The sequence below is a fragment of the Boleophthalmus pectinirostris genome, unplaced genomic scaffold (genome assembly GCF_026225935.1).
Source record: "Boleophthalmus pectinirostris isolate CB_2022bp ecotype Guang Dong unplaced genomic scaffold, ASM2622593v1 HiC_scaffold_15, whole genome shotgun sequence".
In the NCBI taxonomy this organism is placed as follows: Eukaryota; Metazoa; Chordata; class Actinopteri; order Gobiiformes; family Gobiidae; genus Boleophthalmus; species Boleophthalmus pectinirostris.
The window spans coordinates 14,724,806-15,013,163 of record NW_026571070.1 but is presented as its reverse complement, the minus strand read 5'-3'; the positions used below and the strand labels follow the sequence as shown (position 1 = coordinate 15,013,163).

At 36.6% G+C, this 288,358-nt stretch overlaps 5 protein-coding genes across 6 annotated transcripts; 3 read left to right on the top strand and 2 right to left on the bottom strand.

The window, feature by feature from the left end:
* The first annotated feature begins 31,785 nt into the window (after window positions 1-31,785).
* olfm3a (olfactomedin 3a) lies at window positions 31,786-42,255 on the top strand. Its single transcript, XM_020930786.2, has 4 exons — window positions 31,786-31,941; window positions 35,040-35,259; window positions 39,356-39,462; window positions 41,578-42,255. Exons 1-4 carry the CDS (start codon window positions 31,795-31,797, stop codon window positions 42,253-42,255), a joined length of 1,152 nt encoding a protein of 383 aa, XP_020786445.1. The 5' UTR covers window positions 31,786-31,794.
* Window positions 42,256-102,138: 59,883 nt separating this feature from the next.
* On the top strand, window positions 102,139-113,982 carry tecrl2a (trans-2,3-enoyl-CoA reductase-like 2a). Its single transcript, XM_020930640.1, has 13 exons — window positions 102,139-102,162; window positions 107,282-107,332; window positions 107,407-107,458; window positions 108,532-108,576; window positions 109,801-109,904; window positions 110,222-110,337; window positions 111,648-111,753; window positions 111,863-111,935; window positions 112,394-112,437; window positions 112,521-112,575; window positions 112,655-112,743; window positions 112,828-112,873; window positions 113,855-113,982. Exons 1-13 carry the CDS (start codon window positions 102,139-102,141, stop codon window positions 113,980-113,982), a joined length of 933 nt encoding a protein of 310 aa, XP_020786299.1.
* A 1,493-nt stretch (window positions 113,983-115,475) lies between these two features.
* Window positions 115,476-166,523, bottom strand: abca4a (ATP-binding cassette, sub-family A (ABC1), member 4a). Its single transcript, XM_055150781.1, has 50 exons — window positions 166,458-166,523; window positions 165,678-165,771; window positions 165,433-165,574; window positions 164,245-164,384; window positions 161,280-161,407; window positions 160,569-160,766; window positions 156,385-156,474; window positions 155,065-155,299; window positions 154,283-154,422; window positions 148,146-148,262; window positions 146,622-146,819; window positions 141,927-142,132; window positions 140,968-141,144; window positions 139,980-140,202; window positions 137,961-138,182; window positions 137,369-137,573; window positions 136,816-136,893; window positions 136,579-136,716; window positions 135,465-135,642; window positions 135,237-135,368; window positions 134,021-134,160; window positions 133,331-133,468; window positions 132,609-132,787; window positions 132,216-132,318; window positions 130,971-131,176; window positions 129,879-129,933; window positions 129,695-129,775; window positions 127,817-127,992; window positions 127,238-127,362; window positions 127,062-127,160; window positions 126,289-126,478; window positions 125,918-126,012; window positions 125,767-125,799; window positions 125,585-125,690; window positions 125,420-125,494; window positions 124,700-124,869; window positions 123,903-124,080; window positions 123,465-123,580; window positions 122,100-122,247; window positions 121,883-122,006; window positions 121,621-121,750; window positions 121,005-121,125; window positions 120,861-120,923; window positions 119,925-120,031; window positions 119,671-119,812; window positions 118,326-118,460; window positions 117,697-117,800; window positions 117,523-117,615; window positions 116,958-117,207; window positions 115,476-116,383 (listed from the first exon to the last, which is right to left on the bottom strand). Exons 1-50 carry the CDS (start codon window positions 166,521-166,523, stop codon window positions 116,252-116,254), a joined length of 6,921 nt encoding a protein of 2,306 aa, XP_055006756.1. The 3' UTR covers window positions 115,476-116,251.
* Window positions 166,524-169,364: 2,841 nt separating this feature from the next.
* Window positions 169,365-224,163, bottom strand: arhgap29a (Rho GTPase activating protein 29a). The gene is made up of 23 exons (XM_020930493.2): window positions 224,048-224,163; window positions 222,697-223,108; window positions 196,622-196,765; window positions 189,561-189,657; window positions 189,362-189,431; window positions 187,855-187,915; window positions 186,920-187,066; window positions 185,832-185,896; window positions 185,435-185,545; window positions 185,264-185,344; window positions 184,258-184,437; window positions 183,744-183,881; window positions 183,474-183,664; window positions 181,029-181,198; window positions 180,326-180,454; window positions 178,773-178,871; window positions 177,703-177,866; window positions 175,758-175,946; window positions 175,542-175,679; window positions 174,559-174,794; window positions 174,010-174,313; window positions 173,130-173,238; window positions 169,365-171,704 (listed from the first exon to the last, which is right to left on the bottom strand). The coding sequence occupies exons 2-23, from the start codon at window positions 223,004-223,006 to the stop codon at window positions 170,845-170,847; spliced, it is 3,993 nt and encodes a 1,330-aa protein (XP_020786152.2). The 5' UTR covers window positions 223,007-223,108; window positions 224,048-224,163; the 3' UTR covers window positions 169,365-170,844.
* Window positions 224,164-226,085: 1,922 nt separating this feature from the next.
* prkdc (protein kinase, DNA-activated, catalytic subunit) lies at window positions 226,086-279,441 on the top strand. Of its 2 annotated transcripts, XM_055150851.1 has the most exons (86): window positions 226,086-226,368; window positions 226,915-226,991; window positions 227,095-227,199; window positions 227,274-227,348; window positions 227,826-227,934; window positions 228,011-228,123; window positions 228,197-228,296; window positions 229,083-229,138; window positions 229,244-229,274; window positions 229,494-229,651; window positions 230,222-230,368; window positions 231,388-231,552; window positions 232,164-232,332; window positions 232,417-232,463; window positions 232,710-232,826; window positions 232,921-233,070; window positions 233,634-233,743; window positions 233,823-233,982; window positions 234,395-234,481; window positions 234,566-234,685; window positions 236,171-236,330; window positions 236,771-236,880; window positions 237,516-237,603; window positions 237,917-238,080; window positions 238,466-238,618; window positions 239,185-239,292; window positions 239,916-240,142; window positions 240,307-240,401; window positions 242,662-242,764; window positions 243,665-243,798; window positions 244,287-244,517; window positions 245,044-245,270; window positions 245,565-245,773; window positions 246,012-246,144; window positions 246,777-246,935; window positions 247,743-247,946; window positions 248,698-248,886; window positions 249,443-249,547; window positions 249,819-249,986; window positions 250,874-251,001; window positions 251,355-251,562; window positions 252,343-252,521; window positions 253,112-253,280; window positions 253,369-253,434; window positions 253,963-254,026; window positions 254,117-254,265; window positions 255,239-255,379; window positions 255,470-255,589; window positions 256,189-256,332; window positions 256,497-256,648; window positions 256,723-256,854; window positions 257,558-257,669; window positions 257,744-257,868; window positions 258,083-258,232; window positions 258,860-259,033; window positions 259,635-259,733; window positions 259,937-260,147; window positions 260,245-260,419; window positions 260,518-260,721; window positions 261,382-261,497; window positions 261,596-261,727; window positions 262,428-262,607; window positions 262,789-262,997; window positions 263,397-263,535; window positions 266,577-266,765; window positions 267,222-267,446; window positions 267,715-267,823; window positions 268,446-268,548; window positions 268,651-268,801; window positions 269,368-269,542; window positions 270,046-270,239; window positions 270,825-271,008; window positions 271,579-271,739; window positions 271,985-272,196; window positions 272,316-272,403; window positions 272,468-272,611; window positions 272,934-273,144; window positions 273,394-273,461; window positions 273,818-274,038; window positions 275,175-275,267; window positions 275,793-275,885; window positions 275,969-276,040; window positions 276,532-276,733; window positions 276,973-277,161; window positions 277,947-278,086; window positions 278,508-279,441. In XM_055150851.1, the coding sequence occupies exons 1-86, from the start codon at window positions 226,203-226,205 to the stop codon at window positions 278,710-278,712; spliced, it is 12,336 nt and encodes a 4,111-aa protein (XP_055006826.1). In that variant the 5' UTR covers window positions 226,086-226,202; the 3' UTR covers window positions 278,713-279,441. The 2 variants fall into 2 exon arrangements, 1 of the variants encoding a protein (XP_055006826.1); XR_008631810.1 differs by lacking the exons at window positions 276,973-277,161; window positions 277,947-278,086; window positions 278,508-279,441 and having other exon boundaries at window positions 275,974-276,040; window positions 276,532-276,671.
* Window positions 279,442-288,358: the final 8,917 nt, after the last annotated feature.

Genomic DNA, 288,358 nt, shown 5'->3' with positions numbered 1-288,358 from the left:
TTTGTAGTAAATTAAAATTATATAGTTTGGAGAAAATAGCCAAAATCAGCCATTTAAATCAACCCATGGACCACTGGTTTCTCTGAACTTGGAACAATCAGCATCAGCCATGAAAAAAAATCCATATCAGTCGATCTCTGTTTCACAGTTAAGACATAAAAATTTTCCCATCAAAACCAACTTGAAAACACTTATTCACTAACGCTGAACTACTAATGCACAAGCAGTTCCACCTCAGATAAATAACCTATTCTTGTGCCACTTTGTTAATTTCAGAGTGTTGGTAATTACAGGTGCTGGGTGTGCTTTTGAATGCATCAGGACACAGTGAGTCCTCTCCACATGTATAATTAAGCCTCTCTCCTCACGTCACCGAAACAGAGGCCAGACAGACGTTTGTGCTCTTCATAAATTTATACTGTACTCGCTCAGGCATGGGAGATGATTATGGGCTATGCTTGTTAATTTCTTAGCAGCAGAGATAAAATGTGTGATCAGTTATTAAGTGTGAGGCAGAGGGAGGCAGATGTTAGCCGGGATCACAGAGGAGTTAGTTAAAGTGACCGCTCTCAAGTTCAAGAAGTGCAAAGAGAAGAAAAGTTTGGCTGTGAAAATGCTAATTACTATTTGTAGCTCTGTGAATCTTAAAGGTCTTTTTCTGACTTTTTGAACTGTTAACCATATTTTAATCAAAAACATACCCGAAGTCTTGTTTTGTTTCTTCCACTTGTTTGAGTAATCTTGCATATTTCATCCATCATCCTCTTCTGTTCTCGAAATGCTTGACTCACTGGTACAGGTCAGCTGGGTACACATCATCCACAATCTTATTTTCCAAACTTATTCTGAATATTAAAGAGCTCAGATTGAATTAATTACCTGACTAATCAAAGTTAGCCATTTAGAGTCCATTAATGAAAGCTGAGAATTCTGCCAGTAGATTGAATCCTTGCGCCCTCTACTGGGGTTTTGTATATAGTATCTTAAGGAAGTGAATTTACTTTCACCTACTTTAGATTACATTTTAGATTACATTTACAAGTTATTGCATGCAGTACCAAAGATAAGGTGCTATATCTTCTTCCATCTGACATTAGTTCCGATATAGAGCAACACAACAGGGATGGTACAAGATCTCATGAGACAAAACTGCTACAAGATCGTCCGCACGAAGGAACTGATGTTGTGAGATTTTTTTTTTACATGTGTTTATTTTTAGATTGGACAAAAAAGGTCACATGTTGGTGAGTTACATCTCTTACAGTTCCAAAAAGAAGTAGTCAAATGGAAACTTATAAAACTAAAAAAAAAAAAAAAAAATGTAAGGCCAAAATTGGAAACTGTGTCTTGAAATGTATATATTAGAAATGATGTTAAAATCTCATCTTGTCTCATCTTGTGGAAATTGTGTCTTGTCCCATCCCTAAGCAACACCATTGTAAAGCTATGCAAGAGAGACCCCGATTTGTCCTTTGTCCTTTAATGTAAAGTTTTTAGTACTGATACTTGCTCAAGTGAGCAGTTTATAGTTTAGAGTTTTTATATCGATTAGTATCCAGGTATTGATTTACAGCACAGGTGTCAAACATACGGCCTGGGGGCCAGATCCGGTCCTCCAAGACCTTTAATCTGGCCCTCCGCTGATTTTCTACTAAAATATTTTAATCATATTTTCTATTAAAATATTGGTCATTTTCTGCATCGTTTATCACCGCAGTGTCTCCAGTGTCTCTGTACGTGGCCCCTCCCACCAGAGCAGCACAAATGAACACTTGTCTCTTTCCAAACGCTCTTAAAGGACGATCGTTTTGACTGTTGACCGTGACACCCTCATCACCAAAATGACATCAACAAAAAAACATGAGAAAAGTGGAGCCAAGTGCAGGATTTTCCAAGAAAAATGCACTTATTCCTATTTGCACACAAATTCATGTTGAAACATTATGTTGAAATAACATTTTTTTTTCATAATATTATAATATTTTGTAAAAGAAAGAGATCATCAATTAAAAAAAGATTTCTGTAATAGATTTGCATTTCTCTGCACAAATATTTGAACTTATTGTTATTTTTGGGGTTTATATGACATGAGTTTTCTGATCCGGCCCCTTTGGTATCAAAGTAGGTAGAATACAGCCCCCGTATGAGTTTGACACCCCTGATTTACTGTATAGTGTGTTTTTATGATTTATAAATTGACTGATTATTTATTATTTGCTGAGGCAGAATTAGAATAAATATATGTAACATCATTGCATAGATAAAATGTATACAGTTAAACCAAAAGTTGACACAATTAGGGCCGTGGTTGACTAAAGAAATTCTTGGTCGACTGAAGACATATCCTGCTGTTTGATTGGTCAACTAAAAAGAGGGCATGGGAAAAGCTGTCAAAACTATTATGTATCTCCAAAGAGGTTCATTTGGTCTTCCAATAATTTATGTCATTATGTTCTTTTTTAGACCAAGAGTTTCTTTTCATACCTGACAGTTTCGACTGCTCACTAGTGGTCCTCACTAGTGGTCAGCTGATTTAAACAGGTTTTGGCGCTGTCTTCCTACCGGTGGAGGCAGGACGACAGTGCCATCTGTCGTCGAATTTCCTCAGGACAGTATCCCAGGTGTGTGAGAGTAAAAAAGCTTCCTCGTCCCGGTTTATAGTCCCACAGGCATGTTTCCATATTTCCGCTAGTGAGGAGTCGAAATTGTCAAGTATGAAAACGCACTCTTGGTCTGAAAAAAAGAGAGCCTAATAACATTTTATGCATCTCTGTGTATCTAACCCAAACTGCACTCACAAGACTACACCTACAGAGGGAGTTCATGCAAAAACTACTATTTATTCAGACAAATGTACAAAGAAAATATTTATATAAAGACAGATAAAACTTGTAAATTACTTTAATTTGCCTTTTCACAAATATATACCAGAAACTTCAGATAAATCACTCACTCACTAACCTCTCCTTTCTGATGTTGTCCCATATATACATCCTCATAATTTATTTACAATAATTAGTCAACTATTACAAATTTGGATCCAATTAATCGACTAAACAACTAAAGAAGTACAGCCCTAGACACAATAAGTAACATAACATCTGTTTTTTTTCTGGTTCAGTAACACACACAAGTCTCTCCATAATTCATTCACGTATCCTTAATTTTTGGCACCCACTTCACTCCAGGGTAAGAATAAATGAGTGTGTATGCTCCGTCAGGCTCACATACACACACAGACACACACCAGCGTAACTAGAGCACAGATCCAAAGGTTGTGAATGAAATAACAGGTACAGAGGAGGTGCTGGTTTTGAACAGTGTGACTTCCTATGTTCAGGTTGACCTATTCTCCAGCTTTAATATGGCAGCCGTGTCCTTTACATAGAACAAAACCACGCGAGAGAGATGTCCCTATGTTAATGCTAATGAGCTGCCTCTCGCTTTATAAACACTTGTAACCGAAGAGGCAGCCCCGACATGCGCATTTTGATGAGATATTTCTAACATCAATTAAACAAGGGTTCTTCTTATCTCAGCCTCACCAGAATCACTAAAAGGATTCGGAAAAACACGTCAGGAATGAGTGATCAGAGGAGTTTTACTGTGTGACAATCGGAACTGAAAATGCAGAAGTTATTGCTGAATGTCTCTAAGGTCTATGTTTATCTGTGTTTAAAGATGCACTGTGTAACTTATCTGGGGGAGGGTAAGAACGCATGTGTTCTTGAGTAATAATAACACTTGTTAACATGTAATTAGTGTTTAAGTAAGTGCAAGATAGGTATGTTTAAAAAGCTCATATTATGCTATTTTGTGATCTATGTTATAATGTTTCTTCATCACAAACATACCCGGAGTTGTGTTTTGTTTCATTCAAACATGTTTAACACACAAACCCACCTTGTGATGTCATGTGGTAATACAGGAAGTGCTCCAATGTGTTGTAAAACTCCATACCTTCACTAGAATCATTTTGATAATTTCAGTCCTGGAATTGCTACTCTCCCTACTACTCTACTCTACTGAATCAAAGGCAAAAGGGTAGCTGTTAACTTCAAGACTATCACTTCATGACATCACAAATTGGAACAGAGCATTTTGAGCTTTGGAAATATAGACAGACTAATAAACTAGGATTACTCAAACATGTATGAATGAAACAAAACACAACTCCATGATTCTGAGGAGGTAACAACGTTTTAACCTGGCTTAAAGCTCACAGGAATCAACTTTTAGATTAGATTTGATTCAACTTTATTGTCACTACACATTTATAAATACAACGTAACAAAATGTGTTTTAGCATCTAATCAGAAGTGCAAGGAGCAGTAAGTGCAGTATATACAATATAGACACCATACAGTATATTACAGTGTAGACTGAAGTGAATGTATACAAATAAATATGGCAGATATAATATACAGGAGGGAGATATAGGCAGATGTATTTTAAACAGTATATACTATGAACAAATATACAGGGTGTGCTATAGAAATATAAATATTTTTAATATACTGTATATAAACGAGTAAAAGATATATATGAACAGTATAAATACACAGAACGCTGTAAATAAATGAATGTAAAGTTATGTGTCAGATGTAATATGAATATGTAATCATGATATGCAAAGATAAACAGCACTGGTGATACGTACGTGTAGTTTGCATAGTATAGTATTTGGTTAACTTACCTTAGTTAACTTACTATATTTTTAGTATAGTACCACAGTTAACTTTGCATAATATAGGACCTTTAATCAATCAATCAAAATTACCCCCACAAGACAAAGACTTTACAGAAGTTACATAGTAAACCTTTAAGCCGCATAGTCCTTCACTACAACACTGTTTATTTTATAGGTTCTCTGCATTTGACCCATTCTTCCATATTGTTAGGGCCACTTGTTCGGCACAGTGGACCCAGATGTTACCTAGCAGGAAAATTAGTCTTGTTAGCCTTGAAAATAAAATAATCTGATTTTAGTTTTTGTATTCCACTAAATAAAAATCGCTTTATAATTAATTTAACACAAGCGCAAACTAAATAATGTTTTGTTTTGTAATTGTGAAGTCGTTTTGTCCTCATCGCTAATCTCACTCTTCTCTTGCAGTGAATTTTCATTGCTGTTTCATAACGGTGGACTGCAAAGGACTTTAGAATTGGCACAAAGACTATATTGGATTGTAACCCACTGATTTATTATCAAGCCTTTCTTTTTATAAATATTGAGTACTTTTGTTTTCTTTGTTGGAGTCCAGTTCAAGCTACAGCTTTTCAGTTTTTTAGCAAATTGAGTCTACGAGATGTACAAATTTAGTCAGCAAAAAAAAGAATATATTTCAAACCGATCATCTACACAATTTCTTATTTGTTTGTAGACTTATTTTATTTTTTTGCAGTTATTGTAGCACTGCTTTAAGCCATGTTACGATGTTATTACCTCATCAAAAAATACCTGGAGTTGTGTTTTGTTTTATTCACACAGTGTTTTCTGTGTGAGCCTACATATACAGGGTTTGTGCATCAAACGTGTGAATGAACCAAAACAAAACTCCAGGTATGTTTTTGATGAGGAAACAACATTATAACAGAGATCAGAAAATAGTGTAATATGAACCCTTTAAGAGCTCTTTATTATTATTATTATTTTTTTTTTTACAAAGATTAAATTGCAGAAGATCTCCTCTTCTGTTATGCAAAGGTGGGTCTTCAATATTCTCAAAAAAAAAAAGGATCATGATTTTCATGAAGCCAGTCCACATTTTTATCACAATCCATGTAAACATTAGTATCTTTATATCTATATAGAATTTATTAAATCCACCTCTAGGGATGTAACAATAACCGATATATCATGATATCGTATCATCAAAAGTCTCACAATAATATCGTGGGCTGTCACAATATATTGAATCACAAGTTCCTTTTCTTAAATGCATGCTTTTATAGTAGCAACAGCTTATAAACATAGGAAACTATCCCATGATTCATTTCAGCACAGACAACATGAAGAAATATGTTTTTACTTGAATTCTTGGGATTATGATGGAAATAATTCACATCAAAATCTTGTCAAGGTTTTTTAAAAGCAAAAAAGTGTTCCATCTACAGTTATATTAGCCTCTTCAAAATATTGTATCATGATATGCATCTCATGATAATATCCGAGAGACTTGGATATCATTACATCCCTATCCATGACACACTCAAGAGTGGGTGGGAACAAGTGAATCACAATATCATGATTTTACCATTATAGCATACAGTATGTACACAAAAATGCAATCACAATTCAGTTTTTACCACCATGTTGCCAACCTCACCTGCTTGTGTAAACACTAAGAGACCCACCACTATGGCCCACACATTATCATGTGTGTCCAGTACTGCGTGAGCGGAGTTGTCCATCACGTTGTTATATATTCGGTGGTGGACTTTATGTGGGCAAACAGAGAAATAGCCCTGTGACAGATCGTGTGTCTGTTTGGTATTCGTGGCTGGGCTGCCTGTGCTTGTGCTCGTGCAGTTTGGTGGTCCGAGAGCTGACCTCTTCTCCTGAGATAATATCTGATGACTGTTTCATTATCATCCTCAACACTGACATCTCGATTTCACAGAGTCTCCAAGACACAGCAGGAAGCACCAGAACAATCACATGGTATAAGGGTGAAAATCGGTGCTTCTCAACTTCTGATTGTACCATAGACTGTATATGAAGTGGACTGAAATGGACTAAGGGACTGTGATGTCACCCATAGCGTTCAGCTCCTCTCAAATGTAACTCATGTAACTCAACGATGCTAGCAGTTAAAGGAGCGAATTTGTCCATATTAGGAATAGGTTTATTGATTGATTTACAGACAAAATTATGAACTTCAGGATCATGGATCATTTTGAACAGGTCAATATAAACATTTCAAGATCAAAATAATGAAAAAGTCACAGAAATTGACCTTTTCTGCACAACTTTAGAAAGATCTTGAGCTGTATTAGAACAAGTATAAGAAAACATAGACTAGTATATGCCCATGGACCACTATGGGATTAACCAGATATAAGACTACATGGAAATATAAAAAGAAGTACTGCGATTTAATGTTGAAAATCACATTCTATTGTCTAAAGAAAGAGTAGTTTTATTATTGTAGTATCAGAATCTGTATTGAGTGTCGAGTCAATTCCTTTGAATTGAAATCGAGTTTGAAATTTAATATCATGACAACACTAGACCTCTCAATTCAGTGATGGTGCACTGTGTCACGTGGAAACAAAGGGAGGACCCAAAATGCAGGACTCCTTTAAAGTTCTTTAATAACAAACAAACAAAAATCCATAAATCCAAAAATCCAAAAATTGAAACTAAACTGCCATGACAGGACAAGACACTGACAAAGACACAGACAATGACAAATGCAATGGACCAACAAAGGGCAGAGGAGAACACAGGGGATAAATGAACACAGACACAGGTGAAACACATCAGGGCGGGGTAAACAATCAAAACAGGAAGTAAAACTCAAAACTACAAGCAGACAGGTCAAAAGACCAAGAGCACACAAGATTAAAGGAATAAGATACACCAAAATAGTCAAAAACAACCACTACAGAACATGAACACACTGTGAAACCTTTGCAATGGCAGTACACCATAGAGAAGTTATGGCTTTACCTGGAATATTCCTCAGAAGGGCATTAAATATATTATCTACAATATTTTTATTTCATTAAAGGTGTTTTTATTCTTCAACAGTGTCTTGAAAAGCATGCATTGTTACTCTGAGCGAGATTGCCTCTCCACAGATCAGACCTATAAGTTGGCCTGACAGTTTCTATACAGATAAGTTAATTGTCAAATGAATAACATCCCCACGGAGATCAAATCCTTCACCTGAAAAGTTCCGCAGTGCGCCTTTACCATGGTTTAGACATTGTCACGGTATTGTACCTATTTAGCGACGGTGTTCTCTGCAGTTCAGATTCTATAGACTTTGTTTCTGCAGTTCATTGTTAGAGCACCTAAAAGAGCTGCAGCCCTATTATCTATTCTATCGGCTGAGCGCAGGGGTCAGGAGGGGGCAGAAGGGGATAGACCTCGAGGAAATGAATCTCCCCCGTGGCCTTTCATCAGCGTCACACCTGAGAACAAAGATGGCCGCTCCACACTAAAGCGTATCTCTGTCCACATCTGAAGCCTGGGTTTGGGCTATTGTGGCCGATTTAGCTCTTCTAAAGTGTTATAGCATTTGTCATTTATCAAAGTCCCCTTGACATCTCCATGTGTCTGTTCGATGAATGGTCGAATTATAAAAAACGGAAAAGAGCTGAGACATAGACTTAGATTTATTGATTCACTAGGGAAATCATTTGAACATAATAGCGTCAAATGTCACAATAAATATAATAAAAAAGCTCAAAAAATAGAAAATGTAATAAGAAATTTAAAATAAGTTGCAGGGAAATAAGTTGTAGGAAGTATTATCTATTACATGGTGAGTTGTTGTGCAGTTGTAGGGAGTATTATCTGTGACACAAGGGTGAGTTGTTGTACAGTTGTAGGGAGTATTACCTTTTACATAAAGGTGAATTGTACAGTAGTTAGGAGTATTATCTGTTACATAAGGGTGAGTTGTTATTGGGAGTATTATCTATGACATAAGGGTGAGTTATGGTGCAGTTGTAGGGAGTATTATCTATGACATAAGGGTGAGTTGTTGTGCAGTTGTAGGGAGTATTATATGTGACACAAGGGTGAGTTGTTGTACAGTTGCAGAGCTGTAGGAGCCTGTTGGAGAATGAGCCCCTCTGTCCCTCTGGTGCAGTGGGTGAGTTGTTGTACACTTGTAGGGAGTATTATCTGTCCCACTATAGTCTGGTGCAGTAGCTGAGCAGGAGTGTCCACGGTGCAGAGCAGTTTGTCCAGTGTCCTCCTGTCCCTCACTGTGACAAATGTGTCCAACTCAAAGCCGACCATGTGACCAGCTTTCCATTAAAATATTAGATTCTGTCATTTCTAATTTTTTCTTTGTTTTGAAGACATCTACAGCTAATTCTCTGTCAGTAAAAGCATGTGGTTTGTAGGCCTTTAGTAATATGGTGGATGGAGTCTTAGCTGACCAAAATTTGTATTCATCAATCAATAATTTAGTTTAGATTAAAATGATGTATACAGGACATCAGCAGAAAGGACAATTTAAAAAGTGAGTGAGTTAGCTGAAGATATTGGGGAATTTATGTATAAAAATGCAATGATTCACAATTTGAATCTGTCTTTATATAAACACAGTTTCCAAGTATCTTTTTCAGAAAACGTGCATAAAAAAATTGTTGTTTTAGCATGCGCTCCCGTGTAGGTGTAGCCATCTGAGAGGTGTTTGTGTCAGATACACAGAGGTACATAATACTTTTGAGAGCTTTGCCATGCCTAATCGCTGATCAATCAGCAGGACATGTCTTTTGTCAATGGAGAATTTCTTGAGTCAACAGCCCCCGTGGTTTGGAGCAGAGTCAAGATGTTATTTTGACATTGTGTCACAGCTAATACTCCCTACAATCCACTGACTATTTTTGTGTTACATAGCTGAATTGATTAAAAGTCTGTTTTTGACATATCACCCACCTCTAGCTTAAGCATAATTGTGTATAGTGAAAAAATACAACCAAAGCCTCTTTCTTTTGTATTGATCTTGCGAGACGATGCTTTGAGATTGCCTTTACAAGCTTGACAACTGAGCTTCTCAATTGTAATTTTCCATTCACTCTCTGCACTGCCTTAAGACCAATGGAACTAAAATGGCTGCCAATCTGCACCAACAGCTTTACTCTTAGCACATTTATGAAAGGTGAGTGAAGTGTTTTGCCCAAAGACACAACAACAGCATTAATCCGAGTAAAGGTCAAACCACCCACTTCAGCTTTCACTTTTAGTCTATTTTTGGATATGTATTGGGATTAGGGCTAGAATCAAAGGGTCCTTCAAGATTTGTTTTGATACGATACATAACTCACGATACGATATTATCACGATATGGCGATACTGCACATGATACTCTGATATATTGCTGTTTTTTTAAGAACGAAATACATTTTAGCAACAATATTTCTTTTTTAAACCACTACTTATGCAAAGTTAAAAGTGCACTGTATAGCTTTTATGGTACAGGGTCCACCACAAACCTGTTTCCATTGCCTGAAAGGTTTCAAAGTATAGCACTAAACTTATCTATGTTGCATTTATTCAATTACAGATGTTTTACTGCTCAAAAATACTACAAAAAACATGCATTCCTACAATGAGTGAGTTTAATGCCATACTGTAGGAAATTCTAGACAAAGTATAATAACATTTCCAAGCCGGTGGTGGACCTATCACCAGAAAGTTACACTATGCACCTTTAATATGAAATACATATATTTTAAATAATCAAAACTGTGAGTTTGTATTACATAATCAAGTTTCCTGCAATAATAAGCAACAAAATTGTAGTGTGGTCACAAAAAAACAACTCAATACAGCAGCCCATGCTAACAACATTGTATCACCAAATTTAGTACCACATTATATATTAATATATTAATAAATTAATATATTAAGATATTTCCATATTTTTCCACAACCCTAAATTGTATCCCTTACCCTGCTTTATTTTGTTATTTTATTTTACCCAACTTATTTTGAGATAAAAGTAAAGCCACTGTAATTTTTCCATAGTGGAGTTTACTATACCCATACTTCACTGCACTTTTGTTTGGGAGTTTTGCTCATCTATCATTGGACCATTTGACATAAGCATCAGTCTAAAGAGGCAGAGCGGGCGGCACACACATAAGTTCATCTTCCCCTGCCATTACAGCTCAAATGTGAACTCATTTAAACAGTATGATCATCCGTTACTGCGGTGACACACACACTTGAGTGGGCTCCAGTGCCCTGGTGCTGTTGTGTTTGTGCGGTGTGATCGATGGCAGCAGAGATAGCATCTGTTTAGGGCCCTGTCTGTTCTATGAGCTCTGCTTTTTGTTGGCATCGCTGGTTCAAAGCTTTGTAGGGCTGCTGGTGTGGACCCGGGGCTGAAGGATTAATTGAGATCGAATTGAAATTTGAATGGACTACGCAACTAGCAAATCACAAACTTTTTGAAATAACATAATTTCCTCCACAAACCACAAAACATCCTGCCTTATTCTGCATAAAAACTGCTAACCCTGTAAACATGTTCTGAAATGAGATTCATGTGCTATTTTTTGTCAATTCCCGTTGAAAATGTGAACTTGGTACACAATCATATTATTAAAACATAAAATGAATCCCAATCTAAATAATTATACTACAGTACCATATTTTTCGGACTATAAGTTGCACCAGCCAAAAAAATGAATAATGAAGAAGAAAAAAACATATAAGTTACATCGGAGCATAAGTCGCACTTTTTGGGGGAAATCTATTTGCTAGAATCAGAGAGGTAAACCGTAGATCCATGAGGTCCACTTTCCACCAGTCCCTCACAAGTTTCTCACTCACTCCAAACTTTCTTTCTGCTGCTCGATTACTGTTTTCGGCTGCATATTTTACTACTTGCAGCAGGACAGTGGCTTTTTCTGCAGGAGACATGTGCAGTAGGGCATGAAGTGACAGTGGTACAGTAGAGGCAGATACTGACACACAAGCCTAGAGCGCCCTCTCGCAGCTGTCAGTGTGAAAAGTTTAATATATAAGTCGCATCGGAGTATAACACCACCCAAACCATGAAAAAGGTGTGACTTATAGTCCGAAAAATACGGTACTTTCCCAAAGTCAAATAAAGAAATTCTTGGTTGACTTAAAGACATGCCCTGTGCTTCGATTAGCTGGCTAAAAGGGGCGTGGCACTGGCAAAAGCTCTTAAAACTATCATGTAAGTGAAAAATAAGTACTGATTTAGAAAAGTACTAGTACACTAGACATATATTAAAAAGTAAAAAGGCAGAATAAAATTGTGATCAACCAAAACTAATGTAAACTCACCTTTCCTGAACAGTTTTAGAATGACCTTGAGCCTTATCAGAGCTAGTATATGACCACATGGTAACGTAATATTAACATTATATTACACAAACTCAGACTCTTCAGCCATGTTAGAATAGCAGAATAGTGTTTTGTTTCATTCACACATGCTTGAGTAATCCTGCATTATTAGTTTGTATTCATCTCCAAAGCTCAAAACGCTCTGTTCCATCTTGTGATTTCATGTCGTTGTAGTTTTCAAGTTAACAGCTATATTTTGTTTCTGGCAATTTCAGATCTGAAATTATGCACATGATTCTAGTGAAGGTGTATGGAGTTTAAAAACAGTGGAGCACAGCCTAAATATGCACAGTTTGCTTGTTAAAAATGTGGGAATGAAACAAAACACATCTCCGCATCTCCAGAACAATATCACTTGGGGCTCAAAGGTATGTTTTTGATGTTTTCCTCAACAAAAACATACCTTTGAGCCCCAAATAGAATTGTTCCAGCTTCCTTTCGTATATTGAACCATAAGTCGATACAGTAATTATCATGACAGGCCTGTAGTATTGTTAGCCCAGCATCAGCCAAAGCAGCCAGTGTGTGTGCCTGTGTCTGCTTTGTGTTGTATTGTGTATTCTTTGTGGTATCCTTGGAGAATGCTGAGAGCCAAGAGATGAAACCTACTCCATCTCGGCTCATAATGGATTGATTTGTGCTCCTGCCACTGACAAGCTTTTAATTTCCCCGTGCAGCGCCTCACCTGTGCCCCTCCTGAGACTATAACAATGCCCCAGTCATTCTACAGCGTGGAGCAAATGGGAACAGCCTTTACACAGGGAATTAGAGACAGAGAGAGAGGGCCAGACACACAGAGGGAGGTCCATAGCTACACACACAGGCTTGTAATGATCATATATTGTGAGTGTGATGTATTTTAAATGTTTTCATGTTATGCTATTTTCTGATTTATGTTATAATGTTGTTTCCTCATCAAAAACATACCTGGAGTTGTGTTTTGTTTCATTCACACATGTTTAATAAAGACACAAATCCTGTATATTTAGGCTGAGCTCTTCTCTAAAACTGAAAGCATGTGGTAATACAGGAAATGCCCCACTGTGTTTTTAAACTCCATATATATTTACTAGAAGCATTTGGATAATTTCAGCACTGGAATTGCCAATCTCTACTGAACTAAAGGTAAAAGGAGCTGTTAACATCATAAGGTAGAACAGAGCCTTTTGAGCTTTGGAAATGTAGAATCCGTGTATCATTCATTCATTCGTTTTTCAAAATAAAATCAAAAATAAGAAAAACCAAAATGAAAAATGGACAATGTTTGTTTGTTTTTTCAGTTTTTGATTGTGTGTTTAAATGAATAATGGAAAAAAATGGATAACGGCCATTTCAAGTTTCCGCGACTTAAACTGCGATGTCGGACTTTTGCGCTACATATGGATTGAACCATGACTGAACCAGGACTGATCCCAGAACTAAACCAGGACTAAACCAGAACTAAGACAGGTCTAAGCCAGGACTAATTTGAGACTTGAGAGAGAGAGAGACACCGAGCCTGTGGAGCAGGGTGTCCACAAGGCGCGATGGAGCACAGAGTTCTGCGCCGGTCCTTTCGCCTGCGGTCACCAGACGGTCTGTGTGGGTGCACCTCTGGGTCCATCCCAACACTTTGTCCTGGTTCAGTTCTGGTTCAGTCCTGGTTTAGGCCTGGTTCAGTCCTGGTTCAGTCTTGTTTTAGTCCCGTTTTAGTCTTGGTTCAGTCTTCCTGGTTCAGTGCTGAGATCACATTTTTTCATTTTGGTTTTGGAGACAAAAAAATTAAGAAAATATATATATATATTTTTTTTCATTTTCTTATTTTTGGTTTTATTTTGAAAAACAAATGATACATGGATTATGTAGACTGACTAATATAGAGAATCACTCAAACATGTGAATGAAACAAAACATTGTTGAGATAACAGCATTATAACATGGCTAAAAGCAAGCACAAGAGTCAATTTTGGGTAATATAGAGCCTTAAAGAAGATGATAAGTGTTAATACTGAAACAAATGTATGCCTTTAACCCAATAATCATAGAGCAGGCTTATGTCTATAAATATTCAAATTCTACAATATTGTTAAAGCAAAACTTGGGCTGCAATAAATAAATAAATACAGTTGCAGTACAATTTATTGGATACGTTGATAAAGTAATTATTGTGGCAGACCTATGCTCACAGACAACTAAGCCCAGTGCAATCCTCACCACTATCACTAATGAAGGGACTTTCAGCTATGTAATTGGGGCTGCTTTTTTGGATATGTTTATGTGAAAACTATTCAAAAGCCTGGCTCATTTTTATTCAGATTTTTCTCCAGCCTCATAATTAATTTTCTCCAATTACTAGGCAGTGTGAGGAAAGACCAAGGTCGAGATTTGAACCCAAACATAACGTAACTGTGTCTACCCTTCAAATTAGATAATGTGTGATTGCAGTAAAAAGGTGGTTTCTGCTCAGTCTGAACCCAGCTCCACCAGTACACACTCTTGTGTCCTTAGGCAAGACACTTCACCCACCTTGCTTAGTATGAAAATGGTGTGTGAGTGATTGATTTAGTGGGGCCTGTCATGATAAAAAAAAATTGAAGCACAATATATTGCTACAGAGGAATATAACAATACACCATAATACTGACAGAAATGTATGGACCTGACATAATCATTCAAATCCTTTTAAATTCAGTATCATTTAAAAGGCATGAGCTGCAATTAATAAATAACAGAACAAACCAATAATTAGCTATATAAATTACTTATTCAACCATCTACAGCTCAACAACAACAAAAATAACAACAATTTCCTCATTATTGCAAAGAAAATGTACACATAAATACTGAGCTAAAAATATACTGTTCTACCTTTTATATATTGAACAGTAAGTCCATAGATGGGTGTCCTGTTTAGAAACATTGGGAGAAGCACACACAGCTGAGGAGCAAGCCCCAGGGTTTCAAAATGGCCCCCATTCAAATCAATGGGCCGAGCTCAATGACGCGTGACTCTAGATTAGCCTAACCCAGCTATGTACTTCCAGTGGCTCTGGGCCGATTGAGCATGTGCAGTACGTAGTCCTCTTTCCTCCCACAGGCACAAGCAAGTGCACACGCAAGTGCACGCACGAAGTGCGGGCTCATGTATCACGTGAGAAGTTTATGATCTAAAAATGTATAAAAATCACCACAAAATCCAACATTTTTTGAAAGTTGTAGGTTCCCTGTCAGACGAACATGAGCAGTTTGTGATTACATTGCGCTCTATGAGAAAAATCCTTTCTCGGCCCAGGGGATTTTTTCACTGAAGTACCAGTGGGTGGCCACTACACCAGCTGGAGGCAGCTACAAGCTAGCAATACACTATACAGTTATTTTAACAGATACACCCGAGGAGCAAGAGATGCGAAGCGGCTAAGTGTTTAACATTATACTATTGGAGCTCTGTACAGTATGATTAAAACCGGTTTTCTAGTTGGCTGGCTATTGTAGACTTTTGTGTGGTTTGTGTACTCTTGCTGACAGCCTTTAAAATAACATATGTTAAGATCTTAATTGTTTAATATGGTCTCATAATAACATTATATTATGTAGCTGTAAGTAGGCTAGCCAGTTACGTCTCAGGCTGCACCAGCACCTTGTTTTACCTCAGTTGTTTGATCCATATACTATTCTCACTTCACACACACACAGTTGTGTTGTGCAATTAACACAACAACATCTCATTGTAATGTGTGGAATGCTGCTGTCTGTGTATTTGTCTGTGTATCATTTGTTCCTTGGCTGTGCACGCAGCTTGTCTGTGACGTCGCCTAGAAATCCATCTACATATACAGGAATTATTGTGACAGTCCGTGTGGTGGTGGTCAGCTCGGCTGTCTCTCTACTCCAGGGCAGCTGTGATTATATGGTTTACTCACACTAAGTATGAAGTCAATGAATAATGACACGGTGAAGTCATTTGAGGGGCTATTTGAAAGACTTGTCAAATGTAAATGTATAAGTTAGTATTACTGCTACTAAAATATATATATATGTGTGTGTGTGTGTGTGCGTGTGTGTGTGTGTGTGGTGTATATATATATATATATATATATATATATATATATATATATATATATATATATATATATATATATATATATTATATTTATACACATACGCATATATATATTTTTTGTTTTGTTTTTTGTCAGTCCAAAAAGATGATCGAAACGCAGCAACTAACCATAACAAAATAGATCCTGATTTTAACTAATAAGTTTACATACCCTAAAGAAATACTGGCAGGAACAACATGGTAGAAATATGAATAAAAATGATTGAGCATAATACTACCTATTTAATGAGATCCAGTTTGGCCCGTTTTCATTAAAAAGCAAACATCTGGCCCTGTGTATGAGTGTAAAGAGTGGGGCTTTCAAATCAGAAGGACAAGTTTAAGACTGTGTTTTTACAATATGCAGAGTTCAAATAAACGTCTTAATAAAACACAAGGGGGGCAGGAGACGGAGAATTTATCCAAGAGCAAATACAACCTGTGTGATTTATTTTATATTGCAATAACCATAAATTTCTAACAAGCTCAGAATTAGAGAGGGACGTGTAGGGCACCTTGGAGGCTCCCCTGGTGTTTCCCTGATGAAGAGTTACCTGAATGTAAGAGTTTAGAGTCATTCTACGGTCTTTTTAAAAAAACTGGAAGTCGTTATTGAAATAGAAGAATGATATATACATCAGTGACAAATTATGAGCAATATATGTAAATAACATTTGTCAGTAGTTTAAAGGTGCATTACATAACTTTTCGGTTGGCTCTGCTTCAAATGTTCCACAGTATGACATTAAACAGTTCTATCTTACATTTATTCAATTACAGTTGGTTTTATAGCTCAAAAACACCTAGAAAAACAGGTATTCTGACTGTGAGCGGGGTTGCCTCTCCACAGATCTGACCTGTAACTTGCTCTGGTTTGGTCTCCATGATGTAGGAAAGGTTTAATACCATAATGTGAAACATTTCAGACAAAGCAATAACATTTCCCAGGAGAAAAACATTTGATGGACCCTCCACCAGAAAAGTCACACCTTGAATTATCCATTTTGACTGTGAACTCCATTTGTGGCACCCTTCTTCAGAACTTTAGCCCAAAGCCCTATGAAGAAGTATCTTGGATTGAATGGAAAATCAGGGAACACCCACCCACTCACTGTAAACTCACCTACAATGGCATATAGTATAAACAAGACAGCACGTCTCCACAACATGCGGACCACTCATCGCATGGCAAACAAACTCAGTTCATCGCCTGTAGTGTTGCAGAAATGTGTACTGCAGCAGTCTTCATAAATCATAAAATAAAATACAATATGTGTAAGGCAATTCTTCATTGCACTTCCCCTCAAAGTATTAAATGCATTTAAGTCATATGAATAAACATAATAATAAGCCTTACATTTTGTTTACATTCTTTTTTTTTTTTTTTTTACATATTATTGTATATTACCATAGTTCAAGTTTCAAAGAAAACATTCTTTCCTTTGAAATAGTTATAGTGCAATGTTGAGAGTCTAATTAAAAGGTGTACGCCCTATTTTATTTATTTATTTATTTTTTTAGCATGTTATTGCATTTTAAGACATTTCAAAGAAAAAACTGTTTCTTTTAAAATGTTTACAATGAAATGTTGAGAACCTAATTAAAGATGAACACCCTCCTCAGTCTTGTGAGGCAGCGGGCCAGGACAGATTTAGGGCGGTGGTAGAAAGCTGTCAGTTCAGAGTTCAGATGGGTCACAACAGCTGCTTCAAAAGTGGCAGTGTCTGGAGCATGAACAGCACTCAGGAGGGCACCAGCAAAGCCATACTCCACTTTTTTCTGTAACTTTTTAAAGCTGATCTTACCATCTCCAACAACAAGATGCTGCTCCATCTTTGTGTGCAGGTCAAGAGCCATACGGTACTGATCATCTTTTGAATGATTCATTTAAGAATGCCATTGTTTTTGTTAATAACCCCAATGAAGGCCAACGTGGATACAATTTCTGTAGGCAGTACTTGTTAATTCACTGTCACTGCATTAACCTCCTCCTCATCGTTTGCACTGACCTGTCATCTGGTGTCCCAGGTGACATCAGGTTTCTGCTGTTGGATTACAATAGATGAGGGAATATCTCGTGGAATTTCAAATGTTTCTTCAGTTTCCAATGGTGACCGGATCTCCTCCTCTATTAGGGAAACTTCTGGGTCATTTTCATCTGTAATTCCATCTGTGGAAATCAGCTGCAGTTGAGTGTCCACTGATGGTGACTGAATGTTGTCCTTTGTTTGGGACTCATCATATTGGGTTGTAGATTGGTTGTCTAGAGAAACTTGTTGATTGTCAGTTGTAAAATGATGCACAATAATAGGGTCCTTTTCTAATTCGTCTTCCTGGAGTGTTTCACATTTCGTGGGAGTCTGACATTGATTCCTGAACCTCAGGTGAAAACTCACAAACAGTGAAGTCAGCTGGGGCAGTTTCAGAAGCAGTTTCAGATGCAGCCTCTTCACTGTCTGAAGGTGCTTCTTTACCCTGTTGGTGCAGTGGAAATTCCCTAAACTGTACTTTGCCATTGTTGTCCTGAAGCACACCCATTGCCGTCAACATAGGAATGACATCTGGACACAGCAGGTGTACTGTGTCTTCTGGACCTATTGATGGTGTGTCAGGCTGCAGGGTCTCAGATGGTTCATCCTGAGTGTCAACAGTGGTGACCTCTTGGATAACTGCTACAGGTTCCTGCTTCATGTCCACTGCTGGAGAGTTGATCTTCTCCTTTGTCCTGTTGTGGATTCTCTGCATCTTCCAGTCGTCTGCTACTTTCACTAACCTGATTGAAGGGATTTTGAATAACTGGAGCAGTGTTTTGCTGTGGCTCAAATACAAGGAAGTTGTAACCAAAGGAACTGAGTATTTTGGCTGCTGCATTTCTTTTTGCATCTTGTTTTGTGTAGCCTGCTCCCATCACTGTTTGTTCTGCCAGAGTCTGTTGGACATGTATGATGCAAGGGACTGTCTCAGTCACTTCCTCTACACTGTAGTGAGCCGGCTTTCCTTGCCAGTATTTCACCAGATTATCCAGGCAGCTCACTTAAACTTTGGAAACTGAACCCTCTTCTTTTTCCTTTTCCAGTAGAGTTCACTTTTGTACAGGTGGAGGAGGTAGCAGGCGCAGAACCTGTTGTGCTGCTCGCACTTTGGCAATTGTTTTGTTTGGTCCCTCTGCCTCAGTGATAAAATCTCCATCCGCAATGCGAAAGATGAACTGTCCATCGCTGATGGGACAGACTGTCTTTACTTCAGTAAAGTTTGCATGCAAGCAATGCATTCCTGCCAGTTCACAAACCTCACAACACAAACTGGGTGTTTATAGTTGATATTAATCCCATTCTGTAGGGACTTGGTGTATCAACTGGAGCTGTGCATTTTTGTGTTAAGTGGTCTCAGTTTGTGAACCTGTTTCTCTGCTTCAAGACCGTGTCTCGTCTCGTCAGTAGATCTGTGTAAATGAGCCGTGCTCTGATAAGAGGTTTGTTTAACAGCACAAAATCTTCTCACCTGTTGTAGTTCCAACAAATCAGCTCTTCTAGGCCAAATTGTGTTAAAATAAAACTCAGATTAAAGTCAACTTTAGAAACAGAGCAGTGCTTTCTCAGCATCGCACACCCTGGGAAGTGCAAAGTATCAATAATCTGACCCATTTAGAATAACCTGCTCTAGTTCAGGACTGGGACAGGACCAAACCAGGTTTACATCAGCAGAGACAAGGCAGTGTGAATGTGAGGTGCACCTTTAAGATAAGACAAATTAACATTAGTTACTGCTGTCTATTGAGTGCAAATTGTTGGTGGTTTTCAGATTACATGATGATTGATTACATTGTACTTTGCTGTGGAATATCCAAAAGGAAAATGTATAAATCTTGGACCAGATAATTTCTGTTGGTGACAAGACTCAAAAACTCCCAGTGTAAACTAAATCTGCATTAGAACAATATTTATTTAGCTGCCCCCCACCTGTATTATTATCATTTATTCTTATACTAATGCGTGCATTGTGTAAATTTTCCGGCGGAGAGCCCGTCAAATGCTTTTCTCCATGGAGATGTTATTGCTCTGTCTAGTCTGTCTGTCTGTAGAAACAAGCAGATGACGGAACCCTAACTAAAAAAGTTATGTAGTGCACCTTTAACATACGCTGCCAGCAAAGAACACAACATTTTGCAAAGAATTTATGTTGAACCTTTATTATGGACTAGTCTAAACCTCCACACTTGCCCTGTAATGTAAAACTATTGCATTTTTCTTGGTTTTATGAATGGAAGAAATGTCACAGCTTTAGTGGTCATATAAAGCTCAGTTGATTTTAAAAGACTTAGAGCACCTGTATTGAACTGCAGTCATTTTCTCATTTGTGCTCCGGCTGATTCAATCATCGCTGTGGTTCTGGCTGCAGTGGTGCATAATAATATCTAATTCTGTGTCTGTGGAGGTCACACTGTTAAAATGAGCTAAGAGGGTGCTTCACCTTGTGCACTACAATTAAGTGAGTAATATGCAGATCATTTATTGCATACATTTGTTTTAGTTAAGGGCCTTTCTTGTGCTGTGCGTTGTGCCAATAAATTTAGATAATGATTTTATTAAACCCTAGATCCTAATTTACATTTTTTACTTGATTCATGTATGGTGAAAGGTGTTTCAGTTAGGGGCTTTCTTGTGGTGTACGATGTGACAATAAATTTGTATAATGGTTTCTCAGAGTCTAAATCACAATATTGAATTTATTGTGATTCATGTACATGTTTGACTTTTTAAAAATGATACAACAAAAGACTTGTGCTTCTTCTGACAGTTCATACTTCACTGTGATTGGCTGAATACACCTGAATACTCACTCAAAGCTTGACGGAAGGCTGGCCAATAGGAAGGGAACAGCACTAAACCAGACAATGATGTTAGTTTAAAACAGGACTGCTTAACAAGTAAATCAAATGACATGTAGTCTAAATTATTCAAGTATTTAAGCAGTACGTGTGACAGTGGGAAAAAAAAAAACTGTTGTCATTTTCTTAGGCAATGCACTTCACCCACATTGCCTGTTATGAAAGTGGTGGCAGCCTCTCTTCTGTCAGTCTGTCCCAGTGCAGTTGTGACTACAATATTTTCGTATCATGACTTTAGAGCAAAGGTTTTCAATAGGTGAGGCCCGCCAAAGAGCTACTGGGGAGGCTCGACACATGCACAAAGAAAAAGATAAAGGTCCGCATCTGTAGCAGTATTGTTATCGGTAATTGTGCGTGTGTGTATTAGCTGTAAAATTATGTTGCCGTTCTGACAAACTACTCATAGTTTGGAGCTCCACCTTTTTTGCCTAGTATACACTGCATGGACTGTATCTCTCCCTGTACTCGACTCTGGGCCATGCCTCTAAACCAAGACTAAACCAGGCCTAAACCAGGACTAAACCAGGACTAAACCAGGCCTAAACCAGGACTAAACCAGGACTGAACTCAGGATTAAACTCAGGACAAAAATCAGGAGAAAACCAGGTCTAAACCAGATCTAAATCAGGACTAAAACCAGGACTAAAATCAGGACTAAAACCAGGCCTAAATCAATACTAATCCAGGACTAAAATCAGGACTAAAACCAGGTCTAAACAAGGTCTAAACCAGGATTAAATCAGGACGAAACTGGGATTAAACCAGGATCAAACCAGGATTAAACCATGATGAAAAACCAGGACTAAAACCAGGTCTAAACCAGGTCTCAACCAGGTCTCTAAAGGGAGGCTCACATTCACACAATTTGAAAACCCCTGGTTTAGAGTGAATGAATAATGCACTGTAAAGCACGTTGGATGTCTTGAAAGGTGCTATATAAATCCAATGATTAATGAATGAATGAATGATGTATTTGTTTACGTTTAAGTATAATTCATATAGAGATTTTGAAAGGATACTGCTCAAAACTACAAATTGAATTTCTTCTTTTACCATTACCACCTTCTTTTCTACCTGGACGACTGAGGGATTGTACACACAAAGTTACTCAAATATAAATGATCATTGCACCATTGCTCATTTCCCATATTTGAGCAAGACTAAAACCTTTCAAATTGTAAATACGCAATAACATCCTATGTATTGTCAAAAGTAGTGCTATATATACTTGGATTAAGACCCTTCATAAAACACCTAATTATCAAAAATTATCATTGCGCCTTTGCCCATTTCCCATCTTTGATATCAATACCAAAATCTTACACCTATAACACCTACACATAAGCAAAAGAAGTACTATATATACTTGTATGAACTCCCTTTACACTTCAACTTCTAATACCAACAATACTATGAATGTTTCAGTAAAATTGCAGTGCGTGGATATTTTTGATGAGTCCCCACCCAGGCTCTGCTGTTGAAAAGGTTACAACTGCCGCAATAGAAACGACATATGTTTTATTTATTTATTTCTGAATGTCATTTTTATTTGATGTGTGATTTATTGCTGTGTGGTCTTATATGATTCTCTGTTGCCACCACACTGTGACAGATCCAGTGACAGCAGATTTTCTCATTTGTGTGTGACTGAAATGGAGCCCACATCAGCATATATTCTCTGGTTCTGCAGTTTCGTGGTTTTCTGTGTAAACATATTGAAAGCTGGAACCAACCCTGTCTGTAGGGAGTCTCTGTAATACTGATGAGTGAGGTGTATCCAAAGACATTCAAACTTTAGTCCTTTAGAAATGAGAAATGTTACCAAGGAAATGAGGGTGGGGGCCCGGTGGGATTTAGTAGTTATCTGCAAATGGAGGTACTTATAGTGTTCTGTTCAATATAATGTTACTCAAATTGAAGTAAAATAGGAAAGATATTTGAGTCCCAGTGGATTTTACTGTGAGATGAGTTTTACAGTACTGTAGTATATACATTTCAAACTCAATTTCGATACTAAGGAAAAGACTTGATACTCAATAGTGATTCTGAAACCACAATGATAAAAATAATAGACAATCAAATGTGATTTTCAACATTTAATAAAAGGTATCGGTGTACACACTTCATTGGTGCAAGGCTACTACTACAGTGAACATAGAAAGTGAGACAAAGCCTGCACACTTACTCCCAAACTGCTTTTAATGAATGTTTCGATCAGTGGATCTTTGTCAGGTCATGACGTGATCCACTGATCGAAACGTTGTCATTCATTAAAAGCAGTTTGGGAGTAAGTGTGCAGGCTTTGTCTCACTTTCTATTTTCAATATTCAAATCATAGTACTTTGTTTCATTTTACCATCTGGTCCTATATCTGTGTAATCCCTCAGTGGTCCAGGTAGGTTCTATAGTGGTTCATGGGCGTATACTAGTCTATGTATTCTTATAGTCTAGTAAGTTTTCTTTTTTCTTAATTTTGTCATTTTGAGAGAATGGATACCAGGCACATTAATAACAAAACAGACATAATAGAATATAAGAGTAACACACATACAAAAAACAACAACAACAACAACAGAGCAATAAGTAAATAAAAAGAAGGCTTGTTGGGGTGGGGTTGTGTAGTTTCTCAGTGCAGTGTTTGCATGTGTGTACATTTTAGGGCTGTCAAATCACATTTGCATTTACATATTTTCTGTTCCCTTATATCTTTTGTTTGTTTGTTTGTCTTTTTTTTGGCAACCCCAGAACGCACTTACACATACAGTACATTATGCAAGCAAATATACATACACCTACATTTTGACATTGTCCAACAGCATATTATTCTATTTTACTGTTCTTCTATTCTATTTTGCCACAGTCCATGTGCCGACAGTGTGTTTGTTTTTTGTGTCCAACAGCTGAGCAGTCTGCTCCATAGTAATTAAATGATAGAAATTAAATTAAATCCAAAACGTCTTTGTACCACTTGTCTATGTCAAAGCACTTAATGTTTACGTTCCTTCCAATTCATCATATGTTTAGCTAATAAAAAACCCACTGACAATATATGGTCCAATTTTTGAGATTAAAATCCTTGAGTTCTTATTCCAAGCAGACACAGCAATGGGCATGGAGAGATCTGCACATCAAACATACAAGACAGTCTATGTATTACAGTGTTTTAAAATAGTTTCACTTGAGGGTTAGGGTTAGTCTATGTGTTCTGATACAGCTCAAGATCATTCGAAATCTATTCAGGAAACGTTCATTTCTGTTCTGTGAATGTGACTTTTTTTTTAACTATAAATACTTGCTCAAATTAGTATCTACTGCAGTTTTGATATTAGTATTGATTAATATCAGATTTTTTTTATACTTTTGTTCAATACTGTAATATTACACAAATAGAGGTAAAAGTGGAAAGATGTTTGAGTCCCAGTAAATTTGTTGGTAGTTGACTAGTAGAATATACATACAGATATTATGAGGTATACTATGACATGACTTCTTCTTTACTACAACTGGATTGCATATAACCAGTGTATTTTTTTAAACTAAGACTAAACCTGGACCAGACCAGGACTAAACCAGGGCAAGAGCGACAGCAAACAAAGTCTACCTCAGGACCAAACCAGGACAAGTATGAATGCAGCCAATTTGTGATTTGTATCATAACAATTTTGTATAATCTTTGGCACTTCCTCTTGCAAGTGTTGTTTCCCTAATTATGATGTCAAAAATACTTGAATGTAAGCCCAGATAATTTGACAAGGCTGCTAATTGAACAAATGCAAGATAGATAATTCAATGCCATACTGTGTGGAGCATTCCAGACAAACTTATCCCAAAGATGATTATGGTCCCTCCACGAAAGAGCCCATGTTAAGCTATTTTCTGATCTATGTTATAATGTTTACCTGGAGTTTTATTTTGTTTCATTCTCCTCTACAGAAAACACACTGTTCCACCTTGTGATGTAATACAGTCATACAGGAAGTGCTCCACTAGAATCATTTGGATCAGTTCAGCCAAGGAATTCCCAATCTCTACTGAACTAAACATAAAAGGTGGCTGTTAAATTTAAATTAAAGTTAATTTAAACATGAATTTAAATTTATGACATCGCAAGGTGGGATAGAGCATTTTGAGCTTTGGAGATGTAGACAGACTAATAATAAACTCAAACACGTGTGAATGAAACAAAATACAACTCCAGGTATGTTTTTGATGAGGAAACAACATTATAACATGGCTTAAAGCTCAGACGAGTCCTTTTGGTGTAATATAGGATCTTTAAGTAAAAGTACAGTTCCCTCTCTGGTACTTTAGTCTATAGTAGTACTGTTTGTGCTGAGGAGGAGCAGACTTGGTGGCTCAGAGGGGACATCTCAGAGCTTGTGTTTGTGAGGAAGATTAATGAGCAGACTGTGGCCGTGCGCTCAGTGAATCCACTGTAGCCTCGGAGCCTGAACTCCAACCAACCATCTGAGACAGACACAGATACAGAAATACAGAAGGGCGATCATCTCTGCATCGGCTGCCATATTGTTTCACAACTGTAATTATGTCTCCATTGACTGCAGAGGATATAGGTTATGCATTCAAATGAAGGGAGCGAGTTAGCATCTGGAGTGGAGGCTGTACCTGATTTCTCTCTGTGTTGAGTGTAATGTGATTTACCCCAGTGCATACGTGTATATTATATAAGCAGCTCTTAATGTTGAAATGAGACCACAGTGTGTTATTTACATCTAATTATAAAGTGTTTTACCCTCTGAGAATTTGGTGGGATAATGCCTGCTGTAAATATAAACTGTAGTTTTACAGCAGTCAAGTAATTTGTAGTGAAAAGTATGTTGAAAATTATAGGAAGAGAGTTCAGTTTTAAAGAGATGACATTACACTGGGACAAATTCTCTAAATCTAAAAGTTTGGTACAATTTACTCAAGAAACAATTTTTATATACTTAAAACATGATCAACAAAGATGTTTTCTTATCATTTTATTTGACACTTAATCATTTCTGTGTACATTAGAGTTGTTATGGAATAATTATGGAAATCCCTGTCATAATTTCCAATCAGGAAGTAAAATTTTAAACTTAAAAAACAGCCAAACTTGGAAAAAAAAAACTTCAACATTATAGGTAAATCCTGAAATATATGACCTTAACTGTGTTTTAGTAAAATGAGGACTTGTCATAGACACTTTTAAGGCAGTATGGGCTATTGAAGGATTAAATTATTATTTTTGGACATATTTCTCATCACTATATTATAGGGATGTAACAATTACCGAAATATCATGATATCGTATCGTCAAAAGTCTCACAATAATATCGTGGGCTGTCACAGTATATCAAATTACAAGTTCCTTTGCTTAAATACATGGTTTTATAGTAGCAACAGATAATAAACATAAGAACTACTTATCCCATGATTCATTTCAGCACAAACAACATGAAGAAATATGTTTTTTACTTTGAATTCTTGGGATTATGACAGTAATAATTCACACCAAAATCTTGTCAAGGTATTTTAAAAGCAAAAAAGTGTCCCATCTTTAATTCTCTTCAAAATATCACACTAAATATCATACCGTGAGATGCACATCGTGATATGATTGCACTGTGAGATTTGGATATTGTTAAATCTCTAGAATATGGCAAAACAAGTTTTAACAAATGACTGCTCAAAGCATTTTATAATGTCAGTCTTGTTATTATGTATAATATCGTAATATCGTGAACTTTCCCACGATGTCGCAGTAAATATCGTACCGTGAGACTTGGATATCGTTACACCCCTACTGAATTAGATTTTGAAATTACAGCAGATAATCTCTCCGAGGCAGTGATATTAGTACAGCTCTAACATCACTGACTGACAGAAAAGCCTTTGTGTAGAGAGTGAAATCTGTCTTGTTTCTCCAGCTTTCCCCCTTGTATTTGACAGCCTGTATTCCATTAGCCCCCTCATCTTGTACTGTCTTCTTTATTGCTACAAAACAGTACATGTCTGGGTGAATGTCTGACGTCCCTGAGCTTCCACCCTAATTGGCATTCCAGTCTTATTACGCTTTCTGTAGCTCCTTATCTCTTCTAGCAGTTTGTATTTCACATCTTTACCAAATTTGCTCTAAGGCTCCGGCGCAATATCTGTTTAGGTGGATTTTCCTAACATGATTTGCAAGAAAAAGAAGATGGCCATACATCAAAGTGTTGCATCATGTGTGTAGATTTTCAAAGCGCTCCTAGCAGACGTGCTCCGGGCTCTGCAGAGTGATGGGAGCCACAGAAACGTAAATTATGCTCATATTTCAGGCAGGCCAAAGTCCACTCCTCCTCCTCCTCCTCTTCCTCCTCCCCCTCTTTTCGCCCTCAGAGTCATCCATCTGGACTTTGTTTAACCAAGCGGAAAATTAATGTTTTATCTGTGGTCAAGGTGTCAAGGCAGATGTGAGGAGTTTGATTATTTTAAGTGTGCAATGTTAATTTATAGTCTGTCCAAAGCCTGAAAGAAATCCAACTTTATTTATGGAGCACATTTTGTAAATAAGGCGGCTTTCTGAGTGATGCAGATACAAGACAATATAAATTAAGTATGATTAAGTATGATTTTTTGTCAAGTAAAGGGCCCATATGCTATTTTCTGATCTATGCTATAATTTTCCTGAGTTTTGTTTTGTTTTATTCACTTAAATTCTGCAAATTTAGTTGTTCTCTCAAACAGAGAACACTGGTCTATTTTGTCACGCCATGTGGTAATACAGGAAGTGCTCCACTGTATTTTTACTTCATACACCCCCACTAGAATCATTTGCATGATTTCAGCCCTGGAATCGTCAATCTCTACTGAAGTACTACTTTTGAGCTTTGGACATGTAGACAAACTAGTAATAAAGAATTACTCAAACAAAACACAACTCCAGGTATGTTTTTGATTTTCTTGGACTTTCAGGACACACAAAAATAAGAATTTTTGGAAACTGTGCTTTTAAGCTCTTATATATTGCACCAAATCTGAAGCATGCAGATTCACCATAATTATTTTTCTGTAATTGTTTTGTTTCCACTTAACACAAAATTACAGTTGTGGGTGGAACCAACAGAGGCAAATTAAGCTCTTAAAACATATTTTTTCGACAAGAAAGCCTTCAATGAAAAGTAATTTCCGAAAGAGAAATAATTAGTTGAATTAACACGTATTCACACAAAAATATAATTTGTTTTGATACTTTTTTATGCTTTGAGTCAATAATTAAAGGTGCACTATGTAACTTTTTGATTGGAGGTCTGTCACCTGTTTGTTTCTATGGAGATGTCATCGCTCTGCTTGGAATGTTCTACAGTGTGACGTTAAACAGCTTTACTTTACATTTATTCAATTACAGACAGTTTTATTGCTCAAAAATACCTACTACCTGTAACTTGGTCTGGGTTTGGTTTCGTCTCTGTGAAGATAGAAATGTTTAATGCCATACTGTGAAACATTCCAGACAAAGCAATAACATCTCCATGGGGAAAAGCATTTGATGGACCCTCTACCAGAAAAGTTACACAATGCACCTTTAAGTCATTAAAAATACAAACATTCAGAATTTCGCTGATGTCTTACAAGTGTGTGACATTATAGATGATAAGGACATTTTGATTGATTGATAAATGAATGAATGTAGTGACCTTGTATTTATGATTTGTGTTTGTGCAGACGATCGGTCCAAAGGAGGGCTGGCAGGTGTACAGCTCGGCGCAGGATGCTGACGGCAGGTGCATTTGTACTGTGGTGGCTCCAGAGCAGAGCCTGTGCTCCAGAGACGCTAAGAGCAGACAGTTACGACAGCTACTGGAGAAGGTACAACATGTGACAGATATGTGGGATTACAATCAGTCATCATAATAATCATAATCATGTTTTATTTGATTTAAAGTCCATATTGCACTATATTCAAATTTATGTTATAATGTTTCCTCATCACAAACATACCTGGAGTTGTGTTTTGTTTCATTCACACATGTTTCAGACACAAAAGCTGCATATTTAGGCACTGTTCCACCTTGTCATGTGTGCCACGATGTCATGTTATAATACAGGAAGTGCTCCACTGTGTTTTTAAAATTCATAAACCTTCACTAGAATCATTTGGATAATTTTAGCCCTGGAATTACCAATCTCTACTGAAATAAAGGTAAACAGTAGCTGTTTTTGAGGAGGTAACACCATTATGTGAACATCAACACCAGTTACACCAAATCTACTTTCACTACATAATACTGTGTACCTTGTCTGCCACAAAATCCTCTCCATGGACATGTTACTGTTTTGTCTAAATGCTTCACAGTATGGTGTTAAACTTATGTTATAACATATCAAACACTGCACAGATTTGATGTAAAGTGCAAGACCCCATAAATACCCCCAGTGTAAACATTAGCATAATAAATCCATTCAGTGCAGCTCATAGGTAATAAACAGTAAAGTAGCAGGAGCAAACAGACAGATATGTGGAGTTTAATGTCATTATGCAGCATTACCAGTCCAACTCAATATTATTGTTTTGGTGGGTGTGGTTATTGTCCATGAGAGGCACTGTTCACAAACTCACTGCTCGGGGATACAGGCTGTTGGTCAGTCTGTTTTTTTTTTTAATTAAAAACTAAATTAAAATGCCTCAAAAAACACACACACTTACTTTGAGCAGCCTTGTTTCTTCATGTTTCTGACCTGGCCTGGTCTGGTCTGGCGACATCATGCTTGTCTTCTTGCGAAATAGATTTTTAATGTCGTACTGTGAAACATTTCAGGCAAAGCAATAACATTTTCATGTAGAGATGGAGGTGGTGAACCCTCCACCAGAAAAGTAACATATGTACAGTAAATATATATCCTTTTTACCTGTGTGGTCAAAATACATATGAATATGATAATAAAATCACTTGACTTCAGGGTTGATAAAAGACTGGTGTTGTAAACATTTATCTCTCATCACAAATAAAAATCCATTTTCTATTTGCACTTAAATGAAAATTTATTAAACATGTAAGTTGGTACTGAGTGAATCTTCACCTCTGCATGATTTTAAAATACTTTCCTCCCCAAAATACAACACAGTCTTTGTCCTTTAAAAGCCCCATAAAGCTCCCACTATCCCACATTTGTTCTACTCCAGCAGCAGTTTATTACACATCGGACACATCCAGAGCAAGCACCACAGTGACTTCAGTGAGACTCAGTGAGAGGAACAAAAGACTCAAGACTGCTCAGCTCCGGGTCTCAAGGAAAACCGACAGGGAGTAAAATATGACAAAAGAAGGTTCATTTGGACTTGTTTTGTACAGTATTATAGGCATGTGGCTATCCAACTGTGACGCTGATAGTATTAAAGATGGTATTAATGTACTGATACTTCGCATTTCCTATGTGATATTAACTGTGGGCACTGCTCTGTCTGGGGCTCTGTTACTCAAGTTAGACTTTATCAGCTTTGTTTTAAGACAATCTGACAAGAAAGAACTGACTTAGTTGGAACTAAAACAGGTGAGCTGATTTATGCTGTTAAACACTACCTCTCAAATAACATTACAGTCAAAAACTTGCAATCATTAGCCAATAGTTTTTCAGTTTTTCACTCTCGCCTTTTTTGTTGAAAATCAAACACCTAAACAGGACCATGGACGTTTATTGTTTTCAGGCCGTCTTAAAACTTATTTGGCAGTGTTAATGTGCAGGTGAACGGTCCACCAATACACAATACACATACATGTAGAAAGCACACAGCGTAATGTCACTGCAAAGTATAAATAAGAAGTTTACAAGTGTATCCAGACCATTAACAGCATGGTCCCTTAACAAAGTATAGCTGTGAAGGAAAACCTTAATCTGATCTTGCCCACACATTTTTCATTGTATTAATTCATCTATAAAACACAATAAAGTCATTTTTATTTCTGGTTGGTTAGTTCTGGTTAGTAATTCTTTTTTTTTTCAATCATGTTTAGACTACTCTTTGGTTTATGTCTTGGTTTAGTCCTGGTTCAGTCTTTTTGTATGCCTAGTTTGCTCTTATTTACTCATGTTTTAGTTCCTATTCTTGTACATTCTTGTTTTTAGTATTCCTCATCTTTAAGTAGTCCAATTTTGATCAGTCTTTATTTAGAAATGATCTTTGTATTTATGTATTTATATGCATGTATTTATTTATTTACGTTACTGGCTAGACATGTAAAACAGAGACGAATTAGCAAAAACAATATTTAGTAAGTGAACAAAACTGTCCGCAAATACATCTATTATTCCGCAATATCAAAAATAAAATCTCTTGATTTAAAAGGTGCACTGCACAACTTTTCTGGTCGAGGCTCTGTCACCTGCTGGTCTCCATATTATTGCTTTGCCTGGAATGTTCCAATGTATGACTTTAATCACATCTATCTAGCATTTATTCATTACAAGTGTTTCTATTCTTCAAAAATACAATGATTCTTTCTGTGTGAATAGAGTTGCCTTTCCACAGATCTGACCTGTAATGTAGCCTAGATATACAGGTTTAATCTCTACTGTGGAACATTCTAGACAAAGCAATAACATCTCCTTCAAGACAAACAGGCGACGGACCCTCCACGAGAAAAATTGCGCGATGCACCTTTAAAGGACTTAACAGACTGAAAATTCTCCTCAACTTTATAATCAGGGTTGTTGGTCATCATAAGAAATTGTACTCACAAACATACTTATTCATCAATTCATGTGTTCTTTGTATTCTTGCCTCAGGTCCAGAACATGTCTCAGTCCATCGAAGTGCTGAACCTTCGCACACAGAGGGACTTCCAGTACGTGATGAAGATGGAGAGCCAGATGAAAGGCCTGAGGACCAAGTTCAGACAGATCGAAGACGACAGAAAATCTATCATGACGCGAAACGTCCAGGTCTGTGCAGCCGCCTTTAATCTTACTCTGCTCAAAACCCGATCAATAGCTCATGTCTGAAGACTTTTGTTATTTATTATTAACTACTACGGTTTCATTGATTTTAGAAACACTTCCAACAACATCATATCAACATGGGAGCATTTTTCTGTGTGCAATGTGCAGATTGGCAGTTCAGGCTTGTGTACTGATGCTGTGTCCTTGGGCAAGGCATTTTACCCACTTGTCTTTGTGAATATGTGACCTTTAATGGTTATAGTCGGATAGGTCATTGGCGTTGTGGCTACTGAAAGGGAAAAACAACCTGCGAGAGAGATTGGAATGAATGAATAACTGATCTACTGTAAAGTGCTTTGAGAGGCTTGTCACGTGTGTAAAATGTGATATAAATATGAAACATTATAATTACTAGATGCCATTAGGAAAAAGTAAGATTGTAAGTACTTCATTGAAAAAAAAAAGCTAACAACCAAAAACATTATATTATCAGATGCAACATTAAAGTTTTCTGTGTACCAAAGTAAGTAAATAGAAATCATCTTTTACACCATATAGTACAGTGGGATATTTAAATGTATAATCTGTCTTGAGAATGGTTAGACAGTCAGAAAGTCGTTGGTCAGGACTACCTCAGCTAGATGATTTTATGTATGGTGCATGTTTTGGTTTGATGAGGTAAACTGGTAGCCAGGCTGGCGCCACCTAGTGCCTCAGTTCAATTTAATTTCTCTCTAGCAACTAGGTCAGGAATCGGAATACACTAGACTGTTTGCAAGAACCCCGGAAGTTGTAGACCACACACCGTCCAATCAGCGAAGCGAGCTGTGAAGCCATGACGTCAAACTCAAGTGCCTGTCTGTGTCCCTTTTGTGGTACAGCACAACAGTAAACAAAGTGGTCAAGATGGACGTAGACGAAGACATACATTCTGTGTTGGCAACGATCAAGGATTTAAAGCCAGAACAAAGAGAATGTTTGGTGAATTTTATCAAGGGGAAAGACGTTATTGCCGTTCTTCCTACGGGATTTTGTGCATTACATACGTCATGACCAAATAGCAGCGACTGATTAAATAAAAAAAGTACCCGCCTACCATCGAGCAAACGAATTCTAATGCTGCGAGGTCAGACAGGCCAATGAATCAGGCTAGGAAAATAGAGTGTCCAGAGAAAACTCACTGAACACAAGGAGGACATGCAAACTCTATACAGAAATGACTGGTGAAACAAAACCAAACCCTGTACTTTCTTGCTTTCAAGTGTTAGCAACTCAGCTTAACGCTATTGTATCAGGATCTTTTGAATTCCAAACAATATTTTTAAATTATAATAGACAATAAAATGAGTAAACATATGGTGAAGCTCAAAGACAAAAAAAACTAAACAAATGCAATGCTGACAAGTATTTGATTCACAAAATATGCCACATTTAGTTAGGTAGCTAGTGTTTTACAGCAGTATTGTCCTGTGTGTATAGTTGGGACAGCTGGGTTGGGACCAGGGAGCTTTGTGGTGGAAATTTAACACACTCCAATGGAAAATAAATGCATGGAACAATGGCCACTACCACAGCAACAATATAAATAAACAATGTCATGGTTTATCGAGCAACAAAATATTACAGTATCTCTGAAGGAAAGGACAAATGACAGAGAATATGTGTCTATTTTCAGCTAAGTTATTATGAACGCAAAAGCCACCCCAGAGAAATATAAATTACACCGCGTTTGGATAGGTCTTAAATACAGCTATGCAATACAATACAGCTCTTGTATAGTGGATTTTTATTGCCCATAATTCATTTTTACTATTCTATTTAAATGCTTTATATGGATTCGTTTTATTGAATTGCTTTTGGCTACTAATGTTGTCAGGATACCAAAATTTCAATCTTGATTTTCATCCAATGGAAATGTTTGATAACAATTTTGCTACGTCAGGCATCTCAGAAATCTTTTTAGCAAATGAAATGTAATTTACATAATATGTTTTCTTGTTTATTACCATATGAACTTATACTAGTTCTGATTATACATATATAATATGCTTTTTAATTTAATAGTGACAGAAGTGGGACCAAGTCGTTGTTTTGCAAGTTTCAAATAAGTCTCAAGTCTTTGACCTCAAGTCCAAGTCGAGTCTCGAGTCAGTGGCCCATAAGTCCAAGTTAAGTCTGAGTCGTCTACTTTGAGCTTCAAGTCCTTTCAAGTCTTTAAACCAAATGACCAAATATAGCTTAGATTTTTGCAAGTAATATAACTTTTAAATTAAATTGTATGTAAAAAATCATGGTATATTTATATATGAGTATTTATATAAGAGTTATAGAAATTTACATTTTCCTTTTTAAATGTCTTGACAAGATCTTCAGATTTAAAAGTGCTAAATAACAGTTTTGTCATGTAGTCTGCACCGCATTGGAAGGATCATGTTCTGTAGTTCCCTCCATTTACTGTATTGTACTGTATTGTACTGCACATTAGTGTAATACATTTGATGACACCATCTCACAGTACTTCAGTTACATCCAAAGTAACAAACAAAGGTGGGTGGGACATGGTCCGGTTTGTTCCTGTATAATTAATCACCGCATTTATCAACTAAAAGTACTTTCTAAGATAATTTTTAGGAGAAGCAAGTCTTCTCAAGTCACAGGCCTAAAGTCCAAGTCAAGTCCCAATTCACTGACCTTCAAGTCCAAGTCGAGTCCCAAGTCTTAATCTATTTAAAGTCAAGCCTCAAATCCTAAAAATACTGACTCAAGTCTGACTTGAGTCCAAGTCACAACTTGCAAGTCCCCACCTCTGGCTACTGAGCACAAATTATTTCATTCATCCAACAAAGTCTAAACTAAATACAACCATAACTATAAATAATTATGAATATATAGTATAATCTAGTTGGAATGCAGATTTTTCTTGTAATACAGTGAGTTCTTGAGTCTAGTCACTAGTTCAACATTTCTGAATTTATTTTTTGGATATTTCATGGCAAAGTACAAACAGGAAAAAGGAAAAACTGTTTCTTTCCCCTGTCTGGGAGCCACATCGTCACATTAGAAATCTGAAAACTACCTGTACCTTTTCTGTTCACATGCAGGAGCTGAAGGAGAAGATGGATGAGCTGAAGCCTCTGATCCCAGTGCTGGAGCAGTACAAGATGGACGCCGCTCTCATCTCCCAGTTTAAAGAGGAGATCAGAAACTTGTCTTTGGACTTGACGGGGATCCAGGAGGAACTGGGAGCCTATGACTATGACGAGCTGTACCAGAGAGTTCTCCGGCTGGACAGCAGGCTCAGGTCCTGCATGGGCAAACTGAGTAAGTGAAACAGAAATACACAAGAACATCTGCTTTTTTGTCAGATTTGTCAGCTTTTCTGCTTCAATTTGAGTAAAAAATTTGTGAATTGAAATACTTACAACTACTGTAACGTGCACTTCAATACTAGGGATGGACCATAACAGAATTTTTGGTTTAGGGTGGGGGGTAGGAGTGGGCTGGGGGGGCATTTGCATAGTTATATCGATATATCCATCATTCATCCATCATCGCTGATATCCATACTCCTATCCCTGTTCAAAACAATTCAACATGTTCAAGCTCATTTGAATTAAATACTGGTAATGTTAAGATTCATTAGAGAAAACATCTTCATGTGTCAGCCCTCTGATACAAATGTCTCTAGATACTGTGTATTGGTTTAGATTAGGAATGTAACAATAACCGAAACATCGTGATATTGTATCAAAGTTCTGACAATAATATCGAGGACCATCACAATATATCGAATTACAAGTCTCTTTGCTTACATTAAGAGTTATGGTACAGCAGTAGCTAAAAAAAAGACAGGAGATCCTTTGCTCCATTTCAGTGAAAACTACAAGAAGAAATAACAGTTCTTTTAAGTCTTAGTTCTTTGGATTAAGTCTTAAGCATTAAGCATTTTAAGAGGAAAAAGTAGTGTATTAACAGTTTTGTTAGCCTTGACAAAATATAGCAAGTAATATCGTACGGTGAGATGTATATCGTGAAAATATCGTACAGAGAAATTTGGATATTGTTACATCCCTAATCGGGAGCTTTCCCACGATATCGCAATAAATATCGTACCGTGAGGTTCATACTGTGACAATATCGTATTGTTGACTTGGATATCGTTACACCCCAGTTTAGATTGGTAATTGCTATGACAACCATTCATGGGTTTCAGTCTGAATCATGTAAAGATGTTTTTATGCTCTACCATTTCAGTCCAGAAATGTGTTGTATTATTTAAAATTCAATGACGGGTTAGATTTACAGCCAAACACACCCTGAGGCCAACTCAGTAATGTGATTCCAGCATCATACTACCTCAACAGACCTCAATTTGAATCAATGTATCCTAAAGTAATTCTCTGCATTATGCTAATCAGAAAAAGTAAGTAAGTAGTTTAACTGAACTTACGTATGTTTCTTCTTTATTTTCATTCATAATTATTTACACTGTAGATTCTCACTGAAAGCATCACAACTATGAATGAACAGATATGGAATGTAGCAAACAATCAACATAGTAAAAATAAAACTCGATTAATATTAAAAATAAGAAAGTCCTAAACCTGACAAGATGCAGCTCTGAAGTGAAAACTATTTCAGGACACCTCATCAAGCAGATCATTGAGAGGGTTTGCAGCACTGTCAATAAAGCATACATCTTGCTGTCAAATTCCATACATCTTGCACATTACATTTGATATCTTCAGTATGTTTATAAAATGTCAAAAGCAGTAGCCTAAACGTAAAGGAAAAAAATACTGAATGAGAGGGTGTGTCCAAACTTTTGACTGATAGTGTAAATACTATAAGATACTATATCCTCACAGCAGCTTTATTCACGGTTTTACATCTCCACAAACTGTTTTGCTTCTCCCCTCCTGGTTTTAAAGTAACAGATAACAACAGCACCAATCTGCAGTATAGGAAATAGTGCAGTGCTTTGAGATAGCGGACCTCTCGGGGATGGATACTTTCAGGGCCTATTTCCAGAAACTCAAATTCTAGTTATTTTCATGTGTCATCCCAAAACAAAATTGATATCCTGTGTTTTGGAGGATGTGAATTTTGCTCAGAGCTGCAGTGGTGGAAATTGTTTCTGATCCGGCGACTCTTTGGTGTAAAATATGCTGTGCTCCAACATCCAAACAGAAAAGAGACAGCTAGAATTCAAAGGGAAAGACAGCTGCTTGGATGTAATAGGTTTTGTGTGATTGCATTGTAAGTGCACACAGTGGTAGTGGGAATAGTTTAAAATGGGTAAAAGTGGAAAAATACAAGCAATAACGCATATATTTTCTTGAGTCTTGCATTAGTTTATATATAGAATGGACATTTTAAAGGGTCCATATTATGATGTTTTCACACATTCACACATGCTTAACACACAAAACCTGCATATGTAAGCTGAGTTCTCTTCTCGTCTGGTCCACCTCGTGATGTCATGAGGTAATACCGGACGTGCTCCACTGTATTTTCAAACTCCATACACTTGCACTAGAATCATTTGGATAATTTCAGCCCTGAAATCTCTACTGGACTAAAGGTAAAAGGAGCTGTTAATTTGAAAACTACCTCTACATGACATCACAAGGTGGAACAGAGCATTTTAAGCTTTATATATTTAGATAAACTAATAATGCAGGGTTACTCATTATTAGTTTACTGTATGAATGCAAACACAACTCTAGGTATTAGGGATGTAATGATATCCAAATCTCTCGGTACGATATTATCACGATATGCATCTCACGGAACAATAATTATTGCGATATTGATTTGAGGTTAATATAATTCTGCTTTTAAAATACCTTGACAAGATTTTGGTGTGAATTATTTCTGTCATAATGCCAAGAATAGTAAAAAATCTCTTCATGTTGTTTGCACTGAAATTAATCATGGGATATGTAGTTTCTGATGTTCATAAGCTGCTATAAAATCATGCATTTAAGCAAAGGAACGTGTAATTCTAAGTATGTTTTTGAGGAGGTAACACCATTATAACATGGCTAAAAGCTCACATAAGCACATTTTGCATAATATATGACCTACAAGGGTGCACTACTATGCTTACATCCACAGAAAGGTTATTGCTTTGCCTATTAAACTTGTGCATCTCCACGGAGATAAGAGTAAGTACAATAGTTCCAAGATACAGGCACATGTATTCCAGGGTATTTTGAGCAATAAAAATATCTGTGATTGAATAATACCATGATAGATGAGTAAAATGCCATAGTGTGGAACATTCCATTTAACACAGCAAAAAGTGGAGTGTTAAAATTGACTCTCACAGAATCAATTTTAACATTTTCTCAGGGTTTATATGAGATATTTAGCATTTTTGGACCAAAAGGACCAAAGTTTCTGTTTAACCCCAAAATCAAGAGTTATATTAACGTTTTGAGAGTAAACGGATAACACTTTGTAGAGTTATCATGATTACATTTTTTACACTTTTAGTTAATTTAAGATGAAATTATGTACAAAACTTTTTCAAACTGGTCTTCTCTTGCAGGAGTTTGAAGTAGTGGGTGGGAGGTGCCAAATTAATAATAAGGGAAGTTGAATGAATACTACCTTCATCCATATCATCTCTGGCAAATAACCCTAACTTGAACCATTTAACTTTCAAATAGTTAAAATAACACTATCTGTATTAAAAACAAGCCAAAATATTTTACCCTGAAATTTTAACCCTCCAGTTTTTGCTGTGAAGGCTATAACATCAGCAAGAAACAGGCAGAGCAATGCATTGGTCGGGATAATTGTTTTTTTGTTTTGTTTTTTGTTTTTGTTTTTTCATTTAAAAAAACTAAAATGCATTTAATATGAATTAGACTACATAGATATTGCAAAAAAAAAAAAAAAAAAAAAAAAAAAAGATTACAATTTCTAAACAACCAATTATAAAGGAAAGGTAATGAAAAAAGATAAAGTATAATGCTTACCTTTTTATACTTTATTACCTTTTTAAATTAATCTGCTTTTTTTTTTTTTACATAAGCAACAATTACTAAAGCAAATTCGTAGTAGTTAGAAACCTTTTTTTTTTTTTTTTACATTATATAGGAATGCGCATAGTTCCCATAGTGATTAGTGTGAAGCAATAAATCTCCATTATAATTTAATTGAAATGAGTGCAGTTGTGGTAGTCTTTACAATAGACCTTACAAATGTATACTGCGATCAAACACAGTACAAAATGCCGCAAAAGTAGCTGTTGCCAAGCATGTATTACTTTAAATTAAATAACCTGGTCTTAATATGCATGGGGACAGAGTCTGTTGGTGCAGGCATGAAATTGGCTTGAGAAATCCAGTTAGAGACAAAAGCACCTTGGCCCTCTTCTAATATGGTTGCATTTCTTTGTTAACAGCATGTGGCAAATTAATGCAAATCACTGGACCTGTTACCATAAAGACTTCTGGGACGAGGTTCGGAGCATGGATGACTGACCCACTGGCAGCCACCGGAAACAACAGGGTGAGTATGAGAAGGAGGAGAGGAGAAAGAGGGGGGAGAAGAAGGTGGAGAAAGGGGAGGAGTAGGAGGAGAAAGAGGGGGAGAAGGAGGAGGGAAGAAGGAGACAATATGATTCAGTGGTGGTTATAATTGCAAATAGTAAGATGACTTTGATTGTAATTGGAGCAAGTTGTTTTTTAAAGGTGCTCTATGTAACTTTTCTAGTGATGGGTCCCCCACCTGCTCCCCTCCATGTATACTATCGCTTTGACTGGAATGTCTCACAGTATGGCATTATCTGTGTATTTTTAGTGCAAATGCAATGGACAAACATGCATTCTTACTGTGAGCAAGGATGCCTCTCCACAGATCTGACGTGTAACTTGGCCCGGTGAGGTCACTTCAATGAAGCTGCACTGTGAAACATTCCAGAACAGACCCCAAAAGTTACATAGTGAACTTTTAAATACATATACCGTATTTTCCGGACTACTGAGCGCACCTGAATATAAGCCGCAGGTGTTCACGTTTTCAAGAACGTTTTCAGGCCGTCTGATTTTATCGCATCTGAAAGCTTTTGTCGTTAGAATTGAGTCAGTTCGTCACACTGCCACCACCAAAATCTCACCATCGATTCACTGATGCCGATCTCACGTGCAGCAGCTCTGTTTCCTTCTTCGACAGCCACATCAGTTGCCTTTAACTTAAAAGCTGCATCATCTGCATTTCTTCGTGTGTTTTCCATGAAAAGGGTGTGTGTATGAAGCGCAAAATAACTCTTCAAAAAACACAATCAAATGAGCAGAGAAGTTTAAGATGTTTCTTCTCAAGTAAGATAGATGTATAAGTAAGATGTATCCCCCTCACTATGTTATGTTACTATGTTAATTTAGCATCATAGCTTATTTTATCACATGCCGATTATTAACTATCTGAGTGCGCTGACAATATCGTGAGCTTGTGTAGCAACTTCATGTTAACCCTAGATCCATGTATAAACCGCACAGACAGCGCCGCTTTCTGCACTCAGGCTGCGCCTATCCGCTGTGTTGCTAAACTAAAGAAAATAAATATCAAAATTGGTCAAATCTAAGTTTTTGGTTGGAGCAGGTTTGTATACGACTGTTGGGGGGAAAAAAGTTCAAACAATGGATACAGATAGCACCAAAATGATACAGTCATCTAAATTCATATTAAAATGTATCAGTATAACAACTATAGGAGTACTTATATTAGCTTACAAGAATGCCTTATATCTAAAAAGCAGTCAGAACTCGTAGCACATGCACACAACAGAAAGGATGAAAAAATTATTTGATTCAGTGACATCTACGTCTGTCTGTGTTTGACTTTGCTGATTTCAGGAGACAGCAGTAGTTATATAAGCTAACAGTGCTGGAGATAGGTGTGCGTAAACAGTCTCCAGTTTCACATTGAGATTTCAAGGTGGCTTGAATGTATTTGGAGCTCATAATATCAACAAATATGTTTTATCCTGTGTGTCCTTGTGTCTGTGCTGCTGTGTGCCTCTACAAAATAACAACTTCACAAATCTAAAACATAATTACGAAATAAGAAATATCATCAATGCCGACCTGTTTTTCACTCGTATTGAACTATCGCCAAACATATTTAAAAACTCTATGTAGTCTGCTAATTTGCTTTTCGATTAATTACTGTATGCTCTTTCACGATTCAATAAACAAAATATGAAAGCACCAACAAATTGAAAATGAAAATACAAAAGATTTATCCTTAAAGGTGCGTTGTGTAACTTTTCTGGTGGAGGACTTGTCAAATGCTTTTCTCCGTGGAGATGTTATTCACAGTATGGAATTGAATCTTTCCATCTTCATGGAGACCAAATCAGACTAAGTTACAGGTCAGATCTGTGGAGAGGCAAACCCGCTCACAGTCAGAATGCCTGTTTATTTATTTATTTATTTATTTTAGGTATTTTTGAGCTATAAAACCACCTGTAATTCAGTAAATGTAAGGTAGAACTGTTTAATGTCATACTGTGTAACATTCAAGGCAAAGCAATCACATATCCATAGAAACAAGCAGGTGATAGAACTGGAATCAAAAAGTAAAATAACGCATATTTAAAATGTTTCTTTTTTTCCTGAATTGCAGATTTGGTACATGGACAGCTACACCAACAGCAAGATAGTCCGTGAATTCAAAAACGTTACTGATTTTGTGTCTTCAAACGTCTCCCGAACGTACATTCTGCCTTTCAAATGGGAAGGAACCAACCACCTGGTCTATAACGGCTCTCTGTACTACAACAAGTATCAAAGCAACATCATCGTCAAGTACAGCTTTGAAACCGGGAGAGTTTTGGCCCAACGAGCCTTAGAATTCGCCGGATTTCACAACATGTATCCTTACACGTGGGGCGGTAATACCGATATCGATGTCATGGCGGACGAACTGGGATTGTGGGTTGTCTACGCGACCAATCAGAACGCAGGAAACGTCGTCATATCTCAAATCGACCCAGACACGCTCCATGTGCTTAAGACTTGGAATACCGAATACTCCAAAAGGAACGCAGGCGAATCCTTCATGATTTGTGGAACTCTGTATATTACTAATTCGCATCTGTCCGGAGCTAAAGTGTACTATGCGTATTCGACGAAAACTTCTACCTATGAGTACATAGACATTCCCTTCCATAATAAGTATTCTCATATCTCCATGCTTGACTACAATGCGCGGGAGAGGGTGCTGTATGCCTGGAATAACGGACATCAGGTTATTTTCAATGTCACCCTCTTCCATGTGATCAAAACAGAGGATGACTCTTAGACCAGACTATAGGACTTGACTTTGAGGGGACAAAGCCGAAGCACCACTTACTTCGTGATACAAGGACCTCAGAGCTGGAAGAATTTGTCTGACCCAAAATGGACTTGTTGCTATTACTTGAACTGTTTTTTCTTTTTTTAAATGTGAATTAAAATGTGGCGAAATTAAGCATGGAGACAAATGAGACTTACACCAATCAGGCATAATATTACATTACCAAACTATTAAAAGGTCCTATATTACACAAAATTGATTCTTGTGAGCTTTAAGCTGTGTTATAATGTAACAAAACACAATGTTTTTGATGAGGAAACAACAGAACATAGATCAGAATATAGCATAATAATGGCTCTTTAAATTACACCTATTAGGAAATAAAACATCAGTGCTAAAAAATAAGAGTCTGCCAAAACAAGTGGATTTTGCGGATGTCTTGTTTCGTCTAACCCAGGGCAGCTATGGATACAATAGCAGCACCATTCACGACAGCGGCCACAGTTAAAGATGCACTATGTAACTTTTCCATTCAGTGGCCATAACCTGCTTGTCTCGATAGATACTGTATGTTATTGTTTTGCCTGGAATCTTGCGCAATCTGGCTTTAAAATGATCCATTTCCATGGAGACAAGCAGGTGTGTGACATCTCCAAAAATAGGTACAGGTTAGTAGCCAGGCTGGCTCCACCTAGTGCCTCCGCTTAATTTCATTTCTCTCTAGCAACTAGGTCAGGAATCAGAATACACTATACGGTTCGCAAAAACCCCGGAAGTACGAGTTCGGGCACCAGCCAATCACTGAAGAGCCATACATTCTGTGTTGGGAATGATTCCAGAGAGCAAGGATTTAAAGGCAGAACAAAGAGACTGTTTGGTGAATTTTATCAAGGGGGAAGACGTTATTGTCCTTCTTCCTACGGGATTTGGGAAAAGCTTAATATACCAGTTAGCCCCGTTGGCAGAGCATTACATACGTCACGACCAAATAGCAGCGACTGGTTAAATAAAAAAAGTACCCGCCTACCATTGAAAGAACAAATTCTAACACTGCGATGTCAGACGGTTTCTACGAAGTGAAACCAGCTAATGAATCAAGGCTAACAGGTCAGAACTGTGGACAGGAAACGCAAAGTAAGAATGTATGTTTTTCAAGGACTTTTTAAGCATGTGTAGTGGAATAAATGCTTAATGCCATACTGTGGAATATCCCGGGCAAAGTAACAACATTTCTAGGGACACACAGATTCAGCTTTTTCAGTTCTGATACCGATATCAGTACTTTGACTTTAAGGATCTACGGAAACCCAATATTGATCGATACCAGGAAAGGAGAGAAAATTGCACTTATTTTGTTCAAACACATTTAACTTCTTACACAAGAGATCCAATTGTGTTTTGCAACTGTTATTAATCCTTCAAATCACTACAGAACAGCTTTGTATGAATAAAAGTTCCAGCATTATGAGACATTCTAGGCCAAAATCAATACTCCAGTGTTTCCCGCAGAGCTTTAAAGGGCGGCCGCCTCAACCACAATTGCCCCCCGCTTTGATTACGTCCCTCCAAATCACGTGAATTCTTGAAAAAAAAACCCGGTCCTCACTTTCGCCGGCACAGTATCTCTGCCCCCCGGTCACCACCAATTTTCTGTGAGAAACACTGACACACATTATATCAAGTTAAAAGCCCAACCCGGATATCAGCTGGACATCATCATGGAGACATTACACAAAAAAGTTACACAGTGCATCTTTAGAAATTGTAATTTGCCATTCACTTAATCTGTCAGTGGTTCTGTAATGTTATGCCTGATTGGTTTTACATGTTTTTATGCTTTGTTCATTGCTGCTGCTCCTGTGTTTGCCTTATGTTGGATCCACCAGCCAAAGCCACTCTAAAGCTTTCTGCATGTCCACTGCTCGTCAAAATGCTAGAAAGTGTTAATTTGCTTAAAACTGCTGCTGTAATTGTGTTTGCATTTTGTCTACCTGAACAATGTCTGATTAAAGTATTTAAATCTTGCCTATAGAAGCTACAAAACAGTTTATTTAAATGAGCTTGTAATATACTGCTGTTACGCTGTCCATGTGGAAGAAAAGCATTTGTATTTTTTATAAAACAATCATATCTGTACATTTTCATTATGATTAAATATTGTACATTTCATTACAACGTTGTGGCGCATGCATTTTTTGAAATTACAAGCAGTGAGTATACATCATACATTTAGCTGACCATGTGGCGTTCATAGTTGAAGCTCTTTTGAAGCATTTTTGACCCTGATTTTTGTTCTTTATTCTCTGACCTGGCCTTCACCAAACTTGATGCAATCTGTCAGTAGCAATGGTCAACCACAATGCTACACCTGGGGACCTACAGTTTGAATTTGGTTTTCAAGTTCCAAGATGGAGGATAAATACTGGAGGTTGACTAATCGAAAAACATCTAAATATCAAAAACGGTAAATTCATTGACAAAGATATCCAGAGTGACTACGAAGGATGAGTTTACATTTCCACACACATGACACAACACATCCAAATTGGGACAAAACTGGGATTAATCAAGTCTAAACCAGGACTAGAACAGGACCAAACCAAGTCTACATCAGGACTAAACAGGGCTCCCCTTTGGTAGTACAGATGGGCATTTGCAAATAATTGGAAATCCCATGAAGCCATAATAAACCATTATACATTTTGTAACTCCTACAATATGCATAAAGTACAGAATTTTCTTGGCTTCAAATTATTAGCTGATACACTTTAAAGGTGCCCTGTGTAACTTTTATAGCATGGGTTCACCACCTGCTTGACTCCATGTGTTTTTTGTTAGTTTTTTTCTTGAAATGTTCTACAGCAGGGGTGTCAAACTCAAATTCACAGAGGGCCAAAATTAAAAACTGGGACTAAGTTGTGGGCCAAACTAAATATTTATTTAAAAATTTCAACAACATCTGCATGTTTTCTCTTTTTTCAAGACATGTAATTTTAAACCTTTTCTTATTCAAATAAATGTTTAATAATAGTTTTGCTTAAACATTGAATCCAGACAAGCATAATATAACATAATAACAACATTTTAAATAAATAATGTCTATCTGTAGCCGGCAAACCAGCTCTAATACATATTTGATAAGATCTCGCATGCCAAATATACTTATATCGCAGGCCATATTTGGACCCTGGACTTGAGTCTGACATGTCTGGTCTACAGTATGGCATTTAATTTAACCATTTCCGTAGAGACAAGCAGGCCACATCACCAGGTCAAGAAGAAGTGGACCTGTGCACAGAAATAATGCGATAGTTTTGAGACATAAACACACCTCTAACTGAATAAATACAAAATATATGTGTTTAACGCTACTGTGGAACATCCAAGGCAAAGCAATAAGATCACCATGGAGACAAGTAGATGAGCAAAAGTTACACAGTGCGCCTTCAGAGGTTTCATATTTTTTATAAAGTATCAATCTAAACAACCGTATCTCATGACATTTGAATAATAATCAGTCATCATTTGTGATTCAAGTCTGCCTCACTTCTATAAGACATTCATTACCCTTACCTCCAGTTCACCAGTGTATCCTTTGTTTACTCGGAGCTGAAATGCAGATGTCATAACATGGCCTCTTTATGGCAAACCACACACACGCACATGCACACACACACATTATGCAGAGAAATTGAACTGTGCCAGAGGGAAGTTCATTAGCATGCATCTCTGTAAACAAACAGATGTAAGCCTGGATCAGTTACAATCTATTAGTCTCATCTACATCATCAGCACAGACTGTAGGAGGCTCAGAGCGACCTCTCATTCACAACTTAATCATATTCACCTTTCACTCTTACTGTCAGATTTTAGTCTGTTTGCATGAAGATCATCCATGTAGTAGTAAATCTGCACCAAACTTTTTATTTTTTTTGACTGGCTGTTGCTTTATTTTTAAATTGACCTTACATCAGCTATCTGAAAAATATACACTAGGGCTGGATGTGAAAAAGTAGATCCTCAATTTAGATCAAATACAAATACTAGTAAAAGTTAAGAACCACTTTGTAAAACAATAATTGACTAATCTGCAGCAAACTCCTCACCAGGATTTGATAAGGACTAGATTAGAACTAAACCAGGACTAGAGCAGGACTAAACCAAGAGTAGAGCAGCACTAAAGCAGGAGGACTAAGACAGGACTCGATCATTAGGACTAAATGGACTAGAGCAGGACTAAACCAGCACTAAAGCAGAAGGACAAAGACAGGAATAGACCAGGACTAGAGCAGGAGAACTAAACAAGGACTAGACAAGGACTAAACCAGGACTAGACCAGGATGAAACCAGGACTAAACCAGCACTAAAGCAGAAGGACTAAAACAGGACTAGCGCAGGACTACACCAGGACTAAAGCAGGACTAAAGCAGGATTACACCAGTACTAGAGCAGGACTACACCAGGACTAGAGCAGGACTAAACCAGGACTAGAGCAGGAGGCTAAAGACAGGAATAGACCAGAACTAAACCAAGACTAGAGCACGACTAAATCAGGACTAGAGCAGAACTAAACCAGGACTGGAGCCGGAGTAAACCAGGACTAGACCAGGACTAGACCTGAACCAAACCAAAGTTTACATCAAGACAAAACTGGGTTCAAACTAAGACCAAATAAATTAAAATGTGAATGCACCATGGAAAAAAAAAGAACACAGAAACAGCACCAAAGATAATATTTGTGGAATGATACAGAGGACTTCTTTGCTGTGGGGCAAGAACTAGGGATGTAACAATAACCGAACTATGACATCACATCGTCAAAAGTGTCCTGTTGAACTGCATGGTATTTCAGGCCATGAGTTCTTGCTTCATTTCAGTGCAGACTATATGATAAAGGTTTTTGGAAAGTGACAGTAATTATTCACACTGAAGACATTTTAAAAGTAAAAAATTGCCACAATTTTGTTCATCTCTCCAAAATATTGCAATAGTTATCATACTGTAAGATGGATTTCGTGAAAAACATTGTACTGTGAGATTTGAGATTTGGATATCGTTACATCCCATCCGTAGCAAGAACCACAACCCCACTGTGCCGCCACAAAAGCAAACAATAACTAAGCAAAGTCAATACTGAAGTGAATGATTTTTCCAACTCTATAGAAGACCATTACTTCTCATTGAGCTCTCATTCAACTCCCTCTGAGACCAAACCTGTGAATCTTTACCATTGCTGGAGTGGGTCAATGCCTTTGCAGAAGTCTGATCTTTTTGGTTCATATTTTGAGGCAGATATAATGTAAACTGAGCAAGTGAAGTATTGGCATCAGCTGCAAACTTGAGCTCTATGGGGTTTGACTTTTATGAGGTTCTATGACTTTAATATCTTCTAGATGTGATTGGTTTTCTAGCCGCCCTCACTGCTGTCTTTATGGAATCATCCTGGAATCTACAGCGCACTCTATAGTAAATAAACATTTCTCCAATATCACCACAGAGCGCTGCACAATCTGCTACAGCAAACAATAAAAGCTACTTCCTGTCAGCATTTTCTAATTACATAAAGAGAGACATTATTAGCATCGATCTCTGCACTCGCTCGTCTCTGCGGTCAGATCAGGGCACGCTGCAAAAAGGCAAAGATGATAACATGATTTGGAATTGATCTGAGTAGTTTTTTTAAAAGTGTGTGTTTTAAAAACACTCAATAGAACTGAAGAAGCCATTTGAATGAGTGGTGAAACTTATTCATCCAGTTGACAAAATAAAGAATTAAAGTGAAGAGTAAGATTTTTGCTGCCGTTTTTGCAGTTTAATCATTCCAGTTGGAAAAACTAATAAAAACTCTACTAAAGTACAATAAAATTATCTGAGGTCATATCATGTTAGAGAAAATTTTTTTTATTTTTATTTTTTTTGTCTAGATGTTGAGATTTCAATTCAGAATATAAATCTTAAATTTAATCATTTTTAGATTAATACAGTTCAATATATCAATGAAATGGAAGGTACAATATTATTAATAAATGTAGCTAAATGTAAGTAAAATTACCACACAAATCTAATTAAAAAATAAATAAATAAATAAATAAACATAAATATCTTATATAATATTATCTAACACTTTTTTTTGCAGAACTTTGTGATAAACACACATTAAATAATTCCACTCTCAAAATAGTAATCATAACTACTCAGAACATCAAGTAATAGGACTTGGCAAAATGCAAACAGATATTTTAGCCTTTAGACACTTTTAAATACAAACTTTTTGAAATTATTTGGATACAAAAGCTCTCACATCTCTATTATAATAATGCAAAAAGTAATAATACATTTAAAATAAGTAGTAAAGAGAATGGTGTCAAATAAGGTTTTATATGGACCCATTTGGAGTCTGAAATAAAGTTTGATTGTTTGATTGAAGGCATAATTATATAGATGTACAAGTACAAATAAAAAATAAAGAAACATAGTAATACAAATATCTTTCAGCTATGTACAAGAGGTTGTAAAGAGAAACAATGGAAAGATAAAATAAAGACTGACACGACAAAGCGTTACATTTTTTGCAGAACACAGATGCAGTAGAGATAGTCAGACCTGAATGACCACGAGTGTGTGTCTGGTACAACATGAGACAGCCTCGCTCCAGTGGCTACAGCAGCCTCTCCTCTCATTGTCCGAAGGCGTCTGCACTCACCTGTGATGTGTGGCTTTGTGCTGCTGGATTATAGGTTCCACTTCATCGAGATCCTTTCAGGTCACAAACCATAATGGAACAAAGAGGTGCATTGCCAAGAAGAAAACACAATTAATTACAAAAAGTACAAGCCCGATGTTGTCTAAACCCACTGACGGTGTGTTATTGATAATGTCTGTAATAGATCCAGAAGAGGCTCCAAAACTGCTCAGCTGCATTGGACAATACTAATCCATTGGCATTTGTGTACGATCCTTGATTTCTTGTGAAGTGGTTGTTCTTTAACTGAAGTCCTGTGGTTCCTTCCTTGGTCAGTGTATACTTTGATTGTGTCCTTGGTCAGTGTATACTTTGATTGTGTCCTTGAGCAAGAAATTGTGTCTGCCTCACCTATGTAATGTCAATTGAGTGAGTCAGTGGTAATGGTCAGAGAAACTACTGGCACAGACAAGACCACACTTTTACAATATTGATAATTTACAGCTGATATTAACCACATTTTCACCTTTTTGTTGAAAATCAAACACCTAAACTGGACCATGAACCCTTGTGTAGACCACAGGCTCCTGAAAATGTGTTTACATCTATTTTGTGTTGTTGTTTTTTTGTTTTGTTTTTTTGTTTTTTTTTTTCAGACTATTTTAAAACTTTTTTGTCAGTGTTTGCTAATATGTGCATTGTGTCACCATGAAACTCCTACGCATTCCCCCATTGGAGATACATGTAGAACACCCCCAGCGTAAAATCAATGCAAAGTATCAGTCATACATATCTGGAACCGCATTCTGTCTCCACAAATTCCAGTGGGCATGATTGACAGGTGGATTAACCAATCAGAGAAAAGCATGGTCCAATGGTTTATGAGTAGAGAAGAAAAAAATAATGCAGAGGATTGAGAAACCCTATGAATATGAGCCAAATAAGCCAGAGTTATTTTGTACCAAATGATACAAGAATATTCGAGATGAGATGTCTTCCACATTTGAGAGACACATGCTACCAGTGTCGATGATTGACATGTCCCCAGATTGGACAGTTGTCTGATCGAGTCCCCACAGGGACCAACATGACAGACAAGGGCAAGGGCAACTTTAGAGTGGTACTATATAACACGTATTTCCTGTTTGAATGTTAAGAAAAGAACAACTAACTTTAAAGGTTATATATTACACAAAACTGACTGAGCTTTAATCATGTTATAATGTTGTTACTTCATCAAAAACATACCTGGAGTTGTGTTTTGTTTCATTCACTCATGTTTGAGAAATCCTTTATTATTAGCCTGTTTACATCCGCAAAGCTCAAAATGCTCTGCTCCACCTTGTGACATCATAAAGTGGTAGTTTTCAAGTTAACAGCTCCCTTATATCTTTTGTTCAGCAAATTTTGTCAATGATCCAAATGATTTTAGTGAAGGTGTGTGGAGTTTAAAAACATATTGGAGCACTTCCTGTATTGCTTCATGACATCACAAGGTGGAACAGAGTGTTTTCTTTCTGGGAGATGAACTCAGCCTAAATATGCAGGGTTTGTGTGTGAATGAAACAAATATAACTCGTAATATAGGACTTTCAAGCCATTTAAAAAAACTGACAGTAATTTTTTTCTTCAGATCTGCATATAAACAAGAATGTATATTTTTTCATCAAATTGTCTCTGTAAATCACTGCATTCTTGACATAACATCACTCCAGCTCGGCCTCTTTTGGCTGTGTCTGTGACGATTCCCAGTGGTCTCACATTGTCACACCATGGACCCCATTTGACATGACAATTACCTCTCCTCTGGCCTCCAACAATACAGCCAAGGCCCGTCATCTCCGCTAGGTAATTTGACTTTGCCATTCGGATGAAACGCTATAGAAAAAAAATCAAAAGAGATGTGAAGAGAGAGGTATTTTCAAGACAAAATTAGCATCGGATTCTGACTTAGTGGCAGTGATGTGCGGATGTCTCTCATAAAAGCTATATTAGATTTGGACATTGGGGAGATGACGGAAAACGCAATTAGAATTTCTCAGTAAAAGTTTAGCGTCTACAATTTGAAGTGTCAGTCAAGAAACCTGAGCAGTCTTTTGTTATGAGAAAACTGCTAGGCCAATGCATTTTTATGGTTTCTTTGACTTGAGAAAAAATGATGGACTCACAAAACCTGCTGTAGACAGAGGCACTTCAGTATTTTCACCTCACAGGAAATTGGCGTAGCAGCGTACAGGCCCTGAGTAATCAAATCTGGGCGGATGACAACAAAACCAAAACAGTGAAGCAGAAAAAGAATCCAGGCAGCACTTCAAAATATGGAGATGTGCAGTAGATAGCTACAATTATTTCTCTGACTTCTTGAATAGCTTTGGAGATTTTTTTTTTCTTCTTGGTTTGTCTGTTTCCATTTTTGTTTGGTCAGCATAAAAAAGGTTCCAAGGTGATTTTAGCTTATTTTTTTAACCAGATGCCCTTTCCTGCTCTTGTCCTGTATTGCTATAACAAGAGAGGATATTTTAAGTTAAGTGTCTCTTTGTGTTACAACAAAAGCTACAAAATACAAAACTTCATCCATATTTATGTGGAGTAAGGCATTTTATTGTTTTATTCCAGATAATAAAGGTCACTTTGTTACTTCTCTGGTGGAGGCTTTGTGGCGCAGATTTGTATTAACCTTATTCCTCCATAGAGACAAGCAGATGTAGCCGCCATGCTCAGTTATAGATCAGATCTGTGGAGAGGCAATACACAGTAAGGATGCGAGAGTTCTACAAGGTCATTTTAAAACAATAAATATCTGTAATTAAATAAATGCAAAACAATTTTAAAGGCATACTGTGGAACAATCCAGGCACAGTAATAACATTTCTGTGGAGACAGGCAGGTGACAGACCCATATAAGGAAATTTAGTACACGATTAAGTTGCTATTCTTCTTATATAAGAGTGATCTTATATTTTCAGTTTAATCAGTTGTAGCAATATACAGTATTTACAGTGCTGGACAGTGTTAGCTCAGTACTTTTAAATGACTAATTATTTCAACTACAGCTAATTTGTATAATTTTTAATCATGTACAAGTTAAATAAATAATCTGTCCTATATTACGCAAAATTGACTTGTGTGAGTTTTAAGTCATGTTATAACAAATATTTTCTGATCTGATATAATGTTGTTTCCTCATCAAAAACATACCTGAAGTTATGTTTTGTTTCATTCATACCCTTTATTATTAATCTGTCTACATCACCAATGCTGAAAAAGCTCAGTTTCACTGTGTGATGTCATGCAGTGTAGTTTTCAAATTAACAAATACCTTTTACCCTTTGTTCAGTAGAGACTGGCAATTCCAGATCTGAATTTAACCAATTGATTCTAGTGAAGGTGTATGGAGTTTAAAAACACAGTGGAGCACTTCCTGTATTACTAGATGACATCACAAGGTGGAACAGAGTTTTCTATCTGAGAGAAGAACTCATGCTAAATATGCAGGGTTTGTGTGTTGTGTTTGTGATGAGGAAACAACATTATAAAATAGATCAGAAAATAGTGTAATATGTGCTCTTTAAAAGTGAGGAGCAGACTACACCTTTTGGTTTTGGATTTGGAGGGGCACATTTTGGTGGGGTTTGTGGAGACTGTAATCTCGGGAATAAAAGGTAATTCTGAAATCTATTATGAGCTCAGCAGGATTATTGACTCTGACCACCGAGTCATTACAGTGTGTGGACAAAATGACTTCTGTAGGACTTTTCCATTAATTTGGCTGAAATGGAACAGTGTGCTGCAGCTCACGGATCAATGGGAAAAACCACACAAAAAATTCTGGGTCCTGGAAAATACACCTCACAATTTGTGGTAATAACGTGTTTTAAAGGGCCAATATTACGCCATTTTCTGATCTGTTATAATGTTTCCTCATCACAAACATACCCGGAGTTGTGTTTTGTTTCATTCATACATGTTTGAGTAATCCTTTATTATTAGTTTATCTATATCCCCAAAAATCAAAACGCTCTGTCCCACATGTGATGTCATGAAGTGGTACCTCCTCTTTAGTTCAGTAGACACTGGTAACTGACTGAATGTATTCAAATGATTCTAGTGAAGGTGTATGGAGTTAAAAACACCTGTATTACCACATGACATCATAAAGGTGGAACGGAGTGTTTGATAGAAGAATTCAGCCCAAATATTTAGGGTTTGTGAGTTAAACATGTGTGAACAAAACACAACTCCAGGTATTTGTATGATGAGGAACATACTGTTGATCAGAAAATAGTGATATGGGCCCTTTAACAAATTCAAATGAAGCAATTTAACATTTTAATTATTACTGACACATAATGTTTCTATGAATAAAATCTCAGGAAAAGTATTTCCGTCAGTATGTACCAGGGCAGCTGTGGCTACAATAGTAGCTTGTGTGAGCTTGAGTGTTGAGTGAATTAATAATGCTTTGTAAAGCATTATGGGTGTCTTAAAGGAGCTATATATATGCAATGATTAATTAATTTTCTAACATTTGATTAGTACTAGGCATAGTACTATGTGGAGTTAATATGACTGACTGAGATTCAGGGGCAGGACCACGCCTCAACCTCCCCCTTCTCTCCAGTGAACCACTGCTCAGCTCAACCACACCTTCAGTTACCCAGAAGCCCTATTTATACAGGCCTATCCTGACTACACCATCTGTCTTCGCCCTCGAGACCCCTCCCACCCACCTCACATCTCTTGTTCATCCTCAGCCTGAAGACATCATCTACAAAGGAGATGAGGTTCCTGAATAGGCTGGGCTGACCACCTGAGAGCCCCATCCAGAGTCTCCTCCCATCCATCAAATGTATTCATCGTCAGTAAATATCTTTATTGTATTCCATTGTTGTGTTGCTAGTGCACTGTTACTCTGAGTTAAGCACAAACTGTAGACTTAACATGTAAACTAAAAAAGCTTTTATCAAATAAGCCACTGAATACTGCAGTTAAAGTTTAGAAGTAACATTTTAAAGTGGTTTTCCGTGTAACTTCAACTGGATCAATTTTATGTATCATTTTTATTCCAAGAGAAACAAATTATGTACAGTATAGAAAACAATATAACAAGTGTCTAGCAATTTATATTCACAAATACAAAGAGTACACAAAAAGAAAGTCATGCTCCAATGTTTGAGAAATGATCCGGATAAGACCTAACCGGCATCTTCTATTTTTCTGAAGAAACAAAGTCAACCAAAGCCAGAGATTATGTCTGTATATACAGTATCTGCCACAAGCCTCAGTTTTCATCTGCTGAAAAGTTCAAGTTATTACAGCCATTTCCATATAAATCATAGAGCCCATCCTGCCGTTTGGGAACTTTTTCATTTCTTGTTTTGAACTTTAAATTATTGTGCAAAAAACTAAAGAATAAAATGATGTGAAGAGGAAAGGTATGAAATTGTGTTATATTTTGAAATCTTTTGGTTTTGTAACAGGCCAAAAAAAAAAAAAAAAGTGTGATTGCAAAGATTGATGAATATATTTTTTTCCGTGGGAGAAATCCAAATTTAAAACTTTGTAAAGTCATGCTCCAGGTGAGTTCCCACTTTTCAAACTGAAATATTTATTTTGTGAAACAGGGTGTGTGTTTGACAAGAGCTGCTGTGACAAAGGCATTCAGGTCAAGGTTAACTTATTCACCATCTCTGTTACATGGAACCTACAGAGAACAGAAACTATGCTTCCAACTATACTCACAACAATTGATAGAAAATATCCATACCACTTTATTTATATAGCACATTTCACAGTTTCCAAAGTGCTGCACAAATATACACAAATAAAAAGAATATAATGATAAAATAAATGCTCAAGTTTAATCATATTAATCCTAAAAAAATAAAACCAGTAAAATAAAATAAGAGCAAAACCATAGAATAGCAATATGGCAATACATTAACACTTACATATCAAATACTTCTCAGATAATTTCTGATCACAATTAATCACCTAACTTTTGTTTTTCAGTGAGTGAATTGACATAGGTAGAAAGTAAGCATGAGCATGCATCCAGCTCCATCAACTCTCACTTCACTTTGTATTGAAAAACGTAGCCCCTCTCTCTGCTGCTGCTGTCAGGCTCCACATTTTGATCTTAAAATGTTCATATTAAAACACTCTACGTGATCCTGGTGTTTTAATTTTTTTCAATATTTTGTCTGTAAATCAATTCCTATTCCTAATATGGGCCTGGCTCCAGATTTAACCCTATAAACTGCAAGCCTCAATGAGCTTCATTTGAGTGGATCCTTAAGCTATAGTTAACGTTACACTCCCTTAGTCCACTTCTTTATATTGTCTATGATTGTCACTGTCTTCATGGAATGTTCAGCAGCATGGCATTAATTCAATTGCATTTGTTTTTATCAATTATACTTATTAATTAGGGATGTAACAATAACCAAAATATTGTGATATCGTATTATCAAAAGGTATCAATACATTGAATTATAGGACTCTTCGCTTAAATGAATAATTATGGTGCAACAACAGGTCAAAAAAAAACAAAACAAAAAAAACAGACAGAACTGCACAGACCATGATCCTTTGCTCCGTTTCAGTGCAGACTACATGAAGAAATAACTAAGCACTTTTAAATCTTACATCTTTGGATTAAGTCTTATCAAGAAATTTTAAAAAGGAATAAGTAGTGAATTCACAAAATATCGCAATACATATGAATCTCATGATACAAAATATCGTACTGAGAGATTTGGATATCATTACATTCCTATTAAAAACATAAATTTTTACTGTGAGTGAAGTTACTTTTCCACAGAGCTGACCTGTAAATCGGAATGTAAGGTCACCTACTTCCTCCATGGAGATATGTTTATGTTTATTGTTATGCTAGGGAACATTCCAAGCATAAACAATAACATCTCGACATAGACAAGCAAGTAACAGATCCTCCAAAATTTTCCGTAGTTCACCTTTAAAAAACACTATGCACTCAGATAGCAACACATATTAACACCACAATGTACTGACCTCCAGACAGTATTATTGACAGTGCTGGCAGAACTCAAACAATGTAAAAAGTATTTGAAAACCACAGTTTCAAAACAAAGCATAAATCTTTCGAGTGTGTTGATATTAATAGTGAAACTCATTCTCTTTTATTCTCTTTATTCATCGCCATAGCTGTATTTTCACCTCCTTGCATCACTTCTCCTTTTTGCGGCTGTCCTCTAGAGCTTCCCATAGGAATATATTGTGTTGACAAATACGACAATGACTGCTTACATCGTCTGGGGACCATTCATAATTTGTGTCATATTAAATAATGGACTAAGCTGCTTTGTGGTGGTGACCTTAGACACTATCAACTCTGATCTATAGCTTTCATAATAGGCTAGTGCTATTTGTAATATACAGTCTTCGCAGGTATAAACCAGAGCCAGGATAAATTAATTAGCAAAAACAAGCAGAGACACAAATCATGGCTCGCACGTCTCGGCATCCACTCACCGCACACTACAATGAAGATTTATCAGAGGGGCGTTTGTTGTTTTTCAAAAGAATAGGCTTTATTAATGTGGAACACGTCTCACTTCAAGAATAAGCACTTTGAAGTTTAGACTGATTGAATTTTTTTCTTTCAGCTTTTGGTTTAAGGTTACAAACAAAAAAATGCAGGATTGTAAGTACAAATATCTGACAAGTTGAGTGGATCTAGTGGAAAAATGCTGTAAACAAATCCATAAACACGTACAAAGAGAAGGTCCAGTTGTATAATGTTAATGAGAGATTTGATAGAGGCCTAATGAGACACACAGCATATAAAAAGGGTTAGCTATTAAATAAGAAAAAATCAGCAATTCGTGACCACTGAAAGCAGAGAACTGTTTGCAACTTTGGCTGGAATTGCACTTCCTAAAGTGGGGATTGCAAGAAGAATCAGTTTATGTTAGTGAAATATGGTAAAACAACACCATAAACTATTAAAAATATATAGTTAAACATATTTGATTCATTTTTTTATTTTGAACAACAGAAAGCCATCACTTAAAATACATTTTGCCGTCAGTTTCATTTTGAAGTGTCCATACATGCCTACAACAATAACATTAGAAAGGTAATCAGCTGTTAAACTAGTTTATTATCAATATTCTGTGACGTCCACTGCAATTGCCTTTAGTCAGTTAAAGGTCTTATATTATGCAAAATTAACTCTTGTGAGCTTTAAGTCATGTTATAATGATTTTACCTTATCACAAACATACCTGGAGTTCTATTTTGTAGCTTTAATTTAGTAGAGAATGGCAAGTCCAGGCCTGAAATCAACCAAATGAGTGAAGGTGTATGGAGTTTAAAAACACAGTGGAGCACTTCCTGTATTACCACATGAAATCACACAATGGAACAGTGTTTTCTGTTTGCGTGAAAAACTAAAAAAAATATTTAATATGCAGGGTTTGTGTGTTAAACATTTGAATGAAACAAAACACAACTCCGGGTATGTTTTTGATGAGCAAACTACATTATAACAGATCAGAAAATAACATTAGAAACATTGTGAGGCTGCTGCAATTTGGGACTGTATACAGAAGCACAGACTAAACACACTTTATCATTTATAAGAAACATGTCCACTGGGAAATCCACTGAGCAGACGATCCCTGCTAAACACTAAACAATAAAACCAATCAAAGTTTTGTTTCAGATTTTTTCCACATAAACAGATTTAAAGACTGAAGTTACCAAACGCGTGTACCTGGGGATTTAACGCTGCTCGTATTGTTTGAGTACAAATGTATCTGATAAAGAACGGTCTCCTGTCTTTTCTTACATTGATTTATCCTCACAGGTGTGCCTTCCTCTGCTACTCGGTCCCTTTTATGGCCGACTGCCCAAGATTAACAACAGCACATCAATAATCTTCTATAAAGACATCTCTCCACACGAGCTTTACCGATCTGCTCATTTCTGTTGGATTTACTGAAAAAGTCCAGTCATCTGTCGCTTACTGTAACTTAAAAACACTTTATTTAATGGGCCCATATTATACAATTTTCTGATCTGTTATAATGTGGTTTCCTCATCACAAACAGACCTGGAGTCGTGTTTTGTTTCATTCTCACATTTAAACACACAAATCCTGTGTAGTTAAGATGAGTTCTTCTCTCAAATAGAAAACCCTCTGATCCAACATGCGATATCATGTGGTGATACAGGAAGTGCTCCACTGTGTTTTTAAACTCCATACACCTTCACTAGAATCATTTGGATGAGCCATGCAGTTGTCAATCTCTACAGAACTAAAAAAGGTAAAAAAGTGGAACAGAGCATTCTGAGCTTTGGCATTATTGGCAAATAGATAGATACTTTATTTATCCCGAAATTAATGTTTCATAATTCAGTTTATAGAGATGCGCTGTATAGCTGTGTATAGTCAGACTAATAATAAAGGATTACTCAAACATACGTGAATGAAACAAACAACTCCAGGTATGTTTTTGAGGAGGTAGTAACATTTTAACATGGCTTAAAGCTCACAAGAGTCAAGTTTGTGTAATATCTGACATTTAACACACAGATAACATGGGTAAAAGTGCATGGAGTGTGTCATGGGTAAGTCAGCCACAAAAAGGCATAATTACATTTTTGTGTAATGTATGTTTAATCAATGCACAAATGGCAAGTGATGAGGGGAATTTCAATTAGCGCCACGTTATTAAATCATATACCAAACTGCTTTTTGCTTGTGTTTGAAATTATGGTGAAATAAAAATTATTAGATGGAAAAGGTTGCACATGTTATAAATATAACTTCATTTACATCAACTGATAAATAGATCACCAAAAAATACAAAACAGACCAACGCTTAGTGATCTTGGCTTGGTCAGAAGATGTAACACAATAATAGTAAAGGATTACTCAAACATGTATGAATGACCATATGTCATGTCTATGGTCATGAGCTCTGGGTAGTGACCGAAAGGACGAGATCGCGGATACAAGCGCTTGAAATGGGTTTCCTCCGTAGGGTGGCTGGGCGCTCCCTTAGAGAAAGGGTGAGGAGCTCAGTAACACGGGAGGAGCTCGGAGTAGAGCCGCTGCTCCTCCACGTCGAGAGGAGCCAGTTGAGGTGGCTCGGGCATCTGTTCCGGATGCCTCCTGGGCGCCTCCCTCGGGAGGTGTTCTGGGCATGTCCCGCCGGGAGGAGGCCCCGGGGAAGACCCAGGACACGCTGGAGGGACTATGTCTCTCGGCTGGCCTGGGAACGCCTCGGGGTCCCCCCGGAGGAGCTGGAGGACGTGTCTGGGGTGAAGGAAGTCTGGGAGTCCCTGCTTAGGCTGCTCCCCCCGCGACCCGGCCCCGGATAAGCGGACGAAAATGGATGGATGGATGGATGAATGAAACAAAACACAACTCCAGGTATGTTTTTTGGGGAGGTAACAGTATTTTTTGGCAACTTTAGTGTAAACCAAATTAATTTTCATCTTTGCGTTCAAAAACAGTCCCTGTGTGTACTGAATCCAATGACTGGTGCAGTTTTAAGCACTTTGTGACATCACTCAAGACCGTCCTAATCCAATAAGTGTTTCTGATTACAAACATCTGGCTGTAGGGGCGGAGTTAGAAGTGCACATATCTGTTCAACCAATCACACTGTTCCTTATACCTCTCCCTCTCTTCTTCAGTCCTTCATGTACTACCCACGTTAGCAGCTTATATGTGGTTGTGAAAGAAGTTTAGGTGTGTAGTTCTACTTTAAAAAGGTGCATTGTGTAACTTTTCTGGAGGGGGTCCGCAACCTGTTTGTCTCTATGAAGATATTAATGCTTTGGTTTAAATACTAAATTAATCTGTCTTGCATTTATTCAACTACAGGTGTCATTTATTGTTCAAAAACAAAATCTTAAATTTAACCTGTAATTTGTTTTGCAAGTCTCCATGGTGATTCATAACCTTGTGTACGCAAGCCGAGAAGGGCCGCAACAAATACAAATGTGACAACACAACAAAAGCCACAACAAACCAAAAAAGCCACAACACATGTCAGAATAATTTTATTATCCCATATTTGCTAAATACTTGTGTGATATTCTAGGCCTATGAGTTAACCATTTATGTACTACAATTCTTTGATTTATAATGTACCAATCACTTGTATGAATAACCTCTCTGTGTTTGACAGCTGTGTGCAGTGTCCTATCGCTCTAGTGAACCTCGAGATGATTCCTCACATGAAGCCAACTTCCACTGTCACACATGCAAGAGTTATGATGGTGTCTGACCATACCTAAGGCACCTCCTGATTGTTAATCATGTTTTATGTGTTTGGACTATGCATAGCTGCACCAGTTTCTTATTATGTCTTTGCTGTTTCCCCTTGAGAATTATCATTCTGTAACTAGGGCCTCCTAATGAAATAAAAAGAGGAGAGCGGCCTTGAGTCATCAGAACGTGTGGAGACTGTTGGTTTTGATGCCCACTCTCTGCCCGTTCTCCTCGCGAGTAAAACTGAATTAATCTCTTGTCTTTCTTCTTGTTTACAATGTTTAGATAAACCTAACAACACACCAAAAAAAGCCACAATGGAAATGACCGCGGAATTTTATTTTAATGCAAACGCCACAACACAAACCAAATGCCGCAACACATTAAAAACCTGCAACACATTAAAAAGCCACAACACATTAAAAAGCCACAACACATCAAAAAGCCACAATGCATCAAAAAGCCACAACGGAAGTGACCGTGGGACTCAAACGGCAAGTGAAGAAGAAGAACTACAACGTGAAATGAATAATGATAAAACAATAAATTACTTTTACTTATGTTTCCAACTTCTCCGTTCCTTTACTTTTCACATTGCAGTTCTTCTTCTTCACTTGCCGCTTGGATCGGTCCGTCGGAAAATAGAGTCCCGCGGTCACTTCCGTTGTGGCTTTTTGATGTGCTGTGACTTTTTAATGTGTTGCGGCATTTGCATTTGTGTTGTGGCATTTGTATTTGATGCAGCGTTTTCATTAAAATAGAGTCCTGCGGTCATTTCCGTTGTGGCTTTTTTTGGTGTGTTGCGGCTTTTTGTTGTGTTGTCGCATTTGTATTTGTTGCGGCGTTTGCGTTTGTTGTGACCCCTCTCAGCTTCCGTACTTATGGTCATAATGTGAGACATTCTAGGCACATCTTCATGAAGACAAGCAAGTAACAGGCGTGCCAGCCAAAAAGTTACACAGCACACTTTTAACATTTCAACCGCGCAAAAACACTAACCATCTCATGAAAGTGTATATAAGATCATACGTGTACACTGCCCTAAAACCTCCAGCTTAGACAATAACACAGAGTAATTCCACTGATAATGAGATGTGATGGTTTCAGTGTTTGGTATGCAGACCACACTTTACTGTCACTGTCACTTTTCTGACCACATTAATCATTCCAGCTGTAATTTACATCCACAATGTCCAACGTTGTATCTACCAAATTGTATCCATAAATCTCACTCACAAACTTTGAAGTCGAAACATAATTTTGTGTTTCAATTAATAATTAAAACACAACTTCAGGACTTACGAACAAATTATAATGAACTTTTTTTCCATCCAAGATAATTAAAACATTCTAAACAAGCTTGCAAAATCACTATATATGTAGATTTTGGTGGGGGAAACGCTAATACTGTTTCATTTGCATAAGAAAAGCAGAGTCTTGACTTGTTTAATTGGAAGGAGCAACTCATGTTTCTGGTGTAATTGATAGTAGCTAATAAAAATGTGTGATATGTGGCTGCCGGTCTCTGTTATTTGAGACTTGCAGATTAGTCACAAAGAGAGAGAGAGGGTTAGCAGAGGTTGTGCGGTTTTCATTTTCATTTTGTATTGTTCCCCCAAATCACTGATCCATATTCATTCAACAGCAGATTTACATGTTTTTAATTTTGGCTGAAATTTGGGCAGTGGGAATAATTAAAATAGATTAATTGCTTTTCTGCTATAAGGGAACAATGACAGATTTTGTGGGAAATGATATAATTCAAATAAAACAGGAAACATTTGTAGAGAATGAGTTTGTGATAATGCAGTCTTTTCTTTTTAGAAATAATCATGATTGACTATTGATACACTGTTCAAGGATTTCAGTTATTTTTCATGCCTTTTTCCATTACACGCCATGTGTAGAACTTTTGTGTATAAAGACGTGTTAAAATGAGCAGTATTTTCTTTCCTCATACAAAATTACAATAGTATTAGGTGAAAAATCTCATAAATGTTCAAATTACACAGAGAAATGAGACACAAATTGGGCCATATCCAAGATGGAATTGTAAACCTCTTATAGATGTTACAGGAGGCTTCTTTCTTTAAAAAGTTTTTTTTCCTCCAAAACCCAGAATACTTTACTTCAATATAGAAAATGTCTATTACCGGTGCTGCCTGTTGACACAGCATCTCTCCTCCTCTGGCTCAGCTCTTCAAAAATAACCTATAGACATACTGTCTCTCTTTCTGTCTGTCTGTCTCTCCATCTCCCCCTCCCCCCTCGCTGTCTCACTCTTTCTCTCTCGTTCTCCATCTACCTTTCTCCCTCTCTCCCTCTCTCTGTCTCTCCCTCTTACCCCCCCTCAGTCTGTCTTTCTCTCTCATCTCTCCATCTCACCCCTTCTCTCTCTCCGTCTGTCTGTCTCCCTGTCTCTCTCATTCTCTCTGTACTACTCTCACTCGGTCTTTCTCTCTCACTACCTTTCCCTCTTTCTCTCTGACTGCTTCACCCTCAGTCTCCCTCTCTCTACCGCTTGTACTTTCTCTCTCCTTCTCTTTCTCTCTCTTGTTCTCCAGTCTATTATCTTCCATCTACTCCACTTGTTCATAATTTTAATTCCCATTTTAACAGGTTGAGTAGAGACTACTCATACAGAGGCGCTTTTGTTTCTGCTTGTGGTTCAGACAGTGCTTTTGTAAACAACTCTCACTATTCTGTTTGGTGCTGAAATACAGTGTGCAGATCCCAAAGCCCATTATTTGTTAACTGTAATCGTCAGACAGAGAGCGCTGATATCAGTGTGAGATGCAGGCCATGTATTTACATCTGTAACTCTCAAATCCTACTGAACAACACCAGCCTGCTATCAAGAACAAGTACAATTAAAGCCACAAGCAGCATCAAACGGCACTCACCCAGCGCACGCACGCAAACGCATGCCCCACACCAACCCTGATATTCTTTTTTTCAAAATTTTGCACCTTTAAATGTTTTTAAATGTCTTTGCACCCCTGCTGGCCAACCATGAAAAATGCCCTGTGTCAGTAATATGTTTTTTAGATTCAGAAAACTTTATTGATCCCACAGGGCAATTCCTTTGCAACAGTCTCAGAGCAGTTCTTACTTCTCACATGCATACAAACAAACACACACACACACACACCATGTGTCAGTCCATTACAGAAGAGTGAAACTCGATGAAATATACATATGCAAAACATTCAGAAAACTGTACCCTTAGAATTAATCAATTTAATAGCAGAGGGCAGAAAAGAATTTGAGAATCAGTTAGTCTTCCATACTGGAGCATATGTTTTTGCTTCTAGTCGTTCATAGAATTTAATTCCCAAATTTGGTACAAATCCAGTAATGTTGATATTTCATGTCTATGCTAGAGGGCGCTATAGTGCACACTTTCCAAATGATTCATAGTGGATTATAATCAGGCTGAGATCACGCATTAATGATTCAAATTTCAGCACGATTGGACTAAGCATGCAGTGACGGCTCTCCTCCCTCACATGAGTAGCCTAGCGGGGCGCGTCATATTTAGAGGCACCCATAAGCCACCTGTGCTCACGTGACTCACGCTCACCTGGCAGGAATCACCATGGCAACCGTCCCAAAGCATAGGCTAATATAGTGGCGATATACTAGTATATGCGTGGTGGTATGGCTCTATAATTAAAGATCTTATTATTCTTCCATGTGTCTAAGCTGTTGCTGGGTTTCAGATGACTCCACAACATTCTATATGCCATATATGTAGATAAAATTATTATTAAAATGCAGCTTTCTGTTGTAATATAGTGAGTTCTTGGGTCTAGTCGCTGAGAGAAATGTACCATCACATTATAGAATCTGAAAACCATCAGATTAATGTTCACTCCATAGCACACCATAATTAGTACCACTAGTAACTGATAATACACTGATATTCAGCTACAACCATATAAAAACTCCTGACAGGTTTATTTTTAGTTCTGAGAAGAGACAAAATGAAGACCGCAAATATTGTGTGTTTTACTAACAAAAATATGAATTTAAATTCACAGAAAGTATAATCTAACAACCCCCCCTTAAATAAAGATGTAACAAAAATGTACAGTGTGACAGACTTTAGCGTTTTTGAGTCCGAACCTTAAACGAAGAATACAAAACTCTTGCAGCCATTTTGAGTTTGGGCAGAGGAGCAGTTCATTGGGTTTGGCACTGGACTCCTGATCGAGGGGCATCTTCGTCCTTCTCGTAGACCTCTCCCTGGTGCTTCCTCTGCTGGGCCTGGACATCCTCCTCCATGTCTTCCGTCAGCATCACATCTTCTCTGGGAGGAAGCAGTCTTTCCAGCTGGCACATGAGGTGTTGAGGGAGCCAGTCTTTTCCTGGGAATTCAATCTGTAAACAAAAGAACAATAAAGAACATTGCTACTCACAAGACAACAGGACATGTGATAGGTTCATAGTGCTGTCCTTCATTAAGAAGCTGTAGACAAAATTACTATCAATAATGTACTAGGTGTTGTAGTTTGAGATGGTTAATTGGGCGTAAATGAAGTCCTATATTTGAAATGGACTCTTGTGAGCGTTTAGTCACGTTAGAATATTGTTAACTCCTCAAAAACAGACCTGGAGATGTGTTTTGTGTTTTTGTGTGTTTAGTAATGATAGGCAACTCCTACCTTTTACCTTTTGTTCAGCAGAGATTGGCAACTGCAGATCCGGAATGATCCAAATTATTCTAGTTTAGTTTAGTTTAAAAACACAGAGTACTTCCTGCATTATCCTCCAGGTCTGTTTGTGATGAGGAAGCTATTATAACACAGATCGGAAAATCGAGTATGCATAGCCTTTAAATACATAAATAATATATAAGAAGAAGATTTATTTTTTATTACTTTACTTTTTCTATTTTATTTTAACTTGTACAGATACATTTATATAATTATGCCTTATTTGACACCTGTATCTTGCCACCTTTGCTACTAAATTTAATATGACCATTTATATTTTTTCTCTTTGTTATTATATTATATTGTGACGTGTGAGCTACTGTGTCCAAATAATTTCCCCTGTGGATGAATAAAATTTGTCTACGTCTATATGACAAAATAAAGCACCAATAATTAAAATAAAAAACAAACAGATACATACCTTTGTCGAGGTGGACCTCCAGAATCTTATTCACATGTTCTACTTTGCAGCCGTGACAGTTCTTGCAGCTATCTATGGAGCTGAAACTTCTCCCCTTGTCCCTGAGAGTGTGAGCACATGATCTGGATCTGCTGAATCATGCCTGGACCGATCTGCTGACCTTTGACCTGCACCCCTCTGCCTTTACATGACGAGCACTTCTCCAGGGCTCCTTTCTTTCCTGCGTAACCTGTCGAAGAAGATACAGAAACAGATTTAAAAAGCAGGTAAATAACTACCATAAAAAATAATTATTGTCTCGACTGTCTTGAGTTCATTGTATTTATTGCTTTTCTATAATTAATCCCACTGGTTTTTACTGAAATCTGAACAGTCAAAAGCACTTCTAAAGACTGTTATTGCTTGCATAAGATTACTAACAACTTCAACAACTTTAAGCATTGTTATAATGCTGTTACCACCTCAAAAACATACCTGGAGTTGTGCTTTGTTTCAGTAATCCTCTAATACTAGTCTCTAATTGCTACAACTCTGAATGCTCTGTTTCACCTGCTGATGTCATGTAGTGCTACTGTTCATGTTAACAGGTCCTTTTACCTTTAGTTCAGTAGAGATTGGCAATATCAGGGCTGAAATTATCTAAATGATTCTAGCAAAGTTGTGCAGAGTTTAAAAACACAGTGGAGCATTTCCTGTACTACAGCCAAACATGCAGGTTTGTAATGAGGAAACATTATAACATAGATCAGAAAAAAGAGTAATATGGGCCTTTTCATCTACAGTATTTGAATACGGACAACAAAAGTAAACAAACAAAAATCCAAGATGGTAGACTTCTAGTTTGCAAAGGGGCGTGGTCATAATATACATTTTTGTTCCTATTGGCATGATGCATCTGGCTACCAAATTTAGTTTGGCTACACCAAAGTTTGTGAAAGGACATCCCATTGCCAAGGACAGATTTGTGGCTGTGTGGGGATGGGGTGACATATATATATATTTGAGTAATCCTTTATTATTAGTCTGTCTGCGTTTCCAAAGTTCAAAGTTCAAAATGCTCTATTCCACCTGTTGCTGTACTTTTCACTTACCTTTATCTTTAGACTAGTAGAGATTGGCAATCCCAGGTTTCTGTTTGATGATTATCTGAAAAAAAAAAAAAATGTTTTCTAGTTGCAATCAAGACAATTCTTAATGCGATTTATTCACAAAAGTTGGGAGTATTATTCCCATTGTTCTGAGTTTAGAAATTATGTCTTGTGTCTTTAATAAATGTTGGTGTTACATAAACTTCAGTTCAGTCCTGTATTACAAATGGGTCAATATTGAAATGATTGACAAATGATTTTGGAGTTGTAGCATAGTAGCTTAATTTAGTCTATAAATCTTTAAAATTGAAATAGTTTTTGTGTGTGAATTGGGGTTGCAATAGGCCATGGGGGAGTTTTTTCTGGGTTTGACTTCTGAATATGAAGAAACACTGAAATGAATACTATAAAAACAGTTAAACCTTCACTCAAGGTCATTCTGTTTGCAAGGTTTCCCTGAACCACTGAATTCATTTTAAAGCTGGTGTTTAAAATAAAAGAACTGGTTCAATATTTTCCACATTTCATTTGTTTTTGGACAGACCCTGTAGTTATAATAATGGTAAAAGAAGTTTGGTGACTATTCAAATTGAAAGAAAAGTTAAATAAGACAAACTCACACACATAGGCTCTCCACTGTTTAACACTGTAGAATGTGAGTAGCAGGCTTTTGTAAGACTATAGTGTTCTATAGGAGGTTTCAAGGATGTTACATGCGATAGCGATAGTAATTATAGGCTAATGGGTGTCATGTTCTGAAAGTGGCTGTGTTCTTTACAATAGTGAAATGTTCTTTTGGATATCACTACTGTAGATTTCAACTCTAGATGCCCTGTGAAAGGGTTAAGGTTAACAACAAGTCCACATTACTTATTTTTTTGCATCTGAATTGTTCTAATTACAAGGTCTCAAATGTTGAATAACTGCAAGATAGATGAGTTGAACACCATACCGTGGAACATTCCAGGCAAAGCAATAACATCCCCATGGAGACAAGCAGGTGATGGGCCCTCTAAAGGTTACATTGTGCACATTTAACAGATAATACTCCCTACAACGGTACAACAACTCACCCTTATGACGGATAACCCTGTGTCCTGTCAATCATCATATCATTGTTGCACTGTCTTCCTATGACCTCTTGTATAAAGTTGTGATGGTATATTTTATTACTTATCTTTCTATTTTATTTTTGTTACTGTATATTTACATTTATATCATTATGTCTTATTTGATACCCATCTCTTGCTATCTTTTTTGCTTATTGCTTATTATATTCTGATGTGTGAGCTACTGTGTCCTAATAATTTCCCTTATGGATCAATAAAGTTTGTTTAAGTCTAAGTCTAAGTTTAGCCAGATGATTGGCCCAACACAAATCAGAGACTATGCCAGGACTACAATCTGGACTAAACCAGAACACTATAAAAGGGTCTAAATCAGGACTAATAAGGATTAAATGAGAACTCAACCAAAACAAGACTATTTGGCAACTACATTATGCTGATGGTGTTCTACATGTATGTGTATGGTGGAATGTTCACCAGTTACCATGGAGACACAATGCACATATTAGAAAACACAGTCTAAAAGCTTGTGATTGCAGTTAGTTTGTAGTTTGTGACTGTAAATTTAGGGACTTGTTCCAGTTAAGTCAGTTCTCACTGGTCCAATATTATTCACACTTACGTCACAAACCAGGAAGACGTTTGTAAAGATGCGATTACAACTTCCAGCGGGCTCTGTTTGCGGTAGTAAATCCATGAAAAATTAGATAAAGTTTTCTTCATTTAAATGTCATTGTAGCCTTCCTTTATGTTCGGCTCATCAACAATTACAACCATACCTCAGTTTTCATCATTTCTCTACTGACGCAAAACTCTGAGCACACTAGGTACATGCGATTAGAAGAGATGAGGGGCCAAATTCAAGATTACTCCAAACAGCACACCTACGCAGTCTTCATTTTACCACTGATCACGTTAACTTCAGTGAGTTTGATCACAGTCCGTCGGCGAGCCCAGTGTCGTGAACTACACTGGAAGTTGTCATCACATCTTTCCAAACACTTTTCCTGGTTTGTGACATAAGCGTGAATAGAGCCTATCATGTTCAAATAAAGCTCAAATTAAAGTCTAACAGAACCTCAGACAGAGAATGCCTACAGCTAGTATCACACCCCCAGGGAACGTTAATGACATTTGCTGCAAAGTATCAATGCAAGTGTTCCAACTCTCAGCTGGACCGAACTAAAACTTTAATAAGAATTCACTGAGCGAGATTTGATTCTACCATGTATTAGCTGTGACTACTTTCTACCCAGATGGAAAATTCACCCTCTCCACACACCCTCTGCTTCTGTGCTTTGCTGTGATCAGTATTAGTGAGGCTGGATTTCAGACAGGAGCACATATATGAGGATAAACCGTGATATAATCCTCCATGTACAGCACAGCAAGCCCACCAGCACCATGACAGGACTGAACAATATATCCACAATACAATGCCACAGATATTTTGCGATGAAGAGTTGTAATTTTCTTTTCTGTTTGTACCATTTCTACTCATCCAACAATTTCGGCTTGTATCTCAGGGCGCAATTCCATAAAATGACTTTTCAGTGTAAAGAAACCTAGAGGCTGTTGAGCTGCTGTTTGTGAGAAAATAGATAGTGTTAGAAGCATTGTGCTAGAAGAAAAGTTAATATCACAATCTCATTTACTTAAACTGGCTTGAAAAATGTAAAACCTGTGTTCCAGCAGCAGATCTCCACTGGGTCATAATATTGTGTATTGGATTTTTAAGTGGAAATCACAGACCAGTGGTTTTCAGTAGGTGAGGCCTGCCTCCCCTGGGGGTGGCGCCAAAGAGCTACTGAGAAGGCCCGACACAGTGGACTAAACCAGGACTGATCCCAGGACTGAACCAGGACTAAACCAGAACTGCTTTGTATTCTCTCCCTCTCTCTCAAGACCAAGATAAGTCCTGGTTTAGTCCTGGTGACCTACAGAATGTCAGTGATGTTAAAATTTGCATTAATTAGTCCTGCATGTGAATTCTTTGCTGTTGCAAAAATCCTTTATGAATGCAAATTGAAAAAATATATTATCAGTTGTAGGAGTGAATTTGAAGTTCCATATTTGGATTTCTGACCAAGAGTGTCATAGCAGCCTTAGGGATTGACCTTAGGGAAAGAAAGTGCCTGATTTGTTTGTTATTAATGTGCATATCTTGATTTATGGTCAAAATAGCAAAATAAAAACACCGGAATCATATAGAGTCAATTAATACAAACATTTAAGACCAAAATGATGAGCCTGGCAGCTTATATGGAACGTGGTGACTAGTGGGTTAATCATTTTCCATTTATGGAAGTTATTTTGCAAATTAACATAACTTTGATCAAAAAAAGTGAAAGTGCTTACTCAAAAGACAGGCCTCTTTACTCTCTCTCTTTACACAATTTTCTGGTAGAGGGTCCTCCACCTGCTCGTCTCCATGGAAATGTAGCTGTAGCTTGAATGTTCCACAGTATGACGTAAAACTTATTTCCATAGATAGAGACAACACCAGGCCAAGTTACAAGTCAGATCTGTTGAGAGGTGACCCTGAACTAACAACATAAGAATGCATATTAATCAAGGTATTTTTGAGCAATAGAAACACATGTAATTGAATTGTTTAATGCCATACTGTGGAACATTCCAGGAGAAAAGCATCAGCATTATCTCCCTGTACACAAGGTGGTGATAAACAACCCAGAAAGGTTTGTAGTGCACTTACAATAAAGTTAAGATATGTATGGTTAGTTAAATGTGTTTTACAAATGATTGACAAATGATTTAAAGTACCACAGATACTTTTTCTTCCAAACTTAAAAAAAGTACAGCATTAGCCTTACGAAGAACACTGCTCCTCTGCTGCTCACATACCAGGATGCTGCAAACTGGTTTTGTTGGTGAAGAAAATCTGTCTCAAAAGAGCTGGAGGAATTGTAAACTTCCCCACATTTTACAAGAAAACTTTAACTGGATCTGAATCTGAATCTTCGCCCTAAAGTTTGCTAAAGGAGCACAGCATCCGTAAACATCCTCCCTCATGTATTCAAATGAGACACATTCCAGTCAGATCTAAATAGTACAAGTCACTTTCATATTTTCTAAGCTGTAATTGAAAACAACATCACTGAGTCTAAGCAAAAATAAATATAGGTAATTATACATTTAAGGCTCTGTACCTAATTTTTTCCCATTTGAGCAGAACTTGTCTTGCGTCAGTACAGATATATTATATAAGCAGCTCTTGAGGTGCAGTTTATTGTCCACTAATCAGGAAGTGTATGTTAGCATGCTAGTTGTCTGTAGCATTACTATTGCAGCAAAACTCCACTCTGGTCTCTAAGAGGTGTGAAAGGCTGTTTATAAATTCATAATGATTAATATTAAGGACCTTCTGAATGCATAGGGTAAGTGAGGAATAAATTTAGACCAAGCAAACCAAGCTCAAAAGAACTACAGTAGTTAGGTTTTTAACATTTTTAGGGCAGTAAAATTAGGTCTTAAATTTACTTGAGTACAAATTTAGAGTTTTTCAATCGTAGCATATACTGTACATTTTCAGTCACTAGATTTTTTTGCATTCCAATGAGTGTTAAATATTTGAACCGTTTGAATAAGAAATGTGGAATGTGATTAAATTTTCTTTATGAGACCTATCCAATGTCTTTAACTGCACTGACCTTGTGATAACATTTTCCATTTTATTTAGTGGTGTTTTGGCTGAGACTATTCAAGTTTATCTTTAAATGTTGAATCATATATTTCTGAGAGGACGAAGTTTTAACCTTTTGCATATTATTTAAATAGTATGACTCCCAGAGTGTCTGAACTTTGCTCTAATAGAGACTCTATAGTAAAGTGAATGATACCAAAAAGCCTTCAGGCATATACATAGGCCATGTTTTTGAAGTTATATTCTGCATTTAATATTCATACTTTTCAGTGATATCATGCTGCTGTGTACTACATGTGTGTGTATTGGTGGAATGTTCACCAGTTACCATGGAAACACAATGCACACATAAGCAAACACTCTCAAAAAACTTTCAGATGATCTGAAAACTGAATGAAAAAAATACAAAATGGATTTATTGGGCAGCAGTAGCTCAGCTGGTAAGAGCGCTTGTCCACTGATCAGAAGGTTGGCCCTCGTGATAAATGGCACTGACCTACAGGTTGGCTGGCTCCAGCTCCCACGGATGAATGCTGTTGTTGTGTCCTTGGGCAAGACACTTAACCCACCTCATCCCAAGTATCTGAGTACACTGGTGTGTGTGTGTGTATAAAAATGTGACCATTGACTATTTAAAAAACACATTTTCAGGAGCCTGTGAACAATATGAGCATTCACGGTCCTGTTTAGGTATTTCATTTTCAACAAAAAGATGTGAGGGGCTAGCCTGATTCATCAGCTGGTTTCACTTCATGGAAACCGTCTGACCTGTCAGCATTAGGATTTGTTTGCTCGATGGTAAGCAGGTACTTTTTATTTAACCAATCATTGCTAGTTGTTCGTGATGTATGTAATGCGCCTGGTATATTACACTTTTCCCAAATCGTTTGTTTACTGTTGCGCTGTACCACAAAAAGGGACCTAGTCATGGCTTCACAGCTCTTCGCTGATTGACCAGTGCACAGTCTACAATTTCTGGGGTTCTTGCAAATCGTGTATTCCGATTCCTGACCTAGTCGCTGGAGAGAAATTAAATTGAGTGGAGGCACTAGGTGGCACCAGCCTGCCTAGTGAGGGACTGCTTTTGACTGTAATTTTATATGTGTGAGGCTTGTTTAAGAGCACAAATCATCTCACCTGTTGTAATTCCAGCTGAGTCTGTTATTTATGCTCAGATTGTGTTAAAACAAAAACTCATATTAAAGTATAAAGTATGCCTCAGACAAAGCAGTGCCTACAGTTATCGTCACACTCACAGGGAATGTTAATAACATCAGCTGCAAAGTATCAATTGCAGTATCAACCACAAGAGGTAATTGGCAGTGCAGTTTCAGAGGCAGTCCCTATAGTGTGGTTTTGCTAGGAAGGGCATCTGAGGTAAATACTGTACCTATAATCAAAATCCTGATAACACACAAGAGATTATCATACAGTTTAAACAAAAGAAATACAATGTGAAATCATGAACCGCTGTGATGTTCTTGTCCCTCTTGTGTGGCGGCCATGTTGTTTTAATCTCACCACAATCAATGCTCATCAATACAAGTTCAGAGAGGAGTAATCAGGAGACCGACCTGCTCTCGAGTCACCTTCATCAGACACCGTCACACAACTACAGTACTGTCCAGCTCACACTTTGCAGCTAATGTTATTAAAATTCCTTGAGGGTATGTGTGAAGCTAACTGTAGGCACTGCTTTGTCTGAGGCATTGTTAGACTTTAATCTGAGCTTTATTTTAACACAATATGACAATAAAACCTGACAGGTGAGAGGATTTGTGCTGTTAAACAAGTCTCTCAGATATAAAATTACAGTCAGAAGCTAATCCCTCACACCTTTTTGTTGAAAATCAAACACCTGAACAGAACCATGAACGCTCATATTGTTCACAGGCTTCTGAAAATGTGTTGTTTAAATTAATTTCACACTTTTTCTTGAGTTTTCAGATTCTCTTAAAATTTTTTGATAATGTTTTTGCTAATGTGTGTATTATGTGTCTCAGATTCTAGTGGTACTGAAACCGCTACACTGTTAACTCATTCACCTAAACAATTAAAAAGGCTGTATTTTATTCATGCAATTGCCTAAAGTAAAATTTGTCTTGCCAGGAAGTGAGGAAGCACCCTGTTAGCTGTTGTAGTGTGATGGTAAAACTCTTCTGTTCTCTCAAAGTGCTTTGAAACTCATTGCATTGAATTATTAGGGTGCTGAGAACGTGTTAGAAAAGGGAGGAATAAGTTTGGACCACAGCAAACAATGTAAAATTAGCTCTGTTTTTCTTTGCTTTTAGGGCACCCTTTATACAAATTTATTGTCAGTTGTCAAGGGGACCACAACTATTAAACTGAAAAAGTAGCACTGCTGATGTTTGAAAGAGGGGTCGTTAAAAGTCTTATATTACGTAAACACTGACTCTTGTGAGCTTTAAGCCATCTTAGAATGTTGTTATCTCTACAAAAACATACCCCGAGTTGTGTTTGTTTAAGTATTCCTGCATTATTAGTAAGCTCAAAATGCTCTGTTCCATCTTGTGATGTCATGAAGTGGTACGTTTCAAGATAACATACCTTTCACTTTTAGTTCAGTAGAGATTGAAAATTCCAGGCCTGAAATTATCCAAATGATTCAAGTGAAGGTGTATGGAGTTTAAAAACACAGCAGAGCACTACTTCCTGTATTATCATATGACATCAAAAGGTGGAACAGAGTGTTTTCTGTTTGAGAGGAGAACTCAGTCTAAAAAAAAACATAACTCCAGGCATGTTTTTGATGAGGAAACAACATTATTACATAGATCAAAAATGAATATAATATGGGTCCTTTCATGTGTATGTTTGTACAATCCCTGCATTACCACATGAAATCACAAAGTGGAACAGAGTGCTTTTAGTTTAAGAAAATAATTCTACTGTATATGTAGGGTTTGTGTGTTAAACAAGACTGAATGAAAAACACACTCCAGGTCTGTTTGTGAAGAGGAAACATTATAACAGAGATCAGAAAATAGTGTAATATGGGTCCTTTAATGGGATGTTGGAATAGTTAGAGCTGTGCACTGTAGCCCTACTGGACACGCAGAAATTCTCTAGTCTTTATTGATGTATTGAGAATCTCTAATAAATTTAATCAGTCTTCTGGATCAGTCGATTTGTGTGTAAATATAATTACCCTTAGGCCTTTTCACCTCTGGCGAAAAAGGTCAGTGGTCATTTAGATACCAGCTGATGAAGGCAGTTATGCTTTAGTACATAACACAAAACTGACTCTTGTGAGCTTTAAGTCATGTTATAATGCTGTTACTTCCTCAAAACATATCTGGAGTTTGAGCAACCCTTTATTATTTATTCACAGAGATTGGAAATTCCAGAGCTGAAATTATCCAAATGATTCTAGTGATGGTGTATGCAGTTTAAAAACACACTGGAGTACTTACTGTTTTACCACACGAGGTTAAAAAAAAATCAAGGTGTGATGAGAGAAGAACTCAGCCTAAAAACAAAACTCCAGGTATGTTTTTGATGAGGAAACAACATTTTAACATAGATCAGAAAATAGTGTAACATGTGTCCTTTCATGTGTTTGTTGGTCATTTCTGCAACCTAGAAAATCTGAAAATATAGGCCATGTTATGTGTACTAGTATTGCAGGATTTGAGCAGACTATTAATATTGACCTATTGCATTTACTACAGTGACTGGGGACACAAAAAGCGGCGAATGGGTGTGGCCAGAGGGAGGCTGAATCGAATCGTCAATAAAACTAACCTGAGCATTGTACCGCTGCATGAACCTGCCATAGCCAATACAACTCCCCCATAACAATCCATCCTTCTCTGCTCACTCATCCCTGGATTGCAATGACATTTTTCAAACATGGAAACAGAAAAAATCATTATTTCCGTAGCTGCTTATCGTGCCCCAACAGCAAACAGTAAAAAAAAAAGCAAACATAAGCAGACAGGAAGCAGGATTCTCCACTGTCTTCTAGCGCATTGGGTTATGAGGAGTTCAAATTTCGTCTCATCATGTTCCCAGCGAAAATAAATTACTCACTAGTTAAAAATCTTCATGCCTGCAGTACAGTGAATATAAACAGGATTGCTGCGAATCATGTGGCTGCAGGGCTCAGATACACTCAGGTGTGCTCACAATTTAGCTCATTTCACAGCCAAAACTTTCTGTAAATCCAACAGCTCAATATTACACTACTGAGTTTCTCATAAATGGAGGAGGTTTCACACCAAAAACAGATTAAGTGCTGCTGGCTTTACTCCAAACAATATGTTAATTAAGTCAGTGGATGCTATAATGCAGTATCTACCAACATATTACAATTGTTCCTATATTTTATGGTGTTTAGAATTATCAAACTAAACTTTGTTTCGTTCAAACATGATGAAGATGAGGTTTTATTGGGCCTATATTGTGCTGTTTTCTGATCTATCTTAATCAAAAAATAATATTGTTTCCTCATAAAAAAAAATAAAAAAAACATATCCAGAGTTGTTCTTCTCTCATATGGAAACACCTTGCGATGCCATGTGGAAATACAGAAAGTGCTCCACTGTGTTTTTAACCTCCACACATCTTCACTAGAATAATTTAGATCATTTCAGACCTGGATTTGCCGATATGTACTGAACAAAAAGTAAAAGGTAGTTGTTATCTTGAAAGTTTCAGGACATCACAAGGTGGAACGGAGCATTTTGAGCTTTGGAGATGTAAACAGGGCAATAATAAAAGATTACTCAAACATGTGTGAACAAAACACAGCTCCAGGTATGGTTTGGATGCGGTTACAACATTCTAATACGGCCATCACCTAATTGTCTCCATGGTGATGTTACTGCATTGCCTAGGATGTTCCACAGTATGCCATGAAATGTATATATCTCAGAGTAAGTAAATTACAGGTATTTTTATTGCATCTTCATAAATGGTCCCTGTACCATTTGTTCTTTTGTATTTCATTTAAGAATGAAAAACAGTAAAATGAGAAAAGAGTTTATTTCATTATTCCATTTAAGTGTCAAACAAAAAAACAGATTTCGACCTCTATTTCCAAAATTTTATTTAAAGTTTATTTCACATAACAGCAATCAAAAAACAGTCTTGGTGCCTATTTCAATTTTGATATTTTATTCTCTCTGGTTTACATGCCCTGAAATTATGCCCTGCTAGAAAGACTTGCCTGAAAACTTTTTCTTTTATAGCTACGCATTTAGGTGAACGCTTTGGTGAAATTAATTGTTGAACTCCATGACGAGGAACGGGAAGCGATAAACTCTCCTTTGATCAGCTGACACTGAATTCACACGAGGCGCACTAAGCAGCAGAACTTCCAGTGCATATAAACCAGAGAAAATAAAATATCAAAATTGAAACAGGCAATGAGACTGTTTTTGATTGATATTATTTAAGAGAAACTTTAAATTAAATATTGGAAATAGAGATAGAAATCTGTCTTTTGTTTGACACTAAAACAGAATAATAAAATAACAAATTGTTTTCCCATTTTATTGCTTTTCGATCTTAATTGAAATTCAAAAGAACAAATGTTACACGAACCCTCAAAACATGCATTCTCGTAGTCAGTGTAGTTGCCTCTCCACAGATCTATCTTGTAACTTGGCCTTTTAATGTCATTTTATTGTTTCATTGGAATTGGATATGTTTAATGGCACGCTGTAGACATTTCCATGGTAAAAAGCAGTTGGCGGACCCTCCATCAGAAAGGGTAAAGGTGCACTGTGTAACCTATCACTGTAAATTTACACTATCCTGTTCGTATAACACAGTTGACTGTTCTCCCAGTGTCACATAAGGACACAGTGATATCGATCCTCACATTGACCATACAGTAGGTTCATACATACCGAGGCACAGGACTGTTGTTTAACATTGCACACGTAGGCTCTCCTTGTGCTAGACTTGAGCTAGCCTTGGTTTGCCTTGGGCCACACTTTGTCTTTGGCTCCTGCGTCTCTCCTCGTCTCAAATCCTCGGGGTGAGTGGTGCATTCAAAAGCAGCTCATTGAACTTTTACCATGCTGTTGTTCTTACACTCCAGACAGTGAGCTAACAGCAGGCTAGCGCTGTTACTTACAACTTTAAAGAAATCCTGTGTAACATCTGCTCTGTCATGCCATTCCTCTGAAATGACACCACACAGGCACAATGTTAACGGTGCCCTGTGTACAATTTCTAGTGGAGCGTCCACCACCTGCTTGTCTCCATGGAAATGCTATTACTTTATCAGTAATGTTCCACAGTATAGATTAAACCTGTCTATCACAAGGGAAACAAGCAGGTTACAGCACTATACTACATTACAATTCAGATCTGTGGAGATTCACCCCTATTCACAGAAAGCAACAAAAACACTGGTAATGAATAAATACTGGATGGATATGTTTAATGTCATACTATGGAACATTCTAGAGAACGCATTAACATCTCCATGGAGACAAATAGATAACGGACTCTTCATCAGAAAAGTTGCGCAATGCTTTAAAAAACCTTTAACAACCATGAATAGAAAAAGTAAGTATTATATATTCATTTTTCCTTGTCTTGAGGGGTATTGGTATTGACTGATATTGTTTTCCAGCTTTGGTATTGATTGTTAATAGTTAAAAAAATAAGTACAACATAAAAAGTAAAGTAAAAAAATCTGGTATTGACCCAATGATCCCAACATGGAAGAAGTTACCATAGTTATGTTAGCATGTAGCATTTTACCTGGTATAGCGAATAGCATGACATGACCATCTTTATAAAGCATTTAACTTGTCTATTGGAAAAAGAACAATATGTTTTTTATTGTATAGTTGGTTTTACATATGCCTCATCATAGACCTAATAGGCTCTAATCACAGTTACGTCACAGACCAGGAAGACGTTTGGAAAGATGTGATGACAACTTCCGGTGTAGTTCCCGACACTGGGCCTAATGACTGTGATAAAACCCACTGAAGTAAATGTGATCAGTGGTAAAAGGAAGACTGCATAGGTATGTGCTGTTTGGAATCATCTTGAGTTTGGCGCCCTCATCTCTTCTAATCACATACACCCAGAGCGATGATGATGATGATGAAAACTGAGGTATGGTTGTAAATGTTAATGTTGATTAGCCAAACATAACGGAATGCTATAATGACATGGAGACGAAGAAAACTGGGCCATTTTCTAATTTTTCCTGGAACAGAGCCCACCGGAAGTTATAATCGCATCTTTCCAAACATCTTCCTGATTTGTGACATAAACGTGATTAGAGTCTATTGTAAGGAATAAAATATAAGAAGAAGATAGAAGTATAGTATAAGATTGAGGAAAAAATATCCCCTGAATATATACGATATGTAAATCCAAATACAATCTTTGTATCATTTGTTCACTCATTTTTCAAAATAAAACCAAAAATGAAATGAAAAAAACAACAGTTTTTTTCATTATTTGTCTATAAAACCAAAATGAAAAAAACGGATTGCAATTAGCTTTTTTTTTCAGTTTTCGATTTTGTGTTTAAATGTGTTTAAACCGGTCTCAGTCCTGGTCTCAGTCCCTGGTCTCAGACTATGACCGGTACCAGACCTGGACTGAGATCAGTTGAGTCCTGGTTTAGTCCTGGTTCAGTTCTGGGATCAGTCCGTATGGGGTGCAAAAGTCCGGCATCACAGTTTAAGTCACGAAAACGGGAAACGGCCGACTAACACAAAAATCGAAATCTAAAAAATTTAATCATTATCTGTTTTTTCTTTTTGGTTTTGAAGACAAAAAAATAGTTGTTTTTTTGTTTTCTTAATTATGGTTTTATTTTGAAAAACGTATGAACGAATGATACACTGATTCAATACTAATACAGGTGAACTGGGATTTAAATCACCATGGGTTAGGGGGTTAACTGGTTTATCCATGGGGCTGTAACTTATGAAAATCTAAAAGTTGCCATGGCAATTAACAATTCCTAAGTAAATACTATATATTTTTAATGGGCAAAAGTCCCCAAACGATCACCTATAAAGAAGCTGAACCCCATGAACTGCCTGCAAAAGAAATATAGTTTAAAAAAGTAAACACATCCATAGAAAATAAAAGTATGCGATGAAGTGATGAAGTATGCATGTGCTCTGTGCCTGGTCGGTGGCATTTTTAAGCAGTGTGGGTACAGTATGCAGGCTGTGTTTCTCCTTACCACCATTCTCATTAGCTTGTAGCACAGGAATATGCTAACACAAGTGGGAGATGTCCGCTGGGTAATCTTTTTATATATACGCATGCATTATAGTTAGCTGCATTCATCCTGGCACCGGCTAACAATTACTTTTGGGATCTCCATGTTTTGTGCATTGCTCTGGGCGAGGTCACCAAAACCTCCATATACATACAGCTTTAATCTTACTCTGAGCAGGTCACCTTTTCTGTCAAACTCTGCTCTTGAACTGGAGATGACTACACTGCATTTCAAAGGGAATTTTAGATTATTTTCACAGAGAGACAAGAGCCGTCTTTGCCAATTTAACCGACAGTACAGTACAGTAGAGTCTCAAAGGTTCAAACTTCTGTAAAACTCAAAGGTGAATTTTAGGTTTGAATTTAAAATATATTGCCTACAGTAAAAAATCTGCCAAAAATAGCAAATGAATTATAGAATACCAGCACTTTTGTAGAATAAAGTGAATTTTACTTTATTTAAACATTGGCTCAATAAATGATACAATAGAAGACTGTACTAAACAGCGATGAAATTCTCCTGAGAAGATTGCAGACAAATTTGCAGGTTTGTTACAAAATGCATCAATATTGAATCTATTTCGTCATCTTTTCTCCATTTGTTGTGATTGAAATTGGGTTCATTTAGGTAAATCCTATTACAGATTGGTTGCCTGCAGATCCAGAATGATATGATATTATTTAAAGGTGCATTGTGTAACTTTTCTAGTAAAGGGTCTGTGAAATGCTTTGGATATTATTGCTTTGTCTGGCATATTTCACAGTATGGCATTAAAATCTTCATGGAGACCAAACCAAACCCAGTGAATGGTTAGATCTGTGGAGAGGCGACTCCGCTCACAGTCAGAATGCCTGTTTTTCTAGGTGTTTTTTTAGCTAAAAAATCAAATGTAATTGAATGAATGTAAGGTAGAGCAGTGTAATGTCATATTGTGGATGACTCCTGGCAGAGCAATGACATATCCACAGAAACAAGAAAGTGATGGACCCCCAACCGAAAAGTTACACAGTGCACCTTTAAGGAAGACTCACATCTCTGTAAAGTACTGAAGACGTGTGGATTCTGGATCTCAGGCAAAATCACACTGGTGACAAAAGATACTTTGCAGATGATGTCAGATGAAGTACAGTCCTGGTGCGTTGTTAAAGTACATATGACAGTTTTGGATGATTCTCAAATTTTAACTTTATCAGTTGTGAATATAAATGATAGTTTTACACCAGTCAAGAAGCAGTTTGTGAACAAAAGTTGAAAAATGTGTTGAAAATGACAGAGAGTTCTACTTTAGAGAGTTCCATACTTAAGACATTACACTGGGAGAATTCTGTCCAAAAGTTCAGCACAGTTTACACACAATAACCAATGATAACTTTAAACATGCTCTCTGCAAAATAAAGATGTTTTCTTACATTTGTATTTGTCAAATCATAATCTCTGTAGCCCAGTTTTGTCATAATGTACCGCTAGCTATCAGTCATGAAATTCCCTATTGTGATGTCAAGCTTTCCAACTACGAAATAAAATCTGAAACCTAAAAATTGGCCAAACTGGGAACGAAAGAGTATGTTTTCTGGTAAAATCTTAAATATAATGATCTTAACTGTGTTTTAGTAAAATGTGTAGTCTAACCTGTCAGAGGCACTTTAAAATACTGTCCCCCAAGATTGCTCAACTGTATTTAATACTTAACTTCTTGTATACACTTCTACTATTTGGAACTAGAGTTTTTATATTCCCATGTCCCATACCCTACAGATTGTGCATAACAGTCTTTCTCCATGTGTCAGTGGAGATGAGAGCGATCAGGTGAAGGGGCCGCTCTGGCTGAAGTGGGAGTCGCCATGGGCCCCACCTGCAGGGATGCCTGGAGACGGTCTGAGAGCCCTGGAGTCGAGGGCTGGAGAGAAGAGAGCTGCTTCATGTGTCAGAGAATTACCCCCTGAGTCTCTGGAAACCTTCAAATGTGGAGAGATGTCTGAATTATAAATGTGAAAAATAGAGCGTTTAGTCTGTTGTATCTGACTGCAAGACTGGTTCATTCATTTTAGATAAGAGAAGGGAACCTTATTCATACTTAAGGGAAATTTCAGTGTTGAAAAAGTAAAGTACAAAGATAAGATTCAAAAACAACTGGAAAGAGACTGAAATGTGAAAAAAAGCTTAATAAAAATAAAAATAAATAAAAGTAGAGGAATTGCCACATTCCTAACAGGAAGTGAGCATGGAGGAGATTTCCTGCTCCATCGACTTTGGTTTGATTCGACTTTATATTGAAAAATTGTCTCTCCTTTGTCTGTAAATGCTGCAGTGAGTCTCGTCATTTTAGTCTTAAAATGTTCGTTTTAACTCGCTTTACATGATCCTGACGTTTTTATTTCACTATTTTGTCTGTAAATAAATTTAACATGGAACTCTGCTTCAAATTCGCCCTATAAGTGCAAGCCTCGATGAGCTTCATTTGGCAAGAGCTGAAACACTATGGGTGACGTCACACTGACTTTGTCCAGTTCTTTATACAGTCTAATATGCTATAAGCAGAGTAAGCAGCTGCCTCCTGTAGAGCGGCTATATTATAGTTGAAAATTATGCAAACTTTGGCATTACACTTTACCCAACTAGATAAGATTAAATTAATCAAAATAAGAAAAATGTTTGACATTTTAAACTTCAGGGGTAAGATTCCCACACTGCCCATCCAAACCCAGTGCCCCCAGTTTCTTTTGTCACTGTAGTTTTTCTGTTTGACGTAGGCCCTGGTGCCAGTGAAGTGCTTAGGGCCCTCTGAAGGCTTAGACCGCCACTGACAGTTTGGCAGCAATACTGATGCAGCCTGAACAGTGGCCAGAAACACACGCATGCCTTTAAGTGGGAGCTAGAAAATTTAACTTTAATACCCAAAAATCTCCTCTTCTGAAGAGACTGATCCAGGATCTTGATCAACAGAGTAGATTTAATGGGGGTTTAGCTTACTGTGGATTTATCAGGTTAAAAGGGAAGCCAGCCAGACATGTGCAATCCATACAAACACATTCCACACACAAGTCACATGAGCACAAGTTCAGAGGCTTGCAAACTTTTCATACCAAGAACAACCGAAGAAAATATTTGACTTTCATCAAGTATACTGACCTAACAGGACCCTTCCTGGTTCAAATTTATCCAGTTCTAAAAGTGGACTTTCCAATATGTGATCAATATGAGCGTTCATGGTCCTGTTTAGATGTTTGAGACAGAGCAGTGCCTACAGTTGGTTTCACACACCCAAAAAATGTTCTCTGCATCAGTTGTAAAGTATCAATAGGCAAATCCACACACTGAAGAGTTGTCCAAGTACCAGCTGAAGAAGTTTGCATACCACCAATAGTACATGTACCACAGTTCGAGAAATACTTCATTCCGGCCATTGTGACCATCCTTTGATTTGTTGAGTCATTAAACTTTTTTGTTGAGTCATTTAAATTAAACTTTTTTGTTGAGTCATTTAACTTTAACCCCCCCCCTCCAACAGAAACAGGAATTCCTCATCAGACAGAGCAGAAATGACAGCTGCAGGGTCCAAACATTTACGGACATCAGCTGCTTTGGCAGTGGACTGGCCGAGCTTGCACTTATAACTCATTAATAATAACAATAAGCAGAATTTGGTTTGGACAGGCCTCTTCTTTGCACCTGTGAAACATGGACTTATCATGCAGCTCAGGCCTCAGATAAGTGTCAGCCGCTGACAGCGTGTGGAGCCTCTGATGGAGCACTAATCCCATTGAGATATGACTGTCCTTTTATGTGTAAAGGCGTTGGAATATGAGTGAGTGAGGGTGTGCTGTGTTGAATAAACCATGGCGAGCTTTAAATGTGTGTACTTCCTGTCATGTGCAGGGACAGTGCTGTTAGATGAGTCCCCTGGGGCGCCCCCTGCCTGCGGCTATTGAAAGTGCGGTCTGCCAAACCACTCCGAGCTGGCACAAACACTCTACGTCAAGGTGAAGCTAACTCCTGAACACTTATCTTCAGCGCCACCTTTAACAATTAGCATGCTAATCAACACTCCGCTAGCACGCTGTTAGCATTATCCGAAGTCAGCACAACAGCGCAGGGCTGTAACTGTAGCACTGATCTGAACAGGGATTCTACAAAAAGTAAAAAATGCTTTAATTTCATGTTGACGTGTTGGGGAAAATGTGATGAAATGTAGAGCAATAAAACCAGCGTTAAAACCGTGCGAGACGGTTCATGTTGGCGTATGGACGGAGGAATAGTTTTGAAGTTTATAATGAGGCCGAGAGAGAGGAGAAAAAGAGGAGCTGGTGAACATCAAAAAGGGCAAGTCTGCAGCTAGAGTTATTTAAACCAAGATTAAAAATATAAAGATGAACAAATACAAGTACAAGTTTATAAGACGCAACAAGCCTCTCCTTCTTTACAGCTTACGTGTCCATTTCTCTATCTTACTAATGCACTCTTATGAAATGACTTCACTCCTCTCCATGCAGATGTTATTGCTTTGTCTGTAAAACTAGAGCATTATCCTTATCAAATCACATGGAGACCACAGGCACCAGAAAAATGGCATACAGTAGGCCTGTAGTGCTCTGTAACATTTAACAGTGGAGGCAAATGATCATATTTTTATTTAGCATTTTCAACCTTGAAGGAAATCAAAGCAATTTACATCAGCGAGCCACACACCCATTCATACACTAGTGTACGCAGACAGAACGCAGGGCAAGGTGGGTTAAGTGTCTTGCCCAAGGATACAACAGCAGTTTATTTATAATATTAGGTTCTTTTTTCAGACCAAAAGTTTGTTTTTCATACCTGACAGTTTCGACTGCTCACTAGCAGACTTCCTCAGATTGGTCACGTGATGTTGCTGTGATGTTTCCAGTCAGCTGATTTACACAGGTTTTGGCGCTGTCTTCCTACCGGTGGAGACAGGACGACAGTGACGACAGAGTAAAAAAGCCCCCCGTCCCAGTTTATAGTCTCGTGGGTACATTTCGATTGCCTCTTTAATCCAGCGATGGTGTTAGTTTTCCTCTGTCCCAATGATGTTTGCTCCATCGCAGGTCAGGCGAGGGGGCTTTTTTACTCTCTCACACCTGGAATACTGTCCTGAGGAAGTCGGACTGCAGATGGCGCTGTCGTCCTGTCTCCACTGGTAGGAAGACAGCTCCAAAACCTGTATAAATCAGCTGACCGGAAACGTCACAACATCATGTGACTCTGAGGAAGACCAGTGAGCAGTCGAAACTGTCAGGTATGAAAACAAACTCTTGATCTGAAAAAAGAACCTAATAACATAAAATATCAGAAGACCAAATGAACCTCATTGGACAATAACAGCAGTATTCATCTGTGGGAGCTAGAATCCTGCCACTAACTGCTCTACCAATGGTGTTTATGTCAGGAGCGGGATTCAAACCGGTAACCTTTGAATCAGTGGACAAACACTCTACAATTTTAGCTACTGTTACCCACTGTAGCATATTATGTGTATTTACCTCCACCTATTCCTTTTTGAATATTCCTACCTGGATGACTAAGGGATTACATAGACTTGTGATTTTTATTGTAATATCACATTTTAATTAGCTTCTCTAAAATTAATAATTCAGTCAATCAATCATTTAAAACACCTCTGATTTAGACCATAGCATAACATTGTCCTGAATATTAGTTTCCATTATATAAACATCTTAATTCCTATGACACTCTTTCTTCATTGTGTTCACAGAAATGAGCAGTAATTACAGTTTGTCGGGGCTGAAATTAATCTAAGACTTTGGGGAAACATATGGAGGCAGTGTGAAGCATCATAATCTGAGTTAATGACCCCATGGATGCAATAACACAATACACTGTGTGGTCCCTCAAACTCATCTGTGATATTCAAACTTTACAGTGTGCCAGGGCATTTGGCAGTTTAATAAAGTCCTGGTTAGTAAGGCCTGGCCAGGGCATCTGGTTTTATATACTTAATTTGCAGGGGAAATGGTCTGGCCACATATAAGAACCCACTTGGATAGTCTTAAGTGAGAATATTAGTTTTATTTATGTAGAGATCAATTTATAACTGCCTTTGGGGAACAGATGGTGCTTAAAATAAGTTATGGGAGGCTAAACATTTTGTTAAGAATTTATTGAAGACATATTGTGCTTGAGCCTGCTATATTATAATCTATGACAGCCCGGGATCATTATGTTTTAATTTGGACATAAATCGTGATATTCATCAAAAACGACTTAATAAAAGAAACAAACTATGAGACCAATGGAAGTTGACGACGCCATAAAGTAAACGTTGTCACAAAGAGCTGTGAAGTTGTTTGCCCCTCTGATGGACAGCTGCAGATCAGGCCAATGAGTTGCAGATTTTTTTTTCATTTGTAACAATAATGACTACGCAATGCTGCTGAATCCTACACGTATAACAAATTAAGAAAAGAAAATTGGAGATTAAGTAAGTACAGAGCATTGGCCATGTACTGGCGGTGGTGAAAACAGGGACTGATCGGCAATATGGTGTCTTGAAAATAAGCGATTAACGATTGCTCAGACATGCACAAATCACTGCAAAAAACAACTTCTGGTGAGTAAATGGTGAGGGAAAAAAACTATAATATGGTGAGGAAAGTATTAGTCACTTACATAGAAAAATATTATCTTATTGCGTCGAATATGACAGTAAGAAATATTATTTAATTTTATTTGAGAACTGATTTTCAATAGTCTACTGATCCATTCAAAACAAAGGACTAAATACAGTATATGTATGTATACAGTGTTTCCCACAGGTTTAGTGGGATATTAAAATATTAATACAATATTACTGGTAATTAAATGTCACTTTTTGACTCTATTAATCAAAAAACACTGATTAAAAATTTAATATACTTATTTCTATATGTTAATGATTTCAATAATTTCTTTCAATAAAATAAAAAGAGCTAAAAAACAGAACAACAGAAAAACAAAACCCAGGAGAAAGGGTGTATTTATTCCTTACATGGCTGGTATTTCTGAACAAAAGGACAACAGAGGATTTTCAGACAACATGAGATCCTGGTCTATTTCAAACCTACAAACACTTTAAGACAGAGACTGTTCCACCCAAAGGACAAAACACAGAGCCACAAACAAAGTAATGTTGTCTACTCCGTTCAGTGTAGTGAAGACTGCAGTGAACGCTACACTAGAGAAACGAAACAGCCACTTCACAAGAGGATGTACCAACACAGACGAGAGAGCAATAGTGGACCACAGTCTGCTGTCCATCTCCATCTAAAAGCCACGGGCCACTCCTTTGAGGATAGTGCGGTACATACATTGTAAAGAGAATCCTGAAATTAGACTATGGGGGGGCATTTCGTCTCTTCTATTAACAGAAAACACTGATGTATATGACTGTAAGAATCATAGCATTATTTACTTGTGTGTTTTTCTGCATCTCTATGAGTCTAATAAAAGGTTTAAGGCCCAAATATAATAGTGAAACATGACTCCAACACAAACAATATTCCAGTGTAGTGGGTGCAGAGTATTTTCCATTTTTCCACAAAGGGATTAACAAAATGAGGTCCTTAAAAGATCTTACACAGACCATATCATTTACCCAGCAGACCGGTCTAAGCCTGTGTAATCCTATGTTGGACTTGAACAGCAATTCAGGAAAACGTGATTGCGTGACCCCTGCACATACCCCCAGTCCACATGTCCCAGTATTGAGATAAGTGGTGTATTTTAAATTATAGAAGCAGGCTGAAATGACAGGCCAATTTGCATAATACTTAAATGTCATAACTGCATCTTGTTTGCCCTAATCGTCTCGTATGCGTGTTATGTCAGTCTGATTTTCTGGCTTCAAATGATAATGTATGTATTTTGCCCCAACCCGTGCCACTCAGGAAATGTCAAGAGCACAGATGCATCAAGTTGTTAACAGTCAAATTGATGTTGTCAGATTGAGCTATATTCAACGTGAAGGGTGTGATTTTCAACTTGATTTTCCAAAACAATATTTTTATGTTGTCAAAATTTGTATTTTCTATATAATTTTAAAGGCCTAATTACACTATTTTCTGATCTATGTTATAATGCTGCTTCATCATTACAAGCATAGTAGGAGTTTTGTTTCATTCTCACACTTATAACACACAAATCCTGCATACTTAGGCAGCACTTTAAGTTATTTTCTCAAACTGAAAACATGTATGTGATAATACAGGAAGTGCTCCACTGCGTTTTTAAACTTCATACATGTTCAGTAGTGTCATTTGGTTTATTTCAGCCTTGGAATTGTCAATCTCTACTGAATCTAGAAAACTTAAAACTTGAACAGAGCATTTTGAGTTTTGGAGATGCAGACAAGTAATATGTGTGAATGAAACAAAACACAACTCCAGGTATGTTTTTGATGCACTAACAACATGGTAACATGGCTTAAAGTGCATAAGAGTAATTTTTGTGTAATATGGGACCTTCATATGGAGTAAGAAAGCGTTCAGAAATATTTGTGTGCATAGGATAGGAATCCGTGCATATTTGGTTATAGCATAAAATAAATGTCTGTGAACTCTTGAATGAATCCAGTCGAACATAAAATGTATTGTGTGTATTTTATCCATCAGAATACGAACTGAAAAGTTACGACATCAAGAATACAATCATGAAATGGAAATTTACGATTACGCTTTCTTCAATACGAATATGAATTCACAGACATGACTTTACTGTCAAAAATAAGTCAGCACTTCACAGGCACTTTATTATTGAGCAGATCGATCAAGATGTCGAACTATTGCACCGCATACGAACTGAACCAGGACTGAATTAGGACTGAACCAGGACTGATCCAGGACTGAATCAAGACTGAACCAGGAGGAAAAAAATAGGACTGAACCAGCACTAAAACAGGACTAAAAAGCGTTCTTACTCCATACCTTTAATGTAATAAATCTCATCTTTATCTATCACAGTTATGCAAAGATACCAAGACTTCACTATCCCCAGACATGCCTGCCAATTATAATTTTTTATTATTATTATTATTTTAATTTATTGCTCATGCTGTTATTTTGTTGGCATCAATTTAAAGAGAACAACAAAAAAATTAACATAAATACATATTCCAACCATTATTTGCTTTGTCTTTGCTGCATGAACAAAAGGAACAGAAAGAAGATAAACCTTATAAACCCTGCTCCTTTCACAGATAAAAAAAAAAGGAAACATTTCTTAAATAATCAATCCCCACCCCAAAACCAAACCAAGTCACCAATGAGCCGTATGTATGTTACAATATCACTCTGGTGGTTTACATTTCATCTACTTTAAACATTTTCCTTAGACACATCGTCCATCGTTATTTTTATCCTTGTACATTTTCTTAGATTTAGAAACACTAGTGCAACTTTACAATCATAATTTAACAAGTTCCATATCTTGACACATTTCTGTTTTAATGTTGTCCTTGAGAATACAGTTTGGAAAAAAAATTGTTTTCTATGGTCACAGTCCTCTGAGACAAATGTAAAAAGATTTTGTAGCGCTTCGAGTAAATGTCTTTGTTTGGCTCTCCACATAACTAATAAAATCTTAAGATCAACTAAGTATTTAAACTTTAGTTGATTAGACTTAATAAACAGATGAGTGGTGTGCTCTCTGAAACACTTTTTGTTGATGATTTTGATTGTATTGCTCTTTTTTTTAGGTGACTGACTGAACACAATCTTCTAAGTTAAGATGAAACAGTGTACTTTATAGGCCTGTCATGATAAACACTACAATAGGAATAGGAATTTATTTACAGAAAAAATAGCTAAATAAAAACAACAGAATCACATAGAGAGGATTAAAATGACTGAAGCTCACAGCAGGCGTTAGAGAGGGGTGACAATTTTCCAATTAAAGTCAATTGGAAACAGAGTGGAAGGAGCCAGAAAGCGCCCCCATGCTCACTTCCTATTTGGAATGCAGCGGCTAGCAGTTTATCTATATCCATTTATATACAGTCTATGGTTCATATAGCTGAAATGCATGCTTTTTTCATCTTGTAGCACCTATATACAAAACAGCACAAACCTTGAAGACAACTTTTTATTGGAACAGTGTTTACTCCGCACTTTTTAGCCACTATAATTGGTTTAGATGAGACACTAGTTTTGTTCCTTGTCCTTGTGTTTTTTTTTCAGTGTCCTCTAATTCTGTCCTGGACTTCCTTTTTAGCAGCGCTTGTTTCCAGCAGCTTATCTGATGTGTCTGTGGCTCTGCTCAATTCACAACTCACTCTTTCAAATACAGGTGCAGGCTGACAATAGCTTCTTTTGAGTTCCTCCTCAATCCACACTTCAGTAAACTCTGGGACTACTATAAACAAGGACCATGATTCAGTGTTTTTACAAGGTTCACTGATGCAAGATTGTGTGAATAATAAAACATAACACTTAGAGGGCTTTTCAAGACACTCAAGTTAACTCCACAGAGTTCAAGACAGGCCAAGACACAAATGAAAGAGTTCAACAACAGTATAATATATGGGTTAATATTTAATATAACAAATATTTCAAATAAACTTCTTGATTTTTGCTACTGACCAACATTTATTTTTATTTACACTTAATTTAACCACATAATTTAACCAATTGAGACGACAGACTAACAGTGATTATTATTACAAAGAGTATTAATAATTACAACCAAGAAATACATATTTTCTTGAACATCTGATTTTTTGGGGGCTGACTAAGGATTTTGTCAATAACAACTATGGGCCTTAAGTGGGATATGCTGTACATGTATGTCTGTGGTGGAATGTTGAGCAGTTTCCATGGAGACGTAATGCAGACATTAGCAAATATGTCTTTAGGTCCTCTGAAAACTCGAGAAAAATATACAAATTTATTTAAACAACACATTTTCAGGAGCCTGTGAGCCATACAACTGATTCTGTTCAGGTGTTTCAACAAAAATGGTGAGACTAACGGAGGAAGTGTTGGCAAATATTAATGTTATTAGAGAGGCATTTGTTTGACAGCATAAATCAGGTCATCTGTTGGTTATGGAAATCCTGGAAAAGTCATGGAAATTGAAAATGTCATCTTCCAAGCCTGGAAAAGTCATAGAATTTTAGTATCTCTTTCACGCAACTACAGCATTCTGTTAAGTTATCATTAGGCTATTATGATTATTTCTGAATGTATGTGTCTTTTGTTTGCCTGACGAAGGCCTAGTGCCGAAACGTTGCACGGTTTGTCCTAATAAATTTCACAGTTTGCAAGTAAGACGGTGTGCGGGATTTTTCTGTATGTTCTGGGGCTGCTCCCTCTCCTCCAACGCACCCGTCTCTAGTAGTTGATGTGCGAGGCTCTCATTCTCTCATGTGTCTTTTGTTTAAAATAGATGACAATTCAATTCAATTCAAGTTTATTTATATAGTACATTTAATGCAACTTCTGCTGACCAAAGCTGACAATAAATGCACTGACAGTATTTTTGAATGCTGAAAGTGCTTTATGGTGCATGAAGTGCTTTGTGTTGCATTTTTGTATGAGAAGCGCTCGACAAATAAATTTGATTGATTGAATGTTAAAAAACTAATACCTTAACCATAAAGTGAGTGGAAAGGGTTAACATTTCATATTTAGCCCTAAAAGTCTGATCAATTCTACATGTGTAGGGTGCCGTAAAGTCATGGAAAATTCACTTTAGGTCATGAAAAAGTCATGGAAAAATTTTGAAATTTTGTCAGTGAAACAGAGTGGGAACCCAATCAATAATTTTTGGACAGACTGTGTAATAATAAAGATCGGGTTAAAGTCTAACAAACTTTAGACAGAGCAGTGCCTCCAGTTAGCATCACACCCCCAGAGAATATTGACGACATCTGCTGCAAAGTATCACCAGTGTAACGTGCAAAATCGTATCAATGAATCACTTTGTATACGTGAAGTTCTCAGTGTTTCCTAGTTTCCTGAAATCTAATCTTTAGAGTTAAACAACTTTTGAAGGGTTTAAGACTGCATTCAATAATAGTGGCAGTATATAAACTCCTGATGCTGCAATTGGCTTTCAGCACAGGGGACGAACATAAAACTGAAACTGGCACAATTTCAGAATAAAAATCTAGTCAGCCCCAAGTAAAGTCTGGGCTCTGAAGAATCAATATGGCGATTTGCATTCCTATCTGAAGGCAAAGGCAATGATTACTGGGTGTAAGCTGGAAAATAGGCTGCAAGCATCCTCTTAAATCCTCTAACTCCGACAACATCTACAAACAAATGCTTAGAGGAGTTAGACACAACAGATTAAAATCCTTTTTCAGAGAGATAAACACAGACGTCAGACAATTAGGGGGGCTTATTGGGAAAATTACCTTGCACTGAAATGTAATGTTTTATTAGGGGAAACTACTGGAAAGACACCACATGACTTGCTTACTGAGTTTTAAAATTTTTACCTCTGTACTATGTAACTATGTAGATTATAACCTATTCCACTTTTCACGTTCATACAAACAGTGGCGGAGTTAACAATTTGGGGGCCCTAGGCGAGCTTGAGTTTGGGGCCCTCACTATAATGCCCTGTTTTGTTGTTTGTGTTTTTGTATTTTTTTTAAATATTTATTGTCTGTTTTTTTCCCATTGTTCTTGAGACATGCACATCTCTATTTGAATGAGAGTGGATTGGAAACTTGTCTTATTAGTTATGTCGCCTACTAGATAATCAGAGCTGAAAGTAGTTTTATTTTTTTGCTAGTACAATTACATTTTTGTTTACATCCATTGTATATGATTAAGCTATGATTATGTTCAAATCAGGGTCAAGCAGACTAGTCCATTCTAATGTGAAAGGGGAGATGCTTTGACAGTTAAAATAGATTTGACAATCAGATACTATTTTGAAGGTGTTTTCTTGTTTAAAAGTAAACTACTCTCATTTAAAGTCATATTGAGAGAAAATCAAATTACTCTGAGGCCCCGGCCATTAGTAGCACTGAGGGCAATTGTTTGGGGGCCCCTCCAGGTTCAGGGGCCCTAAGTGGCTGCCTACTAATAGTAGCGCTGCCTCTGCATACAAATACGGTAGCCCTGCAGGGACATGCCATGATGTGTAAACAAACCAGTTAACTATAAATTACAAAGAAATTACAATTGTGCCTTATACTTAGGGGTGGTTCACATGATTACTAATCCTCTTTATTATTAAAAGCTATTCCTAAAGTATCAACAGACATAGTGGTCCTAACTCACAATGATACACTCTTTCACAGATTAAAATAATAAAATACCACAATATATAAAATTACAAGTCTCTTTGTTTAAATTAAGAGTTATGGTGCAGCAATAGTTAAAAAAAGACAGAGGGAACTACATAGACCATGATCCTTTGCTCCATTTCAGTGTAGACAATAACAGATAATCAAAAATAACAGTTCTAAGCGTCTTTAAGTCTTAGTTACTTTTAGTCGTAATTAAGTCTTGTCAAGGCATTTTAAGAGGAAAAAGTAGCATATTCACAGTTTTGTTATCTCCACAAAATATCACAATATATCATACCATAAGATGTATATCGTGAAAATATTGTGAGCTTTCAAACGATATTGCAATAAATATCGTACCATGAGGTTCATACCCTGATGATATTGTATCGCAGGACGTGGGTATTGTTACATTCTTACCAATTATCTCTTAAATATGTATTCAAATGAATAATAAAAACAGCATCAAAATGTAAATACAGCAACAGTTGTGTACCAGCCTCAGCTTTTACAGTTCTGATATCGATACTTTCTTTGGGTTTTGGTATCTGCCAATACCCGATATTAACCAGAAGCATTTTAAGGACAGAAAAATTCATTTTATTTCCATCTATACATTGTTATCTTACTATAAATATATCCAGTTGTGTTATTTATCTGGTAAATACCTATTGAACATGTTCGTATGAATAAAATTTGAAATTAAAACATTTAAGACCAACTTTAAGACAACATTTTCCTGGATTGGTGCATCACTAAATACGAATGTACAAATGTAACCAAACCCAATAAAACTTAATGTTCAATGTGTTTTTCTCAATGCAACTTTTAGTAAATGATCAATATTGGGAACAAACTATATTCCTGTAAGTTCGGCCACATAAACAACAGAAAAACAAGGTATTCCGTGCAAAGCCCAGCAGACGAGAGTGACCCAAGGATAAAAGAGAATTTATAGTCCAATGTGTAGTGCTGGGAGGTTAAACTGAAGAAACTCTCCTCTCCACACTGTGCAATAAAACTTTTATAAGAGCTGTCATCACATCTCCACTCTCTTCTTCCTGCTCCATCCCTCCTTCTTTTTGTAAGTAAAACAAAGGAAAGAAATGATGAGGGAGTTCGCGTTGACTCTTAGCAATGCGTAGACTTATTATTGGGGATCTCCTCTGAAGAAATGGTTATATTATGTTGCCATCGTTGTGGTGACAGGGAAACAAAAGTAGCTATGACACTGCGTCTTATGAGAGCATCACGACGGCAGCTAATGTAGCACAACATTCAGCTGCGTGGGTTGTCAGGATCGAAAAGACAACGCTTAATTTTGGGTTTGGAGAAAGAAGATTACACTAAATAAAAACATTGTCAACTCTGTCAAGAACTTCCAGTAATTTAGCTGTAATTTTGCTGATTAAGTTGAATGAGAGACAATGATTTCAATGTCTCTTGTGAAATACAGTTTGGTGGATGGCTGACAATTCCCAAAGTATATAAAAACAAAAGTGAGACATTTGTTTTGATGCAGTATTGTAACTTTAAAGACTGCTTGTCTCTATGGAAATGTTATTGCTTTGTCTAGAACAGACCTGGGCATTGTACACAACCGAAGAGACACATACGGCGAATATAAGCGCATTTGGAATTACAAAATAAACATAATTTTGCCTCATGCATGAACCAAAGCTGCATTGCTTTTATTTTAGAGGTGTTTTTTTTTTTAATGACATTTTTTTATTGTTTAAATGACACTTTTTCATTGCTCAGTCATAACATAAACTCTTACCCATCTTAGCAGCTTGTCAAAACACTGTTGTTTACTGTTTTTTATAAAGAAACACAATTACTATTATGCAGAATTAGGTTTAGCATTTTGATCGGACCCTCTGCAATATTTTCTGTTTCTCATGTGGCCCCACGGAAAAAATTATTGCCCACCCCTGGTCTAGAATGTTCCATAGTATAGACTAAACCTATATATATCGCAAGAGAGACAAGTAAGTTACAGCACTACGCTCCATTACAATTCAGATCTGTGGAGAGGCACCCCTATTTACAGAATTAATTAATACATTTTTAAGCAATAGAAACACTCGTAATGAATAAATGCTAGATGGATATGTTTAATGTCACACCATGGAACATTCCAGCCTAAGCAAGAACATCTCCATGGAGACAAGCAGGTGACCCTCCATCCGAAAAGTTGAGCAGTACATCTGAATTTGATTTAAAGCCACATTATGCAACTCTCTATTAAGATGTTACTGCCTTGTCTGGAATGTTCCACAGTCACAGTTTGGCATTGGGTTTGTCTGTCTCCATGGAAACAAGCAGTAAATGCCACCAAACCATGTTAAAGGTGATATGTGTGGAGAGGCGATAAAATTGAATAAACAGTGTATAAAAGTCTGAAGAACATTCCAGACAAACATAGCACACCCTCCACTGGAAAAGTTACATAGCTCTGATCTTTAAAACTGTACTAACAAAAGCATAGATTTCTCTGATGTATTAAGAACTTTTAGACACCTGTTTTAAAGTTTTGCCTTGTTAACTGGTAAACACAAAAACAATATTGCCAGTGCGTTTCATCTCCCCAACCCAATTTCAAATCTCTTTTCATTGTCTTTTTCGAAACTTTTTGGTGCAGCTGTTTTCAGAATTAAATTTCAGAGTTTTTGCAAGCTTTCTATTTCTATTTTTATACAAACTTCATTAAAACTCAGTGTGCCACGACTCCAGGTGCAAAGGACTGTAAAATGACCACATCACCACGTGCCCTCTTTAGTTACACCTGCACAGGGAACACACGAATTTGAAATTACATTGTTGTGCATTATCATAGAAGACAATTCAAACTTATACTAACTTCCTAAAACTGTATTCATTCTGCTGTTTAAAGGCCAGTATCATTTTTTTGAGCAAATTTTGTCTTGGCCCAGTACAGATATATTGTATAAGCAGCTCTTGAGGTCAAAATACAGTCTGCATCTCATTAGAATGCATTTTACTGTCTGATAATCAGGAAGGAAGTGTGTGTTAGCATGCTAGTAGTTGTTGTTATCTTTACTGTCACACCAAAACTCTGCACTGGTCTTTGAAAAGTTGTGAAAAGAGCTTATAAACTCAAGATGGTGAATAATTAGGATGCTCTGAATGCATAAGGAATAACTTTGGATGACTGCAAACGGTTTAAAATTAACTAATTGTTAGGGATGTAACAATAACCAAAATATCGTGATATCGCATCGTCAGAAAATTCTCACAATAATATCGTGGACCATCACAATATATCGAATTACAAGTCTCTCTGCTTAAATTAAGAGTCATGGTGCAGCAATAGACAGAGGGAACTACATAGACCATGATCCTTTGCTCCATTTCAGTGCAGACTACATGAAGTAATAACAGTTCTAAGCACTTTTGAGTCTTAGTTCTTTGGATTAAGTTTTGTCAAGGTATTTTAAGAGGAAAAACCATGAGACTTGGATATTATTACACTCCTGCAAATTGTGTTTCTCACCTTTCAAGACAGTAATAATCAAGTACAGCTCCTTTAAAGTACATAAGTAAGTGAATACGAGACTACTATGTGCACTATCTTCTTCTGCACCATCTTTTCTCTCTAAGATTAATGTTTTCTGTGCACTGTCCTTGTTTTAAATAAATAAAACTACATTAGCAAATCTGTTGTCACTCTTTCTTCATTGTCAAACAGGGCCCATCTCCAGTCCTTGAGCTAGAAGTGCCTTGCTGGTAAATTAGTCTGTTTTAGGTTGAAAGGAAAAGTAATGGCATCCAAGAAACCCATCCAGACTCAACAAGAATGGCAAGAATCAAACCTGTAACCTTCTTGCTGTGGGGTGAAGGTGCTAACTGTTGTGCCACCGTGTTCCAGGATCACACACATCAGCTTCTTCGCAACGTTTTAAGTTCTTGGCATGGGCAACCTGGAAGTTTCCTATAGTCTACAAAGAAAGCAAAAGTATTTTTCACTTTACAACTACAATACACAGTTTGACTTTTAATGGAGAATACTTGCTGATACTAAAAAGACTTGGTACTGCATAATATAATGCAAAATTAAAAACTGGGACTAAGTGGGATTTGTGGGCCAAACTAAATATTTATTGAAAAATTTCAACAACATCTGCATGTATTCTCTTCTTTCGAGATATGTAATGTTAAACTTTTTCTTATTAAAATAAATGTTTAATCATAGTTTTGCTTAAACATTGAATCAAGAACAAGCATAATATCAAATAATAAAATAAATAAATAAATAAATAATGTCTCTATATCCTATCTGTAGCCAGCAGACCAGCTCTAATACATATCTGAAATTATCTCGTGGGCCAAATATAATTATATCGCTGGCCAAATTTGGTCCCCGGGCCTGAGTTTGACATGTCTGATATAATGCCACAATGATAATTACAATAGACAATACAATAACAATTTTCAACATGAAATAAAACTAGTTCCTTTTTCTTATGGGGTCTTATTGTTGGATTGACTAAGATTCAAGCTATTCAGGAAAATCCAATTTAGTTAAAGGTGCATTATGTAACTTTTTGGTTGGGGGTCCATCACCTGCTTGTTTCTATGGATATGTCATTGCTCTGCCAGGAATGTTCCACAGTATGACATTAAACAGCTTTGCCTTACATTTATTAAATTACAGATGGTTTTATAGCTCAAAAATACGTATGAAAACAGGCGTTTTGACTGCAAGTGGGGGTTGCCTCTCCACAGATCTGACCTGTAACTTGGTCTGGGTTGGATTGAAAGATCTATAGAAGTATTCGATGAAGCTCTTCACCAGTAAAGTTACACAGTGCACCAACTATTTAAGGATTAATTTTCAGGATGGATATTGTAGAAGTGAGTAAATATTTTAGATAATAGTTCTGTATCAGTTAGTATTTGATAATGTTTTGGGGTCGAAAAGATATTAATTATATGATATAACTTTTAAGTAGATTTTCAAAGGGACTTCTATAATTAGGCTAATCTGACTGGGGGCTCTATAATTGGATTCAGACTTAGGTCACTTAACAAACTTCTCATTACTTCATTAATTTGCACTAAATTAAATAGAGTTTGTTTAGATTGCATTTGAACCACATTAATCCAGCCAATATTCTGTCCTCTCTCCTCTGTGGATTAATCGTAACCTTTATTGATCTGGTGAAACAATGTAAATTAGCTCAATTATTATTTCAAAACACGTCAATTGTTTTTTTTTTTATTTTCCTGCTAAAACTCCCTGATATAATTTCATCACAGCCTTTTCAATCTGCCCTCAATTTTCTTTTCATCCAAACTTCGTAAAAACGGTTTCAGTCACCCATCCCAGAGCACAGTGTGATAAAAATCATCAAACGCAAAGGCAACAAAAAGGTAGATTTTTACATTTTAGGTGAGTTCTAGTCTTTCTGATTCAGCTGGAAATGTGGGAGGGCATTTCTGTGTAATGTTGGACCACTATCTCCCCCTACTGGACAAACTGTACATGCACGGGTTAGTCACATGCAACCAACCATGCAAGACTGGATTTAAGAAAAATCTGTGGTATATTAGTGAATTTACTGAAGCTATAATATCTGATTTAAAGGTCCTATACTACAACAAATGTACTCCTGTGAACTTTAAACCATGTTAGAACATTATTACCTTCTCAAAAATATAGTTGAGATGTGTTTTGTTTCATTCACACGTTTGAGTAATCCTTTATTATTAGTCTGTCCACATCTCCAAAACTCAAAATGCTCTGTTGCACCTTGTGATGTCATTTAGTGGTAGTTTTTAAAGTAACAGCTCTGTTTACCTTTAGTTCAGTAGAGATTTCAGGAGTGAAATTGCCTAAATATGCAGGGTTTGTGTTTTAAAGTGTGAATGAAATGGTTTGTGATATGGAAACAACATTATAACATAGATAGAAGTAGCGTAATTTGGTTTGGTTTGGTGAGATATTATCTGTGTTGAATATTTATCATAGTTTCAAGTTTCGAGTGTCAGTTTGTCTATAAAAAAAAAATAAAAAATACAAGAAGTACTACTGAGTGCTTCTAAAACAGACATCTATTTTTGTGGAGTAGAAAAAGGATGGTGGAGGCACTCTGATTTGCGGTGTATTTATTAATAGTCATGCCTACACATCTATTTTTATTAGTCTAATTGCAATTTATGTTTTGGTACGTGTTAACATTATGGTTGCTAGGTAACAGAGCTGGAATTACCTGTTATCTCCCTATTATCACATCTGCCCATGTCCAACCAGGAAGTAAAATTATGAACTTTACTAGACATAAAAATGTTGCCTTTTATTGTAAAATCTTTAAAATAATATACGTCAACTGTGTTTTAGTGAAAGAGTACTCAAACCTGTCATATGCACTTTAAATATTTTTGACTGGCCCAAAGTAAAAAGACCTTTTTGCCATTTTGCCGGAAAGTTTATATCATATTTTTATTCGAGTGAACTTTCTCATAACCCCTGAAGCTTTGGATACAGACTATAAATTGTTCTTTTTAAGAACCATTGAACTTTGTGAATGCTTTATATCATCCCTCGTATAATTTAATGGTGCATTGTGTAGCGTAGGGTCGGGTACGACACATATTATTGCGTCTTATTGCGTTGCCTATAATGTTCCGCACTATGGCATTAAACATGTCTATTTAGCATTTATTTAAGTATGGCTGTTTTTGTTGCTAAAACTTATCTTGAAAAACATGCAGTTTTACTCTTAGTGGGCTCACCTCTCCACAGATCTGACCTGTAGCTTGGCCTGCTCGCGTCAGCTGTTTGTCTGGAAGGAGATACGAAAGTTTAATGCCAAACTATGTTCCTGCAAGCAGATGGCAGACCTTCTAGCTGAAATATGATAGTGCAGTTAAATGAGTAAATATTATATATGCCAGCTGTTCACCGTTGCACTGTCTTCCTATGACCTCTTGTATAAAGCTGTGATTTTAAATTGTATTACTTATCTTATTTTTACTTGTATATTTACATTTATCTAATTATTTCTTATCTGACACCTGTCTCTTGCTATCTTTTTTACAACTTATTTAGAATTTATTATTACCATTTATATTTTCACTCTTTCTTATTATATTATATTGTGATGTGTGAGCTTGTGACAAAGCCCCCGTAATTGCCCGTCACCCCCCAATCAGCGCGTCTTTCTCTGGCCCGAGAGCACACCTTAGCTGGCAGACCGCGTGGAAAAACTTAAAGAGGAGCTCCATTCATTTTCTTGTCTGTCCTTGTCCTAACTATGTGGGTGCTGGCTTGCTGTAAGTGCTGCTGCTGTAAATATTGTTGTAAATACTTTTTTCTCTGCTTCGTCATTTTCACTGTAAATGTTGCACTCTGCACATTGGGCTCTGGTGTGAATAAAAAAATTCACTTAAGTGAAGTTTTTTTCAGTCTTTATATTTATTTTGGATGAACCTGTGATAGAGCTACTATGTCCAAATAATTTCCCTTGTGGATCAATAAAGTTTGTCTAAGTCTAAACATTTTATTTATTTATTTATTTTTTGTTTTAAGCTGACATTAACCGACATGGGCATTGCTTACTTGGCTATATTTGGTCATATTTACAGAAATGTTTAAAGGGCCCATATTACACTATTTTCTGATCTTCTGTATGTTATGTTTTTTCATCTTCAAAAACAGATCTGGGGTTTTGTTTTGATTCATTCGCACATGTTTCACACTCAAACCCTGCAGATTTAGGCTGAGTTCTTCTCTCAAAAGGAAAACACCATTCCACCTGATGATACGGGAACTGCTCCACTGTGTTTTACACTCCATTCACTAGAATAATTTGGATAATTTCAGCCCTGGAATTGCCAATCTCTGCTGAACTACAGGTAAAACGTAGCTTTTTACTTGAAAACTACCACTTCATGACAGAACATTTTCATCTTTGGAGATGTAGCCAGACTAATAATAAAGGGTTACTCAAACATGTGTGAATGAAACAAAACACAACTCCAGGTATGTTTTTGATGAGATAACAATCTAACATGGCTTAAAGCTCATGAGAATCAATTTTGTATAATATAGGATCTTTAATTAATGCACTGATCCAGAAAATAAATAAATGAATGAACTTGCTCTCCCTCGCCTATGTCCCAGACCTGCTATTCCTCCACCTCCCTGCTCTTTAGCCTCAGTCTGAACACTGGTACAGCTCTGATCTGTGGGTTATTTCAGTAACGCTGTGTCTCTGGAGGTTCCTCTTCTGCTGACACCACAAAGGCTCACAGCTCAACACAAGGCCGGCCCATCATAACTCTTCAGTACGAGCACAAACATAGACCATGGTCTGTTTGGAGCATGCTTTACGATCATTATATTACTCACATGTGCTGTACAGTCAAGGGCAGAGAGTGCTATTTTTAAGTCTGCTGTGCTATGCTGGTTTATTTTAGACAGAAAAAACATAAGTGATCGGCCAGGCGAGTTACTTGGTCATGGAGATCAATTAAATAAATAGAAACAAATAGATATAAAATAATATAATATGAATATTCTATGTAAAAAATCCATTCTGACACATGCAAAAAGTAAGATGTACGCTTGGGGGGGGGGGTCATTGAAGACTTTCAAGAAAACGTGGGTTCCATTTTTTCAGTTTGTCGAGTCTGTTAATATTCCCTCTGTTCCAGAATGATGTTTTTCACTCTTGTCTTTGATTCCTGTGTCACTCTCTCTTTTCAGTCTGGTGCATGTTTATTGTGAGTAGGTGACCTGGTAGTTGTTTTTTGTTTGTTTGTTTTTTCTATTTTAGATTTTTTTGTTGTTGTTGTTGTTGTTGTTGTTTTGTGTGTGTGTTTTACTCATCTTTTTGTCTTTATTTAAATATTTTATCCTGACAATGCTGATATTTGGAAATTGTTATTAAATAAAGTTTGGGGAAAAATCCATTCTGAGTTAAATATGGGTGAATATATGAATAGGTGAGCATATTTACGTTTTTGCAGAAGGGTCTGCCGCATGCTTGTCTCCATGGAGAAGCCATTGCTTTGCCTGTAATGTTCCATGGTATGGCATTAAAGAAATCCAGCTCCATGTAGGCAAGTGATAAAACTCCCCCTGGCCACGTTACAAGTCAAATCTGTGGAGAGATAACACCAATAACTTACAGTAAAATAAAATGTTTTTCAGTGTTTTTTTAAGCAAAACACCTGGAATTAAATAACTGTAAGATAGATGAGATACTGTGGGACTTTACCGGCATTTGAAACACTTCCCTAGGAGCATAGAAAGAGAGAGAAATGGAGAGAGAGGGAGGTGAGAGAAAGAGGGAGGGAGGGAGAGATGAGAGAGAGACAGAGAGAGAGAAAGAGGGAGAGAGAGGTCAGAGCTGGGACTGTCCCACATTGAAGAGGACATCAGACTGAGCTCCATGTGAGAGGAGAGCGATGACTGTGCAGACTTTTCTTTGTTAATAAAGTTATTTTGTACATGCCGCGATGAGCCGCACCACCTTCTTTGAGGTAAGTCTGAATCTGAATGTATGAAAACTGTAAGCAAGGCTGCTAAGCTACTCAACGCTAACATGTAATTTTGTAATTTTATTTATAAATCTATGCGTAAAAATATCTACGGTAATTCCCTCACCATTTGGACGCACCATGTGGAGGCCAAACTTAGAGCAATGGGCAGCAGCAATAAAAATGCTTAAGGCAACAAATGTTAACTCAGGACATGTGCTGCCATTCAATTGTATTAGTACTATCACCTTGTTGATTTTACTCTTTAAATAGCTAAATTGAAACTGCAGAAAACTAAAAACTAGACTGAAAAAGGGTGTGGGAGTTTTATTTTTTGGTCTGGTGTTTGTTTTTGTTATGTTAAATTTCAAAAATGGACAAAAAAGTGGAAAAAAGGGAAAAAAGATCTATACTGAAAATGTTCTATGCATATATTTTGCATTATACTATCAAACCTTTAAGCCAATTTTATTCTAGTAGAGCAGGGATGTTTACAGTGCATCGTTTGGGTTCCTAGCTGTGATTAGTTGTAAGATCTGAATTAAAAATAAGCGTGTAAAGATATACACAAAGCATTCAGATCCTTTTTTCTGTTTAAGGCTGATATGTTTGGGAATTCAAAGTGTCCTCTGTATGTGCGCAATGGGACAGCAGGAGAATTCAGAGCTGTCAATCAAACAGCAAGGAGGCATCTCATGTGTCCTTCATCCACACGGCCCCACTGTACAGCCAAAGTAAACCAGGTCAAAGCATGTCAGGGGTGTCAAAACATGCCAGAGTCAGCAACACAAGAGGAATTTAAAGTTAAAAGTTGTGGACATAAAAGTTTACATTCAAAATCTGATCATTATCTGATTTCTGGATATCTGGAGTAGTAATCTGATTTCTTTTATTCACAATGTCTTAATTAATTGGGGAAATATATCTCAAAGGCAAATTCATGTAACAACAACAAAGTGAACATGTAAAAAGTGCAATGAATCAGACCTAGTACTAGTAGTAGTAGCAGCAGTAGCAGTAGTAGTGGAAGTAGTAGTAGTAGTAGCAGTAGCAGCAGCAGTAGTAGAAGTAGCAGTAGTAGTAGCAGTGGAAGTAGATGTAGCAGTAACAGTAGTAGTAACAGTAGTAGTAGTAGTAGTAGCAGCAAAAGTAGCAGCAGGAGCAGTGGAAGTAGCAGTAGCAGTAGTAGTAGTAGTAGGAGCAGCAGTAGTAACAGTAGCAGCAGTAGCAGTAAGAGTAGCATTAGCAGTATTAGCAGAAGTAGTAGCAGTATCAGTAGGAGTAGCGGTAGTAGTGGAAGTAGCAGTAGCAGTAGTAGGGAAGTAGTAGTCGTAGTAGCAGTAATAGTGGAAGTAGTGGAAGTCGTAGTAGTAGCAGCAGCAGTAATAGTAATAATAGCAATAATAGTAGTAGTAGTAGTAGTAGTAGAGGCAATAGTATTCCCAAACGGAATAAAGATAGCAATAAATAATAGCAGTAGTAACAACAGTACCACATTTCAATTAAATGTCCTACTCGGTGTACTCCAATAACATTCTTGTGGAGTACAACTAATCTTACTCCATGGGCAGTGTTCAGACCACTGTATCCTATGGAGTACTTTGTCTAATTAAATGTGATGTGTCCAGTTTGAGTGACCACAAAATCAAAGAAACTGCATCTTCATTAAGTTTAATTTACTGCTGAGGGCAGAGACGCACTGGTCAGCTCCAACACTGAGGCCAGAAACGAGACTGTGGAGTGCATACATGAGTGCATTACAGGCAATACATATTCTCATTTTTATTACTACTACAACTAATATCATAGCAAGTAAGATTAAAAATGTTAAAATAAAACTGCTGCTGCTACTGACTCTACCATGAAGGTCAAAACAAACAAATCTTAAAATAAACCTAATATTTACATTTACCTTCATAGTGCAGAAATTATGCGTGAAAGGAATAGTTTTATTTTATAGTCAGCTAATTATTTAAAGTCAGTTCATATTAAGTAAGTACATATTTAAGAATGGTAATTAGAGGTAAACTACATCTAAAGAAGGAGTTGTGTTTTGTTTCATTCACACATGTCTGAGTAACCCTTTATTATTAATCTGTCTACATCTCCCAAGCTCAAAATGCTCTGTTCTACCTTGTACTGTCATGTAGTCGTAGCTTCCAAGTTCACAGCTACTTTTTACTACTACTACTACTTTTTTAGTTCAGCAGAGATCGGTAATTCCAGAGCTGAAATGATCGAAATGATTCTAGTGAAGGTGTATAGAGTTTAAAAACAGAGGAGAGCACTTCCTGTATTACATAATGACATTAACAGGTGGAACAGTGTGTTTTCTGTTTGAGGGAAGTTTCTAAATATGCAGGGTTTGTATGTTAAACATGTGTGAATGACACAACTCATAACTCCAGGTCTGTTTGTGATGAGGAAACATTACAACATAGATCAGAAAATTGTAATATGGGCCCTTTAAAGTATACGTGCCATTCCATTGAGGTGTATTGTAGTACTGCTTGAGGTGCCAATTTCAGTGTATTTGTGTGTTAAAGTCCTTGTCGTGACAGAAGTGTGACCTGTGCTGTCAGCAGAGCCTCCTCCCCAGAGAGGGCGCTCCTGCTCCCAAACACACAAGCACATTTACAAGGGCACATACATGGCGCTAACAACCCACTGACGGCATCAACGTGAGCCCAACCTCTGCAGCAGCTGGAGGAGAAAGACCACAATTCCCATGATGCATTTCAATGGCATGTCTGAGCAACTAGGAGATTACGTCCGTCAAACCATGAGCACTCAATATGAACAGGAGCAACCAAAATGCCAAAAAACAAAAAAGGGTCCATATTACGCTATTTTCTGATCTATGTTATAATGTTGTTTCGTCATTAAACACCCTTGGAGTTGTGCTTCGTTTAATTTAGACATGTTTAACACACAAACCCTGCATATTTAGGCTTCTTTAAAACAAACAAACAAAACACTCTGTTCCTGTGACAAAGAGGGCCTTGTCCCTGGATTGACATATTAATTTCATTTCATTTGACATCTGTTTATCAATAATCAACTAAACTGCTAAATACAACTACCCCGAGTTTTATTTAGTTCTTGTTTAGTACCTTTAAGTTAATCACAATACACGCAAGTTACTTTAAAAAGGGTTTGTGAGTTAAACATGTGTGAATAAAACAAAACACAACTCCAGGTTTGTGATGAGGAAACAACATTATAACATAGATCAGAAATGTGTGTTATAAAGGACTTTCAATAATTTCTTGACTAAAATATCACTTCAGATTCAGAACTGGCACAATCTCACAAAATTGAACACTTTAGTTTAGTACCACAGACTGGCCTGCCCCCTCCTCTCTCTTCATCTTAATTAGCAGGTGTCACTGCGATGTGCAGTGTTCAGGGTCAGGGCGGGGTGGGGGTGGAGGAGGGAGAGGTGTGGAGCCTGCATTTTGCCCTGAAAGCCCCATCCTCTATCTCCTCCTGCTCTTTCTCCTACACCTCCTCTTCTATCTCCTCCTGCTTTTTCTCCTACACCTCCTCTTCCGTCTCCTCCTCATATTCTTTCTTGTCCCCCTCCTCCTCTATCTCCTCCTCTTCTTTTTCTTCTTCTTCTTTCTCCTCCCCCTCCTCCTCTATCTCCTCCTCCTCGTTCCCCTTCACTTCTATCCCCCCTCCTCTATCACCCACTCTTTCTCCTCTTTCTTCTATCTCCTCCTCCTTCTTCTCCTCCACCTCCACTTCTTCTTTCTCCTCCCTCTCCTCTTCAATTGCCTCCTTGGCTTTCTCCTCCCCCTCCAACTCTATCTCCTCCTCGTTCTCCTCCACCTCTATCTCCCCCTCTTCCTCGTCCTCTTTCTATTATCTCCTCTTCCTCCTTTTCTATCTCCTCCTCCTCTATCCACTCTCCCTTCTTTTCTATCTCCTGTCAACTCCACCTCTATCTCTTCCCCCTCCCTTTCTATCTCCTCCTCCTCTTTCTCCTTCTCCCCCTTCTTTTCTATCTCCTTCTCCTCCCCCTCCTCCTCTATCTCCTCCCCCTCTGTTCTATCTCCTCCTCTTCTATATCTCCTCCTCCTCTTTCTCCTCCACCTCCTCTTTCTCCTTCTCCTATCTCTTCCTCCCCCTCGTCTTCCTGCTGGGTGGGCTGCTCCTCTGTGGACACTGTAATAAGGCTCTAATGGAAAGCTAAAGATTTGCTGAGTGCACAGTCAGTTTGAATGAGGCCCAGAGCCACAGAATCTGCAGAAACACAGGATTTAAGGCCCATCATTTACCGACTCATTTACTTAATGGCGGAGGCGCTGTTCACACATGAGGGAACATTTAATCTTACCACTTTGTATTCACATAGCACATTTACAGTATGTTATAATAGAATACACTGTCATATTGTAGAGACTGTCTACATAATAAAAGGTTACTCAGACATGTGTGAATGAAACAAAACACATGTCCAGGTTTGTTTTTGATTAAGTAACAACATTATAACATGCTTTAATGCTCACAAGAGTCAATTTTATGTAATATAGCAATTCACTTATCTACTGATAGAGACTTAAAGGTGCATTGTGTAACTTTTCTGGTGGAGAATCCGTCACCCATTTGTTTCTGAAGATGTAATTTCTCTGCTTGGAATGTTTTCACAGTGACATAAAACAGCTCTACCTTATATTTATTCAGTTGCAGGTGGTTTTAAAGCTCAAAAATACCTACAAAAACTGGCATTCTGACTGTGAGTGGGGTTAACTCTCCAAAAATCTGGCCTGTAACTTGGTCTGGTTTGGTCTCCATGAAAATAAAAAGGTTTAATACCATACTGTGAAAACGTCCAGACAAAGTAATAACATTTCCATGGAGAAAAGCGTGTGACGGACCCTCCAGCAGAAAATTTATACAATGCACCTTTGACTAAATCTTTACTGACTGACAGTGAGGACACAAATCTAGATCTTCTCACTGAATATTTAAATTCACCATGTAACAATGCAGCACCTTACTCCACTGCAAAAATATATGTTTTTTGTGTTTGTGCTGTGGTAAAGCTAGTTCTAATTTGACTGAACATATCCAAATCTTACAGTTAAAATATGGTCATTGCTGTTTGTCTTCCCAGGTGGAGATCCTAGATGCCAAGACAAGAGAGCAGCTATGTTTTTTAGATAAGGTATGTATTTTCTATTATACAATTGATATTAATGTCTCAATATCATTTTGAACATTCTAAATATTTTCATTCAGGTGGAGCCACATTCAACTATAGGGGACATCAAAAGCCTTTTCCACAAATTATGTAAGTACAAGCCTATTGTTGTTTTGAGACTTTAAATCAGTGTTTCCCAAACTTTTTTCTGGGGACCCATATTTTAAAAGTCACAAATCCCAGTGACCCAAGTCAACAGACATTATTCATAAGTCACAAAATAAATCTGTGACCATTACTGAACATTAATGAGGATATTTTATTGTTGACTGAGTGATCATGTCTCTCTGAACAATTATTATTACTCAAGTTTTAAACAATGAAAAACAGTAATCAGTGTTTCCCACAGAAAATTGGTTAGGCAAGGCGGTGCAGATCGTGGCAAGGTGTGTTAAAATTATTTTCTGATCTGTGTTATAATGTTGTTTCTCATCAAAAATACACCCGAAGTTTTTTTTTTTTTCATTTACACACGTTCAGCACACAAATCCTGTATATATAGGCTCAGTTCTTCTTACAAACAGAAAACACTCTGTTCCAACTTGTGATGTCATATGTTAATATAGGAAGTGCTCCACTGTGTTTTTAAACTCCATACACCTTCACCAGAATCATTTGCACAAGCCCAGGAATTGCCTGTCTCTATTAAACAAAAGATCAGTGTAGCTGTTAACTTGAAAAATGCAGCTTCATGACATCACAAGGTGGAACATAGTATTGTGAGCTTTGCAGATGTAGACAGACTAATGATAAAGGATCACTCAAACATGAAAATGAAACCAAAACACTGGAGAAGGAGGTAACAACATTATAGCATGGCTTAAAACTCACAAGAGTCAATTTTGCACAACATATAGGACCTTTAAAAATGTCAGATTCTGCAGTTATGTCATCTGAAAACAACAATACACCTGAAGAGCACTGGAGATTTTTGTTAACAACATGTCCACAAACTTCCTTCCTAATCCTGCCTGTATTTTGTTCTGGTTATTACCTTTTCAAAAATATTACAGATTCATGTTTTACTCAGGCTGTTTTTGTGCATATCAGACTGCACCAGCTCAAGTTTATTCCATTGTGATCAATTATAACAGAGCCTGAGGCCAAACTGAGCCCAAGGCCGACTCTTCACTCCCGAGTCTGAACCTGTGTAATCCTTTCAGATCCTCACTGGTATCCAGCCAGACAGGCCCTCAAGCTCGACCCCAGTAAGTACACTGAACCCAAACTCAGCAAGTAGACCGTATCCAAACCCAGCAAGTAGACCGTACCCAAACCCAGCAAGTAGACCGTACCCAAACCCAGCAAGTAGACCGTACCCAAACCCAGCAAGTAGACCGTACCCAAACCCAGCAAGTAGACCGTACCCAAACCCAGCAAGTACACCATACTTCAGTTCAGGAAGTAGAGTGTACCAGACCCCCATGAGTATACTGTACTCAAACCCAGGAAGTAAAATGTAAGTAAGTTTACTGCAGTAAGTAGACTATACTTCAACCTTACTATGTAGGCTGTATTCAACCCTGTAAGTAGACTACACTCAAACCCAAAAAGTAGACTGTACTCAAACCCAATTAGTAGACTATACTCAACTCCAGTAAATAGGCTGCACTCAAACCTTTAATTAGATGTACTCAAACCTATAAGTAGTATAGTAGTATAAGGATTTGGCTTAGTGGTGCTCCATGTTTTTATTAAAAAATATCGATTCTAACATGCTGTACTGTAATCAATATTTTTGGTCTAAATGAAAGTGGTATCACCTAAACCAGGAACCAAATCATATGTATTGCAGGTGTGAATTGGATTAAACTAAAACAACCAAAATTAAACCCAGGCTAAACCAACACTCAAGACAAATCAGGTCTAATTAAGCCTGCATAACAATTGGTATTGTTATATATTGTTGCCCTGCAGATTAATCATTTATCATTTAGTTACATTTTTTGCTGTAGACCATTAATGCACAAAGACGCCCATCAAAAACTGGAAAAATGTTATTTTATATAGAAACTGTGTTACGAGTTACTTGATTTTAGCCTCTTCATTCTTAACCTACATGCTATTTCTGCTCCTAAAATAGATTAGATTGTTACACTTTTGTGTGATTTTTTTTCACAAACCAAAACCGTTTTGCACTGGGCCCCCAACCTCTACAACCGGCCCTGGCTGTTACTTCTTAGTAGTTTTAATTGTGCGCATGATACAGCATTTCCAGGTCTCGCTGTTCTAAAACACAATGCATTAGAGACAGAATCTGGGACAGTCACTTTTGAGAATAGTCTAAAAATATGGGCCCATTAGTAGGTTACCTCATCTATTTATTGCACAGCCCTACATGCCAAAATTAGTTTAAAATCACAGTGTATAAAAGCAAAGTATATGGCATTAGTTTAGCTGTATTAGCACATTGATAAACTTGTATTTTTTAGGAGGAAAGTCACTGCGAGATGATGAAGTCTTACAGAACCTGCCTGTTGGGACCACTGCCACAATGTACTTCAGAGATCTGGGTCCACAGTTAGGCTGGACCATGGTGAGTATGTTACCCAATATTAAATAGACCAAAACTATAGATACTTTGCAGCTGATCTCATGCACAGTTTTTCAGTTAGTCTCTCTCACCTTTTTTTTGTTGAAAATCAAACTCCTAAATAGGACCATGAATGTTTTGTCAGTGCAAAGTGTCAATAACAGAGAGCAGAATAGGTGGTTACCGTTGCAGTAGGTTTCTTGCCAAATGCTGCTACTTCGGCATACGTGGGGAGAGAGTACATGTACTTTCTAAGCCCATTTGCTATTTATAATGTGTGTACTTTGCTTCTGGTCTTTATTTTGCATTTGTATTTATAGGTGTTTCTGGCCGAGTACTTGGGTCCTCTGCTCACCTACCTCCTGTTCTACTTCAGAGTGCCGTACATTTACTCTCACAGTTATGCCTTCACCTCCAGCCCACACCCTGTTGTCACGTAAGTCTACACACTCAACTCAAATCATTATCTTCAATAAACGGGTAAATTTGGTTATTCTGACCTGAGCCACTTTTTGAAGAAGTTGTAAATTCAAGAGGCATTCTGTGAGTAATACAATAAACTGTTTGGGTAATGTTTTCAGCCTCCTGTTTATGGGTACCATTTTAAGTACCTCTTTTTACAATTACAACCATATCATATTTTGTTTTGAATTGTTCATTGCTATATCAAGTGGGTTCATTTTTCATCACTCTGAAAGCTGCACATAAGGGAGTCCAGAAGTGACAAAGGTTTTATTTGGCAATATTTCAGTGAAAAATATGCAGATATATTTTTCAGAATTTCTTTTTAAAGGTCTTATATTACACAAAAATTATTCTTGAGAGCTTTAAACCATGTTAGAATGTTACTCCTTAAAAACATACCTGGAGTTGTGTTTTGTTTCTTTCACACATGTTTAAGTAATAGTTTATTGATAGTCTGTACATTTCCTAATCTTAAAATGCTCTGTTCCACCTTGTTCCACCTTGCGATGTCATGGTTTGGTAGTTTTCAAGTTAATAGCTACTGTTTTCTTTAGTTCAGTAGAAATTGGCAATTCCAGGGCTGAAATGATACAAATGATTCAAGTGAAGGTGTAAGGAGTTTAAAATACAGTGGAGCACTTCCTGTGACTTCCTTTCACTTTCTTTCAGTTTGAGAGAAGAACTCAGCCTAAATATGCAGGATTTAAAACATGAGTGAATGAAACAAAACAAAATTCCAGGTAGGTAGATTATAACATAGTAGGGATGTAAAGATATCCAAATCTCATGGTACAATATATATTGTGATATTTTGGAGAGGCTAATGTAATTGGAGATGGAACACTTTTTTGCTTTTAAAATACCTTGACAAGATTTTGGTGTGAATTATCTCCATCATGATCCCAGGAATTTGAGTAAAAAGCATATTTCTTCATGTTGTTTGCACTGAAATGAATCATGGGATATGTAGTTTCTGATGTTTATAAGCTGTTGCTACTATAAAACCATGCATTTAAGCAAAGAAACTTGTAATACGATATATTGTGACAGTCCACAATATTATGACTTCTGACAATACGATATCAAAATATTTCGGTTATTGTTACCTCACTATAACATAGATCAGAAAATAGCGTAATATGGGCCCTTTAATCTCTACCTTTCATCCCAGTTTGAGTTGTACCATGTCAGTGTAACAGGGCTCATACTAGACTGCTGACATATTCCTCTCCACACTATGAATAACATTTACGTAAAACTAACTCACCTCTCTGTGTCCAGTCTGGCCTGCGTCTGCCACACGCTCCACTACATAAAGAGGCTGGTGGAGACCATCTTTGTGCACCGTTTCTCCCACGGGACGATGCCTCTCAGGACCATAGTCTGGGTGAGCACACACACACACAGAGACATTTACCTTATGAAAGCTACACTCCTCTGTCCATTAGAGCTGCAGTGAAGGAAGGACATTAATTGATTTAGCTGTTATGTTTCAGAACTGTGCCTATTACTGGGGATTCTCAGCCTGGTTGGCCTACTACATCAACCACCCTCTGTATACTCCTCCATGTATGTAAAATATTCTACAGATGATTTAGTGTTACATTTTAAAGGTGCACTATGTAACTTTTCTTGTGCAGAGTCAGCCACCTGAGATGTTCCACAAAATGCCATTAAATCACTTAAAACCTAACTCCATATTGCATAATTAAATTGCAGGTATTTTATTGCAAAGAAAACTTGGACTTGAAACTTGAAAAACATAAATTCTTACTATGCCAGGCTTTGCTTCTCCACAGATCTGACCTGAGTTGTAACTTACTCGGGCGATGCTGCGTGTTTGTCCCCATGGAGGTAGATAAGCTAAAAGTCATATTGCAGAACATTCTAAACAAAAATCAAACTCAAATCTCCATGGAGACAAGCCAATGCTGGGACCTCCATCAGAAATGTTACATTGTGCACCTTTAAAATATATAAATAAAAAAATGGTAATAAATAAATGTATTCTCTTATTTTCTCTTTAGCATATGGAGATCTGCAAATCAACTATGCGCTGGCCGTGTTTGTGGTAAGAAAAATGAGCAGCGTATTGCAATAAAAAATAAATAACTTACCATATTATATTGGATTAAAACAGTGTGATTTCTGCAGATGTGTGAACTGGGAAACTTCTCCATTCACTTGACTCTGAACAACCTCAAAAACAGTGAGTACAAAACATTTACAAAACACAACATCATAGACATTATTGTGACATTCTCTCATCAATGTCTCAACAAATGCAGGATCAAAAAACAGAAAATTTCCAGTGCCAACCAAGAATCCTTTTACGTGGCTTTATTTCTTTGTATCCTGTCCAAACTACACATATGAGGTAAATAACACAATGATAACAACAGCATTAATAAAGTAATATTAAAATGTACTTTACCAATCTCTTTTATTTCTTATTTTATAGGTTGGGACTTGGGTTGGTTTCTCCATCATGACTCAGTGTGTACCAGGTCTGTATAGTTAAATTAATTACCGTATTTAAAGCTGCTGTGTAACTTTTCTGGTTGTTTGGTTTAAGAAGTTTAAATGCCATACATACATACTGCGTAACACTGAAGGCAAATTAACAAAAACACATGTGACACCACTAGGTCCTTTCATAGGTTGTATGTTTTCCTATGTTTTGAGCAATAAAAACAACAGCAATCTAATAAATTCAAGATTTTAATGCCATATCCTCCTGAGATGCAGCCCATTCATTTGTGTCCTTTATAGTGAAAATCTTTTGTGTTTTGAGATACACTCTTAATGGGGGGGACTAGGTTCCTCTGTCTAAATGGACCTGGGGGATTATAGGGCACTATCATGTCCAGGATAAAAATAAATAAATAACTGAATAGGAGTTAGTTTGTGACTGCACAAAAAAAAAAAAATTAAAAGGGAGTCTAAAAACATTTTGAGGCGACTGTAGAAGCTTGTCAGAGATGTTGGTCATCAAAAAGTTGCTTTTGTTAGGTTGTTAACTTCACATGGATTTAACACCAAAATGTCCCTGGTGTCCATTACAGAGGACATGTTATAAAATTATAAATAAAAATAAAATGAACAAAATCAAAATGTTAAGTGTTCATTTACCTCCAAATAGATACAAAATTACAAAAAAATATATTGTAATACACTTTTTTCTTCGGGTCCCAGGAGGTTATTGTGGTACATCCCAGGCAATTAAATAATATCACCAATCACTATCACCTATAAATAATATCATCAATTTTTTTTCAGACAAAATAGTGAAACAAAAACACCAGGATCAGTTAGTCCAGGTTAATACGAACATTTTAAGACCAAAAATAACAAGGCTCACAGAAGCAATTACAGAGAGAGGGATGACGATGTTTCAATGTTAAGTCAACTGAAGCCAGATATGATGTTATCTGTGTCCATTTATATATAGAGTCTGTTGTTCTGATGTTAGTTTTCTTGTGTTGCAGTTGCTCTCTACACTTTGTTGGGGTTCATCCAGATGACCATTTGGGCCAAAGGGAAGCACAGAGCCTACAGCCGAGAGTTCAAGGACTATCCGTCACTTCGAATGGCCATTATTCCTCTGATTCTATGATGTTATGTATTATTAACTACTTAATAATGTTAATCCTATGGCTCTCAGACTGTTAAATTAAGACATTTTTTACTTTAGATTTTTAGTAGAATTTAAATGCTTGCTTTATCCTGGTTTATAGGGGATTTAGTCCTTGGTTTAGTTCTTGGTTAAAAGGTGCATTGTGTAACTTTCCTGGTGGAGGAGCCATCAAATGCTTTTCTCCATGTAGATGTTATTGCTTTGGAATGATTCACAGTATGGCATTAAACTTTTCTATCTTTATTAACACCAAAGTTACAGATCAGATCTGTGAAGAGCCAACCCCGCTTAGACAGAATATATGTTCTTGATATTTTTGAGCAATAAAACCATCTGTAATTGAATAAATGTAAGGCAAATCTGTTTAAAGTCATACTGTGGAATGTTCTAGCCAAAAAGTTACATAGTGCACCTTTAAGCGCTATGTTTAGTCTAGGACAGGAGCCAAGCTTTCTGATCATTTAGATTATAATAAACAGTATTGTTAATTATTTATTACAGTTTCTAGTGAGATAATCCACTAAGGTTAGACTATGCAATTTTTGTACTTAAATATTCAGTTCTATATGTGAACTCATAAGGGTCCTCATATGGTATTATAAAGCAATACGATGCAATAAGAATGTAACCAGGAGAGACTTAAGAAGACAGACAGGTAAGTGAGAAATACAGATATATTTCATTTGACAAGTTGTGAAGATTTGTTAGAGAAAAGACCTTTGTTTTTTAAAGGTTTTAGAGGTATAAGTTTACAGACAGATGTAAAGCAGCATGTGTTTGGCTGGGAGCAAAAGAAAGGTACAAAACAGGTTGGCGGTAGGAACAAGGTAGAAATATTGTCTTCCTGGTTGAATTTACACAACATGAAGTTCATATTTTATGTATATTTTAAAAGTCCTGTATTACACCAAATTGACTCGTTAGATTTATGCCATGTTATAATGTTGTCAGTGTTATCTCGTCAAAAACATACTCAGAGTTGTATTGTTTTTTGTGTTTTGTTTCATTCGCACACTTGAGTAACATAAATTAAAAAATTGCAATATTAACAACTTAAAACTACTGTAGTTCAGACTGTTAAATACTGAAAGTGCCTGCTATATGAACATAAAACAAACAACTTCAAATGTGAATGCAGAAATTAAGCGTGCACTATGTATGTCTCAGGAGAAAGTGGATAAAAACTTTATTAACTTTACTTTGAACTATTTCCTTGTAAGTTTTATAATAGTATATATTGCTATTAACAGGCTTAAAATGTAAAGTACAACAATGTAGAACAATGTTGTGTTTTTCAAAATGATTGTCAGTGGCTACAAGTGTTAAATTTGAAATTGAAATGTCGATGTTTGTTTTATTTAAATCTTTATTTGACAAAATGTTTATCATAATAACAGTGTATTTCTCTACTATTTCTTTACTTTGTTAAACATACCAAAATCATTTAAACACACATTTAATTTCGTGGCATAACAATTTAACATTTGACATTTACAGATGTAGCAGCATTTGTAGCAGTAATATTGCACTATAGCATCAAAAATCTCCTATGCTTGATCATAACATATAAATAAAGTGCTATGATAAGACTATGATTGTCTGAGTGCTCATTTGTCTAATAAAGGCATTAAACAGCATCTTAATCTTGATTGGCATCTTAAGCAGCAAAAAGCACAAATATTAACTTGAAAAAGCCAATATTGTGCTTTATGACATGTCATAGTTTAAGGGCGTTTTCCTTCATATTAAAGGTCCTATATTACACAAAATAGGCTCTTGTGAGCTTTATGACATGTTATAATGCTGTTGTTATCTCATCAAAAACATACCTGGACTTGTGTTTTGTTTCATTCACAACTCTACATTACTGGACTATCTCAGTGTAAATATTCAGAGTTTGTGTATGAAATGCGAATGACACAAAACACAATTCCGGGTATGTTTTTGAAGAGGAAACAAAATGATAACATAGATCAAAAAATTGTGTAATATTGGCCCTTTAAACTTAAGCACAGTTTAGTTTGCAAGGCCTAAAGGTGAGCAGCACAGAGCATGACACAGGCACATTAATGCTCCACCCTTTCAAAATAAAAGCCCATGAGAAATAAAATAATACATTGTAGACACACAACATGTAATTTGTCCTACCTTTGGGGTTTTCCATAATCATGACATACTATGTTTCAGTTGTAGCTGTGTATTTGCTAGCCCTATTTGCCTTTAGTCTTCATTTTATTTTGTAGAGCTTTTAAAAACAATCACTTCTTCTCAGCCTCAGGATAGGAGAGGTGATAATAATCCTCTGAGCTCCAGCAGCTTTTGGATGCAGCACTATATGTTCGTCTTCTCTCGATTGTTGCTTTGCGAAATTCACAAACACCTGGAAGAAAGACAAGCCGATAAGAATTTAAAGAGGGACTAAACACCTAAACTCTACTCACAAACACATTTCAAATAGAGCTGCTAAACTGGGCTGTGCCTGGAGGAGGAGAGTGAGTGAGGAACAGTAAATGCTATTAAAACACAATATACACAGTTTATTAGCAAAAAGTTGATTTGTCCTACTGATGTTCAGTGATGTTAAAAGTAGCCTCAGTTAGACCTGTGGGGGCTCAGCTGTCTTTACCTACTCTAAGGGGAGGCTCACATTTACCCAATTTCAAAACCCCTGCTATAAGCCAATATTCTCATGTAGGGGGCAGTTTTTTTCCAATAACAAATTATATTTGTTTTTATTTGAAATCTCCAAAAACAAAATCCCAACACTGAACTGAACAGCTTCACATTAGGAGCCGATTCATGGGTTAAGCTTAAGTGTTTCTATATGAAAATTGTGAGGATTTTTTCCAATTCAAAAGAAATAATAGTTTTAAACTGTTAATTGCTATGAAAACTGAAACTCATGGATAAAATGTTTGTAGTTATCATATACATACCCACTTATGCATTTTTACCTGGTCTAGAGTGGTCTGTGACACAGAGTAGTCTTCTATGTTGAGTTTGTCCTTGTTTGCGAGCACCATTTGAAAGATCTTGGCCAGAGAGGAGGAGTTGATCTTGTATTGTAGAGTGTTATAGTGCTTTTCTCGTTGAATGCACCCAGGGAAAGAGCTCTCCATGAAGGCCTCTGCAGGGTTAAGGTCTGGGGCACAACCAGGCCTTGCTGCTCTGATCTTCATAGTCACCATATAACCATCCCCAAACCTGTTAGTGATGGACAAATATGTAGAGACTTTATAGGCTTATGATGTTGTATAAAAGGAAAGTATTCATTAAATTAAACCATGGGCTATCTAGGGCTATCAAAACATTCATTAGACATTAGCCACCTATCTGTCAGTGGTCAAAGCTGAGTAAATTGCACAACTTAGTAAGATAATATGATAATTTAATTCAGAAAGAAATCTATACCATCTGACAGAATACATCTAAAACCTGCCATTTCTACTAGTCAGTAAATTATATTTCAAACATTTTTAATAAACAAAGACTATGTAGGATTAGATGTAAGTGTCCTACTTGTATTTGAGATGTTGGATTGTTCCCAAACATTTGAAGGATCCATTGACCATGATGGCTAAGCGAGTACACAGAGCTTCACATTCTTCCATACTGCAAGAGCAAGAAAAACAGATAAATGAAAAAATAACTATTAAAGATAATATAAATTGTAATATATTACTTGTACGGTACCTGTGTGAGGTGAGGACCACAGCTCGCTTGTCCTGAATAACACTCATAATGGAGTTCCACAGAAAGCGTCGAGACAAAGGGTCCATTCCTGTGGTGGGCTCATCCTAAAATCAAATATAAGGCCATTAAAAAAGTATTAGCAATAAGTCATTCTGTATTATTTGTATGTTTCAGATTCAGAATTTTATTGTCATTATCATTGAAAAATAACATAAACATATGAATGTTTATCACACAAATCCTTTATATATAATGCTTCTCTCAAACACAAAACACTCGGTAATACAAGTGCTCCACTGTGTTTTTAAACTCCATACACCTTCACTAGAATCATTTGGATGATTTCAGACCTGGAATTGCCGATCTGTACTGATTAAAAGGTAAAAGGAAGCTGTTATCTTGAAAACTACTGCTTCATGACATCACAAGGTAGAACAGAGCATTTTGAGCTTTGAAGATGTAGACAGACTAATAGTAAAATTATTACGCTAACATGTGTGAATGAAACAAAACATAACTCCAGGTAGGTTTTTGATGAGGTAACAACATTAACATGGCAAAACAGAGACATACAGTCAGATGTGGAGTTTTAATGTCATTTCTGCATTGAAAAATGGTTAAGGCCTCACCAGCAGTACTAGAGCCGGGCAGCCGATCATGGCGATGGCTGTGGACAGTTTCCTCCTGTTTCCTCCGCTGTAGGTCCCAGCTGTGCGACCTGCGTCCTCTGATAGACCCAGCTTCTGGATGGCCCATTCTGCCACCTGTGCACACAACAAAGATATTCACAAATAAATTACAAGCATTATTCATTATTATAGTAAAATATATGGGAAAATTAACTGCTGCATAATATAAATCAAATTACTATATCAATATCATCCCCATATTTTATTATTATCTATTGCATTGGCAGTTTTGTAGTTATTAATCAAGGTTAGTGTATTTAGTTGGCAGTCACAAACAAGCTTAAAGAGATTCACAGCGACAGACTGTGCCAAGTACTTGTACCATCTAAAATAAATACCACTATTTGCACTTAACTGAATAAAATCTTATTACTATATGCAATACCAACAATTTAAAAGAATTAATCAAATCTTACTCTGACAGTTAATACTTACCCTGACAATAAATTGTGTTTGTATCCCTCTTCTCTTTTAATGTTAATTTTATGATGATTATTTATGTTTTGATTTGTTTGTATTGTGATTTTATTGTCTTTCTTATTCTGTAAAGTACTACTGAATTACTTTGTGTATGAACTGTGCTATGCAAATAATCATGTCTTGTCTATTTTATAAAACACAACTAAAATAACTAAAGGCTAAAATGTCTCAATAATTACTTCCCTATATTAGCATTATTAGAATAAAATGTTATATACAATACCACTTCAGATTAATTAATCAAATCTTTCTCTGACAGTAAATGCTTACCCTGATAATAAGTATATTTTATAAGCAATATTAAAAAAACTACAAGCTACGTAAAATGTTTCTACAACTATTTCCCTATACTTACTAATTTTAGTACTTTTTATGTTTTTTTTTTTTTTTCTCATTTATTTGGTATGATTTATTTTATACACTGTGTTAATTTATATTATATTGTGCCTACACTGTGCATCACTTGGGAGACTTTGTTTTGGTAAAATGTGCATTACAAATAAAGTTGGATTGGATATTAGCATTACTACTGTATTCTAATATAAATAAGAATACGCGCATGTGTTTTGTGAGAATATAGTACTTAAACTTGTACCATCCAAAATAAATATCATAATTAGCACTTAAAATGTTATTACTATATGCATTACCAACCATTCAAAGTAATTCATCAAATCTTAACAGTAAATACTTACCCTGACAATAAGTGTATTTTATAAATAATACTAAAATGTTTCAACAATTACTTCCCTATAATACCATTATTAGTACATGCTAATATGGTTTGTGAGAGTACAGTACTGACCCTGCTGATCTCATACTCTGGCACCCCTCTGAGGCGGGCGTACATGTGCAGGTGCTCTCTGCCCGTCAGCAGCTCATCGATGGCATCAAACTGAGGACAGTAGCCCATGTTCTGGTGCACGTCCAGAATGTTGGTCAAAATACTGCAAAGTTCATTACAAAAGGTTAATACATTATCTTCAAGCCAAAGTAGTTCAGTTTTTACACCAGAAGTATGAGAAAAATGTTCCTTTTAAAGACTCAAATACCACTGACCTGTATCCAGTGACGGATGCTTCTCCAGACGTAACATCGATGTCTCCTGTCAGCATTTTAAACGTGGTGGTCTTTCCTGCTCCATTCACTCCCAGCAGACCGAAACACTGAGAAGGTTCAGATAAGATTAGATAGAACTGTATCAATCTCCCAGAAGAGAAATTCATTTAATACGCACTAAAGTGGGGGTACAAAAAAATCTAAATGTCCATAAAGTCAAAATCAAGAAACATTACAAGGAATTATATTTTTAACTAAGCATAAAATACAAAGTCTATTATTAAAATGTGCCTTACTATTTGTAACTCAGGTTCATAGTATCAGGGCTGTTGCTAGTTTGTAGGGGCTCTATGCAAAACACTACTGGGGGGCCATATGTCCTAAACTGATATGGTGAAATACTATAGAGCAGTGGTTCGCAAAGTGAGGTCTAGGGCCTCATGAGGGACCTTAGAGGCATTGCAGGGGGGCCCCCAAAGATTGTTCACATAATAAGCAAAAGTGAAAAAATGAGTTTCAAATTAGCTTTACATCATATATTTCATTACATTTACAACTTTATATTAGTATTAAAACAATATAATAATGCCCATAGGCCTAACTTTCTTTTTTTTCTTAAGAAAGAACATGACATTTTGTATTAAATGCAGTGTAAATTATTATTAAGGGGCTCTGCAGACTTTGGGAATGGCTGCTATAGGGGTATAAGGACTTGTTATGAACATGCCTCAATTTGATAGACTTTGAAAATAAATAAACAAACACATGCACATGTTAAATCTAAAATATATAAGGATTTTTTGGGTTGAGCATTCACTTTTGAAGCTGCTCTTCTCCATGTGGAATGCTCTGTCTCTGCTTGTTTTGCTTGTAGCTTGACAGTTTAATGGCTCTGTGCTGCGTATTTACAGTACAGTTTGCTTTTACTGTAATTACCTCTCCAGGCGAAACTCCAAGGCAAATTCTGTCAACAGCCGGGATTACTGTTCCAGTGTATGTCTATAACCACAGAAAAACACAATAGAGGCAAATAATAGGATGAAGTAACCTTATACACAACTACTGGACTACACATTTTACCTTGGACAGGTCTCGCACTCGAAGAATATCATTTGTTTTGTCACTTTTATAAATCCTCTGCCTCTCCTCAGCCACATCAGCATCCTCATTCGCAATGTGGAATCGAGGGGAATCGGAAAGCCTGACAACAAATAAACCACAACTGACTGTTAATATTAAAAAAGACCACATGAGCATTTATATTAGTTTTAATGACTTATTAAAACTGCACTATGCCACCTTTCTGTTAGAGTATCTAACACCTGTCTGGAATGTTCCACAGTATGGCATTAAACTTAACCATCTCTATGAAGACAAGCAGGTGACACCTCTAAGCCAAGTTACAGTTCAGATCTGTGGAGAGGTGACGCCCACCCACAGTAAGAATGCATTTTTCAAGTATTTTCTAAGGACCTGTAATTGACTGAATGCAAGACAGATTAGATTAAAGCCATTTTGTGGAAAGAAATAACATTTTCATAGCGACAAGCAAGTGGTGGACCCCCTTCAGAAACATTATATAGTGAATTTTTAAATGCAATGCAAACATCTATTTAAAAAAGAAGAACTACTAACTAAAACATAAAATAATTAGTAAAAGCTCAAGTCATATAAAGTACTGTATCACGGGACTCACCAGTGATCCAAAAAGAAGCGATACTGGATCAGAATATTTACGACAAAGTAGATGAAGCCTTCAGCCGCCATACAACACATGTTCTTGCCCAAATAGTGCCAGCTGTAAGGGTCTGGACTGTGGTCTTCACCTAAAACAACACAAATAAATCCTCCCAAATTAAAATTAAAATATATCTCAATAGCACACTGTAAATGATACAGGCCTATACAGTAGAGCTGATAATATTGTGATTTAGATTTGAATAACATTTTGAAATTACCAAAGCGAGCAAAGACATCAGTTACAGCCTGGTTCATTGCCATGTCAATGAGTCCACGGCCCAGACAGTAATGTGGGAACAGGAGCAGTAAGGCTTTCAAAACTTGGTTCAACTTGTATAAGGCCTAAACAAAAAGGGACATCGCATTAGAATGAGATTTAATTTCTAGATAAATTTGTGTCACTCAAAGAGAGAGGGGTTAGGGTTAGGGTCATACCGAGTTGCTTTCAAATAAATCCAGAATAAATGTGATGGCGCTACTGTTGATGCCGATGAAAAGGTTTATACAGGACAGAGAGACATAGGCTGTGCTCGGGATGCTGAACAGATAGGACAGAGGGTACATCATGGGAGTCACTGACCACCTGGAAAAGAAAGAAAGAAAAAATGTGTGAAGGGAAAGAAAGAATTGGGGATTATAATCAGACATGCAAATAAGAGAGAAACATGTAAAATTGGTAGGGGAGTTTTACATATTTTACAAAAATCCAGTTGTTATTGTAATTTCAGCCCTAGTCTGTTCTAGTATTAATTGCAATTTATTCAAAGAGAGAGAGATACTTTAATGATTGATTATTGATAAATAAAACATTGTAACTGTAGGGCTCAAAATTTATTGCGTGAACAATCTTTGTGAAAGTTGGGAAATTTGAGTTTTTTTGTTTTTTTTTAAACACTACAAAACAAAAACAAAACAGACCACAACTACATGGATCATGAGAGAAATGGTTCAAGCTAAAGCAATAGTACCAAACCCCATTAAACAATAACTCCAAGAAAGAAAAGATAACAGCACATGAACAAGTTTACCTTTACTACTGTACATATAAGAGAGAAAATATAAATTAAAACAAACAAAACTGAATACATAATTCATTCTTTCCAGAGCTCTATATCTTTTAAAACATAATGCTTTATACTCATCACTCAGGTTGTTCCATAAACTAACTCCTCCAACAGAAATACAGTCACAGTTTTTCTTAGTTTTTATCTTCTTTTTTTTTAAGATGCCAGCTTTGCTTTGTTTTGTTTTTTTGTTTTTTGTTTTTGTTTATGGTCATACAAACTAATGCTAATGTTAACGAAGGCACAAACGTTTATCGTTTATGATCATACAAAATGAACCACAATGAGAAATTTGGCGAATTTTTGTTGAGGGTGACACTGTAGAGGGTGGCACTGTCTATTTAAAATGGTTTACTGGGGTTATCCTGTCTTATTGTGTCAGGGGCATAAAGTAGTTTCAATATTATCATTTATCAGAGTATATCTCTGTAGCAACATATGCCTCAATTATTGTGACAGGCCTCTGATTTAACACAGTTTGGAGGTTTTAATAATGAACACATTTGGCTGGCAATACTATTTTTTATATTCATTCCATGAACATAAAAAATACACACTCAATCATTTTCATTTAACACATAAAATAACCAAATTTATTTAAGTCTGAACTCCACAAACCAGATGCTTTTATGGACAGAGGACTGGCAGTGGAGCTCTCAATTAAAAATACATCAGGATTAGAAATAACTAAATCTCTCCTTGATTATAATGTGATTAACTACACAGAGCTACTTACCCATAGAGCATAAGAAGAGAAATCAGGGGCTGTAGATTTGTGGGTGAGGTGTAACACTTTTTATCGAAGATCTTGAATATTTCCACCACCAACACTGCACTGACGGAGTAATTCAACTGAAGAAAAAACAACATTTAGAAGTCAGGCAACAGTTTCTGAAAGAAGTGAGGCTGTCAATCTGTGCCGTGGACCTGTCAATCACCACCGATCACTCACTCACACACTCATACTATGCCATTTTGGTGCAGAGTCTTGCCTAAGAATACAACAAGAGAATGCACTAGAGACCCTGTTGCCCTATCATGGCACTTGAGAAAAGAGAGCCAAGTGTAAAATGTAAAATTGAGACAGAAACTCCACAAATTCAAATACACTTTTTTATTCTGAACACATCTTGGCCTTTAATCTGTCAGAGTAAAGGTTGCAGAGTCACTGTACCATGTCCCAGAGGAAGTTGGCGGTCCAGTAAACCAGAGGACTGACTCCGCTGACAAACTGCAGGTGTTTGGCCTGAGTGACCCGCTCCTGGATCAGATAAAGGACGAAGCTTGCGGGCACGAAGGACATGGCGAATATGACACAGATCGCCACCACAGCATCGACTGAAGTGGTCAGGCTGTTGAAGAAGAAAGGGGAATTATGTTACGCAAAACTGACTCTGGAGAGCTTTAAGACATGTTATAATGTTGTTACCTCCTCAAAAACATACCTGGACTTGTGTACTGTTTCATTCACACAAAATAATAAGAGATCAGAAAATATTGTAACATGGACCTTTAAAATAAACAATAACTAACTGTATATAGTAGAATGATAAGAGGTAGAAATACCCACATAGCTAAGTTAATGTTCTGAAAGTTTTTTTGTCTTACTTTGGATTATTCATTGTTTAAGTTACTGTAGTTATGATGCACACAATGTTTTAGTTTAGTTCCCAGTTCAGTCCTGACGTAGACATGGTTTAGTCCTGGTGTAGTCCTGGTTTCGTTCCAGGTTTAAAACTTGTTTAGTCTGAATTTCAATGTGGTATTTGTGCAAGTATGAATCTGGTGGTACCCAAAAGGACAAATATTTTCTTGACTGGTGCTAGGAGAGAAAAGTTTGAGAACCAAAACATTATTGAATATTAATAACAAGTTTATATTTTTTATGTTTTGTTGCCATATGACAGCACTTTTACTACATTCCCTGCACTCTTAACTTCCTCCAGCTCTGTCTGTGTAATGTTTTCTTACACAGTGATCTCAGACAGCTGTCCCTTGGTCAGATTCAGAGGGTGGTTAATGGCAGTGATCCCATATTCAGACAGGACTGAGGTTTTGGGAAGGTTTACTCGAAGAATAGCATTGTTTGCCACATTCAAGAAGGAGACCATGGAGTGCCAGCCCTTATTGTTGTACCACACCTGCAGGAAGAAAACAAAAACCAAAAAAAACATATATTATAGGGCTATTACTTCACTCTTTAGACTTGGACAAACTTTATTGATCCACAGGGGAAATAACTTGGACACAGTAGCTCACATATCACAATGTATTATAATGACAAAGAGACAAAATATAAATGGTATCTTGACTCAGTGGTACAGTGACTGAAAATATTACAGGACCACATTCATCCCATACTCCATACAACCTTACAATAACAACTCCCCCTTATGTAACAGATAATACTACCTACAACTGTACAACAACTCACCCTCTTCACACTATTTCTTTGTACCCACCTCTTGTATAGATATAGATTTACATAGATTTGTATAATTATTCTCATGTTATATTTGCTACTTATTTATTTATTATTACTATTTATATTGTTCCTCTTTGTTATTATATTATATTGTGATATGTGAGCTAGCTACTGTGTCCAAATAATTTCTCTTGTAGATCAATAAAGTTTGTCTAAGTCTATGTTCACAAGTACTAGTAAAAGCATAATTGAAATATTTACCATACCTTAATATTGTTTTCAGTCTCCATGTACTTAAGAAATGTCCCAATATCTTTCAGGGATTGTTTACAGTTTGGACCCTTCAAACAGTTGATGGATAACACATCAAAAATGTGCAAAATTTAAAACGATACAATATATAATACAATAAATATAATTTAATTTCTTACCCCTGTAACATTTAATAATCGTCCAAGTTGAGAAGCCAAATCCTGGATGGCTTTTGGGTCGATTTCTAAAACAGGAAGTTGTCCACCCACCGATATGCCTCCATACCTGAACAAGCATTTTAATAATTATCAATAAAAAAAAAAAAAACATTTGAATGAAAATAAAACAAGAGAAGATGTACCTTTGCTCATTCACCCAGTACTTGCTCTTTAAGCTGGAAAAGATGTTACAATAATGGTTTAAATACAGTAAATATGTTATGTTTTGCGAGAAAAAATGATTAATGAAAATGATTTTGGTGCCTGTAATTTATAATTTTAACTGAAAATTACCTGGTCCTGATGAGACTTGGGTAGGTCTTCACCAAAAAGTCGGGGATGTTCCTCCCAGTTAGATCCATGAGAACATCTCCTGTCGACTGCATCCTCTAAAACATAAAACAAGACTACTCTGAGTTTTGAGATGTAGACAGAATAATAATAAAGGATTACTTAGACATACGTGAATGAAACAAAACACAGCATGTTTTTGAGGAGGTGACAACATTATAACATGGCTTAATGTCACAAGAATCTATTTTGTGTAATATAGGACCTTTAATTGAGCTAACTAACTTCTCAATGTTCTCCCTCTGTATCCTACTAAATCTCAAAACTTCTCCCATTTTTCTTCTTTTTAGAAGTAGTACGTATTATAGACTGACCTGTGGAGGAGGCAGGCCCCCCGCCCCCTCGGGACACACTGGGAGCATGGTGAGTTTTTGGGCTGTGCTGCACTGACAGTCTGGAGAGGGTCTGATAGAGTCCCACTGTGGACCATCAAGCATCTCAATCAGAGCAGGATTGACCAGAGGCATCTCCCACTCTGTCGTGATGTTGTGACATGGGAAATTTCTGAACACAAAAAAGTAAAATAAATATAAGACAGAAAATATATACTGTACGTCTGAATTTAATTAGCCTTAATTAGACTGTATTTCATTACTTGTCAAAATATCCACGGCTACCTTTTGTCATTCACATACATAAAAGTAATTTCTACTACATGTTTGTAATTATCTTCGAGGTATTTTGGAGCAATATAAACTCCTGTAATTGAATATTTGGTAGATGAGTTGAATGCCATACCGTGGAACATTCTGGGAAAAGCAATATCATAGTGTACCTTTAAAAATTAGTCCAATTTGCAGTTTAGTTACTTAATAGATTTTACAGTTTCAAATTTATGTTTCTATATTCTAAGAAAAAAAATTTAAAGTGTACTTCTCCAAATACATACACAAATTAAATTAAAAAGAAATATATTTTAGGCTATGTTCATCACAAAGCTGACACCCCCTTCTGCTGAAGCTTATCCAATGTTCAATTAACTTTTCTTTTAAATTTCAAATATTTGTTGGTGCCTATTCAAGTCCATCCTGGTTGAAATTATGTATAGTTTAACTAAAATTACTACGTTACAAAATAATTAACTTACTCAAGTGGTTCATCCACCATGCATCGAGTCCCAAAGCCTGGTTTGTCGAGCAAAACTTCACCCAAATATCTCATCTTTGCATCTGTTGGCCGCTCATTACTGAAACAATGAAATCAATATTAAGCAGCAAAACTACTTTACATTAGATATGAGATTGTTTCTGCATTTTGAGTTACCTGAAAAATGTGTATTGTCTTTCATACATCCAGGGGCTCAGGGTCAGACTGGGATACTCTCCAAAAGGTGGAACTATCAGCGTGAATGTTAAAGCCAGGAAGACAAAGCTAGCCGGAAGCACAATCTAGAAAAAACATACTGTATTTTAAGTAACCAAGCATACTTCCTACATTAACGTGTAACTTTTCTGGTCTGTGAGCTGCTAGTGTCCATGAAGATGTTATTGCTCTGCCTGGAATGTTTTACAGCGTGGCATTAACCTTGTCAGTCTTCAAGGATACAAGCAGGGAATACTACCAGACGAAAATACAGACCGGATTTGTGTTTTTTTAAGCAAGAAAACAATTATAATAAATAAATTCATGGATTTCACCATTTTGTTACATGCAATGTTTTGAAAACTTTTTCCCATGATGTGATATTTTTTCTTAAATCGTTATGGAAATGGTTTTCATCTCTCATCATTCTGAAATCCCGGAATAGATTTGTTTAATGGAATATTCCAGGCAAAGCAATAAACATTCCAAGCTACTAGAAAAGTTACACAGTGCACCTTAAACTGAAACTAAAATTTTTACCTGTGCGAAAAAGTCTTTGTAGGACCTGGTTGCATGGTGGAGCCGTTTGATGAGAAGAGCAAAGAACTGTTTGAAGATCAGACACAGCCCTCTGACCTGGTATGACCCTCTGCCTCCATTTTCTTCATTAGAGAAACACTCTCCTGAGCCATTAGAGGGCACAGTCCCAACTTTCTCTGAAAAAAAAAAAAAAAAAAAAAAAAACTGTAAATGAAGCACATATTAGATCATTATGTATCAAACATTATAATGGGTAGAACATAAAGAAGCCAGCAAGCAAAAAGCCTGAGTCATTTGAAAGAGCATTAAGATTCCCTACTTCCACTACCTACTTCATATTTACCTCCGCCAAGGAGGTTATGTTTTTGCCGGCGTTTGTCTGTTTGTTTGTTTGTTTGTTTGCTTGTTTGTCTGTTAGCAACATAACTCAAAAAGTTATGGACCGATTTTGATGAAATTTTCAGGATTTGTTGGAAATGTGAAAAGGAAGAACTGATTTCATTTTGGGGGTGATCCGGAAGAACTCCTGGATTCTGGATCACTTTGAAATTTTAGTTAACATTGTGGTAAATGGGGCCAAAAATTTTGTTTCTCAATATCTCGGTTAATTATTGACCAAACCCCATGAAATTTGACTCAGGGATGGACAATGGGATCCTCTTTCATATTCCAAAGGCTGATCCGGATCTGATCCAGAAGACTGATTTTATTGCAATTTATATAAAATATGGAGGTAGTCCTTGGCGGAGGTCTGCGCTCTCTGAGTGCTTTTCTAGTTTCTTATTTTGTTGTTATTTGGATCTCAAGGCTCACCACAGTGTTTCTTACCATTAAATTTTAAAGTATGTGTACACATAAATGTTACTACTGGTAATGTCTTTGAGGGTAGTTAAAAATTCCAAAAATGGACATAAATGAAATCCTTGCATGCATAGGGCTGCAGTATAGGCAATACAATTTTGCATGAACAAGCTGCTACCTTTGTACACTATAAAGCTTTGAAGTGAATATGTTACGCAATGATGTAACAGCAAGCTTGAGTTTAAATAGATCTGTAGTTCAGCTTCTTTTGATACTTTGCAGCTGATGTCATGAACATTCCCCGAGGGTGTGACGCTAACTGTAAGCACGCTCTGTCTGATGCTTTGTTAGACTTTAATCTGTGCTTTATCTTAACACAGTCTGACCATAAAGAACTGACTTAGCTAGAACTACAACAGGTGAGCTGATTTATACTGGTAAACAAATCCCTCGCAAATAACATTACAGTCACAAGCATTGCATTAGCCAGCAATTTTTCAGTGACCATGAACTCACGTGTTGATCACAGGCTCCTGAAAATGTGTGTTTAAATCCATTCCGTTTGGTAGGGGTGTAACAATAACCAAAATACTGTGATATCACATCATCGTGTGTATCGTTGGGTCATCACAATATATCGAATCAAGTGTCTTTGCTTAAATTCATTGTTATGGTGCAGCAACAGCTAAAAAACAGAGGGAACTACAACAACCATGATTCTTTGCTCCATTTTGGTGCAAACTACATGAAGTAATAACAGTCTTAAGTCTTAGTTCTTTGGATTAAGTCTTGTCAAGGCATTTTAAGAAAAAAAAGGAGCATATTCACAATTTTGTCGGCCTCCACAAAATATCACAATAAATATCGTACCATGAGATGTATATCGTGAAAATATCGTACCGTGAGATTTGGATATTGTTACATCCCTAGTGTTTGGTAATCATTATGTCTTCATCGTAACTTGTGAACATTCTACCATACACATACACATAGAACCCCCTCAGCGTAATGTCACTGCAAAGTATCAATAGCAGTACACTGTATTGTTAGCTGCATTTAGTGTTTTACCATTTTCACCTTGTGGTTTATCACCTTCTACCACCACTCTGCTGAATCCGCACAGACTAGCTCGAGAAATCGCCTGCAAAGCTCTCATATCTGGGATTCGGAAGTTGTCATAAAAAAGACCACAAATCCAATAATAAAAGATGGATAAGACATCACAATTCGAAACAGATACAAATGTGTGTATGCTTATTACCTTGCATGCATTTCCTGTTGGTTGCACTTCCATCAGCAGTGACTTTTAGGAAAACCTAGCAGATGAAAACACATTATTTTTCTGTGAGGACATGAGATTAGCAGATGCTCTCATTAATCAAAGCAGTGGAGCAGCCTTACGAAACAAAACTTAATTGCTTCAAAGGTGAACGCCAGCCAGTGACTCTATGACAGATTGCCTGAGTTAATCTCTTGTTTTCTCTCACGCCCACGTCTTCAAATATTTGTTTTGCAATGAAAATGAGATATCTGCTCATGCTTTTTCAGTCACAGGTGATGTATTGCCTCATTTTACAGAATCCAAGGGTCCATAACGTTGGCTGTAAGTGGGGGTCTAGGCCTGTCACGATAATGATTTTGAAACACGATATATTGCTATTAAAAAAATTGCGATAAATAAGATTAAAACTACTTTATGCAGCTTTATACTGACAAAATAATAAAGCAGGACATTCAAAGTAAGTCATTTTTAAATATACTTCATCATTAATATACATAAGCTACAAAAAATAAATAACAGAATGAAGCAATAATTAGAACTAGAAGTTACTGATTCAACCCCATACTGCTTATTATATTAAAAAATAACCATATGTAATCAATATTGAGCCCCAAAATATATTGCTTCAGCTTTCTTATATATCGATAAATGGTTACATGTGGGTCAACGGATTTGAGTACTCAACCAGTGATGTTTATGGTGAGAGTGGGATTCGAACCGCCAACCTTCAGATCAGTGGACAACAATCTACTAACCCCTACGTTGAATTGAATGATAAGTCAGTATATTGACTATTTAAATCCAGGCTCAATCCAGTTCTCCTTAACTATGCATATGACTGAAAGATTTTTATTCCTCATTCTTCTCTCATCTCTTTTTCAAGTTAATTTTATGTTGATTATTCATATTTTGATTTGCTTGTATTGTGATTTTAGTGACTTTCTTATCCTGTAAAGCACTTTGAACTACTTTTGTATGAATTATGCTATACAAATAAACTTGTCGTGCCTTGCCTTGCCTTGCCTAGTAATTATTGTGACACTCTAAACAAAAATCACATAATGCATTCACCTCCTCTAGTGAAGTGTCCGATACTCCAAAACTGCTCAGTCCAATGTCCGTCAGGGTTTCCTCCAGCTCTCTGAACAGACTGGCATAAGCTCGGGGCTGGAAGTCTCGGTTTGGGAGCAGGAAAGTCACCTCCTGACCAATGGCCTCGATCAGACGAGCCTGTGGGACGTGATGGTGCACCAGAGCAGTGATCCTTTCAATGTTACCTGAAGGAGAGATGTTTAATTAACAGTAAAAATGGATGGATATAAAAACTTTTACTATAATATCTATCCACATCACAACTGCTATAAATTTAAACTTAAATGTTGACTTAAAGGTCCTGTATTAAACAAAATTTCCTCTTGTGAGCTTAAAGCCATGTTATAATGTTGTTACGTCCTTAAAAACATACCTGTAGTGGGGTTTTGTTTCATTCACATGTACTTAAGTAATCTTGCATTATTAGTGTATTTACATCTCTGAAGCTCAAAATGTTCTGCTCCATCTTGTGATGTCATGAAGAAGTTGTTTTAAGTTAACAGCTACCTTTTACCTTTAGTTCAGTAGGAATTGGCAATTTCAGGGCTGAAATTATCCAAATGATTCTAATGAAGGTGTATGGAATTCAAAAACACAGTGGAGCTCTTCCTGTATTACCACATGACATCACAAGGTGGAACATGGTGTTTGAGAGAATAACTCAGCCTAAATATGCATGATGTGAGTGTTAAACATGTGTAAATGAAACAAAACACAAGATAGATCAGAAAATAGCATAATATAGGACCTTTGAATGGTTTTGGATGACTAGATCTAGAAGGGAGTCTGCAATCTGAGTATCTCAATGGAGGAGATATCGCTTTTCCAGGAATGTTTCACAGTATGGCAATAAATCGAGCAATAAATGAATTACAGGTGTAAATTATTGCTCAAAAATACCTTGAAAAACATACATGATTCTTATTTCTTACTGCAAATGGATTCAGACACAGGTCTGACCTGTAACTTGGGCTTCGGGAGTCACTTGTCTCCATGGCAATAGATACATTGAATTGAAATCTATTCTCTATTTGAATGTCTCATTTGTATAGATGGTTCAATGTATAGGTACAAATAATGGACTTGCTTGACTATTGTGTTACATTTTCTCTACAGACAAGTGACAAGGATGTGTATTAATACTGTATACCCTTAATACACCCATAGCGACATGTATAATCCATATTAATTAGATTTTATGACAGACTGTGGACTGGGCCTCACCGTCCATCTGCCGCTCTGGAGCTGCACTCTCCTCCTGAGTCGCTTTATACTTGGAACATGCAGAGCATTTACAGGAGCAGTCCTCGGTACAATGACAGCTAGTCTGCAGAAACAAAAATAAAACAAGGTTATTTACATTTTGACTGTGTTCAGAATTGACTACATATGTACAACCACTTAATTAACAAATGAACAAAAAAATTTAAATGTAAATGGAACCCGATAATGGATAATCTAAAGAGATGCAGTGCAAATTTGAAAAAAACTTGTTAAAAACTTGTCTGTTTGTTAAAAGGCAAAATGTATGAATCATGCTTTAGAATACTGCTAGTATTTCTGAGTTATTTCTATAAACCTTAATAAGGACATGAGATGGCATTAATAAGAACACACCTTTTGAAGTTCATGTTTCATTTTTCGCACGAGCGTGAGGTAAAATCCAGCTCCAAAACAGTTCTTAAGGAAAATGGGAGATCCACAGCAGAAGAGTCGTCCCTGAGAGATGATGGCCACTCGGTCACTCAGCAGGTCGGCCTCATCCATGTGGTGTGTGGACATAATCACTGTACGACCTGGAAGAATAAAAGAGAGAAAAATGATATTGATGCTTTAAAAGATGCACGTTTTTGGGTAGAAATTGTTATAGGCTATAAAGTTGTTAAATGTTATAAAAAAAAAAAAAACACTCATTTATCTCCATGGGGACCAGCAGCAGATGCCACTAGGTTATAGGTCAAATCTGTGGAAAGGCTATCCAGCTCACAACAAGGTTTTTCAAGGAATTTTAGCAAGACAATTCACATATACTTTAATACAGGCGGACCTTTCCCCTAATGTTACATAGTACACCTTTAAAGGAGTTAGCTTGTTTGGAATGATAGAAATAAAGACTCACTCCTTTAAAAAACAAGTGGTAAGACGAGCCAAATAGACATTAAAGACACATAACAGCCATTGGCCAGAAGATGTTGATCAAACTGAAAAAAGGTGAACAAATACCACTATAAAATATGAAGATTTAAAATCTGTAGTGTAAATACAATTTCTTATTTATGTGGTACTGGATAAAACGTGACAGAACTGTTATAACATTGGCCAGCAGGTGGCAGTGTTACCTGCGCGATACTTGAGCAGCAGGTCCCAAATGGAGCGTCTGGAGTAAGGATCGACCCCTGATGTGGGCTCATCCAAAATCACAACTTTAGCCCCACCCACAAAAGCCAAAGCCACTGAAAGCTTTCTCTGCATCCCGCCTGGGAAAAAAAGTATAATAATATTTAATAAGATGCTAACACTAACTCCACTTTTAATAGCTTTAATAAACTGCCTCTTGTGAGATTTAAGCCAATTTAAAATGTTGTTACCTCATCTGTCTACATCTCCAAAGCTCAAAACACTCTGTTCCACCTTGTGATGTCATGTAGTGGTTAACAGCTATCTTTTACCTTTTGTTCAGTAGAGACAGGCAATTCCAGGGCTAAAATTATCCAAATGTTTCTAGTAAAAACACAGTGGAGGACTTCCCGTATTACTACATGAATTCATAAAGTGGAACAGAGTGTTCTCTTTTTGAGAGAAGAAGTCTAAGTATGCAATGTATGTGTGAATGAAACAAAGCACAACTCCAGATATGTTTTTGATGAGGAAACATTATAACATAGATCAGAAAATAGCATAATATAGGGCCTTTAATAAACTATTTGCTCATTATAAATTCACTTTTTGTTCATGCTTTATTAAGGTATTTTTTATAAAATGTCACTAATAACATTTACACATGAAATAAAAAAAACTCTTCTACTGACCTGAGAGGTTCTGGGTGAGTTCATCTCTCTTATGGGGCAAACCAAGGTCTTGAAGCATGTTTTCCACCTCCTCTTCAGCTTCTGCGATGGGACGACCTTTTAACAGAGCATAAAAGAGGATATGCTCTGCTACAGTCATGCTGAAGGAAATATGAAGAAAGAAAATGTGTTATAAAACAGCTACAGTTCTTCAATGAGTCTACCATATAATCATCACCATCTTATTGAGGACTGACAATCAAACAAAGGCAAAACTGAATCAATAAGAAATTTACAAACAGTTTCATGAATCTGTGGCTTTCCCACAGTATGATGTTCAGATGAATTCTTTATGTATTCTTTGAGTCTACATAGTTTCGAGGTTATGATAAAATACTTTGTTGAATAAAGATTATCTCATGTAAAATACTGTAATCTTGTTTTTACCAGCTGACAAGCAGTAGAGATAATAGTATCTGTTTACATGAATGGGAAGCCAAGTCAAAATGCCATATAGTAGCATAGTTACAAGGACTTTTTAAAGTTTTTTTGTATTTGTATATTGAAGTAGCTGTAACGACTTGACTTCTAATTAATTAATCAATATTTGGATTTATATAGTGCCTTTCAAGACATCCAAAGCTTTTTACAATGCATTATTCATTTACTTCGCAGTGGTAAACTATTATTGTAGCCACAGTTGCCCTGGGGCAGACTGAGTCTGATGGAAGTGAGGCTGTCAATCTGTGTCATCAGCCCCTTCGACCACCACCATCACACAGTAGCATCAGTAACTCAAAATCCATTCTTAAATCCATCTCATTTCTTTCTGATCATGGTCCCTTTAATATCAGATTTTGCTGTTTGCATGTCATTTAAATGATCTTAAAGGTACAGAAATTGAAAGAACTGAGAAAGAAATAAAAAAGCAATATGTAAATTATTTAAAATACTGTTGTTTAAAAAGCTATGCCTTGTGTCAGACATTCAGATGAGCTTGACTTTTGAGTCCCAAACAAAAAGCAGTATTGCCTTTGCTATTACAACTTCATGCAAACTCATAATAAAAGTATGCACATTAAGTATATTACTTCACAAATTTAACTACTATTATAAATCCTTGTCTCCATAAAACTCCATGTCGTTTTGCAGACATTTAAGAGATCCAACATAAATTCCTTTTATTATCACATCAACATCTTTTGACCAGTGTTTGTTGAGAATTTCAAGTACATACTACTGAAAAAGGATGTTGTGTTGGGGGCACATTCCCAGAGACAAGCGGATCGCGTCCATGTCCGAGCAGATGTCCTTGCCATAAATGGTCGCTGTTCCTGAAGTCGGTGGGAACATCCCGGTCAAAATAGACCTGGGAGAGAGTGAGATAAACAAAAAGAAGAAATGCAGCGATCAGGGTCCAGTGATACTGGATAACTCTGGGGTATTTTCAGCTGTTAGGACGTACATGGTGGTAGTCTTCCCAGCTCCATTTTGTCCCAGGAAAGCAGTGATCTGACCCTCGTAAAAGTTAATGCTGAGGCCGTCCACTGCAGGTCTGTAGCTACTGCCAAACACCTTCACCAGATTTTTGATACAAACGCCCTTCTCCAAATCAACTGGCTCTGTTTCGAAATACTGTTGACCTGAAACACAAATGTGCATTGAATATTGTGTTAAAAGTCTTAAAATAGGGGAATTATATAAACTTTCAGGACACACAGAGGCAATGATCCTTCGTCATCATGCAAAAGGATCTAAAAATATTAATCATTCTTCTGTTTTGTGGGGGAGGTTATTTAAGAAAAAGTTACAAAATCTCATCTGCGGTCTGGATCCTCTCCAACATGAATTGTTCACTCAAATTATTATTATTATTATTTATTCATAGTCTCTGTGATATAATAATCCTTGTCAACCATACAGACATCAACATCAGGTATCAATTAAACAATAAACACAAATTATTGAGATTTCTTAAAATAATTTCTGTATTAATTTTGGTAAACTGTTGTCAATATCTAACCATTAAAGGAATATAAAGGAATGTAAAGTAGGTATTCATTATGTTTTGAATAGTTGTGATTTTTATATTTATTTAAAGAGCCTATATTATCTAATTATAAACATTTTAATGCTCACAGGCTTTGTGATGGGAGCAGTTTGACTGTACATTGACCGAACACCCCAGCTTAATGTCACTGTTTGATAAAACTGTTGATGTACCAATGGGCTTGTGAGAGCTCAGGTTGAGTTAAATACAGACTAAACATAGTTCCTCCATTCACATTTTGAAAATCAGGTACCCCAGCTTAAAGATAATTTACTTTTCTCAATATAATTCATTCAAGAATAAGATATTTTGTTCCAGCCCTTTTATATCTATAAGGTTCTCCATTATGCATTAAAGGAGGAAATGGCTTCTGACATTATGCGATCAGAAGTCAGGAATGTGCCCAGAGTAAAGAAGCCATCACATATTAACCAAGCAGGGACATGAGAAACCACTAATGTGTGTGTTCCCATTTACCACAAAGAGTAAACACAGATCAAACCATTAGCTACAAAACTAGTGTACATACCATCTTTCTCCTCACTCTCTTTGCCTTTACTCTGAGCCTGGTGTTCACATGAAGTCGTCTCTTCTGTGCTCTTTGCTCTCTCTGATTGAAGCTCCTTATTTGAACCATTATCAAAGCTGTGTTTGATCTCCTGTTTGACTAGAATATAAAGATTTGTAGAGAATTGATATATTTTAAAGATAAATAAGATGTTATTATGTATTTCTGATGAGTAAATGCATGCTTATTATTATTTACCTGGTGCTGGAGCCACAGTGTTGAACCAATAATGAGGGCGCAGAGGAAAGTAAAACGGTTGGCCAATACCATACTGTCCTGAAAAGCAATATTAAGTCAGCCACTTGCTTGTCACCATGGAAATATTGTTAGTTTTATGGAATGTTCCACAGTACAGCAATAAACTTGTCTATCATTTATTAATTCGCAGTTGTTTTTATTGCTAAAAAAATGTAAACATGCATTCTTACAGTGAGTGGGTCAGCTCTCCACAGTTAGAAAATGTAATAAACATTCTAGGCAACACAATAATATTTCTGTGATGACAAGAAGGTGGTGAACCCTCCATTACAAAATTTACATAGTGCAGTGGTAAGTCTATATAACTGACTGAATAAAATATTTTGTATGCATCAAAGTCTACATCTTTCCATCAGTATGCCCATTTACACAACACCTGATTATAAGCTTATAATCTTGAATATATCTTGAATTGACTATAACAGAAAGCTGAAACCCATGAATGTATAGATGCAGCATAAAATATTAACTTCTCTGCCTGACACTGACTGACCTGGGAAGACATTGTCCAGGTACCAGGCCAGTACCCCATAGAGCAGAGAGTCAAGAGCCATCATACAGATAGAGTAATAGAAGGAGAACTCGTCCCCCTCTAAAGGACTGGTCTGAATATTGTCCCACTGAAGACCAAGTCCCTGCTCCTCGTAACGGGACAAGTACTCTGTCCCAAAGCCAAACGCAACCTGGGACAGCAGACTCTGAAAGGAAAAGCATACAGTCTATGTACTAATGTGAACAATAATTACTACAGCAATATATGTATGAATATATGAAAGAAAAAACTCAATACACAGTATATCTGGTACTTTTTCTTTGCACTAGAGAACTTTTTCAAATAAAATATGTAGTACAATAAGATATTAACTGTAATAATCGATTACGCCTATTATAGTGTTTAATAGTGCTACTTCTTTATTGCAGCTCATGATTTTAAGGATACTGTACATTTAGAGTAGGGTTTTTAGACTACAACTAAATTAAAAATGGTCACCAACAATAACACTGGCTGTAACTTGTAATTGTCAAAACTATTGTGTTGTGTTGGATACTATAAAAAGCTACTGACACTATAGTATGGCACCCACCACTAGTAGTTTCATGTCTTTGGTGAGGCGCTCCTGCCAGGCGAAACAGAAGATATGGGGCAGATACAGGGCGAAGTAGACGATGCCACAGCAGGCTGCAGCCAGATTGGCCTGATTAAAGAAAACACTGAGGAGAAAGCACTGCATGATGGTCGCCGTGGTGAACATGAGCAGAAAGAGGAAGAGGATGATGGGGTTGCTGTAGTTCAAAACTCTTCCTCCCTGTGAATAAGAGAAGAGACATGGGTATTACAGCAATCCACCACAAGAGGGCACTCTATCCTGCTTTTATCACTAGAAGAGTCATTCTAGCTTTTAAATAAAAAATAAAAAAATAACTACAAAACAGAACAATTAAAGGATTCAATGAGACTTAATCATGCGGTAAACTAGATTTAAACTAGGCCTGGATTAAGAGTTTTATTTAACACAGATCAACGAAAGACCCAAATGATCAACAAGTCTTAAATATAAACTCAGATCAGTTCAATAACAGACTTTAGAGTGCCAGACAGTAGAACATTACAAGCAAAGTAAAAATAAAATCTCCATGTAAATAAGCAGGTGGCAGACCCTAAAACAAGAAAGTCACATAGTGCATCTTTAAAATACTGTTCGCTTTGATTTTCAGAGCCATGTTGCAACAATCACATTACAGCTGTTAAATTTTAACAAAATTTTACTGAGCTGAAATTAGGACATTAACATTTTGCTGGACTTTTCTGAAAAAACTAACCATGTACCAGCAGGGGCACCCATACTGCAGTTATAGAAGCTGCTATTGTCTTTTACAGTGTACTTGTTAATGAGTGACAAGGCTATTCCTGAAACCACATTCATAGTATAACAATGATGTCATGTTATCCCAACACCATTCACTGATTTATTTCTATGCAAATATAGTGAGATAACCCCTTGAGTAAAAGATTTATAAATGTTCCAACTACTACAGGAAATCAATGAAGCCATAGTAATTAGCACATGACCAAATAAACTGGGGATGTGTCATTGAGGTACATTTGCCAAAAAAAAAAGGAAAAAAAAGAAAGAAAAGAGTCACAGTTACATAAGGATTCAAACATTGTGTTATTTCAGCTGTGTTTTAACCAGTTTTAAACTTGCTGTACTGACATTAAATTAAATCAAATGTATTTACTGGTTTAGTCCTACATACATATAACTACAGTTAACAAGTGAACAAGCTTATTCATTTCTTGTTAAAGGTGCACTGTGTAACATTTCTAGTGGAGGGCCTGCCACCTGTTCTCCTTGGAAATGTTATTGCTTTGCCTAAAATGTTCCACAGTACAGATTAAACTTAAAATCTATCACATGAAAGACAAGCAGGTTACAGCACTATGCTACATGTGTATGATTAGTATCCACACTTTAAACTACGCCCCTGCAGCCAGGTATTTGTATTCAGAAACAATAAACAATTAAAATTACCAACATTATCATTTATAGGGGCAGAGGAGCTCATTCTACAACAGGCTCCTACAGCTCTGCTTAAACAGTGAGAGATAGAGCACTACATTCATACCATACTCCCTACAACTGTACAACAACTCACCGTTATGTAACAGATAATACTCCCTACAACTGTACAACAACTCACCCTTATGTAACAGATAACCCTCTGTCCAGTCAATTATCATATCATCTTTGCACTGTTTTCCTTAGGACCTCTTGTATATAACTGTGAAATACTATATTAATATTATACTGTATTTCTGTTTTACTTTCCTTGTACATACATGTATATATATTTACAGTATAATTAACACCAGTCTCCTGCTATTTTTATTGCTAACTGAATTTATTATAACCATTTTTAGATTTTTTTTTTTTACTCTTTGTTACTGTAATACGATGTCCAAGTAATTTCCCTTGTGAATCAATAAAGTTTGTTAAAGTCTAAATCTAAGTCTACAATAAATAAGTAGACAATAAAAACACCATATACAGAATTTAGTAGCAAAAAAGCAGATTTCGTGGTTATTTCCACTTTAGCCTCACCATGATGATAGCCGTGAGCAGAGCAGTGCTGGTGCCCATCATGAGGAAGCTGTCAATGAACCACGTGGTCCAGATGACGCTGTTGGTGACGCCCGCTGCCTTCAGAGTCTCCTTCAGTCTCAACTCTTTCTCCAGGACGATGCTTTTCACCATCATGGACACAGAGTAGACCCAGGCCAGCACCATGAAGATGGGAAAACAGCGATTCAATGTCAGCATGAACCTGGACAAAAAGAAAAGCATGATTTATCTATATTTAGTAACACTGGAAATCACCAATGTTAAGCAGTAATGAAGCTCTTTAACTAAATGTGTATGGACTGAGAAGTTCCACTGATATTTGTAATTTTCAAGTAAACTGCTATCCATTGGTTTTAGATTCATGAAAATTTTGGACCATTGCCAGGGCAGTTATTAAAACTACTAACTTATTTAACAACAAAATCCTATCTTTTGAATGACAGGAAACTGAAACCCATGAATATGAGGTAAGCAACTGCACTGTAAGTCTATAGCTTGAGTTATTGAATATGAAAAAAATAGACTTTTAATTTCTTTATACCAAAATACTAAAGAGTACTGGACTGTTACTTTGTAAATACATTTTAAAAATAGGTCATTATTCAGTAATTATTTGCCTATTCCTATTCATTCTTCCTATACATTTTAGAATAAGGTAGTTTTTTTTATGGAATTATTTATTTAACCTCATTCAATTTGTAGAATACAAATATAACTAACTGCCTATAGTTAATCTTTAATGAGTGTTTTTATTTTAACCAATGTATTTTTATAAGCTTATGAAAATACAACGAGCAACAAAGTTATTTTTATTTTTAAAGTTATTTTGTTATGCCAATATATAGTCCAATTTGTTTTTAGATTATGGGGGGCCACCATAGTCTCCTGTATTAATGGGAAATACTGTATTCTTCTATAGCTCCACTAGATAACACTAAGGACAAAAGGTTACACTGAAGACACTCACAGGTCATCTACATAACAAGGGTAGGGCATCTGTTGAAGGTACACGCCCATCGACCACTCCTTTCCTGTGTGAGTCTTTATTACGCCGTGCTCTATTATGTCCTGGAGGTAGGCAAAACCACCCCAGACGTAACGCAGGTCATCCATGGGGTCAGCCCTGGGGCCCGGATCCCAATACCTGCAATTAATTGAATAGTTAACATAGCAAGAAGGAGCACATTGAAGTGATTTAACTTTGTAGGTATTTTTAGAGGTAGCAAAGGCTTTTTAGATCTGAAATGGTTACGTAACTCAATAGTGGATAATGATTTTACAAGCAACAAGACATTTAATCTAGGGATGCACTGATCCAGACTGATGATTCCATCTATTTCCACAAAAGACGTATTGTAAACAATTTTCCTATTGGTATTTATGATGTAAAGTAACTAGAGAACTGCTTTGAAAACATACAATTCAATATTACAAGGTGTTTTGGGCCAATATTGACCAGTAAATAGTCATACTACACCAATTTATAGACCAAAATGGGAAGAATCAACTGATCCGATCTAATCTGTCTTGCATTAATTCAACTACGTGTTTAAGTGTTCAAAAATAGCTTGTGGGGTCGCTTCTCCACAAATCTAACTTGTAATTTGGCTTGCAAGTATCCATGAAGATTGATACATTTATGGTCATACTGTGGAACGTTCTTGGCATATCTCCATGGAGACAAGCGAGGTGACGGACCCTCTACTAGACAAGTTACACAGTGCATCTTTAATCCTTGCTGTAACACAAAAAATTCTTCTGTCATAGTTTGAACTATTTGAACTCTCAATAAAAAGGCCCAAACGGATCATAAGAATTTTGAAACAACTTGATTGAAAATTAATTAAATGCACATTGTAATTTGGAACATTTCATGAGTTACTTCAGCCTAAAACCTGCACAAAACATGTCTTATATCACCCTCACCTGTCTTTGATCTTATTGGTGCGCTCCACTGAGTCGATGTCCATGCGTATTTTGAACATGACGTGAGGTGGGACATGATTGGTCCATGAAAACATGTTTGTGAAGACCAGACCTGCCCAGAATTTACCCTCCTCCAAAAGGTCCAATGCTCTGTGCGTGACGGTGTCTTCATCAGGCATGGGCACAAACTTATCGAGCAACACACACTGAAACAACAAAAATAATTTAAGTCCTGTATTACTTAAGGTCCTATATTATACACAAATTTGATTCTTGTGAGCTTTAAGTCATGTTATAATGCTGTTACCTCCGCAAAAAGATAACTGGAGTTGTGTTTTGTTTCATTCACACGTTTGAGTAATCCTAGTTTATTGGTTTGTCTGTATGCACAAAGCCCAAAATGCTCTGCTCCACCTTGTGATGTGATACTTCATTAGAGATGGGCAACTCCAGGTCTGAAATAATCCAAATTATTCTAGTGAAGGTATATGGAGTTTAAAAACATTGTGGAGCTCTTTTTGTATTACTACATGAAATCACAAGGTGGAACAGAGTGTTTTCTGTTTGAGAGAAGAACTCTAAATATGCAGGGTTTGCGTATTAAACATGTGTGAATGAACCAAAACACAACTCCAGGTATGTTTTTTATGAGCAAACACATTATAACAAAGATCATAAAATTCCATAATATGGGCTCTGTAATTAAAAATGTCTGCTATATTGTATTTGATCACAAGCAATTATAGTGACACAATAAAGAGGTCTGACACACCCCTACAGTACGCAACTGGTATAATGAGTCAATTTGGGTCAACTAGTTGAGAAACATTTATAAACTGAAGACTATTCACTGATCCCTGGCCCAGAATGTGTCATACTGTGATTTTTCATTCATACAAAGTTCTGTAGTTACATAAGAGATAAATAACAGCTACATGACACATTTCAGTCAGTTCTGTCTTATTTTATTTTGTTTTAAAGGTGGACTGTGTAACTATTTTGGGTCCGTCAAATGATTTTGATTGGAGATGTTACTGCTTTGTCTGGAATGTTTCACAGTATTTAAACACATTAAACCCTTATTTTCATGGAGACCAAACTGGACCAAGTTACAGGTCAGATCTGTGGAGAGGAAACCCCGCTCACAGTCAGAATGCTTGTTTTTGTAGTTATTTTTGAGTTATAAAACCACCTGTAACTGAGTAAAATGAAGGTACAGCTGTTTAATGCCATACTGTGGAACATTCCAGGCATACCCACAGAAACAAGCAGGTGATGGCCTCCCATTCAAAAAGTTACACAGTGCACCTTTAAGAAAATAAATCTTATTTTCTCTGCACTTGTGTCAGTTTATATCAGCACACACTAAAACCTATAGTAACGAAATCGGTATTGGAACTGAAAAAGATAGATCCCTACAAATGACTAAAACATATGCCATGACCAAAATACAGTAAACCGAAAGAAGACAAACTGTAAATGCCCTTTTTAAATTCCAACGCCCCCTGAAAGCCACACACATGCCACAAACATACAACTACTGAACCATCAAGCCCACTGCCTTTGTTAGCGCCCCATAGAGGAGTGTAGAGTGACAGCTGTAACTAATCGGCCCCAATCGTTCCCACTCTTCTTGTCAAACTCAAGTGCTGTAAAGCTTCAACTTGGACAAAAAACAAAAACCACCAACTATCCACAAATCCACCCATCAATGCCCACAGGTCTCTCCCGTGTCACCCCCCAGTGAGATAGGCCCCTCATCCCGATTAGCTGGAGCAGGCAAGGGGCCCAAATTTAACATTGTTTCAAATGCACTTATACACTTGTGCAGATATGACTGGAGAAGTTGTTGTTTTTTATCCCAACTACTTAATAAAAATAGATAGAAACTAGTTACTTTAGGCTGTACAATTAATTACATTTTGATCGCAATTTCAATTTGTGTGTCAAACAATCTCGAAACTCATATAATTGAGTTGAAATGATTAAGCTTAGCAAAGTTTATTTTGAGATATTTGTTATATAAATAATTATATTTATTTTATTTTTTAAATATAGAGATTGTAGAACAGAGGGATGTATATCTTATTTTTAATACATTTATATTTTTCTATGCCTTATTTCATGTTCAAAGTATATTTTATTCATTTTATGTTTGATACTTCGCAACACTGCTCTAAGGTACATATTTGTAGCCTATATTTATTTTCAATTTGAAAGTTTTGCGTAAATTATCAATAACAAAGTGTTTTTTTTGAGAGAGAAATGTTGAATATGCATTGTGTAACAAAAAATAATCATTTTAATAATCGTGATTTCAATATTGACCAAAATAATCGTGATAATGTTTTTCTCTATAATCAAGCAGCCTATATGATGTAAATTTTGAGACATCCAGGAATAAGAATTTTTTATTTTAAGTGAGTTAAATGAAAAGAACTGGAGTGCAAGTCCAGTTGTTCTTGTTTTAACTTGCTTCTAACACATAGTAGTTGTTTTTTTTCTGCATATATTTCCTTTTTTTAGAGCTTTTCTAAATTGTCACTGCACATTAGAAGCAGACAAGAGATACACAACCACGTATTAAAAAGCACTTATCCACTTGAACATAAAAGAGTAAAAACTGTAAATATGTTATTTTTGTTGCAGCCACTTAATATAAAAGATACAAAGTAGTTATTTTTTCTTTGGCAATTGCCCACCTGCATTTCTAAATGTTCACTTCACATTAGGAGCAATTTTGAGCACAGAAGAGTTACACAACCACCATTAAAATGCACTTATCCACTTAAACACTGAAGACTGAAAGCTGGGGTTTATGTTTTATCCCTAACAACTTTATAAAAAAGATACAAACAAGCCATTTTTTTCCTTGGGCATTTATGCAAGTGGGCAATTGCCAATTTTTAAGCACATTTCTACACATTAGGAGCAGTTTGAGCACACAACCACCATATTAAAATGTACTTATCCACTTGATCAGTACTAGTAGAACAGTAGACTGAAGTATTTGTTTTCACTTCACATTAGGAGCGGTTTGAGCACACAGCCACCATATTGTAATGCACTTGAACATAAAAGACTTGTTTTTATGCCAAACCACTTAACAAAACAGATATAAACTAGTTATTTTTCTTTGGCAATGTCCCACCTGCATATATTTTCTACTTTATGCACTTTTCTACACACATTAGAAGCGGTTTTGAGCACTCAAGAGTTACACAACCACCGTATTGAAATCCTTAAGGATGGGGATTATTTTGTGAATAGGTCTGCCCTTGAACTTGGCATTTTAGGTGCAGGGTGAAAAACAGACTGCATTCCTCACTGTCCCACATGATAAAAGATACTTAAAATGTCCAAACAAAGATCGTTCACGCCTTATAGAAACTCAGAGCTTTATTTCTGGGGCCAAGTTGGATGCTTCTGATAAAATACCACACATGATCAAGGAATTTCTATAGCCACAAGGAAAACAAATAAGAAGTGTTTTATTGTTTCAAAGGAACTATATTACACAAAATTGACTCTTGTGAGCTTTAAGCCATGTTATAATGCTGTTACCTCCTCAAAAACATACATGAACTTGTATTTTGTTTGTTTATTCATTCACACATATCTGAGTAACCCTTTATTTTTAGTGTGTTTTGGCAGTTTTTAAGTTAACAGCTATAGCTTTTTACCTTTAGTTCAGTAGAGATCCAAATGATTGTATTGAAGGTGTACGGAGTTTAAAAACACAATGGAACACTTTCTGTATTACCATATGACATCACAAGGTGGGACAGAGAGTTTTCTGAGTAAAAGCAAACATTATGACATACTATAGATCACAAAATACGTCTACAGAAAGGATATTTTCAAGACGTAGTAAATTTAAAATAATTATAACTTTAACTATATTACTATATAACTTTTTGTTAATCTTCCAAACAAGAGTATAAAATGCTATTCATGCAAATCGATTAATTATTTTATTATAAATTCTTTATTTGCTTACTTTTCACTAATGCAGATACTGTTAACTAGGACTCCTTTGTATTCATGCTTTGCACTGACATTACGCTGGGGGTGCTCCACATTTATCTTAACGTTGGAATGTTTAGGTGTTACCATGGCGACATAATACGCACATTAGCAAACAATGGCAAAAAAGGCTTAAAGATTGTCTGAAAATGCAAGAAAAAATATGAAATGGGTTTAAGCAACACATTTTCAGGAGCTTGTGAAACACGTTTGCAGCAATAAAAAATGAAAACGCTTATTACGAGCATTTAAGGTCCTGCTTACAAAACAAAAATGGTGAGAGTGATTAACTGAAAAATCGTTGGCTAATGCAGCTTGCAACTGCAAAATTATTTGAGAGAGACTTGTTTAACAGCACAAATCGGCTCACCTGTTGTAGTTTCAACTAAAGCAGCTCTTTCTGATCAGATTGTATTAAAATAAAGATCAAATTAACTTTAATAAAGCCTCAGACAGAGCAGAGCCTACAGCCAGCACCACACCTGCAGGAAATGATGAAAGTATCAATAAATAGTAGTTTTTCATAGGTTACCTTTTAGTCCTATACCTGAACATCAACCACAAATTGGTGCGCTTAAAATAGGAAATAATTGATACCAAAAATAGAAGTCATATATACATTTTTCTAAAGACTGCACACCCTTATGCCATTGCCATAATTATACTTACATCTCCGTACTGGTTGAGCATTCGAATGACTCGATCAATGAGGTGGAAAATGTCTCTCCAGTCAAACTTTGGTACGCCCTCAGGCCTCTCCTCGGGTGGGCCGTTGTACAGGAAGTTGAGGATGTGTTTGGAGGAAAATGGCGCCTCGTCAAAACTCTTGTCAATAAAATCCATCACTGAAGGATTGTAGATGGTGTCCTGGAAAAAAGACACAACATATTTATGAATTCAAATCCTGAGAATGTGGGAAAGAATACAATACTACTTTAAATTTGTGGAATTACAACAAAATCTGTATTAAATATAAATTGCTGTTGTTAGTTTATCTGACCAGCCAGAACCACACGCTTTGAAAAAACTACACAAAGACGAGTGGATCTGGAGCTGTAATCTGTCTCCATGATTTCAGAGGATGTGATTGACAGGTGGATTAACCAATCAGAAAGATGCAGGCTCTGTTTGAGTTCAAATAAACATAACTGCTTACACGTAAAAAGGAGAAAAAAACAACATAAAGGACTGAGAAATAGCACACATTTTTGCAGAATCAACAAACGAAGTATAAAACTATTCCTCGTCTCAGCTAAAAGAAGTTATCTATTTTGTCTTATTTGAGAGAGATGTTTCTACAAATTAGCAGCTGTGGTTGGATCATCTAAAGTTTGGATAGAGGATTTTCACTTTCTATTGTATGGTCTCTTCTGGATTCAAACTAAATGCAGAAGGACCTCGCTGGTCAGGCAAATTGTTAATATTAAATTAAGTTAGAATTTTCAAGTTAACATTTTGAATCTAACTAATTATTGAGACAGAAATGCTCGCAGTAGAAGGCATATTTTTCAAGTTACGGTATTACTTTAGTGATTAAAACACTTATAATTGACTATTAAGTAAGTAAATTAATAAATAAACCTGAACACCATACTGTGGAACATTCCTGGAAGTTAAACATTGTATTCTAGAAAAAATCAAGTAAAGATGTAACTAAAGCTGCAAGGTCATTTCGTCAAAGAACAAAAGAGACAGTAGGGTGTGAAAGTGTAAAAAGTCAAAAGTCAAATAGTATCCTACGTTGACAGGAAAAGGAGGTTATACGGTTAGAGATGAATACTGGAAAAACTGTGACAAAAATGGTCTGGTCTTAAAATAATTTGAAAAACAGGTCAATATGAAAGAGAACGATAAATTGAAAGGGGAAATGCTGACAGATTTGCTAAGATAAATGTATGTTCAAACTGGAAACCTTTTATTAAAATAGGTTTAGGGTAAAAGATCAGAGCAAAATAACAATCTAATCAATCTCTTCTGTGGGGAGCTATAGGTGTTAAGAAAAACAGCAAAAAGATCAGTTACAAAAGGTGATAGTTTGTCTCTTCACTCTAATTTAAATAAAGAATATATTACACAGAAAACTATTTGACATATTGGCTCACTGAAGTTAAATTGCCTAAAATCAAAAAAACATTATCTCAATTTAACTGCAAAGTTTGAAGTATTGTTAGAACTGCATGATGTGTGTCATACCCGGATCATCTTGACCTGGATGCCATCTTGGAAGAAAGTCCAAATTTGTGGAGCCACCTCCTCCCAGGCCTTCCCCAAAACCTTCAGTCTCTCCAGCTCCTCAAATGTGGTATTGGCCTGGAACAGATAATCACTTAATTAACTTCAACAACATTTATGTATGTTATTGAGTATTTAATTTAGAAAAAAACGATTTGTGTTTATTATGTGCAATTAGCTGGGTTCCCTCTGCAACAGAAAAGTTAAACCAAACTCTATGTTGTAACCTATATGGCTTTCTAGAATAGACCGTGAGAAAATCCAGACTAAACCAGGCTTAACCCGGACAAAAATAAACCTATTTTTATACGTCTTAATCATGACTAATTTACCAACATGTAAACCAGGAATAAACCAGGGTAGCTTGCAAATGTAACACTAGGATTAAGGTATAAATAAAATATAAATCACATCGTCACACCTCTAAGTATTGTGATTGTGATTAGATTTGCAATTTATGTTTTTAAATGAGTGAATGAATGTTTATTTGGACAGTAATACATAAAACATGCATAGGAAATGTAAATACATAGATATAATACAAAAAATGAATATGTCTTTTATAGGGAAGTAATGATATCCAAATCTCTCGGTATGATATTATCACGATAAGCATCTCACAGTACGATATTTATTGTGATATTTTTAAGTGGAAAATATAATTGTAGACAGGACACTTTTTTAGTTTTAAAATACCTTGACAAGATTTTGGTGAAATTATTACTGTTGTCTGTGCTGAAATGAATCATGGGACATGTAGTTCCCTATGTTTTTTAGCTGTTCCTACTAAAGAACAAGGCATTTAGGCAAAGGAACTTGTAATTTGATATACTGCGACAGCTCTAGATATTATTGTGAGACTTCTGATGATACGATATCATGATATTTTGGTTATAGTTATATCCCTAGTCTTTTATAAAACAAATAAACAAAAGCACTTGTCACAAAAAGCAGTGGGATGCAATCATAATTCAGTTCAAATTCTTCATTACAAAACTCACCCAGGTGCATTCATAATTAAAAGATTGAGATATGAACAAATAAACTAACACAAGAATCCCATATATTTCAGAACATAGTTGTAACGGTCTAAACTCCAGGATTAGCAGTTTTCTCCCCCTAAAAACACACAATAATTTGATGTTTAGAGAGCACATTCTATTACTTATATATATGCAAACAAATATGCTACCACACAATTTAAAGCAAGTATTTAAACTTTTACTTAATCTCAATTACTGTCAATCTCAATACTTAAGATTGATGGTTTTTGACATTGTTTTAATTCTAGAAAAATACAGATTTTCCCCAAAGCGCCAGTGTTAACCAGTATGAGTGATTGTACAAGAATTTATTCAAGAACCCTATGCATTTCAGAACATGTTCGTAAAAGTCTACACTACACAGTTAGCGGTTTACTCCCCCTATAATTTGTTTTGAGAGAGCATTCTACTATTTATATAAATGCAGCCTTTGCCATTTGTATTTTAAGATATTGTGCCGCCTCATCTCACCTCAGAACTACTGTATTTTTGAATGTGAGAAGGAAACACTGATAAAACCGATCACTTTGACCTTGTGTCCCTCTCAATGTCAAGCCCACAGACTGTCACACGTCTAATCTGCAGCTACATACCATTCCCACAATAAACCGCCGAAAAACAGGATTGACAAAGAAAACACACACATTCCCACACACAGAGCAGCGTTCCCGTGGGCCTGTCCTGATAACCACCAACCTACAACTAAATAATACAAACTAAATACTACAGACCTGATAAATATTTACAAAGAGGTGGAGAGTGGTAGAGTATCCAAACCTGTACTTAAGTTTGGCCAATGTAACGTAGGTAGAACTTAGACAAATTTTACTGATCCACAAGTGAAATGATTTGGACACAGTAGCTCACACATCACAATAAATATATTAAAAAACAGCAAAAATATAAATGGTAATAATTAATTCCAAATAAAAAATAGCAAGAGACTGGTGTCAAATAAGGCATAATTGTAAAAGTAGTAAGTACTATTATGTATGTAGTAAGTAGCAGTGCTTATCCAAACAGCTCAACACAATTACCGGTAAAAGCAACATCAAAGTTCTACTAATTGTTGAGTATTAGAAGGTCTCTGTGATCAGATAAACCAGTTTATTATAGGCTATTACACTATTTTCTGATCTTTGTTATAGTGTTTTCTTATCAAAAACATACCTGGAGTTGTGTTTTGTTTCATTCACACATGTTTGACACACAAACACTGCATATTTAGGCTGAGTTCTTCTCTCAAACAGAAAACACTCTGCTCCACCTTGTAATACCATGTGCTCTACTGTGTTTTTAAGATCCATACACCATCACTACAACCATTTGGATAATTTCAGCCCTGGAATTGCTTATCGCAACCTAACTAAAAGGTAAACGGTAGCCATTAACTTGAAAACTACCGCTTCATGACATCATAAGGTGGAACAGAGCATTTTGAGTTTTGGAGATGTAGACAGACTAATAAAGTGTTACTCAAACATGTGTGAATGAAACAAAACACTACTCCAGGTTTGTTTATGAGGAGCATTATAACATGACCAAAAATTCAAAAGAGTCAATTCTGCACAGTATGGGACTTTTAAAAGACAAAATACAAAAATCACAACAATTTTAAACAAAGCACACACCACTTATAGCTTTAAATATATAAATGTACCTAACTCAAACAATACAAATACTTTCTTTAAAAATGTTGTCTTTCTTTGTATATACAACCAACAAGTATCACCTTATAACTGACACACTTTGTATGTTGTAGCAGTACAGTGTTTTGCTGGGGCTGCATTAACTACTGGCTATTTTGGTATTCAGGCATGTGCAGTGGGGGATGAAAGTTCTTAAGAGTACACCCAATTAAACGCCTTCCTCTTGTGTGTGTCTGATTTTGGGTGACAATGAGGACAATGGGACCCGGGTGACAATGGAGGCGGTTGGTGAAAACTGGGTGCAGTGCATTCAGCGTGGCCACTGAATCCCAGGCAGGTTCCCACCACACAGCGCTTCCTCATTCCCAGAAGAAGTGGTTAAAAACAGCAAAGGCCATAACAACATTATAGAGGGTTTTTGACAGTAATTGGCTCAAAAGGGCAACTCAGGCCATTCTGTAGAAAAAAAGTAGTTTTAGGGCTGCGTTTAAATGTTTGTGTTGGAGTTATTGTTGTAATTTGAACATAATAGAAAATAATCCATTTTGAGGATGTCTTGTGCTTGCTGTGTTCCACCTTGTGATGTCATGAAGCAGTAGTTTTCACGTTATGAGCTACCTTTCATCTTCAGTTCAGTACAGACACACATTTCCAGGGCTGAAATTATCCAAATGATTCAAGTAAAGGTATATGGAGTTTAAAAACACATTGGAGCACTTCCTCTATCAGAATATCACAAAGTAGAACAAAGTGTTTTCAGTTTGAGAGAAGAACCCAGCCTAAATACGCAGGGTTTGTGTGTTAAACATGTGAGAATGAAACAAAAAACAACTCCAGCTATGCCCCAGTTTTAGGTGATAAAACAATATAATAATGAAGATCAGAAAATAGCATAATATGGGCCCGTTAAAAGTCCACTACTCTGAATTTCTTGGATTTTCTCCAAGAAGATGTTATTACTTTGTCTAAAAAATCCATAGAATGGCATTAAATGTATCTATCTCCATGAAAACAAGCAGATAGTGTCACCAAGCCAAATTACAGGTCAGAACTGTGGAGAAGTGACCCCACTCACAGTAAGAACACAGTAACAGCTAGATAGATATGTTTAATGCCATACTGTGCAACATTTTTAAAGCAATAATATCTCCACAGAGACAAGCAGCTGGCAGGCCTCTAACTTTAAAATATTACAAATATTGGCAGGAAATATGGTTAAAATGCATATTTCCGTTATATTAATTAATAATTAATGAGATCTATGTTGTAGTCAGTAATAAAAATTTCAGGTTCAACATTTGTACACTGGATATCTCATGGCGACAGTGCAAACTTGCAGTGTTTCAATAAGCATAAGAGACGCTATATCTGCACTATTTTCAATTTGATCCTTCATACACCTTTTGTACAATATTTGAACCTCAGTAAAGTCATTTATATTATTTACACATTTTAACACATTTTTGATGACTTGCCATAATGTCAGTTGAATATCGTCATTGGAAAAATCCCCCAATATAAAGATATTCATTTGTGTCAGCATCGCCTTGGCCTAAGTGGTTTCTTACATAACTTTTCCTCATACCTCTCTCTCCACTGTATCCATTAAAGGCAGCCGAGCAAGTAAATAAATGACTGTTTAAAAGTGTGTGATAAGAAGCAGTGATAAGATGAGCTGCTCTGTATCACAAGAGCAGCCCTATAAAAAACAAAACATTATATAAACCAACTGTAGCTATGTAGATGTTGCTTATGAAAAAAAACAGCAAAAACAAGAATCCATGTTTTATAGCTCAAAAATACCTAGAAAAACAGGCATTCTGACTGTGAGTGGGGTTGCCTCTCCACAAATCTGACCTGTCACTTGGTCTGGCTTGGTGCAGATAGTCCATGCAGATAGAAAGGTTTAATAACATATGTGAAACATTCCAGACAAAGCAATAATATCTCCACAGTGAAGAAGCATTTGACAGAACCTAAACCAGAAAAGTTACACAATTTAACATAACAGATTAACCTCTCAGTCACTACATCCTTGGTGCAATTAAGATCCCAATCTCTTCTTTAAATCTTGGAGAGAGAGGGGAAAACAAAGAGGGCATTACAGGTCGGAAAAGAGGAAACTTGAGTGTGTAGATTTCTTTGTGAGCGGGGTCTTTTAGGACAAACTCCACTGCTTACATAACAGTGAAAAACTACGGCGCCACTAGTCACTACAGCCGATGAGCTTGTGTGCCTCTATAGCGACTTAGCCATCCATGACTGGCTATCCCCTATAGACCATTGAGGGGCACGTATCAACATCCACACACAAAGACCTGGACACGACCGGAGGAAAGCTGATCCTCTTTTTTGGACAAAATGTGTTGAAGTGTGGCTTTAACTGAAGCAAAGTTGGAGATAGCTTTGAGCACTATTGAGAGCTTTTTTTTATTTATTGACAATATTAGAGAAGTTAACTTGCTGATGTATAGGGTTCCAACTCTTTTTCACTGACAAAATATCAAAATTTTTCCATGAATTTTTCATGACCTAAAGCGAATTTACCATTACTTTACGGCACCCTACATGTGTAGAATTTATGAGAATTTTAGGGCTAAATATGAAATGTTAACCCTTTCCACTCACCTTATGGTTTGGTATATAGTTTTTTAACATTCAAAATACTATCAGTGCATTTATTGTAGTCTCCCATACATTCAGAAATAATCATAATAGACTTGTGATAACTTAACAGAATGATGTAGAGAGAAAGAGATAAAAAAAATTCCATGACCTTCCCAGGCCTGGAAAATGACATTTTCAATTTCCATGACTTTTCCAGGATTCTCATGACCGTGGGAACCCTGGATATAATAGAAGAGATTTAAACAAGAGAGGTAGTCTATGTTAAAGACTAAGTCAAAATGTAATTGTGCAATAAAACAGTAAAATAATGAAAATTGCATCTACAAATACAAAAGATTTTATACAAGCAATTAAGGCTTCAGTTTACTCTCATTAACAGTTATATTTAGGTGTGTAAATGAACAGGAAACATTAAAATTAAACAATTTCTGTATGATCTGTTATTCTTAATAGCCATAGAATTATTTTGGGTTAAAATACTCAAAGTAATTTGTTCATCTTTCAATTTTATGAATGATATTGCTATCCCTTTGCCCCGTACAGCTGCGCTCACCCTTGTCCTGGTTTGGTCCTGGTTTGAGCCAAGTTCAGTGATGTAGATGTGGTTTGGTTTTGTTCTAGTCCTGGTTTAGTTCCAGGTTTAGTCCTATATTATATGGTGAATGCACACGTTTAAACAGACTAAGATTCAACAGCCAAATTTAAAACTACCACACAAGTAATACACCAATGAAAATTTGAGTAATTTAAAATTGTACAGTCACAATTTGACACTTACATTTTTGATGATCTTTCTGGCAGCTGGTGAGTCTGGTGCATAGAGGATCTGCCCCATCATCATCGGCTTCACTAAGTTCCACACGATCCTGGTTGCAGGATCTGACTCCAGTTCTCTCATCATGTCGTTACAGAAAGGTGCTGAAAATACATTTTATAAAGAGCTTTAAGGGTGGTTCTTAAACTGGTGGTGCAAAATGCTTAGCATACAGTTCAGAATCCTGCAGCTTTAGGCCTGCTCTGATTGAGTTTAGTCCTGGTTTAACTGGGTCATAGTTTGCGGATTGAATTTTGACCCTGTTTAGTCTGGTTGTAGGCCTGGGTGTCTTATTATGGCTTGTTCAGCACTTTGGTCCACTGCGGCTATGGTTGGTGGTCAAAGTTGTATTATGAAACTTTTCTAAGCCAGAGCTTGCATTTTTACTACAAGTGGGGTCATCGCTCCACAAATCTCACCTTTAACTTGACCTGGCTGAGTCACCTGCTTGTCTCCATGGAGATGTTATTGCTGTGTCTGGAGGGCTCCACAGTATGGCATTAAACTTATCTATCTCCATGGAGACAAGCAGGTAATTCCACCAAGACAAGTTACAAGTCATATCTGTGGAGACAAGACATGGCTATGCTCACAGTAAAAATGCAAGTGTTATAAGCAATAAAAACACCTTTAATTGAATAAATGCAATTACATCGCTATGGAGACAAGTTGGTGATGGACCACTGAGCAGAAAAGTTACACAGTGCGTCTTTATGTACGATTTACATTGATTTAAACCCACTCACTTGTGCTGTTGTCATAGGCGTATTGTCCCTGGTTGCTTCGGCTGCTGATGCCCAGAAAAGCTTTATAGTTGTTGTCTTCGTACCAGTTGTAAGAGGTGACTCTGGAGAAGGCGCCCTCGCTGTACCCACAGACCAGGCTGGAGACTGCAGATATCACCTCGCTGAAGGACAGGTCGCTCTGGAACAGAGGGGTCAAAACCTGGAGAAGCTCCTGGGAACTACTCCTCTGGAACAACTGCGGAACAAGACAAAACATTAAAAATATATTAATGTTGTTATGTGCTTTTTAGTCTAATTATTGATAAAAGTTAAAGTTGCACTATGTAACTTTTTGATTGGGGTCCATCACATGCTTGTTTCAATGGATATTTCAATGCTAACGTACACTTCCAGTTTACTAGATAATAACACACTTTATAATTAGACTATTTAGAGTTACTGCAACTCACTATATTCACCGTGCAGTACTGTGCAGGAAAGTCAGTTCAAAACGTTACATTATCAAAATGAGAAAGTTTTCTTCTTAAACTATTGCAAGCAGTTGAACATACATTTACCTTCCATTTACAAAGATATTATATTATCATTATACAGTAGTATAATAACATATTTTTCTTCTAATGCTAAACCATTACTGAAGGTTACCAACAAGCTTGTTATCGCATTAGTACATGAGTACAGGTTTTACATTGGATACCCTTCCAAAACCAACACTCCCCTTTATCAAGGGGCAAAACAAGCAAGATTATACAAAACAAGATTATCTTGGCTTGAGGACTTTTGGAGTTCACTGGTTAACATGTATATTGATAGTAATTTTCGTGGTAGGATTAAAAAAAGACCACAAAAAACAAGATAACGAATTGTCTTAGTAATTCCTCAGTCGTTCAGGTAGCTTCAATTGTAAGAAAAAAATAATAATTCTGTCTGGAAAAATTGTAAAAAAAAAGTTTGGAGTGAATACGTTTTGTAAAGATCACAGATTAGTTACATAAATATATTATCAAAATAGCAACTGTACACCAAAACAAACTGCATCCAGGAAGACTAATAGGAAACCCATATTTAAATTATTATTGAAGATTTCACTTGTTTATTTTAGGCACTGGTGTTGTTTCCATTTGATCCCATATTGTTGATGAATCTGTTTTGAACATGACTGAAGCCAGCTCTGGATTTAGCCTTCCTCATACGCACTAAATATGCCCCCACTGTCTGCATTTGCGTAAAGACCCCGTAGAGAGGAAGCAACTGTTTCCTGTTCATCTAAAAATAAACCAAGGTGAACTTTTGAATGAGGCTGCAATGGTTCAAACTCACCTCACGCAGTTTTTCAGACACAGCAGAGATGACACGCACCCACAGACGAATGTCGATGCCGTTCGAGTGGTTGTCCAGAACGCGAGGAAGCTAGAAAGATAAAATAAAACAATAAGTAACAAAAGTCATTATGTGGGACTGTCACGGCCCCTGTTGTGCTCTGTTTGTATTAATTATTGTTCTATTTTGAGGTGACCCGGATGCACAAGGGCCCAACACATCCAGCTGCCTATAAAAGGGACCCGCCTCCTACACCCATGGCTGCTCCTCTAGCTCAACTTCCACAACACACTTTAGAACTATTTGCACATACTTATTGTAACTTAGTAAAAAATAAATGCTTCAGCAGAGAGCTTAAATCTGTTGTGGTAACTGAGTCAGGCCGAAACAGGGACATACCTGAAATCAATTAAACAAAACCAGACTGATAAAAAGGTAGGACTGTTGCCATAGTAATTAACAATTCTAAATGAAATAATATTATATCTTTTGAATGGTTAACAGTCCTCAAAATGGCACCATAAAACAGGAAGCTGGAGCCCATGAATAGGTCATATTTGTAGTGGAGTTTGAATAGATGTATTAATATCTTTTAGTAATGTTTAAAATTTTAGCGTTTTTTGAGGGACAGAACAGTCACCCATATTAGAATTAGACCATCACTGATTGTTATAGTAATAGATTTCAGCCATAACTGCAATAATAAATTCCAGCTAAATATATAATAAACTTTGTCAAGAGTATTAGAGAGAAATTTATATTTTTTTCCCAGTGAAACCAATTGTCATCCCTAGTTGTTGCTATGGTTAATCTTAGTCTAACACTATAAATAAAATGCACATGATACAAGTAATACAGTATTTTCATTATAAAAGTTGATATCAGTTTAATATTGACAATAAATCTGGGCATTATAACGTCACTAAATCAGGTGCAACTTGAGTAATTAATTAAGATTTTTCTTTTTAATTAACATAAGCAGACCAAAAGAGCACAAATACAAAATCTATATAACCACCTAGACATCTAAAATGGGCATATTATACTGTATCCACTGTATGTTTATCCAGTCAGACAGCACTGGAAGGAAATGACTGAATCGCTCCATTCATATGTGCAGTGTTTGTCACAGCAGCGGGAAACTCTATCTGCTGAGTGTGGCTTTCTCCCGAGGATCTGCAGGTTTACTCAGAGATCTTCCATTCACCACAAACACAATGGGCTAAAGGTCCAGGAAGCAGTGCGAGGCCAAGGAGCACGGACCAGGAAAAGACATCCTTCCTCCTCACTTCCTCACTCTCCGAATATGTGGGAAAGACGCATCACGGACTACTGCTTTGGGATAATATGGAGTTTAGGATGGATGGAAACTACAAATACAGAATATACTAAAAAATATCTCAAATATTATCTCTATCTCCATACTCATAAAAAGGGCACTAGCTGATGTGACTCCGGCTCCAGTTGACTACATTGAAATTGTCACCCCTCTCTTCGCAACTGCTGCAGTAAGCATCGTCATTTTGGTCTTAAAAATGTTTGCATTAACTTGCTCTACATGACCCTGGTGTTTTTATTTTGCCGTTTTGTCTGTAAATAAATTCCTATTCCTAATATGCAACTGAAAACTGATAGCCTCGTGAGCTTCATTTGACAAGAGCTGGAGGCTATGGGAGACGTCACACTCCCTTTGTCCATTTTCTTTATAAAGTCTATGCCTGTACGACATGTCTTACAAAATTTACCTCTAAGCACGTTATTATATTGGAACTATTTTGATGTATTTTCTTTTTACAACAGATTCATTTGCATTAGTCTATTGTTCTTAAGATGAGTAACTGTGTCCAAGCAAATTCCCTTGTGGATTAAAAGTGTACTGAGTAATTTTTCCGGTGCAGAGCCTGCCATCTGCTTGTTTCCATGTAGAGTTAATGCATTGCCAATAATGTTTACCTCCATGCAGATGACACCAGCAAGCCCAGTTACAGGTCAGATCTGTGAAGAGGCGACCTCAGTCACAATAATAATGTAATGTAATAAATGTAATTGAATAAATAGGTATGTTTAGATTTGATTTAGTCCTAGTTCTTGGTGTAAATATTTAAGAGGAACTTGTTTAGCAGCGTAAATCATCTCACCTGTAGTTCCAGCTAAGTCAGTTCTTTATGGTCAGATTGTGTTAAAATAAAGCTCAAATAAAAGGCTAACACAGCTTCAGACAGAGAAGTGCCTACAGTTAACATCACACCCCCAGGCAATGTTGATGACTGCAAATATTAATATTGGGTATAGATAACTGTGAGGCAAAAGATAATTATATCAGAAAGAAAAAAATGAAAAACACATTCACAAGAAAAATTATGGGAATGAACATATGTTTGCCGTACTGACACGTCAAAAAAAAAACAAAAAAAAACAAAAAACTAGAAACTGATCATGTAACAGCACTCTCATACTTTCCAGACCTTCTGTACATCCGCCATAATAAGGTTTAGGTTAAGCTACATATCAAGTGAATACAGCCAGATGGAAAATACTAGACACTGTTTTGGCTGGGTGCCCTCTTATTGTCTCTGCGGCTAGAGTGATCCTGTAGCCGTGTTTACTTATAGTCTTGTCTACACCAAACAGAGGAGTGTGTCTGTGTTGAGGAGCTGAGCTAATTACAGAAAGAGGTCACGTCTGTCTGTGAGACTAATGCCAAAGTTTCACAAGTTCACTATCGCTGAAGGCTACATAGGCAACGCTGTTAAAAAGGTGAGTCTTAAAGGTACACTATGTATCTTTTTGGTTGGGGGTCCGTCATAGCTCTACCTTACATTTACTCAATTACAGGTGGTTTTATAGCTGAAAAATACCTAGAAAAAACAGGCATTGTGACTGTGAGCGGGGTCGCCTCTCCACAGATCTGACCTGTAACTTGGTCAGATTTGGTCTCCATGAAGGTATAAAGGTTTAGTGCCATACTGTGAAACAGTCCAGGCAAAGCAATAACATCTCCATGGAGAAAAAAGTTACACAATGCACCATTAAATACTTGGACAATATTTGAAGTTTTACCATTGTGTATGATAATATAATTTATTGACTTTTAAATATTTGAAAGACTGGTAACATTTTATATGATAAGTAACTGTCTAATTGCAAAGGGTTAAGGTACTAAAATATTCAAAATGCACACAGATAAAAAAAAAGCTGAGAATTAGATAATTGAAGACCTGAGGCCTCTGCCAAGGCATTGTCTAAGATGCACAGGACAGTAACTGAAAGATCTTCCAAATAAGGGGTAAATGGTATCTCTGCTACAGCACAAACCCACTATAACTCAAGAAGAAACATACTAAATTATACAAATATGAACACAAAAATGAACATTCCTTGATATGATATTTTGTAGTGAAAATAAAATAGATTTCCTTAAATTCAGGACTTCATGATCTAAAAAGTGATCAAGAACTAAAACAAAAACTGTGGTTGTGTTTTTTGGAAAAGACATCAAAGATAACAAAAAACTAATTAAAACTACAATTCTGTTTTCATAGTAAGTCTTCAACTTCTTTATAAAGGAAATACGTGTCTTCTCACGTGAGTCATGAGGCAAAACACCTGTGGCGGTTTTTATGTGTCTCTTGGCCTGGGCTAAGAGCCTGTAGCAGCTAGTTCAGTTTGACACAGTTGACAATATGACATGACCTCAGACCCAATCCAGCGTAAATGCTGATAGAACGTTATGTCCTCGGTCTACAGCCAAGATGATACAATATCTCATTTACATATTTTTAGCAAAGCTTAAATAAAATACAAAGGGTAATGATTTTAAATGATCACTCTGCTTTGACATCATAGTCTTAACTGCCAACAACTGAACGTGTTGAATGTTATGAACTCCGCATATGCAAAGCAATTGTTGCCATATGCTGTATCTGTTGTCAGTATCATACCACATGCTGCATATTAACCCATTTGGCCCAGCGCTAAGTGAATGAGCCAAAAAAGATTTTTGCAAATTGTCCAAAAGTTTGGACTGCACATGGAAATACCTTTCTAGCAAAAATCTTAGCCAAGAATCAGATCACCTGATTTATTTTCAAAACTGTTTCACTATTTACTACTACCACTATTACATACTACAACAATTAGAAGGCATTCAAGTATTGCGCTATTATAAAAAAAATTGTACTGACCAACTTGAAGACCTTGAAAAAGTCCACACTGGCATAGAACTTGTCTTCGATGATTTGAAGTCTCTGTGGGGTGAGGATGCACATGGCGTTGCGGGCGGCGTAGAGACCTCTGCGACTCGAAAACACAAGAAATCGCTCCAAAAGGTTCAAACTGCAGGCAATGTCTTTCAAATGGACATCAGGAACTCCAGAAGCAAACTGGATGTAAACAGAACATGAAAAAGTATAAATTATGACATTACTATTCAATACATATTCATGAGTTTAAGCTTCCTGTTGTAGGTCGACATTTTGAGGACATTCAGTAGATACAATGTTTAGGTGTGAATAGTGTCAATTGTAAATAGGTATACAATAGGAATAGAGTGCATAATATATCATCAATTAATGAATGACACTGAGAGAGAACCATATTACAAATGGGTTATTAAAAAGCATAATTTGATAAAACACAATTACATGTACATAAGGTAAAAATTGTTGCCAAACATAACTTTAGAATTTTTAATTTACTTATTTAGTTTACAACATTACATGATTTCCTGTGATGTGATTTAACGGCCTGAACAACAAAAACTATACGTACAAATTACCTCCTGAACTCTAAATACAAACCTAAACGTAGCAATTTGAACATAGAGGACATGCGTTGTTTTGTCTGTGTTGTATAATGCTACTGCTGTTATTTGTGAATGGGCTCTCTGAGTGTACCTGCTCAGGCCTGATCTCCGCGGTGACCAAATGGTTCACTACAGTCTGCGTCAGGGGGATGTCTCTCAACAGAAATGAAGTCAACAACTCGTCATCTTTCAGAATGCTTTCCACCTTCACTCCACGACCTGTTCAAGAGAATTCATACCGGCAAATTCTTAATTCAGTTCAATAAAACAGATAGTTGTAAAAAATATATGAATAATGCCTTGTAAAATGCTTTCAGAATTGCATAAGTATTATAATAATTATTAGGGATGCTAATGATACTAATATCGGATATCAGCGTGGATATTGAAATATTTGATGGCTTGGATATCGGTTCCAGGATATCGGTTCAGTCGATGTAGTTTGTATATTGTGTATCAAGAGATTTACTGAACACCCTGTAATAGTTTACAAAGGTGATCTGTAATTACTTTAAATGATAAGTTACAATTGCAAAACATAAGTGAATTATTTTTTACCACATTCCGTTTGTGTTTAAAGGAAATAAATAATTTTCGGTTGTATAGGTTGATATCGGACACAAGCAGATACGTAAAGGCAAAGTATTTCTAACATTTCTTTTCTGTTGGGGGAAATTGGAGTCTTAATTTTAAACAACATTTTACCAAATTTAGCATGAACTGCTCAGAAAGTGGACCTGGTTTCTCAGAATATCAGAATATTCCCATTTTATATAACTGCTAGTGATACTATTTAAGTCAGACTTGCCCAGCCTTTTAAGCACACAATACTATTTTAACAGTTTATTTGCAGTAAGACCCCTTGATTTGCTGGTGAACTGTGAATGACATTTTCTTTGTTATAGTTGTGAAACCCGCAGTATTAAAGGACTTAGATGTAAATGACAGGTTGGTTTGTTAAAATGCGTCATAGTTTCCCCTGGCAAGTCTATGCAAGAAAGAGGTTTCTACTGCCAGGCAAAGTGCTCCTATGGCATTTATCCAGATACAAGACCTGAATAACAGTATTACAATGTTTCTGTGCTCTCCAATGGCAACAACAAAGCACTGGACACACAATAGAAGAAAGTTGGAAAAACATGACGGAAACTAAAAGGAAAAAGCTGGAGATTTATGAAGACTTTATAAACTGTGAAAGACCGTCTTTCCTGCAGCTGCAAGACACAAAAATTCACTTCAAACAATAACGTGCTACAGAAATACTATTAAAAATAGAACATTGTTGTATACTTTGCTAATCTTGACTGGCTAACGTGTTATATACCAGAATAAAGAATATAAAAGCTTAAAGGTACAAAGAATTCCAGTGAAGGGGATTCCACCTGCATCACTCCATCAAAACATTATTGCTTTGCCATGAATGTTCCATGGGATGGCATTAAACTGATCACCATCACCATGGAGACAAGCAGATGACGCCACCACACCAAGGAGACAGCAGATCCTCCAGCAGAAATGATAAATGATAAAAAATGATAAAAAGTAGCATTTTTGAGTGTAATAATAATGTTTTAGACAGTGTCTTATTTTCCAGTCACATTGAAATTACATAAAAAGGAAAAATTTGCGACCCAATAGTTTTTTTACTATATCAAGTAAATGTATACAGTTATATAACTCCTCTTAATTTATTTTTCTTCAGGAAGAACTAAGGAATGTGTGTGGTTATCTCCCTGTTAACTCTGTTTGTCCAATCACATTTTAAACTATTTGAGTGTAGACAGACTTAATGATTCACAGACAGGAATGCACCAAGGGCCAGTGTTAAGAGCCTCACAATTTATTTAAACACCAGAGAAACACATGTCAAGGCAAATAAATACAGAAATAACAAAACTGATTCTATATTTTCTTGTTCTTTGGGGAGAAGCGGAGGGTGATGGGGCGTGTGAACCGTTTTACCGCTAAATAAACAACGCAGAGTGGCAGAGACTAAGGAGCTTTGGTTACGAGCAGCCTTGCTTAAACCAGGTGATGTAATCTTGTTACATTGGACAGATATACAGCCAAGCAGACGGGACAATGACAATGACAACACCAACTGGAACATGTGTGTATCAAAGTAAGCTATTCAGGGAAGTTACGGCATTTGTAAGACTGTAACGTGGTAAAGACAGAAATTTTGAAAGGTCACTTGCTTGTTTCGATGGATGTCATTGCTCTACCTGGAATGTTCCACAGTATGACATTAAACAGCTAAAACCTGACATTTATTAAATTCCAAAAAAGCTCAAAAACACCTAGAAAAACAGGCATTTTGGCTATGAGCGGGGTCGCCTCTCCACAGATCTGACCTGTAACCTGGTCTGGTTTGGTTTGCATGACGATAGAAAGATTTAATGCCATACTGTGAAACATTCAAGACAAAGCAATAACATCTATATGGAGAAAAAGCATTTGATGAACCCTCCACCAGAAAAGTTACACAATGCACCTTTAAAGATAGAAAGAGTTCTTTTAAACACAAAACACAAAAAATCCAATCTTTAACTGACACATTTCACCTAGTGTTTTTGATAATCACCTTTCATAAATGCATGCAAAAATCAGATCGACTAAGATGGTTTTTCCATTTATTCTGTTTATTCTGACTGTGTTAATGCAAATATTAATCACTGCAACTTCAAGAAGGTTGCAGTAAATTTTTTGAAAAAAGAAAATATTCATTAAAACAAATTACAATGATATAGTTTTCTAATTTGCTGAAAGATGAATTGAGTGTCAAGAAAAAGCAACAGTTCAGCCTCCCCCATATATAATTGTATATAGACCTGCAACGACCATTGCCATATCGATATCAAACAATTTATAAAAAAATAAATAAATTAACAAAAGTCCTCAAAAAAAAGCTGAAACCCATGACTAGACCCATATAAGACATAAAACAATTTACTAAAGGCAATTAAAAATAAAAACATCAAAATTATTTTACAAACACCATGACTGGGGCACATCTGTTTTAATGTAATTGCTGTTTTTGTAAATAAATGACTGACCTGAGACTTGCTCTGGATGTGTGCGCAGAGTGTCCATGAAGTTGCTCATGGCGTTGAGTTCTCTCCACATTTGTCCGAGCTTCTGGAACTCTGGGTCTGAGAGCAGCAGATCCTGGGCATCTGAGTACAACCGGGCCAGACTGAGGAGGTACAGCAGGATTTAAGTTTTTGTCATTTTATTTTTTATATTATTGTTATTGTAATAGAAAAACTACAGAATTATGTTATGTTAGAGCATCAAACACTGCATAGTTTTGTTGTAAAGTGCAATACCAAAGGTGCAAGACCACATGATCCAATAATCCCACAAATATCCCTGTTTATATTAGCACAATAATGACATTCAGTAAACAGTAACAGTTTTAGCAACAGCATAATACTGTTTAGATGATAGAAATTGTGATAGAACAAGATGGAAAAAGTGTTTAGCTTTTCAAGACTAAACCCAGATGAACTCAACTCAATCAAGTCTAAACAGGCCTAAACGTGGACAAAAGCATGCCAAATTGTGAGTCACTGAATTGAACCCTGAGCAACGAATGGATTCTCTACCCTAGGGATCTCCAACCTGTAGCTCGGGAGCTACCAGTACCACTACCACCCACTTCCAAGTAACTTGCCAAGGGATTTCAGAATTAACAATAACAAAAAACTGTTTAATTACATGCATATTACCATTGAAAATGTATAATTTTGAAGCCCAGCTTTATGCACAGATAAATGGACAATGGTTTATGTTTTATAGGCATCGATATGCACCCAAAGTCTTGCCCTCTTTCTTATAATCGTCTCAATTTCTTCCGGCCACTAAAATGAGTAGCTCTCTAGCATTTATGTTTTGTAAAGGTAGCTCACCGAAGGAAAAAGGTTGGAGTCCCCTGCTCTACCCTCTCTAGGAATTAATAATTTTTTGCAACATCCTTATAGCAGAACTTTAATCTTCCTCTGGTATTTGGTATAGTTGTAAAAATGAAAATAAATATAACATTCAAACTCCTGTTTGACTAATTTTGTTAAGGAGTTTTTGTATGATTACAACTGAATGTATTTCCATGTACTTCTCTACACTGAATCACACAAATAGAAAGCACTGACAAAGATTTGAACTACCTGCACAGTCCCTGAACATCAGATTTGTTTCTACATTCGTGTCCTGGAACATTAGTACAGGCACAGTGGTGTGTTTACATGGAGTTATTGTAGTTGGACACGAGGCCGGGAGACTCTCCGCGGGTGGGAAACTGGAAACACGGATTGTTGGCGTTGCAGAAGATTCCCTGGATCCACGGCAGGACCCCAGCGGATGGCATGGCTTTGTTTGGGAAGTGGCCTAAAGTACAGGACATGCTATCAGTGCTGGCTAACTGAAAGTATTCGTCAACAAAGGGTCACACAGGCCAATGCATTTGTTCCTGTAAAGGCTGATTACTTACATTCATGTTGACGGTAAAGAGGATTCACTCTTCTGAGCCAAACTAGTCCCATAAACAGAATCACGGGCCACATGATCTCCATCAGGAATCGCACCTAAAAAATTTAATTAAGAATCAAACTTTGCATTCACTTAAAGGTGCGCTGTGTAACTTTTTGATGGAGGGCCCTCCACTTGCTTGTCTCCATTATATAAGTTTAATTCCATACTGTGGAACATACAGCAATACACATGTCAGTGAATTAAAAGCAAGAAAGATATTGTTTATTATTTAATGCCATACTGTGGAGTATCCCATGCCAAACAATACCGTCACCAGGGAAAAAAGCACACAAAGCAACACAAACTGATATTTTTGGAGGGGTGTTCTACATGCATCTCTATTGGTGGAATGCTCAGCAGTTACCATGGACATAACAGACACATTAGTAAACACAAGATAACAAAAATGACTTAAACAACTAATTTTCTGGAGCTTGTGATGAATATGAGCATTCATGGTCCTGTTTAGGTGTTTGAATTAACCATGTCAGCTCTTTGTGGTCAGATTAAATCAAACTTGAGTAGTGCTTTACAGAATAGTACTTTCAGATGGTTCACACTCCCAGGGAATGTTAATGACATTAGCTGCAAAGTATCAATTGGTCTATTTGAAATGTGGTAATCTATTTAGCCCACTACATCTATCAAATAATTGGCAGGAAACTGGTTAAGCCATGTTGTTGGTTGTTTTAAGCATTATTTGTATTGATTTAATTGGCTATACTATAATAGCTTTTACCCTCTGTCTCCTGCGGACAGTCCAGTTCTTCCACAGCAGGAGCCTGATCTGCCCGCTGGCTCCCATCGCTGCTCTTCACCCCCACAGAGGCTGGCATCCACCGGGAAGCAACCTAAACATCCAAGACTCTCATTAAGGAGCCCATATGATGCTTTTTTCTGATCTATGTTATAACACTGTTTCCTCATTAAGAACATACCTCTAGTTGTGTTTTATTTTTGCTCTTCTCTCAAACAGAAAACTCTCTGTTCCACCTTGTGATGACATATCAGGTATACAGAAATGCTTCCACTGTGTTTTTAAACTCCATACACCTTCATTAGAATGATTTGGACAATTTCAGGCCCGGAATTGCCAATCACTTCTGAACTAAAGGTAACAAGTAGCTGTTAACTAGAAAACAAGAGCTTCATGACGTCATAAGGTGGAACAGAGCAGATTTTTAAATTTCAAAACTGGGACACACCCGGGTTGGGATGTTTTCCTATGAATAAAATTGTGAAAAGAGCATGTAACATTGTTCTTTCTCGACTCACTTGTGGGTTACTCATAATCTGGGGTGCATTATTTTTTGCCTTTTGCTCATTTTCAAGCACTGTTTTCTGTAATTTCGTCAAACAAACCACGATAATATGTGCCTCTCTTTACTGACTGGGTCCAAAATCAGGACACATGGGATATTTCTTATGTAAAACTGGGACAAATCAATAATTCTGGATAAATGTGCTGGAACAGGGGACACAGGGCTCAAAACTGGGACTGTCCCGAGGAAATAGAGACATCTGGTCACTCTGATTTTGATCTCTGGAGATGTAAACAGACTAATAATAATAAAGGATTACTCAAACGTGTGAATGAAACAAATCACAAATCCAGGTATGTTTTTGATAAGGTAACAACATTCAAACATGGCTGAAAGCTCACAAGAGTACATTTTGCGTAATATAGGACCTTTAAAATAAACTCTAAAGTGCAGAAGCTAAAGTTGTAGTCAGCCTTATATGTCTCAATAGTCCAGAATAGTATAGGTTACACTTCTCTGAGTAAATATAGCATTTCCCTAATGAGCTCAAGCTTCTTCTAGCGTAACTATTCTGAGCTTTGTTTGTACTGCATTTAGAAATATGTAGCAAAATAAATAGTTTAATCGTGCCAATTTGCATATTTGCTAGCTACCAATACACACGTGAGCAATTAGCATGATTAGCTCATTTGCTATTTAGCCGATCAGTTCAATTGTTATGCAAATGAACTAACAAATCTCCAAAACCAACAATCCAAAAATAAGATACAGCAATAAACTACCTGGTAAAACTGAAGTAGCTCACCTCAAATAAACAAATATATCGCAGTTTCTTGAGTATTTTCTGGAGTAGCTTTCCTCATGTTGCTGCAGTGGAGTTTGCTAACACACAGCGAGTTAATAAGGCAGACCTTGTGAATAGTTAAGCAGATTGATTTAATCTCCTTTCCCGGTTGTTGCAGTCTCCTAACACCTCTCATCCATCCAATTGTTGAGACCTACATGACCTAACCAACTGCCCTTCCTTTATGCTTGTGCTTACTGCCTGTTATAACCATACCCAGGTAAACTACAGGTTAAATATGTGACCTGCACACAAACCCAAAACAATAAGACATGCATGCTAAAACTGGTACACTGTGTTATATTTATATATTTAAATAAGATAAGATATTCATGTCACGGAGACAGGTTAGCAGGTTATGCCACAGAATAAAGTTTTGAGCCCTGTGTCCCGTCCTATCAGATTTATCCATAACCATTTTATCTCAGTTTTATAAAAGAAATGTCCCAGTTGACCAATATGATACATGCCAACAGTAAAGAGAGGCATGCATTTGTTTGGGTAAAATACAGAAAAGCTGCTTAAAAATGACCAAAAGACAAAGAAAATGTGACTATTCTGATTCACATTAGTGCCAAGTGCTTAACAGTTTTCCTTAATTACGCACTCGTTTCAATATTTTATTATTACCATTACCAACCACCAAAACCAGAGATGTCCCAGTTTTTTATTTTGAAAATCTGGTCACCCTACCCCAGTAATATTTCTTGCCAGATAGGCCTACATGCTTACAGTACAGTGGAAATTTCCAAGAAAGGAATAACATCTCTGTGGAGACAAAAAGTTGGCAGATTCTGCACCAATACATTTATCACCTTTAACAGTTATGTGTGTTGCTCAAAAGCACAAAAACAGTAACCTAAGTACCTGAGTGGACAAACATTGAATTAGGTTTGAGCAGACCTGTGCATTGTACAGCTTCACCGCCACATATGGCCCGTTGGTTGACTGATCGGACATTTAAACTAATTTGGAATTACATGCCTCATGCATGGACTAAAGCTGCATTGCTTTTATTTTAGAGGTGTTTTTTTTTTTTTTTTTATGAAATTTTTTGTAAGGCAATCTCACTTTTTCATTGCTTAGTCATAACATATACTCTTACCAGTCTTACCAGCTCGTCAAAACCATGCTCTTTACTGCTTTTTATAAAGAAATACAGTTATTATTACGCAGAATTGAGTTAAGCATTTTGGCCTCCACAATATTTTCTGTTTTCATGTGGCCCCATGTGAAAATTAAATGCCCACCCCTGAACTAGAGGATGACTGGGATATTCTTGTCTCATATCAGTTAACTCTATTTCATTATTTTATATTTAGTAAGGCATATAGTTATTGTTAATTGTCTTGTTATTGGCTGGAAGCCTAATAATTAGCGGCTGCTCTTTGTCTGTCTGTCCCAGGGCAGTTGTGGCAAAGAAAAGGCTTAATATAACTGTGTGAATAAAGAGTGAATGATGTGCAGATTAGACCTATTACTATATACAGACATAACAATATAAGTTAGATAGAAAATAAAAAGACACATTGGGCAAGAATTAGTCAAAGCCTTTTTTAATAAGTTACAAAAGGGTGTATATTTTCATGTACCTGTTTTTACATAGAACATTTTAACATTCGGCCAAAGCTTGAACAATTTCTTTTAAAAAATCATCAGCAATAAAACAAATATTGTACTTGAGATTACTTACAAAAATCTGTAAGGTTTGTGTTGTAAAACTAGTGTTGAACGCAGTAAAAAAAAAAAAAAAAAAAACTTTGGCTACAAATGTGTAAAAATGTGCAGATGAAGCCCATTGGCAGTTCTACAAAGCTTGTTCAGTTTTAGCTGATTTACAAGTTCAACAATAAAAAATAATGTATGAATTATAATGCCTTATGCTTGTTCCTTAACATGAAACTAACTCAACAAAATGCTATAAAATGTTTTGATGTAATCCAGGTGTAACAGTTAAAAATACTATTGGAAAAGTATGGCAGGTAAGTGCAGTGAACATGTTTTCATATTTTACATTACATTACAGCTACATGCTCTACTCTGATGATTCAAACATACTTTTTGGTATATAAACAAAATATCATAAAACCAGTGAGCTTTTACACAAAATATTGATACAATAAAAAGTAATTGCACAGGTCATTAAAAAAAGGATTATAAATATGCTGACAGTCAATGTGCCAGTGTGTGTAATGTAACAAATGATTGGTAATGAAATGGATAGAGTTAAAGTTTCAGCTTAATAAGTGCATCTTGTCTCTCGAGAACCAATGATACAATATTTACACATAACACAATGCCCACAGTTTATCTGGCCTTTTCCATCATGATAATACTATGCACTGTTGCCCATTAAAGGTGCACTGCGCAACTTTTCTGGTGGAGGATCTGCCATCTACTTGTCTCCATGTAGAGTTACTGATTTGCCTTGAATGTTTGCTGGTATAACATAAAACATACCCCTCTAACATTAATTGTGTTTCCATCACTCAAAAATACAACAATTCCTTCTGTGAACAGGGGCAACTCTCCACAGATCTGAATTGTAAAGTAGCGTAACACTGTAACCTGCTTATCTCTCTTGTGATAGGTAAATTGAATCTATACTGTAGAATATTCTAGACAAAGCAATAACATTTCCATGGACGCAAGCACTAGAACTGTTATGTAGCGCACCTTTAAGTTGGAATAAATGTTTTTACTTGTTTTTTTGTCATGAATTGCCAAAAATGTTTAATGATAAATACTGGTGTGGATAAATGAGGACCTAAACTGAAAACCACAAAATCTCTTATATGGTTGTCTAGATATCTGTACTTGGATTTTAATTTGACATTTCAAGACTATTCAAGATAAATGAAAAATTACCTTGTAGATTGAAAGTACTCAACTAAAAACCAGTCCAGATTAAACCCTTTCCAATGTTTTGTGATTATAGGGAGATGTACGCAATTCAAAAGTATTCCAACTTGATGGGCAAGACAGCGTATTCCCAAACTGTCCATAAAGTCCATTTTCGATCACACAAAATGCGCCTCCCTGTGCTCTACTTCCTGTAACCTTCTTGTCCGGAGTCTTGGATAAACCGGTTTGGTCTGGTTTGGACCTAGCTCCTCCGGACTTGGACTTAAAGACTCTGAAGAGGCCGCTTGGTCCCCCTCAGTGTCCTCTTCCTCCTCTAAAGGCTCATCCACAGACACCTCAATCTCCAAACCTAACTCTTCCTCCTCATCATCATCGTCATCCTCGTCTTCATCCTCTGCACTGTTTACTGAGTTGAACTTTTGCAGCACTTTCGCCACAGATGGAGGTTTGTAAAAAGTTCCTGGCGGAGGTTGTAATGTCCTAGGTGCCCTGAATCCACCAGAAATAGGGCTACCTTTTACATTGTCCTCTCGTTTTAAACTCCGATTGGGTCGAACTGCGATCGAATATGGTCTACTTGGGTAAATAATGCCAACAGTTTGTGATGAATCCTGCTTTTGCTCATCCGAGGTTTCTGTTGCAACAATTTTAACAGTCCTAGTCGAAACATCGTGGTGCTTGTACTGTTTGTCCCAAGTTCTCCGTAAAGTTTGAGTGTCAATAAATGTCCTACGATAATGCGAAGAAGCAGAACTCCGGACCTGCGTAGTTTCCATTTCGTCCACTTCTTCAATAGACTGGCTGCAGGTACGATCCTCCAGGTTCTCGTCTGGTTGTATTCGTTCGGGGGGCATGCTAACAGGGCGAGCCAAGATTCCAGAGGAGATCTTGTGGCGCTGGTGGCGGAGCTGGACCCTCGTAACAGTGACATGATGGGAGCGGGAGAGACCGTGAGCTTTTGGGACATCAGGGACACTTGAAGATAGGACGCCGTTGAAGGAATCCATCTCGTCAGCTGTGAAAGACAAAAATAAATATTGTTAGTCAAAAAATAACTACAACAGACACTTAATTATTACTGGTTTTAAGTAATTATTGGATTTAATGGTTTTAAAAGGTGCACAGTGTAACTTTTCTGGTTGAGGGTCTTGTCTCCATGGAAATATTACTGTTTTGCCTTGATAAATTTGGTAATCACATTGAAGAGAAGTTAATGGTCAGAGAAGCAAGCCTGGACGTGGTAAGAATTCATGTGTTTTTCAAGGTATTTTTGAGCTCAGAAAACACCTGCAATTGAATAAAATGCGAGACAGATATGTGTAGGGCATTAAGCCCTACTATGGAACATTCGTTTGCAAAGAAATAACATCTTCATAGACAAATGCAAGTAGGAGACCCTCCACCTTACAAGTTACATGGTGCACGTTTAATTGGTATGACATAGTTGACAAAAAAAAAAAACTGTAGAAAGAGGATATAAATGGGATAATGGGACCTTTGTGAGAGTGTGAACACGTAACACGTCTGTGAACATGTCTTAACTAATTCAACTTATTGCTTTTATTCGGTTCATTAATTTCATAATTACCCAGAGAACAGACACAGTCTTACCACCATAATGTCTCAAAACACTACGCCAGACCAAACTTTACAACTTACCGCAAATATTTTGTTCAGAGTTCAGAGCTGGAAGATGTGCTCCTGCTCTCTTTGATAAAGTTGATAGTCAGTGTTTGTGTGGGGTTTTTTTTTGTTTGTTTTTTCATTTCTTATTTTTTCTTCTATTTAATTTTTTTTTTTTCTTTAGCTGGTAGACAATCCAATCAGCGCAGGTAGTCTGTTTTTATCCTCTATTGATTGACTGTGGACACGCAAAATAGAGAAGATACAGAAGAGCCATACATGATAAAGTTCTAAATAAGAAATAAGCAATCAGAATCTTAAGTCTAGAAAATGTCTTAAAGGTGCACTATGCAACATTTCTGGTGTAGGAGTCCGCTATATTGTTCCCATGAACTTGCATTGCTTTTTCTGATCCACAGTATGATATTAAACCTGTCAAGCTAGCATTTATTCAATTACTGGTGTTTTCATGCTCAAAATATATACTGAAAAAACATGCACTTTTACTATGAGACCTCGCTACTCCACAGATCTGACCTGTAAACCCACCACCTGCTTATATCTATGGAGATAGATGTGTTTTATGTTTTACTGTGGAACACTTTAGGCAAAGCACTAACATCTCCACAAAAACAAACAGACTCTGGAAACCTCCACCAGAAAAGTTACATAATGTACCTTCACGATCAAATTTATGAAATATGTTCCTATCTTCAATAATAGGTTTCAATCGATCAGTAACACATAATTAAGAGACACACCCTCGATTTAACAACAGCAGTTTGAATGCATTTCTTTGATAACAGCTAAAACATACCGGGCTCAAAGTCACTCCCATCGGGGCTTGGCATGCTCTCTTGAACTTCAGCCAGCAGCTGTGAAGAGGGAATGATGGAGGAATGCCTCTTGAAGACCTTGGAGCTTTGCTGTGGACAAACAAAGAACAATGTGTTTAAAGACACTGAGTCAATACAAAATGTTCTGTTCTGTAACATTGTATTAGCTTTCAAAGATTTATTAGATGTCCATTAATCAGTATTGAAGCTATTAAACTGAACTACAAATCCAGATGTCATTGAAAGATTTGAAAAGGCTTTGTTTATTTCATTTATATAGTTTTCATTTTGTTTAGTTAACACTCTAACCACTTTTGTATTGCAAATAATTGTAATAATTGAGTCAACAATGGAAAGTTGAGGTAAAATGTTGCTATTTCTACATTTTATTTAAATTATTTGTATTACTTGAATGCCAGTATTACCTAATCCTCTCATTTATGCCCTATAAATCTTAACCAAATTAACTAGTTCACTATTTATTTATTGTGTTTTTGCTTTTTAATATATATATATTTTAGGACTGTTACGAAATTAAATTAAACCTTCTTTTTTTGTGCAGCACTTTGGAAACTGGAAAATGACTGTTTATGAAATGTTCTATATAAATAAAGTAGATCTGGATTATAGAAATAACTTAATTGGAGTGCTACACTGGATCACTGGATAGATGTGGATTATATTTATGTTAACGCAGTCTTGATTTGCCCAAATGCAGTTGAATGCCTCTCCTCCTACACAAACCACGTTACCCAGGTCTCCATTTAGAGACAATAGCTGTTTAGTAATCCTGTAATAATCACAGTATGGTACTAATTTGGATTTCTCTACACACATAAACAATAACATAAACAGCCTTACCTCCTTGATGTCTCCCATAGACTTTGAATGCCTGCTCAGTTGCTGTTCCTTCTCCCTTGCACTTAGTCTGGGTCTTGCCTTTATCTCCATGGGTGAGCTGCTCCCCAGGGGGCTGAGGGGGGTGTCAAAAACCATCTGATAATGACGGATGAGGATCTCCACTATCAAAGCTTGGTACGGATAATCCACCAGGGAGGACAGGGACACCTCTGCGTCCGCCTGCCTGGGTTTGATCAGGGTGGGGCCAAAGATGATACCGAGGTTACTGGCGGTCATTTTGTTTTCTTCGGACTTCTCTGTGACACTGTAAGGAAAGAGAAGAAAGGAATGGATTAGAGTCAAATAATATAAATTTAACTACTGCTTTCTTAAATGATAGTCTCATAAAATTAAAGGTTCACTGTTTAACTTTTCTAGGGGAAGTGTGCCAGCTGCTAAGTATTAGAAGTACAAGTCTTTGAAGAAGTAGTAGTATATATATATAAGTATAAGCATGTATTGAAACACTTATAGCTTGTATTCTTCAAATATTAGGTTCACTTCTCTTACCGGTGCAAGTGCTCTATCAAAAACTGCAGTGTCTTGTAATGCGTGGGTGGCAGCTGTCTGAGAAGGTCTTTTATTTTGAAAAGGACCCTGTTGAGCTCCACGCTGACTTGAGACGGGGGCACAGGGGTAGGACTGAGCCTCAAAGCCTCCAACTCCTCCACTATGATCCTCTGGCTCTCCTTGGCCAAACCGATGAAGTCGTTATAGTAGCGAAACAGGATGAGCGGCTCTGGAAGCTGTGGAGGAGATTATGTGAAAACCAATAAGCAAAAAAGTGCAAAATAAACATGGATTACCAAAACTGAGTAAACAGACGAGAGGGACAGAATAAGGAACAAGAAACAGTTGAAATATTAGTTGGGGCTTGTAGGGAGCTTCTAAAAATACACAAATGTAACTTAATTAGTTCTTAAGTCCATGTAACTTGTGGTTTTATGCCTTAAAACAAACATAAGTAGAGAAGTTGGCCACTGTGTCAACTTCTGTGTCCAAGTAAGGATACTGTACCCAAGTAATTTCCCTTGTGGTCTTGGTCTAAGTTACTGTGAGAATAATAATATATGGCAAATATTACAATGTTTGCCCATTTAAGTACAGATATTCATGTTGTCTGCTGTCAGTAATGCATGAGAAACTTTGTGTTTTGCCAGTTAAAAGGTTCAACATTTTTAGTATTTCTATAACATTTTTTATTTTTGACCAGAAAAACAATGTAAAATGCCCCAAAATACAGAAATGACAGAGGATAGATGCTGATCATTTGCTATAACTACCCAAGATGAAAAAAAGTTAAAAAAGATAAAATATCATTTGATGTTTGTGTATCTTGTGTTTTTTTCGTGTAGTGTATGAGTGTGGAGAGAGGGGTGGGGTGTGGGAGGGTTTTCGTTCTGTTTATCTCAATTTTTGTTTTGTTTTCATATCATTTCAACATTATAAAAGAAAAAAGAGAAAGGTTAAGTATTAATATTATATTAGCTCACTTGTCTCAAATACAATTTGAGTACGTTGCTGATGTCATGTGGATAGAGTTCAGAAAGCTCCACCAGATCTTTGCCATTTTCAAACGCTTGGCACAACTTCTCCACTCTGGATTTGGCACCATTGACCCGATAGATGCCCTTCAAACACAAAATCAAAACAGATTTAATCCTAGCTAAATTTTAGAATCGTAGTCTTTGCATTTTGAGCCTAATTACCTTAATATTGAGTGCTCTGTTCTCAATCTCAGAAGTACACTTTTTAATGATGAAGGGAATGCCGCCTGGACTGTTTTTCGCTGCTTGTGTGAAGTCAATACCAAAAAGATGAAGTCTTCCCTGGAGTTTCTTGTGGCCGCATTGGATCGCCAGGGTTTCCAGACACTTCTTATGGCAAGCCAATGAGCACTGTACAAGAAAAAGAGCATTTAAAAGTTATGCAAAACAATGAAGACATCGTATCTGAATGCATAGTACGAACATTTACATATGTATAGCCATAGTCTGACCAAATATAGAAGACTTCATTAAAAGAGGTCCAGCATAAAAATCTCCAATGAATTTAGAATTATTGATTCTTTTTTTCAGACATAAGAGTTTGTGTGCCTGCTTTACGTGTTTAGGCTACTTCCTGGTAAACAAACTCTCCTGTCTGACAAACATATTCAATAATTCTAACTTTAAAACTGAAGACAGAATGGACCTTTACCAAAGAATATCTCCAATGTTTACCAATAACAAAGTTTGTATGATAAACAATAATGCAACGTAGCAATTCAGAAGGAGAAAAATGGAGTTGAAATTTGGCTGTGAAATGGTCAAATGATTTAGTCACTTAGATAAAAATGTATTAGACGTAATTTGACTATCTTGCAATAAAATAAAAGGCCAACATAAGTATGCAAATAACTGGACCCTATGCTATTCCCCCAAAAAATATACAAGAAATTTTGAATGTCATAACATTTTAATATTTAAATCTAAACTCTCTTGGGTTAAACTTTTGAACCACCAAGTTAATTTAAATAGATAACAAAGCCATTGTCACATTCCTGTGTCAGTCACTTGTCAGCATGTAAAGAGGCCATTACATAATCTCAGGAATTCCAGCTCCATTTTGTTATTGTCCATGAAATTTGGACAGAAACTTGAAGCTAAAATAAACATTCGCAAAGGGACAGAAGAGGCATTTGGGAGATGAACAAAAGGTCTTCAGTTTCCCCTGCTCCTTCACTATGCTCAGACTAGTGGGTGAGTTTGGGTCCCAGTATAGCGCTAGTTGCCAGATTCAGCTTTCTCTTTTATTCGGATGTTTTGAGGAGACGAGAGGTGGTCCTTGCTGTTTTGTTTTTGTTTGATTTCTGCTCAACATGAATGATAAAGGGCCCATTGTGTGGAATTTTGGCAATGTCCAAATTAAGCTTGCCATGGACAGCTCTGGAGGCTAGACAGGGGATGTAGACACTTTTATAGACATTATTATGCATAATGCTATTCACTGGTAATGATAAGAAATTTTCAAAAATGTTATCTTAATAAAAACAAATAAATAACTTTATGTTTGTAATGTTTTAAAGGGCCTGTATTACACTATTTTCTGATCTGTGTTATAATGTTGTTTCCTCATCAAAAAACATACCCAAATTTGTGTTTTGATTAATTTGCACATGTTTAACTCACAAACCCTGCATATTTAGGTACAAGGTAACTACCACTTCATGACATCGCAAGGTGAAAAAGAACATTTTGAGCTTTGGAGATGTAGACAAACTAATAATAAAGATTTATTCAAAAACAAGTGAATGAAACAACTCCACACATGGCTTAAAGATCAGAAGAATCAATTTTGCATAATATAACCTTTATATATGATTGTATTTTTAGTCATTTTTAGTTATGTTATATTTTTAAACACCGTAATGAAAACGCATGCATATTTTCCTATAGGGACAAACCAAGCTACATCCTACTAGTAATATTATGTGTGACAGCAGTGGTCCTAGCTCTTTTATTTTGATTTCTGCGCAAAACGAATGAGAAAGAGTCCATTGTGTAGAGTTTTGGCAATGTTCAAATTACACTTGAGATGGCCTCCTCTGGGGTTTAAACATAGGATTCTTTTATAGCTTTTGGAAATTAGAAAAATAAAAAAATCCATGGTTACCTCCTCGCACTCTGCCCCATGAAACACCACCAGGCCATCACATTCTCGACACTTGGAGGGAGCGCGTAGTTTTCGGAGTTTGTGTGTTTGGGCTGCTTTGGACATCTGTGCATTTCGAAACGGTCCCGGGGAGCTGGCGGTCTCTGTTACGATGTCGTTCAAGCCTGCAGGGAGACAGAGAATACAGCACTATGATCTTTTGTCCCTGAATTACATAAGAAAACATGGCAACAATGTAGTATGTACATAACAGTGAGCAGTCATGCGCGGGGCAATAAATAAGACTGCTGTGAAGGTATGTTAAACTTTATGAACTCTAGGTTTACTCCAGTACAGTATAGAGAGCATTGATGGTATGGCTGATAATATGGGAAGTAACAATAATTGGCCAGAAGATATAATTTTGGAAAATGTCTTGAAAACATTTTAAATAACTATTGTACAAATCATAAATTGTACCTAAACAAAGCTAGCAAAATCAAGAACCATGTATTTTACTTTAATATGGGAGTAGGCTTCAGTCTACTCCTTTGGGGCTACATATGCTTCTATTTAATGTTAAGTATCCAAAAGTAAAAAAAAAACAAAAAAAAGGTTTTAAAAAAGCCAAATAAAACAAAACAAATGCTTTTTTTTTTTTTTTTTAAACAAGATTGACTAATAAAGTAATAAACTATGGTTACTGGTGATGGAAAGATAGTAAGTAAAACTATTATTGACTAAATATTGATACTAAAAGATACCACATAATTAAGACAATATTTGACCTTTGCTGAAGTTCAGTTTGGTCTTGATCTATAGTATAGGACCACACCATTTTATGTTGTATTAAAAAGAGTGCTTTTTTAATTATTGTAGTATTAAAACCAGCAGTAGAGGTAGTAGTAGTAGTAGTAGTAGTTATTTCCTTGGTATCAAAGTCACACTTTAAATCTTGGCATTATGATACACTAATTGATGTAAAATAAAGTTAAACAAAACACTTATAATTATTATAGCATGTTCTATGAATTAATCAAACAGTTTTTAATTAGAATGAATGATGATGAAACTCAGTCAGTATCACTCACCGTTGTCAGATGGGGACGGTGGCTCTCTCTCATCCAAATCATCAGCGGATGACATTGTCCCGGTGGAGGGGGTTCTGGGTAATCTCCTCTTGAAGTCCCCTGAACAGTAGGGCACAACACATAAGTACGTCCATATTTCGATCTTCATTTTGACCAAAAAATCCTCAGAATCTCTCTATGTCTGTCTCTTTCACTACATTTTGCTGGTTAATAAGAGAAAACTGACCGTCACTGCAGGTAACTTTCTGAATTTAAGCCAAATACAGGGTGTGGTCGATGTAACTTTTGTTGTTAGTCAAATTTTAGGAGATGGACATTGATTCACACTTCCATTCACAAGCTATTGATTTGTAAACTGACCTATTTTAATACGCGTTAAAGGTGCTCACCCCTAAATGCCAGTGATTGTAAATAAGTTTGGGAGGGGATTAGAGACTTTTTTAAATTAATGAATGGCTGTTAGTCTACTACAGTTCATTTCAAGTCAAAATAAATTAAGTGTATGTATTGATAATAATAAGTGAAAGAACAATCTGGTAAATTAACAGCAAATATTAGAATATGATGGCAAGAATGTTTTAGCTTTTTATTTATGTTTGTACCATCTAAAATCTAAAATGTTAAAATTTACCATTACTGTCAAAAAAGTGAACTAAAAAGAATGTAACTTCAGATTAACTGAGTTTAAAGGAGCATTATGTAACTTTTGTGGTGGCTCCACTACCTGCTTTCATCTAGAATGTTTCATAGTATGGCATTAAACTTATTTGTCTTAATTGACAAATAATCAAGTGACTTGACCAAGCCATGTCAGATCTGTGGAAAGACAACCTGGATCACAGCAAGAATCCATGATATTTCTGAAATATTAAATCTTGTGTATTTAAATAAATACAATATACATTTAATGCCATACTGGGAAATATTTCAGGTAAAGCAATAACATATTCATGGGGACAAGCAATCTCATTAAAAAGATACATAGTGCACCTTTAAGATAGGACTAAAGAAAACTAGTGATTTACAAACTTCAGTTATTTCTCAATCAGGGTGGGACTAGCACAGGAATGTAACTCTAAAAATGTTAATCCGCATTGACATCACTAAATGAAAACTGAATACCTTTAATCGATTGACACATCAAATTACAATGTTAGCAATGTTGTTTTAGTCGTATAGTGTTGCTTGATATTATACAACCTGTAACTTGTTGCTATGTAGTTAGATTCCCAAATAACATGGTAACGTCTGGATGAACACCAAGTTCATTGAAAATATGTGGGCATGCCTCTGGAGCACGTACACAGTATGCAATGTCCCTTTTATCAATGACATCAAGCCAAAAGCCATAATATTACAGATTAGCTGTGTGACAGGTTTTTGACAAGTCTATGCATGTAAAAGAATTTGGAAAAACCTCCAACAGTGACATTAAGCAAGATTAAGTTGATAGATGATGTTACTGTATAGGAAGGAACTCAATTATGTATGAGTGATTGCGTAATAGACGTGTCTGGAGTTTATCAGATTAAATGTCAAACAGGGATTTCTACCTGGGCTGGCGGTTGGGGAGTCCATAGACCGAGACTCGCTGCTCCCTCCGGCGCTTTCAGAGTCGCTGCACATCCCGCCGCCCTGATTCGTCGAATTCCAGGGGCGATAAGGTGTCTGGATTCGAAGAGCTATTAAAACAAAAATCCCCCCCAAAAAATTAAAATTGGAATGAGACAAGATCCAACTACTCCAAAATATGTTATTGGGTTCATAATACAGTACCACATCTGATTATCTTGAGAGATAATTTGCTTAATGGTTCTTAATGCTTCTTTTAACTGCTACTGATTTTCTGAGTTTGCATGACTTGTAATGTAGAAAGTTAGAAATATTTGTCAACAGTTATGCATAACAACCACTTTTCAAATAGACATAACTGGGAGAAAGTTAGTGTGCATTATATATTTTTCAAAGAAATCCCTTCAACATCAAATTAATAAAATAAAATTAGATGTAGGTGTATCTGTTACCATTACTGCTAAAAAATATATTTGGTACAAAATTTGAAAGTTTATAATGAGAAATTATCCAAATGTGTCTGTATTTCTAGACAGGCAAAATGTTCATATACATATAATAGACTAATAGACATTTTATTAATTTGCTTCTATTGTCCTATTACAATGCAGTACTCACGTGTAAAAAAAAAAAAAGCTTTTAGTGATAGTTCAGATAAAATACATAAAATTACAAACTGTCTACCTTGAATGTCTGTGCTGCTGTTGGACCTTCTCTCGGCAATCTTGGGATGCTGGGCGCTAGTGGGACTGTCCACGTCGTCTGGACTGATGAGGTCAGAGGTCACGGAGTTCTGGGACAGATTACTATGGGACGAATGGCTGCCAGTGAGAGATCTCTTGTTGAAAGTAACACTGGAAAAACAAAGAAAAACCATTTTAATCAACATTACGCAACTCAATGTTTGTAGTAAATAGTAGCTCATCTAGTCCAGCCAGTATTTGTTAGTACACATAGTGGTAATACACTGTGATTGCAGAAAAAAATATCTTGAAGTATGTACCTGCATGTTTAAATTAGTTTAATTTGAGATAGTTATGCACTTTTCATATGTCTTATCATGTTGAACCTACTGTTGATTATGACTTAAAGGTCTTACATTATGCAAAACTGACTCTTGTGAGATTTAAGCCATGTTATAATGGTGTTACATCATCAAAAACAGACCAGGAGTTGTGTTTTGTTTCAACCAAACATGTTTGAATAAGTCTTAATTATTAGTCTGCATAAATCTCCAAAGCTCCACCTTGTGATAACTTGAAAAATATCACTTCATGACAACAGCTACCTTTTATCTTCAGTAGAGATTTGCAATTCCAGGGCTGAAATCACTGAAAGGTGTATGGTGAAGGTGTATGGAGTTTAAAACACAGTGGAGACCTTCCTGTATTACCACACATCATCACAAAATGGAACAAATTATAGTAAAGAAATTAGTCTAAATATGCAAAATTTGTGTGTTAAACATGTGTGAATGAAACAAAACAATTCCAGGTTTGTGATGTGGAAACAACATTATAACATAGAATGGAAAAAAGCGTAATAGGTCCTTCAAACTTGCTTTCACATTTTAAGCAAAATTTCATGAAATGTAAATATATTAGAAAAGTTATAAGTCTACTCAGGAAAGTCATACAAGTAAAAAATTTACTCAAAACCAGAAATAATTTCAATAATAGTATTTTTTTCATGATCATAGTGGTGAGCTATTCTTAAAATCATCCCTAAATCTTTGAAATGTTAACATAAAAGCACAAATATTCACTTTTCCCACATAAAAGGGGTCCTGAAACTACCCCGCCTCTCCATCAAAGCCTGTGGTTGATTAAGGATCAGTGCTGATTAACAGACGATGATAGATTTGGAAATGGCTCATGTACTGGCCCCTCTTTGTCCCAGGTCACGTGTCACTGTAAAGGTTTTAAAATATCACGCAGTATGGAGAATATAGGTCAGGGAGTCTATATTTAACTGAAGACCTGATGTGCACGTGTTATTTTGCCCAAGTTTCATTTCCTCTCTCCCAGGCTCAGTTCTTTTGATCACTGAGATCAGAGATGGGGGCGGGAACAAAAAAAGAGAAAAACTATGAAAGAACAAAGCTCCTTCTCATAAGCATCTGTTGTGTGCATGTGTGTGGTACTGCAAATCTGCCCAGCATCTCCAAAGGAAAGTGGCAATTTTGAGTAAATGCCAAATAATTGTGTTTAGGAAAATACTCCACACTGTGACTTTTCTGGCGGAGGGTCTGCCATCCATGGAGATATAACTGCTTTGCCTAGAATGCTCCACAGTATGACATTTAACTTAACTCGCATTCATTCAATCACAAGTGTTTTTATCGCTCAAAAATACACCATACACCATACTGTGAAACACTCAAAGCAATAACATCTCAAATTCATGTCTTTGTAGAATTTTTTACATTGTTCAGACTATGTACAGTTCAGATTTAGACTTGATATATATTTTTAGATCAGAATTTTACCTGGTTCAGATCGCTCAAAATATCCTGGTTTATTTAATGGAGTTGGATTTGTCGGGTAAACCTTATTTTAGTAACCTTATTTTGACCTGTTTTTGGTGGCACTCCAAAACAAATCAGTCTCCAACATCTCAAAAAACAAAGTGGCAAATTCATCTAAATGCCAAACACCATTGTTAAGTAAATACTAACGGTGGCCTGCTGTTGTAACCTAATTTGAAAAGAAAGGGTGATATTGTAGAAAAACATCTAAAAAGGTCATTTTGAAAAGGTTTAGTGACTGCTCCTGCTCCTCTCTCCCGTGACCAGGGTCATTTCCGCAGGAAGTTCTGAGCAACTCAATTGTTTTACAGTTTCCAAAACAAGCTGCCACACTCAGTCCCTCCACCTCTCTTAAGTGGACTACAGCAAAGGCCTAAAAACACAACTCTGTTACTTCCTTGATCTGATCTCACTCATACTACAAAAACATGAGTAAATGAGCTGGAAATCTGGGTGTATTTTGTGCGATAATGTTTACAAATCGTCACATGCAAAAGTGTTTTAGCAATACGCAATAACGCAATGGAGTCATGGGGCAGATTTCATATAAGTAATTTGTCTGACAGATCCAGTTATGTTTTTAGCTGGTGGGCCTCACTCACCCAGTGTTTTGTGTGTTGGTTGAGTCAAATGAGTGGCACTCCAGGCGAGGTCCATCGGTGGGTAAACTCTTCACAAAGTCAATATAGCGCTGCCCAGGCTCGTAAAGTTTGGCATTTTCACACAGACTCTGATGGTTGACCGGAAGAGACACCACCTGGGCCTGCTGAAGCTGGAACCAGTTCACTGTCACCTGGAATTACAAAACAAAATTCATTTACATTTCATTTAAAAACTTCCTGAATAAAACTGGGTCTCACTGATGGACTCACAGCTTTGAGGGTGAGGTCACATTGGGAGATCATTTCTCGGAGTTGGGTGACGATCACACTTTTGGTGTTCGCCAAATCGACTCTCTTCACTCCAACGTCCACCTGACAGGCTTTGCAGTGCTCCCGGGCCTCTTCAGCCTGAGCAAAACATCAGCAAGTACTTAACTTACTAAAAAGTATAATTTCAAATGCATTACAATTAAATACATTGTCAATGTAAATAAAATCATGCAATGAAAATAAATATGTGAGATAGAAACATTTTGCAATGTCGTATCTTATGTTCAGATCAGTATAAAGGGAGAAAGAGGATAATACAGGAATGTGTCAAAAATGGCCAAAAATGGGCAACTGTCCATTAAAAGTATCAAAGAATTAGACAAGATTTGCTACTCTTGACAGAACACTGAATGCAAATTATAAGGGGTGACATGGGGAGAGGAATCCCAAAACATGAGAAGTATGTATTTGTACATGTGACTATATACATCTTCCACAGATCATAGTTTCTCACCTTTTGCAGAGCTTCGTCCTCCAGTCTGCGTCTCTTCTCGAGCTGTTTGACCCCTGTGGTGCCCCCTGCCCCACCCTGCTCCTCCTCCAGGCGACTCGTGGACACTTTGGCCTTTTCATACTCCTCCTGCCGCTGAGCCTGCAGCAGCCGGGCCTTCTTCAGTGCACTGTCTGCCTCATTCTGAAAACACACAGTTGGTCCAGTTTCAGGTCCACATACTGTAAAGAACCATCGTCAGAGCAACTTAATGGATATGATAGTTTTGTAGACTTATATCTTTACTCTACTGGTACAGTGTTCTTGGATTTTATGATTATTTATAAGTAGTTCAATAGTTATTTATCTTAATTTTGTGTCCTATTCTCCTGCTTTTCTTGAACTTTACATTGCAATAGTGGAATTTCCCCAATGTTGGATAATAGTTTCTTATCTTATCTTACCTTATCTTACCTTATCACAAATATGCAATTAATTATGCCATAAATGACACAGAGACAGTTTATATATCTTCGCATACCAGGCTTTGTTAGGTAGTTTAATTTAAACCCTTAAAATGTGAACTAGCCTTCTTTCCTTAGAGCTGAAAGATTAATTGCAATCGAATCAAAAGCGCAATTTGAATGGACACAGTTAGAAAACCACCAAAGTACCATTGTTTCCTCCACAAACAATACAATATCCTGTACTATTCTACATAGATACTGCTAACCCTGTAGTCATGTTATGAGATGTATTAATCTGTCAATTCATTTTCATTCTCCTGGATTTGTTATAAATGTAAACTTTAATTTAATTGAAAAAAATCTAAATCACTCTGACTGCATTAAACCTTTAATGTATAAAATGACCTTGAATGTATAAAATAGGACTCACTAGTTTGTTTATAAATGAAGTTTTTCCACTGTGATCCAGATGAGCACCTGGCCTTACTGAAGCATTCTTGTTCCTCTCTTTAACTGTAAACTTTTTATGTTTACCTAAGCTCTTAAAATTTCAGTCAACTCACCATTTTCTTTAGCTCCCTTTGCCACTGCTCTTTGACCTCTTTTCGTAGTTTGTCCAGCTCATTCTTTCGTGCCACAAGAGGCTGAAAAACAAACAAAACCACACTCAATAACCCTAGAAATTGCCAGTCATGTCTACAGTATATGACATGTTTAATCTTATTTAGAAATACCTGGATGAACTTGTGGGTCTGAAGTATGGCGGCTGTTTGCAGTACCAGCTGACTGTACTCAATGTCATTCTTGAAGGCAGTGGTGTAGATCTCACGAAATGGCATGAATTCCTTAAACAAAACAAATAAGTCAATCCTTAAAAGTGCACTATGCAACTTTTCTGGTGGAGGGTCTGCCTACATTTTTGTCTCCATGATGATTTAATGGCTTTGCTTAGAATGTGTCACTCTATGGTAATTTAACTTAATTATCTCCATGGAAACAAACAGGAGATGCCACCAGACCGATACCAATCAGATCTGTGCAAAGGGTGACAGGTTGACTGCAGTTGTGCATGTTCTTTGAGCAATAAAAGCAACCATAATTGAATAAATGGTAGATGGATTATTAAATTACCTGTTGACTTGCCAGCGTCTTGGCAGACTCGGCCATTTTAGCATAGCTCTTCGCACACTCGATGTCTGTAAAAGGCCCACCAATAGTTAATTCATAAACATTATAAATCACATAAACATATTATACATCACATATACACATTATTGAAGATAGAAAAAGGAATTATTCTAGGGATGCACCGAAAAGATACTGGAATCAGATATCAGCACAGATACTGATAAATTTGCTGGATCTTCCATCTATAGGTTCAGTCGATATCCTGGTTGGAAATATAAATTCATGTATTAAGACTAACATTTATTTACATGGATCTATTTTGTAGTTACTTTAGGGATAAATAACCGCTACATAGCACAACTGCAACTAAAGGTAAAGTATCGAAATCAGTATCCTAACTGAAAAAGCTGGATCGGTGCATCCGCGGATTACACATTTTTTAGATTTATGTGAATCATGTATTAGTTTGTCAGTTAATTTCTTTTTTTTTTTATCAGTTCTTCGGGACACATTTAGAATGAGAACTGAGAACAAACTGCACTTCAGAAAAATTGCAACCATGTATTTTACCCAAATAGTTCAGCCCTACTGGAAATTATTTAGGCATAAACAGATGGGGCAAGTTTAAAATGTAATCTAAACAACCTTGACCACTAAAGATAACAAATAAGAAAACAGTATTAATCAAAATAGAAAATATTTGGCTTTATCTGATAACACTAGACAGATAAACTGAACACTGGCATGAGACAGTAGTCATTCATAAAAAAAAAAAAAAAAAAAAAACCCAACCAAAAACAACTGTGCATCCTACTGTACTGATGGCAATGGCAGCAAAAGAAGTTAATATTTTTGCCCCCTGCTCCCAATAAATTCCCAAGTTTGCACTATACTAGTACAGTTTCATTCTTGCCACTGTGTAAAACCATACCATAAAGATAGCATTATCCACAAAAGTTTAAATACATGACTTCTATTGTAAAAAGAATGGCCTTGACACCACTCTTCAAAATGCCACCACCTTACTGTTATGCCCTACACAATACAGTACTATAAAAAGTTGCTACATATTTGTTCTCCTTAATCCTTACCCATACTGAGCCTCTTCTCCACCCAGGCCAGCAGCTCCTTGGTGTATTTGGACCAGGCTTTGGCATAGAGTAGAGCAGACTCCACCCCGCTGTCCTGTGTCTGCAAAGTCTTGTCCACTTCTTCAGGTCGGACTGGTGGAGATGGTCCTATGAAAGAAACAGTAATATTTAATACTGTAGCAAGTAAAGTCAGGCTTGTGGAGATGCAAGCCTGCTACAAGGATGGATAAATGTTTTTCGATAGAATAAAAACATTCAAAGCATCTATTTTTTGGCTAAAAAGTCACATAGTATTTATATATAGTATATTTAAATACATTTTTGTTGAATGTGGCTGTATTCATTTTTTATGAAGTAAGAGATCCTAACTTAATTGCCCTTTTGGAATAAATACATCGATTAATTGATAAGCAGAACAAGATAAAAAAAAATTACAACTTCCTACTTCTTTAACTATTACGTCTTTTACAAATACTCTTGCCAACCCAATCAATATAAGTACTACAGGGCAAGTATTTTAATAGTTATGATCTTGATTTTGTTGCATGTTTCCTATTCTCCTGCTGTTCTTGAACTTTGTGTTGCAGCACTGAAATTTTCCCATTGTGGGACAAATGAAGGATCTCTTACCTTACCTTATCGTGACACAAATATGCAATTAATGATGCCATAAACAATCTTTTTTTAAACCTTTTTGACATCATTTGCTAATGTGTGAATTGCGTCTCAACGGTAACTGCTAAACATTCCACCATAGAGATACATGTAGAATACCCCCAGCATGATGTCACTCACTGCAAAGTATCAATTTTATTTTTTCATTCTTGCTCTGTGACTGCTTTGTTCTTAGACATATTCCTGGATTCGTCTCTCCTCAGGCTTTTCTCAGAGTTGGAGTACAGTAACTCTGTGTTACAACAACAAATCGTTTTTACCTGGAGGATCATCTTTCTCTGGACCGGATACTCCAGATTCCACAGAGAGGTTTTCAAAAGACTGGAAAAAGAAAAACACAAATACAAGGAGTTTGATTTCCCCTTAAAGGCTCAAAACATTATTCAAAAACACTTGTTAAAATTAGCTTATCAGAAATTCAACTTCCTCAAAGCAGTTACACAACACAGAGCCGGAAAACAACAATATATCAAATCAATTCAATGCTAGCGGAAAACATTTTAAGAACATGCGTCACCTGTTAACAGCTCACATGAACTCTGACCTTAAGGCTATACATTGCTTGGGTACAATCTATATCATAAACCTAAACAATTCAGGGTTTAGGTCATATCCTATGTTAATTTCTGTCTATGGATAAGAAGTGGATGCAGCATTCAAAACAGTATTCTGTGTATGGAAAATTTGGAAAAACAAAAGTAATCAGTATTATTACTTGAGTACAACTACTACTACTACTGCTGCCACTACCACTTGCAGTTCTTATATTTGGTAATTTTAGAGTCAGTTTTATCCAAATTTTGTCCTCCTTTGGGATAGTGTGTTTTTAGATTGTAGCAATGATGTGGTCTTCTGTTAGATCTGATATTTGTTTCTTTCATTTAAGATAAATATAGAATAAAAACAATGATGTTACATAGATCAATGTGAAAAGAAGAAGAAAGAATTATAAACGTGTTATGAAGATATAGCCCTTGTTTAGACTTGGCTTAGATCTGGTGTAAATAATCTGAGAACCATAAGGGCAAGATGCAAAATTCTGAGTGTTTAAACCTTTATATACCCATCCACAATAGCCTAATTTAGAATGATTTAAGATCCACTATTGTATTGTCCCCAAAACATGCATTTAGTGCATTATTATTTTGTTATTTTCTATCTCCACTACATGACTGCAGGCCAATAATTACTAAATCGACTTAACCTTCAGTATATGAAAGCTGGAAGAATATTTTTGGGGGGTCAGTATTTATCGTGTGTACATTTTCTTTGCACTGCTGGGGATTTTTTGTTTATTCTTTGTTTATTTTTTGACTATATGACAAGATTTAAGCCTTAAAAGTTTTAATTAATGACTCCTATGACTCATTACAAACTAAACTAAGTACTGCATTTGATTCTGTTGTTTTTATTTCTTTTTTTTTATTTTATTTTTTTTTTGTTTTTACGTAGCTTGTAATTTTTTAACAATATTAAACATTTAGAATAGTTTTTGTGATTTAAATCTGCTCTTGGGTTTTTGTGTCATATATTAGTTGGGATATAATAATTTCTAGTCTATATTTATTTCAGCATAGATCAAATTTCAAAATTAGTTATCGTGCCAGGCCTACTTGATTGCAATCTTAATACAGCTCTCCAGCACACCCAGGTCAACAATGTAAAGCATTATAATTTGTTCTTAATGTTCTTCCTGCTAAAATAAAGGTTAAAATTGCATTGAATGAAAGTAGAGGTAATTGTTTTGATTGCTGCGTTAGCTCTTACCCTTCTTTTAGTCAGGGGCAGCCCCAACACTGATCCATTCTCTACATCTCCCATAAGGAAGTCAGACACACTGTAAGTAAAACACAGATAGCCATTTACAAAGCGGGATACGGAAATTAGTGAAAAAAGGCATATAAAATTCAATGGAGAAATCAAAACATTAGCTATAAAGGAAGCTGGCTCTTTGCATTGTACTTACACATTGCCAAAGGTGAAGGCCAATGTATCAATGGCTGTGTAGATCTCTCCGAATAATTTCTGTTTGTTGTCCTCGTTCACCTCCTTGAAGTTCACTCCTACAGGGAAAAGCAAGATTTATTAGTTTATCAGAGTAAACACAGAGCACATATAACAAAACAAGTTCTTTAAAGTTGTCCACACAGCTGCAGATGGAACAGTAACTGAAATTCATGACCAGATGTTGAAAGGTACACTGTGTAACTTTTCTGGTGCAGGGTCTGCCATCTGGTTGTCTCCATGGTGATGTTATTGCTTTGCCAGGGATGTTCCATAGAGAGGCATTAAACAAATATATCTTGTATTTATTATTAATTTACAGGTGTTTTTATTCTCAAAACTACCACGACAACATGAATTATTACTGGCCTGCTTCTCCAGAGATGTGACCTGTAACAAAGCCTGGTGTCCTGGCCTTGTCTCCATGGAGATAGTTAAATTAAATGTGATACTGTAGATCATTCCAGGGAAAAAAAGGAGTCAAGCAGGTGATGGACCCTCTAGAAAAGTTACACAGTGCAACTTTAAGATTTATTCAAATACTCAACTAAATTTTTTATTATTTCAGAATTAAAATGTTATAGTTTTTATATTTATTTCACTTTTTTATATATATTTTTATTTAATATTGTTAAAAGGTATAATATGTAACTTTCTGGAGGTTGCACATCATCTGCATGATTCCATGGAAATTTAAAGTTAAAACCATACTTCAGAGATAGATACATTTTATGCCATACTGTGGAAAATTATTGTCATAGGAACAACATGTTTGTTTCCATGATTTCCAAGGTTATAATCATGGAAACACAAGGAGGAGGCCAAAGTTTATGGAGATGCAAGCCCACTCACAGTAAGGCATGTTTTTCTAGCTTTTACAACCTTTTATTTTAGTCTATTTTTTGGACAAAAAAGTTACAAATTATGTAGAGATGTAACGATATCCAAATGGTCCCCATGTCTATAAGCTGTTGTTACTATAAAACCATGCATTTAAGCAAAGGAACTTGTAATTCGATATATTGCAGCCCACGATATTATTGTGAGACTTTAGACGATACAATATCACGATATTTTGGTTATTGTTACATCCCTAATAGTGTGTCTTTAAATAAAAGGGTGAAATGGTGTATTTTATCAGGCCTATATCTACAAATCAAAACCAAATCACTTTTCAATGAACTAAGCATTTTTATAAATTATAATACGGTTCAATAACTATCAATGTAACTAACTAGTTCAACAGAAACAGTTTCAATGCTGTTACTTCCCTCACACAATCAAAATGAAAAATCATGTTTGTGTTAAAATCCCCATAGTGGAATCCAACAACAACTTTGTACCTTAATTTGGCTCAGATAAGACATGTATGTTTAGGAGTGTAATCTAGACAGGCAGTAGTTTCCTTTAAACAACAACAAAGTGGACAAAATGAGCCCAAATCGCCAGGGTAAATATGTTCGTAATCAGACTGGACAATAAACTTCCTGCTTCGTCCAAACAACAGGGAGAATAAACAAGACAGGGAGGGAGGGAGGGAAAGAGAGATGCGCCCAAAACTGGACCTAACCCGTAAATCAGTGATGTCATTAGGCTACCTTCGTCATTTCCTCGGCCCTTCCTTTGCACGAACAATAGACTTTTCTCGAGTTCAAAGACTGAGATTTTGAATGAGAAAGCTTAAGTAGGATTTCAACTATTAACCTGTATTTTAAGTGTATATGTCAACTATGGGTATTGGAGCAACAAGCAGTAAAATCCCAAATAATCTGCCAAAAATGCTAAATGTGAAAAATATTTCTTGAAAAGTCCACTCCTGATTCTAAGCTTGAAGACTGAGGATTTTTTTATGTTATCAAAACATTTTATCCAGTAGAATTTGTATTACTGAAATGGTTGTGGAGACCAGTCAAAATATTGGAAGTTTTTTTGTTGGAGAGTGATGAGTGATGCCAAAATTTTAAGGAGGAAAAGGAAAATGGAGCCAGGTTATCAATTCAAGATGTACCTGTAAGAGCCTATTTTATTGCAGATAAAGATAGCATAATAATAATAATAATAATAATGATAAAGTACAATGGATACCAACCAAGGACTGCTTTCTTCATCAATAAATCCAGTTTAGAGAAGAGAAATTTCCTTTTGTATAAAAAACTATGACGACCAAAAGTGGCCAATGAGATCTTGGTTCAAAACTCCAAGCTTAAATGAAAACAGTTCTTATCATTAGATGAAATATTCCCAATAAATCCATCTTGGAAAAGCTTCTTCAAATCTTCAGATATATTTTGAATAACTTGAAAATCCAAAAGGGCTTTGGAGCTAGTGTCCACCCAAACCAATGACGGTCGATTGTACCATTAGAAATCACTGGTCTACCATCTCCCATCGCCCTCCTCTTGTCCAGCCCCTATACCCCAACAGGACATCCTGAGGCTAGCTTCAACACAATACAGCTCTGGCCCAGGCCCCAAGCAGTGGACTCAACATGGAAGTTACATCATGGAGGAAAAATGGTATTGTTTCACTGGAAAAGCACCAACTACTCTCCAAGCACGCATCATCTGCAATATAAGGAGTAACCTCTCATTTACTGGCAAGGAGGATACGTGACTAGATACAAAGGGCTAAATCATGTGAAAATTTCCAATCACGAAGTAGGAATGTAAAATTAGTCACAATTTTAGCATTTTTTGATGTACTATTTCACAATTTCCTCCTCAAACAACAAAATATCCTGTCTTATTCTTCATACAAACTGCTCATCCTGTAATTTATATTTGTAAATCTGCCCTACTTCAAAAAGGTAAATGTGATCCAACTAACACTGCAAAGACACGGTTAGTTTAAAGGTGCACTGCGTAACATTTCTAATAGAGGGTCTGCCACTTGCTTGTCTCTATGAAAATGTCATTGCTTTGTCTAGAATGTTCCACAGTATAGAGTAAACTTATCTATCACAAGAGAAACAAGCAGGTAACAGCACTATACTACATTACAATTCAGATCTGTGGAGAGTCGCCCCTATTCACAGAAGGAATTAATATATTTTTGAGGAATAGCAACACCCGTAATGAATACATTTTAAATGGATATGTTTAATGTCACACCATGGAACATTCAAGGTAAAGAAATAACATCTCCATTGAGACAAACACCCTCCACCAGTAAAGTAACGCAGCTCACCTTTAAATCAGCTCATTTTAAACTGAAATCACTTGGCCTAGTTTGTAAGTGTTGTATTATGCATTTTCTATTGTGCTATTTTGTTCACTCAATAGCTATAGAAAACTGATATCACAAAGGCCCCTGGACATATTTACTGTAGTGCTGGCCCCCTAGTGGTGAACAATGTATTTGTCAAACTACTCTTCAAAACATCTACTGTAGATCTTGACAAATACTGGAAATCTTGGAGAGCATTTAACTGATTGTGATCTGTTGTAATCACTGTATTTTTATTTACTATGATTATCCTTTTTTGTTTTGTTATCTTTTAAAATAATATTATTATCAAGCTTTTTTGTTCAAACTTGATAACTCTTGTAACACATGTACAGTAACTTAGATTTTTTGGGGGGAAAAAAGGAGAAAGGGAACTGTAGATGAGGAGTTGTGTACAGCTGTGTAAGTGTACAGTATATTGTATATATATGTCCCTATGTTTCCAATAAAAATGTATTGAAAAGAAAAGATAAGAATCAAGATCAAAGATTGTTTTAATGTTGCAATAACTGAGGTTATTAAGATATAAGCAATTAACATGCATTTGCGTATTGATCTGCCAACGCTTGACAAGTTCTGCCAAGTATCTTAAAATGCAACTTTGTGTTTGAAATTCATATGCAAACTAGGCTAAAATTGTGGCATATACTCAAATATGAACCACACTATTAGCATATTAAATGTCTCAAATTGTCAATGCCAAAGGAAACTAACTTGGAAAGGTGCATTGTGTAATTTCTCTGGTCGAGGATCCGTCAAATACTTTTCTCCATGGAAATGTTGTTCCTTTTTCTGGTATTAAACCTTTCTATCTTCATGGAGACCAAACCAGACTGAGTTACAGGTCAGATCTTGGAGATGTGACCCTGCTCACAGTCAGAATGCCTGTTTTTCTAGGTATTTCTGAGCTATAAAACCACATGTAATTGAATAAATGTAAGGAAGAGCTGTTTAATGTCATACAGTGGGACACTCCAGGCAGAGCAATCCACACTCCTACATCCATCCTCTAACAGAAAAGTTACACAATGTACCTTTAAGACCAGCATCTTCAGTCAAATTACAATATGCTTACTTACTTTGCAGTAATAATCAAGTTGCAACATGGCAACCACAACAACATACATGTACACACCTTATAATTATTTATCAGGGAAGAAAGGCAGCATACACCCAAAGAGTTCATGGCTCTGGTCCAAATATTTCAGTGAATCTAAACCACATTTAAGAAGTTAATCCGGCGAGTCTTTGTTCACTTTTCATGCCACGGTTTCTTATTAAATGAGAGCTTTGAAAGTTCAGTACAGCCCCTCTGAGACCCTCTTCTTTACCATGCAAATTGAGAAGAGGTATAGGGATTCTTGTGTGGCAGCCAAGTTAAGAATTGACCTGCATGCCAGATCATAATCTCAAAGAAGAGGACCCTCTCAATAGGATTCCTCAGTCAGTCCCTTCAGACAGAAAGCACAAAAGACACCCTCTGCTTTTTGAACCAGGTATCTGACTCCCAAATATTATTTTCACAAACTATGAAAATGAGACACACGCTGGTGCATTTCAAAGCAGTGATTTTTGAAGTGTTGAGCAAAAACTCCACAGGACATCTTTGAGAAATTTTCAAAAGAAGGGAGAACTTTTGGATAACTTTCTGGCTGCTTTTTGAATTAATTAGATATCAAAACAGCAACAAGGGAATGCACACAGAGCTTTTTGACTAAATTCTAGCAAAATGCAATCCATACATGTCTATATATTTTGATAATGCCATTTCTATAAATAAGTGGACTAAGGGAGTGTGACGTCACCCATAGCGTTCGGCTCCAGTCAAACGCAGCTCATCGAGGCTTGCCGTTACAGCTAATTTGGTGCCGAGTTCCATATTAGGAATTGGAATTGATTCAATTGGGTTAGCTATGTCCATTTATACCTTATATCAGGGTCTGTTTACACAAGTGTATGGGTAAAAACAACTAAGTATTTTATCTGAAGTGCCTTTCGTTAAGATGGTGGCGGGGTTTTGGGGCTTAAAAACGCAAAAATCTGGCACCACCCTCCAGAGTGGAAAAGTTGACTATGCTCCGCTGTAGCGTTTCCATCTACCCTGCCCAAGACGCAAAACTCTGGTCAGATCTGCTCACGTTGCGTACACGTTTATGTCACATACATCACCACATTTGCGTCACCGTATGTAGATTTCCTCCTGAAAACGCTTGCCTAAACGCGGAATAAAAAGTGAAGACGCAAAGCCACTTTTGTGTTTTTGTGTGTCATCAAATAAACGGAGCCTCAGATTCTGACTGAAATCCAGTATTACAAACTATTGCTTAGAAGGTCAAAAATTATGGATGCAGGACAGTTAATAAAGGTGCATTGGCCACCACCTGTTTGTCTCCACGCGTATCTGATTGTTTGCCTGCAATGTTCCACAGTATGATATTAAACTTGTGCATTTTGCATTTGTTCCATTTAAGGTGTTTTTAATGCTTAAAAATACCATGAAAAATAATAATTCTTACAATACACTGAGATGCCTCTCCACAGACCTGACCTGTATCTTAGCATGGTTTAGTTTCTGCTCATCTTCAAGGAAACAGAAAAGTTGCACAAATGCACCTGTAAGTCTAATTGCATAACAAAATTTTAAAAGAAAAAGCAATCTTCATGCAATCTTTGTTTAAAACTGCATTTTTTTCCCTTGAGTGGACAACCAACATTTACAAAAACAACCCAACTGTTCCCATGTTCATCTAGATTTATATTATAAACCTTTAGGCTGTTAATTAAATTGCATATCTCTTATATAACTACAAACTACTCCTTAAATGTCTGAGTTTTCAAACAGTACAGGCCCCTTATAAAATAATGGTTTTGCCCTGCTCTAAAATATGTTCCATAGACCTGCAGTTTAAGTCCAGGGGTGTGTGAGAGAAAGTGTGCAGTAATAGTCAAACCCTGACAGTCTCTGATACAGATAAAGAGAGGGGGAGAGATAAGCAGAGACACAAAACAGATGCACAGAGGAGTGAAGGACTGGGTAGTATAACTCACTAGGAGGCTGTAGATGTTTTAAAACAGCAGTGTCAATGTTTTTCGTGAGGACTGAAACCTAGATACAAGAACTGGCTGCTAGAGGCTGCACCTATTTTAGGGAATAAACTTTCACTGTAAGCAACGAAAAGTATTCTGTCTCCATGGGGTGATACTATGTTTAAAACCTGCTACCCCTGTAATCTATAATAGTCTATAATGTGTTTTAGCCATAAGTAGTTCAGTCTTCTCTCAAATGTTAATGCTTTTGGACTTTTGACTTTAAAATTTTAAGACAAAAGCAATATTTGTCACAAAAAAAGTGTATTAAGTAGTAGTAAGAAATAAAAACAATTGGCTATTTCATCTTATTGAAAAGGAGACCAAAATCCAATCAAAAAATGGCTCAAAGGCCATGCAACTTTTCTTACGAATTTCTGCTTGTAAACCTAACCCATGGAGATTTGTTTTGCCTGGAATATTTCACAATAGGCATTAAAAATAGCCATCTCCATGGACGCAGGAGAGATGTTACCAAGGCAAGTTACAGGTTGGCTCTGTGAAGAGGAGGGCCAACTTACATTAAGAATGCATGTTTTTGAGTGACTGAGTTAATGGAAAATATTGAAGTTTAATACAATACTACTATGGAACATTTCAGAAAAATTAGGAATAAAATCTCCATGGAAACAAGCAGAAAAGTGACATAGTGGACCTTTAACCTCTGCACCATAGCTCTTGTTTCAGTGAGAGCTCGTTGCACTGTCTCACCTTTGACAGATGCGATGACGGTTCCTGCTGTGCTCAGGATGTCCACCGAGTTCAGACTCTGGTGTTTGTTGATGATGGCCTTTAGGACCCTGAGGAGCTCCCCCAGACGCTCGTGAACCGCGTGGTGCAGACAGTCCTGGTGCTCTGGAAGATACAGAGAGACAATGGTAACTCTTTATCTGCAAACAACATTCATTCATTATCTACTCACAACAAAGGCTGACATACATCAAGATAATGTTTTGTTTTATTCTTTGCAATTCCACCCAAATACTAATAATTAGAAATGTTATGTGAAAATACAAAACCTTAAAGGGCCAATAGATTTAAAACATTTTTTTTAATCTATGTTATCATGTTGTTTCCTTATCAAAAACATACCAGGAGTTGTGTTTTGTTTCAGTCGCACATGTTTAACACACAAACCATGACCGACCAAGGCCGAGATGATAGACGGAGTTCTTCTCTCAAACAGAAAACACTGTTCCACCTTGTGATGTCATATGGTGATACAGGAAGAGCTCTGTTGTGTTTTTAAACTGTATACACACTAGAATTATTCCAATAATTTCAGCCCTCTAATTGCCAATCTCTAGACAACTAAAGGTTAACCTGAAAACTACCACCAGCTCTTTCTGGTCAGATTGGGTTAAATAAAACTCAGATTAAATTTGATTAATAGGGGGTTTTAACAGAGCAGTGCATTCAGTTAGCTTCTCACCCCAAGGAATAGTGATGACACCAGTGTATGCTGCAAAGTATCAATCTAAAAATCAGGGCAGAGCAGGTGTAATTAGCCATAGCTTTCGTGAACATAAAAATCTTAAGGTACTAATTATCCATTCCTCAATGATCACGAGTCAACACAAACATGCAAACATCTATTGCAGTAAAATTATAATAACATCCTGCAAAAACAACTATTTCATGAACCCAAACAATGTCGCTACATACTTGAGAAGGCTGAAGCTTGGGGGCACTTCTTAAATGCCCCTGCCTTCTTCCCCGCTTGTAGTAAATAGTGGATGGTCATTGGCAACAGGATTACTACAGGGCATACTCGTGCTCTGTTGGTTTAAACACGTTACCATGGCAGCGATGTCAACCCACGCCATCCATTCAGACCAGTCAACACTGTAGCAGTCAATGGTCTGTCTAGGCAACTGGACCACCAAACAAAGGGTAAGGAAATAAGAGTACAGGCTGTGGTCGACTAAAGAAATACTTGTTCGATTAATAACATTTCCTGACGATTGTTTGGTTGATTAAAAAATGGGGTGTGGCAAAAGCTCTCAAAACTATTACGTATTTCAATACACCTGACCAAAACTGCAAAAACAACTATTTATGCAGGAAAAAGTACTACGAAACAATGTATTTATATAAAGACAGATTAAATTGGCTCACTTGTGCTTAATCTGCTTTTTTTTTTTTTTTTTTTAAACATAAAAATATCAAAATATACCAAATCTTCAGCTAACTCACTCACTAACTTCTCCCTTCTATTGCTGTGTCATACAAATCCTTATAATACAAAGTAAATTATTAGTCAGACAATACAAATTTCGTGGCTATGGAGACAGCGCTCCTCCATACTTCTTCTGTTGTGCATATACCTCCTTATAATTAAAATAGAATAATTAAACGACTAATGAAATTGTTGGTCCACTACCACTGACTGATTTATCGATGAAAGGAATAAAGGACTAAAGCTCTAGTAAAAAAGAATGGGCACATTAAACTCCCAAGAAAGCCACTCATCTACTATACACAAATCTAAAGTGACCTACTTTGTAACTAGCCCTGGCCCGTATAAGAAAACTGTCTGTTTGTATGTGTTATTATAGCACTGACTTTTATGGAGTGATTCATGCACACTGTTTACGATGCTTCTGTGCAAACCTGGGTCTCTGTTTCATCGCAATGGAATGTGGTCATGATAAACATTTTCTACACTAGTAAAACGCAATACTGTGAATGCTGCCAATCTTACATATTTTAAGTATAAATGCATACTTTAAATCAGGGGTGGGAATTAAATTTTTCCATGGGGCCACATGAAAAACAGAAAATATCGTGGAGGGCCGGGCCAAAATGCGTAACTAAATTCTGCATAATATTAATTGTATTTCCTTATAAAAAGCAGTAAATAGTATTGTTTTGACAAGCTGGTCACGGGTAAGAGTTTCTGTTATGACTAAGGAATGAAAAAGTGAGGTTGCCTAACAATAAATGTCAGTAAAAAACACCTCTAAATTAAAAGCAATGCAACTTTAGTCCATGCATGAGGTAAAATTATAAAATATGTTTATTTTGTTATTCCAAATTATCTTAAATGGGCCAGTCAGAGTCGCTACAGAGAAATATAAAAATATAAGATAATACTGAAACTATACTAACAAAGCAAGATAATCTCAGTACAAAAATTAAAATAAAAAAAAATTGATAGTATCATTAAAAGACAAGAGCAGCTATGAATAAATAACAGAATGGACCATTAATTTGTCATAGAGGTCACTTACTTAACCTCAAACAGCTCAAATGTTATTCTGTTAAAACAAGAACACAAGTCTTCTCTCTTTTACCAATAAATTCTACAAATGATAAATATTGAGCTCCATATTGTTCCAGCTTTCATATATTGAAAGATAGGTCAGTATAGTAATTATCATGATAGGTCTAATTACAAGAATTGTGCAGTCATTCTCATTCTATTCAAACAACTGCAAGAAGAAACATCAATGCATTCTTTATGGCTTAGAAAAGTACACTTGTAATGTGAAATGTTACAATATATAATTTGTTTTTCAATAATCAATACATCTTAATATAGTAATTATCTTTCTTTAATTTAATTATTTTCTTTACTCTTTCACTCTGACTCTCCACCACTGGCACCAGCAGAAGGCACACACACATGTTATGTCAAATGAAACAACCTTCATAAGCTGTAATCACCGTAAACATACCGTCTGTTGTTTAGTTTTATATGGTCAAATACCAGGCATGCGTTACTGTCACGTTTTGCTCCTCGTTTTTCAAAATAAAAGCTGAACCTAATTGTCCCCCAGATGTGTGTGGAGCGGTTGGAGAGTTAAAGCTACAGTTTGTGCTGACGATCGGGCCGGGATTAGCTCTTCATGCAAACAGGGATCAACAAGACTTTAGCTGGCCACTACATTCACTCTTTATTCTTTAGGCTTACTTTTTAACATGGGAGGCAATGGACAGTGTCACCAAAGGGGCCAGTAATGCTTTTGGCTCGTGAGGCTGCTGTGACAATGCAGAGAATGCGGAAATCCAGCGAACTAAAACTAACCAGCAACAGGTCAAAACATCACAAAAACAACAAGTAAAAGAGACATTAAAGGTGCACTGCATAACTTTTCTAGAGGGTCGGCCACCTGCTTGTCACTAGGGGTGTGCAAAATACTGCAATGTCATATCGTTTAATGTGATGATAGTGTATCAATATTGGGGACTGCTGTACCAATATATCACCTAGAGTATTTTTTGGTAAATTTTACTAAAATATTTGTGAAGGAGCTACAGATTTGTTCCTTTTTTAGAGGAAAGAAACTTGCTTTTGCAACACATTTTCATTTTAATGTTTTCACTGTTTTGGTTATTAAAATGGGTGAGGTTTATCAAAGATTTTTAGTATCACAGACATCGTTTAGCCATTATTTTTTATTGAACCATATTGAATCGATTTCAAATATATCATATTGAATCGAAAGTGTACTGTATCGAGATATTTATTGTATCATGGCCTATGTATCGACATATGTACTATATCGTGGCCTATGTATGAAGATTTGTGTCGTATCATGGCCAATGTATCAACGTATGTACAGTATCGTGGCCTATGTATCGAGGTATGTAGCACATCGTGCCCAATGTCTCGAGGTATGTATTGTATCGGCAACTTCTTAATGATACACAGCCCTACTTATCACCATGGAGAAGATAATATTTAAATGTACAGTGACCGGTGAGCATGGTTAGAGGTCAGATCTGTGGGGATGCGAGTCTCCACATAGTAACAATGCATGTTTTCACTCACTCTTTAGCTGTAAAAACACCTATAACTGAACACATGCAAGATAGCAAACTTTGAGGCCATGAAATAACATCTCTGAACAGAAGCAGATGGTGAAACCTGCACCAGAAAAGTTCACCTTTAACAAGAGATTCTAAATAAGTAGGCCAGTCTGTGCCAATCTACAGAGGACCACACTCGTAGCAACACACACTATACGTCTTCTTATAGGACTGTGCTGGCGTCGCCCTGATTGTAAAAGACAAAGGAACCATATATTCTTGTGATGCTATACAGACATCTTCAATACAAGCAATCAGTGAAGCCTAAATATTACCCATGCACCACTGAGCCCAAATTCAAAGCCTGCAGTTGCTGGCTCTGGACTGGAAAATAGCGCTGTAGCAGGGGTCAGGAGGTGGCTGCAGCTCAGGGCCAAGCACGTCCCAAAATACCAGACTATTTAACAATTAAACGCAATGAGCCAAAATGAAAGGGCTTAATTGAAGTGTGGTTATTTGGTTCAATCTGAGCTAAAAATAGTTGAACAAGACAGAGATGCTGGGAATTACTTAACCGATTCTTGTCAATACCAATCAAATTCTTAATTTTCTTATGAATTCTGTGTATTTATTTTTGTTTGCTGAAAACCGAAGCCTGAACTCAAAACCTTTAGTCAGGATGTTACCACAAACAGTAAAAATAATGACTAAAATCAAATGAAAAGTACTTTTTACTTTTTTGTTTTCACCATTTTTTACCAGTAAGCCATTTTTTACTTGGTTACAAAACAATCCAAGCTACAAATCACTGCTGGCTAAAGCATAACTCCCCTTTAATCTATTATGCAAATGGGCGTCTAACTAATTGGGTGTGAAATGCAGAATCCCTATACACATCCTATGAGATTGGACATTAATAGATTTACTGTGGTCTTGCTGCAGAATAGATAAATGAGGTTGGCAGTGAAACAGAAGAAAATAGTGCAACAAAAATAATGGCTTTCAAATTGCCTGCAAATGACGAAATTTATCAAAAACATCTTACATAATTGCACAAGTATACAGGCTAATCTGTTCTTTAAAAACTACACTACCTCCTCTATGCCAACTCACCCCATTACTCCTGCCTTGCCAAAGCCTCTCCACAGGACCTGGAGAGCCCTATTCTCCAACATGGCAACCATTTTCATCTGTCTTCATCACATGTCATTCTCCACTATGTCCAGCAGGAGCTCTGACGTAAGCCGCGAGTGCTTTTATTTGGGGATTGCACCTCAGGGGGCAGGACAGGGCGTTTTAGAGAGACAAGTCCATTCTGTACAAGAAGTGCCCAAGCCTGCTCAATGTATACACAAGAACAAGTTATATAACCACACTACAGATGGCCGTATCATTAGACATAGATAAAGACGAATTGATATTACTAAAAGCTATATATATTTTAAATGAAATCAATGGACACACCGACTAATATTTGGTTCATCTGATAAAATGTCAACCAGAGCAGATTCTCAATTTCATTTCCTATCTCCCCTGCAAACAGCTGTTGAGGTATTTTCAATAAAGATTTCTTGGGATGCAACGATCTGATACTGTTATCAGGTATTGGCACAGATACTGAAAAATTTACTGGATTGGATATCGGCTTCCAAATATTGGTTCAGCTGACATTCTGTTTGGACATATAAAATCAACATAATACGACTATTTACCGTCCCAAAAAGTCTCATAATGTTTGAATTTGTACTTGAATCATTTCATTTGATACAATTTGTGGAGAGTAAATGAAGTTTTTTGCCTATATATTTAACCTTAAAGCAGTCCTTATTATAGTCCAGGTTGTTTTAGACTATAGGGGAGAATTTTAAACCATATACATTTTTTCTTTGTGAAATAAGTAGGTTTACATATTTCTCGAGCATAGATTTGTAAGTCCTGTTGTGGTCCCATTCCCATAGTATAAAGAGGACTCCGGGTCACAATGATCTGATAAGGGCCAATGTTTACAACAGGCCCATTCAACCCTACAGCCCTTAATTGGTCCTGGTCCGTTTAGGTCCCATTTGTGGACATTACACAAACAATGGGCCGAAATCATCTCCATGCAGTCTATACAAGCCATTCACAAACCGCGTAACCCAATATTAAATCCTGGAGCCGTCACACAGTACAGCAGGACAGCAGTGAGTGAAGGCATCAATGGATATTTGTACAGAAAGGGTCGTCGTCTGAGTTTTTTGATATTCAGTATAAGTGGTGTAGCCAGTTAGAGCGCACTAAAGAGAAGGTAATTAGCAAGATAATGTGGCCATAGACACAACAGGACAATAAAAGCAAGCAAACAAAAGCAGACATATTATTTAACCATGAAAAAAACATCTAAAATTTTTCAACGGAGAAAAGACGTGACAAAAAGGAATGCCTCTCATCACAAACATACTTGGAGTTGTATTTTCCAGTGTGTTGACTTCATAAATCTTCACTAGAATCACTTGGATAATTTCAAATTGACAATCTCGACTGAACAAAAGGTAAAAGGTTAACTTTAAAACTACTACTTCATGCATCACAAGGTGGAACAGAGTATTCTGAGCTGTGGAAATGCAGACAGACTAAGAATAAAGGACTACACTCAAATGTGAATGAACAAAACACAACTCCAGGTGTGTTTTTGAGAAGGTTACAACATTCCTAAAAGCTCCTAGGAGTAAAATGTTGTGTAATACATGACCTTTAAAGATGCACTGTGTAACTTTGCACATTACACAGTATGGTATTATCCTGCATTTACACCATTGTTTGTTTTGTGGTGTTCTCTTAATGCTGCTATTGTACTTTCACAGTGCATTATTTACTGGGGCTTCTTACAATAATTAGTACACAGTCAACTCCTGTTATTTCTCAGTCTGAAACACTGCTTCATTCTACAAAAGGAATTACAAAGTAGAGCTAAACATTGGACTGAGGATATCCAGTAAATCTGTAATGCCATCTGTCATGTGTGCATCTGACATGTGAACACAACTGGCTGATCAGAGCTTAATGTTGTTACCAAATGAAAAGTAAGGGTTGACAATAATAACAGTGTGATAGCATGTGCGGTTGCAGAAGTACTTGTGGTAAAGGTGCCAGTAGTCAGTTTATCCTGAGGCAATACCGCAGAGTTTCGAGTGAGGAATTTGTATCAGTGACGAACACTCACATCTGTCTCCAGGGCCAACAGCTGGAAACAGTTTTTAGTCTTTAATACTAATAGTAGTTGTGGTGGTAGTAGTAGTAGTAGTAGTAGACAGTAGTAGCAGTAGAAGTAGTGGTAGTAGTAATAGTAGTCTAATAGACTGGTCGTAGTAGTCATAGTAGGGTAATAATATTAGGTTAGTTAGTAGTAGGGGGCTAGTAGTATAGTACATGTACTACTAATCATAATAGCCATAGTAGTAGTATCTCTAGTAGTAGTAGTAGTAGTAGTAGTAGTAGTAGTAGTAGTAGGCTAGTAATATTAATAGTAGTAATAGTAGTAGTAGTAGTAGTCGTAGTTGTAGTAATAGGGTAGCAAAATTTGTAGTAGTCAGCTAGTAATACTGGAAGTAGTTGGCTAGTAAAATTTGTAGTAGTTGGTTAGTAATATTAGTACTAGTAGTAGTAGTCGTAGTAGTAGTAGCCTAGTCAAATTTGTAGTAGTCAGATAGTAATATTAGAGGTAGTAGTGATATTAGTAGTAGTAGACTAGTAAAATTTGTAGCAGTCTGCTAGTAATATTATTAGTAGTACTAGTAGTAGAAGTAGTAGTAAGCCAGTAGTATTAGTAGTAGTCGGCTAGTAACATTAGTAGGCTAGTAATATTAGTAGTAGAAGTAGTAGTAGTAGTTGGCTTATAGTAGTAGAGTACATCAAAATCATGTCTATATTACCAAACCATTTCAACTCTTGCAGCCGCAGTTTAATTCACAAATATTAGTCTAACTGAATCTGAAAAACTGTCAAAAACACTCAACAAAACCACTGTGAAGCCTGTCTGGTTTTCCCAAGGGAATACCACTGCGTTTTGAGCCGGGATTTGTTTGAGTGCTGAAAACTCACTTTTGTCCCTGGGGCCAATAGCAAACAGTGGGGCTGGTCGCCTCATGGGCTCAACACATGAAGCATTTATGGAACAATAAATCACTACGGAACCCTTTCACTTGAACGGGACAGGATGGCAGTGTGGATATGGGCGTCTTTGTCCGTGTGCGCTGGTTTAGGGGAGGGTCTGTTGTAGAGTTGATCAGGGAGGAGTTCGAAAGAAAAAAAAAACTAAAAAAAGGGGGTTGTGTCCCAAATTACCCCGAGACCCCACTACCCCTCTCCACAGTGGGGGCTACGCATGAGAGACATTCCTGGGCATAATAAGCTAAGAGTGAATGAGCTCTACACGGGGGGATCAGACTGGAGGGAGAGGAGCGGGAGCATTGCCAGGTTTTTACTTCATCAGCGTCATGGAAACCTCACATTCCTGCCTCTTGTTTGGGATGGGGAGGTGGAGGATTGAGGGCCAGAGGGAAATCCGAAATGAAAACACGCTGTCAGATCATTCGCGATCAGGATGACACCTTCGTACTGAAATATCCAGGCAGCGCTGCAAATTTTCAAAGCAATATATACACATACTTTAAGTCAAAAAGTGTCTTATTTTGCATGCGTTGCCACAGCGATTTTGCACAATTTGCGTCATCCAAAAAAACATACCTTTTAAGGAGTGAAGACTGGTGCTATTATCAGAGACAGAGACTGAGACAGATGTGAAGTGCATCTCAGAGACTGTTCCCAAGTTTCAAGCTTTTAAATTCTTTGCAAAATAACAAACAAGGAAATAGCAATGCATCAAAAGGATTACCATGATTGATAAAGGGCTCATATTACGCTATTTTCCAATCTATGATATAATGCCATTTCCAAATGAAAAACATACTCAGAGTTGCGTTTTGTTTCATTCACATGTTTAACACACAAATCCTGCATATTTAGACTTTAGACTATAGAATTCTAGCCTGATTCATCAGCTGATTTCACTTCATAAAAACTGTCTGACCTCGCAGCGCTAGAATTAGTTCGCTCGATGGTAGGTGGGTACTTTTTTATTTAACCAATCACTGCTATTTGGTCGTGACTTATGTAATGCACTGCTAACGGGGCTAACTGGTATAATAAGCTTTTCCCAAATCCTGTAGGAAGAAGGGCAATAATGTTTTTCCCCTGGATAAAATTCACCAAACATTCTCTTTATTCCAGCTTTAAATCCTCGACCTCGGGAATCGTTGCCAACACCGAATATATGGCTTTTTGCTGATTGGCTGGTCCTCGAATTCGTACTTCCGGGGTTTTTGCGAACCGTCTAGTGTATTCTGATTCCTGACCTAGTCGCTGCAGAGAAATAAAATTGAGCAGAGGCACTAGGTAGCACTAGCCTGTTGGTAAGACAAGAAGTTCTCCATTGTGGCACCTACTTTTCACTGATTTCTCAAACCCATTCTTCAATTACATACAGTGGGATGATTGGGCATTTCAATACAAATCTACATCTTACACTGTATATTGCCTTATTTAACCCCAGACTCTTGATATTTTTGCTGCTTTATTTATTATTACCATTTATATTGCCCTGTTATTATATTATATTGTAATGTGTGAGTTTGTCTAAGTCGTAACTCAAAGGCTGATGGGACTTTTGACAATGCCAATCAAAAATCCTGTTTCAACCAGACTTCCATTGCTTTGACCAAATTCCAATTATTCCGGCATCAATTTCAAACTATTTCACTAAATTTGAGCGATCCCTTGACACAAAATGACTTGGCAACATTCCTCTCTCCCTGACCCTGGCTATGTTCAGTCATGCATGGCAAATCATGGGAGCGATGTATTATTTATGCTCCGAAACATTTGGGAGAAAGGAGGGCTCCGTATTGCCACAAAGCGAGTGTGAAATCACTAAACATGTCACAACTGGGCAGGCGGGGGTCCGATCAAAAGGCAGAAGCTCGTGGTCAGGGGGAGGACAGACGATGTGGGACAGGCTGGTCAGGACAACGTCAATCAAAATCACTCAAGGGACATTCCTAGACACGATGGAATAACTCTGGTAGTCAGCGCAATGCATGGATGAGGACTTGGCTTTTGTAGATTTTCCTTATTAGACTAATCTGTTTAATAAAAAATCAAAACTAATAAAACTATAAGACACAATTTTCAGACAAAGAGGATATGAATGGATAAGGACCACCTGCCCGACTGCATGGAGATGTTTATGCTATGCCAGGAATGTTCCAAAGTATGCCATTAAACATATCTGTAAAATGTATTCATCTTCTCAACTGTGAGTGGGTTTGCCTTTCCATAGATCTGACCTGTACCTTGGCCTGGCGGCATGACTTGTTGTCTCTATAGCGATAGATATATTTAATGTGACACTGTGGAACATTCCAGCTAAAGCAATAAAATACTAGTCCATGGAAACAAATGGCTTTAAATACCTTTAAATTAAGCATAAAGGTTCCATTTAAGTCGAATATTGAATATGTGTTAATTAGGAGTGAAACAATAACCAAAATATTGTGAGATCATATTGTCAAAAGTCTCTCAATAATATCGTGAGCCATCACAATATATCGAATCGCAAGGTTTTTTTGCTTAAATTCATTGTTATGGTGCAGAAATAACTGATAACACCAGATGGAACTACATCGACCATGATTCTTTGCTCCGTTTGGCGCAAACTACATGAAGAAATAGCAGTTCTAAGCACTTTTAAATCTTAGTTCTTTGAATTAAGTCTTGTCAAGGCATTTTAAGAGGAAAAAGTAGCATATTCACAATTTTGTTAACCTCCACAAAATATTGCAATAAATATCGTATCGTGAGATGTGTATCATGAAAATATTGTACCGAGAGATTTGGATATTGTTACTTAGTGTTAATATAAAACTGCTCGTAAAATGACAATATGTCTTTGGTTAAATGCGAATGACTGTATTCAAAAGAAGGCCACATTTTTTAGAGTTTGCACATACTTGAAAAACACTTGAGTCCTGATAATTAATCACGTGACACAATAACCTTTGTTTTGTTTGACTGTATTCTGCTTTAATTGGTGGAGGTGAAATCCCTTTAAAGTGTCGTGGCCTTTACACAGCTGAAAAACTGACCATCTCAGTTCACATGAGACCCATAAGAGCCCTGTCCGAATGAGTCCACTTAACCTTTCACTCTTTGGTTGTGGTCATTGCGTTGGGGGCCTACATTGCTCGTCCCCCCTCCCTGACATGCTTCCTGGTGCCCCCCTTTCGTCCGATCACCGGTGGTCCAGTCTCCGGATTAGCAGATTACAAGGAGTCAGGAAAAAGCCAGGGGAACTTTGCCTTTTGCAGACCTTAACTCTTAGGACCGAAGCAATCCCTGCTGGTGCACCTTTGAAGCCTTCTTTCCCATGACTGAAATGAACTCAAAGAAAGACGGAGCCCTGGGGCAGACACACAGCACCTTCTGCCCAGGTGGGGGGCTTTCATGTCCCCACTGCAGGCTCTCAGGCTATTGTTAGGGCTGGTGTTGACTCAGGAAACTATAGGCCATGCAATGCAAATTATAACAAATGAATGTAGGTTTTGACAGGTTTTTTTAGTACCCAAGTAAGTTTTAACATTCACTGGTGGGATAGTACTATAATGGAAAATCCTGAAATATGTAATTTAATTTTAAAGAGTGTGTATATTTGTGTCAATCCCTAAGGCCACAAAAAAAAAATGCAGGGGGAGGGTTGCTTTGCATCATTTTATACCAGATGCCCATTCAGAACACATTTTTACTCTATGACTCTATGTTAATGATAATGAGGATTTTTAAAAATGTATTTTAATCAATATACAGAACACATTGTGGCATTGTACAATATAGTTTCAATACAACGACATCATATAGTTAATTTTTAGACTCTAAATTGAACATACTATATATTATTAAAATACTTAGAATTAGACCAACTTTATTGATCCACAAGTCAAATTAATTGGATGCAGTAGATCACACCTCACAATATATTAAAATAAAGAGTTAAAATATAACTGGTAATAAGTAGCAAAAACATAACAGGCGTCTGGTGTAAAAAAAAAAAATAAAAAATGCATACAATCGATACAATTATTGTGAACTAAAAAAGAGCAAGTTTACCTTTGGGTACTTTTTTTTCATACAAATCGGATGGTTAAAAAGGTTTTTGGCTATTATTTTGTCTTTTTTTGAAGTGGTCACTCAATGCTGAAAAAACAGGCCACATGTCGGTTCATGATCTGTCCTCTCCTCAACCATCACACTTCCCGTTTCTCCACTGTGCAACACTGGTATCCCAGCTATGCTTCATTTAAGAAACTCTATACAATATACTGAGTGTGTAGCCTTTAATCTGGCAACTAAACTGATCACTGAAGAATCTACAGTCTTCCTCCAAAGATTTTGAATAAAAAGGGGTTTACAGCAATTCCAGGATGAGGAAAATCTATCCAGTAAGTGTGAAGTTTGGCCTCTTGGAGCGCACCTGTCAGGAGGAGGGACAGAGAGGTGAGCTGTAAACCCAGCTCCGAGAACAAAAGGATACTGTTAAGCTCCACTATAATCCTCGAAGAATGGCGTCTGTGTGCTTTAACAACACAAACCTTCACGAGACTGCAAAATCCAAAATAAATATTAGATCAACATAGAGAAGAAAATGACTTAAGGTGAATTGTGTTTATTTAGAAATTTGAGTATATAACTATCAGCCTGTATAAATGCCTAGTCATTATAGTTAAATAAATATAGAGTGATTTTTGACAGGTTTGTCAAAAGTATTGAAAAGCAGATACAATCCATCCATTTTCTTCCACTTATTCTGGGCCGGGTCGCAGGGGCAGCAGTCTAAATCAGATACTAATCGACACTAAAACTAGTATTGAGTCATAATACTAATTTGAGCAAGTATCGATACTAAAATTCACATTCACAGGACAAAAATGAACCTTTCCTGAATAGCTTTAGAATGATTTTGAGCTGTGTTAGTATAAAACAATATCAAAATCAAGTTTAAATTTTAGTATCTAGACAACACCAACTACTGATGTACTGTATATTGTGAACTTGTGAAATTAGAAAGTGCATTTAAGGATGGCTAATCTTACTTTAAAGAGAAAATTCTTAACCTTTGCACCACTTACATGCAAAACACAAGGACAATGTAGCTCATAGCAGAGGATTGTGTACCAAAGAGAAACACCCACATGCTAATGCAATACCTATAGAATAAACATATCTTCATTCCCAACTGGTGACTGTCAAGGACGCAGGCTTGTTTTGACTATGTAGTGGTGTAATGAAATATGCAGTGATTAGTCATTGATATAAAACTATGATATGGATGGAGATAAGTGCCAAAAATATGTCAATAATACAATAAAGACAACGCCTCAGATCAAGTGGGTGATTTAAATGACAATAGGAGAATGGACTACAGATTTGAGAGCTACTTAAGATCATTTTGCCATCTGTCCAAGGCAACAAGCTTGGAAAGGTAATATCAGAGGTCAAACATGAAATCTGTTGTTTATTTATTGAGTAATGAAGCCAATTTAATATGATACATGAACAAAATGTGTATTAGGGCTGTCAAAATGATCAAAAATCAGATGATAATCAATACTAAAACTATTATCAAAACTAGATACATCATTCACTACTAAAAAGGTCGCATTCACAGGACAAAAATATCAGAACAAGCATAAGACCACATAGAGAAATACAGCCATGGACCACTATGGAGAGACCACACAGATTGGACAGATATAAAGCCACATGGTAATATTAAATAAAGTAATATTATTCAATGTTGAAAATCACATTCTATTGTCTAAAGAAAGAGTCTTACAAAGTATAAAGTCTATTCTTTGGTGTCAAAATCAAGTTTGAAATTTTAGTATCATGAGAACACTACAGTATAATGTGCTCAAAAATCTAAGTAGCACAGTAGACAATGAGATAATGCTGGCCTCAAATGTTAAGCTCAACATACCTACCGACTATCTCAGGAGTGCCTCTGAGAAGTGACTACCAAAATAATAATAATTATTTAGTGAGGAAAACAACAGCCAACAGCCCTTCCCTTATGTAACTTTATAAACTGGAAACAATTACAAACTGATATTTCATATCTCTCTTCACATCTACACATTAAAGTACGTTCTATATTTGTCATTCACAGCTCGGTTCAAAATGGTACGGAAATTATTATGTCATTTAAAGGGTGAAGTAATAGAACAATTGTCCTGTGGCCTGTGTGACCTTTTAAAAAACATTAAATGAATGTGATGTAGGGTTGTCAAAAGTATTCAAAAACTCAACTAAAAATAATTTTTTGTATGATTTTGAGCTTTATCAGAACTAGCATAAGAGCTTATGCTAAGACTAAAAAAAATGTCTTTGTGGTATTATTTATACTTTAAAATCACTAAAAGAACTCCACATTAAATTACACTTTTCTCATTTACAGCTTGGTTCAAAATGGTGATTGCTGAAAGTGAAGTGAATAAAGCATGGATGGAGCAACATAATATTTTGTCCTTTTGTCTTATGTTGCCTCAAACATCACTTCAAAAAAATCTAGACATTAAACAGCTATCTATATTTGTATATTTGTCCTTCACAGTTCGGTTCAGTGAGTGTTCGTGCACCTCTCTGGCCTCCCCTGAGTCTGGCCTGGTGTGACTGGTGTGTTTGGGGTTTGGCTGCTCGTGTGTGGGAATCCTGGACCTGAATCAAAGTGAGCAGCAGACATTGACAGGCGTCTGGAACAATACAACCCAAGCAGAAAAAACACTGCGCCCAGAAGTGTAAATCTCTCCGAAGAGAAGTTAAAAGGAGAGGAGGAGGTAGAGAAAGAGAGAGATTCCTTATAAACAATGTACAAATCTACTATGATGTTGGGCTGCAAGAATATTCATAATAATAGTTTGAATGGAAACAAACTTCAAGTGCTTCAATGTTTGAAGTACAATTTCTTCCACAAACAACAAAATATTCTGTCTTTTTCTGCATAAAATCAATTTTTTAAATCAACAAATAATTATTGTATTTGTTGTCAGTCCATATTTCAGTTAATGTTTAAAATGTGAACTTTGAACATAGTCCGATTATTAAAAGGGCCCATATTATGCCATTTTCTGATCCATATTATAATGTTGTTTCCTCATCAAAAACTTAGCTGGAGTTATGTTTTATTTCATTCAATCTCAAACAGAAAACACCCTTGTGATGTCATTTGGTAGTACAGGAAATGTTGCACTGTGCTTTTAAACTCCACACACCTTCAGTAGAATCATTTGGACAATATCAGACCTGGAATTGCCAATCTCTACTGAACTAAAGGTAAAATGTAGCTGTTAATTTAGATGACGTAACAAGGTGGAACCATGCATTTTGAGTTCTGGAGTTGTGCACTGACTAATAATAAAGGGTTACTCAAGCACGTGATTGAAACAAAACTAAATTTCATGTATCTTTTGAGTAGTAACATGGCTTAAAGCTCACAATTTTGTCAATTGTGCATAATATAGGACCTTTAAATGCTAATGAATTGCATCGGTTTAGCCTTGCACTTTAATTGCCCCATTCTGCTTGACTAGACAAAGTCTGCAGTGGGTTGAGAATAATTTGAAGCCTTGTTATGTCTCCGGCGGATAAAGCAGGGTATACCATATGTCACAACTGAGTACACTTTAATCTTTGAGATCCAACTGCGCTGCTGTGCTTTTAAACAAGGCGCGGGCAAATCACTTAAGATAATGTAATAAATCCTGTTGGACAGCTTAGTTAACAGGATAAGTGGGCAAATGATTAAATCTTGCGGTTTTCGGGAAATTAATTTAGGACGAGAAACACAAGAGGTAACTTGAGCTTCAAAACTTCAAAGCAATGGAGTTGACTTGGGGCCTTGTGGGTAATTTACAATGGGTTTTAATATAGTCATTGCAAATAGGACCATAAAAGGAACATTTTTGAGGCAAGAAGAAGCTCTGACATGTTTTACAGCAGATCCCAGACCTATTACGCAGGACTGTCCAAACACAGCATAGTTTAAGTCATTAAGACAGTCTGGAGAGGGGAAATAACCAAGTATAGGGCTAATTTTAGGAAGGTATTTCACAAGGGGGGTATTAGAAAACAACAAAAAAACATCGGGGCAGTTCTCTGAGGACTCGACTAAGATCCAGTTTCCCACAAAGCTTTAACGTCATAGCTGGAATTCAGAAAGACAACAATAATTTTCTCACAAACACATGGCATTAGCTGATACAGACCAAGAATTACCTAAGGTCTTTACTTAGAAATCTCTTTAGATGAGCTTATTTCAATTTCAAAGAAAACACGCACTGACCAAGAGTTTTTGAATGCAATGCAAATACAAAAATGGTAAAATATTATGTGTTCCAGCAAGAGTTAAAAGATCGATACAATGTTTTCTGATTCATGTTATATAATGCTGTTTCCTCGTCAAAAACGTACCTGGAGTTGTGTTTTGTTTCATTCACAAATTTTAAACACACAAATCCTGCATATTTAGGCTGAGTTCTTCTCTCAAACAAAAAGGAAAAACACTTTGTTCCACCTCGTGATGTCATATGGTAATACGGGAAGTGCTCCACTGTGTTTTTAAACTCCATACACCTTCTTCACTACAATCATTTGGATAATTTCAGCACAGGAATTACCAATCTCTAGTGAACAAAATGTAAAAGGCAGCTGAAAACGGCTACTTTATGACATCACAAGGTGTAACAGAGCATTTTGCGGTTTAAAGATGTAGCCAGACTAATAATAAAGGATTACACAAACATGTGAATGAAACAAAACACAACTCCAGGTATGTTTTTGAGGAGGTAACAACATTCCAAAAAGGCCAAAAAAATGTCCAAAAACTCACAAGAGTCAATAAAAAAACAATCTCGTATATTAGTCACATCTTCGTCAATACTTAAACCTTTTATTATACATTACATCACACTGAGAAAAGCTATTTTGGTGACCACTTGTTAATATTTACCAAGCAGTGGCCGATGATTCTCAGTGAGCAGTGGACCTCAAAGCCAAAACACTCATTAACCAAAGACACATGTGACTCACCTCTTGTGACAGAAAGAAGTACATGCAGCTGACAGGGCATCAACGCAAATAAATTACAACTGTGACTAATGGCAATGGAGGTCTGACAAAAGTGGCCTACATACATTAACACCAATCCTTCCCATAAAGAAAGAAAGAATGAATTGTGCAATATACTAGTATGAGTCTTCCAGTGGTACCACACTGTAACTGAGTACAGACTCTGGTATGAGCTGTTACAAGCCACTAAGCAGGCAGGAATTCCAGGAAAAGGGGAAATAATTAAGGAAAGCTGATAAAGAGAAAATGGTTAATAAATATGTGTCTGTGGTAATTGTTTTGCTTTTTCACTTTATTTATGTAATTCTTAAATCAAAGTGTATCTTTCCATGACAAAAAGGTATGACAAAAGTGAGGAAACGTTTAAGTGACTTAAAGGTGCACTATGCAACTTTTTGTTGGGGGTGAGTCACCGGCTTGTTTCCAAGGATATGTCATTGCTCTGCCTAGAATGTTCCACAGTATGACATTAAACAGCTTTACCTTATGTTTATTCATTTACAGGTGGTTTTATAGCTCAAAAATACAGAGAAAAACAGGCATTCTGACTGTGAGCGGGGTTGCCTCTCCACAGATTAGAACTGTAACTTGGTCTGATTTGGTCTCCATGGAGATAGAAGGTTTTAACACCATACTGAGAAACATTCTAGACAAAGCAATAACATCTCCAAAGAAAACACAATGCACCTTTAAAGCCACTCATAGTCAGGAAATCAATACGGAAAGTCATTTTTATTTTGTTTTTTTAAAAGGAGAAATAAGACTGAATCAAAAATCAAGATGAATCAATACAGATAGATATTTTTTGTCATTTATCGCCCAACCCTAAATTGTAGTATGCGTAACTTGACTTCGCCAGTGATTGGTCAAACACTCTGTCGTCATTAACTAATCCAGATTCTACAGTCATTAAGGTAATTGCTCAGTCCATTCACTGTGAGGTTTGGAGCACCCGCCTTGTTCAGTGGCAGGTGTAATTGTGGGGTTAAGCTGCTGACGGAGTAAACTGGTGCTCATCTTTCAGTCAGAAGTGAAGCATGAGAGCTGTGATGACACACCTGTGCATAACATAATAACAACATAATAACAAAACGCTAAATATAGATGTCCTCCAATCATGTAAGGCACATCTGAAGTGGAAAAAACAACCATCAGGGGGTTTGTGCTCAGGTCATGGTATAATGTTAGACACAAAATATTGTTAAAAGTATTGAAAATCTAATACTAAAACAGACTAGATAGTAATTTGAGGAAGTATCGATACTAAAGAAAGTCACATTCACGTTTCCTGAATGGCTTTAGAATGATCTTGAGCTGAATCAGAACAAATATAAGAGCACATGGGCTGGTATACGCTCATGGACTACTATGGAAGCCACCTGGATGGCTGAGGGATTACACAGATATAAGACCACATGGTGAAAAAAAAGAAAGTACTATTATTTAATGCTGAAAATGTCAAAAAATTGGGGGAATTGAGAATTGTATTGGAATTGAGTATAAAGTATTCTTTAAATCAAGTTTGAAACCTCAGTATCATAATAACACTAACAGATGAACTATAGTGTCTACATTAAAATGGGTCTGTATGGATTAAAGAACAATTTTAGCACTTTAAATTTGCACAGTGTAGCTTTTCTGATACAGGATCTGCCATGAAGAACAGTGAAGATGCTTTGACTACTACATAATGGAATTAAACACATCTATCTCCATGGAAACGAGCAGGTCAGATCAGTGGAGAGGCTATCCCACTCACGGTAAGAATGTATTTCTAGCAATAAAAACATATGTAATTGAATAAATGCAAGATAAGTAAGTTTAATGCCTTACTGTAGAACATTACTGCTTGTATTTGCCGTGTATCGCCACGACAACAGACTTATAACAGATCTATGACAGATATTTATTTATCTGGATCTTTAACACTGATTCTATAACAATTTAAAGCATGCAAAATCTCCATGGACAGGCATAAAGTTAATATCTTAAATATATTAAGTTGTATTTATGTGGTCAAACAAAATAAAAAATAAACATACACCGTCTCACGGCAGTCTATTTGGTTTCTGAATTTGTTCATTCAATTCGGGAGCAACTCCATTCCACACACAAGCACACACACACGCACAGGAACACGCACAAACACACACATACACACACTCACATGCATGTACGCACACAGGAACACACACAGCCTGTTATTGACCAGAATGAAGACATGCTAAGGGGGCCACATGTTTGGGAGTCTAATCTTATGATGGAGAGGCTTTGGAGGCCCCTATTCACCATAAAACACAAAAGGCACGAGGGGCACCTTCTCCAGCAGTTCTACTCCTGGTCCTCAAAATGTCCTCTGTGACCCTCCTCCAAGGACCCACCTCCCAATAATAATCCACACCAATTACAGCCATGTCCATCACATGTGATCACTGGAGCGGGCTGGGACTTTGAAAATCACGGTAAATAACACAGAAGTGGTGCTCGTAAAGGTGGCAGGTTCAAACAAGACTTGACCATACAGGAAGCCATGATGTGGATGATGTAGAAAAATAATTGTTTCATATGAGTGCATTGCCATTACTCATATTTTCCTGGCATTATAGATGATCACTTGACTTTTTCAAATTCAAGAGAAGAGGAGAGGTACAACAGGTCTTAATCTGTGAAAAGATTGCTAAATGTAACTAGTGTTGTCACAATTACAGTTTCAGTGTTCAGTGCTATAGGGATAGCCTCGATGCTCAATACAGTTTTGATGATAGTTCAGGAAATGTCACATTTTAGGCTCGATGCATGATGAGAGCTCTTTTTTGACAACATACATTTTCAAAAGTACTCTCTTCATTACCATGTGGACTTTGTAATGTAGTTTATTGTTTATTAGTATGTGTTTTTTACTTTTGACAATGCTTATGTAACAACTGTGCAGAATTTGTAAGAAAGCAATGAATTTAAGAAAGTCAAAACAAACTGTAGCAAATGTTATAGAGGACAACAAACAAATAATGAAAAAAATAGTATCCGATTTACTTCTGATAACACTTCTGATAACCTTGAATCTTATCACATGTTTAATTTACATTGTAGAAAACACAACCAGCACACACCAGGCACCACTTTACCATTTATGGCTGGTATTAGGGAACCCCATGGGGAGCAATCCAAAAGCTATTTCTGTCTTGGGAATGGAAACTAACATTTTTTTCAAACTCTTCAAACATGGCAGATTATCCACAAAGCACTATTTTGTAGAAGTACTGGGTCAAAGGCATGAGAGTCTTGTAACTATGAAAGCATGCCCTGGTAGGTTCACTGCTTTAGACCCACTTTTGGCCTTTGCTATTGGCTCGCTTAAAGTTTAAAAGAGGTTTTCCCTTCAGCTCATGTGAAAGACCGGAGTAATGAGAGGTTTGAACTACTGTGATCATGGCTCAGACATTATGGGCATAAATTAGAGGAGGGATTTAAATCGTCTCCAATCACATCTCAAACCCACAGCCCTTGACAAGGCGTTAGCGCACTCTGTTAATGCCCTGAAGAGCTATAGATAATGACATGGTGCAGATGTTTCCTCATGACAATAACAACTGATTGCCTTAAGTCTAAACATGACAGACTATTCTTTAATGTATGTATTAGTCTATTCATTAGGGATGTACAAACTACCAATTTTATTTGTATAGCACATTGTATCAACTAGGGATGGGACGAGAGGCACAAGACATCATTTCTTCGAGACATGTCATGAGATAAGATGAGATTTTTTAAGTAAATTTTTAATAGATATACTGAGGCATTCAGTACACAATTTTGGTTTACAACTTTTTTTGTGTGTTTTAATTTTAGTTTTTGTGTCATTGTAGCTCTGTTTTTTTGGTAACTACTGCAATTTATCCTAAGACAAATGTAAAAATATATGGAAAAAAAGATAATTTTCCTTATGTGTAACATAGACTGTATATAGAAGTGGACTAAAGTGTGACACTCATGATTAGGGCTGGGTATCATTAAGAAGTTGCCAATACAATACATACTTCGATACAGCGCACTTTCGATTTGATATACTTCAAATCGATTCGATATGGTTCAATAAAAAATAAAGTCTAAATCACGGCTGTGATACTAAAAGTCTTTATTAAACCCCTTCTTGTGCAAAGTTAATATAAAACACAAAATTTTTATCCTCAAAACAGTGAAAATGTCAAATGTGCTGAGTTTCCTTCCACTAAACAAGCAACAAAACTGTAGCGCTGTAAGAAAATTATTTAGTAAAATACACCAAAAAAAAATACTCTGGCCGATATATCAATACAGCATCCAACAATATCAATACTGTATCATCACACTAAATGATACGAATTTGGAGACAGGTATATATTAGGAATAGGAATGTATTAACAAACAAAATGGCAAAATAAAAACACCAGGATCAGGGTTAATATGAACATTTTAAGACCAAAATGAGGTTCTCTGAGTCAAAAGAGCCAGAAGCGCCTCCATAAACACTTCCCACTTGAAACGCGGAGGCTAGTGCGTTAACTATGTCCATTTACATTCTATACAATCTATGGTCCAACCACGATATCATCTGAACCGATATCTGGAAGCCAATAACCTAATCCAGCAAATGTTACCACTAGCGGACCCTACTATTCATTGTTCATTCTTCTTCAATCTGAAATATGTAGTCTATGGTACATTTTCGGCTTTTAAGCAGCTTTATATTTTTCTTAATAAAAATATAGCACTTCCGTCAAACTGACATGAATTCCAAAGCTGTGTGACAGCTTCTAATTTGTTGTCTTCTTGAAGTAAATATGATAATACTGTTACAACTCCCAGTCACAAAACCAAATGGACCAAACCGGTTCTTAAAAAAACATAACGAGTCTAGGTGTTAGCTATCCTGTCTTATTCCATTACAAGACGATGAATGCGTTTTTGATGACCTCAAATTGACTGCTACAATTGTAAAATTATCTAATAAATCTATTATCTGTGCCGGGTTTCCCATTACATAACAGCATTATTAAGACTATTAAGAATATTTTAAACAGGTGCAGGTAAAATGAATGACTAACTACTTTGAAAATGTAGTTACAGAATATTGAATACTTGAGGTAAAATTTATTTTGTAACATGGTCCAATCAGAGTACTGTCTTCTGAATACTCTGAATACTTTCACACAACATTGCATCTAAATTATAGTGTAAACACGGAACAGCTTTATATTTGTTTCACCATTTGTTATGTATTTATTAGTCACTCATCAAAGAAGGAAAAATCCATTCACACTTGCACGCATCACGAGCAGTGTCTTATATTTTTCTCACTAGTTATGGGCAGTTTTAAGCCTAAATTGAGTGATCAAGTGTATTCCGTGTGTTCTTTTGTTTTTAGAAAAGTAACACTGGAACCAACCAAATGAAAAAAGTAACTGTACCATTTACAGGTGTAACAATATCCAAGTCTCACAATACGATATCATCAGAGTATGAACCTCACGATACAATATTTATTTCAATGTTGTGGGAAAGCTGTAGGATATATATATACGATATGGTGGGGAGGCTCACGAATAGGGATGTAACAATATCCAAATCTCTCAGTGTGATATTTTCACGATATACATCTCATGGTATGATACTTATTGCGATATTTTGTGGATGCTAACAAAACTGTTAATATGCTTATTTAAAAGTGCCTAGAACTATTATTTCTTCTTGTAGTCTACACTGAAATGGAGCAAAGGATCATGGTCTATGTAGTTCCTTCTATCTTTTTTTTTACTATTGCTGCACCATAACTCTTAATTTAAGCAAAGAGACTTGGTTTACAATATTATTGTGAGAACTTTGACAATACGATATCACGATATTTCAGTTATTGTTACATCCCTAACACCAATATACAGTTACTCAAAATTTGTATTCTAAATATGTATTCTCTGTACATGTACTCAGTTACTTCTCAACACTGATGACTAATGGTACTATACAGACTTTTGTGGTGTGATTGGATACCTAGAGCAACAGCGGAAAATTGACTCGATCATAAAAAACATAATTATGAAGATTACAGCTATGGAAACAGGAGGCAGGCCAAGTAAGAGTCAAGTTTGTGGAGATGAAAGTCCACTCACAGTAAGGACAAGGATGCAGCTAATTTTTAGAAGAATAACAACACACATAATGAAAAAAAGATATGCTTTTTTTTAGTCTAAGCTGTGGCAAAAAAGTTACCTCCTCTGGCTTTAATTTCTTTTTACACTGGTCAATATGGATAAGACATCACTCTCCACCATTACTCCTTGCTTTGATCTCACGCATGCTGACAGCCCACTACAGAGTCTTTCAAGATTAAAAAAAGTGTCTGTTGCAATTCCCACTCCACTCTCTCCAGTGCCAGTCTGTCCAGCCAGGGTCAAGCACGTTCTCTGACCTCCTTGGACAACAATGGGAAAGCTCGGAATTCCTTCTTCCAGGGGTTGGGTGTCATAGATGGCATATAATAAGCAATGGTTGAAACAAATCTGCTGAGAAAGACTAAACAAACCGTAGCAGGAATGTAGCAACCACCCACAGTAGGTGTGCATGCAAAAGGTAACATGTCTAGGCCCTGTTCCTTTATTTGGTAATAGGCAACCACATGAGTAAGGCAGGGCATCATAGTAAGTATAGTGTAATCTAATCTTTAAGGCAATTCAAGAAGCTTCAAAAGAATACATCATTTTCCATTATAACTGGCCTTCCTTAATCAAATTTTCTCACACAAACAGTAAAATTGAGCCTATTGCTTCTTGTATTAGCATGCAATAACTGTTTAAAAGGAGCTTTACTGTTAAAACTTGCACACCAATAAAAAGTAGGACTAAACTGGGAACTAAACCTGGACTTGACCATGAATAAACCAGGACTATATCAAGGAGAAACAATATGTAGTTTACTGTGGAAAAAATTTGGGGGTAGGTTGAGTGACCACAGAGCCAAGGCCACAAAGGGATAAAACAGCAGATAGCACTGGCACTGTGTACATTGTGGTGAACGCAACATTATTTACACTAGATTTCGCTGGCAGTTAAATTCCATTAGAAAGCCCTTTGCCCACGCTAACACTAAGCACCTATTGTACCAGCATAAGTGAGAATCAAACCTCAAGATTGCTTTGTGTAACTTTTCTGGTAGAGGGTCCGCCACCTGCTTGGGATGTGATTATCTGCCTTCAGTGTTTCCCAGTAGGCTATTAAACTTGTCTATGTTGCATTTATTCCTTTGCAAGTGTTTTTATTGCTTAAAAATATCTATAAAAATAGGCGTTCTGACTGTGAGCGGGGTTGCCTCTCCACAGATCTGACCTGTATCCTGGTTTAGTTTCATTTCTGCTCATCTTCATGGTGACAGATGAGTTTAAAGCTTTGTGGGACATACTAGGCAAAACAATAACTATAGAGACAAGGAGTTGTCAGACCCTCCATCAAAAAAGTGACACAATGCACGTTTAAGTACTCTTTGTACCTGCACGCTTAAGATTATGATACAAAACAAATGATCCTTTTCAATACAGTAACAGGGAAGGGAGAAGGGGGGCCACGATTTCACCTCAAATGAATCACACGCCTAACAAAGACATACCCACATCTAAAACTATTGTGGCAACATGATGCTGACTCAAGACTGTGATTTTCCAACCTCTAGCAACAGTTCCAACAAACTGCTTTAAACCAGTACAGACAGAGGATAGTGAACTCATTGGCAAAGGTTCATAAGTGGGAGCAATAAAAGAAATGAGTAGGGTCGGGCTGCAATTTAAAAAAGAAAATGAAACAAAAAAATAGAGATGATGAAGGAAACTAAGTCACATAGACAACTAAACTATATATTAGACAATTTCAATCTTATCTCCAGTCTTATTATGTGTGTGTGTGCTAACCCATGTTCTGAAAATGCATGAGATTCTTGTATTGGTTTAACAGTTCATATTTCAGTCTTTTCTCCAATGTTAATGCTCTTGGATGTGCATATTGTGAACAGAATCCTATTATTGAAAACACCAATCGCATCTAATCACAATGCTTATCATAAAAAATTTAATTACTCTAAAGTGGTTCCCATAGATTCTGGAGAGACTGTGTTGGCAAATTATTTAGATTTAATTTCATTTTATAGAATTGGTGAGGAATAAACCAATCCTGTTTTGGCCCTGTATAGTTAGTTTTAAATGTTTATGATAGGACAATGAGCAACAAATAATTATTTTGTGATGCCAATCTGTAGTCCAGATTGTTTTAGACTAGGGGGTCACCAAAGTATCTTCAGTTACTGAGAAACACGATGTAAATACTCTAAAACGGTTTAGACTAGGGATGCAGCAGTCCATCATTTTCAGTTCCAATATCGATTTCGATACTACTGCTTTCTTTAAGTATCTACCAATACCCGATATCAACTGATACCAAAAATATGAAAAATGTGTTATATAGCTATTTAGGTAGAATTTTTAGATACTGTTTACATAGTTATTTATCCCTCATGTAACTGCAGAACAACTTTGTGTAAATGAAACTCTTTAGGTCAGCTACAACCACAAATAGTCTTATTACATCAATTTATAGGCTCAGCCAGGATACTAGGTGCATCCCTAATTCAGACATACTGTATACCATTTATATAATTTGCAATCATTTAAAGGCCTCTGACAAAATTACTTCTTTTGCTAAATGGACCTTGGTTTGGCCATGTAACTGACTCGGATAATAGTATAGTATTTTGTGATTGCGTGTTTAAGTATTGAAGTAGGTTATACCAGTTCTTACCTTTAGAATTAAACACTTCTTTGAGTTGTAGAAGGACATCTGCAAACTTGCGCACATCGCTAACCAACTGCATGATGTAGTGAGGGTCAGACACAGGAGCACCATCTGGACTGTCTGAACCAACTGACCCAATCTTGTTCCCTCTTCCTGATACATATGGTCCTGCATTTCCAGAGCCAGAGGAGCCAAGACTGGAGCTGGAAAGTCTGGAGATTCCCATTGTAATTTTGGCTCCACTACTCGTGCTGTTGCTGCTGCTGCCACCTCCAGACCCACCACCTGAACTCTGGCGAAGCATGGCCGCTAACATGTCTTCTCTGAGTCCAGTGGCCCAGAGGCCGGTTGAGGAGTTATTCCAGTATTCAAGCCAATGTTCAGACACAACACTGCAATACTTCGGGGATGGATGACACTGCAAGGAGAAGAAAAGACTCAGATTTCTCTTGTAGCTGAATGGACTTATTGTTCAGTAGGGTTATTAAAGAAATTTAAGTATAAAGGCATATCAAGTCCCTCTTTTGAGAAGTACACAAGACGTTTTATCAAATTATACATATTAGGTTTTAAGAGGTAACGTGTTAACAGTGACAACATTTATGAATAGACCTAAGACAGACCAAAACAGACTTAATTAAATAGTGTTTAAGTATAAAGACATGTCTCATTTGAGAAGTACACAAGATGTTTTATCACATTATAGCCTACATATTGGTTTTATGAAGTAAAGTGCTCACAATGACATAAATCAATAGAAATAAAAATTCACTACAACAGACTTACTAATTAAATAATGTTTGGAAGGAAGAGAGAGCTATTACATTGTTGTTAGTACTCTATTTAGCAAGTTACTGGTAGTATACTACAGACATCACCTTATAGTTTGCATCAATAGAAAGCAAAGTTCAAGTTAGTCTGTTTCCAGTCCCTTTTACACTACTTCAATACAATTTATCTGCAATTTATAGGAATGAAAATAGACAAATAGACTGTTTATGTTAACTGACAGCAAATCTTTTCCATCATGCCTGATTTAGATAATAAAACATGTTAATTAGTAGGTAATGGATTAGCAAGCAGTTCAGTGAGTTTAATTAAACAAACTTAAACTGAGACAGCTGCTAGAAAACATTGGAAAAGCCGTGTAGCCAACATTATCAAAACAGTACTCAAGTATGTGTCCAGTTCTTCTGGTATACACCGGTACTTTATGGTTAAGCACTGTCTGGTTTGTTTAGATGTAACCAGGGTTAGAAGAGGAGCAGACAACGCGTTCTTCTTGGCCACAACTCCCCAACAAGTGCCACGCGTAAAGCTCAGTCTACAAATCCAAAATCTCGCGCGTCAAACTTACCTGTCGTGGTGTATTTTATCATCGTAACCGTGAGAAATCCGTAATAAAGTACGTATGACCCGAGACCGGTTCACCAAAACGAGGGATAGTCCGCGGTAGTGCGTTATCTCCCAAAGCCGCGTCCCAAACTCGCCACTATCCGACTGGTGCGCTGGATGAGTGAGCTCCTCTGACCACGTGACCACTTTGTGACTTTTGATTGGTCCGCGCCTGAGTTTGGGTTGGCGCTAGTGTAACACCCCACCCCCCTCTGCAACAGGTGTAGTGTAAAGTTCTCACAAAATCAAAGCAGGTTATGCAGATTAGAGCTTTTATATTAAGAAAGTTAATAAGAAATCAGTTCTTAAGGAAGTTAAAAGGTTTTTGCTTCTGTATCTGTATATTCTGTTATGATGCATAAGCTATTGTGTTCAAGTAATTTCCCTTCTGGATCAGTTTCTGTTGTAAACTCAACAACACAATGTAGTATTTTTAAATCCTTGCAGAGTATAACATAAAGAAGATTAGAGTTAGTGTTAGAGTTAATTTATTTTTAGAGTTTTAAGTTAATTTAGTTAATAAAACTTTGAAAAAACGTTTAGATATGAAGGCAGAACATACTCTCCATACTCTCCGAACATGTAGAAAGAAACAAACAAAAGAAACAGAACCAACTTTTTATTCAATGTTCAAAAAAGGAGTAGGAAGAAGCTTATCTGAATCCTACCTCTAGAATTTACTATATTTCTTCTACATGATATTCAGTGGTTAAGTAGATTATAGTGTATCTTTAGACATTTGCCATTAGATAAATTAAAAGATGAAAGATGAAAAGAACACATAAAGAAGATAAAATAATAAATAAATAAATAAATAAAATAAAGTTTGTTTTTAATTGTTTATGGCTGAAATTAGACTTAAAGGTATGTATGTATCTTTCTGTTGGTAGGGTTCGCCACCTGCTTGTCTTTGGGGAGATGTTTGTGTTCCCTGGGATTTTTATGTTTTTATTTATTTTATTTTTTTGCTTGCTTGCTTTGAAATATTTGCTTGCCTTGCCTTACAATTGCTTGCCTCACCACAGATATTACCTGTGACTGCTGGTGGCATCATCTGCTGGTCATTTGTCTCCAGAGATGTAGAGGAGTTAAAGCCATACTGAGGAACACTCCAAGCAAAGCAATAACATCTCAGTGGAGTCACGCAGGTGATGGACCCTTCACAAAAAAGTCTGCATAGTGCACCTTTAAAAATAGCATCAATTACCGTGAGTCACACCATAGTAATCCTACTTACTCACAATCTGATAACAAAACTGATAAAGTCGCAATAAATGGAATGAAGTAGCTAGTGCCATTATCACAGAAGATAAGACTGCCAATTGTTTGCTCAAGCTAAAACTCTATGATATCAAAAAAATTATCACTGAAGGTATGTGAGAAATCTGGAGTGTTCATAAACTACGCAAGGCTGACATCTGCTGGTGAAAGAGAAGTAGTGTGCACCTAAAAAACATTTAAATTGTTCAGCTACTTTGTTGTAGGTCAGTTTAAACAAAAACTAATGCCAAAACAAATAGATTTTTACAGAAGCACTTAGAACTTTTTCTTATTACCCAAATGAACGAACTAAACGGACGGATCATATATACAGTTTTTGGTGGGAACCGTGGTTTTCTTTTGGAGTGAAAAAATGTGCCATTAGAGAACAGGCTGAATCGCTATCTACTTTTAAATTACTCCTAAAAACATGCCTTTTCATTAGCTTTTAACAAACGAGATTTAGATTTCTTGTTGTTAATTAACTTGAGTAACTTGTGTCTTATTTATTTTCTTATTCTTTTCTCCGTTTTTAATAGTTGTGACTTTGATTGTGATTGCCTTTGTCTATTAATTGCTTTGTGTTGTGTAAAAGATGTAAAACTTTGTGAATAAAGTGAATTAAAATAGTAAATGGCATGGTAATATTTGTCTCATTTACGCCTAGTTCAGCTCAAAGCAACAAGATGCTTTTACTTTGAAAATCACATGGCACTTCCTGTACTCTTCCTGATGTGTGAGTGTTGTGCAGATTTTGGAACTGTGGCGGCGAGTCTCATACATTTTCCCATCTTTCAATCCTTTCTGCAAAAACAATGCACCGTTTTGCCCTAAATCTGGTCTAAACCCGCGCACTCATGTCTTCTGCTCCCAGCTCCACCGCGGGTGGGATACAGGGACTTCTCCTCAAACTTCATGAGTCACTTTCAGATGAAGATAAACGGGGTGCAGCTCTCAGATGCCACGATATTGTTGGAGACCTGGGACAAGAATGCATGCTCACCCCGTCCGACAATGAGCTCGGTAAGAAAGTCAAAATCTGCTGCGTAAAATCAGCCAAATGTGGTCTTGTCCTATACACGCACCAAATCTCATCTCTAGTTAAATTGTTTTCATCATTGTTATGACTTGTTTGATGGTTTATATGTAGGATTAAACGCTTTTCACATACTTTTATGGTGCAAACCATACGAGCAGTTTGCATTGTTTATTCAAATGATTTCATCCGCCAAAGTTCATCCATGGCTGGAGTGGGCGGTTACGCACAGGCGCACCGCAACAACCACGTGGTGCTATAAACGCAGGTGTTTACAGTTGCCTTCAAGAACATATTGTACAGTTGTAGGCGGAATTGCCCATATTTTTTGTCATAACTGTAACCAAAACTCTGTGTATTTTAGTCTCCAGTTTGTGTATTCATGTTCAGGACTCATTTCAAAAGTTTTTCATTACTGTAAACATACCTCACCAAAATTATTATTAACTTAAGCAGATTATACTTTACTTAGCTATTATTAACTTTTAATATTTATTCACACTAACATTTTTTTTGTTTATTGATTTTTAAAGCTTTGCAGACCTCATTGCTGTTCTCAAAAGATTTTGGACTACTTTGCTTTCTCAAAAAAACCTTGGGATCTGATGAGGTAAAATATAAAAACATACATAAAAATAGTGCAAATACGAGAAAATGCAGTGCCTAGTATGCAAGCAAGCATTTTTGTAAATTTATTGTTATGATTTTTGTAGCTTCGTGATGCTCGGGTGGACATTTTGGGTTTCTTGGACAAGTTTTTGGACAAACTTTCTCCAAGAGTGCGTGGCTGGGAGAAGACTTATGCAACAGACATCAGAGTGAGTTGTCTTGATAAATTCCACTATTGCAAAGAAATCAGTTTGCTTAATATTCTTTATCTGCCCATGCACAGGACACTTGCATGGTGGTGTACACAAAAGATAAAGTGGCCAAATGCAGGGCTCCAGTGCTAGAGCTGCTTATCAAGGTTTGGTTTTCTCTGATATTTTTATTTTCCCAAAATAGTTTATTTTACAAAGCAGTAACCTGGCAGCTTAATGGGTTTGTCTCCAACTCTTTTATTTACTTTTTAACAATATTGTGACTAATGCATTTCAATGGACATTTTACACTGCGGTCAGAAAAATGGCAGATTTTAACATTAATGGTTGGTTTTAGACATTTGATCCCGAGCTATTATAACCATCGAAAACCTTTTAAGACATCTGCTTCTATATTATTTTGTTATGGTATGAACAAAACTACTATATTAACATTATTATCAAATTATTACATCGCTGAACACACTGAACCAAACTTATTGTCAAAAAACTGTGATATACTTATGTGATGTATATTTTCAGTTGTCCACCTTTTACTGTATCCATGTTCAATCAAAATACAACTATCATAATTGTATTGTTTTTGTCATACTATAGACATCAGTTATTTTTCACATTCACAGCTCCTTCAAAGCACAAAAGCTTCCACTGTTGCTGCTGACTTCAGAGTCCCCGAGATTTTCAACAGATTTTACAGCGAGTTATGTCAGAAAAACAAACTCCCAGACTCCGGTACAAATTTTATTCTTCTCCCATATGTAAGGCATTTCTTAAGATAAATTTATTTTGTGTTTTTGTGTGCTTACAGTGCTTGGTAAAATATATGAGTTACTGGGGGTTCTTGCGGAGGTCCACCCAAATGAAATGGTGAACAATTCGGACAAGCTGTACAAGGCTTATCTGGGAGAGCTCAAAGAACAGGTGTGTAAGATAATGTTAAATATGTGTAGATATGAATATAGTGTATAAATAATGATAAAATGCCTTGTTTCAGATGACCTCCTCAACAAGAGAACCCAAACTTTTTGTTGTTGCTGGATGTTTGAGAGGATTAACTGCTTTAATGGTCAATTTTACCAAGACAATGGATGAAGGTTTGTGGTACATACATGTTTTAACTTTTAGTCATCAGTGGCTGCAGTCATTTAGAGTTACAAGACTTAAATTATCATGTAAACAGATTTCTTTCTGATCATAGTCCCTCTGATAACTCGCATCAGAGTTTGTTGTTTGCATGTCATTTAAGCAATCTTAAAGGTTGAGAAATCAGATAAGTGGCTTTACCATTTTGTGCATTATTTATTCACTTCACACTTGGTGGTGGTAAGGTATAGCCACAGCTGCCCTGACAGACTGACGGTAGCGAGGCTGCCAGTCTGCCAACACACACTAGGTTCATACTAGGGACCCGACAGTTTTTACCAATGGCGGCCCACTGTGGCACCTGGAATTCCCAACGGTCTCTGTTCACCCCACAAATGTAATTATCCTCACTTTAAATATCTTACTCTCTCATTTGCTTAATGAAAAATATAAATGCTAAAAAACATTAGTTGATAATTTAACAGTGAAATTGAACAAAGCCCTACTTTGTTTTTCAACACAGAACAAAAGTGTTCTTAGTGCAGAGCTTCACTCAGAAAGAAGTGAGTTTGAGTTTTATTATGTTAGTGGGGAATATTACTTTGTGGGGCTAGTCTACAATCCAAGTGCTACCTGGGCCCAGCCCTGCTTAGCTTCTGAGATCTGACAGATCAGGCTTTGACAAGGAGGTTTGGCCACTCAAATGTCTATTACAAATGCCTGTTGTAGGGGGAATTTATTCTAAAATAATGAGGAAAACTGGTTAGATTTGTATGAGATTTATTTCTACTTTACAGACCCAGCAACATCCAAAGAAATCTTTCAGTATGCCTTGAAAGCAATCAGCCCCCAGGTAAATAAGATTTACTCAAGTAGTCATGACCATTCTATAAACATATTAATTAATACATTTGTTTTTTTTTCTTTTGATTTTGTGCTTTGTTCTCATGTGGTATAGATGGAAATGACCCGATATGCTGTCACATTCGGTAAGTCATTAATTGACAAAGAGATAGTAGTAATAGTAGCTTCTGTAAAGTCATTCAAAGCACTTCACAACAGTGCACAACAATTTTCTCCCTCACAAACAAACATACAAGTTGTAGTAAGTAATAGTAGTGCATATTTATAGTAGTACATTTCATTAGTACAAAGTAGTAGTGAATAAGTCTCCTCATTCCCCTCATATTTCATTGTGTGATTAATAGCTGGATTGCGACTGTTTGGGAAACACGCACCTCAGTTCAGTACCTGTTTAATGGACCATTATAAAACCATATTTGAGGTGATGTCCAAACTCTGTGGTCACATAAATCCAGAGATGAAGAAGACCAGCTACTACGCACTGGAAGCCTTTCTCAAACAGGTAAAATAATAATAATTTTTAAATAATGGCCCAAAAATACTTTAAGCTCTTATATTACACCAAATTGACTGAGCTTTTAGTCATATTATAATCCTTTTACCTCTTCAAAAACATACCTGGAGTTGTGGTTTGCTTCATTCACCCATGTTTGAGAAATTCTTTATTATTAGTCTGTCTTTATCTCCAAACCTCAAAAAGCTCTGTTCCACCTGGAGATGTCATGAAGCGGTACTTCAACTCAACAGCGACCTTTTAATTTTTGCTGAGTAGAGAGCTAAAATTCCAGGACTGAAATCATCCAAATGATTCTAGTGAAGGTGCATGGAAATTAAAAGCACACTGACGCACTTCCTGTGTTACCACATTACATGACAAGGTGGAACAGAGTGTTTTCTGTTTGAGAGAAGAACTCTAAGAACCTAAATACAGGTGTTTGTATTAAACAGGTGTGAATGTAACAAAACACAGCTCCAGGCTTGTTTTTGATGAGGAAACAGCATGACAACAGATCAGAAAATACCATAATAGGGGCCCTTTTAATTGTAATCACTTGTGAATTATCTTTCCTAGGTTGCCATGTTGGTGGCTGATAATATTGAGGAGCATAAAGGCAAACTGAAGTTCTTCATGCAGAGGTTTTGTGGCATCATTAAAACTATGGACTCTACACATAAAGAGTTGTCCATCGCCATTCGAGGATATGGATTATTTGCAGCTGTAAGCATTTTTAATAATTATTGCATGTTAAAGGTGCACTGTGTAACTTTCTGGGTGGAGGGTCTGTCACCATGGAGATGTTGTTTCTTTGCCTGGATTTTTTCATTGTAAAATATTAAACTTGTCTATGTCCATGAAGACAAGCACCATGTCAATTTACAGGTCAGATTTGTTGAGAGGTGGCAGTAGAACACATAGACAGTAGAATGCATATTTTTGAAAGTATTATTTTATTGTAAAAACATCTATAATTAAATAATAAGTAAGTTTAATGGTATGCTGTGGTACATTCCAAGGAAATGCAGTGTCCACTTTCTAGGTGCTGGACTAATACCAGAAAAATTACACAGTGCACCTTTAAAACACAAAAACCCAGTTTGAAATAAGATGTATGTTTTGTTTGGACTGTTACTTCTATGCATTTAGCCTTAGACACTTAGACAAACTTTATTGATCCACAAGAGAAATTACTTGGACGCACACATCACAATATATTTATTTATTACTCATGCTATTATTTTGTTGGCATCAATTTAAAGACAACAACATCAAAACTGACAATTAACATAAATACATATTTCTGCCATTATTTGCCTTGCCTTTGCAGCATGAACAAAAGGAACAGAAAGAAGATAAATCTTATAAACCCTGCTCCTTTCACAGATCAAAACATTAAACATTTCTTTAATAATTGTTTCCCACCTCAATATAAAAATGGTAATAAACTTCTAAATAAGTAGCAATAAAAAATAGCAATTCACTGGTGTCAAATAAGACATAAATTATGTAAAAGTATGTACAGTAAGTAAAAAAAAAACAAATGTTGTAAAATATAAATACAGTACATCACACTTATATGCAGGAAGCTGTAAAGAAACAGATGATATGATGATTGTCAGGAACATAGGCTTAACTCTTACATTTAATGATATGCATGCAAAAAGATGAATTTTTTGTCCTTAATATTCTGAAGTGTAAAATAAAATGGCGACATATGCTTCTCTTTAACTTTACTGCAGCCATGTAAGAAGGTGTGCCCCCAGGACGTGGACCTCATGTACACAGAGCTGATCCAGCGCTGTAAACAGATGTACCTCACAGAGTCCGACGGAGAAGACGACTCTTTCTACCAGCTGCCCAGCTTCCTCGACTCCATCGCCAGTGTTATCATACATCTGGACAAGGTAACTTTCACGTTCACACGCATTTTCTACTTTTTATATACTAGATAATGGCTTTTCCACTAAACTACTATATATTTTTTAACTGAAATCGTCTGAACATGGCCACTTTCACATTCACACATCATATTAAAATAGGACTAAACTGTAACTAAACCTGGATCTAAACTCTGACTAGACCAGGACTACAACTCGACCAAACTAAGTCTACATCAGAACTAAACCAGGATCTTTTGAAATTTAATAAAGTTAAAGAAATACAGAAAACCAGGACCACAGCATTAATTTATACCTCAATAGTTAAACCTGTTACTGGGCTTCAAATTATAGTCTATAGATCTGTTGCGTTCATATTTAGAGCCTAAATAATGTTAATATTTTTTGTTGTGCGTTTTTAAATAGATATAGTGTTAAACATGGTGAGATTATGGATGTTGTCACTAATACAAATTCTCAGTTGCTACACTTTAATTTTATTTTTGGTCAAATTTTGTTCAAGTGATGGACATTTTCTATCTGTCTTTTTTCATTAAGACTGTGTTGACTTTGTATTATAGACTATAACAACTACTTAAATTACAGCTATTGTGCAACTAAAATCATTATACTTTCAGATCCCTGAGGTGTACACTCCTCTACTAGAGCGCCTCCTTGTGGTGCAAATTGACAGCTTCCCTCAGTACAGTGAGCGGATGCAGATAACTTGTTGCCGGGCGATTCTCAAAGTGCTGGTTGCCATGGCTTCCAAAGGACCAGTGCTATGGAGTTTCATTAGCTCTGTGGGTGAGTTAAAAGCCATTTATTTTAGACTTTAATATATATTTTTTATCCAACTGAAACAAAACACAAATTAAAACTTATTTTCAGTTCACCAGGGTTTGATCCGAGTCTGTTCCAAGCCTCTTACGACTGAGGTAATTTGGGAGAAATTTAATGCTATAATGAAAGAAGTGTAACCAGTATTAAAAGTGACTTTGTAACATTTTGGTGGTTGCTTGTGCTTGTCTCTAGGGAGATGTTATTGCTTTGCCATGAATGTTCCTCAGTGGAGCAAGATCTCATCCTTAACTTGGCATTGTGTGTTTTAACTTCTCCGTGGAGACAAGCAGCAGAAAAGTTACATAGTGCAACACTGAATAAATATATTACTCATATTTTAGGACAAAGATGCAGACACTGGCCCAGAAGCTCAAATGCGAACTGGAAATTGGAAAGTTCCTTCAAGTCAGAATTACCTCGCCCTGTACAAAAGTCTTTTGGACTGTGATCAGTTAAAGGTACAATATCAGGACATCCATAGGTCTTTTTTATTTAGTTAATATATTTATTGAACCTGGCTTCTATTAACTAATGATTATTTTACTTTCAAAGGATACTGGATACTTGGATGGTGCTTTCGAAAGCCAAAATGCTGCTCTTAGATCTTTAAGTCATCTGATTTATGATGAACTGGTGAAATCCATTCTTCGTATTGTGGAGAAGCTGGACCTGTCTGTTCAAAAAGTCACTCCTGGAGAAGAGGTATATTTTATATTAGTATAGCTGAATTATATTTTTCCCAAAAAAATGACCATATTGTTATAATATTGCTCATATTAATACTATGTTATAATCTGTGTTATAATGTTGTTTCTTCATCAAAAACATACCTGGAGTTGTGTTTTGTTTCATCCTTGCATGTTTAATGCACAAACCCTGCATATTTAGGCTTTAGTTCTTCTCTCAAACAGAAAATGTTCCACTTTGTGATTTCACGTGGTAATACAGGAAGTGCTCCACTGTGTTTTTAAACTTCATACACTTAAGCTAGAATCATCTGGATAATTTCAGTCTTGGAAATGCGGAGCTCTACTGAACTAAAACTAAAAAGTAGCTTTTAACTTGAAAACTATGGGTTCATGACACTACAGAGGATTTTGAGTTTTGGAGATGTAGACAGACTCACTCAAGCATGTGTGAATGAAACAAAACACAACTCCAGACATATTTTTGATGAGGCAACAACATTATAACAACATGACTAAAAGCTCACAAGAGTCAATTTTGTGTACTATATGACCTTTAATGTTCCTTCTATTTGTCAGGGCTCTGATGATGTGTCCCATGCTCTGCCCTCATCTGATCCAACTGCTCATCTGTTACCGAATAAAGTCAAAGATTTCACTGCGTTTATCAACCTGGTGGATTTCTGCAGGTTAATATCAATAAAAGCCCTAATATATTTATAATCAAACCCAAGTTACAAATTTATACTAATAAGATTTTCTTTGCAGTGAGTTGTTGCTGAGTCAACACTTGGAGTATTTTGAATCTTGGATGTATCCTTTAAGCCATGAACTCATCCTTCACTCCATAAGAAACCCTCTTGTCAGTGGCTTCTATAAACTCCTGTCTGTCACAATGAAAATCGGAAAAAGAATCAAATATTATCAGGTAAAATGTTGTAAATATAAAGGTGCATTGTGTAACTTTTCTGGTGGTGGTCTGTAAAATGCTTTTTTTCATGGAGATGTTATTGTGTTGTCTGGAATGTTTCACAGTATAGAATTAAACCTTTTTTTTCTGTCATCATGGAAACCACAAACGGGGTTACAAGTCAGTTCTGTGGAGAGGCAACCCTGCTCACAGTCAGAATACCTGTTTTTCTTGGTATTTTTGAGCAATAAAACCACCTGTAATTGAATAAATGTAAAGTAGATCTGTTTAATGTCATACTGTGAAACACTCCAGGCAGAGCAATGACATCTCCATAGAAACAAGCAGGTGATAGCCTCACAACGAGAAAGTTACATAGTGCACTTTTAAACTAATTACATCATATTTGATACATTTAACATTTTTGCAGGGAGTTGGACTAAAAAGCTCTGATTCTACCAAAATTGACACTGTTAAAAATGCCTGTTTTGCCCTTTTTGCAAAGTTTGGGAAAGAGGTAATTTATAAAAACATTGAATTTAAAAACATTATTTGTAAAAAGCGAATATTTTACAACAAACTTTAAATTCCTTTCTACTAGGTTTGTGTGAAAATGAAGCAGTACAAAGATGAACTCCTGGCTTCCTGTTTGACTTTTGTTCTGTCGCTGCATCACAACATTATAGCTCTGGATATCAAGGCCTACACCCCTGCTCTAGAGGTGATGTTTTTATTACTTTTATTATTAAATTGCCAAGTTATTGTCACTGAGAAATTAACCACCAAATTAACCTACCAAAGGCCTTTTTTCCACAGTCCATCCTTTGTCCAAACCATCTAAGGCTTTTCTCTGGCATGTAGTTATAATCTAATACAACACAGAGATTCTTAATTTTCACTTTGCTAATTTCAGACTGCAATATTGATATAAAATGACTTAATTATAGAAACAGATCCACTGACTGCCTTAAATAAAAATAGCAACACTGATTTTCACCTGCTAATAGCTACACCATAAATTAAGGAGTGAAATAAGTCAAGGCATTTTCAGAACAATGCTTCCTCCAGTCCAAGAGAATAAAGATTACTCAAACATGCAATAATTAGTCAACATACAACTTTAAAGTGAGTTAATGATGAGAGGAAATTATTATATATTAATTATGTGACCTCAAGCTATAAACTCAACCTCTTGTATGTATTTTTATTATTAAATTATTGTTATAGTCCTGTTATGCAGTACAGTGTGTTGACATTTTAACTGTCTTTTTGTTAACTATACACAGCAAATTCAAGAGTGTTAATTCAACTCGTATATTGTTAATTTTAACACTTTTAACTCATTTTATTGTGGACCCCATATGACATGGCAAAACTACACTTTCCAAAGTGTAGAAGGCTCAACACTGGTAAAGTGTTTTACACTAGTGTATAGTGAAAAACTAATTACCTAATTACTCTATATTGCCATGTTTTAACACTTTATGAAGTAGAAATAATGTAGAGTGTTCATGTTACACTATTCAATAGTAATACAATATCCTACCTCAACACACCACACAAGCGTGTGCACGTTTATAAGCTATTATTAAAAGAAATGTGAATACAGCGTGAGATCATGGACCCGCTATTTGCCGTCCCCTCGAGACTGAGCTCAGGCAGAGCAGGAATCACCTGGTTTAGGCGTACGCGGGTGTCGGATAGACCTGGTCAAATGCGGGTTTAGTCTTTGCTTAGAGACGATTCCACCTCCTCTGGTGCCCAGTCCACTCCAGGCTATGGAGCGTATGTAGCGTCCCCGCTGCCCGTGATGTAGAGCCTGTAGAAACACCAGGAAATCCGACAGCTTCCCTCAGAGAGTCAGGTGCAGTGTAGCCACTGAGAGCCTCTCCAGTCCCTACAAACACTATTAGCTGTTAACTTTGCGCTGTTAGCTTCGCACTGTGAAATGTGGCATCTCTCGTAGCTCTCCCGCTGGAAACGTTACAAAAGTCCAACATTGATGTAGTCTAATATTCAAAATACACACTTTCTAAGTGTTTGACGTTAACTCTGAATCAGCAACTACTCATTTTATGTCAACACTGACTCACCAACTATTTATTTTATTCTACGGCACTGTCATTTTTTTTTTACAGTTTTGAATTTGCTCTGTATAATCAAATATACCAACAAATTAATCTGTATAAATATCTATACATTTTAGGCAGCTCTGAAGCTTGGTCTAAGCCACGTTCCTTTGGCTAACACTGCCCTCGATGCTCTTGAGGATTGGTCCAGTTATATTCCACTGGAGACAATGCAGCCGTGTTATACAACTATTCTCCCTCTTTTGGATGGATACCTCAAAACCACTTCCAATGACAGTACGTGAAGTCAATTATCTCACAAAATAAGGCTTTAAGATGCGCTGTGTAACTTTTCAATTCTTGTTTCTGTGGATATTTCATTTCTCTGCTTAAAATGTTCCACAATATGACATCAAGCAGCTCTGGCTTTCATTTATTAAATTACAGCAGGTGGTTTTGTTGCCCAAATGTACCTAGAAAAACAGGCTTTCTGACTGTGAGCAGGGTCGCCTCTCCACAGATCTGACGTGTAACTTGGTCTGTTTTGCTCTCCATGAAGATAGAAATGTTTAATATCATACTGTGAAACATTCCTGAGAAATCAATAACATCTCCATGCAAAAAAGCATCTGACGGACCCTCCACTAAAAAGTTACATAATGCACCTTGAAATTATTGAACTGAAACATGTAACCCTTAAAGACTAACCCTAAAACATGTAATTTATGTATTCATAGACAAAGATGACAGCAGCTGGGAGGTGATGTCTTCTGTATCTACAAGAAATGACAAAGGATACAGCAGAGTTATGACCAGACTGCTCAAACAATCCAAGCAACTCACCGTGGTAAAAAACAAAAACAACTTTTATTTCTTCTAGTTCAGGAGAGCGTCTTTTACTGTGTTGTAGAATCAGCTATTTGTGGAAAAAACTATACTGAAATAAATTGTCTATACCAGTGAGGAGCTCCTTCAGTTGGTACGTGGATTTACCTGCAGTTTTTTTATTTGCTGAATTTAATGAGTTGTATCCCTATTTTTGTCCTCATTTAGTTCATGTTTAGAACTAGTATAGAGATCCTAAATTTTAGATCTAATTTAGACCTTGAATAGTTCTGTTATAGACTGGTGGTACAAAGGCCAAATATTCTTAGGTGGTATTTAGTGTGATGAGTGAAAACCTTAAGGAAGTCACCTCCAAGGATGGACAATTTTATCCACTGAGAAAATTTGCTTGTTGAGACCCACATTGAAACAATTACCTGTGACAATCATCAATTTAAATTGTTTCATGATTCAGCATCAGAATGACAAAAACTGACTTTTGACTTTCTGAAGTGGATGATATAACAGTTAATTCAAAATCAAGTACAGACCCTTTTAATATTCATTGTAAGGTGAGACTACTTGATTTGCATGCTAAACAAAATTATAAATATTTGGTACAAGTTCATTTCAAACAAAATCCCAATCTGAATGCAGGAAGAAGCTCCCCTTGTCACCGTGAGGCTCAGAGTGGTGAAGCTGCTTGGTCACTTGGGAGGAAAACTGAACAGGAACCTTGTAACTGGTAAAAACCCAACTTATTAGCACTATTTCTTTCTATTTTGTGCTTATAATTTGCGCTAGGGGCGTTCTACATGTATGCCTATGGTGTGGATTGTTCAGCAGTTACCATGGGGACAGAATGCACACATTGGCAAACACTGTTAAAAACTAGATAAAAGATTGATATTTTCAGCTCAGATTAAAGACAAATTTAACATAACAGAGCTTCAGACAGAGAGGTACCTACAGTTAGTGTCACACCCTCCAGGGAATGTTGATGACATGAGCTGCAACGGATCAATTAGTAATTAAAGTTAATGCTTTTTGGTGTGTAGTTGTTTCTTCAGAGGAGATGATGAAGAAGTTTGTGGCCTGGGACTCAGAGAAGAGGCTGAACTTTGCTGTACCTTTTTCGGACATGAAACCAGTGATTTACCTGGACCCCTTTCTCCCTCGCATCAGCGAACTGGCTCTGTCCACAAGCGACAGACAAACTAAGGTATGGTTTTGATTTTTGCAACAACTTTTTTCATGTGTTCTTCAAAATATACACTTTTAACTGTGTAGTTTTCAAGTTGTTTTCACATTATCTAAAAATACAATATGCAGTGACCTGTAAATGGGACTTGCTCCACTTAAGTAATTAATTTGTTTGCGAAATTACGTAAAAATGTCTAAAATGAAACAAACTACATTTTTTTACTCATCATAATATCCCTTAAACATGTAGATAAAGAGGACTGTCAGTGGTGTTGTTGGGGTTGTCAGTTCTGTCAAGCCTCATAGCTTTTTGTTGTAGTTATTAGTTATTATAGTAGTTTTGTTATAATTTTTATGTCCACAGCCTTTTAATCTTGTTTATATTATTTTCACATTGTTTGCAGGTTGCTGCTTGTGAACTGCTCCACACTTTGGTGATCTACATGGTTGGTAAAAGTGCTCAAATGGCTGAAGGGGAGAACAGTCTACCACCCATGTACAAATTGCACAAGAGACTGTTCCCTGTGCTACTGCGTCTGGCCTGTGACGTAGACCAGGTTTAACTTATTTTTATTTTACATTTTTTATGTTTATAGGTCTCATGTTACACAAAATGGATTCTTGTGTGATTTAAGCCATGTTAGAATGTTGTTACTTCATCAAAAACATACCTGGAGTAGCATTTTGTTTTGTTCACATGTTTGAGTAACTCTTTATTATTAGTCTGTCTACATTTCCAAAGCTCAAAATGCTCTGTTCCACTTTGTGATGTCATGTAGTGGTAGTTGTGAAGTTAACAGCTGCCTTTTACCATTTGTTTAGTAGATATTGGCAGTTCCAGTGCTGAAATTATCCAAATGATTCTAGTGAAGGCATATGGAGTTTAAAAACACAATCGAGCACTTCCTGTATTACCACATGACATCACAAGGTGGATCTCTGTTTTCTGCTTGGGAGAAGAAAACAGCTTAAATATGCAGAGTTTGTGTGTTGAATAATGTCTGAATGAAACAAAACAACATTATAACATAGGGAACATAGAAAATAGCATAATATGGATCCTTTAAACTGCAAAAAAGTGCAGTAATTTTAAAATCCATTGTCAAATTGTGTTTCTGTTTAGGTTACCAGACAACTTTTTGAACCTCTAGTGATGCAGCTCATTCACTGGTTTACGAACAACAAGAAATTTGAGAGTCAAGACACAGTTGCTGTTCTGGAAGCCATTTTGGTAAATATAATGAAATGTATGCAACATGTCATCACATAACGCTGAATGATTTAGAAAAATATCTAATTGCACTGCTATTAAATTTGTGGTTTGCTTATATAATTTGATTCTGTTCAATGTTCACATTTTAAACACATCCTGGAATATTGACAAAAAGACTCATAGGAACTCAAAAATACATTTTAGGACAGCTCTAAACTACAGTTAGCAGTTTTTGTTCAGAATAAGACAGGATATTTTGTAGTTTTTGGAGGAAATTATGGTACTTGTATTTGTTTAAATTGTAGGTTTTGCTGTTTGCCAATTATGTTCATTCAGATTGTGTTTTTGATTGCACTTAGTTTTGCAGCCCAGTAGTCACACTTTAAAAAACAAATACTAGTAGCTTTATTAAACCATTATCTGTACAATTTTACCATGAAATGAAGCAATGAAAATTATAGACCATGAAGCAACAAAATTATAGCACTGTCACAAAACAAAACAAAACATAACAGAAGTACAAAATACCAAAAAATACTCATGGCTATATTTCAGTACTACAGCCAAAAGTATCAAAACTCTATAATCATATTTTGTATCACCATTTATCTATTTAAGCACAGCCTTATCTGTATTTTTAGGATGGTGTAGTGGACCCCATGGACAGCACTCTGAGAGATTTCTGTGGCCGTTGTATTGAGGAGTTTGTGAAGTGGTCGATTAAACAAACGACCCCCAAACAACAAGAGAAAAGTCCAACCAACATGAAATCCTTATTCAAGAGGATTTACAGTCTGGCTCTCCATCCCAGTGGCTTTAAAAGACTTGGGGCAGCTCTGGCTTTTAACAGTATCTACAGACTATTCAGGTAATGTGAGGAATATGTTATGTTATTTAACGTGTATATTTCATGCAAGCATTTCACCAAAAAATGTTATTAACACAACTGCATTTGAGAATTTACTGAAACTCGACTCTTTACTTGTTGCTTTTCATGTCAAGTATAATGTATATTTGGTCTTTTTGTTACAGAGAGGAAAACTCATTGGTGGAGCAGTTTATTTTTGAAATTCTTGTGGTTTTTATAGAAAGTTTGGCTCTTGCACACTCAGATGAACGCTCTCTGGGTAATAATTTTTTCTGTTTAAAGGTCCTATATTCAGTGTTGTGCATGAACGAGTTCAAAAGAACGCGTTCATTGAACACGTTCATTTTTCAGTGAACTTTGAACTGAACGCAACACTTTTGTAAATCAAGAACTTGAACGTGAATTTGTTCAAATAATGTGTGATGAACGACGTACGTCACTGTTGGGGTTCAGTTAAACGTCGGAATTTGTTTTCACCTGACGAGTGACGATCTGCTTGCACTTAACGAAACCACAGCCGCGTGTCAACGCGAAGCCGACTCCACCGGCAGCTTTAGCTGAACGTACGGGCTCTTGTGTCTCTCAATGGGAAAGTCAATCAAACTTGACTGGGCGCGCTTAGCTGCTTGTATATATCTTCTGTACAGGCTGACCACGGCAAACGCAAGGATTTCAAAAGTAAATTTCAAAGCACTAATTAACAGTCTATGTGGATCTGGGCTCTTTCACATGATACAGAACTGCCCAGGGAGCACAATGTGCTGATGGTAAATGCACAAATACAACAATAGATACATGCTCTCTGTGTATTTTGACGGGGATACGCGCCTACGGTCGTGTAGAGCGTCAAAAAATAGGATGGATCCTATTTTCTGAAATCTACACGCACAGGACGTACATATGTCAGTAACGCGCGTCACAATGCTTTTTTAACCTGGATTGAAATGGTGGGTTTTTCGTTTTTCTTCATACAAATAACATTTGCTAAAATCACCGCGATATCAGCAGCGGTGAAACGCTGGAGGTGTGCCCGTGTAGACCGTGATCCTGAGTGAAAGAACCGACGCAGAAGTCCGCGCTCCACCGAGATAAACGCAGCTGACGCCCGATCGCACTCGGGGTTCTCTCAGGGGCGGTCCTAGATTCCAAGTTCTAGTCCTGGTTTGGTCCTGGTTTGGTCCTGGTTTAGTCCTGGTTTAGTCCTGGTTTATTCTTGGTTTAGACCTGGTTTAGTCCTGGTTTAATTCTGATTCAGTCCTGGTTTAGTCTTGGTTTATTCCTGGTTTAGACCTGGTTTAGTCCTGGTTTAGACCTGGTTCAGTTCTGGTATAGACCTGGTTTAGACCTGGTTCAGTTCTGGTTTAGTCCTGGTTTAGACCTGGTTTAGTCCTGGTTTAGTCCTGGTTCAGTCCTGGTTCAGTCCTGGTTTAGACCTGGTTCAATTCTGGTTCAGTCCTGGTTTCGGTTTATTCCTGGTTTAGACCTGGTTCAGTCCTGGTTCAGTCCTGGTTCAGTCCTGGTTCAGTTCTGGTTTAGTCCTGGTTCAGTTCTGGTTTAGACCTGGTTCAATCCTGATTTAGACCTGGTTTAGTCCTGGTTTAGACCTGGTTCAGCTCTGGTTTAGTCCTGGCTCAGTTCTGGTATAGACCTGGTTTAGTCCTGGTTTGGACCTGGTTCAGTTCTGGTTCAGTCCTGGTTTAGACCTGGTTTAGACCTGGTTTAGTTCTGGTTTAGTCCATATACGGCGCAAAAGTTCAGCATCTTAACAGTTCTTTTGGTGAGAGTAAATTAAAAGTGCTGCAATAGTCGTGTAATGTTTTACATTTTAAATACAGTAATATTGTAATGTAACAAATGACTTTGAAATAACAGTAACAAGTCATAAATAACACATTAGTTTTAAAGTCACTTGTCCAACAGTGTATCTTGTAAAGTTGTTGTAAACTAGAAGTCAGTTTGAAAAATAAAAGCAGCCTTTCATTTACAGATCTCGTCTAAATATAAAATGAACTGAACTTTGAACTAGTTCAAAATTAAAATTGTGAACTATGAACACTTTGAACAAGTTGAACTGAACTTTGAACTAGTTCAAAATTAAAATTGTGAACTATGAACACTTTGAACAAGTGTGAACTGAACTTTGAACTAGTTCATGAAAAGTGTGAACTTGCACAACACTGCCTATATTACACAAAATTTATTCTTGTGAGCTCTACACCACATTATGATGCTCCTACCTCATCAAAAACATACCTGGAGTTGTGTTTTGTTTCATTCACACATGTTTGAGTAATCATTTTATTATTAGTCTGTCTACATCTCCAAAGCTCAGAATGCTCAGTTCCACCATGTGATCTCACTCTAACCCTAAACATGCAGGATTTGTGTGTTTAAACATGTGTGAATGAAACAAAACACAGCTCCAGGTATGTTTGTGATGAGAAAACAATATTATAACATAGATCATAATATGGACCCTTAGCATGTTGTATTAAAAGCCTGTTCTTCTGTCTATTCAGGAACTATACAACAATGCTGCAGCGCCATAGAGCATTTGAAAAGAGTCATTATACATAAGGCACCAAATCTCAACCAGCACAATACAAAGAGACGTATCCCAAGGTTTGCACTTTTCCTATCTGTAAAACTTGCATACATTTTTGCACAGAAAATTAAAACTGCAATATATTACTAGAACTGTAAAAGATCATTCATAAAATTATAAAACAAATGGTTCACGTGCATTAGGAATGTCAAGATAATTTAGGTAATCAGTTTTTGTGATTATTGAGTCATTATATACCAGAAAGGATGAAAAAGATGTAACCTTTCCGGTGGAGGGTCTGTCAAATGCTTTTCTTCATAGAGATGTTATTGCTTTGTCTGGAATGTTACATTCTATGGCATTAAACCTCTCTTCCTTCATAGAGACCAGATCAAGTTACAGGTCATCTGTGTGGAGAGGCGACCCCGCTCACAGTCATAATGCCTGTTTTTCTTGATATTTTTGAGCAATAAAACCACCTTGTAATTAAATCAATGTTAGGTAGAGCTGTTTAATGTCATACTGTGGAACATTCCAGGCAGAACAATGACATATTCATAGAAACAAGTAGGTGATGGACCCCTTACCAAAAAGTTACATGGTGCACCTTTATAATAATAATAATTGTGACATTTTAGAGGCAAGAATAAGTCATTTCTGTTCCATTTATACTGGAAAAATAAACATTTTACACATTTAAGTTTTATATGTCTGCTTAGGTCACATTAACTTTAATTTTCATTCAAAAAGCATGATTTCAAAAAGCTGTTCTCATACTTCAGAATTGATAATGTACATACTATATTGGGAATAAAAAGGAAATTGAGGATTTGGTTATTTTGGGAACAATAATTACGAAAATTTTTATTCTTACAATAATCTCAGAGCTGTAATTTTATACTGTGGCATTAATTTCCTTATATGCATATTGCTGTCAGAATTGTATTTACTTTATCAGTTCTGTAATTTCCTTTCAGGGGCTTCCCTCCTGATGAGAAGTTGTGTTTGTCTCATGTTATTCTGTGGCTCCTTGAACAATGTGGTCGACCTCAGACTGAATGCAGACACAAATGCATGGAGCTCTTTTATAAGTTTATTCCTCTTCTTCCAGGTTTGTATGAAAATGAAATGCAATGTACAATGGGGCTGCCCAATACTGTATTATAAACACATTGAATGCATTTTTTTATTGTGTCTAAAGGTGCATTCACTCTTTTATTTTGTCCTGGTTTAATTTCAGTTTAGTCCTGATGTAGACTTGGTTCAGTCCCATTCTAGTCCTGGCTTAATCCTGGTCTTGTCTAGGTTTAGGTCTGCGTTTAGTCCCAGTTTAGTCCCTATTTTGAGGTGGTGATAGTGCAATTTTGAACACATTCTTTTTTTTTTTTTTTATGTCACTGCTAATTCTCGTAAGAAATTAAAAGAACTTTGAAGATTTTCAGTCGCACGCAATTTAAATATTTGTGCAAGAACAAAGCTACAAACTGTCTATTACCTAGTGTAAAACGTGCCAAAGTAGTTTCTAAATTATAGAGATTATGCCGTCCATTCTGCCAATTATAATAAAATAAATGTATAATGTATTTTGTTCATATTTAGAGAAGAAGTCTGCTCCTCAGTGGTTGGACGGTATGCTAAAGCAGCATGGAGCAGAGTTTTTAGTTTCACATTTTGAAGGTGGGGGCCTTCTGTCTCAGCCCACCCTCCGAGACCTGAGCGCCCCCTTCAGCGTGAGGGCGGCTCTGCAGTGGAGCGACCTCCTGTTGGCCGCTCTCGACTGTTACAACACCTTTATTAACCTGCACATCATCAGGCCTCATCATATGCTTGGTAAGTTTAGACTTGTTGTACTTTTTACATAATAAATGCTAGTCACAAAATGTACTTGAAGAGTCCAGTGAGATAAAGCATATATTTGTTTTTATTCCTCTAGTTTGACATTGTGGGGAAAGAATCAGTGCAAAATAAAAGCAAAATTTTAATTATTATAAAATCAAATAAAATAAAATAGATGAGCAGTATTCTATGCCGTTTAATGTAATTTATTGAATACAAATCTACAACATTTGCATATAACATATAACCACCTCTTGACCACTGTATGCTGTCTACATTTAATTACAAAGCATTTTATTTTCTGATCATCAGGAAGTGTGTGTGAGCGTACTATCGAGAAGCACTTATACACTCGTGGCAGTGAATACTTACGATGCTCAGAAAGCATTAAAAATGTTTCAATGAACTAGTTCTGTTTTTCAGGTTTTTTAACACAGTAAAAATCAGATACAGTGCCTTTAACTGTAGTATTCATTACAATTAAAATAGACTGGTATCTTTTTCATCTTGTTTGTTACAGCTGCCAAAGACAAGTCAGTTTTCCTGAAGGCTGTTGGGTTTTTTCTGTCTGAACTGGCAACCCGAGATCTGGCAGCCGCCGAGAGCTGTTTCCAAATCAGTGAAAAGACATCTCACTTCAGCCCCCGAGAGGTCGATCAGTACAACTACAGCAAATGCACCATCATCGTTCGACTGCTGGAGTTTTCCGCCATGATTCTGGTCGAAGGAGATCAGGAGTTTTGGAAGGTAATGCATAGTTTTCCTGTCACAGCAACTATTAATCTTAGGCATGGTACACTGGACAAACTTTAAATTGTATTGATTAGATTATTTAGAGTCACCAATTCATCAAAACATGCATGTCTTTGAAAATTCACAAAGTAACAGTGGGAGAACATTTATTTATTAACTAAAAATGAAACATACAAACTTAAAATTTAAACATAAAATATAGTAATACAGCTTTCTAATGTCTTTTACTTTTTTAATGGATGTATTTAGGGCAGAATTTTAGTTTTATGATCATCTTTCTGTCCTCAGGGTCTTGAACAGGATTTTTTCAGCCCTGTTTTCTTTGAGCTGTTGGCGCTGGTCGTGTGTGAACCGTCTTCAGTTGGATTCAACATGGCCGATGTGGAGGTGATGAATAACCTGCCTGAAGTGTGTGTGCCTCTGCTCAAAGCCCTTGTGGCCTCTCCGTACCAGAGCAGAGTGGAGAGCAGCTTACGGGCCAAAATATCACGGAAAAGGTAATCTTACTGTATGGTACCAAACCAAGCCATAGTTAAGTTGGAAGTAAAGCAAATATGATGCAAATATTAGAAATGCAGTGTTGCGGTGTGGTGTTATATGTCGCTGGTGCAAGTGTGAATGCAATTCCCATACCTTTGTTTTCATAAAAAAGCATAAAAGAGCATAAATTGGACATTTAAATTGTTTTAGGCTTATTTTCACAAAACTTTCCTTCTTGTGAATGTACCTCTTCAGTGTGGAAGATCTGTGTGCTGTGGACTTCTATGATTCAGAGGCTCTGAAACACCAGGATCAGATGGAGACGCTTCTCTCCTCCTGCAAACAGATCCACAAAGCAGGCTTCCTCAACTCCATACTGCACAGCCAGGTAAAGAAGTACAGGGTCTGTTGAAATGACCAGCAAAATCAGATAACTAGCGTAATCAGATAACTCAGTAATTAGATTGTGGGCTAAAAGAAATCTGATTTTCAAAAATTCCTTGTAACATTTGTCAGTTAGTGGGTTTTAAGAGTAACGGTTGTATTGAAATAATGATTTCAGTCTTAAATATTTTATCATTAATTTTAGTAAATGCTATTGCCACATTAATTTGCCTTTTATGCTAGATGTAGGTATGGATAATGAGAAAGAAATCAAATTACTCACATCAGATGTATCTGTTTTAATTAATGACTTTTCAGTAATCTAATAACTACAGAAATTAGATAATAATTAACAGACTTTTGCAATGCATGTTAGCACAGTCACTAAGTAAGGGACAAAATCTGATTTTTGTTTATGTGTTTACAATTGGACTGAGCAGAAATGGTCATGTGAGAGATGTGCAAGAGATGTAACTAACCAAAAAGGAGTACTAGAATGGCACCTAAAATATGATATAAATACAAAATTGTGTGTCCAAAATTAGAAACTGGATCACACAATTCATATATAGATGTCAAAATGCAACTTGTTTAAAACGTCCACCATGATTATGATTGTCTTTTATTGTATTATAGGATGCAGTTTATGCAAAATCAATTGGGACCAAACTCCTCATGACTGTGTATAAAGGCATCGCTCCAGGTAAAGACAGGAGCGCTCTTCCTTCTCTGGATGTGAACACGAAGAGACTGGCAGATGGGCTTCTTCAGCTGGGCTTTTCTCTCAGTCAACAGGTGAACAGAACATTTTAATAGCTCATCATTTCAAAGGCAAATTTTTGTATCGAGGAAGCAAAGTTTATTTACTGTATACAGCATCTTTCATCGACAATGAAGTCACAAACAACTTCAGAATAAGAAGTTAAAAGACATAAAAAATAACACAAAATTAGATTAGATTAGGCAACACAAAAAGATTTTAGCACATCCTAGAACGCCGTACTGTATAACTTGTAACTGTCTTTTACTGTCTGAAGCTAATAATAATAATATGTGGTAACAATACAGCTTTTTTATACATTGTAATATTCTGTGGCACTAACCATGTACTTTATTTTAAGAAGATAAATTTTGTATTTAAAGGTGCACTATGTAACTTTTTGCTTGGGGGTCTGTCAAATGCTCGTTTCTATGGATATTCCCTTGCTCTAACTAGAATGTTCCACAATATGGCATTAAACAGCTCCACCTTACCTTTATTAAATTACAGGTGGTTTTACAGCTCAAAAATACCTAGAAAAACAGGAATTCTGACTGTTAGCAGGGTTACCTCTCTGTAGAGCTGAGCTGGAACTTGGTCTGGTTTGGTCTCCATGAAGATAGAAAGGTTTAATACCAAACTATGAATCATTCCAGTCAAAGCAATAACATTTCCATGGAGAAAAGCATTTGATGGTTCCTCCACCAGAAAAGTTACCCAAGGCATCTTTAAATTCTGTTTAGGCTTAGGGTTTTTGTTGTTGTTGTATTTAGAAATGTATATGACACATCTAGCCTTATAGAAAAACATATTCTTCTTCATGTTTTTCATTGTCTCTACAGAGTGCACAGCTGGTGGACCTGCTGCTGAACACCATCATGCTTTCAGTGCCAATATCTGGAAGCCACAGCTACAACTTTTTAAACTTTTCTCATGGAGAGTATTTTTATAGCCTTTTTCAAACCACCATCAATGCTGAGCTGCTCAAAAGTCTGACCACCACAGTCCCCCAACTCACTAAGGCTGCCTCCCAAAACCCCACTATGGTAATGCTGTATTTTATGTTTAAATGTCCTATTGCAAAATGGATTCTTCTGAGCTTTTCACCATTTTATAATGTTGTTACCTCCTCAAAAACATACCTGGAGTGTTTTGTTTCAATCACACGTTTGAGTAATCCTTTATTATTCATCTGTCTGCATCTCCAAAACTCAAAATGCAAGTAGAGATTAGAGATATCACAAGGTGGAACAGTATTTTCTGTATGAGAGACGAAGAACTCGAAAAACAAGATTTGTGTGTTTAATATGTGTAAATGAAACAAAACAGAACTCCAAGTATGTTTGTGATGAGGAAACAATATTATAACTCAGATCAGAACCTGTTAAAATCCGTCATAATTTTTTTTAGCTTTACATATTTCAGATTTGACCTATCTCAAAAGAAAGAGCAAATTACTTTCAAAGGCAGTATCTAGCAGAACATATATTTGTTATGATTAGTATCCCAAATTGTGATTTATAGCAGTGTCTCCTAACTTGTGTACGCAAATTAATTACATTTTTTCTGGAGGATTTTGGACATCAGTATCATGAAACTAAAATATATCATTAATTCTAATAATTTATTATATTCTTGTAAACAGATGAATTAGTTAGGGGGTAAAAAGGTTATGAACCACTGACCTAAAGACTTTTGAAATTTGAGTTAAATTTTGTGGCATATTTCCCACTTCTACAACAAATTTCCAACTCCCCAAAAAATTCAAAAAGCATTTTAATCGCTATTGTTTTACAGGTGAGTTTGTTGCTGAATGGGATGCTGGACCACAGTTTTAGGGAGCGTTCAGTGAGGAAGACTCAGGGCAAACAGCTGGTGGAGGAGGTGCTTAAAAGATGGGGTGATCTGAGCTCCTGGTGGGACGGAGATGCAGCCACTCCAGAGAGCAAAACTGCTATTCTGGTCCTGCTGTCCAAGCTCCTACAGGTATGTTTATTTTATTGTTTTATCATTTACCAAGTAAGTGAAAGTGAAAATGGTAACTTTTAGATAACCCCTTGTCATGTAAATCATTATTTTCTCTTTGCACCGTTTCGCCTTTCGACCTCTTGTATATAACTAAGATATATTTGTATTTCTATATTTTATTTTACTATTTTACATATCCATTTACATATCTATGCCTTACTGATACCAGTCTCTTGCTATTTTTGCTACTTATTTTGAATTTGTTATTACCATTTATATTTTTACTGTGGACCAATAAAGTTTAAAGTTAAATTAAAGTCTAATGTGCAGATTCAATATGCAAAAAGAAATATTATATGATTATTTTAAGTGTATTTTTAAATTTGGTAAGAACTAAAAGTGTCTTAATCAATAAATATAACATGGTTTCTGTATGTAGTCTTGTTACAATACTTTCTTCAACCTTTCTGTCTCACTATTCACAGGTGTATCTGTTGTTTGTTTTTAGTAATTTTAGTAATATTACAACTGTAACTGCCAACAAAGTTATGTATGTTTTACTTTCTTGCTACAGATTGACTCCTCTGTCTGCTCCTCAAATACCCACAATGCCTTCAAACCTGTGTTCAGTACTTTTAAAACTCTGCTGGTGGACATGAGCCTGCCTCTAAATCTCAAGGTTAGAATAAAAACTCTGAGTAACTGAATAACTTTATACAGTTTTATTAAAGGTGCACTGTGTAACTTTTCTAGTGGAAGGTCTGTCACCAGCTTCTCTCCAGAGGCAAACCCACTCACAATAAGAATCCACATTTTTAGGTCAATACTGAGTAAATGCCATACGTTTAATGACTTACCGGGACATTCCAGTTAAAGCAATATAATCTCCATGGAGACAAACATCTGAAGAGTTCCACAGTGCACCTTTAATTTATTTTATGTCTGTTCAGAGCCAGGCTTTGTTGGTGCTGCCCTTCTTCACGACTCTACCTGAGCAGCCGTTGGCGGAGTTACAGAAAGCGCTGGATGCCCTGGTGGCCTCACATTTCCCAATGCAGTCCGATGAATTTGCCAAAGGATCTCTCCATCGCAACAACTACATGGACTGTGTGCGCAAGGTAAACATGGAATTAATTTTTGATTTTTCATAGGTTGCGTTCATGTTTTTAATGATGGTGTTATACTCTCAGATGCAGGGCAGGGTCCAACTTTATTAGGGAGGCCACAACAGAGAAATAATCTTAAATCCTTAGTTAATTTGTGATGAGACAAAAGGTAACTTTCTCACAGCTTTACGTTTATATGATGACGGTCTGAACAGAAGACGCAAAAGTGGTGTATTCACTTTTCATTCCGCGTTTAGACGATTGTTTTCAGAAGGAAATTTGCGTACATACGGTGACGCAAAAGTGTGTGGAATTGGGTATGTATGCCTGGCTTCTGTGGTACTGTATGTATGTGACGTAAACGTGTATGTGACGTAAACGTGTACGCGACGTGAGGAGATCTGACCAGAGTTTTGCGTCTTGGGCAGTGTAGATGGAAATGCTACGGCGGAGCATATTCAACTTTTCCACTCTGGACTGTGGTTTCAGATTTTAGCGTTTTTAAGCCCCAATAGCGCTGCCACAGTCTAAACGAAAGGCACTTCTGATAAAATATTTTGTTGTTTTTACCCGTAAGAGTTCTCATGTAAACAGGCCCTAAATCTGATTATTATCTCATTTTTGGACCTCATTATTTAAATGACATGTAAACCACAAAATTTAACGCGAGTAATCAGAGGGACAAGGATGATTTTGCTATTTAAACATTTTATTTTATAATAATCAGATTTTGAGTGTGCATGTTTAACAGAAAATTCTATAAGCCCGCCATCTCCATTAAACCATTATATTAAATAAATAAACCAAGATTATAATAGATGTATTTAGACAAATGTAAGTCTAGTCAGATCTAAAGTAGACTGTGAGTATTAATATATTAATATGTGTTTGTCTTTTAGTTGTTAGACGCATTGGAGCTTTCCCATAGTCCTTTGCTGCTGAAACTGATGGCAGGTGTTTTGTGTCGGGACAAAAAGCACATCATGGAGGAACAATTTCAGGCTTGTTTCCAAAGAATAGCTAAAAGGTGAGTCCGATTAACTAAATGTTTTACCATCTACTATATTGAAATTGACTATATTGACCACTATTCCACTTTTGAGTAACCTGATGGGACAAGATCTCATGCCACAAAATCTTGCTAGACAAAATTACCACAAGTAACTTGCAACTTATAGTTTCAAATAGCAATACTAGAATGGCAATTGCAACACATATGTTAAATACTGAATCACACTATGTATATACAGTATTAGGAATTATGTTAAAATCTCATCCTGTCTCGTTCTTGAATCTTGTTTTGTGGAAATTGTGTCTTCAATATTTCTTCAGTACATCATTATTCCTTTGTATTGTTAATGTTTCTGTTTTACTGAATAGGGCTACCACAGAAAGGCAGTTGGAGCTCCTGTGTGTGATATACAGAGTAGTCCAGAGCGGAGATGTGCCCACAAACTCAATGCTCCAGGCTTTGACAGAGAGGGTCCTGCTGCCTCTGGCCTCTCACTGCGCCACCAAGGCCCTCAACGACTTCTTTGTGAAAAATGTTTCAGATATAATCACTTTCCTGCTCACTCGCTTCACCAAGGTATGTTATCAAATATCAAATATATTACAAACAGAGAAAGTGTTTATTGTCTTGGCTGCATAAAATAAATATAGAGTTCAGGATCGACTGACTGCATTCACATCATAGACTGTATATATAAGTGTTCATAGCTAACCCACGAGCCGCCGCATACCAAATAGTAAGTGAGTATGGCGGTGCTTCTGGCTCCATTGTTTCTGCTTTGAGTTGACTTTACATAAAAAAATGGGCGCCTCTCTCTGTAACTGCTGCAATGAGTCTTGTCATTTTGGTCTTAAAATGTTCATATTAAGCCGCTCTACATGATCCCGGTGTTTGTATTTCACTATTTTGTCCATAAGTAAATCCCTTTTCCTAATATGGAACTCGGCTCCAAATTTCCCTATTTCCCTGGCCTTGATGAGCTTCATTTGACTGGAGCCAAACGCTATGGGTGACGTCACTCCCCTAGTCCACTTTTTTATACAGTCTATGATTCACATGCACACCATAAAATACTGATTATTATCTGATTTCTGCACTTTTAAGATTATTTAAATGACAGAAACCACAAAATCCAAAGTGACAATGGTCAGAAAGAAATCAGATGATTTTGCTGTTGACATGTCTTGTCTGTTTTTTCATGATCTCCTGTGCAGTTGTAGTCTTGTATTCTCAACAGGGCATGTCTTTAGTTGACCATTTCTTTTTTTATATTAGTAAATCTTTCTCAACACATGGTCATAGGAGCCTGGAGTTTATATTCTAATGTAAATACTACATTTTTATTATTTCTTTTAGTCCAGTGAAACAACATTTGAACTCCAGTTGTTCAAGAAAATCGGTTGCTACAAACTGATGGAGCTGCTCTACTCTCGTCTCCCCAAAGAAGATGTTTACTCCAAAGAATCACGCATCAACCAGGCTTACTGCCGCTTTGAAAAAACTGAAGGAAACGAAATGTCTAAAGCTCTGATCAAGTAAGAACAACTAATACTTGAATTTAAAGGTGCATTGTGTAACTTTTCTAGTGGAGGATCCATCAAATGCTTTTCTCCATGGAGATGTTATTGCTTTGGCTGGAATATTTCACAGTATGTTATTAAACCTTTCTATCTTCATGGAGACCAAATCAAGTTACAGATCAGATCTCAATAAAAATAAAGAAGGATAATCCCAGTAAACTCTTTTAAATACACAGTAGCATTAAAAGGCCTGAGGTCCCGCAAATAAATTACATAATGAAAAAATAATTAGCTATAGATGTTAAAATCACTAAAGTAATTATCATGGATAGTATTCCACAGTATGGCTTTAAATGTATTCATCTTGATTAAGTCACAGGTGTGCAATTGCTTGATAACTTGATGAATGCACATTTTTACTGAGTGGGCTCGCCTCTCCTCAGAACTGACCTGTACCTGGACCTTAGATAGATATGTTTATTGCCATACTGTGAATATTTCATGCAAAGCAACATCTCCACGGAGCCAAGCAAGTAGTGGACCCCCCTCCAGAAAAGTTACATAGTGCACCTAACTTTATCTCATTATATCTGATGACTCTTTAGGTCTTGTTTCGAATCCTTTACTGAGAACATGGCTGGTGAGACTCAGTTGCTTGAACTTCGGAGACATTTTCACTGCGCTGCTTATAACTGCGCCATCGCTGCCATCAGCTGTAGTTTTAGTGAACCCAAATTTTACCAGGGCTTTTTGTTCATCGAGAAACCAGAAAAGGTAATACTGGCTATTTGAAAAATCCTAAAAACATTTGTGATATTGTTCGTTTGTTCATAGGTTTTAAAATCTTCTTTCCTTTTTGTAGAATCAGTTTATCCTGGAAAATATAATTGATGTTTCAAGGACCTACCACTTCCCTATTGAAATTGAGGTACTATATGTTGTTTATTCTTTTCTCTGTGCAGATTTATTGGTGATAATACACATAACCTATGAACATCTTAATTTACTTTAAAATGTGTCTCTGTGCCTAACTGAGCTGGAAAAATCTGCCTTTTCCTATGCTCCATGTTCTTGGAATAATTGACAGAAAAATCATTAATTGGAATCTTGATACGTAAAAAAAAAAATGTACAAAACGTGGTGACATGTTTTGGTTTGGTTATTTTTAGAGATGTCACTGGTTTTATAAGATATATGATACTTTATGACTTTATTGTTTTGTTTCGATTGTAAAATAAATACAAATGTATGCTTACATGCTAATCATCACATTCAAGGAGGTTGCTATTTTGATCTTGGAAGCTAAAAGGAAAATCATGTTTGTAAAAATAAATATGGCACAGCCAAAATCTCCAATATAGTCAGTGAGTTTCAAGCCAGCATAGTTTTAATAACAGTGTTTCTTACAAATTGATCACAATAGTACCATAATAAGTTTTTACTTTTGCATATATAGGTGCCCCTTGAGAGAAAAAAGAAATACATCATGATCCGAAAAGAGGCCAATGAAGAAAATGGAGGTATTGCTCATCTCAACTCTTTCCCCCGTAGATTTAAAATAACAAAAAAACATTATTAATGATATTTAAAATGTTTGCATTAAATTGCAGAAGTACCAGTGTACCTGTCGTCTCAGTCGTACATGGCGGATAGCAGTCTGAGTGAAGAGATGAGTCAGTTTGATTTCTCAACTGGAGTGCAAAGCTTTTCCTACAGCTCCCAAAACCCAGAGGGGCGCAGGAGGGCCACTGTGAAGAAAGTAAGACATAAGCACTGTATATGACTACACTATTTGTAACTTTCAAGTGGTCTCTAATTACAAAAGTGTGCATATTGCTTGTATTTTAAAAGTTTATGGACAGACCTAAAACAATCTCCTACCAAAAAACTATATATCCCCTGATGAATCACACTGCAAACATATTTTTATCAGAAAATTATTAATTAAGTGTCTTTAGTCTCTGAAAGATGTGAACAACGTGAAAAAGTTTATTTTAAATGGTTTGCAGCTGTGCTTTTCACACCTTTTAATGCTGGTGGTCACATAGAGCTGATCAACTATTTTTCAGTTGTATTTCTTTCCGTACAAATAATAATTATAATTTTAAAATCTTGTCGTAGTACTAAAATACTACATTTTATCATTATTTATATTTCTCCATCGTTACTCTGGGTTCTCTCTGACATACTCCAACCAAGTGTATGTTTTGAAAGCAAATGAGTTACCCTATTGTGAGTAGGGATGTAACCCTATATATCCAAATCTCTAGGTACGATATTATGACGATATGCATCTCACGGTATGATATTTATTGCAATATTTTGGAGAGGCTAATCGGATTGTAGATAGGACACTTTTTTGCTTTTAAAATATCTTGGCAAGATTTTAGTGTGAATCATTACTGTCATAATCCCAAGACTTCAAGTAAAAAACATATTTCTTCATGTTGTTTATGCTGAAATGAATCATGGGATATGTAGTTCCTGATGTTTATAAGATATTGCTACTATAAGACAAGACATTAAAGCAGAGGAACTTGTGATTCGATATACTGTATTACTGTGAGACTTTTGATGATATGATATAAATATATTTCAGTTATTGTTACATCCCTAATTGTGAGTGAATGTATTTTGAATGTTATAGTTTATTATGTTGTACCTTGTCATCTACATTTTCCTAACACAGTGAAGTTTAAAGTGAATTCATGCATTAATTCTTGTAAATGTAGGAGACAGAGGAGTCCACTTCCTCCCAGGATGCGATGGTCGACCTGGAAATGGATGAGCTAAACCAGCATGAGTGTATGGCAGCCATGACAGCTCTGATCGGGCACATGCAAAGAAACAACATCACCCCTAATGTTCAACAGGTATGGTTTCTGAATGACTTTTATTGTCTAGTATCTTATTCTTAAATTACGCTAATGAAATATTGTGTTATTTATTTACTGTTTCAATAGGGGAGTGCTCCTAGTGATCTTCCACCATGGATGAAGTTTCTCCATGGAAAACTGTCGAATCCAGCCACACCTTTGAACATCCGACTTTTCATCGCAAAGCTGATCATCAACTCAGAGGAGGTTGTTTTAGTACCATCTCTGTCCTTATTAGACTTTGTTGTCCTGCTTTGAATCTGGTTTAGTCCTGATGTAGGCTTGGTTTGGTCTGATTTGAGTCCTGGTTTAGGGTGTGTTCACACTTTCACATAGACCACATGAAAACTGGGACCAACCTTTTCTTGCTCACTGTGCTTGAATTACTTGGTGCTTGGTCCAAATGCATTGACATTTATTGTTGATAGACCAACTCTGTATTCAAAATTCTTTATTTTCAGTTTCTCCACATGTACTAGACATACAAAGGACCAAATAACATCATCTCTAACCACTACAGTAACCATAGATAAATAAATTAAGATAAATACTACTACTGTACTGTACTAGTGTACAGTACAGTGCATTTCATGCTAGACAAACTAAACTGGGCCCAAGCCACAGCCAAATCATGACAAGTGTGAATGCAGCCTTACTCATTGTAATATATAGAAGTAGATGGGATAAGTGGGGTGTAGTACGATGAACATTTGACATGAAACTACATAAGGATGACTTGTTTATCTTCAATTAATCAAATGTAGTAATTGTAGTGATTTTGGCCTAATATTTGCTACTGTTTTTAGGTGTTTCGTCCGTATGCAAAGTCCTGGTTGGGGCCACTCCTTCAGCTCGTCGTCTCTGAAAAGAACGGAGGAGAGGGCATTCACTTCATGGTCGTGGATATTGTGGTCACTGTACTCTCGTGGACAACAATAGCAAGCCCAAAGGTGAATAAATGTATTATTGATATTAAAGAGCCCATATTACACTATTTTCTGATCTGAGGTAACAACATAACATGGCTTAAAGCTCACAAGAGTCACTTTTCCGTAATATAGAACCTTTAAAAATCCCCTCAAGTTAGAAAGTAGTTAAACATTTTGTATTTTAGGGTAATACGAGGGATGAGGTGCTGGCAAACCGCTTGTTGGAGTTTTTGATGAAAAACAGCTTTCATTCAAAGAGGGCAGTTTTCCGTCACAACCTAGAGATCATTCGGACTTTGGTTGAATGTTGGAAAGACTGTCTACACGTGCCCTACAGGTTCTGAATAACTCTTAAGTATACAAGTTTATGCATTATGTGGCTTATATTTAATGTCTGTTTTCTTCTTGTAGTTTGATTTATGACAGATTTTGTGGTACGGACCCGAACAGTAAAGACAATTCGATCGGACTTCAGCTTCTGGGAATCATCTTGGCAAACAGCCTTCCTGCTTATGATGCTACATGTGGCATTGACTATGACAAGTAAGTGTAATTAGAGCAGACCTATTGGGCAAATTCAACCTTTCAGAGCTTTTAACCATGTTGTAGTTGTTTCCCCTCATCATTTAATCACCTGAAGTTGTAGCTGGAGTGATAGGCGCATGTTTGAGCAATCCTTAATCACTTTATTTCAAGACACCTTATTGCCATTCGTTCTCCAATTTTATTTTATTTATCTGTGAAATGCGTAGTCATTTTGATACAAATGAAATTGAAATTGCTGCTCACAAGCATGATCTGCAGCTATCCATCGGCGATACCGACTCTTTGTTGTCATGACGTTTAAGGTGATGTCAGCTACCACTGGACACCAACAAGAAAGACAGCAAACTTGTTTCTTTTATTAAGTTGTTTTAGATGAATATTGTGTTTTAAAATGTTTAAATTGTTATATAGCAGACACAAACACAATAGCTCTTGTTTATGTATGTAAATGTCAAATTATCTTGAAATTGCTTAGGTCTAGGTTGTTGTTTCTAAAAGTGAAGACTTGACTTAACAGTATCAACATTTAAGCTTAGTTATGTTTATATGTATCTATTGGACTAAACCCAGTACTAAACCTGGACTAGACCAAGACTAAACCAGTACTAGAAAAGGACCAAACCAAGCCTACCACCAAACAGTGAAAATCTAATATAATGCAATGTATTTTGTATTTTATTTTTGTATTTTTACTTTTTAGGTACATTCTTTCTCTCACCAATAATGTGACTTACACACGGTATAAGGAAGTCTACTCAGCAGCAGCTGAGATAATTGGCCTGATCTTGAAGAATATGACTGAAAGAGACAATGTAAGGAGTTTTTAATAAAATATATATACGTATCTCCAAATGCTCTTGTAACAATCTTGAAATTATTCCTACAGCAACATCAGCAGCTCTTCGATCTTGCTGCAGCAAAAATCGCAAGTTTGGGAAAAAAGGAAATGAACGATAAATTTATAATCTGTTTGAATAAAATCTCCAAGCACTTTCCTCCTTTTATGGATAAGTAAGTTTTATTTTTTATTTATATATAACTAGTTGTATAACTTTTTGGTTGGGGTTTCCATGGAGATATTTTAGATTTGCCCAAAATCTTTCATATGGTATTAAATTTATGAATCATCATGAGACAATAGGTCAAGTTATAGGTCAGATCTGTGAGGAGACAACCCTGCTCACAGTAAGAAGGTAAAACACTTGAAATTCATTGTATTTTTCAGGTTTGTGAATTTGGCGTTCTACCTGCTGCCAAAGCTTCATGGCATCTTGAAAACGAACTGTTTGGAGTGTGTCCTGAGCCGAGCAGACGTCACTCCAGAGATCTTTATGCAGCTCAAAACTTCAGGCTTCATTCAGATGATGGCGCACAGGTGAGGAACACTGAACAAGGTTTATTTTTATTATATTTTAATCAATTTACCAGTGTACTAATCGCCACATGTCCCATTTGGGACATTATACATCTGTTCATTATGAATTAAGTCTTTGTTCATCATTTATTAAGGCTGAATAAGGTGTAGTTATTATAAACTGGTACAATAATGTTTTAAATTTATTACAAAACATTCAGTTGTTAATCTTAACAAAGTATATTCTATATAATGAGGCCTTAAACTGTACTTTGCTGTCATTATTATACATTGTTACATGTATTACAAATATTTAATTAAATATTCCCAAAAGTGGGAAGACAAGTGGAGATCAGCTTCATAATACACAAGATACAAGATAAAAACACATTACACACATGTTTTACTGTAAGAAAGGACCATCATGCATGGAGTGTTTGATCATGTTGTTGTAGAAATTCTCATTTTAGTACTTTTTTTTTTTGGTCACTCTCATTTCACATTTTTATAGTTTTATAGTTTCTGCAAGGAACAACACTGAAAAATAAGTGGGGTTTACATTTTCAACTGTCTTTTAACGTACAGTCATGTTTAACATTTTAAATATCCATTTTTATTTATTTATGACTCTGTCACTGTCTTCTTTAGGGATGAGGGCAGACAGAGGGTGTGTCTGGACATCATCCATAAGATCCTGTCTGTGCTGAGTCCAGTGGAGCTGCAGGAGCTTCTGGGGTCTGTGACTGCGTTTGTGTCCCACCCATCACCTGTGTGTAGAGAGAGAATGTACGATATCCTCATGTGGATTCAGGACAACTACAGGTCAGTACCACAGCCTTTATACTCTATCTTGTTCTGTAAATGTATTTATTTTTGTGTTGGTTATGTATATTTGTACTTAGGGTCACTAAATACCCAATGCTTTAATACACTGCCTTTGTCAACACTTAAAGGACTTATACTACACTACTTTCTGATCTGTTATAATGTTGTTTCCTCATTAAGAACATACCTGGAGTTGTGTTTTGTTTCATTCACATAGTGTGACTGAAACAAAACACAACTCCAGGTATATTTTTGATGAGGAAACAATATTGTAACATAGTTTAAAGCTCAAGAGTCGATTTTGCGTAATACAGGACATTTAACTTGATCTTACAGAAATAGGCCCATTTAATCGTTTAACTATCTAGTACATCAATGCTACTGCAACTACTGCATATTTACAGCTGTAACCATTTTAATTCTTATAGCAAGACTTACAGATACTTATAGATCATTGCTGTATATTGCAATGTTACTCATTGCTTGCTTTTATAATTTAGCTATTTTTCTTCAAGATTAATTGTGATATCGATGTAAAAATAAATACAACAGGTCATTCTATAGGACAGCCAAATTCACAGTTGTTTTTTTCCACTAGTGATTCAGAAAGTATGGAGGACAGCACATCAGTGGAGGTTTTGAATTCAGCCAAAGAAACTTTACTTCAGGGGCTGGCCGAGGAAAACCAAGGTCTTCAGTAAGTAACACACTTTGAGACTTTTAAACAGGGACTATAATATTTATTTATTGGCTTCATTTTTGCCACAGTTACCAAGTGTATCATTGTGTGTTCGCCTGGCATTAGAATGTTGTGGCAAACTCACAACATCAAGAACGTTAGAATATAAATACAATAAAAACGCATACATGGCAGAGAATATCTTACTGTCTTTTTTTCAGGCTGTACGTCCGTAATTTCTGGAGTCAGGAGAAGCGTCTTCCCACTGCGACCTTTGACCGGATGACGATGGTGCTGCGCTCGCTCTACACGACTCAGATCGAGAGGTGCTTTTTGAGTTTGGCCACGAATCTGCTGCTGGAAATGACAAGCCAGAGTCCAGACTTCCAGAGAAACATGTTTGAATATCCACTGTCTGAGTGCACTTTTCAGGTCAGTAAACTATTGTGAAACATGCACATTGATATTGTAATATTTTTAGTTTGAATGGAAGACTTCAAATCAATAATGTAACTTACTTGTTTTGTAGGATTATGTGATAGACTCAAATTGGCGCTTCAGGAGTACAGTGATGACCCCTATGTTTGTGGAGACTCAGAGCTCTCAGGGTTCGGAGAGCGTCATGGCATCTCAGTCGGCGTTGATGAAGGGGAAACTCCGAGCTACACAGACCACCCTCGAGTTCAGCCAAACACAGGCACCAGGTACAAAACTGTTTATTACAAGAAATACACAAATGTCTATCTGATTATTATCAGATTTCTGGAGTTGTAATTATTTATTCATTTCTGTTTTGTCCCAGGAGGTCGGAGGTCGGCGTATAACTGGCTCACTGGGAGTAGTGTGGACACGTTGGCTGAGTACTCGCTGGGCTCGGAGTCGCTGTCGTCATTGATGGTTTTCGATAAAAAATCCGAAAGACAAACGTCCAGAAAACCGGTTGGAGAAGGTTTTGGGATGAGGCGCCTCGCTGCACCCACCGACGAAGTGGACAGTCGCACTCAAGGTTAGACCTTTTTTCACCAACTTCAGATTCACTATTTTTTGATTCTGGTGCTGCTTTTATCAGTAAGAATTATAGAAAATGTATATGTGTTGTATGTAAATGTTAAAGATGCACAGTGTAACTTTTCTGTTGGTTGGGTCTGTCATCTGCTTGTCTCCAGGGAGAGATTATAGCTTTGCCTGAAATGTTCCACAATGGCATTAAAAATTATGAATCTTGCACTTTTTCAATTACATTTTTGTTTTATTGCCCAAAAATAATTGGAGAAACCCTAATTCCTGGCAAGTAAATAACATTTCCATGGAGATAAATATGTAGCAGACAGTCTACTAGAAATGTTACATAGTGCACTTACAATATAACACACTGTTAACAATCTATAATAACCTTTTAACTGTAACCATAAATACATTGTAATGACACATTTTGTTAGACAGTGCATATCATTGCACTTCATGAGAAAGTGGTAATGTTTTAAGTGCAGTGTAAGATAAAATATAACCAAAAGATCTGAATCAAAAAGTATAGTAGTACTAGTAGAATTTATGGTGGTGTTAATTAACCTGTACTTCATGTACAATTATATTCACTACACTGTTGTTTTTATTCTACGATTCTCTTTTAACTATTTTAATATTCATTCTGGTGTTTTTAAATCAGCACAAAATGAACAACGCAGAAACATCTTAAGACTTCGTCGCAGATTCCTGAAAGATCAGGAAAAAGTCAGTTTGAACTACGCCCAGAAAGAAATCCAACAGCAAAGGCAGAAAAGGGTAAAAAATATGTACATTTTAATTAACTTACACATTAACTTAGAACTTATTAAGTTCCTCCCCTTTATCAATTAATTTATTATCTTGTTTTTTTATAGGAGGAGAAGGCAGATCAGAGGCTACGAAGAGAGGCTCAGGTGACACTGTATCGTAACTACAGAGTGGGAGACTTTCCAGATATTCAGATCCCTCACAGCAGCCTCATCGCTCCACTGCAGGCTCTGGCACAGGTACAATGCAATGACATCTAGGATTTCTCTTTAAAGGTGTACTTTATGATAGACCCCTCACCAGAAAAGTTACAGTCTTGTCACTATGGAGATGTTATTGCTTTGCTTTTGCTTTGTTTTCGTGCTCAAAAATACCCAAAGAAAAGTCTGTGAGCGATGGTGCCTCTCCACAGATCTGACCTGTAACTTGACCCGATGGTGCCACCTGCTTGTCTCATTGGGATTAATAAGATAAATACCATACTGTTAAACTTTTTAGGCAAAGTAATACCATCACCATGAAGAAAAGCAGATGGCTTACCTTTAATATATAAAAGCATTTCTCAACTGTGTACTCAGTATGATAAACGTGCAAATCTAACATTGATTTTTACTTACTGATCCACATACTTTTATATGTGGACCAAACATTTTTGTCCTTGCATTTCAAGGATAAAGGTGTTAAAATTAGGTTTAGCAAAGGTCCAGGTAGGTCCTCAAAAAATGGGTTTACATTTTGTGTTTTTTTGATAATGAAATCAGAAAGCCAAATGAGCTGCTTTGGCTTGCAAGACTTAAACCCAAAAGGAAGCTAATAGCTAATATGTGACAATCAGTGACAGTTTGGTAGGCTCAGTTGTGATTACATTGCCATTGCACGTTACATTACTGTTGTTAACAGTAAATCACCAAATTATGTTTATTTTCCTTTTTTCTGTAGAAAGATCCTATTTTGGCCAAACAGCTGTTCAGCTCTCTGTTTACTGGGATCCTCCACGAAATGCAGAAAAGTAAATCATCCACAGAGGGGCAGAGGATTAAAGATGAGTTAAGATGTTACATGGACACCTTTCTGAAGAAGAGTACCATCTACTTCCCCCCGTTTGTGGCCTGTGTGCAGGTATCACAATACAATCTAGCTACATGCTGTATGTTTTAGTGTTTGATTTTGAGCTGACAAACAACATTTTAATGTGGATTAAAGCTTCACAAGAGGCAATTTTGCATAATACAGGACCTTTTGAAATGATGTGGATTTTTTAAACCTAATTCTGTATTAACATTGTTTTTGTTTTCTGTAGGACATGTGTTACCAACATAAAGAACTGCTTGATATTGATCCAGCGAATATCAGCTCGTCTTGTCTGGTCAGTCTCCAACAACCATCAGGCATTTTGCTTTTGGAGGAGGCATTGTTGCACACTTTAGTCCCAATGGAGCCACCATCCAAACGATCGAGAGGGCCCAAAGAGCTCCCTCCTGACACCAATAAGTGGATTCACCTCGCAAGGTCTCATTTACCTTTTGTACCAAATTTTTTTCCTTGTAATGAAGAAAAAAAAATTTGTCCTAGTACAGATATATGATTACATCTGCTCTCATGCTCAAAATAAGATGGTTTTGTGCTAGCTAGATCTATTTCTAAAACATTTTTTGTCATCAGAGAACCTGAAAGGGTGCTGTTAGAATGCTAGTTGTTACTGTAATGGCAAGCTCGGCTATGGTTTTGAAAAGTCCTTATAAACTGCTAGGCTGCTAGGAAAGTCCGGATTAACTTTGGATCTGCAAAAAGTTTAAAATTCTTTTACTCATGACAGTAAAAATCAGGTATAATGGATTTATTAAATATATTATCCTCTTTATACTGTTTTACATTTCAAAGTTAATTAGATGCTTGTGTTTTCTCTAGATTGTACAGATCTTTGGAGGACTTTGATGTTGTGCGCGGGATCTTTGGAAGTAAAGTGGGGACCAAGTCTATCACTTGTTCTGCTCTTCAAGCTGAGGCTCACACAGACTACGCAGAAGCAGTCAAACTCTACAATGAGGTACTGTTGATGCTTTATATTAATATTTGTAATAACCCTGAAATATTAAAATACTACATATGCTTTGTCCAGAGCTACTTTTACATTTAGTGTATAATTTTTAGAGTATTATCATTCCAAAGTAAAGGTCAAAATTAGAAATATATTGGTCAGATATTTGAACTTTTTAATGTATCAGCTTCCGGTCTTAAATCTCCAGTACAGGCTGATATTTAGTTTTAGTCAATATGCTACATAAAAATACACACAAAGCTTTGTTTAACACTTTAGTGCAAAGAGATAACTGCAAAAAACATGACTACACAGCTCTTCTTCAATTCCTTACGATTGCCCCTTTCCAGAGATCCCTTGGTTTTTGATATCGGACCAGTAGTTTCTGAGTAAATGCAATTTGAAATTCGGCGACCACACAAAAAAGTGAAAAAATGACATTGCGATATTTCGGAAACGATGAAACTAAAATTTAAAATTTTGGCTTTTCTGGCTATGATTTACCTACATGCCAAGTTTCATCAAAATTTGACAACGTAGGGTTTAACTCATTGGTGGTTGCTATGGTGGCTGTTATGGTTGCTATGGTGGTTGCTATGGTGGTTGCTATGATGGTTGCTATGATGGTTGTCATGATGGTTGATCATAGCAACCACCAGGGCAACCACCATAGCAACCACCATAGCAACCACCATAGCAAACACCATAGCAAACACCATAACCACCACCACCATAACAACCACCATGACAACCACCACAGCAACCACCAAAATAACAACCATCATAGCAGTCACCATGACAACCACCATAGCAAACAACATAACAACCACCACCATAACAACCACCATGACAACCACCACAGCAATCGCCATAGCAACCATCATGACAACCACCATAACAACCATGACAAACACCATAGCAACCACCACAACTACCACCATAGTAGCCACCATGACAACCACAATAGCAACCACCGTAACAACCACCATGACAACCACCATGACAACCACAATAGCAACCACCGTAACAACCACCATGACAACCACCATGACAACCAGCATGACAAACAACATAACAACCAGCATGACAAACAACATAACAACCACCATGACAAACAACATAACAACCACCACCATGACAACCAACATAACAACCACCACCATGACCACCACCATGAAAACCACCATAACAACCATGACAACCACCATAGCAACCACCACGACAACCACCATGACAAACACAATGAGAACCACAACTACCACCATAGCAGCCACCATAGCAGCCACCATAACAACCACAATAGCAACCACCACAATGACCACCATGACAACCACCAGCATAGCAACCACCATAAGAACCACCATAGCAACCACCATGGGAACCACTATAGCAACCACCATAACTATCACAACAACCACCACAGCAACCACCATGACAACCATCATAACTACCACCATAACAACCACCACCATTGCATCACCATAGCAACTACCATGACAACCACCATGACAACCACCACCATAGCAAACATCATAGTACCAATCACCATAGCAACCACCATAACAATCAACACCCTAACAACTACCATAGCAACCACCATAACAACTATGACGACAACCACCACAGCAACCACCATGATAACCATCATGACAACTACCACCATAACAACCACCAACATTGAACCACCATAGCAACTACCATAGCAACTACCATAGCAACCACCCATGACAACCACCATAGCAACCACCATGACAACCACCATAGCAACCACCATGACAACCACCATAGCAACCACCATGAGAATCACCATAGCAACCACCATGAGAGTCACCATAGCAACCACAATGACAACCACCATAACAACTACCACCATAGCCACCATCATCATAGCCACCATCATAGTAACAATCACCATAGCAACCACCGTAACCACCATAACAACCACTATAGCAACCACCATAACAACCACTATAGCAACCACCATAACAATAACCACCATAGCAACCACCATGATAATCACCATAGCAATCACCATAGCAACCACCATAACTATGGTGGTGGTTGTCATGGTGGTTGTCATGGTGGTTGTCATGGTGGTTGTCATGGTGGTTGCCATGGTCATTGTCATGGTAGTTGTTATGGGGTAATTCCACCTCAGTTCACTGAAACATTGTCCAATTGCAAAGAAAATTGGTGTATGGTTAGGTCATAGCCAAGAAAGCCAAAATCTCAAATTCTAGCATGATCGGACAAATGGCTTCAGAGATACCGCAATTTTTTCACTTTTTGCTTGATTGCTGAATTTCAAATTGCATTTACTCAGCAACTACTGGTCCGATATGAAAAACCAAAGGTATCTGTGAAAAGGGGAAATCATAAAGAGTCCAAATCTGGCATTTATTTACATTTGAGTACTTTTGAGATGAATTACCTTTTGACCTATTTTGACCTTGAAATTGACAGTAGGACACGCCTGACCTCAATGTCACCAATAGAAAAAAATGTAGCTTCTACAACATGTAAAAAATCGGGAGGGGTTTTCTTTTTTATTTTCACACAAATTTACCTAGAAGTTGACTTACTCCCATCTTAAGACATGCCAAATATCCATTCAGTGTATACGGCTTACATAATGACATATCCAGAATTTCTAACCACTGTTTGAACTGGCTTGCAGATAAGGAGTAAATATCCTGATTTCATGAAATGAAGACAGTTTCAGTTTTCAGTGACTTTTGGTACTGTGTGTTATTGACAGTTTTTCTTAGAGTATATCAACTTGGACTTGTCTGTATAAATGTATAGCTATATACACTGAATGGATATTTTGCATGTCTTAAGATGGGGGAAAGTCAACTTCTAAGTAAACTTGTGTGAAAATAAAAAAGAAGACCCCTCCAGATTTTTATATGTTATATTTATATTCAAAAGAGCTCATTTAATTAGTGAGTTTTAAGCTGACTTGTCCACTAATACAGAATTACTCTGCACAATATATATGGAATAAAGTGTGGTATTATGTGTTTGTGTATTGTACATGTCCATCCCAGGCGTTGAACACTGATGAGTGGAGTGATGGCCCACCCACAGACGCAGAGAAGGACTTCTGGGAGATTGCAGCAATGGAGGCGTATAGTCACCTGACCGAGTGGGCATCTCTGCAATACTGCTCCACTGTTTACATCGACGAAGGCTCTCCACCTGACCTGGAAAGGATGTGGGCGGAGCCTTATCACCGGGTATGAGATTTCAGACAAGAATCTGTCTATTTGGTTTATAATTCACTCAACTTTCAACTCTCAACTCCCAACTTGCTGCAATAAAATTATACATTTTAGACCAGAGAGTTTACCATGTGATATTGTAAATGTCTACAGTATTACCACATCAAAGCACAATAATAAAGCCAACAGTTGTCCGTTTTACATTATAGAGGACGTATTGATCACAAGCTCCTGATAATGTGCTGTTTAAATCAAACTCGTAAACTTAAACATTTTTTGACAGTGTTTATTAATGTGTGCATAGTCACCATGGTAACTACAGAACATTCCACCATACAGATACATGTAAAACACCCCCAGTATGATGTCACTGGAAATTATCAATTGCTTCACAAGGATAAAACTAATGGATGACCAGCAGTAATTTTGTGAAGTTATAAGATTTAGTGTTTCTCTCTCTTTCGTTGTCAGGAAATGTATTTGCAGCACATGATTCGCAGCATGTTGAAGCAGCTGCAGCTCGGGGGGGCAGACCAGACCCTCCTTAGCTTCATCGACAAAGCGATGAAGGTCGAGGAGCGAAAGAAACTACTGGAAAACCATTACAGCCAAGAACTCAGCCTCCTCTACATCCTGCAAGAAGACTATGACCGGGCGAAATACTACATCAAATACGCCATGGAACTCTTTATGCAGGTACTGAGATGCTGACGTTATGCAGTTTAAAGGGCTGTTTTCTGATCTGATAAAGGCATTATAAAGATTATAAAGAGGTGTGGTATACATAAATAGTGATAAAAAGTGTGATATGCACCTCTACTTGAGAGCAATGTGAAATGAGTGCGATACATGTATATATCTAAAAGCAACTATTTGATACATAGATAATCTAATGTTGAATATATGTTTGTGTTTATTTAAAATTTGTCTTTGTTGTTTTGGCATTATTTTCTCCTCTTAATAGAATTATTCCAGTGTGGATACGCTGCTTACCAAGAGTCGTCTAACCATCCTGCAGTCAGTACAGGCCCTAACAGAAATCCAAGACTTCCTGTTGTTTGTTAAAGGGGATGGTAAGTAAACAGAAATTCAATGATCAGCCATAACCCTACTACTACTACTACTACTACTACGACTACTACTACGACTACTACTACTACTACTACTACGACTACGACTACGACTACGACTACTACTGCTGCTGCTGCTACTACTACTACTACTACTACTACTACTACTACTACTACGACTACTACTACTACTACTACGACTACTACTACGACTACTGCTGCTACTACTACGACTACTGCTGCTACTTCTACGACTACTGCTACTGCTGCTACTACTACTACGACTACGACTACTACTGCTACTGCTGCTGCTGCTACTACTACTACTACTACGACTACGACTACTGCTGCTACTACTACTACTGCTACTACTTGCTACTACTACTGCTGCTGCTACTGCTGCTGCTGCTGCTGCTACTGCTGCTACTACTACTGCTACTACTACTACTGCTACTACTTCTGATACTACTACTACTGATACCACTACTAATACTAATGCTAATAGTAATACTAAAACTACAAAAAAACGTGTGAAGATGTGTTGAAATAACGTGTCCACCATATAACATTTATTATTTAAGATTTTAAATAAATGGCTTAAGAATATTTACCATGTGTTTTTCAGTGTCCGTGTCCTCTCTGAAGCGGCTCACTCGACTCTGGACCGAGCGGTATCCTGATCCTAAAGTAGATCCAGTGAATGTCTGGGATGATATCATTACATCAAGGTACAGACAATAAATAATAACAAAATAATCTAACTTGCGCTTTTTAAAAATAATATTATTTTTTGTTATAACATAAATAAATGAATATATGTTTTTGTTAAGGTGTTTCTTTTTGGACAAAATCCTTGAAAAGTTAAAAAGCCAGGGGTCCACTGATGACATGGAAGTGGATGGGGAGCCTGACATTATCTCTTTGGTGAATAACTGCAAGTTTAGCATGAAGCTGCAGATGGCGAACAGTGCGTGGAGTCAGGTGACACAACATATATTCTTATTTTTATATTATTTTTATATGTGGGAAATGTTAAATGGACATTGATATGATGTTTCTGCATTGCAAAGTTACAAAAAAACTAAAAGTGCAGTTAAAGTTACAGTGTGTAACCTTTCTGATGGAGGCTGTGGCACCTGCATGTCTCCCTGGAAAGTTATATTGGTTTGTCTGGAATGTTCGGGTATGGCATTAAATGTGTCCATCTTGAATTTACCCAATAACTGGATTTTTAATTCACCTAAAAACTTGCATTCTTACTGCTCGTGGGCCGCCTCTCCACTGATCTGACATATAACTTGGCCCACTGGCGTCAGCTGCTGTCTCCATAGAGATAAATAAGTGTAATGCCATACTGTGGAACATTGCGGGCAACATCTCCATGGACAAAAGCAGGTGACGGCTCCTCCACCAGAAAAATTCCCACATTTAAAAAAGGAGCTGATTCGAAAGTGCAAAGCTCTCGATCTACCTGATTAATTCTGTAACATTCAGGATTCCCACCTCTTTGTAATGCACATCTGTTTGTTTGCATTTGTTGTCAATAGAATAACTTCCCGGTTGCGACTAAGCTGCTGAAAGATCTTCACAGAGACGCCAAGTCGAACAGGAGCTGGTTACTGCGCTGGGTCCATAGTTACAGCCGCTATAGTCACAAACGCAGCCACACACTCAGCCCTGTGGAGCAGATCAACACAATGTTAAAGACTATTCCACTGCTTGGTATGTAACGTAAAGTATGACAGATTAGTAGAGCCAAAAATAAACAAACAAGGATAAAGAAACAAGGATAAACAAGGTACTAGTTCATGTGGAAATTAGGACTATATTAAGATTTAACAAGACTAAAATAATTAAACTAACCAGACCTGAACTAGGACTAAACCAGGGTTAAATCAGGAATGGAACCAGGATTAAACCAGGACTAAACCAGGACTAAACAAGGCCAGAACAAAGTCAGTACATACCAGGGGACAAAACCATGTATAAACTAGGACAAAACTACAAATTAATTATAGTAAGACTCAACCTGGTTTAAACGATTAAGCAAACTAATCCAAACTAATGTATATAGTCCTCTTTAAACTACAACATTTTAATTCTACTTCATACTCAAGAAAAAGAAATAAAAAGTCTTTGCACACACCTCAATGTGATGAAAATTTGTAGCAGTTGAGGGCACATAATTACTAAAAGCATGTACCAAACTAGCTGTATTTTTGCAGAGGACCTCCAGGCAGAAGTCAAAAGTGGAACAGCCAAAGTTTTCCGATATCAGAAAATACTCCAAGGCACGTCATTCCACGTTATGGCCACAGCAATGGGCACCAGTCCTTCTGTTTTGGGAACCATTGACGCAGATAAAGCCAAGAAGCTGGTGAGGCTGTCAGGACAAACATGGCCAGCTGAAGATCCAAAGGTAAACTAAACATGATACATCTAAAATATATTTTCAAATTGTGTAGCCTTTTGTTATTGAAAAGGTGCACGTTTCTAGTGCTGGGTTTGCGACCATTGAACATTCAACTCCAGGTGTTTTTATTTCTATTATATGTATTGTTACTGTGACCAGGATCGTCTCTCCGCTGATCTAATCTAGAAAAGTTTAATACTGTAATACTGTGAAACATTCAAGGCAAAGCAGTAATATTTCCATGAAGACAATTATGTGGCATTCATACATCAGAAAAAAAAAAAAAAAAACTAAGTACAGTATTGATATTGCATCACTCTTTAATAATTATCTGTTTACATAAAAAAGTACAAATAATTTTCTATATTTTGGAACGGTTGTAGTACTTTGTTGAATAATTTCACAGATAGACAGGTATGGTAGCACACTGTTGTACTTTTAATAATTTTGAACTTAAAGATCCAAAAAGCACCTGGAGTTTCAAGACTTTTAGTGAATGTCTACAATCCAAACAGCAGGAAGAAAAAATGCCTTATTTTATTTTATCTATAGAATTTATATAATATGTCTTCTATTTATGATTATTTACAGAAAGTGGAAGTTGGTCTACATCTGCAGGCCCTGAAGTTGTTTTGTGAAGGCACCAGGAAGGCCGAGGAGGAGGTGCAGTCGTATAAACAGGACTGTGTGGAGTCTGGCAGCCTCATAGAGACCTACATGGCTCTGGCCAACTTCTGTGACAAACGACTACGAGAGGAGGAGCAGAGGGAGAATGGTGAGAAAACTTTATATTTCATATTGACATGATATTTAACACTGCTTTAGGAATGTGCTTCTGTGTGCAGCTATGTTTTAGTTGGGGAAATATTGCACAAAATAAACAAATGAATAAAATCTGAAAAAATTTCACTGGTTAGTACTTGAATGGGAGACCGCTGGGGGAAAAAAAACAATCATTGTGTCCTTAGGCAAGGCATTTTACCCACATTGCCAAGAATTAAAGTGGTGGGTGCACAAATGTTATTATCACCACCCAGTAAGGAGTGAATGAATAATGCACCAAACTGTAAAGCATCTATATAAGACTAATGCATTATTATTATTATATACAGAACAGTTATCTATGTCCTTTGTTGGGCTGCAAGTATGTGCAAATAGTGCAGTTATTGTAAAGAGGTACAGCTTTTTCTTTTGTATTAAAAAGGGGTTTTAAAATGTAGTACCTTTGCAACATTTACAAGAAGCAGAAACTGAAAAACTTATGTATGCCTATAATTGAGGTAGAGCCCTGATTGTTACTTTTTGGGTCAATCTTCATGTTTATGTTTCCCATTTTATCCTACAGACAGTCAGTTCCCAGATCTACTGGCCCTCCCTGCTCACATAATTGAAAGCATGTTAAAAGCTCTCAAACTGAACTCTGAAGAAGCTCGTCTTAAATTTCCACGACTGCTGCAGATCATTGAGTTGTACCCTTCAGAAACACTGGACATCATGACCAAAGAGGTACTGGACTTTTTTTAGTTGTAAGCATGTCACTGAAAGACCCCTACATTATTACCACCCTTAGTAACCAAAAATAATATTATTTGTTTTTAAAGTGTATACTTTTATTCATAGTTGAGTCATCACATTTTTGTTTTTGTTAGTTTTCATCAGCACAAATATTACATTGACACAAAAAGTATGACTTACTATGTCACTCAACAGTGTACAGTTTCAACAGCTAAATGTATATCTTTCTTTATAAGATGATGTCAGTGCCTTGCTGGCTGCTAATTGGCTGGATCAGCCAGATGGTGGCTCTTTTGGACAAACCAGAGGCAGTGGCGGTTCAGTATTGCATTGAGCAGATAGCAAAGTCGTACCCCCAGGCCCTGGTCTATGCCCTCATGATCAGTAGTGAGAGCTACCAGTTTGAAGACTCTGCTACAGGGCACCAACAGCGCCAGTTTGTTAACAGGTAAATAAAGCAGTAAGAATATTTTTAAAATATAAACATTAGGCATAAGCATTATAACATTGCTCAGAAAATGGCAAATGGTAATATGGGCCCTTTAATTTTTTGGTGTTGTTTTTCAGACTGAAGAGTGTACTGGACCAGGGTGGGGCTGTGAAACGTTTTGTGGATGCATTGCAGCAGCTGACCAATCCAGACATGATTTTCAAGGTAATGTTTTTATCAGTAATAACTGATTAACTCAATTTAATGTGCATGTCTTTGTTGTCCATAGGACTGGTGGGACGGTGTGAAAAATGAACTGGAGAAACCCAGTTTTGATAAGAAGCAGATGGATGAACTGTACAAAGAAATGTACTCCTCACTTGGAAATCAAAACACTCAAGGACATGGGGCCTTCAGACGGAAATTTGTCCAGGTTTGTACAATGGATTGAGAAGATTGTTCTAAAATTTGATAAACTTTAGTAACTGTTGCGTATTATTATTATTTATTTTTTATTTATTTTTTGTCAGTCAAAACTTGAGAAGTACAAAAAATGTTTTTATTCCTTCAAAGCCTCAACTCTAAAACCACATGCTTTTACTGACAGAAGAACTAATGAACTACTGATATGAAAACCATTAACTCTCAATTTGAATTACAATCGAGTATTTGCACAGCCCTACAGTAATGCATAACATCTCAAATGAGACAACTGCAGTGTTTAATCAAGTCTGTTTTATTTATATCCTCCTCAGAAATTTGCCAAGGAAGTGGAGAGTCTGCTGGGCGCTAAAGGCAGTAAACTGTTTGAGAAGAGAAAAGATAAAAGTTTTGTGAAGAAAGTGGATGAACTGGCCATGTCCATGAAAGGATTTCATAAGAAGGAACCTGGCAACCTAAAAGAATACTCCCCCTGGCTGAGCAGCTTTAAACAAGGACCACTGAGCAACGAGTTGGAGATACCAGGTTTGTGACATATGTAAACTGTGTAAATGTAGGGCCTTATTTAAATTTACATAACTTACTTAAGTACTCTGAGTCTTCTCGTTTCTGGTTTGGTCGATATAGATCTTTATAAAAAAAAAAAAAAATTAAAAATAAGCTCAAAATGCTCTGTTCAAATAACATTATAACATAGATCAGAAAATAATGTAATATGGATCCCAGTGAGCTGTTCATTGAATTTACCAAAATGATGTGTTTTTCTTCCTACAGGACAATATGATGGCAGATCTAAGCCTCTGCCGGAATACCATGCTAAAATAACTGGTTTTGATGAAAGGGTAAATAGCATTTTTATTTTTTACTTTATTTTATTTTATTATTTTACTGTCATTGTGGTACCAATATTGATCTTCAGTCTATTTCTTAGTATCAAAATATACTCTGGTTGTAAAATTTGTTATTGCAATAAGACTAGATTGAGGAGCTGTATTTTAATACCTCTTTGAGCCTCTTCCCAATCCATGAGTTTCAGAATCATGAAAAATTAGGACTGTTACCATAGCAATTAACAATTTAAAACAAAATATATCTTTTGAATGGTAAAAAGGCTTCAAAATGTCACCTATTACAGGAAGCTGAAACTCATGAGTACACTGTATTGTTCAAATTTGGGCTGTTTATTTTCTCATTATAGGTGAAAGTTATGTCTTCTATCCGTCGTCCCAAGCGCCTGATCATTCGTGGGGACGATGAGAGGGACCACCCGTTTCTGGTGAAGGGGGGAGAGGATCTGAGACAGGACCAGCGAATAGAGCAGCTTTTCTCTGTCATGAATATAATACTCAGTCACGACACCGCATGTACACACAGAGGCCTGCAACTGCGCACATATCAAGTCATTCCCATTAACACAAGGTAATTATTTAAAGTTTTGAAAATTTCACTTTTATTAAATTTAAACGTTATATTACACTAAATTGACTCTTGTGAGCTTTAAGCCATGTTAGATTGTTGTTACCTCATCAAAAACATACCTGGCGTTACATTTTGTTTCATTCACACATGTTTATTCGTCTGTCTACATCGCCAAACCTCAAAATGCTCTTTTCCACCTTGTGATGTCATGAAATTGTAGATTTTAAGTTAACTGCTACAGTACATTTTACCTCTTCTTCAGTAGACATTGACAATTCCAGGGCTGAAATTACCCAAATGATTCTGGTGAAGGTGTATGCAGTCTAAAAACACAGTGGAGCACTTCCTGTATGACATCACGAGGTGGAACAGAGTGTTTTCTGTTTCTTACCTATAAAACCAATTGAATACCTGAAGTGCTTCACAAGACCCTTCCTGAACATTTCAGAGCTGAATGAATCTTAAGTTTTTATCTATAGATTTTTATTACTTATTATTTAGTTTAAATACTTTACATAAGTGTCTAAATTCAGAGGTGGGGACTTGCAAGTCATGGCTTGGGACTTGAGTCAGACTTGAGTCACTATTTTTTGGGCTTGAGACTTGACTTGATAAAATGGACTAAGACTTGGGACTCGACTTGGACTTGAAGGTCAGTGACTTGGGACTTGATTTGGACTTGAGGCATGTGACTTGAGAAGACTTGAAAAGCACTTTTAAATCTTAATTCTTTCTACTCTGACTGTAATGATTTACTCTAACATCTTGTCAAGACATTTAAAATGAAAAAATTAACTTAATTAATTTCTACAACTCTTATATATTCTATAAATACTCATAGATTTTTTATGTACAATTTATAGTTAAATTTAATTATAAATTGCAATTCCAACCATAATTGGTACTTTGGTTTGAAGACTTGAAATGACTTGAAGCTTAAAGCAGACAACCTGGACTTGACTTGGAGTTATGGGCCAGTGACTCAAGACTCAACGTACTTACTTGAGACTTGCAAAACAAAGGCTTGGTCCCACCTCTGTCTAAAGTAATAATATAATACAAAATAAACTACAAAATGTCAGTTTTTTGTCATCTAGTTCGACTTTTGTTTGAATTCACTCTGTTCATTTGTGCAGAATTGGACTCATTGAATGGATGGAAAATACCTGTACACTGAAGGACTTTTTGACCAACACAGCGACAGAAAAGGAGCAAAAAACAGCTACAAAGTAATATTTATTAATTATTTGGGAACACATTTTGTTAGTTAATTACCATAATTAGTAATTCATTAAAGGTGTGCTTTGTAACTTTTTGGTTGAGGATTCGTCACTTGCCTTTTGCTATGGATATGTCAGTGCTCTGCCTGGAATGACATTAACAGTTTTTCAATTTTAAGGTGTTGTAGCTCAAAAATACTTAAAAAACAGTCATTCTGACTGTGAGCGGGGTTGCCTCTCCACAGATATGACCTGTAACTTGGTCTGGTTTGGTCTCCATGAACAAGGGTTTAATACCATACTGTGTAACATTCAAAACCAATCAATCTCATCTTGATAGACAAATGAGAAACAAGTGATGGAAGTTCCACTGGAAAAGTTGCACAGTGCACTTTTAAACTTGAAATTCTGTTGTTGTCTAATATTAATGTCAAAATAAATCTATTTAAAACTTCAACTTCACTGTAAATTGTACCTAGAATCTCCTTAAATCTCCTTTTTTGTCTTTAATCATTTCTGTCTTATTATTTTCAGACCCTTTGAAGTTTACAATGAGTTTCTGTCCAGTGTATCTCAGAAATATGACAAAAACGCAGGTATCGTAGCACAATACAACATTGCATACAGGTGAGTTTAATCTCATGATACTAAAATACCTAGATTACTGTTTGAAAAACTATAACCAATATCTTATTTCCTGCTTTTGTAAGGAAAGCCAGTCGTGCTGATGTGGTGAAGAACTTTCAAAACGTGTTGCAGTGGGTGCCCCGTGATCTACTGAAGTAAGCACCTTTTAGATTCAACTATATAAAAGTAATACCACTTTAATTGTGTTATGTTGAAATAATTTGAAAGTTTAAAAAAAAACAATGTCATTAATTGTTTTAAAAAAAAAAAAAAAAAAAAAAAAAGGATCTCTTCTTCTTACTTAAAATTTACTCTTGTGAGCTTTAATCCATGTTATAATGTTACCTCACCCAAAACATACCCAGAGTTAGGTTTTGTTTCATTCACACACTTTGAGTAATCCTTCATTATTAATCTGTCTACATCTTAAAAACTCAAAATGCTCTGTTTTGAGAAACGTGTGATGTCATGATGCTATAGTTTTCAAGTTGTATGTAATTTGTCTATGTAATTTGTACATAGTAAATATGAAAAACAAGTGAGAGAAGGTGTATATGGGACTTAAAGTAAACAGTTTGTGATACAGTTGCTCAAATGTCTGAAGAACTTAAAGCTACTTCCTATCTAATGTTTGCTGCATTTTTAGGAGAGCGTTTCTGAAGATGTGTAACAGCCCCGAGGCCTATCTATCCCTGAGGTCTCACTTCATCAGCTCTCACGCGCTGCTCTGTGTCAGTCACTGGGTGCTGGGGATTGGAGATCGGCATCTTTCAAACTTTATGATCAACACAGAGACAGGGGGCATGATCGGTATAGACTTTGGACACGCCTTTGGGTCAGCTACGCAGGTTAGCAGTTCCTTTATTCAGTTTAACAAATACTTAAAGGTCCAAAACAAAATTGACTCTTGTGATCTTTGAGCTATATTAGATTGTTGTTAACTCATCAGAAACATACCTGGAGTTGTGTTTTGTTTCATTCACACATGTTTATTAGTCTGTCTACCTCCCCAAAGCTCCAAAGCATAATATAATAATCGAATGTTACAATTTTCTAAAGTAAAATGTTGTTATACTTTCCCCCACAGTTTCTACCAGTGCCAGAGCTGATGCCTTTCCGACTGACGCAGCAGTTTGTGAACCTGATGAAGCCTTTGCAGGAGTCAGGCTTGATCCAGAGCGTCATGGTTCATTCACTCAGAGCCTTCAGAGCAGAGCCAGACCTGCTGCTCAACACTATGGACGTCTTTGTCAAGGAGCCTTCACTTGACTGGAAGGTGTGACCTCTCGGTTTTAAGAAACATAAAAAATACCAATGGGGATATTGCAGGAAAGATATAACCATGAGTATTTGATTTATAATTTAAAGGCCCTATGTTACTTAAAATTGACTCTTGTGAGCTTTAAGGTGTGTTAGAATGTTGTTACCTCATCCAAAACATACACAGAGGTGTGTTTTGTTTCATTCACACATGCTTGAGTAAATTTATTATTAATCACACAATCTCAAAAGCTCAAAATGCCCTGTTTCACCTTGTGATGTCATGAAGCGATAGTTGTTAAGTTTACAGATACCCTTTTACGTTTTGTCCAGTAGAGATTCCAAGGCTTCCAGGGAAAAGGGACAGTGGAGCACTTCATTAACACATACCATCACTGTCATCATCAGTGTTTTCAGTTTCAGTTTGAAAGTCTCAGCCTAAATGTGCAGGATTTTACTTCTTTAATGACTCCATTAGACCATGTTAAAGGTCAGATATGTGGAGACATGAATGTAACAAAGGCATTTTTAGTGATACTTTTTAGTAATAATTTCTGGAAAAACAATATCTTTTTACCTAGTTTTCGAAGTTTTACTTTTTGATGACGTCTTCAATTTTATTTTCTGATGGACATACACAGATGGAACATACATATCGAAAAATCATCTAAATATCTTGCTATTGTAATATGCAAGTATACAGTTCTTACCGCCCATATTTATATTTTCCTATGACAGTATTTACAGTTTATTTTGCAGAGTAGTGGTGCCTCTTTAATAAATCTATTTACTTTAACACAGAACTTTGAGCTGAAACAACTGAAGAAGGGAGGCACGTGGACCAAAGAGGTGGACACCAAAGAAATCAACTGGTATCCTCTTCAGAAAGTGAACTTTGCCAGGAGGAAGCTAGAGGGCGCTAACCCAGCTACTATTACAAGGTAACTTTCAGAAGGTCAAATAGTGAGAGTGAAAATGAGGCGTTTGCAATATATAATTATGCCAGCATCTCATCAGACAATATTTGCAAAGTTTTAGAAGCAAACTTATTTAGAATTATTTTGTCATGTTTTACATTGTTTGTGAATGGACATTTATTAAGATAATTTACAGTTAAGGAATTACAAAATGTATTTGTACTTACCATTTTCTTCTTGAATCTAAAAATTTGTCAGCTTGTGTTTTCTAATGTGTACATTGTGTCACCGGTGGCAGTGCATGAATATTCCACCACAGACATACATGCGGTACACGCCAAGCAAAGTACAAACTGGCCTTGAAAAATTATTAAGTTAAAAAAAAAGATCTAGTTGCTTATAATGATTTAATACATATTTTTGTTTGTTTGTTTTGTTTTATCAGTGAGGAGCTGAAGCTGGGATTTGAGAAAGACCCAGCCTTCGCGGGCCTGCAGTCTGTGGCCTTGGGGACCAGAGGAGTGAATGTGCGTGCAGATTTGCCACCTGAGGGTCTGTTGGTGGAGAAACAGGTCGACTGCCTCTTGGACCAGGCCATGGACCCTAATATACTGGGCAGAGTGTGGGCCGGCTGGGAACCCTGGGTCTAAAGCATCACATTTTAAAGTGCCTGTGACATATTAGACTACTCACCAAAATACAGTTAAGATAATTATATTTACGATTTAAAATGAAATTTCACTTTTTTTCCCCAATTTCGCCAATTTGTAGGTTTTAAATTTTACTTCCTGGTTGGAAATCATGACATTACCCTAAAGAATTACATTACTGTTACCTCGCAAGCATTCAAATATACTTTATTTATATTCCACATTTTACAAACGAAGCAGTTTCCAAAGTGCTTCACAGAGATCATAAAATGAAGACGACAAAAGGTAAATTGCTAAAAATTTTATCATACCAGTCCTAAAACAATAAAACCAGTAAAAATCTAATAAAAGCCATAAAAAACATAAAATTCTGAAAATATAAATAAATAAATAAACCATGATGTACTCCTCTAATGTACAGAGACATTTCTCCCTAATGTTATGTCATCAGTATATCAAAACTCTCTACTTCTTGTAATTTCCAACATATTTTTCAACTTTTCTTCACAAATTTGCTTCTTGACTGGTGTAAAAAACTGTAATTTATATTTAGGTATGCAGGTATTATCCCACCAAATGAAGTCAATTTTGGAGAATCATAAAAGTCTGTCACACGCACTTTAAAATATGCTATTAGGTATTATTGATGTTAAGATCTCATGCAGAGAAAAATACTGAACTGCTGATAGTTTATGTAATGTGTTTGTTAATAAATGTGAAAGAATTGGACAGATACTGTAGTATTTCTTACCAGCGCTACCTACTTACTTTGTGGCACCTTTTATAAAGACATCGCTACTCTCTTGTCTTGATGCTATTTTGATGGGAAGTCTAGATAAAGTCCGACGAAAACTAACCACCACTTCTGTCCCTGCTCAGTACAGTATAATGTATTAATATTGATTTCAAGACAAAGGAAATGACACTAGACCTATTTTGAGACCACAAAAACTCTCTGGATACAAGAGAATGTGCTTTAATTAATATAACTATCTGTTTTTATACTTGTGAATACAAATGTGCCCAGTAGTTTAAAGGGTTTAATATTAAACCTAGCTGCAACAGTACAGCTTCCAGTGTAAATTAGTGTAGGCTGTGCAATGAAGGAAATACAGACTGTGGCAAGCAATGTGAGATTTTATTAACTTCTGTTCTCCATAAAACCATTCATATTTAGATGTTTTCAATACAAGACCATTAGTAAAATCAACTTTAAGCGAAGTGAAGATGTATTTAAATGTATTCAGATCCCCATTAGCATCTACAGATATTAGAATTAATAATTATGAGCAAATGTTCACAACTTACAATTATTCAAATAAAACAATTGCCCCTCACTATTTCCTTTTAGGTTAACTACAGTTTCAGGACATGCTATTATATGTTATTTTCACACAACCAATTGGTGCTGACCAACTTCTCACAAGTAAAATTACTCAACTCTCTCTCGACAATCAGTGACCTTTATAGGTGGTTTCGGATTCTCACACCGTCTACCGTAAAACAGCTCTGTGCACAGACACATGGGTATATTTATGCGTGGTGCAACCTCACATGTCCCTCCATTCAAACAAAAACCCTTAGGACAGAGGGTTTGTTTGTTCCACTCCTCATCACTCTTAAACATGATTGTGTAGGATCCAGGTTTGCTCAGTGGATTTTTTCTTGTACATTTTCCAACGATAGTGAACTTGTTGTCTGCACCAGTCACAACGCTCACAGCAAGTTTGTCCTCCTCCTCCTCTTCTTCTTCTTTTTGTTTTGGTTTTTGGTTTACATTTTTTTGGTTTGCATTGTCTTTGAGTGGTCTCCGGTAGACATGCACAGCAGTTACGGCATCCATAAGGTTCTCTTCCTTTAGTTTTTCCTCCACCTTGCTACACTTCATGTTGTTCAATTTATTTCCTTTTCTAATATCTTCAGTTTTTTCATGGCTCCCAGTAACTTGACGGGCGACTGCTACAGTAACAGAACCCCTCTGAACCCCAATGAATCCTGAAAAAATGTGGCTTGTCAGGAATTTTGCTGTGTCCTTTGAAAAGTGAGTTGGGAATGCAACCACCAGCCAGTCATATCTGTCATACTTTTCCTTCAGAAAATTGTAAATGTTGTTTGCTATGTCTTTGTGAACTATTTCATCATTAATGCGTTCTATTATGTCTCTCTTTATATAAAGTTCACTGTTGGATACGCAGCTTTGTTGGGTCTTGAATAAAGCCAAATTAGATTCTTTTAACATTTCTACAGGGTCAGGGATGAGACTCTTATCCACCCCCATCAACTCATAGCACTTTTGAACCATCTTATTTCCCCTGCATACAAGCTTTCTCAGATACAGAAATTTAGCTTCCAAATGTTTTTCATGGCATCTTAATTTTTTTGCAAGCATATCTGGTAGACCCTGTTCACCGGTTTCTGGTTTAGAAATTAATTTGTGTAGGACTGAAACACTGTCAGCATCCTGACTGTAAAATGGACAAAATATGCTCTTAAGGGCATTTTCATTATTTTCCATTTGCTTGTACTTTAACCAGGCGTGGTCTATATTATTGAAAACCTTCTGGAAGTCATTTGAGGCCCATTTCAACTCTTCATAAAAAATGTCCAGTCTTGTACTAAGAGCAGCCATTTCAGATTGAATCGTTTCCAGTTTGTCTTCCTCTGGGATTAGCCTTAAGGGCATTTTTAAGATTGCACTGACTGAAGGGCCAATTTCGGGAATACTTGCAAAAGCATCAGCAACTAATGCAGCAAGTTCTTTAGCATTTTTCTTAAGCCACACATGAGACTGCTTAACTTCATTTTCAATGATTCCTTTCTCCAAGATTTCTTCCTCAATAGTGAGGCTGCGCTGTGTACCAGCACAAAGCACGGTGAGGCAGGACAACACCAAGAACAGTGACAAGGCTAGATGCGGCATTTCTGAAAAAAAACATACACAGATTGTAAAATTAACTGAACATTGTATATGACCTGAGACATACTTGACAGTACATCAAATAAACACACAAAATTACCTTGTCCCTCTCGTCTCCACCACTTTTTACTTAAGTATCTTGCCAAATAAAATATCAGATGGTGTTTCAGATCCAAGCAGCTCTCACCCAAGGAGTTTCTTTGCCCCTGTCAGAGTCGGTCTTTAAATAGAGAGTAGTATCATGGGGCAATAAAACAGTGGTTGTTAGTGAAATAAGAACTGCACTTTTGCATTTTGATAAGAGTTAACATTTGCACCTGATACTAGTGTAGAGACAGAACTTAGCATTTTCTCCTTCAAACAAGATTAACATAAGACAAAACTGATCCAAATGTGTTATGTAGAGGTTATTCATATCTCTAGTAACTATAGAAAAATTGTGTGTATATATCAAAAGTTCAAACCTTGAGACTTTCTGGGTCAACTATGACCAGTAAATAGTCTTATTACATACATTTTTATTTAACCAGGATATCAGCTAGATTGATATTTGGCAGATACCCAATCCAGCAAATTTTTTCTTTATTTTTACAGCAATATTGGCATTATAGTCTATTAATAAGACAGGGAGAATAGTTTGAAGAGAAACGATCCCAAATACTGACAAAAAAAATGAAATCAAACTAAAGTTAGAGTTTTTTGTATTTATTACATTTACATGAGTGAGTTAGCCTACTATACCTACAACATCTGCACATCAGTCAGCACATCATGTTTTTGCTATTTTATCAATTTCTTTTAAACAGTCAGAGTCAGTAAATGTTATAGGTACTGTGCTTTATAATAAAGTCTATTTTTCACAAACATCTTCAGGACCCTTTTAATGATATAAAAAGGTAGAACCCAGATGTCCAGATTGAGTTAAGGCCATACCAGCTTGTCAAAGCCTGATCCCATCAGATCTCAGAAGCTACGTAAAATTACGAAATACAGCACTAACGATTAAGCTCTACCTTTTTTATCATGATTTATTGTCCCATCCCTATTGATAGTGGGATCACGCTGGGAGTGCAGTTACCATAGTGACACAACAATGCACACATTAGCAAGAACTACCAAAAAAGTTGTTAGAAAACTCCAGAACAAAAACTAAACTGATTTAAACAACACACTTTCTGGAGTCTGTGATCAATACGAGTGTGCATGGTTCTGTTTAGGTGTTTGATTTTCAACAAAAAAGGTGAGAGTGACTAACTGAAAATCAAAAGCTATCTAACTTGTGACAGTAATTTTATGTGTACGAGACATGTTTACCGGCTCAAATCATCTCACCTGCTGTAGTTCCAGCTAAATCAGCTCTTTCTGGTCAGACTGTGTTAAAACAAAACTCAGATTGAAGTCTGACTTGAGTAACAGAGCTTCAGACAGAGCAGTGCCTACAGTTCAGGGAGTGTTGATGACATCAGTAATCAGTCCAGTCTACCCAGGCCAGGCGAATGAATAATGCAATGTAAAATGTTTTGAGTATTTAGAGTATGTATTTAGATTTACCTTTCAAGAATAACTACAGAGTACACATTTGGGCTACAGTAGAATTTGCATGAAAAGTACGTGTAATAAGATAAGCCTGTTGAAGTTTAACAGGTTCGTTGGAAGTGAACAAGCTGATAACCGACAATACTGAAGACATTTAAATAATTTGGTTTTATGGTCGGCCTATTCGAACTTGGCAGTGGTGTACAGTCTTTATGTCACCTCATGTAATTTTTGTATTAGCCTTATCAGGTCGTCCTATAAATAAAAAATGAAAGAACAAGTTTTTGATATGATTATTTAATTTTGATTATACAACAATTAAACTACACATTCAAAGCCTATTTAAATACAGTCTACAAATAAAGTAGAGAGAGTAGGTATGAATCAGTCTGAATAAGCCGCGTTCACTAGACATTTTACCAAAACACACTTAAGATCATTATTTTTAAGATTTACCTAAAATGGTATAATTCTTTTCCCATTTTGGCCATTTTTTAAGTTTAAAAGTTTACTTCCTGGTTGGAAATCACATTAGAGAATAAAAAAAAAAAGTTAACTAGCAACCATGTTTTACTGTGGTCTAAAACACTTTTGTATGTACAGAAGTAATTTTTCTACAAATAAAAATGGAACAAAACACCTTTATTTTTGTTAAAATAATGTTTAAAGTATCAGAAAAATTTTTTTTATTTTGTGTAAATCGTAATCATCAATATGGAACTGTCTAAAATGTGTCACCAAATTAAGTCAAAATTAGAGAATCATCAAAACCTCTCATACGCACTTTAATATGTTTTTAAAATCAGCATTCAATGATGGGTTTATTACAATCTGCAATTTAAAAAAAAGCATCTATTTAGAAACTATATCCTTTTATGGCCAGGTTTTAGGAGAAGGTGTTGTTCAATCTTGATAGTGATTTATATGGACTATTTCCTTTGCATGGTGTTATGAATGATATGCAACACAGGAAATAACACGGTTTATAGTTTTTAATACAGACTTTTATTTGCACAAGGATGATTACAGTTGTACCATTTGCATATAATCTGGTCGCACCGTTCAATTGCAAGACAGGTCAAGCCCAGTGTCTTTATTTTTTATCCAACTGACAACACAGTCTTGTAGTAATATTAAGACTATGGTAAGCTCGTCTCTCGAATAGTCAACCGAATGGACAGGGCAAGACAAGATACACTGTATATAATATTTTTACCACACCTAATCCTCGTTGAGTCTGATTTGCGATGGGGGTGTGATCGCTTTAATTAGTCTATTTTGATCGTCGAATTGTCATCAGATAAATTGTTCAAAGCTATATTGTAATCTTATTCACACCAGTCAGCTCCCTACCGTAAAAAACAAGGATTTGCTGTGTGTACTCACATGACAGCTAATGTTGAGATTATTTTGTGCTCGTGTTGCACTTACAATGGTCACATCTAATCTATTCAAACATTTCACAAATGAAGACACAGGGGCTAATTTTTATTGTCCATCCAAAATCATCATCGCTGCTAATCATTGATTGCTGTAGAATATCCAGGTTTGCCTCGAGTCGTTCTTTTACAATTTCTCACTACTGCACCAAAGTGTACTGTCTTTTGCTGCTCGCACCTATCACGCATGAAGCTGTCAGTTAGCAGAGATTTATCCTCCTGCTGCATGCCTGCCTCATCTCCTCCTAGCCTTTGTTCTTTTCTATTTGTTCTTCCATGGATTATCTAGTGTCATCTCTTCTGTGGACATTCAGCAGCCCACGCTTATAGCAATTCGTACGTGTTTCGTTAATTCTTTCGAGAAGTCTTAGGTCTCACTTGCTCTCCACTGTGCTCCTCACTAGACTACTATGCTCTTATACTGTGCTTATAAAATTGCCGCTCACCCCGATGTCACGTTAACAAGAAATATTCTCAAAGTTTTTTTCATTGGCTTCACCAGTATAGCGGGCGACTGACTTACAGTAACAGAACCCTCTTGACGGTTCAGTGAATTCCTTACGGAATAAACATGTCATTCTATCAGGTACTGATCCTCTTATGGCAAAAGAATGGCCCTTCGAAAAGTGAGCTTTGGTGAATTGAGCAATCCACTTAGCCAGTCATTAATCGCTGTTCATGAGAACTTTTCACTAATACAGCAGTTGTGATGCATGAAAAATTGTTAAATGTTTTTGATTGCTATGTCGTTATGAACTATGGTTTCATACATTAAACTGACGTTCTTTATGTTCTTGTCGTTTTACATCGATTAAAGTTACCCATGTTGAGATTTACGCAGCTTTGTTATGTGGTTCTTCGACATAAAAGAACGAATGTTAGTATTGTTGTATACATATGTATTAACAGGGTCAGGGACTTTGAGTCTCTTTGATATCTATCTTTCCATGCTATATCTCCAAGGAGCTACCTTTTGACCATCTGCAATCTTCCTCCCTGCATGACAAGCATTTCCCTCAGAATACACAATATTGTATCTTCCTGAAATGTTTTTCATGGCATTCGTTAAATTTTTTTTGACTATAGTGACTAGTACTAGACTATGCAGAAATATCGATTCTGCCTAACAGAGGTTTCTGAGGCTCATTGAAAAGTTAACAAATTCTGGTGTAGGACTGTACAAGCTAATGATTACAGAACATCCAAAGTAAAGGTGTGTTGGTTTAAATCTAGGTCTGTCAACAGTTCTCTGAGTCTGTAAATATGGAGCATAAACATAGATGCATGTCTTCTAACAGAGCATTTTGTGTCATTATTTGTTCGTTGGTCTTTAGTTCTTGTACTGTCTTAAACCTGAAGTGGTCGTGGGGTCTCTATCGTTCGAGGATCTTCCTGGTAAGGGTCATTTGAGGCCCATTTCGAACTCTCTTCAATTGGTACAAAATTGAAGGGTCTTGTATTAAGAGCAGCCTATGTTCAGATTGAGTCAAACTTCCCTTTCAGTTTGGTCTTCCTGTGGATTAGCTTTAAGAGGTTTTTTAAGAGTAGCGGTGATCCGAACTGACCTAACGGCTTCCAGCTGACGGGAATCACTTGCCTGAGAGTATTAGTAATTTGAGAAGTCAGCAGCAAGTTTTCTCACTATTTTTCTAAATAAGTTCCACATGTAGAGAAATGAACTATATAGGCTAGAGCTTATCAATTTCGCTAGTATGAGTCTTGTCTTCTCAGGTTATTTCTTTCTCTGCTAATAGTGATGTTAAGCTGGACCGCTGTCATCAGTCAGTGCAAAGATGCACGTGGATGAGGGCAGGGACAAACTACCACAAGGAGACAGTGATCAAGGCTAGACGCAAGCATTTCTCTCTGAAAAAACATACACAGATCTGTATAATATGACACTGAGGAACGCGCTTAGTATATTGGCACTCGTGAAGAATAAATACCTGGTGCACTTAAATCAACATTACACAACAAATCAATGAGGGTAACCCATTGTCTCCTCTCGCAGTCGCACCACGTTTTACTTAAGTATCCACCTGCCTAAATATAAATATATTCAGTATGGTGTTTCAGATCTAAAAGGTCCATGCGCTCACAGATCGCTCAAGTGCGTTCTTTGCCTGCCTTGAACAAAGTCGGAGACTTATTTAAATAAGCATGCCGACTTGGTAAGTGTATACTCACTGGTGTCAACATTTACTAATAGAGTCGGTATATTATGAAGTACTAGAATTATAAGAAAAAGAATGATTCGAACTTGATTATGATATTATGCAGCATAATATGAATTGTAAGAGTGTGCTGATAACTCACTTGAGTCGATATGTTCAGATTGGTATTAAGGTAGATGGTATTAACATATTGCATTTGTTTGAAAGGTAACGTAAAACTTAAATTTTGCCAACTGCAGATTGATTAACGTAGTGTAATAAGAGACAGAATCTTAGCATACTTTCTTCAATAATCAAATCTAAAAATATTAACGACTACAGATTTAGCTAATAACTTGATTGTACTCAAATTTCATTGTTTTTTTGTTTTAGTGCATAGGATGGTATATTTTTTGGGATCGTTTCTTCTCAAATCTATTATCTCTCTACACGTGTGCCTGTTAATTACTATGATTAGAAGCTATAAGATGCCAAAAAAATATATGCTGATAAAAAAATAAAGAAAAATATTTGCTTGGTTTGATTTGGGTATCTGACAATAATCCAACAGGGTTGCTAGCTCGATAGCCTTGTGTAGTATATATAAAAAGTCGATATAGTTAATAAGACTAATTCTGGTAGTCTAAACAAGTTTCAAGATCATTGGAAGACTTTCATGGGTCGACTAATACCAGTTAACATTAGTTCTCATATTACAATTACGATGTTTTAGAATTTCAATCTAGTTTGGAAATTATCAGTCAACACATGATTCCCTAGATGATATTTGGCAGATTACCCAATCCAGCAAATTTTTTCTTTATTGCATTTTTTCTATTAGTTAGACCTGATTAGGCTTGCTTCCTACAGAGATACTGAAAGTAGTAAATTATTCAATAATGGCAGCATGTGATGGATCAGGGATTTTGTCGTTTGCGTTAATCTTGTTTGAGGAGGAAATGCTGGGGGGGAAGGTTTCTGGGTCTCTATCAGCTAGTATCAGGTGAATGTTAACTGGCTGCTTTATCAGAATGCAGACAGTGCATTCTTTATTTCACTGCAACCATGGTTGTTAATTGCCCCATGAATCACTGACATCTATTTAAATGGGACCGCACTTGACTGGGGCAAAGAACTCTTGGGGTGTAGAGTCTGCATCGGATCTGAAACACCATTCTGATTGATTTCTATAATGGACCAGATGTCCAAATATCGCGTTAAGAGTAACCAGAAAGAATGGTTAAGCAGTTCGGGGGGTTTCTTCGTTCGTGGATTAGGCCGACATGTTGGTTGTGCGAACAAAAGAGGAGGGGGCAAAGGGTAACGTCAATAATCTGGACTCGCTGAGTATTGACTCGGTGGACTTTATTCATTTCATTAAGTGTTTTCGGTATGTTTATTGATCAGATGGTTCAGACTAAAGCGGGCAATATATTGAGGACCGTATGAAACGAGGTTCACAAAAGGAGGTGTTCGCTCATGGGTTTCGCTTTGAAAACCGCACTGTCAAAAACATGACCAACTTTGTGCGGTTCCTCGGGTGTGAATGCGAACCCGTGGTACCAAATCTATTTATGAAACAGCCAGAGTCCAAACTGAAC

Bases quoted from the DNA above. Each gene is read 5' to 3' on its own strand.
- olfm3a (XM_020930786.2), top strand. From the start codon at position 31,795: ATGTCTCAGTCCATCGAAGTGCTGAACCTTCGCACACAGAGGGACTTC. The intron at 31,942-35,039 runs GTCTGTGCAGCC...GTTCACATGCAG, and splicing joins TCATGACGCGAAACGTCCAG to GAGCTGAAGGAGAAGATGGA. The intron at 39,463-41,577 runs GTGAGTATGAGA...CCTGAATTGCAG, and splicing joins CAGCCACCGGAAACAACAGG to ATTTGGTACATGGACAGCTA.
- tecrl2a (XM_020930640.1), top strand. From the start codon at position 102,139: ATGAGCCGCACCACCTTCTTTGAG. The intron at 112,438-112,520 runs GTAAGAAAAATG...TGATTTCTGCAG, and splicing joins ATGCGCTGGCCGTGTTTGTG to ATGTGTGAACTGGGAAACTT. The intron at 112,744-112,827 runs GTAAATAACACA...CTTATTTTATAG, and splicing joins GTCCAAACTACACATATGAG to GTTGGGACTTGGGTTGGTTT.
- abca4a (XM_055150781.1), bottom strand. From the start codon at position 166,523: ATGGGAGCCAGCGGGCAGATCAGGCTCCTGCTGTGGAAGAACTGGACT. The intron at 135,369-135,464 runs GTACGTCCTAAC...ACTCTCTCCCAG, and splicing joins GCTGGGAAGACTACCACCAT to GTCTATTTTGACCGGGATGT. The intron at 117,616-117,696 runs GTACCGTACAAG...TTGCTCTTGCAG, and splicing joins GTGGTCCTCACCTCACACAG to TATGGAAGAATGTGAAGCTC.
- arhgap29a (XM_020930493.2), bottom strand. From the start codon at position 223,006: ATGTTAGCGGCCATGCTTCGCCAGAGTTCAGGTGGTGGGTCTGGAGGT. The intron at 185,345-185,434 runs GTATTTCTAAAT...TTTGTTTTTCAG, and splicing joins AGACCCACAAGTTCATCCAG to CCTCTTGTGGCACGAAAGAA. The intron at 178,872-180,325 runs GTAGAAATCCCT...CCTACTGTTCAG, and splicing joins CTCCCCAACCGCCAGCCCAG to GGGACTTCAAGAGGAGATTA.
- prkdc (XM_055150851.1), top strand. From the start codon at position 226,203: ATGTCTTCTGCTCCCAGCTCCACCGCGGGTGGGATACAGGGACTTCTC. The intron at 227,349-227,825 runs GTTTGGTTTTCT...TCACATTCACAG, and splicing joins TGCTAGAGCTGCTTATCAAG to CTCCTTCAAAGCACAAAAGC. The intron at 229,139-229,243 runs GTAAATAAGATT...CATGTGGTATAG, and splicing joins TGAAAGCAATCAGCCCCCAG to ATGGAAATGACCCGATATGC.